Source organism: Corvus moneduloides, chromosome 1, assembly GCF_009650955.1.
Source record: "Corvus moneduloides isolate bCorMon1 chromosome 1, bCorMon1.pri, whole genome shotgun sequence".
Classification (NCBI taxonomy): Eukaryota; Metazoa; Chordata; class Aves; order Passeriformes; family Corvidae; genus Corvus; species Corvus moneduloides.
In genome coordinates, this window is record NC_045476.1 from 106,902,161 (window position 1) to 107,190,518 (window position 288,358).

Genomic DNA, 288,358 nt, shown 5'->3' on the forward strand with positions numbered 1-288,358 from the left:
TAATTTATCAAAAATCTAACACTCCGAAAATATTCAAAGTTTACCACACTTTTAGCAAACTGTTTGCAAGTTAGAGAAGGTTAGCTTCAATTCCATACTTTGACATACTTCCTCAATGTTATTTTTAACCTTTCTCAATGTAATTATTAATCCTCTTACTATGTAAGTATTTAATCACCCTCACCTTACCTTTTTGATAACTTGAGACATTCTTTTTGGTGGAAATATCTTTGTGATCCTTACATACATGGCATATTCATATGCAAATATGAATGTAAATGTTTATATAGTTAAATAGGTTTACAGTAATTTAGCATTGGATTAAAGAAATGTGACAATTTTTTTCCTGAAAATGTGTCTAGCAGTGAAATGAGGAATCTAAAAAGAGACCCATACTTACATGCAAGATATAGAAGAGGCAAAGACATGGCTTTCACCTTTACTTCCTGTCTTGTCCTTGGTGCAAAGGTGTGTAAAAGTGTTCTCCCTTGACACATCTGTGAACATAAGAAGCAGCAGACAGAATTTCCACTGCTCTCTGGTCTGTTTTCAGGACACCCGACCCAGGAAGGTATCCTCCTCTGTTTCCAGGGTGAAGAGCTTCTGGGGCCAACAGGGTAGGCAGGCAGGCAAGCAGGCCAGGGTTTTTTTGATGGACACGTGGTCTGACAGCTGAGCTGTCACTTCAGTATTTATTTCCTCCTACTTGCTGACTGCTGGTCTGATTGAAAATCCTCTGCACGAGCTTTTTCTGCCAGTGTAGCCTGATGCTTTCTACAATCCTGTACTCTCTCCTCAGCTTTCCCCCTAGTAATATTTCCTGTCAATCTTTTCTACGTTTCTTCAACTTACCACTTGCTGTCAAAATCTCGATAGGAAATAAAGAGAAAATGAGTAAATAGAAGTATTAACACTTCTTCCACCCTATGTGAATACTGCACTTTCTTTTTTTCTTATTTGTTTTTGCTTTTAGAATAACTTTTTAGTTCTTGTTTCCATAGATTTCTTATTTTGCCACGTTTGCAATCATGCATACCAGAAGGAGGGAGGAATTTCATCTCTAGCCTCAGGCAAATTGGAAGTAGAAATGCTAAAGAACTGCAGTGTGGTACAATCATCAACTGTATAGAAACATGCAGAGACATTTGATCTAACTACAATTATGAGGTAAAAGTCAATACTTTGATCTAGGGAAAGTACCACAATCTTCCAGGAATTTCTGCTTGTCCTTCTTCATTTTAATAAAGGTCTAGAAAATACTGCAGAAAGTAGTGCAATAATCCTAAGCCCTTTTCCAGTCCTTGGAATGACCTACACCAAAGAAAAAATATATTTTTGAATTCAATTCAGTTAAAGGTTTCTACTGCAACTGCAAATAGTGTCTCTCATAGTATAGACAATCTGTGTTTCCCAGCAATTAGGCTTTTTACAAGTTACTGAGGTTGTGGGCAGAGAAAAGATCTAGGCCCGTCTAATAGAGCAGCTGTTCAAATGTACTGTCTTATTTCTCTTCTTTCTCAAGTGCTGCTGAGATAGAAAGCCAGTGAAATTGTAACAGATAAGTTCATATTTAATCAAATTTGATGGGGCTTTTCAAAAGATAATGAAACTAAAAATGTTACCAAAAGTTTACACTCTAAATGGAAAAAAAAAATAATTACTATAATAGATTTTTTTTTTTTTTGTCATTTCCAGGAATTACTTGATGTGTGATCTAGTATGCATAAATGTAAGGAGCTGATTTTGCTAAGCTATCTAAGAGATATAGCTGGTGTAGGGTTTGTTTGGTTTTGGGTTTTTTTCACAAAATTTAATTTTAGTGTTTTCCTCTTTCTTTTTTTTCCCAGGTGTTCTGATTATGGTGAAGTTTTGATTTGTGGTCCCAGAGAATCATCACATCAGTTGCAGGAGATCTGGCTCTCAACCTGACATCCTCCAGGTACTCATTCCTTTCTCTACCTCTCAGTGTTCATCTTGCACTCTAGCACGCTAACATTGTTTCTTTATTGTCTTCTTCTTTCAGATATTTGAGGTCACTTGGAAAGTCCTGATGAGTATTGTATTATCTGTGTTGCAGACAGCTACACAAGTGTCCTTTTTTAAACTTAGATATAAATTCCCAGACATTGCATCTTTACCCGTTCCTTTAACAGAAATTATGTTTGCTTAGTGGCAAACAGTTTCCTTGTAGACATGATTGTTTGCAAGCTCTTTTTCCCATGTTCAGTCATGTGCCCCTCCTTCCAAATATGCATTCAGTATGACCTCAAATAGATCAAGCTCCAAAATCACTTGAGCAGAAAAATAATAATAGAAAAATATATAGTTTCTCATGAAAAATAGCACAAAAATCATGACATAAAAACTAAAACATTTTGGAACCCTAAGTTCTGAGAATTTCAGCCTTTCAGTGCTGACAGACAGTGATCCTCAGAAGCACACTGAATTTGACCTGAGGCCTTGGGAAAGGCTTCCCTTTTTATGTAATAGCACTGAGGTTGTTGCTGTGTAATTAAAGTTATATTACTGGGTGGAGTATGTAGAGATGTAGAAAAATCGGGTTTATGGGATATATGTAACAATATGAAAGATTTTGGGTGTGGGTTTGTTCTTCTTCTTTTCTCCTTCTTCTTCACAAATCTGGGATTTCTTTTATTGGTTCAAAAATCCCGCAGTGTGGATCATGAATAGTCAGTTATTGGATTATAAGTAAAAATAAATTAGTTGGCATTCCATAATTGGGTAATTTGGACCTTAAAAGACCTTGGAAGTTAGAACTCAGAGCCATTTTTCACCTTGTTAACTCAGGGGCACATTCTGTGCAGCTATATTATAGATAAGAAATAATAAACATTTGAGTCCAAAGATAAACTCCGTGTCTCCTGCGTTTCAATCTGAACTCTGAGTAAAAGAACTCACGAAACAGAGGCAAAGAAGAAAAGAAGTGAAATGGAGAAAATGAATAAAAACCAAGCATAGTTTGGATAACAGCTTACTTTGAAATCTTTGAATATATCTTATGGACAAATGGGGAAGGGAGGAAGCAGGGGATTATATGGAGTTATGTGTGTATTTAATAGCTGTGGTAACCCACTACTAGAAGGATTTCAGAGAGCTATGGAAATAAGAGTTGCTGCTGGATTTCCCAGCAGTGCAGGAATGCTCCCTAGAGTACAGTGTCTACTGCTTTCCTCAGATAAGTTTTATATTTTTCAGAGGATGTCAGACTGCAGCACTAAGCTTTGTCTAATTATGTCTATAAAGTGGCAGTTTGCAGCCTCTAGCTCAAAAGCTGGAAGAGACCCAGGTGGGCATATTGCTTCCAAGCAGTATAATGTTTGGAGGTAGAGTTCCCCGTGATCAACGAACTTGTCCAACCCATCTCTACTCCTACTTCCAGGGCAGTTTAGCTCTGCCCAGTGGAATGACGTATGTCTTCAGACTTACCAAAAGTTATCCACTCTCAGCAGTTATGACAGGGAAAAGGTGCCATTTTCCATGCTTGCCTGAATGCCTCATGGCAGTGCCCATTTGTGTCAGGATGGATGGCTTTGAGAATGAGTGCAAAGATCAAACCATTTCTATAGTGCTGTGTCAGCCAGTTCTCAAACTCCAGCACTATCCTGAGCCGGGGATGTGCCCTTGGTGAGTGTCCCCACTCAAGTAAGAGACAAGCAGAAGTATACAGAGACCTACGCATTCCTCCATTATTTATTGCAACCTTTTCTGTGGAAGAAAAGAAACAGAGACAGATTGTCTTAAAAACTCCTCTAAATTCAGCGTCTATAAAACATAAGATGTTTAAGGATGATACAACTACTAAAATGTTAGATTATCAGGTAAGATTTGTTTCATTAGTCCTTAGACATTTAACATTCCATATAGGAAATTGTAATTAGAGCAAAGGTAGCCTCTAGTCCCATGAGAAGGAGTTGGCCTTCACACAACCAATAGCTATGCCAAGCAAAGATTGGGGTTATTTATTGCACTTCTTTCTGTCTTCAGTAGGGTCTTACTCAGTAAAAATTAACAAAATTGCTTTTCCCGGTATGTATTTTGCATCTTGAAATAAATTAAATGAAAATACAGGATAAGTTGTCTGCCTAAGACTTTCTTACCTTAAGGTATATATTCTGCATTGCAGTGTGCTGAGAGTGTTTAAAGCACTAAATATGTTGCTTACCCTGCAATACGGCTTAGCAAAAAATCACTTGGGACCTAAGAGTAGGAGAAAGGGCTAATTACATACACCTTTATTGCCCACTGCTCGAATGCTGGTTCTCAAGCTTTTCTTTTGAGTATAGTGTGCAGGTTTTTTGCAGAGAAGTGGAAGGAGGGGAGACGAAAGGTTGTTTGATAAAAAATGTTCTCAAACATGGGCAAACAGGCACTTTTATCTTTTGCTCTTTCTCTGTGTGAGACCACTCTGGTGTATCTCATCTTTCGGGGTTTTCACTCGTTTTCCATAGGGATATGTGATATATCTTGGTATACCTATGTATAAAATCCACAGGTTTTGATGGTTCTCTTGTGGAGGTGCCTTATTGGAGTAGTTACAAAAATAAGTCCAAGAAATTTATTTTTGCTGATTTAGAAGTGTAAACTCCATTTGCTGTGTGCTGACCCATGGAAAAAAACCCAAACCCACAGCATCCAAAATGCGACATTATTAAATACTACAGGTTAGCTGAAAAATTTATTTCCAGGTGTGATTGTCTTTCAACATCAGCTGAGTTCTTAAATTTTCTGATTTTCTGCCAGGTGACAATAAGATGAGCAACAAAGACTTTGGACTCAGGGACTCGTTTTTGCACTGCAATATTTATCAGCCAGATTGGTGTGGTTTAGTTGGTTGTTAGTTTTGAGAAGATAAATATCATGGAAAACTCTGGCAATTTGAAGCCAATATCTTTAATAAAGCTGTACATGGCATAAAATTAAACAAATTGAGCATAGTAATATGTGAAATGGCATGAAAAGTCAGAATATTTTTAAGTGGTTGTCAGTCATAGTGTGCTTGAAAATGATTCAATTATTTATACTTTCATTTCACTGATGTTATGACAAATCATGGAAAATTTGCTACATTTGTAATTGTGATTTCTTCTTTTAAAATATATTTTTAAAATGTCAGTCTAGGTGAGAGGGAAGAATCCATCTGTACATATACCTTTTTTTTCAGTTGTATTCTAAATTTCAGAGCAAATTTCAATATTCATGTGATGAAAAGATTCCAAAGTTCAATTCAGGTCCAACATACCAAATGAAGAAATTCTACTTATGCTAGAAGTTACCAAGCTGTAGGTAGACTTAGTTTGTATTTTCTGTTGCTTACAATTTCAGGAAAGAAATGAGAATTGAAGGGTTTGATAACTGCCTCTTATAAAACCCAAAAAGTGCAAGATAAAAGAGGTGAAAAAAAGAAGGAAAAACTAATAACTGCTGAACACTATCAATTACTTCAGAAAGTTAATGCACTTATGCCAGACACCTGTCTGTACTGTGCACAGAATTGAGCCAGTTCTTAGTGCAGAATGAAGTAATTTAGTCATGCACAGCAGTGTTATTCCTCTTTAATAGTGCTGTAATTGACTGGAATAAAACCATACAATATTCATCTAATAAGAGTTATCAATCAGCTATTCCTGTAAAAAGTAAGGATAAATATTATTCATTCTTGGAAATAAAACTGAGAGTAAATTAACATGTTTTAATTAGAAAATAAATCAAGATCCAGCCCCAAGTAATAAAGCCTAGCTATAAGTGTTCATCTATTTCTTTTTTAATCTTATTTGAATTCCATACTTGTGAAAGAACTTTATTTTTCTAGAATTCACAAAGAAAATAATGCTTTTATTTTATTATATATCTATAATCTACACTCAAACAAAAATATATCTAGAAACATTACAAGCAGTAGATAGATAGATAGATAGATAGATACTACTCATTAATTCCCCCTTCCCCAAGTTTGTAAAGTAGAAATACCCACACATATATTATAAATTTCTCTATTTATATGAAAGCATACTGAAAGATAACATTCAATTCCTGAGCACTGTTTTGAATCGAAAGTATTCAGTCTTTCACACCATCTTTCTAACAAGAGTATCTGTGGTAGCTGTTAAACCATTGGAATACACAACAGAATATTCCCACAAACAATATAAGACGATTCCTTTAAAAGGCAAAAAATCACAATAAAAATCCTTAGAATAAATTACAAATAGGTCAGTTGATTCTGACTTAATCCAGTGATATGCGGACAGCAAAATAAATATTCATTTCAAATTAGTCTCTAATTATAAATATTACCTGCACATCACAGATACCCGGATCACTAATCTGTAAACTAATTAAGTAGCAGCATCTACATACAAATGAGGATGCATGCTGTAGGAAACAAGGAAATAAAGCATTAGCCAATTTCTGTAACATTCAGTGAATAAATATAGAATTAGGAAAGTTTTAGTTGGTATTTATTTTCAGATCAGCATACAATTGTACATGTGTGAACACATATGTTGATAAAACTCTACAAAAGAATGGAAATAAAATTCATATGTTTGTTTAAACAAATGTGGCATGTCTCACATTCTTGATGTGGCATGCAAATAAGTCAGATATTGGGAAACTCACACATATAACATAGCCAGACTACAGGGAGAATAAATTCACCAAGAAAATAGTGCAATACTCCCACAAATATTGGCAATTTGGTTATGCCCTTGAGGATAGTTACTGAATTTTTCTTGCCTTGAAGTAGGAACTCCAAAATAGATACTCCTGGATGGGCTTAGCAGATTCTACACATATTTTTACTTACCAATAAATAAATAAAATTTCAACTAACTTAAACATAAGCATTAATTGACTTTCAGCAAAGTCACATTACTTGATGCAAGGTCAATCAATAGTAAATAAATCCAACACCGTAGCTACCCAGTGACACATTTCCCTCCACTTTAACTATTTGTCTAGTGGAAACTCCCAAGTGACTAGAGGGAATAATCAGTCATGCATTCAACTCAATCAAACTTTAATGACGGACATCTATTAGATGCAAGTGCAGCACTCCTCATGGAACACAGGCCATCCTTCAGAAGCAATTAATTTTCTTCAGTGACTATCATGGGGATGACCCAAAACTTGGCTGATTTAATATATTCATGACTGTGATACTTTGCTTTGCATTTTCATGAATTTCAAAATCAACATGCAATTTTCTAATGGCTTCAAAAAGCCAATTTCTACAGAATTTGAACTTTGATATAGTTTGGGGGTTTTTGTTTTGTTTTATTTAGATGTGAACCCGTCATCATTTGTTGAAACCATGTTTTCAGATGTCCAACTGGATAAATATACTGTATGTCCTTTTAAATCTTTGTGAAGGTTATCCTTCCCTGTTCCAAGAAATTATGTTTATGATCCAAGCACACTTGTGTCTCCAGTTAGAAAGTGTGTTATCCTGTTTATTCTCTATTAAGAGCTATCATTGAGCCTCACTCTTTTATTCTTGCATGGGAAAATACCTGTAATGTAGCTCTATTTCAAAAAAAGAGTTAGCTGTTTGTGTCCATTTCCACATAAGACGAGGTGATATTACTCTTGCTCATACATTTGTCACAAAAAAATGTATTTGCACTATGTAAGTAGGTTTGCTTAGAAAAAGCTAAGTATGTTGCTGAATCCTTTTAAGCTAAGTATGTCGCTGAATACTTTTACTCCTTTCCAATATCTGTAGGAGCAACATTGCACGTATGTAGAGCTCTACTCAACAGTATTTGAAACTCTCTCGCATAAGAAATTATTTACGTAGGATACAGGAGCCAATTAGCTGAGTCATTAAAGCTGACAGGAACACAAAAGCCTACGTACAAACTAAAGCTCCACAGACTGGTGATGATGAAAGCCATCATCCTTTTGGGCAAAACTTTGTACTTTGAAGGACTGACACTAGCTTTAAATAACAGCTCAAATTGTCTTTGGGAGTTGTCTTGAATCTTCACCTCAAGCTTCTAAGTTGAAGTTATACTGGAGAAAGACCAACTCATAAGATCCTTTTTGCAATATTTCTCTCTCTTTATTCAGTACCTTATTTCTTACACTGTGCCTTTTAATATAAAAATTTGCACTTTATATTTTCCTTAAAATATGTCAGATGCATGATTGGCATTGCCTTATATGCCTACCCTAAGCAAGGTACTCCCTTAAAATACTTAAATTCTTCTTTGCTCTGCTAGAAGGTATGTTTTGGAAGTTGAGAATGCATATCATTAGTCAGAGGAAGAAGTTAGCCAGATAATAGTGAGAGCAGATGTCAGGCATAGCTTCTTAGCATGCATCAAGGAAGTGAGGAAGAAACCTGTGACTCTGGGGTCTGCTGGAACAGATTCCTCAAGGGAGAGTCACTGGAGCATTTCTTCAGCGCACTGACAGCTTAGAAAACTTCTAAGTTGATCACAAATACAGTCTCACATAGCTTTTATGCTATTCAATGGCCACAAAAGCTCTGTTTTCTCCAGGCCTGTGATGCTTTCTGTAAACTTGTTTAAGACTACCTCAGATTTTCCTTTTCACAAATTTGCCTTTTACGGTATATCAGTTCCACACACTGAGCCAGATGATATTCTCCCGTCTGATCTTACTGTTGTCATGGTTATTTGATCTGTAAAGTTCATTTTGTAGTGGAAATTTGAAAGCTATTACACTTGAGATTTTAATGAAATCATTATGGTCAGAATGAGCTTTAGAGACTGATTCAGTGTGACAACAAGTTTTCAATTATTTAAACAGGAGTAAATAATTCGGATATGTCAGAATATTTTGTTCATATCACTTAAACTAGTTTTTAATTTTATATTAAACCAGTCACATTATAAAATAATTTTTCTACTGTTCTCTGAGCATGAATAATGATTAAAAAGTTTTGAAACATTTTGTTTAGTTTAGGTTTATCCATGTTCTTTGAGTGGGTTAAAAATTATATATGTTTGCATTTTTTGTAAATTTTATGAATAACAGTCATTCCTGAGCTTGATTACCCTTTACAGACTTTGTTTGGATTAGCCAAAGAGTATCTATTTTTTTTCTATGTATACTCAAAATATTTATGATACTTTATGCATACTCTGGGAAGTACAATAACAAAAGAGTGGCCAAGATCAGTGTTAACAATTCCCCTTTCCCATTGAAACCTCCCACAAAATCTAAGAAAGCTCTGTAAGCTTTCTTAAGAAAGGATGCTGAAAAACTACTGCCAGTGTAGATTTTTCCTGGAGTTGAATGAATTTGTTTATCCACTTTCAAATGATTTGATATACCTGCTACAAGGATAAATACAAATTTATTTAAAACTATTTAAAAAACAATCCTACAATTCAATTATTCCCATTGTAAAATATATATTTAATATATATACACATTTATGTGTATATAAAAATGGTTTTACTTCTATATGTAGATATGAGCAATTCCTAGATTTTATTCAGCTAAATTTTGAGTTCTTCAACTCTATATTCAGCTCAGCTTTCAGTCTATTCATTGGAATTTTTCAGTCCTTTGTGTCTTGTCTTTAAAAGAGCCCCACCTTATGTTATTGGTTAGTTACTTTAAATTACTTTTATCCATATTTTAGATTTAAAATAATAAAAACTAATAATTTTATTTATTTTTAAATTATTTCATTTATCACTTTTATTGTCACTTAAAGAAACTCTCAACATCAGAACACAAAACCATTTTGAATAGAGTAAATAACCATTTTTCAGGTATTTAGTCCCCTTTGTTTCTCATTAAACACTCAGTGGGCATTTTTTTATTTATGAAAGAGTAATTGTTTGTTCTCAAATTTTTACATGTTTTCCAATTGGTAAATGCTTCTATCATTGTGATGATAAGAGCCATAAATAAGCATAAAGAGACACTGACGTAAGTTTTAAAGAATTTAATTATTCTGATTTTGTAGTTGAGAGTTGTTAGATCACTCACTGAATGACACTGTCAAACATCAGCATTTTCTACAGTACTTTTGCCTGTACTCTTAATTCCCCTCACTTTCCCATTTAGCTCCTCAAGACTTAAGTTATCCTGTATCCATCCTCTGTAGAGCACATGGAAGGAAACTATCAGTTCTGAGTAGCGCTCAAATCCCTTGGTTTGGATAGAGCAACCTTGACCTTCTGAAGTAAAGCTGGTTATAAATAACTCTCTTTCTCCATGGCTTTGGGGAAAGGACTTTTTTCTAATCACCTCAAAAATACTGGATGAGAGCACTACAGAAAGGGATTATTGATCTGTCAATTACTATCTGTGCCAATTTGGGTATAATTTTATTTAATTTCTATCCAGTCCTTCCACCCCTGAGATTTTTGGGCCCAGAATTCTTGCACTGCTCTTGGAGTAGTGGAATCTTTTTGAAAAACCAGTGTTGTGTTGAGGCTGGTGACTAATGACATAAGGTCTCAGTTAATCAGAGGAAGACTTTGCTACATTTGATATTAGGAGCATTGACCACATTGGCTGGGGTGAGCAGTAGTGGGTAAAGGACCTGAAAAGCTCCAATTATGGTCAGTAGGAAACAGATCTGAAAAAGTTCAGATAACGTGTATAATTTATTATTTCCCAGATGAGAAATAAATCTTTCATGGAGTAGATTTGTTTTCAGTTATAGCCCCATAAAGATCAAAGTCCAGCAGGAGTTCCTCAGGAAGGTAGTCAAATTTGGTTTCTTTCCAGATTAACACAATTGCCTAGTTTGGGACCAGGTAAACCTTCTCACCTCCTTCCCTCAATCTCTGAAGCTGCAGCTGGTGCTCATAGCTAGATTTTGAGACAAGGACCTGAAAAAGGGCCAAAAAGCAGACACTTACAATCCTAACAATTCTGTTTGAGTCTTGCACATTAACATTAATTTGCTATTAAATCTGGAAAAACGTACAGTTCTAATTGGAAAAGAAGATAAAGTGCAACTGTTTGCTGACTTCAAGATCACAGGGTATGAAAACAACAAGTAATTATTTTTAGTCAATATGAAAAGCTATGATAAACCATGCCTGGTGTTATTAAATACTGGTAACTACTGCGGTGCAGGTGGCCCCAGCTGCTCTGTCTTCTGAGAACTCAGACAACCAGCTGTGGTGGTCAGCAACCCAAGTTTAGCACGTAACTTTGCATCATGGTGAGACCCCATGAGTCCCTTGTTCTGCTGTTTGCATGTTTTCCCCTGATTGGTTAATATTTTTCCCTCCTTGCTTTATGTATAAGGTTGTGTATATTCATTTTGCAAGCTTAATATGTATCAGTTCTAGAAAGTTCTTTGTTCCTCGATGCCCCATTGGTTCCTTCTCTAAATCCCTCCTTTGTGTTATTTCCATTGGTTCCCTTGCACTCAACCCTGCCTCCTGTCAAGTATCCCACTTGCTGTATCCCTTATACCCACCTTTCCTATTCCCACTATAAAATCCCTGGACCCTTATCAGATCCTCGGCTCTCCATCTCCTCCCTCCATTATCTCACCTCAATAAACCTTCTGCATAGAAAGAAGTCCCCTCTCTGTCCCTTCTTTGCCTCTGCCTGCGTGCCTCCACACCCTGTTCAGGGAGGGCCCCCTCGGGTGAGGAGCGCACCCCCGTCTGCCTGTGCCTTTGGGTGTGCCTGTGCCTGCCCTAGTGCAGTCGGGTTACGGCTCGACCTCCGGGCTCTCTTTGAGCTAGCACGCAGAAACCTGACAGATAACTACTCTGAAATTTTTCAGCAATAATATCAATAACATAATATACTATAACTTAGATGATTCTGTTATTGGCATCCAGCAACAGAAGTACATTCTTTTAGCAGTTACAGCTTAAAAAATATAAATTTGTTATTTCAAAGGAAACTTACTTCTTGGTAAATTATCTGGGTAATTGCATTATAAAGAAGATAATTTAAAGGTCATCACTTAGCTTGCTAACTGACAACCGATATTCCTCAGCAGGTTTTTTATAATTATATGTTTAAAGATATGCAACCTTTTGCAATGATTTCTGTTACATTTTCTGAATTCTTACCACATTGCACAACTACAGATCCCTCCAGTCTGAGGTTTCTGTAAATACCCTTTGTGTATATTGGTTGGGGATTTTAATTTGTTTGGGGTTTTCTTGGTTGGGGTTGCTTTGGGATTTTTGCTGGTTTTAAGTTATTTTTATGTGAGATATATCTCATGCAGAACAGTCTAAAGACTCCATCACAAGGAAAAAATATTCTAATAACATTTTGCTAGTTCTTAATTATGTATTTGTTCATGGCCGAATTTTTCTGGTTTATGATAAAAAGGCTCTGCCATGGAAAATGGAAAAACAATTTAGGGAACCAATGCTCAGAAATACCAGCTGGGAAAATCCCATAGACTTCACCAGTACAGATGAGAACAAAGCACGGGATTCAGGTGATCTATAGGAATACTGGCATTTATGCATTGTCTGCTAAGGTAGGTGGTTTACTTCTCTAAAACAAATGCTGCACAATTATTGTTCTGTTTGTTTTCTAATGAGGAGGAACATTTCTTAATCAGGAACAGCTCTGCAGTAGATTGTCACAGCACTACCATGGAGAAAGAAATACTCTCACAGCAAGAGATTCCAGAAGCTCTGTTTCTAATAAAGAACTGTTCTCAGGAATATCATGGATGAGCTGTGTGAGGTATGATGATGGATATGAAGATGAGGGATGCAGCTGAAGAAGACCAGTGCCCTTTCAGTAAGTTACTTTCATTATTTGAGGTGGAGTGATGGAACAGCTTCTAAAGTCTCTGAAAAATTGCTGTAGTTCTGCTTATTCAATGGACTAGATGACATGTAAGCATTTAAACAGAAGTGAACTCTTTAAATTCTGTGTGTAGAGTTGTGATTTTCTACAAGAGAATGATTTTAGGTATTTCTTCACTTGCTTTACCTCTTTACATGCTTTGAATATAATTTGAAACAAATTTATATCAACTAAAAATACTTTTTTTCTTAAATAAGAAAGCATGCATAAGCTTATACTATGTAAAATTGTACTGTCAGTCTTCTTTACTCAAAGTTGAACATTTATATGCCAGCATCTGCCCAACCAAAACAATGAGTCTGGGAACCATTATCTGAGCTGCAATTATGATATAATCGACCTCAATTAAATACAAAGTTAATTTATGCTTCAGTTGTCACAGTCCTTTTGCATGTGTTATGAGCCTGCAAAATTACTTTAAAAGTTACCTACATAACCATACCTATCATGATAATACAGAAAATAAACTAAAATTGCAATAATTAAAACCCCCACAGAAATCCCCAGATGATTTATTTTTCATAAACCTGTCTCTGATGTCTTTTTTGCTGCTCAGCACCTTATCTTCCTTGCTCTAAAATGAGTGCTAAACTCCTTTGTAGAGTGTTCTGCAATCTCTTACAATTGTTCTGTAAGAGTGGGATATTATAAGGACTTGGTTTTTTTAACCTAAATGGTTAAAAAATCGTTTCATGACAAAATCAAGGTTTCTGTAAGGATTGATGAAGGCACTTAAGAAACATTCAACATTTAGTTCAGAGTTTAAAGCCCTGTAAAAGTACTATGAGGCAATTATATTTAGCTCTTTGGTACAACACCATATATTCTTTATTTTTTTAATCCAGGCCATCAAAATGGTTAATACTTCATAGCAGGGCAAAACATGCAGGAAAAAAAAGTAGTTATTAGAATAATTGCAAGTTGGCTGCAAGGAACAAACTATATAAAAGATGTTATGGCTGAGTACAGATACAACACTCCTTAAAAGCATTACTAAAAGCAAGATCCTTCAGCTCTCCCCTTGTGTCCCTGGAGATTCATGGAGGGTATTTTGGCTCTTACTCTGTTTAATATCTGAGTTTTCTGCTTAAATTTGATAGTTCAGGCATCCAGCCTGTCAACAATCCTCCATTATTTGAATGACTTTCCCTTTCTTGCTACAGAGGGCCAGAAAGCACATCCATAAATCAAGACTCCCTTTGAACACAAAAAATCAAGTAATTTAGAAGTTGCTCTAGAAAGCAAAGATATTGCTGATGTTAGCGCACAAAATTGGGGAGTCAGGATGAGGCTACGGGTGCTGTTTATAGTTCAGCTCACAATCCCTGAGTGATGTGGTACACAGTCCCTCAGGAGCTCAGTTTTCATCTAAGCATCACAAGGATAAAAATTACAGAAGATTTTATTGAGGCTTGGGGAGATAATTTCCATGAATGTTGATCGCATCTATGGGGTAGATTGATAAAGGAAATAGGGAAATAGGAAAAGGTAAATAAAAATGGAGGAACAATTTATTTGCTTCAGAGAACACCTCTGCAAAGGCTCCAGTTCCATATTCTTAATCTGTCATTCAGGCCTTAATAAAGCCTCCAGAATGGAGTTTTGCAACAGAGCTTGTAGAAAGACAACTTCTTAAAATGGGAGAAATCCATTTTTCACTGAATGTCAGTACACTATCAGTGCCTAATTTTAAACTTGAAAGATGTCATCTCGAATTCTCCCCTTTAAAGAGTGAATGGTTTGTCATCATGGGTCTCCTCTGGCTGCTTGAAAGAAAAGCTATAGATGATTTCTTACTGTAAGTAAATTCCATGCAGGTAGTACATGTTATAGCTGATGCATGCTTGTATTTTTTCACTTTTATGAGATGGAGTTTCAGGGACTATAGATCTTAATTCTGAACCACTTCTCCACCTTGAGCATTCAGCTTGATTTGACATGTATTTTTCCTTATTTTTCCCCTGAGGTTCCTGACTGACATACAGACAAAAAAGGCAGTGTTAGCTTCTTCAAACAGACAGACATCCACAGGATAGAGAATTTGGTGTAACAACTGCATGTTTTTTGTGTTCTGTCCTCTTTAGTCCTTATAGAAAGGAGTGGTGTAAAGAACCATGATAATATTGTTTCAGCAGCTTTCAGCAGAATATTACCTAAAGTATGCTGTTAATTCCACCTCCTCAGTCCAAAAACTAAAGGAGAATATAGCCTGGAGATAAAGTTTAAAAAAAAAGACTTGTGGATTTAGGGAACTACTTTTCCACTGAAAAACTCCTTGAGCAACAACCTTGAGCAAGTCATTTAATCTCTTTGTTGCAGATCCTCAAAGGCGCTTAGGTGTATAATTTCCATTAATTTCTGTCAGACCAGTGAGGATCTGTGTGCCCCAGTCCTCTACGTGAAACAAAGAGATTCTGCTTGGGTATGTCACAGAGGCCTTCTGTGTATCTTGTCAAAACGTGTTCATTAATGTACTTAGTAACTCTGGTGATGGTGGTTGTGCCTAAGATGAAGTGATTTAATTCACTAATTGCCACACAATACCACTGAGACCAAGATCTGAAAATGACTCAAAAGGTGGGAATATACACAGATTAAAAAAAAAAAAAAAAAAAAAGACTGGATATTCCAGTTTGGCCAAATTTAGAAATATATCCTCTGAGAGGAGGCAGGTCACCACCATCCCTCCCCCACCATGTTTGGGAAAAATACATTTTCCTCGAAGGAAAGTGAAGGAGATAAAACTATTTATTTAACAAACACACGGGAAAAGGAAAATAATGCTAAATAATAAGATCTCGCTGTGGAGAAAAAACCTGGGAAAGTGTTCGAGTCCTCCCTTTGGTCTCCTCAGAGCTGGGGCTTGGCCTAGGGCCAGGCCCTTTGTGCCCAGTGGAAAGTCCTCCCGATGTGTTCTGATATTGAAGCAGTCCAGCAGAAAAGAGAGAAAATCCAAAATTCCAGGGAAGGAAAAAAGTCCAACTCTCAGTATCTCTCTGGAGAAAAAGAAGTTGAAAAAACTGGCCAAGAGCTGACTGGAAAAATTGCAAGCCGGGTGCTTCCTCGCTCTCCTGCTGCAGCTGGGGAAAAAAAAGTCTCTATCTGTGTGTGACCTTGAACAAGCTGCAAACTGCTTTGAAAAAGTTTTGCTCAGTTTTTCCTTCCCCCTCTCAGGCTAGGTTTAAAGGCACAGAAAGGCACAAAAATTAATTTCTGGGTATAGAGCAGCAATATGGGATACACATCATAAAGTCACCCCAAGACACTGGACAACTAACAACCCAAGACTTTTTTCAGAAAAGAATTGCCTTTCTTTCAAATTTTGAGAACAATGTTTCATGTCAGAAAGTGTAAGAGAACTTCTAGCTGTGGAGAACAGCTAGGGTATTTCTTCTGGGTAGTGTATTCCATAACTACTCTCTTCAGATGCTAGTGCATCTTTATGTGAAAAATCTCATCTCTGATATTGACTGTTAACGACCAGAGTATCAATCCCTACAGAATCCACTTAAAATATCAAGTAGGACTTGAAAGTATAATTGATGCACTGTTTTTTTCTTTTTTTAAAGGAAGGCATTTAAGATGGGATTTTTCAAGGAATACAAGAGAGTTAAGTACTGAGAACTTACTGGCATTCAGCAGAAATCTGATTTTGTACTCCCCTAAAGTGCTTTGGAGAACTTCAGTTGCAGAAACAATCTTGAAGCCCTTGCTGATTCAGAATACACAGAGAAAAGTTCGATGGTTAAGGTTATTAAGGATTGTAAAGCTTTAAACAGCTTGAGTTGACCTGAGAATTGTGTCATGCACGAAAACACAGTAGGTTTTATTGGAGGCACAGTGGGCTCTGCTCCACTTCCAAGTAGGGGTTAACACTGAATATTGGTTCCGATATTCAGAAAAGACAAGTTTAACAGTACGTGTGCTGTTCACCCTTAGCATGAATCAATAGTCAGTTTTGAACACTGCTTTGAAAGTACTCAGAAGACAATTATATGATTGCAGAAAGTTGGGAGATTACTGCAGGCAACTTAGTATGACTGCTCTTTAGCAAAAGAACTTGGAGAGTTTCAAGCAGTGTCAGGTAGTCAGAAAATTTAAGGGCAGCAGCTAAAAATAGAATACTACTGTTCTTGTGAATTTGCTTTTTAGTAGAAAAAACCCTAATTTTACCATACTGCTTTGAATTAAATTCCACATAATTACTGGGGGCTTAGCACAGTTCTGGGGGTCTAACAACATGCAGCTGAAAGAGCTAGACTAAGTAAGAGAAGAAGGCAGATTAATGGCTTAGTATTTTCCTTAAAACATTTACTGAAAGCATGAGAATGGATGCACAGACCAATACTTGGACAGTAATTACTCAGCCAGATCAGAGTACTAATTATGTGAAATAGCACAGCTTTTCAAACTTAAGCGAGAATCCTCCTTCTTAAATCATTGCAATCTCCAAATGTTTTCAACAGAAAACTCTACATCGATATGAATTCATAGACTTGATTAAGAAAGAGTGCTAACAAAGCCTTCTGTCCTTTTAAGTATAGGTGACCTCAGAGCTAAAGATGTTCTGTCAACGATTTACTAAGAGAACAGTTTCTGAACCAGACTGAAAAGCAGTTGCTGCTATCTATTAGAATTTTATCTGTAATGTGGGGGTTTGTTTGTTTCAAATGAGCTATTAAAGTCCTATGAGCTTCTTTCTTCCAACTGACGTTGATCAGTGCTGATAGTAGACTTAGAATGCGATACCAGATTTTACAAGTCGCATGCTTTACATTCAGCTTTCAAAGTACATGGAGAAAGTTTATCTCCAAATTTCAGTTAAGAACTTGAACAGAATTCCTAAAGCTTTAGGTGGTGGAAGCACAGAGTGGTCAACTTTTTCATGAACACTGATTTTGAAATAAATTATAGTGAAGATGATTCTTCAGCTGTCTGTGAGTGAAAAAGGAGTATAAGAATGGAAGGTTATTAAAAAAAGAAAACTCAACGGTGTGGTGTTATTAACTTCTTTTCATTATTATTTATCATTATTATTTTGACTTGTGGATATTAAGGAGTAGCCTTCACTTTCAATAAATCATAAAGATGTAAGCTAATAGCTTCAAAGCACTCATTTAAAGGATGAAGAATTTTAAACAAAGCACTCACATACTTCATTCTCCTTAAATTCCTAATTTAATGCAACTTCTGTACTCTACAAAAATAGGTACATATCCAAATGTTTTTTCTTCCCCTAGGACAACTCCTGAAGATTTCTAATAGCTGTATTTTTTTTTCCTCACTTTTTTCAAATTCAAGTACAAAAGTATAACTAGTTTCTTAAGTAAGACATGCTTGTGCTTATTCATTTATCTAACAACTTGATTTCAAATATATCTATTCAGAGTGTGTAAGTGAAAATCCAAAGGAAACCTAAATGTAGTACTTAGCAGAATACTCATGAATAAATACAAAGATCTATAAAGATAAATTATATGTGAATTATATACAAAAAAGAGAAAGAAATATAAGATCTCTACTTGAAAATTACAAAAATTCAACCATATTGTTGTTTGTGGATCTGCTATTGTTACACCTGTTATTAAATTTAAATTCTACCATTATTTGCACGACTCCTTCTTCTTTCTTGTTTATTTTTGTGAAAATGTATTTGCAAAGAATATTTTTTATTTTTGGTCTTGTGATTGAGCACTCTCTTCCAGTAATGTCTGAAGGAAGTCTATATATGCAATCCTTAATCTCAACATTTTGATAAGATAAAAAAAGGATCCAAAGTTGCATAAAATGCAACTAATTTTATTTAAATCATACTAAACCAGTATTTAATTTGGTTTCTCAGAGTCTGGGAATGTTGTTAAGCTATTAACACTTTTAAATCATAACAATTATTTAAAGCACACTGTCCTTTTGAAAGTAAAAGCAAAACTAATATGGCATTCTGTTCATTTTATAAGAAACTGAGGTTATTTTACTTAAAAATCTGTTTTCTAATAACAGATTTTTTAAAAATTATCCCCTAGGAGTGAAAATGGCCTTACACTACCAGATAGTTTCTGCTATTCTATTGCAAAGAATTCAGCAGTAAACCAAGGGTAGCAGGCACTTTTACTAGAAGAATGGTTTCAATTATTTCAAAAAGGAATCTTTTTGACACAGTTGAAGGAGACTATCCATCTTCTGTTAATTTAAGTAGTAACAAACCAACTGCAGGTATTTCATGACCTACATGAAATATTTGCTATACCAGAGAAAAATTATTTATATTCTATGCAACAAACACAGGGACACGAACAGTTTAGAGCTCCTCTAGCTAAAAAATAACATGGTAGAATCCAATGTCACATACAACAATCTGCAGCAGGTTTTTTTTCACAACAGCAAGGCTATGCATAGTAGTGAGTATATGTGTATCAAAATTCACAGTCCCACCTCCTATTTGGGAGGAGAAATAATGATCCTATAAAGAAGCTGATACGAAGTCAGACTCAATATCCCATAGACTTGACATAAGAAACAGAAAGTATCACACCTGTGCATGGGATAAATCTAGAATGGTTTCTCAAGCAAATTTTCAAAATGGCATCACCTGAACTCCTTTGGAATGCATCTCTTGACAAATAATTAAATATCCTAATTAGTCAAAGAAAGAAAAGAGACTAAAATATTTATCTTTTTTTTTATTTTTCCTGATAAAGCCTCCTCTTAAAAGAAGTTTATAGCATTTGATACACAGAGTCTAATCTGGCATCTCTGACTCATGGGCACGCATGAGTTTTCACTAGTGGATCTCACATAATTGCTACTCAGAACCTCATGCTTGAATCCACTTCCTCATCTCCAGGCTGCACTTCCGTACTCAGCTGTCAGTTTATCTTTTGGCCTGTGCTGCAGCACTCCTCCTGAGCAATCCAAATATTCTTGTTTTAAGTGCATAGTGTCTCTGCCTGTGTCACTCTCCAAGTCTTGCTTTCTGCTGGACGAGAGGAAAAGGGAACACAGACTTAAATCTCACTCATATTTTGGACAAAATGGAGTAATCAAAATTTATGTCTAGATCCCTGCTACCCAAATTCCATAGCATATGCTTATTTATTTTGGATTTTTAAACATGACTCTTTCATTTCTCTATTATTATGTGTTAATTACAGCAGTTTAGAAAGTTTTGTTTTTACTTTAGACAACAAGAACCAGCTCAAATCCAAGTATGTTAACTCTTAACCCTGTTAGTAAAGTTTCAGTTAAAATTGCATTTTGTTCTGCCTCAGATTAATACAGTCTATACCTATTATTATTTCTCATAAAAAAGGAAACATAGCAAATAACACGTTTGATTTTATTCTCAACTGTAGCTTTGCACAGGGTTAAAGTCAAATACCTGGGAAGTGAATTTCTTCCGTGCTTGTATTTTTTTCTATTATTGCTGTCACAGCCACACATTCTTGAGTCTGATTTCCATTAATTGTGTGGCTTTTTGCCTGAAGTCTATTTTTGTGCACTATTAATTGTATATGACATTTCCATCAAGATTACAATACTGGGAAAAAAAGGAAAAAACCCCACAAACTAACAGAAAGAAGAAACCACTTGACAACTTCGATCATGGGAAATGAGAAGTATCTTAACATGTATTCTATGATTTTTTAAAAATTTGGTCTATTCTTTGAAAATTCCTTTCCTTCAAATCAAGGCAGAGGAATGTGAATTACACCCTAGCTAAAGGAAAAGGTAGATAGGATTTTGATTCTGAATGTCTTAGACCCTCGTTCATATAGAGTATTATAAACCAAGAGTCTGCTTCTTCATCTCCCTCACATCCAGCAGTCAAGGATTTAAAAGCACTTCCACTGCAAGCAAAAAACCAAACCAAACAAAACCAAAACCAAAGCCAAAAATATTTCCCAAATTCCCAAAAGCTTTTGCTCCAAAAGACTCCTGCCTGCAATTTGCTGTCAAAAGAAAAATGTCCTCCATATGCAATTCCTTTTACAGTTTCTTGACTTTACCAACTTCAGGTGCTGCTGACTGCACCTTACTGCCTCAGCCCACCTGACACTAGAACAATTTAATTCCCTCTCTTTCACTCCCCTCTGTCTTTTTTATCTCTCTTCCCCAAGTCCTATGAGAATCTGATCAAAATGAAACTACTGATAAATTTGTGACAATATGAGGTGTTCTGCATCCAAGCTTAAACTCTTGCATGCCTATGAAAAAGCAAAGTAAGAGCTGAAGAATTTTGGAGGGAACTAAGAAGTGGAAATTTATTTACCGAAAATTAAATCCTGACACTCTTTATTTGCTTTTTGTGGTGAAATGCTGCTTATGTGCTGGATACTAGAAAGAAAGGGAGGACAAAATAGATATATGTACAGCAATGGACACAAAATGAGGCACAGAAACCTGAAAATTCAGAAAGAACAGGTCTTTGCTCTATGTGTGTGTCACTTTTGCTATTTATTTCTGATGCAGTGCTGCAGCTTTCATGTATCTTCTTTCTTAATTGTTTGAAAATTATGGCACAGGGATCAAAAAATATTAACAAGTGTTGCTCAATACCTGTAGCCTCAGCACTAAGTAACCTTACATTAGAGGTACTAACATATGACCAAAGTGGAAGGAGACCATCATCTCAGGATGTACAAATGCCCTTTAATTCATCATGGGACTGTATTGCCCTTGCTTATAAGCAGAAATTTATTAATGTAACTTAAAAATCTTTTTGCATGGGCTGGATTATCTGCTTAATAAAGAAAATAACCTGTTTTTCTGAAACCATATGGAGGACAAAGGGGACAAAGACAGGAAAACCGAAGGGAAAAAGGTAACCTGAACGATATTTTTAGCCCTGTCTCTAGTTCTTTTTCACAACTTATGTTACAGTACTTTTTCCTCTAGCATCCATCACTAGAAATAAACATGCTGAAGGTTAAATCAAGAATTTTATTCTGCTTTTTCTTTCTCCTTTCCCTTCACAAGGGCATCCATTTTCATGTTTGTATTTAGTCATATAATATAACACTATTCTAGACTTGGCCTCCCTAGGAGCTGTAGTTCACCCTTGGAAGTGGTTGCCTAAGGTGCTCACTGTTGCTGGACTCCAGGACTGTTTATTTAATTACTCTTCCTTGGTGTACTGCCAGTACACAACAGACAATAATGTAGTCTGTCTTTGACTTTGCTCCATGCTCCTTCTGTCTCTTAACTAACAAGCTGAACTAAACTAACAAAACCCACAAAAACAAAAACGTCCCACCCAAAACAAAAACAAAAACAAAAGCCACAAAAAAAAGACTTTAAATTAAAAATGGATGAAATCTATGGCTCCTGTGGGAAGATCCCAAAATACATGTTCTGCAGGGAAAAAAAAAAAGAAAATTAAAAAGTTAGTAAATACAGCCATGTTTTGGCTGAAACTAAGATTATCTGAAACTAGGGTTTAATCAATATAAATCAGAATTTAAATCACGTAATTTCTGTACTGTAATCCAAAACCTCTATGTTCACCATTGTCTTCCTTATTCTTAAGGTGCCTTGAGGCATCACTGCTTCATAAAAGCTTTTCCTTTGCCTAATCTTGCCTTTCTGCATGTCTCAGAACTCTCCCCTACCTTAGAAGTGTAGCACTTAGACAACTTTTGAGCTTAGTCAGGAGCTTACACCTTTTCCACAGGGGCCCCTAAGGATCTCAGTCTAATGAGTATTCTCTGATCACACTAATACATAGCAGTTGCAAAAGACTATTTGGAAAGATATAGATGAAACTAGCCTTTTTTATAGAAATGTTGGAGGAAGAGATTTTGGCTAGAAGATACATCCAAAACTAATGTGTTATGCTCTGGCTTTTATGAAGTGGTTTGAATATTAACATGGTATGCAGTACCTGAGAGTTCAAACCCCACCTATCTATGAAGGATTTGAATTTATATCTCCTATGTATTGAGACACAGAGTCTTAATATAATGGAGCTCTTCTATCAACCAAAACCATTTCTGTCTAAAATTTTTTTATGTCAAAGAGAGAGCTTAAGAGTATATCTCTATGATTAAATCATTCTTTGAATGAGAGACTTAGTTCTCCATGTTTCTTTTAATGCTGACATTTTTATATGAAGTGCACAGCCAGGTCTTGAAGTCCTTTTTATGATTTAGGACCTATTGAAACATGCGGTAGAAATTGCAGTGCTGGTATAAAACTAGTAGGACGAATCATTTCCTACTGTTCAAATTCATGAGCTCAGTCTAAGGGAGTCTTTCTGTTAATGCTTCCTACTGCTACACATAATGCACTGAAAAACAGTAGGCATTAGCTTAGTAAAGCTATTGTGAAGTATTGCCAATGACTAAATGGAAAACAGGTATAGATTGTCCCTCATAATGGCGTTACACCAAGTTCTGTATTGCTTTATTCCTTTGCATGACCTCCTTCAATCCAGCGCAGCTCGCCAGATATAAATGTAGGGAAAAGCTTGTGTATAGTAACACTGTCCTGTGAAAGTACAGCTACTGGAGCTGAATGCCAAGCATTTGCAAGCATTGAGAGCCACTGAATTAAAGGTTATTTAGTTCTGTAAGGGACAGAAAAATAGAGGAAAATTGTTTTATTGTTACTGACTTTTTCCTCTCCCCCACCCAATCTGAATCCAATTCTAAAGGTTATTAATTTCTTTAGAGTACCCCCAGATACTGATACTGGGGGTACTTATACTGTACTCTTACTTACTCTCTTATACTGTACTCTTACTTACTCTCTTATACTTACTCTCTTATACTGTAAGAGATTTAAAATGTATGTGACTAATTGTTAGAAAGCTGTTAATTAAAATAAGTTTCTGCCAGACAGATAAAAACACAGGTCAGAATGCTCTGCCAATTTCAAAGCTTTAATCAAAAATGACAGCAAATGCACTAAATATAGGAATGAAAGAGGGCAGAACAGATGTGGGGATGACCAAGGCATTGTCTTCATCATGATCTACAGGACTTGGTGGGAGGGGCCGGCTGCTGAGACAACGTAGGAAAAGCAAATATCATCCTTAAGGAAAAATGCCACTGAAATGTCAGGAAGACTAACTTGGACATGTCAGTGTCAGCATCTGCTACTGCTAATGATGCCTGGTCAGTACAAAGTCTGTTACAAAAATAGGGTGTAGAGACTTCTGGGAAATGCAATGCCTTTGAGAGTTAAGATACAGACTGATGCTGTGAAGAACTGTGTGCCCTCGACTCATTTTGACAGCAGACACTCCATCAGAGGAGGACCAGAGGTGTTACACTTGAAGGATAAGCTACAAAACCAGATTTTATTTATAGCAAGAGATATAAAAGAGAGATGAAATAGAGGAAGATAGCAAAGACTGTATGAAAAGAACAGGTAAATGAATCAACTTATGAATACATATGTCAAGACAATGAATACGGCTGGAGCTGAGTAAGAAAATATTCCCCATTGATGTAGATTGTATATTCAGGATGGAATTTAGGTCCAAGGATTTAGAAAAAAAAAATCACATGACTCTAAGGTATTTACTGACCTTTTCATGGAAGGCCATTGAAGGCTGATCTCCTAATTTCTGAAGCCACACTTTACTGACCTGTGGTGGGATTTTTATAACTTATTCCCTAAAACTCTTGTTTGTCTGAGACTAGCTTTTAGGTCATTCAACAGATTTTTGTTTCAGTCAAATTGAAAAATGTTACAAGATCTGATCCATGATAAATAATAAAAACACATCAATGCAGGTGGTGATCATCACAGAAAATTATTAACAATTTACACTGTGAATAGGTTCACAAAAAAAAACCCAGCTAATGTTGAAAAGGACACTAACAGGGAGGTTTTGGGGTTGCATTTTGCACTGTGAACCAGCCTTAGATTTGGGAGTATGTATAAAAAAAGGTTTGAGTTTTCATTCCAGTCTGATTTTTTGATGGAAAATTAATTTTTGTCTGAAGTAAATTTTTAAACTAATGCTTTCTGTTCCTGTTTATTTTTTCTTCCTTGCTTGCTATCCTTTTTGGTAAACAGTGATGCAAATCTCTACCCTTACTTCAGTTTTTTACTATGAGTGGTGTTTTCTAGATAGCAATACATATGGGAAGCTGGACCCTGCAGGTGAACATGGGCTATGTAAACTACAACTATCTTGAAACATTGCAGTAGTGATATAAAAAGGAACTTTTGGTGATTTGGTCATACAATTTTCAGATTTAATAAAAATTTTCATGATTTTTACCAAATCACACATTTATTTTCATTCAGGGTGAAGGAAAAGACAGGTTTTCTTTATTTTGTTGTTTTCCTCAATACTCTGTAAAGTTTCAAGATTTTATTTGCATGCTTTGTTTCTTTTCCCAAAGCAAGTGGTGGCTTCAATTTGATATCTATCATCGAAAATGGAGTTAATCACTAGGAAAAAATTATTTCCTCCACATCTTCAAAAATCACCTACAACTTAAGAAATGTTGTACCCATAATGTACCCAAATTAGGATCACTTTTGTAGCCAGTATTTTAGAGATTTGGGGTCTTTTTTTTAAATTAAGCATTTTTTGTTCCAGGGATAATGTCATGGCATATGTCCATGCACCTTGGTCAAGGTAGCCCAGCCAGGAATGGAGATATGCATTCAGTTTTACTTACTACAATGGGTTTTTTGACCCCGTCAGAGACCTAGTATTTTGCACTCCTGAAAAAGTGAGTAATTCTGCCACAGTGAAGAGAAATATCCTAATATTTGGGTATGGCTGAGTGAAGCCTGGGGAAGATTTATCCCACTACCAAAGGGAGGAAAACAGATGATGTCTAGACTTTGAGTATGCAGGTGATAAGAATATTGTCTGTAAGTGGGCCTGTCACAGAGACTTCAGTATGAATTTATTTCCACATGAATATGTTTTTCAATATTCTTAGCAACTCTAAAATATCATATAAATTTAATTCCCCTATAATGGGAACCTTTTTTCTTTTTCTCATCTGTATATCTGCAATTACAGGATATTGCACTAGTGGAGAAATTTTTGGCAACCATGCTAAGAGAGATCAATAGTATATCAAGCTCTCTGTGGTATAAACACTAATTGGAAGTGTGAACATGTTTCTTGCAAATGCTTCTTACCAGTAATCTTGGAAGTCAGACAAAAAGTTGACATCTGAAATATCAGATGAGTACTACCTATGCTAGATTATAACATACTTGCTAATTTATGTAATTTTAACTGGAAAAGAATAATAATGAATTAATTGTTAGGAAGGATATTATCACCAAGGCAAAAATCTGCTACGCGATAAAGACACAATAACATAAATACTTGGAGAATAACCTCAGCTGTCATGGATGCCACTAGGAAAATAGGATTTAACTCCTGCCAGGACACACTGAAAGCATTGTAGCATCAAATGTGATAGAAACATCTCTAATGTCAAGTAAAAATGAACCTGAGATATGACCCAATCACAAAGGTTAGGCGACATAAACTGACATGTGTCCATGTTGTTCTCCTTAGTATTGTACAAAATTCTGGAGGATGATGGACAGTGGAGGAAGCCAAACCTGCTCAATGTTTTGCATGTTTAATTTGGAATAACTGTCTCCAGACTGATGATTTCAGAGTGTAGAGATAAGATGCCAGAAGAGCATGAGATACAAGGTGGATGATGCAACAGCCCAAAGACAGTAAATTCAAATGCAATAGCTGGCTGAACTGTCAAGACAGAGAGAGAGTTGTTTAGAACTGCATATGACCAGGAGTTCATTGCAGGTCCAATTCCCGGTCCTTTTTCTGCTGTGTCCTATCCTTTTTCAGACCCCAGGCACAAATTGTATGTATCCCACAGAGGTCAAACCTTAAAGACACATCTAATGTATATAAATAAGTTACTTTCTACAGAAGCAAAAAGACCTGGAGGACTTTATCAGACATAATGTAGGAAAAACTGAGCATGAAGAGGCTTTTGCAGACTCTCACACATAAAGAACAAGATTTATTTTGTAGTACACAAACAACCATTAGTTTTTCACCTTTGAATTGCTGATCTAAATAACTAGAATTACACACCGATTCTTCACTATTTTTATTTTTGGAGGCCTAAAATGTAGAGATAGAAGAGGAAACAAAGAATGAGGAAGTGAAGTATTACTAAAATACAGTATGTTCTACAGAGAATATTAATAAAAATGCTATTCCATTTCAAATGAGGTGTAATTCCCACACCTCTGTACTAGCAGTCTCTAGTTTCCATATTCTGAACTCTTTATATAGGAGAGTACTGGATGGTGCAAAGAAGAGCCTCCTTCACCCATATATTCTTTTTTACAGACGTAAGTTGTTCAGTAATTTTTAGCTTAGTTGTTGATGACTTTTCAAACACAGATTTGTATTTTATTTTAGCATTTTCTGCCATAAAATAAAAGGGGTTAGTAGCAAAGGATTCAAATACAGTTATAATTAAGCAAAAAAAATATAAAATTCTGTAAGCATTTTTCCCCTTTTAAAAGAATAGCTGATGAAAGGGATGTGCCAGATAAAGATGTTTTCCAAGATTTTTCATAGTGGTACTACACGATCCTGCAAAATTACCTTTCTCTGTTTGAATTGCATAAAGGTGGTTGATATATCTGCCTTGATGTACATTCCCCATACTGCTAGACATGTAGTGTGACTTGATGTGGCCACTGAGAATTTAATAGCCCTCACTTTCTCCCTTAATCCTCTTGACATAATCACGTGTCATTTAGGAACTAAAATATTTTATATTTTAGAATGTTCTCAGTTTATAAAATTACAGTGTTTTAACTTAGTCAAGGAGGCATACAACTCCGTGGAGAAAAGCAAAAGGTAAGAGGATTCAGTGGAAGAGAATTTTTTCTATGAGTTCAAGCTTGGAATACAGAACTAGAAAATATTAGTCTGAATGCTTGAAAAGAACAAGCAGAGAAGAAGAGAAGAATATGCTTTGGCATACATTTCAGCAGATATTGGTGAGAAATCTCAAGTCTTGGGAATCTAAGCACTGGTTTAATGCAAACTGATACTTGACCAAGACCTCCAAATTACATTGTAGAAAACAGGCTTTCACCATATGTGACTATAGCATTCAGTGGAAAACATTAACAGGCTTGTTTGATTGGTTTTTTATGTGGTTGGGTTTTTTTTTGGCTCGTTGTTTTGTTTTTTTGGTTTGGTTTTTTGTTTAAATTGCATATTTGAATTGCTTCTTTGAATTGAATATTGCTTTGAGTAATCAAATCACTATAAATGACTGTACTTTCTGCTCAGAGGCAATCCTGATTCCCCCACAAAAGTATTGGATCCAGGACCGAGGTAGCAACAAAGGTCCCAAAGTTATATAGTTCGAGTTGCACCGAATTTTTTATTTCAAGCTTAAATATTCCTGTTTATACTCCTACACTGACTCTCTAGCACTTTCTAGTTCTGTTGCTCTATCAGTTCTAACAAAAAAAGGCCTATAGCCGCATGTTACAGGGGTCATGTGTTTCAGTTCATGGTGTTAATGTTTCTACTTACAGGGCACTTGGGTTGATGGGCACAGGGTTGATGCTGGCTGGACACCAGGCACCCACCAAAGCTACTCTACCAGTCCTCTCTGCAACTGGGCAGGTGAGAGAAAATATAAGAAGATTTTCATTACTTGAGATAAGGGCTGGGAGAGATCACTCACCAAATACTTTCACGGACAAAACAGACTCAAATTTGAGATATTAATTTAATTTGTTACTAAAAGTCTGAGCACGATTATGAGAAGTAAAATAAATCTTAAAACCAGATTTCCCTCACCCTTCCCCCTTCCCAGTTCTACCTTCCCTCCTCCAGCAGTGCAGGGAGATGGGGAATGGGGGTAATGGTCAGTTCATCACAGGATTTTTCCACCACTGCTCAGGGAGAAGAGTCCTTCCCCTGCTCTAGTGTGGGTTTCCTCCCACGGGAGACAATTTTCCACAAACTTCTCCAACATGAGTCCATCCCATGGGCAATTGTCCACAAACTGCTGTAAAGTGGGTCAGTCTTCCACTGGGTACAGTCGTTCAAGGACAGGCTGCTCCAGCGTGGGTCCCCAACAGGGTCACAAGCGCTACCAGGAAACCTGCTCCAGTGTGGACTCCTCTCTTCATGGTTCTACAGGTCCCTTCCAGAAGCCTGTTTCCATGGGTTCACAGCCCTCTCTCAGGCATCCTCCTGTTCTGCCATGGGTCTCCTCCATAGACTGTGGGTTGATCTCTGCATCCCAGTGTTCCTCCATGGGCTGCAGGGGCACAGCTGCTTCACCATGGACTGCACTATGGGCCAGGTTATTTCAGCTGCTATGCCTGAGACACCTCCTCCTCCTTCTTCTCCATGGACCTTGTTGTCTGCAGAGTTGTTCCTCTCCCATATTCTCACCCTGCTCTTCTCTGGCTGCAATTGCATCTGTGCAATTACTTCTTTTTCCTTCTTAAATATGTTATTGCAGAGGTGTTACCATTTCTAACTGGCCAACACTTGGCCAGTGGCACATCCATCTTGGAGCTGCCTGGCATTGGCTCTGCTGGACATAGAGGAAGCTTCTGGTAGCTTCTCACAGAAGCGTCCCTTGTAGCCCCCCAGTATCAAAACGTGGTGTAGCGGGTTCAGTTTGTAACCAGGTGGAAACACCAATTAGAGTGTAGTGGTTTTGTCCAAATACTCATTACTTACTTATTTACCTTCTGTGAGATAAGAATTAGGAAAAAGCAAAGCAAGCAGGCACAATACTTAAAAGAATATAAAGAAGTTTATTAACAGACCTAAAAGAAAGAAAAAGTCAGACTAAACCTTCAGAACACTTCTCCTCCCCGCACCTTTCTCCCTTCTACCATTGACAATGTAAAAAGACAACCCTTGAGATTTTCAGTCAGTTTACCATTTCTATAATAACCTTTTTTTCAGTTCACTTAGGGAGAGGAGTCTCTCTTGCTCATGCCATGGAGACATCTTCACAAGAATTGCTCTCATGGCTTCAATGTCACAACAAGACAGCCGCCCAGGTTGGTTCTCTGCTCACATGTGAAAGTCCCTTCCCCCGACTTACAGCTCTCCCCACAACTGCTTTTGAGGGTCCAATCTTGAGCTACTGGGGTACCATTTTAAGGATGAGCCGTTCAGAAGCAAAGGTTCTCTTCACCTATCTCTGGGAGCATCTTCATCTCTAGGAACAGAGGTCTTCTCCTTCCCTGGGAGCAAGAATCCTCATCACTTCCATCTCTCCCTGTTCAAACTTCTCATCAACTTACAGCTACTTCAACATTTGCTCATTTCAGCACAGGTACTTTTGCTCACAATTACAGTCATTTGCTTATTTCAGCACAGGTATTTTGCTCCCAAATACAATTTGAATGCTTCACCCCCCCATGCTTTCATGAAATTACAACGGGTACTCTGATGTACGCTCCATCACCATAGCTTTACAACAGAATTTCAGCTTCTAAGCATCTCCTCTTTCTCCTCCCTCAGGGTTTCAGCTCTTCCTTCTTTACTGACTTTGGTGTCTCTCTGGTGCTCTCTTAACTTGCCATCACCTTACCCTCTTCTTCTGACTCGGGAGAGGATTGATGTCTGCAGGCTTCATCTGTTCCGGAGGAAACTTACAGCACTATAAGGGTTAATCTCACCCGGCCCCACAGCTGGAATTTGCTTATCACTGTTGGTCACATGAGCTTTGCCGGGCAGCGCCTCAGATGAATCTTCAGCTGGAGTGGGGGGGGGTGTGGAGCCGCCTGCAGGTAACAGGGCTGTGGAGGCGGAAACTGTGGACGGAACAGGGCCACACAGCTCCAGGATGGCTGTGTCCCGGCCCGGCCTAGGGCAAGCAGGGCCCAGCCTGGCCCAGCTGGGCCGCACGCACCCCCCCAGTTACCTCTCCCAAGGCCGGAAGAAAGAGAGAGCTTTCACAGTGTTTGTTCATTCTTAAATGTGGATCACGGAGGCGTGTCAAGCTCCTTAAGTGGCTTAAAAAGTTGCCAATATTCAAACTAGCCAGTTGATAGGTTCAGTCAGGTCATAGAGGAAGCTGTAAGCACCTCTTTGCAGGAGGATCAGTTCTGTAGCTATGCTAACCCATGACATGTGGCCACACAAACTAATATCACAAAAAATACAGGACTAAATATTGGGATCCTGTAACAGTTATTCTTCGGTCATCGTTCAGACTTGTTCTTGTAGAAGGCTTTAGCAGCATTCATTGCCCTGAGTTAAAACCCAGTTCCAACAAAATTCAACAGCCATGATGTATCTTTACTTTCAAGCACTAATGTGAGACTGTGCTTAAGTTAAAGTACACTAAAGGCAAATGGGAAAAACAAACACATGTAGCCTAATAGTAAGCCAGGCATTGTTTAAAATTGTGCCTTCCGACTCTGCAAATATTTACTGACAAGAATGAATCTTTATCAGACAATAATTGAAATCTTGTTGCTGTTACATCTCTGTCGCGGAAGTAACTGCAATGAAGTCATATGAGTGTATTTGAATGAAATACATGGACAGTTGTTTGTCTGAGCACCCCTGTATAATTGCAGTGTTTAGGTGTCACAAATTATATATCTTCTGAACTAATAAACAATATAATTTATACTGGATTCAAAAATGCAAGAAACAAAAGCTCATACAAACTCTCAACTTCTCAAAAGTTAGGAATACAGATTGGTATATGACTAAATAAATTGTATGAAATCATGCAGCTTTCAGACTTAAAAATTTAAAGAAAAAAGGAAATTATTAAAAATATGTGAATTTCATAAACTAAGCACACCTAGCAGCATCCTTGTGCTTATCTCTCCTGATAAGTAGAAAGTTCAGCAATGGTTCATCACGTTTTGCTATGTTTAATGTGATTTATTCATTGTCATCTCCTAGGAATATGTCTTTGTGACTAAGTCGATACCATGTTCAGGTCAGAGACATGAAAAACTTCCTATATTTGAAGTATTAAACATACAAGTATTACCAGCTGCCATTGCAAAGTTGCCATGCTGATTACACTTGAGCAAGAAAAAACAATGACAATAAAGTGATTTCCTGTCTTTTAAAATATGTTTCACAACTTCAAAATGGCAGTATTTACTTCTAGGAGATTGTGTTTCTGTTGCTGCCTGTTTTGAGCTTCCCATCCCCCCTCCCAAAGACATGTGCTCCGAGTTCCTTTGTTCCAAGCGCGGGCAAAGCCAAATGTAACTCAGACTCTTCAGCAGTGTCTGATTGGCCGCTCACCCCGGGTCCGCCCCCAGTCCTCCCCTTTCCCCTTCTCCTAATAAAAGATGGTCGAGGGGAGGCAAACGCTCTCTCTCAGCTCAGCTACTTTCCTGTAAACATCTCTGGTCGTCTGTCTCATTTGAAGGCTTCTAACTGCAGGGAATTGAGCGAGCAGGGAGCTGTATTTCTCCCTCTTTGCTTCTGCTGATGGTATTTGCTCTGCAGCTGATTCAGGTACCGATTTTAGAGCTACTGAAGTGCTAGATTGCCCGTGCTACCTCTCAAGGCTGCTCGAGGCTTTCTAAGGCATTGAAATACAAGCGCTAGCCGATATAAAGCTGAAAAGATACCTTCCGCATGTTTCCTCCTTTAATATTATAATCTTCAACTGCATCTTTGTACTTCTTGATAAAGGTGGGTTTTTTTCGCAAATGTTTATTATTTTAATGTGAGAAAATTTACTCTTTTTAATATATCCCTCCATCCACCCTCTTTGTGTAGGACATATTTGCATCTTTAAAACTGCAACTTTTCTCAGAACCGAGAATTTGACATTAGAAGGTTGGTCTATTAATTTTCATGTCACTGATACAGACTTATTTCAGCCCTCTTCCCCTGTAATTTGTATCCCTAGTGTGAACTACAGTGCCAGTAATGCAGTAGAAAGCGCTAAGTACATTTGAGCTTGTGCAGAATTCATGTTATAAAGATGATAAGACCCTCCAAGGGAATAATTGCCTCACTACAGGGAGTGCAAATTGTTTGGCAACTGGTCTTTGTGCTGTCCTTTCTTTCTTGCAACTGGTTGACATCAGTACATATTAACAGCAAAGCTGATCAGCTGCAGAGCCAACAGATTCATAGACATTCGTTTTTATTCCTAAAGATATTTATAGCAAAAGAATTGAATAGCTCACAGAGTGCTAATGAGATATAGAGCATTTGCACTTAAGCACTCCATGTAAATTCTAATCTAGGTTTTAGGGACATGTTTAGAGTATTTCTTGACACGTCTATTATTTCAGTGAGTGTTTTTCTCATAATCAACTGTATTAAAATAATGCATCAGAACAACACACTACAATCCTTGAAATATATTTGGGAAACTATAAGCAACTTCTTACCAAAAAATAATAATTTATGAAATAAAAACACAGAAAACAAAATTAGAGGAGAGGAGAGAAGAGGGTACAACCTGTTGGCTGTCCCTGACTGTGTTATTGATGGTATTAAAGCAATGGCAGCTCAATGACTCCTGCAATAAGATTATCTTCTGTAACCTTTTAAAGTCCTATTGTCCTACTTACAATTTGACTTGATAAATCAACTTATGGTTTAATTGAAAATACTTATAAGCATTGTAAATAATGTGTATATGCATGTAGAAATGTGTGTGTTTAGTGACCTCTGAATATGAAGAAAATTGTACTCTTCCAAAACACATCATAGTTTTTTTAAAATCTCTTCACTTCACTGAAACATATTTCATTTCTACCAAAAAACCTCCTGCAATTGTTTCATACTGATAGACTTCTACCAAGACATAAATTTCACTGAAAATATCTACTTTTAAGACTGTTGTCTTGCAACAAGACCGAACCTGAAATTTAAGTGAAAAATTATATGAAAGATATAATCCTCTTTGATTTTTCATTGCCTGTCATATGAAGATGTTTATGATGTGCACCCTCAAATGGGTACATCAATTCTGTAAACACAAAGTAAGTGTTATGCCACCACATGAGATGAATGGATAATATCCCACTCTACTAGCACAGTTAAATCTCAATGAAGTGCAGTTCCTTTACCCTAGCTTATGAATAGACCTCAGGAACAGAAATCTGGAATCTACCCCTTACTGTGAGCACCTACCAAAGGTGTCTCTGTGCAGAAGAAAAGAAGATTGAATCAGGGTTTAATCAACAACTGTTTTTCTGACAAGAGATATTATTTTATTGCTGATTTGATAATAATTTAAGCTAGCAATTCAGGAAGTATTTTCAGCTAATGATATACTAATTCACAGGAAACTGCAGGATAGTATAAGTATTAAAAGAAAGAAAAAATTTGTGTTGATTTAATTTAACCAGACATTTGAGTACCTGAGATTTTAGTTTCCAAAAGCATGGAGTTTGAATCAACATCTAGTTTCTTCCAGTTCTCCTGCTATTGTCCAATTATACCCCTTACCAGGAGACACCAGTACCTTCAACTTCTGTCTGCAGAAGAGCTGCTTTTGTAGATTATCTGTCTTCATTGAAACCCATAAAAACCTAACCAAAACCAAAACCCAGACAGACTGGATATTGCTAGATATTGAGATGTGTAAATGATGAGTGATCTGATCATTACAGCGTTTATCACTATTTATGTGTACTGAATAAATTGTAACCAATAGCCATTGTCATTTCTCTTTAAGGAATTGCTATGCAACAGAACAAAGAATTGGGAAAGAAGGAAGGAAGGAAGGAAGGAAGGGAGGAAGGGAGGAAGGAAGGAAGGAAGGAAGGAAGGAAGGAAGGAATTCGGAAGGAAGGGAGGAAGGGAGGAAGGGAGGAAGGGAGGAAGGGAGGAAGGAAGGAAGGAAGGAAGGAAGGAAGGAAGGAAGGAAGGAAGGAAGGAAGGAAGGAGTTCGGAAGGAAGGAATTCGGAAGGAAGGAAGGAAGGAATTCGGAAGGAAGGAATTCGGAAGGAAGGAAGGAATTCGGAAGGAAGGAAGGAATTCGGAAGGAAGGAATTCGGAAGGAAGGAAGGAAGGAAGGAAGGAAGGAAATGGGTAAAGGAAATTAAACCAAATGTGCTGGGTGTATTTTTAGATGATCTTTTCATCATCTTTAACAGACAGTCTTCAAAGGTTGGTAATCAGAGAAAACTCAAGCAACAAAGCTTAAGCCTTACAGCACACATTGAGCTACAGTTTCCTGACAACCAGATATATTTGTACATGTAAATAATAGAGTATGGGCTCTGGGTGATCAATTCAGCACACCAAAGTCTGAAATGATAGCAGCTCAACCAGCTCTTTTCAATGCAGGCCTTGTTGTACTTTAAAAGCCATTTCCATTAGGCTGGCAGATGTGAGCAGCTTTGTTAGCTCATTATACAGTTCTGCACCAGTAGCTGGTCATTTGCATAAACAAATGGCATCTAGTATGACCTTGTTCCTGTAGAGTCTCAAGATCTTATTTTTTTATTTTATTCAGTGGAGGGGTGCAGGGGTTGTTACTATGGTCTCATCCTTATTCAGTGTCACACAATTTTTTTCCCAAGGCTCTTGATATGTTATTGGTATGGGTTAGAGTTTTGTTCTTCACGAGTTTTAATAAATCTTTGCATTCAATAATATATTATTAGTGCTTTTAGAAAAACAATGCAACAACATTATTGTTAGTATTTTCCTACCATTCCAGTATTTAATTTAAACTTCTATTAAATTAAAATCTACTAAGTTGTTGATGTCTAAGTGCTTGAGTGATTCGATAGGTTTTGGATTATCCTATGAATGCTGATAAAGCTGACAACTGCGAGTCCTTTGTGGGAAAAACAGGAAAGGAAGAAACTTTGTCATGTTGAAGAACTGTGATAAAAATTGTCAAATATGTAGAATTGATGGAGAACAATTGAACAGTTCTAGAATGCAGCTAACAGATGAGCCACCAGATACAGCACTTGGTGCGGCAGTCTCTGGATTCTGCTTTGGGAGTTTCTGGACACTAGATACAAGGTCAAGGATCATTGGAGTATGCCTGGAAAACTGAGCAACCTGAAAGGGTGCCAGATGCTGCTAAGTAGAGATGTGGTGGGGGGACCTACATGGGTGTGAGCCAGAGGGAGCTCCAGCACCTCCTAACAAACCCAATCAGCTGACTTCAGCCCAGGGTGACTGGAGCCTTCATTGCATCTGGATGCTGTAATAGGGAGAGTCAAGTACTCTTTAAGCCAGTGGTCAAGTGATGCCTATGTAAGACCCAGATCCAGAGCCTAGACAGCAACCCAGGCATTTGACTATTCTAGTGTATTACAAAGGGTTCTGTATATCTCTACACATGAATTCCAAGCTAGCAGATGCAAGTAAGTTCTCATAAAATTTTTTATGCTAGAATTCTCAAAGTGCTTAGCCCATGGTAAATAATCCTGCTTCTTATCTAATATACCCAATGTTAAGAGGGTACTTTGATTTTGCATGGTTCACAGTGTGCTCTGTCATGAAACATTGGAGTGAAAGCTCCTCTGGACCCAGGCCCAGAGGAACGCCAAAGCACAGGGATTGAATTAAAACCTTTGGATAAGCTGAGATACATGAAGTCACACCAAAGTGAAATAGAAATACAGATTTTTTAACTTTTAGTAGAAATATATGCTAAGTGCTTTAAACATTGAAAAGATTTAGCAAACAGACCTTAAACACGGTTCTTACTGCAGAAGTGTTATGTTTTCACAGAATTTCTTTACTTTAGACAAAACATAGATGGAACTGTTCACATTTTTTAGATAGAGTGTTCACACAAACAGTAAGAGTTGATAGAAACTATATATGCAAATCTGTGTAATACCTATGTAATACTTGCGTAAGATTTATGACTTGTTAGAATTAGACCAGGATAGGTTAAGAAAAGAAAAACTAGAATCATGTGTTAATCTTATTGGTCAATTAATGTCGCAGTGACCGCTACTGACCACGGCGTAGGCTAGCTCCAGTGGTGTGCGGCGGGAGAGGGGAGCAGCTGGAGGCACAGAGCTTTGAAGCTGCTCCTCTGAAGCCTCTGCTCTACCCTGGAGAGAGAAGGTTCCAGGCAGTGTAGCAGTCAGCAGCCCTCGAGGAAGGGAAAGATAAAAACTAGGAGGGAGGCTTGCCAGTGGATAGAATCCAAAACTTATTGAAGGGGATGAGCCGTGAACAAGCAACAGTTGCAGGGCGACTATACCTTATACAGGGGGGTTGAATCGGGGGAGTAACTCGACCAGGGACCAATCGGAGGATTAGGAGGGAGGGGCGCCAGAGGGGAGGACCCTACACCTGGTCCAATGGTCTTGGTGGGTGGAGGGAGAGGAGTCACATGCCCCAAAGGGGCCTCCAGGTTTAGGGGATTTCCAAGAGGGGAGGTATCCGAGGGGGCAGGGTCTCGGGGGACTGACGCGGACCATATTAGGGTAATTAGGGAGGGCTCGGGTGACAGACACAGAACAGTCCAGAACTCTGGGAGGGGTTTGGGCGATTGGCCGGGAAGGAGCCAGAACAAGGGAGGGGATAACCATATTGGGAGCACCAGGGGTGCGGCTTGGATCTGGGGCAAACCAGCTGGGAATCGAAGTGGGGGAGATAGGGATGAACCATTGGGGTACAAAGAACATACAAAAATACAATAAAACATTGAGCCACCACAAATTAACAAATATAATCCACACTTCTGTAAGAAAAAAACCTAACTAGAATTAGAAGAAGAAGCTGTTTGCTACTTGCTGTTTGCCTACTGCTGCTGCTGTTACTACTTGGCCTTATCATGAAACCCCTTCGAACTCTGCATTCAAGAAAGCTATGAGACTGTGAAATAAAGAACTTTAGCAGGACAGCAGCCTCCTCTGCTCTTTCACCCTTGTCCAAAAAGGGAGGGTATGCCATCAAAAGCTCAACAAGCAAATATGCAAGAAGTGTTTAAGAGTTATGATTTGTTAAAAAAAGTCCTGTTTGAAGACTTTTCTTTTGAAGTAAATCTTACATCTGTATGCTATTTTTTATACAGAGCATTACATTTTTTGGTACTTTTTTTCCATTACAGGAATGACACTACATCAGTTATTCAAAGACATTTTTTTTCTATATCATACAATCTTTTATATAGTGGTCTAATTTTTTTTTCTGCAATTCCTAAATAATGAACAAAAACAGATTAATCATGTACTTTCATCATACTTTCAAGGAAATACGAAACTTCTGAAAGTGAAAAAAGATGTTTCCTGGATACTTCATAAGTCTTTGCAGGAAAGTGTTACATGCTTTTAGTGCTTTCACTTTAAACAAAATTTTCATAGCAAATTTGAATTGATATTGGATAATTCATTAGCTGTGAATCAATATGTATCTTACTGTAGACCTTTAAATTTCAAAATGTACAATTAATAATTTTTTCCTATGTCTTAATTTCCCATAGGATTTAGGAAAAATATGCTTGTGTTAAGAAACAGATTCACTGAGAATGTAAGTGGTGAACATACAAAAAAAAAGGAAAAAATGTAGAGACATAATAAAATTGTAATTTTATGTAAGTCAGCACTGCAGAATTATAATCACATTCTGTAGGTACAGTAGTAAATGAAGAATATGGAAAAGCTTTTCAGTAAATGGATACAATCCTTACTTAAGCATTACTCGACAATGGACTTTTTCAAGGGTTCAGTTCTCAGAATTCAATTACTGTACACTACAGTTCATTATAAATGCAAGTCTAATGTTTAAACTTCTAAAGTCCTTGGATTGAAAAAACAGAAAAATACGATAAAAAATAATTTCTAGCTGAAGTCTATTATATAGGTAGTCTAAGTAATATTTTTCAAAGTGATTTGCATCTGAATATTGTTTTATCAGCGTTGCTACTCAGCCCAGGAACACAAAGTATTTAGGCAGTGTTTTAAATTATAAAGAACCTCTGGCTTTCTTTAGCCATGTCCTGTGCACTCTGTCTGAAACTGTTCCACTTTATTCATCTGAGAAACATTTTGAAAGTTACCCCCTGAAGAAAATGTTGTTCTTATCTGACACCAAACATCCCTTTCTTAGCTGTTATAAAACTCATTTGCTACTTTCCACAAATTCAAGCAATTAAGAATAAAATATTATCGATGAAAACACTGATATTTTCTCTCTTAGTATATTGTTTAACTGAGTTTTTCTATTTTGTGTACCAAAGTGACCCAAACTTATCTAGCTTTCTCCAAGTTTCCTAAGTTCAAGCTGGTTGCTTTCAGTATTTGTTTATCTAAAGATATGCTTCCATTCTGTTTCACTACAAAAACCTATTTGTGTCAAGTCTTCTGAAAACTGCATTTCAGAAGGCTCATTTAAAAGACATAATATTGCTTATGTGAAAACCCATATTAGAATCCTATCTTTAATTTTGAATATTGCTTTTAGTAACCCAAAAGAACAAAAGCTTCAATTTTTTTTTTTCAGGTATCATACATACATACACACATATGAAAAAAAGAAAAAAAATTGTTTTTACATACAAACAGGCATTTGTATTGGGTCTAGTTGAGATGCTATTACCCACAGCAGCCCTCACAGTGCTGTGCTTTGCATTGGTAGCTAGAAAGGTGTTGACAATATGCCAGTTTTTTGGTTACTGCTGAGCAGCGTTGGCACAGCATCAGTGCTGTCACTCCAACATTCCCCACACAGCACTAGGCTGGGGATGGGCAAGATCTTGGGAGAGGACACAGCCAGGACAGCTGATTTAAACTCACCAAAGGGATATTCCATGCCTTATGGTATCTGCTTAGATATAAAAGCAGAGAAAAGGAGGAAGAAGAGTGGGGTGTTTGTTGTTTATAGTGTTTTCCTTCAAGAACAAGTGCTATGCCTGCTGAAGCTTAGCTTCCAAGAAATGGACAGACATTACTTGCTGATCAGAAGTACAGACCAACATTTTTTGAGGTTCTTCCTTTGCTCTACTAAAATGTCTTTGTCTTGACCTAAAAGTTAGGGGTTTTTTTCCATCTTATTTTCTCCCCCACCCCAGCTGAGAAGGGCAGTGATGGGCATGTGGCATCCAGCCAAGATCAACCCACCACATCATTTTGATAAATACACATATAATTTAAAATATTAATTTGTGATTAAACTCAAAAATTTAATGGCTGAAAAAATAGTAATTATATAACAGAACTTTTGTACTCTAGACATTGGTTTTCATTTCACCTTGTGCAGCCAGTTGTAAACTTACGGACTTATTAACCACAGAGTTAATACAAAAAATCCCCAAATGCAGTAACAGTGGAGTGGACATTTCATGACATATATATGCTTGAAAATCAGGGTCATAAATAAATCATCATAAGAGAAAAAATAAAATATTTATGCCAGTAAAGTTATTTTTTGGATTGATTATAAAGTCCATATATGTAGAAGAGTCATAGCAATCTCTGGTGAAGTATATATTTTATTCATTGATGATTATTGTCAAATGGAAATATTTTAATTTATGGTTGCCTGTGTAATTAATTTTTTTTTTCCATAGGCATCTGATATGTTTTTGTTCTGGTTTTGTTTGGTTGTTTTGTTTTTCAACACCTCAAAAGATAATTAGGACAAATAAAATATATTACAGTAGCCTGAAAAATTAATGCTATACATTTATCATAGCCAGTGTTTAAGACCTTGAGACTTCTGAGTACAAGGCAGCAGCAAAACTGATCCACAAATTGCAAAGTAGTACTGAACGTTTTAATCTCATGTTTTTAATTTGATCTCAACTTTATTATAGATTCATTATCTGTAGACGTGCAAGTAAATCTAAGTGCTGCTCTTACGCACAAGCAATGCATTCATATTTCATTTAAAGCAGTATTTCCCCACCAAACTGCTCCTTTATTAATAATGTACAGGTTCACTAACTCATCAAAGTTTGTAGTGTTATAAGCTCAATATCTTTCAGTTATGTTGATTGAAACAACTTTATACACAAAGTGTTTTGTCTTGCTGGTATATCAGCTGATCACTCCTGTTGCATTTTATATGCTGATAGGCTAAAAGAGAGCATGCTTCCAAAAAAGCCTGACAAGAGAGAGAACAGAAGTGTTGGCTTGATACATTCACTTAAGGAATAAATAAAAGAATTTGTGCATTAAAAGAAAAAAAAAAAAGCCTATACTTTAAAATAAGGATGTCAGTATTTAGTGATTGTTCCATTACTACCATAATATTTCTGAAAAATTTATATAATTTTTAGACAGTGATAACTATCTTTAAATATATTTCCATTATATTAATTTACCCTGGCACTTTTGATAAGTGTTAAGTTCTAACCCTGTATTTGGATTTTTTTTTGTTGTTAAATATATTTTACCTGAGAAAGAAGAAGGGTTTAAGAGCAGTAAGTTGTATCTACTTAGTTTTAGACACAGGCATCATAAAGCAGAAGAATTGTATCATTTTTGTGATGAGGAGATGAACTGTATGTACAAAATTATATTCTTCAGCCTTGGCATATTGAGTCTAAAACCAATTTACATTCATAGGCATCTGGACAGGTAATTATTCTTCTTTACAAAAAATAATTTACTCGACTGGTCAAACCCAAGTAATTTAAAGGAAAAATTTTAAAAAAATGCACAAACAGAATACATTTGCAAAAAGCCTTTCTTTATATATGAAATTTGACACACCTTTTACCTTAAAATATCATGCTACAAACATATAAGCCTGTTTGTAATGCTAATAGTTAAAATTCCTCAGTAATAAACAAGATACTCAAGGCTTCAAATGCTCGGCACATTCACAGTCTCTCACCTTGCAGTCACAAGTACCAGTTGCCGTAAAATGAAATTGCTGTGAATTGTTGTCCTATGGGTAAGCACTTGCCATTTATTAGCACCAATGCTGTAAAAGAGACTGTGACCCCACATTTTCATGGCAGTTGGTTTCACATGATTTACAGTACTATGGGAGAAGTTTGCTTTTATTCATGTGGAGGGGAAAAAAGGTCTGACACCTAATCAAGGTGCTTCATAAGTGCCATAACTAACAAATTTTCACCCCAGAAATTTTGTTAAGTTTAAAACGCACAGGTTGGCTCTCAACCAGTAACACGTATGTCAGTGGCATTGACATAAGGATAAAGCCTGAAGTTCTAAACTTAGGATCTAGCTTTACTTGCTTTAGATATGGTTACTGCAAACTATCAGAAAACAGAATTAAATATGTTCAGAAGTAAAATGAAACCAGTAGCTTTCAGTTTAAAAATACTGCAATTGCAATGAACTATATGGACAATAGATCCCATAAGCAGAATATATTTCATTTTAAAATTTTAAATTTATTATTGATGTGCTAAACATTAAAAATCAAGAATAAAAAAAAATTAAATAGTAGTTTATTAAACCTTAAATTGTAAAATTGCTGGGAGTATGATCACATATTAGTACTGTTAAATGAGAAAAGCTAATAATATTGATTAACCTAAAATGGAGTAAGAGTTAGGCTGATACAAGACAGACTATAAGTCACTACTTGTAACACTTTGTCAGCCTAAAATATAGTAAATTAACTGTATAAAATATTCTCTTCATTTGCAGGCAACTCCATATGGGTAAATTCAGAGTGTTCTTTGAGCTATTTCTCTGTGTAAAATGGTCATTGAATTTTTCATGGGCAGGCTATGCACTATTTCTATAATAAAGAAGATGAAAATTTACAATGCCACGTTTGAGGACTCTGACACAATAGGAAAGACAGCAAGGGAACAAGGAGGAAAGATTAAGAAAAGAAAATTTTTAGAATAGGATTTTGTAGAATAAGAGGTTTAGTAGCTGGAAGGGACAGATGCACTCCAAACAATAGTCTTGACACAGGTTTGTGTTATGGTACCTGCTGAATTGCCCTATCCTAACAATCACTAGTTCCATCAAACCATATTTGAAGATAATAATTCTGAACTTTTACTATAGAAAAATCATCCAGGCACCATACTTTTCCCTGATGTCCATGTGATGAGGTAGTTCTGTAATTTTACAAATATATGATGTCCATTTGAATTTTTTTGGAAGTCTATTGGACTTCAATGGCAGAAGATGTATTTATGACAAAACATAATCATGTCTGCATGTCAGCTCCATTTAAGCCTGGACTGTTTTCTTTGTAAAAAATCATAGAATCCCAGAATCATTATGGTGGAAGGGACCTCTGGAGATCATCCAGTCCAACCCACTTTCCAAGGCAGGGTCACCCAGAGAAGGTGACACAGGAATGTGTCTGGGTGGGTTTTGAATATGTCCAGAGAGGGAGACTCCATGACTTCCCTGGGAAGCCTGTTCCAGTGCTCTGCCACTCTGAACACAAAGTAGTTCTTCCTCATGTTGAGATGAAACTTGTGCTTTATGGCCATTGTTCCTCATTCTGTCATGAAGAAATTTTTTGCTTATGTTTTAACACTGTTAGTATTCACCTACTTCTGAGCTCTGTGTGCCCTAGTTTTGCAGACCTCTCTTTGCAGACTAGGTAGGGTCTCACAGGTTTAGTTCATAATAAGACAGCTGATATTAATTTTCATCTAGATGTCACTGACAACCTAATTGCACTTTCTTATCTCACAGGACCTCCTATAGTTTCTCATGCCTTGTTCATAATTTCTTTGTTTTTTCTATGCACCAGGATGTGGTGGATTTGGTTGTTACCAAACCTTTCATGGCAAGTATAATTTTCTTGACTCTACTAAGATGTAAAACAAGCAAAAAAAGATTGTCCAAAGAGACTTCTGCTCTGTTATTCTGTATCCTCATTCTTGGTTTCAAATTAATGTATCAAGTTATTTCCAGCTAAGGATAAATTATATTCTTGAGCTACCTCATTTAAATATTTAAAATCCTTTCCAACTTTGAATGTAAGACTTTTGTTTGATCTTTCTTTACTATTTTATATAAAGCTATAACAAAATGTCCTTTCTCACACATGTTATTAGTTATTTGTAGTATATTACATTGAATATTTATCAGTATATTAAGTAAAGATATAGGGTTTTATTTTTTTCAAAATAGTACAGAAAATGTCTTTGTGGGTTTGCAGGGGCCCGTGCTCTGGCAGCAGGGGGACTGCAGGGCAGACTTTGTGAAGAGAGGCTGGGGCTTCCTTGAACCCTACATAGCCAGTTCCAGCTTGGTCCAACACACCCACCACGGGGCACAGCTGAGCGCCACAGCCATGGGGAGTGACTTCTAAGAAAGTGCATGTCCTATAGAGTAAAAAATCCCCTAACATTAATCAGTAAGTGATTTCCCTGTCTTTGTCTTGGCTCATGAACTTAGTTGAGGAGGGAAAGAGAGGGAATGCCTGAATGGATATCTTTGACGGCCAGACAAGGTCAACCCACCACAATATCGATGATGAAGCTTCAGATTAAGGAAATATGTCTTCCCTGTAAAATAAGACATCTGTACAAAACCCATCAATAATAGGAGTACCGGGGATAGGATACCCTGAATGAGACTTCTTCCCATGGACTAATCTAACACATTGCTAGAAACTCCTATTTAGAATGTTTTCAGCACAATAATGGAATTTCCCCTTCTGCATGCCTGCGACTCACAACATAGTTAACAATATTCAAGGAGGAAAGAACTCCAACAGAATACTTTTCATCTGAGAACAAACTTATACCTATGTTTTTTGTAATCCACTAGGAAAAATCAGTGTGGTAAAAGACTCGTTGTCTTTTACATAATTATCCACAAAGTAAATTCAGTTAGTGAAACAAAGGTGGCTACGCAATGTTATGCGATTCTCTTGCTTCAGGTATTTTATTGATAGACATGAAAATCATAATGAATTACCAGTCACTTTTCTTATTAGCTGCTTGACTTCAAAATTGTTAGAGAACATTATTTTCATTCTAATCACAGTTTATCATTCATCTTTTACATTGTATGAAGGAAATGCTCTTCCAAATGCTACAAGAAATCCTCTCTATGAACTATGCAGTAAAGGACCACCTAAGTATGTGCTATTCCTCTTTTTATCCCAATGATATGTAATGATTACAGAAAAATGGGAAAGCAAAAGGAACCACTGATCTATAATAGTCTTTCATTGCAACAGATAAATGACAGCAGTTTTCCCTTTGTCCCACATATATCTGTTCTCTACCATATCTGTTGGCACCTACTGTATTGAGGTTCAAGTACTTCTCTAAACCCCCTCTGTAGTCTGTCTCTTTATACCTTCAGGTTAGAAAGTGGTTGGCTGAGTGCCTCGACGGTGATGCCAAACTTGAAATCTTTTCTAGGACTGTTAACTGCAGCACACTGGTTTCTACTGCTGGAGGAATGCTTAAATGTTGCCAAAAGGCAGTGTTTTTTAACTTTGGTTTCAGAGGAACACCAAAGTTGTTACATTTTTGCAAACCTATGTTATAAACAAGACTGAAAAATAGTTAGGTGTATGTCATCTAAGCATTCCTTATTTTGATGAACTACTTAACAGGAAACAGAAGTATTTCAACAAATTGCCACAGTTTCAGTCACATGAAAAAGAAAAAACTATGAGACAAAGTGCATCACACTCCGTAATTAATATACCCTATGTATTTCAAATGTAATCCACTTCCTTCTTTAAAATATTACTTATTTATTTTCAAAAGACTTTTTTTAAAACAAAGATGCCCCTGAATGAGTATAATTGTTGAAACGCAAAGCATGCCCAGACATTTTGTTGAAATTCCTTGCTTACACCAAATGGAAATGAAATTGTTCTTGTCCTTTAACGTTGTCAGTAGACCAAATGTCACTTAACCCTCCAAAAATAGCTCAAGATTTCAGTGTGAATTTAATTCTCTTCTTCTCACCCAAAGATTAGTTTCTGCTGCTTAAGTTCTCTCCTTTTCATCTTTCTTTTTTTATCATCATTCTTTTGTTTTGTTTTTTCTTCCCCCCAGATCCTTTTGAATTGAGAAGCTGTGACCTTTGAAAAGAGAGCTTCTCTTTCAAAATATGCTAATAATACATGATTGGAGAATGTTCCCAGTAGTAATGCAGTGCTGAAAATGTTACTGATAATATTATAAAATTCAAGGTCGACTTTAAAATTATTTACATGATTCTTGGATGCAATTTCCTTTAAAAAGTAAAAACCTTTACAATAAAAGAAGAAATCATACCAGAGCATGATTTTTATTTGGAAATGGTACTCAGAGAGGAACGTGTTTTGTTAGAGAGCCTTCTCAGTCAGAAAATTAATGTAGGTTCTTGCGACTTTGCAATCAGTTACAGCTGTAGGTGAGACTATGCCAAATGAGAAACAAAACCCAAAATGTATTTCTGCCCCTACACTTCTTGTTTTATCTTCATTAAATCCTATTTTCCCTCAGCCCCTTTTTCTATCATGGTCTTGAACCCTGGGATAATGATTCTTCTCTTGTCCAATAGTAATGCATCTCTGAATTCCCTATCAGCAAATAGCTTTCCTCCCTACTGATTCAGCCATTCTTCTTCTCTCTCAGATAACAGTTCTTCTTATACCCACTTCTTATTCACCACACTCTCATTTGTCCCACAACTTCTCTATCATCTTTGTTTTCATTCACTCCTCACTCTCCTGAAGCTTTCAGGAAAGGGAATAAACATGAAGGAACATATGTCTCATTTTTCAGGTCTGTGCTCATTAGTCCGTCACGTGAAGCAGTACGAGTTCAGGTCAGTTCTGGCTGTGGCTGATTACTTCTTTGAGGGCTCAGAGTTCAGAAAATAAAAACTGTGTGTCCTCTCTGGAGGAAATGCAACTCAGCTTCAGAGTTCAGTATTAAATCTTTTTTACAGGTCTCTATTGAATGCATCTCAATAATGTCATTGGATTTGAAATTTGTGATGGAAGTGTGGTCTGCCATTTTTTTCTTAATAAAAAAAGTGGCAGAAAGCTGAAAAACTGTTTACTGACACCCTTGTCCAAAATAATAGATATGTTACTGTCTCTTAAGAAGAAGCATTCTTAACCCCTCTTTTTTACACAAATTTTTTTCTTCCTTTATTTTTTTTTCTATTTTTTTTTTCTATTTTCCCCTCTATATACATTATTGTAGCCTATGGATCCTTTTATAACAAAATTCGTAATCAAGGTGGTGCAGCATGCACAATTCACTCCCAATGGCTAAAGTTTAGCAAAATTATCAGCAAATGAAAACAGCTTTAGAACAGGAAGCCTTAGGCAGCATTAGCCTGCATTCTACGTGTTAGTATCTGCCCATACTATAATTGTAATTTTTAGCATGTAAATTTTATATGAAGTACCATCAGTAGCTATGACCTCCCAGAGACCTTTTCTCAAATCCAATTGTTTTCATACTATGCCCTTTGCATGCCCACAAATATGACTAAGTATTCTATTTTGAGCGCTCCTGTATTAGCCAGGGCCAAAATGTGTATTAAGAAAAAAACATTTATAATATCTAATGCCTGTCTACACATTGCAGTGAATATTTTGGACAGAAAGGAATCATTTGCCTGCAACTAACATTTTGCATTTTTTTTTTTTAATTGTTGGCTGAATTCATTGGTCCCAGAAGTATTCTGACAAGGGTAATGATTTAGGAAGATTGAAAAGTGTGATACTGATTAGGCAAATCAGTAAAAAACATATCTCTACTCTGCATGAATCATTACAAAAAGGTTTGGTAATGTATTCAAGGAATTATTTAGTGACAGAAATGGACATTTAGAAGGATAAAAATAGAAGAAAAAGCAGAGGTCATAATTTTATAAAAGTAATGATAAGTTTCCTATTGAAGCAATAGCAATGGAAATAAATCTACTGTCTTTAAATCTCATTGAAGTGGATAACCCTTTCATTTAAGGAAGGTGAAAATTATATTTGTACTGAGGAAGCTGTAAGTTTCAAAGATTAAAGTGAAAACTGTGGTAATTTTCATTACTACTTTGGTAAAAAACTCACTGTAGTCAACAACTTTGTCTACCCCTGCAGTCTGTAGTTCAGTTTCTAGCTAGCTACCTGCAGGTAGCTGGCTGCAAAATAAGAAAAATTAACTGAGAAACTTGTGAAGAATGGAAGGATACAGATATTATCAAATACTGTGACCAGTTTCCCCAATTGTATATAGCATTGTAGCAAACTCTTCTTTCTTGTTTCTAAGAGGCTGAGGGAAAAAGCACTAAAGAAAAAGATGGGATAGGGAACATAATTTGTATAAAGTAATATCTTGAAAAAGAGATGATGTGGAAAAAACCTCAGTAATTTAGGAAAAACAATTCTTTAAGTGTAAGTGGAACAAAATCTATATGATCAATGAATCAGGTTTGGAATAATATAATTATAGGCCATATAAGCTTGTAAAATTATTAAAACATGACAAGGCCATGTCACTAGCAGAAAGCTATGTCTTTATTAATTACATGAATTTATCTTTGAACCCCATTAATGCTTCGAGTCTACCATTTTCTGTAATCAACTCACCCTGTGTGAGATTCGGAATAATTCTGTAGCAAATGCATTGACATTATTGCCACATCTAGGTTTTGTCTTCCAGCTTCAAATGAAGATTACCTAAGCAATTCTGTGAGAAAATGTTTCTTTTGAAACTTGTGGCTCTGTGAGCACTGTCTTTGACAGGGTTGTTGCATTCAAAGTACTGAAAGTAAAGCATATTTTTGTTTCAGAAATAGCTATTTAGGATGTATTTTCAAAAAGTTGTTTTATTATGGCAGGAGAACAGCTAAAAGCAAAGGTAGGGGTGCAGAATCTAGGCATTCCCACAACTCATTATCCTGCAAATACATGGATTGCCACAGCACGAAAGCAGTGACTTGTATTCAGGAACAGTCAACAAATCTCTCACAGTGAATAGTTGCTGTGAGAGGCTTGACATGAGGAAAGTTGAAAGCGACTTTTGTGCTGCTCAAAGACTCATTCAGGCATGTAGGGGGTGAAGCTTCATCTCTCCAGTTTAATAAACTGGTTCATTTTAATTAAGCAATAAGGTATGGTAAGGCATAAACTGTACAGCATTAATTCACAGTTAGTGTGCTCCTGTTAGCCATGAGGCTGAAGGATGTCACCATCAATGCAACAAGGCATGAATAACCTTCATTGAGAGTTCATTATGGAGCCTCTTATGGCCACTATAAAAATGTTACTATTTAAAAAATATTTTTATTTTTAATTAAACTTGTGTACAAATACAGTTTTGTTTTAAGCAATTCCCTATTTAATTCATTTTTTAAAAATCTATCCATTTATTTATCAAGGAAGGATTTCACCTCACCCTGCACACTGCCCATTTACAATGAAATAAGTGGAAATGGGGGAAGGGAATAGTTGGGGTTTTTTTCTGTTTGGCTATGCTAGCAACTTCAGGTCTTTTCTGAAGGGGTGGTATGCAGATTTTTCACAAATATATAAAAAATATCAATTCAGTGAATAAGAAAGAATTTAGATTAAACTTAGAAGCTGAAAATCCCTAGTGCTGAACAGGAGGTCAGATCCTTTTCTTATTTTGTTGCTCTAAATATCGAGTAAATCCCTTGCAATTCAGCAACATAAGTCCACTGACTTCCAGGAGCTGCTCTGTATTGAAATAGCACAATATTCTGTTATAATGACTGTTACTAGAGTATGATGAATTTTGCAGAACATTTACCTGCTCCATGTCTCTTCAGCTATTGGAGATTTCATATGTGTTGCATAGTGGAATCACAAAGAAGCTCCCAGGAGCTGTGCCTCACAGTCTCCCACTATACCCCCTGTGAGTTACATCTCACCCAGCTTTGGCCCAACAGTACAGCAATCCCATCACCACAGGTGGAAATGAAAGCTGACATTTAATAATGTAGTAAAAGACATAACATCCTTAGTATTCTTTCAACAAAATCCTTATATTTTATTTTAAAATATACACATGCTTTATTAAAACCAGAAATTTAATATAGATTAATGATGCTGACGGACGGACAAAAGCATACTAATAGGACAAAAAAAAAAGTGTTTAGTAAAACTTTAAATATCTTTCATCCATTCCTACAAGTTCTGTACTAATTATTGTTCCTTTCGTTACTGTTCTTCTTTTCCCTGTGTCACTTTTAACATGGTTAGTACCCAATGAAAGAATTCCTGCCTTACTTTTCATTTTGAAGAGAGCATGTTAACACTGAGACAGATCCTAATAATACAAGCTGGCAACACATTCTGTGCATATTATCATCAAAAGTCAATTTCCGTCATAATATGAGACCAAATGTATGGAATATCCTGCATTTGGAACACACTGTATGATTAGATTTCTTTATGCTGGTGAAAACCAATTAACAACACAATAGGACACGATACAATACAACTGCCCCATCTCGTAACAAAGTAATTATTGCATCTTTTCCAAACATTAATTCAGGATTTTCTTTTCCATATGGTATATGAAAGAAAGTAATTAGCAGTGTTAAGATGCTATGTTTGCCAAAAGTGCTCTTTGACAAGCAGTAATTCAATGAGCAAATAAGTTTTCTTATATAATTAGCTGATGGAATGACCATGGGAAAGAAGTAAATTTTATTATTCATAAACAATTAATATCTGTGAATATATTATTGATAATAGTTTTCTCTAAAGAACTATTTTTGAGATACTTAAGAAAAATAGGTAAAATTTTTGAATTAATAGTATCAAAATGTAGAAAACAATATAGAAGTGCAGCAATGTCAACTGGCAGTACCAAGGTTTTGCATGGCCAGAAAATGGCACATTGTTGTGTGCAATCTTAGGGGTTAAGTAATTCATTTTATCTTCATAGAAGATAGCATCAAATGGGAGTAGGAACTTCATTAAAGTCAGAGCTTGCTCACGATCACCTGGGCTGGAAGTGTCACTCATCGATAGAGCTTGCCTTCTTACTGCAAGTTTGATCTGTTGACCTAGTTTTAAGTAAACACTGGATTTTAACTTAGCCACAAATACACTTGACTTTTAAATGATTAAACATCCTCTCAGGGAAGAGGGAGGACATTAATGTTTTTTTTTTTGTTTTCACGAGAACCAACAAAATTTCTAAATAGCTCAGGAACAGTGTAAAGTTAAACTGGCACACAGTCCTTTACAACATAAGTCGTCCTTAATGTCTCCTCATCCTAATTGATACTTAAAAAACCCACAAAAAGTATTAGGTTTCCTTTTTCTGTTTAAACACGTAGGACAGTGAAAGGAATCGGTACGTCTCATCTGTCTGATTCTCACATGGACAACACACTAATGTTCATATTTGCTCCTAGTCATAAGCAGAATACAAAGGTTACCTTTCTAGGTTAACCTTAAAATTACTATTTGAAACCCTGATTTTCACATTTCTGAAAGTAAAATGGTACAAGTAGGTACACTTGTATTCTAGCTATAGAAGAAGCAATAACACTGACTAATAGTGTAGGCTGGACACTGAGTAACTGGAAAGTTATTTCATTAGTGGTGGTCAATGTTAGAAGAGATAACTGAAAGATGGTGTGTAGCAATATTGACATACACTAAGGCTCATGTCTGACGTCTTCAGGTTTGCAAGGAATGAATTTTATTACTGATTAGACTGATAGGAAATTTTGTGTCAGTTTACAATTTCAAATTAAGTGGTTTATTTTAAAAGGTAAGTAAAAATATTTTGGTTTGAGTAAAAATCTGAATGTGTTTCTTAAAGAAAGCATATAAGCAGGCACATAAGTAATACCTTAATGTGTTGAACATAATAACATTGCCTATATCCTGGTTTAGTGGAGATATTTGAGGCACTAGAAAGTTAATAGTTATTGGAAAAAATTATTAAGAAATAATTTGCAATAAGTATGTTTGAAGAACACTTTAATAATCTCTAGATCAGCCTACTATACTACTTTATATCTCAAGCTAAGATTTTTTTTTACCAAATTGATTTGCCAGTGTCACTAGCATAAAGGCAGAACAGTTTTCAGTAGAATATTTTTTTGCCATTATCACAACAAATCTATGATAATTACATCAGCTATCTCTCTGGTCTTCTAACTTTTTGAATTTTTAATAAGCTTGACTGTTGCTCAGGCAATTTGTTTATAGTAATAAGGGGGCTTGACTTGGTTTCTTTGTTTGGGAAGCATAACAATGTGGAGAAAAACAACCATTGATAACCAGCTTCATAGTGACAGTAAACAGATATTTGAAAATCTGACCTTCTCTTTGCTTTCTATGGTCATTTTATGATTGACATAGCATAAAATGTTTATGAAAGTATATTAGATTAATCGTAATTTGTGGTAGCAAGAAGAGAAAAGTAGGAGGGAAGGTGATAGACCTGGAAGCAAGATAAACCTTTCAGATTTATGAAGCAGTCACGTGAATTTTAATACAGGTTCAGAGAGTCTAATGTGGCAGAGATGCTTTACAGAGTCTTCACAGACAAATTGCAAATGTATGCAGCGTGGTACACTTCTGCAAGGCTGCAGAATAGCCACATTAACATCCCAACATCCTTAAAATAAAAGATCTGAAAAATTATTCACTTGCCATGCATATTGAATATTAATGATATTTAATACTGCACTTTATTAACCTTTTACATTAGTGGTCAGAAATGAAACATGCTGGGAACAAATGCGTGACAGAAGGGAAAAATGTTTCTGATGGCTATTGGGCTCCATTTGACAGTTAATAAAAACCATCAAGTCCGTATTACGTTAGATTAACCAAGATCTGGATTCTACTTGACAAGTCATTATTATTAAAGGCAAGTGGAGGGTATTTTCAAATACACCCTGGAGTGATGCATGTTAAAATATGTATGGCAAACTCTTGAATGTCAAGGACATTTTGTGCAGTGTATAATGGAAAACTGCATGTAATGTGCAGTTTGGGAACTATTTTATGTACCTCTGAAGACCTCAAAGCATCACAATGAATGTTTTATTGAAAGCTGTCATACTCAGTACTGGGACCAACTGTATTGCAGATATTTATGAACAGTCATCAGTTCAGTAGCTCAGTGCTTCCGCTGAAGGAGAAAAAGAGCAGAATGGCCCATCTTTGCTCTTCTGTTGTCTCTTCACTTCATCACCTGTGTTATTCTAACATACTAATTTAAGACTGCAACTTTCACCTTAATATTCTTTTTGAATACAACAAATCCTTCTAATTTTGGTCTCAATATTGTAGAAGGATTTTATTTTACAAAATTTCATCCATTTTCAATTCCATCTCCGGGTTTTGTTCTATTGACAAGAGTTATTTTTATTTTACCACTCCTTTGCACTAATGTTTTAAGTCAAGTGAGGATTTAGGGATATATTTGTTGGGAAATCTAAAATTAAATACAAAAGACTGTTTTCCAGTAGTCTAGGAAATTTAATGTTATTAAAACAGAAAAAAACCTAATTCAGCTTCTGTTCTGCCAATGGATGGGGGAGATTTAAAGAACACAGAAACCAATAGAAAGAATAGTCTTATTTTACTATGAATAAAAAAGCAACACAAAAGTAAAATGATACATTCAATAAAACTACAAGTTTTTTTGTAGCAACAAGCAAAAGTAAGCAAGGTGATGGACCTAATCATTACTATATGAGAAGGGTAGTAATTGAGAAAGAATCACCAATTGCCTAAATACTTTACCATCATCCAGAGCCTTCAGTCACTGGGGAGCCCCGTTTCACAGCAAGGACCTGGAGAACCCTTCCTGGCAATTGGGAAAATCCTGCGCGGTGCATCCACCCTTAGGTGAGGTCTCCAAAATCACCCCAAAAGTGGGTCCAGCTTTTATAAACCCAAATCAGTAAGTCAACGTGACACGATTATATTTTTAGCACAGAAACTTCCTGACCAGGAGGGGCCAGGTCTTAGCAAGTGCCCAGGCCTCGGCTGGGAGGGTCTACCCCTAAAATACCCTACAAACAAGCCTCTATTCATGTCAGTTGGGAAAGTTTCTTAAAATGATACATTTCTTGCAGATAACTACATGAGGTTATACAGAGCTAGCATAAGTGTCTTTGTCATCTATTTTTATCTAAATAATACTGATAGTGTTCACACAGTGCCCAGGATTCATCTTGTAAGTCAGCTCTGGCTGAGGCCTGCTGCTCAGGCCTCAGCACATTAGCTTCATAATCAGTTTCTAACAGAGAATCTGCTTCATACTATGGGAACAGTTCTTTTTTATCAGAGAAAGAGTATTACATCAAATGTAACTGTTGTCAGTATACAGAAAGTAATTTTGCAACACATATTGTCCTATGATGTGCCCACTGCCTCTGACTTTCTCCTTCTATTATTAAAGTAATGTAACGCCCAGGTAAGCGGAAGAATAGTGATGAAAAAAAAATCCAGAAAGATTATTCTACATCAAAGAACTATTTGATGCAATTTTTTATAATTTTTGGGTTCCTTTTTCAAGTCCAAGTGTTTTGAGCTTTATCAGTCTTCAAGTCACTGTGATCTTCCAATGTTTATCAGGAGAGGATGCTCATTTTTGAATGAACCTTTTACTTTTTGGTGACGAATGTCATCACTTTATGTTTGGTCAGGACTTGTTGAAATTTTAAAAGTGATGAGCAAAAAAAATGCCGCAGGTGAAAATGATAACGAATTAATGTGCAACTAGTGGATTTGAGGATACACGCCTGAGAGAACGAATGAAGGGGGCAAGTCAGAGCACAGAAAAGTGCTTCTTCTGCATGAAAAATATGAGATAGTAATGACAATTTTTTAATATGTCCACAGCTAATTCTTGCTTTTATCCCACCTCTTATCATGTCTAGAGATGGACCATGAAAATGATATTAATATTATTCTCTTCTGTGTATGGTAATGTCGTCATATCAAAATTTAGATAATTTCCTGTGATTTGCCACAAATTTTGCAAAGCTGTAATACAAAGCTCATTGAACTCTGTTTTTATCATGAAAAGAGCACCTTACCTTTGTAATGGGAGATAGTTTTAAAAATTTCCAATTTTATATACTCACTATTGTGATAACAGAACAATTCCCTTACCTTTTATTCCGTTTAGGTTTCACAGAAATCCATTGTATGATGGATTTATATAAACAGGAAGAGGTACCACACTGAATGTCAGCTCTTCTTGATTCAATTTACTAATTGAAATTTAATTAGTTACATAAAAGACTATGACATTTATTCATTAGCCAGTAGAAAGTGATGTAACATTTTGGAAATAAGTGTGCTTGTGACAATTTAACACCACATGAAAGTGCAAAGTTGTATTGTACTTCATACATGGTTATAAAAAAATTACTGGGAATCCTGGGTAACTGGAAGTCTAGATTCTCTGATTGTGCAAGCCTTGTAGATCCAAATTTCTTATTGTATGCATAAGGCTCTTAAACATAATCCCTGCTTTAGCAGGGAGTTGAACTAGCTGGTCTCAGTGGCCCCTTCCAACTCTACACACTCTGTACGATTCTGTATTATAACACAGTACTAATAACTTTTAGTGAGACCTGACTTTGCTGTTGTCCAGATCTAGAAATGAACTGAAGGATGTACACTTAAGAATGGTGGACACTTTGTCTTCCCTTTCTAATCTGATCTCCAATTTTTAACTAGGCAGAATTCTCTGTGACCGTGTGTAACATTAGTATTCCTAGGTAAAAAATGCAAAAAAACCCAGTCAGATTGAGATAGGAGAAAGAGTTTGAAAAGTGTTTGAAGAGGATTTATGATTGCCCTCAAGATAATCTTTATCAATCCAGAAAAAATAGTATTCAGGGTTATGACTCTAGGAATACACAGTTGCACAGAGACAAATCATTTAGTAAAGACCTTATCTCCTGTAATGACTCATACTAAAAATCTTAGAGAAAAAAACAAAGCTGAGAGGAACTCCAGAGAGATCACTCATCTGAATTTTCTTGACTGATCATTTAGAAACTTTGGCATCTGGACAATAATATTTATTTTCCTGGAAGTATTCCTGATGAAGTATTTTAATTTTTTTTTAATGTAAAAAAAGAAAAAAATATCCTTTTGTTTGTTTCTAAACCACTGATAAAATTATCTCTTTTCCCCTAGCTTCTCTCTTATGAGAAACAAAAGGTAATCATTCCTTAGTCACCATTTCCTGATTGGCATGGTTTTACATACCTTTCAGAAAGCCTCCTTAGGTTCCAGGCTAAAAAAACTTCTCTTGTGAAAGGTTTACTATACTTTTAATAATCTGTCTTGCCCTTCTCTGTTCCCTGTTTGTTCTACTGAGTTGTCTTTTTTACGTGATCAGCCTGCATTAATATGGCTTTCAAATATGGCCAATATAAATTTGTAAGTGATATAGTGGCACTTTACAAGTTCCTTCAAAAGCACTCCTAGCATTCTTTATCATTTAGTTTAGCTCTCAGCAGTACTTTTTTTCAACAACCTATGGAGAATAACTCCAAAACATATTTTCCAGCCCTCAATAATTGAATTGGGCCTATGCTATCTGTCTGTGTTTATAGCCAAATTTTTAAAAGATTTTTCACGTGTTTCTTTTCATTAGCTGTTGTTGGTTTTTAGGTGCCAGTAGAATCATGAGATAGTTTCTAATAACTTTCTTATCTTTGCAGGTTTGGGGGTTTTTTTAGTGATAAAAATTGTATTATTTCAAATAGTTTTTTGTCATTAGAAAATATTTAGATGTCAACATTCAGAACTTATTCTGGATCACACAGGCATTTATTATAAAACTCAGTTTTCATAACAGAACTTTTTGATATTCTGCTGGTGATGTATTTTGTGCATAAACACTGACTGAATACTCTGAAGTTTTTTTCTGGTCTTTGTTTCTTGTATCTGGACAGTTATTAATTCATAAGTATCTTTACTGCTAATTGATGTTATTATAAATTCTTGAAGACTTTTCAGCAATGAGCCTTTGAAAGATTTTGAAACCCCATGGTTTTATGACTAAACTGTTAGATTTTGAATAATTCCAGCTTTTCTCATCTGCATAACTAGCTGGACATTAAAGAGATATTTGTGTGATATTGATACTGCGATATCAATATGTGCCCTATATGTGTTCGGTATGTTTTAACATGAACTAACAAGTTCCTGGTGAGTCATGTTCTCAAAGTACTTGCATCTTTTATTTTCAAATTATGATAATTACTGAGTGAATGATAAGAACCTGTTTCTAAAAGAGGTCATTGAAATATATTGCTTTCATTTAGAGATTAGCTGTTCTGTCAGCTGCTCTAGCTGATCCTCTGAAAGAGAGTACTTCTGTCATGACATTGCTCAAAGACCAATGTAAATCCCCAATAAATCATTCACTTATTTCTAAAAAATGAGAACAAAAATTAATTAATTATACCAAAGGCTGAAAAAAACCTCTGTTTTGACCCCTGACCAAAGCTAAACTAGCATACTAATTTTTGTATTCCTTCTCTTTGAAATTTAAGTACCTGACATCCTTCTTTTACTCATCTAACATGTTAATCTTTAAAGTTTTTAAGTCACACAGTTGTCATAGTTATAAGGGGTTCAATATCCAGGAGCTCTACACTTAAAAGAAGATTATAAAAACTGGACAGGAGCTTCAAGCTAAATCTTCAAGTTCAATGAATAGTATAAATCAAATATAGCACTGTCTCATGACTGTCATCATCAATTACAAGTAGAGTGTGAACAGCATGATGTCTTACTCAAATAACACACAAGAATGATGTCCTGATACTATATCAAGATTCTGGGTAATATAATGATCTGTGATGTATATGGAGCGGCTGTAATTTAAGGAATTCTGTTGTAAATACTATGCACAATACATTTTCTCCTCAAATACGCAAGGTACCTCTGAGATATACACTTGCATACACATTTTTACTATGTAAACAGAATAAATTAGTAGATAGTGTGAAGATTTTTTACTCCTTGAAAAGGTTTTAAGCAATTGTAATTTTCCTGTAAATCATATACTTACAAAATTTCCTTGTTTAAATGATTCCTGCTAATATTTCAGAGTAACTCTTCAGATATAACAGTGTATCTGGTTATTATTCAATTGCAGTGAGGTTTTTTTCCCCACTATCTCTTAATCACATATTTAAACTCCTTCATTTTAATGTACCACAACATTTCAATATAGAGTATTCTGAGAATCCCAGAATGTTTTGTGTTGAAGGGACCTTAAAGATCATCTAGATCCAAGTCCTCTGAGATGGGCAGGGACACCTTCCACTAGATCAGGTTGCTAAGAGCCCCATCCAGCCTGGACTCAAACTCTTCCAGGGATGGAGCATCCACAGCTTCTCTGGGCAACCTGTTCCAGTGACTCATCATCCTTGCAGTCAACATAATATCCAATCTAAACCTACTCTCTTTCAGTTTGGAGCAATTCCCTTTTGTCGTATCATTACATGCCCTAGTAAAAAATCCCTCTCCAGCTCTGTTTTCAGCACTCTTCAGCTACTGGAAGGTTGTTTCTAGTCATAAAAGAGGTCTTTTGTAGTCATTGAACAAGTGACCTGCCATGCAGATTTCATTATCTGGCTGAGGATTAGATTCCTTTGCAAAATGCTATGCCAAGTGGTTATGCAAAAACTTGAGTCAGCATGCAATCACTCTTATAAGTTCATAAAAATGGATCAGAAATCTGTAACTGCTAAATGAGCACTGTTTGGGTAGAGAGGTCCTGGCACCCAGCTGCTGAGCTTTCCAGTCAGCTATGGCAATGTCACTGAGCTGCTGCAGTTATGTTCACTCCTGTAGTTTACTTCTCCTAAAATTGTTGTCTGCCACAAGGCAGCTGATGCAATTACCCCAGAGAAGACTCTATTTTACAGCAGCTGCAATGGGACCTGGCATATAGCTTGTACCTGTCTGTGTTTGTGGATTCTTTGAGCTAAATGGTATTTAAATATAATTAAGAGTAGATATTTATAAATGGAAGCTGATATAATAACTGACTGAGGGTAAAACTGCCAGGAGAAGTATGAAATTGCAGTTCAGGCCACAATTTCTGCTGTTTACAGTGCTCAATCAGCCTTATTGTGTTTAGAATGTATTTGTATGTGAAATACTCTCTATTTCCAATCTATTTTTTAAACTTTTTTGTTATCTTGTATGAAAGAAATTGTTTTTACATCTAATACATCATCCAAAACCAAAAAAATTCTGTCCATTTATTGTTTTTATCTACCTAGATGTGTGGACGTACAGATTATATACCTGAAATTTAAATTTTAATTTCACACAATCAGTCTTTTAACTTTTCTAAATATTTTTTTTTAGAAATAGAAACTTTATTTCAGTGGGGAAAATATGCTTTTGCATTCTATTTTTCTTTGATGTCACCAAAGAATGCTCATTTTTTACTTTGAATTTTTAGTCTTAAAAAAATATGTTTTCCCATGGCATTTCAAACTATTTATTATGTCTTTCATTTCTCAGTCATAGTATGCAAAAAAATCAAAAACTAGTGTCCATGGAGAATGAGGTATGGACACAGGCAAATATTTTGCTTCGCTACTCCATGACTGGACCATCCACAGATCATCAAAAGTGGCTGTGATCTCCTAAGGTTTTTAATAAGGAAACAGAAATGTTCACCTATTGTAAATCCAAAATACAGAAAATACTTATCTTTGCTCTCTGAAAGCATGTATCTAGCAATTAGTAGTGTTTGCATATGGCAGCATCCAGCTATTTTTCATATCTAATTTTCTGTTAATACTCAAATTTGTCATTATAAAAGGTCTTGCTTGTTAGCATAGGTTAGACACTGAGATTTGAGAAAAAGGAATTATTTCAGTCTTACAAGTGTAATACTAATGATAACTCTCATCTATCCTTCAAAATATCATTGCTATCCCTCAGATTTTCCAGTCTTAGATCTGACTGAGATGCTGCAGTCACGTGCACTTCTATTAACACCTTATTTCTACAAGTTATTTAGTCAGTACTGACCTTTGTAATAAAATTCTTAAGATGAGAAATATAGCACATATTGAAATCACAGAGACGTTTTTTGTAACACTTCAGTTACCTTATTCACAGATTTGTAAGGAGCATGACAACCCTTAGATGGTCCAGCATGATTAAATAATGCACAAGATGCAGAAATATTAAAAAAAAAAGAAAAGAAAATAATTTTCTTTGAAGGTGACAAAATAACATTTACTTTCATTTGAATGCAGAGGTGAAAGTCCTGAACTTTACAATCATTATAAATAGGATAAGAATCAATGTAAGTGTGAAGAAATTGAAATATAAAGAAGTATCAATATAAAGGTAACTATCAAAAGTTTTAGGTTGACTTTTCACAGGTTTTTTTTCATTCCATAATTAAAAGAATGGCAATTACATGGTAGAAGTAAACTGATTAATTTAGCGTAGTTCGTATTTCAAAATGTTGAATAATAACCTACTCTAAGTTTCATTAAAATTCTTTTAATGAAGGGAAAATAGTTGCAGATCCACCTACAATTTAAAGTACTTCATTATAATACCTTGCATGTTATGTAATTTACTTGCCTTTTTTTTTAAATCCCCACAAAAATAATTTCAATAAAACCATTTATAGGTCAATATTCTATATTCTGAGATTAAGTTTTGTTAATCAGTAACCTGTCCTGAAAAATCCATGAGAGCAACATGAGACCAGAACAGAATGCAAAATTATGAAAATATTTCTGAATCAGCATGAAGATAGGCAGCAGAAAAAACACATGAAGATCCTTGCTTTTGAACTCAGCAGTACTGATGAGATTTAATCAGTGCCTTCTACACGGCTTTAGCATTCCACATAGGCACTCTTTCAAGTGGGAATACATGCCCAGAATAAATACAAATCATACCAATAGCTCTCTTTACAGCACAGACGCTGGAGAAGAATGATACAACTTAAAAGCAGAAATTTGATTTAAGATTCAAGCTACATATTAGTGTTTCTCTATTAATTTATTTTATAGACTTAGCAAGATCTATTTTGTTAGAGTTGCAAAAGCAAAGGACCAACACTGTGACAAAAGAATTCAGGCCTTTTCCATTTAGTTCCTCAGCTGAAATTGACTGAAAATTTGAAGAATTATTACCAAGACAGGTAGATTATTTTCATTTTGAAACTGTTTGATTTTCAATTTCCTGTATATACATGAAAACACTAATTTAAAATTTTACATTTTAAATTTGTTTATCACATAATAGGCAAAATCAAAACACAGAAGTGAAAAATGGGAAATTTTCAGGGCTTACTCGCACACATTCCAGGTAAGAGAAGAATATTGCCTAGAGTTTGGCATATAGCTACTCAGATACTTAATGTATTTAGTTTTGGTTTCTGGACATGATTTAAAATTGTTGTCATCAACATTGTCTATATAAAATAGGGAGAAAGTTTGAAATTGCTTCACGTAAAGATGCAGACATAAAATTGATGACTGAGCTCAGCATGAGATGAGGAGATAAGGGTATGCTGATTTCAAAGTTACCTACTGTTGGAGCTTAATTTACAGAATTAGTTTTCTGTTTGATAGTAAGAAGACAGAAAGGGATAGGAGATTCACAGCAATTTTGTTTACTTTTTTAGATCTTTCAGGTTTTTTCCAGTTTAATTTCCCAACAAATTCTACCTACAAATGACATTTAAGACTCAGAGCAGAATAAGCAGTCCAGTTTAATCTGTAGCTCAGCTCGTTTAAGAGAAAAAGCTTAGAACTTCCAAGAGAAAATGTAAAGCTTCCAGATTAGTCTGCATGCCTTTAGTTGTTGGATTGGGGTTTTTTTTTTTTTGCTGGGTTTGGTTTTTTGGTTGGTTTTTTCCTCCCCCCTGGCATCAGGATTTCTCTATACTGTCATTACTCACTTGTCAATGCGAGAAGTTCTCCTGGTTTTGACTTGACACAAGATGTCAATAATGGAGACTTGTGACAAATAAGCCTTTCACTTTTTAGTGTGCTTGGTTATTTTGTTCCACTACAAACACTACTTTTTTCGCCAGAGATTTTTACTGCCTGAAAATTTCTTGCTGTGTAACTAGTACCACTCTTTACTCCCTGAGGATGGATGCTTGGTTGCTTTTCCCATGCAGTGAGCACATGGTGGGAGAACATATGCTGTATGGTGGTTTATGCAGGAATTACTCAGAGCTAAGGAATCCCACAGATCGTAGTCTCATTCAGTTCCTGCTCAGCAGAAAAGGTGCTAGCACTTGGTTTGATACCAGGCATTACAATAAGCTACATGCAAATAAGGTATAATACATTGCTGTTACCTGTGTAAATGCTATTAATATAGCATTTCTAGAAATATGAAAATATTTATATATGTATATGTGCTATTTAAACAACAAAATATTCAGAAAAGAAGTCAGTTAAACAGGTGTAACAGGATATAAACCTCCAAGGTTTCCATGAGAATAAAGGAAGGCATCCTATTTCAGAAAATCTAGGCAAGGTGCTAAAGGGAAGCGTGGTGAATGCTCTGAGAAAATAGATGTTTGTCACTACTGACTACATAATAAGGTATAACAGGAGACTTCCACTTTTATTTATATTTATTTATCATATTATTTAAATGAAGAGAACAGGGAAAGACAGATAAAATTGTGCCAGCAACCAAAATGTCCCAACCACCTCTGAGAAAAGACATTTTTACAGCTAAGATTTGTTGCAGCATATCCTCTTGTTCAGCAGACCATATAGGGCTGTAAATATGGAAAGAGAGAACACAGCAAAGGAAGAGAAGCTGCTAGCAGTTTTTGACTTGATGAAAAAACTAAACACCTGGTTTGATTTTTGGTTAAAACCCCCCACAATCTTAATGTCAGCTTTCTGGTTTCTGAGATCTGTGACCTATGAAAGTGGTTTCCAAGTGGTGTCACAGACTGAAAGCAAAAATGGAATTCAGACGAACATCACAGGATCCAAACCTAATCCAGCAGACAACTGCATAATATCAGGCATGCATAAGCATAGTGTAGCAGCAAATTTCAAGATTCTGGCAAGAACTTCTTAATGGCACTTTCCTGTAGCTCCCTTCTTTGTAAGAAATAATATTAATAACAGCAATAGTATTAAAACAGTAATTAATTTAATCTTGTAAGAATCTTACTGTCAGTGTTTCAGGCTGTTTGATAGTGTTACATAAACCGACCGTGACTCACAGAAATACTGCAGCACTGACACTTGATGGCAGCTGGCCCGTTCACCCTGACTTGTGCCATGCCCTGGAGTTTTATTTGACTGCCATGGTTGTTTCCCCACAATTTCCAGGTGATGCAGCCTGCCAGGGGTGAGAGAAGACATCTGTAGCTGGAGGACTGCAGTAGATTTCAAAGAGCAGCATGAGTATCTGCTCACATACCCTCAGGTCTGTACTGCGGTCAGATTTCTGACTCTGGCATGAAGCAGTAGGGCTTTGTAGAGATGACTTTGGCTGGAATAACCTCTTGGTTTAATTGGTCTGAGGTCATCATAATTTCTGAGCTCCTGTGTCTGCAAAGTGGGAAGACCTAATTTCCTAAGTGCCAATGTCTTGGCTTATAATGTTAGCATATGTCATAAGTTTTCACAAAGTGCCTGCTGTCATTCTTTCCAGATTTTGTAAACGTGTCTTTATTTTCATATTCTCTCAAGTCTTGAATGATCTTTATGAATGCTTTTTGTTTCAGTGGTCCAAGAGATTAATGGGTGACCAGGAACAGAAAGGTAGGGATCCACTAAGCTTTTCTCAAGGAGAATTCTTTGCTCATTGTCTGTATGTGACCCGACCACAATACAAAAGGTGAGTTAGGTGGCACAGCAGTTGATGTCCAAAGAATATAAAACTATAACGACTTGCATTTGAACAAATTCTGGAGTGTAGCAACACCATTACAACTGATTAATATAGTCAGTAATGTAAGTGAAAAGAATCATTACTGTGTTACCCAACTAGTAACATTTTATATAGACTTTGTTAATAAATCAATAAAATACTATTATTTTCCATAGCCACAGGAGGATTAGTAGTAATACCCAGTCACTTGAAAATAATGAAATAAAACAAATATAGAGATGTTGAATTATTAAAGCAAGGAAAGATTTTAAGAAGTAACTACTTTATTAGTTAAATAAATGAAATGCAGCTAAACAAAAAAACAAAAAAATTTAAGTTACCCTTTCCCCAAAAAAACCTCTGCCAGGTTTTTTGAGCCAGTTGAAATTTAAGCCAGTTTAAACCCAGTTTTTCCTGGTTGTGGCTCAAGGATTTGGGTTTTTTCTTTCCTTTTGTTTGTTAATGTTATTTTCCTTTTTCTTTTATCTTATTTCCTCTTTTATTCTCTGGCCTGTGTTATTTCTTTGCTTTTCTTTTTATTTTTCTTTTTTCTTTTCCTTTTTCTTTTTCTTTTTCTTTTTCAACTTCTTTCTTTATCTTTTTTTTTTCCTTTTCCTTTTTCTTTTTTTCTTTGGGGTGGGGAGTGGGAAATGGTGGCATTAAACCTAACATGGCATTTTGGTGTATCTTAATGTCCTATTGAATGTGACATAGGGAATATAGTTTTATTTTGGTAACAGGAAAGATGACCTTTTCCTGATTGCATGGAATTTACAATGAAATGTAAAAACCCCCCATGCTGATGTACCATAAAAAATCTCAAACTGTGTATTGCAGGGGAGACCAAAACTCAGACTCCTAAGAATGTATTAACATGACAAATTTAATAGAAGCATAGTAATAATAGCTAATAATCCAATGTGTTACTTGTAAATTCTAAATTATTACAATATAATGCAGCATTTTTAATACATTTGTATAGATATGTGTGTGCACATGTATATGCATACATATATATATATCCATACATGCATATAATTATCACAATTTCAACTCACTTCACTTTCTTCAAGGCAAGAAAATTTTTGAAAAGAGCAAATCAACAGAGATGGACCAATACCTTTGGAAATAAACAGATTTGGAAAATTACATTGTAAAATATATTTTAACAATTATTTCCTCTCTTTATAACAATAAGGGTCTTCAAACCTGCAGCTGTATTTATTACTTTCCTTTAAGCTGTTCTATTTTCTCCTGTAGATTGTTTTTATTTTTATTTACTAGGAAAAGACTCAAAAGCTTTTTTTGAAATCAGATGATTATATTACTCAACTTTTTTGCTCTATGCTGCTTTATTTCTTCAAAGTTCTGCCTTTCCATAATGTGTGACAGAGAAAGAAACTCTGGTCTTTTGAAAGCTTTATCTTAGAAGGATTTAAATCCTTACTTTATATTTTGCATGAGATTAGCACTCATTATAAAAGCTGTATCTCTGCCTCTACTATTGTCCCTTTGGGCTTTTGCATGTGGACACTGAAATTTTGTAACTTGCAAAGAATCGTTTATCAGATTTAAGCACAGAGTAGCTTCCAAATGTTATTATAAAAGAAATAGGGTCACTGCTGTAAACTCTAAGACCTTATTTGATTTTTCAATAGCTCTATATTTAATTTTATTGTTGAAAATTTCTTACCCATGCTTTCTGATTATTGTTAAGGATAAATGCTTGCCCTCTTGAGGTTGTATTTTTTATTTTCTATCATGCCAATTTTCCATTTTTCTAGCATGGTCATCTGAGAATTTAAATCAACGAACAGAGAACAACATTTTCAAGTCCTTTTTCCTCATCAGCCTGAATCCTTTTTTCCCTGCAGTTAAGGAGAACTGTGGATTATCTATTGGCACTTAAAACCTCCAAAAAGCTCCCAATACATTTATTCTCATAAACGGTTACCTCTATATTCTCTGTATTAGAGATGGCCCACCAGCTAATCCTCTCTTTCAGCTAGCAAGTTCAGTGACAAAAAGCGTCAGTTTCATCATTTTTATTCTGAACTCTGCTCATTTTATTTATGAATAGTTCCCACAGAAGTCGTTTACAAATGGTATTGCCTGTAGGACATGTATCCCGCTGCTGGTTTTGAGGACTCACAAGTGACTTAAAGGGACCCTATTTTTACTGCCTTTCCCAACAATTTTCATATCAAACTACATTCCAAACTACAGACAAAAATCTGCTTAAACTGTTTGTCTCCTGCCAGCTCTACTTCAGCTCTGAGGGTTGAGCTGCAGTTCCTCTCTATTTAGTAGTACTCACTAGTAATAAAATGCTAACAGTTTTACGCCACAATCTATTCACAAAATTTAGTTGTTCTGTTCATATTTATTGATTTCACATTAAAATTTCTGATTTATACTAGGTCAAAGTGGAACTATTTTTATTCCAAGGTACCTGTATACTTGCGTCTACATCTTTAATAAATTTTTTCTACTTCCTGAAGTTGACACTATGAGGTAATTTAGCAAATAGAAGGAAAAAAAGAATAAGGAAAGGTAAGTAAAAGATCCCAGAAGTGTTTATAGAAATTCCTAATTTCAGAGAAAGAAAATAGATGCACTGGCTTGGATGTTCAAGGGCCCACAGCTGATGGTGCCTTTCAGCACATAACCAGGAACACAGCCACAGACACGTAGCCAACAACAAGCAAAAGGACATCAAGATTTCTTCTTCTCTCTGAGATTAAGCTTCATTAATCAATGAGTTAAAATATTGCTGAAGTGCCAGAATGAGAGGGGGCAGGCAGCCTATGTTGACTATGTTACTGCATAGGTCTTATTTTTATCCAAACCAGGTTCTTGGAATGGTAAAAGTGTTTGTCCATACAGTGAAAAGAAATAAGACAACCCTCTCCAAAAGATGAATTTACTTGAATTGAAGAAAATAGTGGTACCCCACTGCACAAAGACAGCAAAGAGAAGGAAACCATTTTCATGCTTGCTTGAGAAATACGGCTTATTCTCAGTCTGCCACAACCATATTTTATCACTTGAATACCTCTTAGTAATCTATTGCTCTGTAGAAAGAAAGTAAAATTCCTAACACTCTTTTTCAAAATCTGTAGTGATGGAACTCTTTGGAAAGACTGTGGTACTTTTTGAAAATAGAGGAAATTGTTCAAGACAGTCTTTTCTAAACCAAGCATATATAGCACAGTATCATAAACTTTGTTTCCGTAAGGCTTTCTCGCATGTTTCATTAAATCAGACTTTCCTGTCTTAGAACCTTGTTTGGGTTCCTAGACTAGGATATTTTTCTTTTCACTTAAATTAAGTCCTCACCTTCCTTGTACAGCTGCTAAGTCTATCTAGTTTCTGTTGCAGCAGATTACCTCCTGACAGCAGAATTTCATTGAGCTGGCTCTGAAAAGCCCCTCAGAGATATAACAGAAAACACCAGTTTGACTAACAGAGATCTCTTCTCATGTTATCAGTTGGGGAAAGGAATACCTCATGGCTTCAAAGAGTTTTACAGGGGCCACTGAATGCTCAGTAAAACCCACAACACTCTTCTGCCCTAGAGAATTAACAGTTGCAAAATGAACTTGAAATTCAACATCTAATTTAAACTCATGACTTTACGTGTCTACGCATAAGTTCCCACGTGTACTAGGCATCTAAGCTCCTGTTACAGTTGTTGTTGATATATTTTCCAATGTTTTGAGCTTGTTTTGTACAATGGAAATAGGGATTTCATTAGTGAGACTACAGCGTAAGCACCCTTCAGAGCCATTATATGAAGGAGATAACTTCTTATAGCTCCTGGAAACAATATGTTGACCAATTTGCTAGTAATTTAATAGCTTTTTCTTTTAGTTCTGGAGTTCAGTGGCTCAATTTTTACTACTTCAGCAAAATGAGCAGCTGCCATATCTATGTTTAATATGGTTCACAAATATTTGACACAAGCTAAAATTCAGCAAGATTACTGTTAGAATCCTGTATACCAAATTTAACAGAAACTCATGGTTTATTGAAAAGTCAGTTATCAGACTTTCTAATTAATTGTTACTTTAGGTATCCTAAAATTTCTAGTTTCGATATAGAAGGGGAGTATATTATTTTAAATTCTAAGTTATAGCATTTATAAAATGGGAGGAGAGCAATATAGCACAACTAGGATGCAGACTCAATCTCTATGAAAACTCAAGGCAAACTTTTAATGTAGTTTTTACTTTGATTTTCTCTCAATATTTATATTTCCTGGATGAACAAAGAGATAGAGATTTGTAATCAGTTTCCTAACTGGGACTAAAAAATAGTACAAAGGTAAGGCCTCTAGTCACTGCGTTCACTGTTGGAGTATTCTCCATTAAGTGCAGGTAACCGTTAACATTTTGGGAAGGTATTCAATCTCTATTAACTCAGTCTCGATATTGTGAGATTCATCCAGCCTTAATCAAAGAAGCCTTTACACTATGCATGAGGATAATCTAATACAAAAATTGCAGCAGGGTATCTTTTAAGGGGGAATACAGAGAGTATGACTACCTCAAGTGTTTACAGAAACAAGTTATCTTAGTGGAGCTAATAGAGTCTATGATATAGTCAGAAAAAGAATGCCAAACATTTATCAGGACTTATGAAATTAAAACAACCTGTAAATATGGTTTATAATTAGAAAATGCGTATTATTTGCACATATCTTTACGTTTTGCCTATAAATGTTCTATCAATGGATGTGTTTAATATTATTTTACAATCAGAAATTAAACAAAACAATCACTTCTTAATAGCAGTCTACAGTATTTCACATTGAATTGTAATTATGCAGTTAGAATACCACTGCACTATTTTATGAGACTGTAATTTGGTTCCAGAATGGATAAACTGTAAGACCAAGGGATAAATAGGCCCATGTGATAAAGGGATAAAAATTATTTCCTTATAAAACAGCACAGAGGAATTGGTGTCTCTACTACACTGAGAGGTTGTGTTCTTTAAAAAAGTATGTCCCTGACAATGCTTGGTCCTTTGTTTGTTCCATAATAAGATGCCCTACATATGTCACAGCTTTGGTGGAAATGTTGGGCACTTAACAGGACACTGTGTTCTGTATTCCTGGTGTCTGAGAAAGAAAGCCTAAGAGCCTGGACACTTGATTGACTTATTTCCTCAATAGTATCAATTAATTTAATGAGAGATATCATTTCTTTCAAGCTTTAAAAAAAAAAAAACCAAACCTACAGTTCAGGCATACGTAAATCACAGATTTGGTTTCCTTTAGGCTAGGTAATAAAAAAAACTAATGCAAAACTAACCACCTAGACAATTACTGTAAAACATTAAGGTCATTTATAAAACTATATTTTTTTGCTGCAATTTGGAAAGGGGGGAAAAAAAAAAGTGGGAAGAAAAATCTAATCTTTCAATGCTGGTGTTTGCTCTCTGAAGAACTGTGGGATTCAGGACACACCTCTGTATTTCCTCCTTTGATTGTTTTTGTACCTTTTTATCAGTGTTATGAAATAGATCACCTTATTTTGAAACACCTTTATCCTCTCATTATATCTTAGAAAGCACTGGAATATAAGTTTCTGGTTGCATTCTGGCTTCTCTTCAACACAAAAGCATTACAAGATGCTGTATGGTTGAATTAAAGATACAGGGGAAAAAATGCTTTGACTTCTGAGAGATGGCAGGCTGTGGTCATTCTGAATGACTAGATAGTTGAAATATTCAAACAAGCAGAAATGTTTATTAGATGTAAGGCTGTTTTTCAGCAGCAGTAAGTGAATGGATTTTTCAGGAAAATCTATGAACAAAAGTTCTGATCACTAAAAACATTTTGAGAACTCCACTCCCATTAGCTGTATACTGAAAGTGTCAGAAGTAAAATTCACAAACATAAGAAAGAGTTGGAGCTGTACTTGCAATCATAAGTTCACATTTTCTGAACTTCATTCACAATAAATACTTTTGTATGACATTTGACCTTTTTGTTTTCTGTATTTAAAGGAGAAAATTATAGGTAAAGTTAGTTCTTCTAACTAGCTGAAAACCTCAAACTTCAGAAAACTACCAATTTAGAGTACGTAGGGTTCATATAAGTTTCTCCTTGCTCTGTGTTTGTTGGTGGTTTTTATCTTTAAAAATCTGCAGAATTCTTTGATCAGGTATTTGAGTGTACTGGTAGATCGGTAACTCTCTTCAACAGGGTTCCAAATTCTGCTGTAAAGCATACAGAAGTCATCTCTTTTGCACAGCTCTGCACATTCTCCTACCCTTACTGCATTTCTCAAGTTTTACAGGGGTTGAGTGAAAAATCAATGAGTTTTTATAACTAAACTAAAAACAATGAAAGGCCCCCAGGATATTCATTCCGGTGTCATTACAGCAGTGAATTGTAATTTTTAATCAACAAGATTAAAGGCAAAAAAGATAAAACAAAGCACCATTCATTCTATGGCAATTTTCAGTTTGGAAATGGATGGGCTACTAGAAATGTATTTCATTGCATTTATACATTACTGTCATTAATGAGAAAATTATTACTCTGAATAAAACCATGTGTAGACTGTTTTTGTGTAAGGAAGACAGAAGGACTGTCTTTTAGAATATTGCCCAGAAATGCAAGTTTGCTTGTTTGTGTAGAATATAGGAGGAGATAACTTTAAACAGGGTCAGTCTTTCTAGTTTAAAGTAGCTTAAATATATCTCAAAATTCTCAGATGCTCAAAATACCACTGGTATGGAAATACCCATATTTCTAATACAGGCCGTTAACATGATTACATGTAATCAGCTACTGAAGGTCTAGACTTTCCATATAATTTTACTTGTATAAATAAAAGACTTGTATTTTTAGACTGCAACGTTACACTTTCCCTCCAATGTCAAAAAAATTCTTCCATTAATTTATGATTTTCATATGTATTTATAAATTATTGTATTTATTGCATAAATGTTTTTTTGAGAACAGGGTGTGGGATTTTTTGTTTTGGCTTTGTTTTGTTTGGGGTTTTTACTGTAGAGTTACTTGAAAACCAGGATGTGTGAAATCTAAGGAAAATTTGCCACATTTGAGACAATGCAGTAGAGGAAAGTGAAACAAGAATATTTTCATCTTCACTGATTCCTTTTTTTTTTCAGAAGAAATTCCAAGAGAACACTCCTTTAAAATATATTTTGTAAATTGAAGATCAAATACATAAAGTATTGGTATCCTTGGAAACTTATTTCTGTACAGGATTAGAAATTTGAGCTGGCAAATCATGGTTTCACAAAATGTCAATAGCACCTTTTTTCAAGAATCAGCTGAGCACTGAGCAAAATTCCCTTATTGCTCAAAAGTCATGGTAAAAAATGGAGGAGTAGAGAACTATTAAATGAAGGTATGACATCTGAATACTTACCTTAACACTGTCAAATAAAATATTGTGATAATTGTCTTCACTAAAGTACTTGTTTCATTGTCCACCTTCAGCTGCCAAACCACATATTCCTGTGTTGACTCATAGGGGAAGTTGTTTCCTAAAATAAAAAAATAAAGGCTGAGGACAACAATAAAAAAATAAATCCAGGTTTGCATTTTTAATATCAAATGTTACAAAAATATAAAAATATACTCCCTTCATAATTGTTACTCGAAATGTTGATTTCATTCAGGCTATTCTATGCAGAAGAAATGCAGATGCCATGTGGGTCGATACTCTAAATATTATATCGCTAGAAGATATACACTCTTCAAGAAACAAATACAGATGTAAAATTCAGACTAGAAAATATCCTGTGATATTTATATACTACCTTCCAGAATTTTGGAAAAATAGTCATTTATTAAAGGCACATTACATTAGTATTGAAATGGCTATCACAGAATTTAAAACCCCCTCAATTATAATGTGGCTATATTGGTACACCTAATTTGAAGTTATTTAAGATTAAAATTCATCATACTGAATTAAGACTTGAACTTTAAATTAAAAAATAATGATTCTTGGGTATATATGTTCATAGTTTAATTACGTTTCCAATATGAAACTGGCATACAAAAATAGGAATCCAAGCGGAAGTCATTATAATATTTTCCAGAAAAACCTTTATAAGATAATTCTAATTAAGTCACACGAAGCCCTGGCTAAAAAAGGGAAGTTGAAGCACAATTATGATTAGATATACCATCTGAATTATGACTCTTACTTTATTTCAAAATCTGTATTTCTGCTCTACACTCTTAAAGACAAGAAATTAAAAACATTACCAAATAAACTAAAACAATGACAAAGAAAGTAAAAAACCCAGCAAACTTAAAAACCCAAGAATTTACTATACATTTAAGAAGACCAAGTTAAAAAATTAAACTTTTGAATTGTTTTTGGTTTGAAGCAACTTCCTAATAAGTGGCAGAACTGTTCTTATGGCTGAAGAGTGAAATGGGGGCAAAACTCAGTCTGAAACAGTTTCATATACACAAGAATACCTTGGTTTTATCCTTTCATCATTCAATCTTTTTTATTTCTTTCCAGCTATGGGCTGGAGACCATATTATAATCTCTAATATATGATATATAATATAAATATATTGCATTCATGATATATTACAAAAATAACATATGTATAGAGCACTTAGGTCTCAATAGAAATTTTATTGCAGAAATACCGGAATGTCTGTGCTTGTACTGCTTATTGCACAGTATTTTGTGTCATGGCCTCCTAGTCAAAACTTACTATTTTCCTTTATAAATATATAAGGCTAGCAAAGCTAGATATAGGCTTTTGTGTTCTGCAGTTTATGGCTATCAATGACATTTGACATGCTATATTGTATCAGGCTTGAGATTTAAGGTGTAGCTATGTTTTATGAGAAATTAATTTAAAGTGAATAGTAATGAAATCACAGTTCTCATGGTTTCTCTAGTGTTTCAGTTTCTCGCTGATTTTGCAAGAATTATGAACGAAACACATTTTTTTTTAACTTGGATATCTAAGTCCAAAGATTTTCTTTAGCTGTTTAATACCAGCAAACTCCTATTTTCAATTCCCTATAAAAAAAATGAGAGTTTTTGTCAGAAACTATAGGCATTGTAAGAGAAGCAATATTAGGTAATTTTATTTCACTTAATTTTCAGCATGTATTTTCCAACACTGTGTTGTTCTAAAGTACCATCCCAGCTGAAGTACAGATGTCCTCACAATCTTCAATTCTTGCATACACCAAGAAATTAATTTAAAAAATAACTCACTTATAATCATAGGCCATCCTAGTTCAGATTTTATCAGTTGGCCCAAAAGAACTAGATTTGGCCTAATTCAGGATAAATCCTTCTCAGCTCTGTCCCCTGCTTTTCTGCAGAGCTACTGTCTTCTAATTCACAGTAGGTGTTACATTCCTTCTCCTTTCCAGTCAAATAAGCTCTTTATCTCTTTCCTTTAGTTTGTGATATACAGTTTTCTGTCCATCAGTGAGGCCTTTGTGGGGCCACTTGCCTATTTCTATTGTTTTTCCCTCCATTTCATGTGTTCAGATTTTGAGTGCTCTTTTTAACTTACAGAATAAGGACTGTCCACCATGCTGAACTCTTGATAAGTTTGTAATTCTCTGATATGTTGGAAACCCACTAGAAGGCTACAGGAAATTAAAGATGGATTTGATGTGGTAGAATTTATGGAAAAGGCTGTTTACAGATGTTTTCATCTCTATATATAAAAGAAATAAATTGATTTGGATTCCAACAGTAAGTAATTAGAAAAATAGTGAACTAGAAACATTCTTGATCAAAAAAGAGGAAGGGAAAGAAGGACTGTGACACAATAATTTAGAATTTTTTATTAAAATTATTTGGATTTAGATTCACTGTGAGGGAGTAATAGGTTTTAGTAATTAAATTTTATGTGTTTAAGTATCCCTTGATTTTAATCTGTGCATTAAGCAAGTGCAAAGTTGAATATTGCATATTAAAATGCATATCTCTATAGGAATTTGATCTAAAATTGATTAGGAAAATGTATTTGCAATTATACATAGATAACATACATTCAAATAGATGTACACTGAGGTTGCTTCAGTGGAAGAAAAAAAATTAAATAATTTAAATAATTAAAGCCTGAAAAATACATTATATGCTAATGCACAGAGAAAAGAAGGAAGAACATCCACTCACTGAAAATTCTGAAAATATTATTTTACTTGACAAGGCATCATCAATCTGAAATGTAGCTACTTTAAAAAATATGTGTAAATTTATTTTCAGGTATTGTATATAGTCGTTAATCTCCCCTTCACCTCTTGTGATTTGAGTGATGATTTCAAACTAAAATAATATTTCTGCCTATACCAAAGAAACAGGGGAGTCTGTCTAGCAGACATTACACAAGAAACTGAAACTGACTGTAAAGTGCTGTGGAATGCATATAGTAAACACACAGAAGGAAATTAGATTATCTTCCCCTCACCTTTCTTTATAGAAATATGGTCTGTTTCTTGTAAAATATAACAAGAGCAAGCACAATGTTTTCAAACTGAAGTAATATTAGAGATGATAGTATTCCTTAAGACACTGATCTAGTTGATTGTATTATCTAACCCAGAAAAGCAATCTGCCACTGCTTCAGAACTGCAGATGAAAAATAGCAACACTAGAAAATAAGGATGGACTAAAGAATAATAATAATAAAAATCAAAACCAAAACACAGCCTATTTTTCTATGCAGAGAAATCCACAGGAGGCCACATAAACTGCTTTGCAGCACAAAAACCACATGTATACTCCACTTCTTTCTCCTAATAACAGAAATCTAATATAATTGAAGAAGAAATCAACCTGTTCTTTCACAAAGAGAGTCAGCAGGTAATATATAAAAAAAATATTTTAAAGCATTTTTACTACTTGAGTAAGTTTTAGATTATTTTTTAAAAAGGTAGTGCAGATGGAAAAAGTAAAATTAGACAAATTATTCTAAAAATCAAAAACAATGCTTTCTTTCAAGCCTTTAGTTTCCAGAACCAGATTCTGTCGGCCTATGTAATTACAATTACTTGTACAGAAAATCAGAATTATAAGTTCTTTTACTGGAAGTGATGTCAGCCTCATTTGCTGTCATGAAACAGAATGACCAGAAAATAAGGTCATCCAGAACTGAAAACAAGTTTGTTTTCTTCTCTACTTTGCTGTTGACTCTTAAGTGCTGAACCAACGTGTGAGCAATGCTAGAAAAATGAGGCGTTTGTCATTTAATAAGCAAAGACCCAAAGTTTAAGAAGCTGAGAGAAAGGAAGAAACTTTGGAATATGTGGGGGAAAAAGAGTGGCGTGGAAATCTTTCTGGAAATATGGGAAAATATTAATAGTGCAAGATAGAAAACCAACTGTGAGACTATTACACAGTGACTTCTGACACATGGAACTAGTGTGGGGGGTGTAGATACATAAAGTGATAGCTCTTGTGAACTGCAAGAAAATAAAATTAGAGTAAGCACAATACTATTTTTGAAAGATAATCTATGCTCTAAGAGTTTGAGAATTAAGGTAAAAACCTTCTCAAACAGTGCACTTATCTTTGACTATGCACACAGCCTCATTTTCTATAATTTATAATAGAGTCAGAAAAAAAATGTGAAGAAAAACTGTTATTGTACACTTTTGGTTTATGATCATTTTTTAAGCACATTTAGGCAGTTTTGTGGAATCCATATAAATGGCTGGAGTGTCTAGGCAGTCTGACAGCAATATTTATAGACAACAGCAGCAGCTGGGGACCAAGCTATCTTGCTTGATATGTCTCTGTCTCCAACTGCTCTGAGTGGTGACTAATAACTAGGGTTAGTGAAGTTGCGAATGCACTGACATTAAACAAGAGAAATGACAAAAAGAAGGGGAAAGGCATACAAGAAAACAAAACGAAATAAAATTAAATGTGTTCTGTAGGAAAACCAGAGCACAACACAATACATTGTAGCTACTCTCTCTGAACATTCTGAGTATTGCATTTTCCATGCAAAGTGTTGACAGCCTCAGAATCATCCTGCTTTCACCTTAATTAGGGAACTCCACAAAAGTTTACTGTAGAGGAGCATTTAATTTATTTTCAGTTTGTAGCAAGACAGGTCCTTCTGGGATTTTCACCATAGTAGCTTTGTATCACTTGCTGAAAGAATGTGTCTGTTGTCAAATTTGTGTTACAAAATGAGGAAGCCTAAATGTAAGAAGCAGTGGAATTCCGAAGCAGTATAAAGCATGTTGCTTAGTGCTGTCAATGGTTTATCACTGGTGTCCTCTGTTTGAATTTATAGGGAACAAGATAATCTAATACAAAATAAACTTCCATCAGACAAAAATCCCCCAAGACAGAAGTCAGGGACAAAAATTACTGTATGAAAACTTTAGATAGGAATTAATATTTTACAATGATCATATCTTTAGCGCTTTCAGAAAATTTTCAAATTAGTGAAATATTGTTATTTTCTGAAGATCATGTTAATACATGTAGTCTAGTGGAATAGAAGGAGTCAGGGATTTTTAAAATTTATTATTAGTCTCAAGGGTTAACATGAGCAGACCTAGCAAAATCACAGCAAAAAGATCAGAATTGCAGAGTGACTGATAGGTGTCTGGATCAGTATGAAGTTTGAATGTTAATATCTGCTTTTTCTAGCAGCTTTACCACAGTTCGTGTGCAGACAAGAAAACTGCTGCCCTTTGAATATGACATTAAATATCACAGGAAGCAAGTTGGCATTTTGTTAGTTCTCTTCTTATCCCTCCTGGATGTTTGCTAATGGACTGAAATCCTCACGACAACAACAGTAGGAGAAGCTACTCTTCTCCAGATCTCAATCCAGAGACTTTTGCAATTATGTAAAGAGAGTTTCAAACACTCAGTGTGCACCGTCTGTGGAAGAGATAATGAAAAACGGATGTCTTCTGAGAACTTCAGGCATCAAACAGTGATCTGTATGCTGAAGGCAAGTTAAAAAAAGTAGAAGTTGAGTTAAGACATGTAAGTTTAACTGTTAAATAGAATGGCATGGCATTTTATAGAGTGAAGGTAAGATTTTTCTCAATTTTTTTCTTAATCTAAAACTTTCCTTAGGCGGTAAAGTATCTTACTCAAGCTGTAGATTTTAGGGCAATAAAAAGCTATATTCTCTCTTCTGAAAGCTGACATATTAAATTGTTTTGGAAGATTAGTCTTGAAGAATGTTTTTACTAAGATCCTTACATGTCTCTATGCCAGAGTAATACATCTACCTTGACATATCCTGAGATGGTGGAGAAGAGTTTTCCTTCTAAATAATAAAAAGGGGAGAGATTCATGTGGTTTTATATATACATGTGTGTGTCTGTGTGTTTTGCTTAGTATATCTCGAAATTCAACTGAGTATTGAAGGGTCAGTTATTGAGTGTGGAAGAATCACACCTGAAAAGGCTGGAGCAAAGAATTACCAGAGACATCCACGAAATAAGTCACAGTCCTTCCTGTCCTGACTCCTAATTCTATTATAATTACTGTGAAATGCAGTAAAATTTTCTGTGTTCAGAAATAAGTATTATTTGCCTTTTTTAATGTGCACAAACCAGAATTTTAGGCCCTCACACTGAAATTTCTGTGACTTTTTTCTGAAGGAAAATTTCCATGTTTAGTCTGAAAATGTTACTCTGTATAATAACTCTGCATAGTAAATATATGCTCAGAAAATTAAAGATTATGAATTTATCAAATCAATCTAAAATGAAATTTTTCCCTCTCTTTATTTCAGTACTGACTGCAGAGTAGTCAAAACTTAAAAAGTCTTTGTATACTTAGGAGATAAATTAAGAAGAAGGAAAATTATGAAGAACTTGGTGAACATGTTTGCTGTATAAGATGCACTGCAGTAATACTTGCTTTGAATTTTAAGCATATTGGTAAACTTGTCTACAGTGGTCATTATCCCATTAAACCATTATAAAATAGTATATCCCATTAATCACTATAAATAGAGAAAGAAACACCTTCAAAATTTTCTTTTCGTATGCAAGTGTTGGGCAAATGCAGATGTTGAGGAGGATTAACTATTTTATCATATTTTCTACTTCATACAGACATTCATACATAACTACCATCAATTTCTAAAATTATTTTTGGGGTTAAAAATAAATATCAGCACTTTGATGGGACTTGGGAAGATTTCTATAGGTTTCCATGAATTTGAAGGGCCATCAGAGTGGTCCCTTGGTGAGAAAGGTGTAAAAGAACAAGTCAGAAGCAATGGGCCATAAGAAACACAAGATAGGGGTTTCCAAGAAGCCCTTGTTTCACATCAGCGTAGTATAGCAGCAGCACCTGAGTACCCTGGGATCTCTAAAGGAGAGATCAAATAGAGGGGAAAAAGGATCTGTGGGCTATTAAATCCAGAGAAAAGTTAGAAAGACTTTAGGGCAATAAACTGCTCAGAATAAAATCATAATTACTCTCAAGGCATTGTATCTATGTCCAGGGCAGCATTATCTATGATAATGCTTGGCTGCTCCCTAGTTTATCATATTTAAAGTGTCTGTAGGTGCAATTCTCACATACAGTATGTTATATAAAATGGAGGACTGTGATAATTTTTCGTATAGAGTATAATAAACTAGATGGGATTGAAAAAGAATTAGGAGTGAGAAGCTTATAAGCAGCACAAGAAAACAAATATTCAGGGTTCACTATGTTTTAAGCATAGCATGCTCCCTGCTGAAACAGCTCCCATTTAGTGTTTCAGTTGGGAAGCAGCACATTACAATTCCTCTTTTGCTGTTTTCTTGTCTGTTAGTTTTCCTCAGTCTAGAATACAAGTAAAACAGTCAGAATAAAAAAGAGGGTTTCTCTATATGTATAGCAACAAAACCATGACAAGAGAGATTGATGTGTCTATTAAAGAAATAAGTGAAGAAAATTGTATCTTAGTTTTGCTAAGGCTGTGCTTGCTGTTCTATTCCTAAATGCTTTAGAGTTCAGTACTGTGTTTGAAAAAAAAAAAAAGTTAAGCCATTCATCCAGCAAAATCAGGCAAATAATAATTTAGCTTCCAGGATAATACTGAAAATAGTAAAGTATTCATGTCAACACCCAGATTCCCAACAGACTATAGGTTCAATGATCAGAAACTTTCCACGTGATTACCTGACAGCTTTTATGAGACATAGCAGAGCATAAAATAGGCTTGTGGGGTTTGTTTGTTTTGGGTTGTATTTTTTTTGATTGTATTTTTTTTCAGTGAAGAAGACCAACAAGCCATTATCTTGTAGGGATTGCCACACAGAAAGCTGAAGCACCTGGCATAATAAACATCTGGAAGATTCTAGGTATCAAAAATTTTTAAAACTACTGATAAATACATTAGGAAACATCATGGTGCAGTTTAGATGGTTGGTTACAGATACCCCTCTGCTTTTTGTCACTATTTCAGTTTTGCAACAGCCACTTGTTTACTATCAATCCTCATCAAGTCAGAAAAGTGATTTTACTGTGCAAAAACCAGTGTCTTATGAAGCAGTGTTAGGGCTACACAGGATTAACTGAAGCTAATGAATGTCAATCAAACTTAGACATAATACAGACAGGTGAAACTCTATAGATATTTTCTGTTTTCATATTCACAGTGTTTGATTCTATATTTTAATTATACTACTGGTCACCAAAATCCATTTCTGTGCAATGGGTTTGGAATGTTGCAGATGGAAATCACTTGTTAATGTCTATGATGATGGTGTGATTTTAAGCATCTTATTTAAGAAGTATTTCCTCCTATCCCTGCATAAACCCCTATCTGCCTATTATTTATCTCATCTGATCATAGAAATGATAATCACAGGGCTTCCCACTGCACTTAATATTAATAAACCACTTCACAGTGCCTGAAATAAATCAAATTTCAGATGAAACTAAAACCTTAACTAACCTGCCAAGACTTAAGACAAAGCACGTAGCTCAGAAGTGGATGACATGGAAACGTCACTGGATTGCAGAACTTGGTATTACTTCTCAGTTGTGCCCTTGCAATACCTTAGGGCAAGGCTAAAGTGGCCACAGACTTGTCCTTTCATCCTTGTGCATGGAAAGAAAATAAAAGGGGACAATCCAGATCTAGCAGCAAACCAGCATATGACAGATGACTGATGTACCTATGTCTCAGCAAATATACAGAGATACAGTTCAAGAATGATAAATAGCCTGTAGTTAAGCAGAAAATCAGTTCTCCTTGACAACCTCCATTTTTGTGATTGCAGAATAGCTATTGAAGTCCAAGGCAATAACAAAATCAACTCAAAAGAAAAAATTTGTAGCAAGTATTTTGACAGCATAATAAAACTGGAAACAGAATTAAAAAAAAAAAAGGACTAATTTCCTTGGACTTGCAACCATTGGTATTGTCTTGTCCTTGACTTTCAAACTTTCAAATTAATAGAAAGAGTAAAGGCCTGGTTTTGGACAGATTCTTCTACAGTGGAAATGTCTTTGAGCAACTGTGAAGACAACCAGTATGTCAGGTCCCTGTCATCTCATCTATGAAGCTAATAATAAGCTCCAAAATGTCAATGAGAAAATGCAAGTTGCTCAAAAAACAATTCAGAGTGTAAGCCCTTAAATTAGATGCTCCAGCACATTTTTTGTGGTACCATCCTAGCTTGATTTTCATTATAATACTTTAGTCTTATTATACAAATCACTTGTGTAAGCATGTATATTTGAGGAGTTGTGGGATCCCTCCACTGGGTGTTGGTGTCTGTCCCCCACAACTGCAATTGAAAAGGTAAAGGTGAACATAACACCTCTGTGTGCCAAAACGTACATTTGTAATTTCCCATCTGGAGGATACCTCCAGAAACTCCCCATGTTAAGGTTAGAGTGGAAATTGAGAAATTATTCCATCTTCTTAGCTTTGGATGCATGTGACTTCCAAACAGGGAACACAGAGATCTTGAGGCAGTGTCCTTCTTACAGCTCTCAGCTGTTTTTCTTGCTATCAGAGCAGCCACAGGCAGCTTGCTTGGACACCATGGCAAGAGATGAGTCAGACCTCTGTATGCATTAGGAAGTTCCTTCTGGTTTGTACCAGAGGAGCTATCATATTGTGACACAAAACTATGTAGATATTTTTGAAGGAAGAAATTGCTTCTACCAAAGTGTAGTGTGGATAGAACTGCTGTCAGACATGTATCTAAAATGTGAGAGCCTCCAGGGTCTGAGATCTCAGGTCTGAATTCAGTATCTTGAAGGAGAAATGCCTGACTCTTTTCATTGACTAAAAATCATAGGTCAATAATGTTTTTTTCCTTAGAAACCTTCTGACAATTAAGAAAGTAGGCTCCTAATTTAGACACTCATAAAAATTTTAAAACCTACTATGTTATTCACAGTTTAAAATACCATTCATGCAAAACTTATATATAGCATGTTTGCTGTCTGCCTAATATTTATTCAAAACCCTTTCCCACTGCAGCTGGGAATGCTGTTTCTAACCACCAAAGACAAGTGCAGAACACTGGGGATGTAGAACAATTGGCATTGTTAAAGGCAACAGGGAGAGCTTTCATCCAAAACACACCACGCGTCTCACAGATGCTGGTTATCTCCCAGAGCTGGTACTGATAAATGATGTACAACATGATTGAATGCTGAGACACAGCCAAGCAGAGAAAAGTGTATCTAGGAGGAATTCCTTCACAGAAAGAGGCAACTCATTAAATGAAGAGAGCAGGTACAGCATTTATTTTTCCTTTGCACATCTCTTTTCCTTCTCTCTTAAACTTGGGTCTTATTTGCTTGCGTGGTCTGTTTCAAGACAGAATCTTGGTCATGAGAGCAGCAAAACCTTTATTTCTTTGTGCCTAGGATGGGTTTATATAGGTATAGATGGTGATCGAGGGCATGTAAAGTGGTCTTGAAAAGGCGTTCCACTCTTCTGAGGAAGCAGGTGCTCACTTAAAAGGGGGTCTGTGATTCAATATGCCTTACTGTTACTCCCTCATAATGGATAGCAGGTTCCTAGTTTTCCTCCTTTCACTTTAATTTTTCATGGTTTTTCTCCCAATTTCAAAATGTCTGAGTTGTCCTAAAGATCATCTCTATTGTTTGAAAGGTTGTACAGTTTTCTAGATGTCCCGATTTTGGCTGAAGTAGTTGTTCTTTACAGTGGCTGATATGGGTCTGTTTTTTGGATTTGTGCTAAGCACGGGGTTGATAATACAGAGATGTTTTTGTTATTGCTGAGAAGGGATTACACAGAGCCGAAGCCCTTTCTGCTTTTTGGACAGCCACACTGGTGAGAAAGTTGGGGGTGTGTGGGAGGCTGGGAGGAGACACAGGTGACCCCGGGACAGGTGACCCCAACTGACCAAAGGGATATTCCAGACCATATGACATCACGCTCAGTATATAGAATGTGGGAATAAGAAGGAAGGAGGTGAGGTGTCATCATTTGGAATGATGGTGTTTGTTCCCAAATCACCATCATATATGATGGGACCATGCTCTCCTGGAGATGGCTGAACAGTTGCCTGTCCGTGGGAAGCAGTGAATTAATTCCTTGTTTTACTATGCTTGTGTGTTCGGCTTTTGCTTTCCCAATTAAACATCTCTATCCCAACTCATGAGTTTTCCAGGTTTCACCCTTCCAGTTCTCTCCCCAATCCCGCTGGGGAGTGAGTGAGTGGCTGTGTGGGGCTTTGTTCCTAGCTGGGGTTAAACCACAACAACAGTCCAACCTGTCTCATATATTAAACTGTGTAAAGAACATTTGGAGCTAATTGAAAACATGCATACACTTCACAGATGAATGCCTCAGTCATTATCTTTCAATTATGAATCTTGGCTCTATCTATTCTTCAATATCTGGTTTTGAAACCATCTTCAAATCCTGACCTATAAGCTCAGTAGCTTGTGTAAGATCTGGAAGATAAAGAACACTTTGAGGTTTGGCTCTGCATTATGTCAGATCCTATTTATGGGGAAATATAAAAATTACAGTCTATGGTGACTACAGTGTGGCACATACTTAATAGAATAGGCCTAATTTTCTCAGAAACACTGGCATTTGAAAGCAGAAATCAAAGAATTTGCAATATGTTATACCCAGCTCTGATCTACTTCCAAATATAATAGGAGAGTTTTTAAAAGAAATCATAGACTTTTATCCACTCTGCTCTTAGGTTCAGAACCAGACAGTGCTGAGTATTAAAGTGTGATTCACTGACACTGATTCAGGAGTCACTGAGGACATTTTAAACTCACCCCAGTGTAGATGATTGTAGATCCACTTGAAGTGGTATGATCCAGCAACCATGAGAACACACAGATTTCAAAACCTTCAAAAATTGCTTGTTTTAATTTGCTGTTGATTGCTAAAATATTTTCTTTAAAAATTGTTTCTCTTTAGGCAATTGCTAACAGATATGGGGGAATGTTCTAATGAAATTTTAATTTTTAAAAAAAATTGTTAAAAGCAATATGAATAAGTGAAGAAATGTAGGTATTCACAAATTGCTTTTTCTTACACAGGAAGGGAAAAAAGGCTTTTAATTTATTAAAGTATTACACTTTGACATTTTTATATTTGATTTGCTTGTCCAAGTTTTAGTTATTTGATGGAAATTACCTTCCATTTTGGAATTTATTTCATTTTAGGGAAAAAATATACAAATTTTAAAATTAATTATTAATTGATGAGATAAAAAATGCTGGCAATTAACCAGTTATTATCTTTTATGCTTCATTTTTATTTTCATTGCATTCAGAAGTCTTATGGGCCAGGGAAACAATACATATCTATTTCTAATGGTTTACAGCTAGGATGAGAAAAGTGAATATATTAAGAAAGATTTTTCCCATTTATTTTCATAGACTTTATTTCTCAGTTCAACTTCATGACATAAACACAGAAAATGTTACAAATCATGTCATGCCTCCCTTGATCATTATCACTATATTCAGTTCAAAACAAGATTAACTAGGTACAAACTGGTCAGAAAGTAATTTGGCTGGTCACTGGAAGAACAATATTAATCATCAGAAGATAATATTTTCTTTTAGCCCTATTTATTCTCTGAGAATTAGTTCTAGAGATTAAAGTTATTCCATGGCCAAAGTAGCTCAGCTTTAAGCAACAAAATCAATTAACCCAATTAATCACAGATCCATTTGATCAAGGGGGAAAGCGTGATATAACAGCAGATCATGGTACTGAATGATTAATGAATTCTCTTTCAGTTCTGAGAAGACAAATAGGAGTGTGATTTTTCTGTTCCATTTCTAACAATAATTATAGGCCTCTATGCAAAATGTCACACTAGTTTTATAATAATTGACACTTTTTGATCTTCTAATGTATGCTGAGATTGAGAAGAGACTCAGGTATTTGCCCATTCCCTTCTCTCCCTTCAGTACCTGTAAGGCTGACTAAACAAAGGGACTTTGCATTCTGGGTTTGGGTCATGACATGGCTGGGTCCAATTACCTCCCCTAAGCTGGCCTGCTGCAAGGGTCATGTTTTAAAATGTAAAAGAAAGGAGTAAAAACTCCTCTTTTCCCCAGGAAAAGAACATGTAGGAAGCATGGAAGAGGAATCAGTATCCATGTCCGGTCTTTCTCTTCCTTACAGTGGAATCATATTTTTATCCTTGCATGCCACAGAGCATAGTGGTTTGGAGATTTTTTTAAGTCTGGGATACATTTTACTCTTCTACAATGGTGGTACAAAGTCCACCTCACCACAGTAATTACGATATCCTAAAGAAAAATAAAAAATGAGTGAAAGTTTTATGGCTGCTGTGAAGGATGAGTATTTGTATGCAGACAGCATGGGTTGGGAAGGTTGTTGTCATATTTTCCTATGGACTACACTATGAAATTGCAAATCTAACAGAATAAGCAACGAAAATGTATGTTTCACAGTCTAATAGTTCTCTTCTGTAGTCTCATCCCAGAGTTATCCCTCCCATGGAAGCAAACTGAGTTGCATTTTCCTTTGAAAAAGTGGTTTTCTTCACACTACCTGCCCAGCCATGCTTAGTGTTCGGTCGGATGACTCAATTCACTTGTTTGTGAGATACTAGCCACAAATATTCATTCCTTGTGCCTCTTCAGGAATGTAAAGAAATACCCAGATTCCCCTTTATCAATTTGTTAAAGAACAAGATGGCTTAGTTGCCTCCACTGTAAAGCTTATTTGCCTAGAAGCTTTAGTATATTACAGTACTTAAAAATTGTACAGCTGATTCTACAAGTGCGTTTATGAACAACACGTCCAGCAACAGTGCACACAGTGGATGGGATATAATCCCACTCTTCCTAGAGAAGACAAACACAGCCATTAGCAGAGTTCAATCTGATGCCGGTACACACAAATCTGAATGCTTTGTCTATTTTCCTTGCAATAGACTGATGTAAGTCACCAAAAGAAATAGAAGTCATTGCCTTTTCAGTCTGTCAGGTCAATGATCCATGAATAAAGAAGCCTTCATGCCAAGAATTAGAATAGATTGGAGATCTGTTACTTTTATCTTTAGTGTACTTGAAAAAAGACCATTATGAGGATTTGTATATGCACTGGTTTTCTTGTTGTGTTTTACTTTTTTCCTGATTATAAATCCATTTTTTCAAGACTTTCTTATATGCAAATACAGAATTAATACACTAGTGCAGCTGTAAAGGAATATTGAAGTATGCCAAATGTACACAATAATTTAAATATTAAATGCATTTTTACCAACTTTATAGGTAAAATTTTACAGTTATTTAAATGATTTATTAAAAATCAGATCTTATACTTGCACAACATATTTATCTAACTAAGGATAACCAAGTGAGATGAGACAGTAGGAATACTCTCAGCTGAGACTGTCTTTCATTAAGTTTGGCTGTGGTTGTTATACCAGTGTGCAGTAACCTATCTGGGACACTGAAGATCACTTCCTGATAGTACAAGTCAGTAAAGTGAAGTCTGGTATTTCTTTAGTATAATTGGCTACATTTACAAAAGTTAATGAGTACATCCATATCAGAGGAGGATAACAAGAAGCACAGAGAAGTTCTTGTTGATTTTGATTAAAGCATTAATGACAACTCTCTTAAGTAAAGTTCTATATAAAATAAAGAAATACTCAAATGGAAAAACAAAGCAAAACAAAACTATTCGGGACTTTTCTTCAAGTCCACCAATACATTTCCAGTGCAATATTACACTTCAATTCTTCCACAGCTATAACCCTGCTTGTGTGCTGCAACAGGGAAATGACAAAGCTATTTAAACAATCATTGACAATAGGCCTTGTGTGATTATATCCTTCCACATTTAAAAAAAATTTAAAAATGATGATTTACTGTTTAGCCAATGACAACAAATCTTAACTGAAACAATTTTCTATATTTAACTCTGTTAACTTTCAGTCATCAATTGAATATTACTGTAAAACCATATTTCTGTATTAGAAGTAGTTTTCTTCTTGGAAAGAAAGTTTGCATGTTCCATTTCCTGGTATGTAACTTATTCAGACCTTGCTAGTTCATTCTAAATTCAGAGACTCGTGGAAGAAATGTAAGAATCCAACAAAAAAAAGCACAGAAGACCTGAAAGATTTTGTTGTAATAGAACCAAGCATCTTATCCCAGGTAAATAGCAGGCCAAATTGCTTGAAACATCTCCTTTATTGAGATACGTATTGCTTTATTGAAATACATACAACACTTTCATTGTGCTCTATGAAATAATGTTTAGGGAACATACTTTTTGTTCGCTTTTTCTAAACAGTCTATATGTGTGTGTATATGTGGAGGTAGGTGCATATATTCTTTAATTTCCTCAGTCCTACTCACACACAAAAATAGTATTTGGATTTGCGATGTTGTAGGGGAAAGAAAAATATATCTACCCCTCCCAACTTGTTTAATTCTTTTAAATTTTTAAGCTAACAATGTTATATAAGCATATCTCTCATTAGGCTACAAGCAAAAAAGATATAATCAACCTAGGATTTGGGGGTTTTTTGTCATAAAATTCAGGAAGTTTGTCAGAAAACACAAAAGCAAAATCCCTAGGTTAAAAAAAAAAGGTGAGATGTCAAGGTTTGGAATACCCAGGACAGACAAGATGATAATGAATAAAGCAGACTCTGACTGGGACCTTTCTTGGATTCTGGGTTCCAAAGGAGATCTTGGTTTGTGTGGTCTCTGCTACATCGGATGGACAACTTGTCTCATGATTTAATTTGTCACACGCCACTTATGTATCAAATCCACGGAAAAGAATAGTCTTGAGGATACTTATGTATGGCTGTTTCAGTAAGGAAAAGAGGTTCTTTATACACTCAGTGTCCTGTCCTTTTAATTTGCAAATATGAAATGAGTAGCCAAAAGATGGAGTCCAACCACCCATGATTAATAAAGTTGTCTAAAATCCAACTATAATTTCCTGCAAATATCAAAAAACTAGCTTATTTTTTCTTTTTGAGCTTAAGGCTTTGAAAATTTTACCACTTCTTTTAAAGATCGTAACACCAAGGAATCATAGAATATTCAATTGAAGGCAAGGAGTACCACAGAAAGAAAAAAAGGTGAAGCAAAAGCTTGGTACATGTAAGACTGATAGTCAACACAGTTTTATGTGTGGGAAACACAGTAATCTTTATGGCAAAAAACATCAAGCTGCAGTAAAACAATGTTGATGACTTGGCTTGGCTGTTATAGGACGTTTATTATCTGATTCCCATGAATGTTGTGGTAGACTCACTGGGATCTTAAATTTAATTATTCCTGTTTCAAATAATATTGAGAGAAAAAAGGAGGCAGGAAATAAGAAAAATGTTTGAGGACCACATGCGAAATAAACAATTGTGAGGCTGACGTTAATCTTTAAATTTTACGATGTATTTTAAGTTAATTGTATTTAATAAATTTTATCATGCTTTGAATTTTTCAGAATGTTTCTGGGTGACTTTCTATACTAAAGATAACAAATATTTTTTCATATGTATTTGCGTCTATAAGCATACTTATGCACAAAAATAAAATCTGGTTTATCATTTTGGGCTGCTGACCATAAGTAGAAGTTAATAAACTGGACTGACACCTGTAAATGGAAGATATGTCAGATCAAAGGTATAAATACAGTGCTTAAGCTAGTATACAACTTCTAAAATTATGGATTAATTCCACAGTATAGAAAATATTTTTAATATAATTTTTTGAGATAGGTATTAAACCAAACTTATTCATCAGTCTGTTAACCCTTCAGTATTTATTATTTGATATTTATAACTATGAAAACTCGAGTTTGAACATCACAACTGAGATGTAAAAAAGTAAAAGTCAATATCGTTCTACTTTAAATTTTATTTGGGTTACCTATATTCACTATTTGTTCCTCTAATTGCTGCAATCTTAATTCTTGAAGAAATCCCGAAATGTGGTGCTGTGGTGAACTTAGAAATCAGACCTTCACACTAGTCCCTAAGTGGTTCATTGAAGTGGTTGAAAAAATTCAAATTTGAAAATTCTATCTCCATGTTAGATTCATACATTTTGAGGTAGTTGATAATGTGATGCCTATAAGAATTTTTCTGTTGGAAGGCACTGGTTACGTAAAAATAACCTTATTTTCACTGATATGAAAGAGAGAGCCCTGCATCATTGAGCCACAGACTCTCGAATGGTGAATGTTTTCATCAAAAATCTGTAACATTTCTTACAGATGATAATGTGTGCATGCTTAGTATCCAGAAAAAAAGGAGAAAATTATCTATCACACCAATGCTTTAAATGTAATGGATCAAGTACTCTTGATTTCTCTATGATCAGCACTTGAAAAAGCAGAGGAGAAATATTTGCTTCATTGTAAACTTTGTACAAAATTTGAATTAAGACATAGTTTGTTATGGAAAGTGAAGCAAAATAGCTGTGTTGCAGAGCTAATATAATGTAATCTTCCTTATTTGTTCTACATTTTTTCTTTCTTGTTTAGAATGCAAACTCCTGAGATGCCAGTGTATGGTTGTGTACACCTATGTCGTGCAAATAAAAGAAATATGACAATTTCATAACTAATATCCATAAGCTTCCCATAGCACAATTTCAGTTACATAAAAGGAAGATTTTGTTTACTAAGTTTTCTTTGACATTTGAGTTCAGTTACTGCCAAGGCAGAAGACAAGTTGATTAGGTCATTTGCATCATCCAAATGGAATTCTGAGTAATGTCATCATTCAATGGGTCATTGAGAACAGAAAAGTAATTGTATCCCATCAAACCAGGCTTTATAATCAAGAGAATAATACTTGGAATGTATCATTAGTCTGTACAGATACAAAGTCTGATTGGCTGATATTCAGATAAGGAATATGGACTTTGAATTGTAAAAGGGTGCTTAAGAGGGGAAAAAAAGAAAACATTAGGAAGGAGGAAAAGAAAAACACCTTTCAAGTGAATCCATGTTTGCATCCAAACTTATTCACATTAGTCGGATTTGATATCACCTTTAAATATTCTGTGATTCATCCAATAAAAAAAATATTTTCAGTAACAATATAATTTTATTTATAGGCATTATAGTTGGTTTAATCTGATGGAGACTGTTTCTACAGTGGATTGCATATTTTCTGATGTACAAATGTTCAAGATATCCCCACATTTCAAATGGGACAGTAGGTCTTACTATCCAAACCAGCCTTAAACAAACTTGTACAGAAATGTATAACTTCAGCTACCTGAAGCACTTGACATCCAATCAACCCTGAATGGCTCAAGTTATTCCAAACTGTAAAAAGCACTTTCACTTAAAATGCATGCCACCACTGGAGAGGTGTTGAATCTGTTGCGTATTAAGTTAGCCTTTGTCAGCAAACATTGCAGGGATTTAAATGTGTGTTAACAAATTGCCTTCATTCAGAACACCAACTTGACCTGGATCTCCTGAGCTATAAAATTCAGCATGATCAAAAAAGAGAAAGGAAAGTGAGAGTCTAGGTTAGACTCTTTTGGAATTGTAATGTTTTCACTTTCAATACAACTGGCAAGAGTTTTAAGAAACTGGAGAATATCTTCTATTGAATGGAATATGAAAGAATCTGAGAATAATGCTGTGTTTAACCTCTATTCTATAAGGAACATATATTCACATGTGTCTGTATATCTTGCCTTAGGCCAGTGTCAAAGAAAAGAGAGTGTTCAATCCTGTAAGGTACTGAGTACTCTGGCTGTGATCCAGCAAAGCACTCAACTATGCGTTTAAATTTAAGTACATGGATCATGCCACTAACTTCAATGGGATTATGCTTAAAGGTAAACTAACCTTAAATGCTTTGCTGGATCACAGCCACAGTGCTCAGTATGGGCTGAATACAAATCCAACCTGAGAGGAGCGTTTTCTTCTCTGTTTCCAGTGAGAGCTCACAATATACATAAAAAAGTTCTTTTCAGAAAAGAAAGTTCATATTATAACCAGACTGAACAGCTTCAGAAGGGTGGGATGATTAATAAATCCTAAGGTGCTTGTGTTCAAACAAATAAGCAAAGCAACAAACAAAAAACAAGCTTTGACTTTCCCAGGTTCAGATATTCATTTTTTTTGTGTAACATAATGACAGAGCATGGAGAGGGATATAGATAAAGCAGAAAAAATCAAGTGAAAGATTAGAGACAGAGGCAAACAATGTTCCCTTTTCTCTTTTGCCAAATTTCTTTCCTGATTTTAGCTGTGGCCTCTCTTAATTCTGTAATTGAAAAGAACAAGTCTCTGAGTTTAAGCATGTATGAATACCCTCACAGAATTTACCTCAATTGAAATCAGACAATACAGTCTATATAGAGACAAGTGACACTCTTATGTATCTGTTGCTGTTCCAGATGAAAACAACAGGAAAGTAAACTTAGGAAACAAAGAATATTTCAAAAAGCAAAAGCAAACCTGTGCTTTTCATCATTATAATTGAAGATTACTAAATTTGTAATTTGGTATACACATTTTGAACTTTTCCTTGGCTCCAATCAATGTAAAGAGGACCTGGTTAGAGGACTGGACCCTACTGAAAGAAGTCAGAAGAACCATATTTGTCTTCCAAAAAGCAAAGCAAGTGAGAAGAGAAAGAATCTATCACGTGTACACTTCCACCACTCACCTATTCTTGATGGACAGCAAGAAAGATTTGTCACCAATTTTTCTTTCATTATTATCAGACCAAGTCACCAAATCTTTGGTCAAACCAGCAAGTTTGTTTTCAAACAGTAGCTGTCACAACTCAGACGGTGAAAATGGGTTACCAGGCTGATGATACGACTTGAACAAACATGTAACAATTGCAAAATCCTGGGCTGTCTGACTGACAAAATGACAACCAAGTCACATTAATCTTCGTGTAAAAGAGAAAAAGAGAACATGTCCTCTAAAATAGCATACAAAAACCTAGGATTGCCTCAGCAAACTTGTCCACATGTGGCTTTCTCAAAGGCTTGAATCTTATTTAAAAATAATGCACAATACATACAATAGAGCTTCATATTTGAAGAGAAATAATTAAAGACAGCATAGCACTTTCTAGCTAACAGCTCTTGCTGAAGCAATGGGTAGCTCTGGCAAAAGTCTGCCACAGTGCACCCTGAAGTACAATCAAATCAAACTGATAAAAAATTCTGTCAGAGGTTAGTGAACATGAAACACTTTTGAACTACAAAGCACCCAAGCAACTCAGCATGTGTATTTTTTTCCCCTAGCTTTATCTTATTCCCACAATTCAACTTCTCACCTTTTCATCATATCCATCAATTTCTTCCTTGTTGAGAAACAATTATACCCTAGGAATCTCTTGAACTCATTTATAACTCTATTTTTGAACCTTGAACCTTGTTCTATGGCTTTATTATTTTTTTTACAGAAGATCTGCTCTAATTTTCTATTTACTCGTAGATCCTTAATGCTACAAAATATTCTTCAGAATCAAAATTTATCACCAACACCTATCAATTTCTTTCACAAACTGAAGAGCTTTTGATTCAACTCTTGAAATTTGAAGGAAGTTCTCCATTTATGCAGATACATTTTATGTTTTAACCAAATATGCATAATGTTTTAAAGGAGGACATATTTTCTTAGCTATATGCCCATAGATTTACCTTTTTAATGACATAAGTCAGAAAAAATACCATAAACATTCAACTGCTTGATATCTTTTTCCCATCACACACAGATTTTTATCTCTCAACTTCTGAAGAGAACAGGCAAGAGTTTACCACTTGTATGCAGTATAAGAACTCATAGCCTAGTCTTTTGAAATGCTTTTGCAATTTTTCACAAAAACTTAATTTTGTTTGACTGAAAATTCCGCTTGGCTCCTATATGGGAAAAAATTTTAATCTGTAGTTCATTGATGCTTATCTAACTCAAATCAAGAGATACTTACACTTTTGACGTCCAGTATCTCTTCCATAGCACTTGCAAAAATCACTGTGATACCTGTAGCAGCTCTTTTCCTGGGAGGCAAGTTTCCATGAAGAAATTTATCTTCAGAACTAAAATTCTTTGGGAACATCATCGAAGAGACTGAGAATGAAAGGCATTTGGAAAGATAATTTTCTTCCAGGGTTAGACTTCGTTCTGTACTAAGGCATTTTGGTGATTCTCTACTGGTTTTTGACTATTGCAATGCCCTGCTGATGCCCTGGTAGAGTTTAGGGTGATCTCAAGGTCAGTTCTTTATCCAAGCTCTTGGTTTGTTTTCACACTGATGTTAACTCCGTTTTTCAACACTGAGGCAAACTCCTTTGCAAAGTCACTGCTCAATGTTCCCAATATCAGCACACAACAACTGAGCTCTTGATTAAGGACCCAGCATAAAACATTGGCAGGCTAACACGAACCTAAGGTGCTTGTTAGCTCTAGGGAGAAGTCTCCTGCTTTGAATATGAATGAAGTTAACATCTAAATGAAAGCTAAATCTTGAATTTACACTTCAGCAGCAAAAGAGGCACTTGGAAATGTTAACAGTTTACGTTTTAGATTCCAAAGAGAAATGAACAAAATGAATCTCACAGAGAATGGAAGCATGTTTAGGCAGAGCAAAGTAGAATATTTCTTATATTTTATTTGTATATGATTATGTTTAATACAGACTTCTCTCTGTGTCAGTCTTGTTGAGTTAGGAATCTTTTACTGCAGTGTACTTCCTGTAACCCCAGACACATAACTAAAATAAAGTTCCTTTTTCAAGAAAACTAGCAAATGCCATCCATTCCAGGAGGCAGTGGAGTTATTTATATTTAATTTCTGATTTGAATTAGTGACTAAGCATAAGCACTATTCAGACTTCACTCTATTGGTATATAAGTGCTTTGAAAATTGGGAAATGGGAACTTACATAGTAATTATGATGTGTTACTTATCTGATAATTTAATCAAAATTACCACATATTTAAAACTGAAAGTAGGAGAAAATACATGCAACATAAAATAGGATTTCATCCCTTCTTTGGATGTAGCTCAATGAGACAACATTGCTGCTTCAAGGGATTGAGATGTCTCCCTCATCTTCCTGCTTCAATCATTCCCCTCTTTTCTCCAGCTCTTTCTTTCCCACTTCATATTTGCATTCATCTCTGTGCAGCAATCTCACTTCTCTTGTGTCCACTTTGACACATCTGCTCTTGAAGGTAAATGCAGGTAAGAGTCTGTGAAAGCAAGGAGTTGATAAACCTATTCTGCTTGTCATAACAAGACAAAAATACTCTCCTGTTTTTGCTGGGGGGGTTGTGTTTTGTGGTTTGTTGCTGGGGTTTTTTCAGCCAGATTCAGTTTATTGAATTGATTTACTGCACAGAGAGTGCTGCTGGCTCAAGGTTGGGAAGGGCTGTACAATGAGAAATGTTGAAGCAGCAGAGGTAGGGGAGCGGAATATTGCTTGTTCCCATTTGAAGGTAGAAAGGTCTTAAGTCATCTCAGGTTTCTACATAACTGCACCACTAAGATATGATAGTTTGAAAGGTCTAACAGGGAAATTTGGTGTGGCATTGCCGCACAAAAACCTAACTTATGGTCAAACTTTGTAAACCTACCTTAAAAGACTGAAAATTTAATTTTGCCTTCAAATGTGTTAAAATTTTTTTTTGTAGAATGATTCAACATTCAGCAAAGAATCTAAGGGCCTGTCAACTTCTGAATCAGACGCCCAAAGTTAAATGAGGTTAACATCTGAATATTCATCCTAGCATAGCCCTGAGGGCCCAGTGCAGAAACAGCAATCTTGAAGTTTCTCCCAGAGCCCTTCTTCAGAAGAAGCTGAAGAGATTATTTTTGACCTTGTAGAGCAAACAGCTGTAGAGGTAGAAGTCTCTTGCAGAGAATACTATGCCATCAACCAACATGTTTTTGCTGAGAGACGAACTCTTTTGCTGCAAACAAAATGTGATGCAGCCTGCTGTCTATCTCTACTCTGTGATAGCATAGGATTTAATGGAGCTTTGCTGACACAAAACTTCAATAATGTAGTACAAATCAGTCCTGTCCTAAAAATGAGTGTCAGCTTACTCTAACACACTTTCTCTTATTATTCTCTACCCTCTCATAATTAAATAAAAATGGTTAGCTTTTCTGAGCACTTATTTGCTTTGAGAAACCAAGTTCGACATTCTGCCTGTGTTGACACATAGCTCTTATTCATCTTAGATTAAAACAAATTCTAAATCTATTAATTTATATGGATTTGCTTTCCTCCCTGCTAGGTGCATTACACTGCTCTAGATTACAATGAATATAATTTCCTGTCAAACGTCTTTTTTTTTGTTTTCACATAGTCCCTCTGCTTTTCATTAACATGAACGTGGGATAAGCTTATGACAGTTTCTTTGACTTCTACTCACCCTCTTCAAACCTCCTAATTGTTTTTCATCTCTGCTTTAATTGTATAGCTCCACAAAAACATTTCTCTCTTCTTTCCTCTGTAGTCAAAAGAGCTCCTCTTTTTGAGCTACCCTTCGCTTGTTGGTTCAATGCTGGGTAAAGCTACTTGAGTTGCCTCTCAGTACGACCCTTTGAATTTTGTTTTGTGCACATCTGTTTTTTCTTTGTTAGGAGAAAACAAAGCAAACAATGGTGTGTTATGTGTCAGAGCACAGCTTTTACACTCTTACACCATCCTTGCACTTGCTGTCTAAGGCCCAGTAGCACTGCTATCAGGAATGTTATACCTTGCAATTTTATCTAAAAGGCTAGAATGAATGACTTAATTCTAGTATATATTTTGATACTGCACAGTCTGAGAGTATGATTGCATTAACTCCAGTTAGAAAAAGACTGGAATTCAGACCACTTCTTAAGAAATAAATGCATGTATTTCTCTGTAAGTAAAAGCTCAGATATTTATGGTTTGAGGGTACAAAGGAGTTGATCTCTAGCTTAATCTAAAGCCTACTGAATCAATGAAAACACTTCCACTGGCAGCAGCTAATTTTGTAGCAGATCCCTTGCACAGTATCTGTCCTCCACTGTTGGCCTATGCCTTGTTCTGTGACTGTATCAGCAAAGAAAAGGAAAGAGCATCTTACTTAACAGCTGACATAGGATACATCCCTGCTAATCAGAGATAAAAAATACCACTTCAGTAGAAGATGTAAATGTATTTATAAAAGCAAGAGTAAAATTATACACCTTTACAACTAATTTATCACTGTTCACAGTTTCCAGTCCATGGCAGAATAAATAAAAATAAATATTTACTAGAGGAAAGTGGATCTGCATTTAGAGAATTTTAATAAATGTTTAAAAGAAAATCAGCATAGTTCACTTGGCTTTGGCAATCACTTTTATCTTCTATCTGTCTGTCTTTGATGGATGTTGTTCATGCTCTTTAGTTTACAGTAACAAACAGGTTTTTAATTTTTCTATCTGCCTTCTCTCTAGCGCCAGGCTATGATGGATGATATGACAAAAATATTCATCAGTAAATTCTAAATCCTGAATACAAATTAAATCAGTAATATAAGAAACAGATTTGCATTCTCCTTTGACATTGTTGTAACTGCATCTACTACTCTCGTTTTTCCCTTCTACTTGTTTAATCATGATAATAATACTAAATCAGCATTAGAATATCTTGTATTTTGTTTTAAGTACATGAGCATACAGTATTGTTCTTATATACCTTGTGTCATTATTTGAGCTGAGGTGTTTGGATTTTGAATTGAAGCAGCATCAGCTGAATGAGAGATAACCATCAAGGACTGGATTTCCAACCAACCACATTCTGTACTCTAAACAGCATGGGTAAAAAATTTTACTGGGTAAAAAAACTGGCTGTCTGGGCAGGCCCAGAGAGTGGTGGTGAATGGAGTTGTACTCTGCTGGTGGCTGGTCATCAGTGGGTTTCCCCCAGGCTCAGTGTTGAAGCTGGTCCTGTGTAACATCTAGTACCTATAATCTGGATATGATTATGAGGGGACTGAGTGCACCCTCAATCAGTTTGCAGATGACACCAAACCGGGCAGGAGTGTTGGCCTGATGGAGGGTAGGAAGGCTCTGCAGAGGGATTTGAACAGACTGGATTGATGGGCCAAGGCCAATCCCTGGAGACATTTAAAATGCATGTAGAAGTGACACTTGGGGGCATGGTTTAATGGTGGGCTTGGCAGTGTTAGGCTAATTGGTTGGATTCAGTGGCCTTAATGTCTTTTCTAACCAGAACAAATCCATGAATCTGTGATTCTATTATATGTTCCAGTTGTTTTTATTTTACTCTCCTGAAGGAAAATGTTCACTTTAACAATTTCTTTCCTCCAGTTCAGGGGTGTATGAGTCCCTAAAGGTCTGCTGCTTTTAAATGGTTGCTTGGAATCTTTCTGAGGTCCTTTGTCCTCCACGTAGAGAAAACCAGTATTTCCTCATAGACAAAAAGAACAGTGATAAAAGAACTAAGGAAAATTTTGATCTTCCTTTTTAAGAGTATTTTCTTTTACACACAATTCCTACTTTAGAAAGGAATTTCATTCTCAGTCACTCTTGCATGAGACCTCTGTTAGGGACAAATGAATGCACACACAAAGAAGATTGTGATGTTGAAGTATTCCTGAAAGATGAAATAACTGTTCAGGAATTTTAAAAATGACACTTATGGAAGTCAAGGAGGACTAAAACAAATTTATACAACTCAAAATGTTACTAGTTAAAAATCAATAGGTAGAAGAAAGCTGGATGAATTTAAAATGTTCTTTCTTATATATACTATATTTTTAGTAATGTTAATTTAGCATTGCAGTTATTCAGTCTTGCTGAAAAGCTCCTTTAAGGTCAATCTCAATAGAAGATCAGATTGACTCCAAATAAAGAATTAGGGATTATTTTTATGGTGTGGAATGCACCTTCTGCAGTCTCTTTTACAGTTCTCTTCAAAGGTAAGGCTGACCAGGTTGAAAAGAGATGTCAAGGCATCCTTATTCTTTAATCAATTTCCAGCCACAGGGTTAGACTTTTTGGTCACCTAATTTAACCTTTTCAGGTGACAGATTTTATCCCATAATTCTTATATCTATCTTAAGGCTTTACATTTTTACATAGTATTTCAGTATCTGAGCATAGATAACATCTGGTGGAGCTATAAAATTTATTTTAGAAAAGTTCTTAGTCTAAAGTTAAAGACTTGCAGAGGCAGACCTCAACAGCATATTGATGAAAGGATTTCAGTGTTTAGTTATTGTAAGTGTAAAAACTAAGACTGATTTCTAGCATGAACTTTCCTCCTCTGGCTAGTGGGTTTTGTGACAAGCATGAATAAATTGAAACTCCTTTAAAAAGCAAAAAAATGTACCTGCATAATTTATGCTTTGGATGGCTAGAAATGAGCTCGAAATATGCCCCTGATAGCATATTTTGAGACATTGTATTCCATGCAACCCAAATATCTAAGAGAACAAAGGAGCCAGCAATCAAAACTTCAGATCACCCTCAGCTTCCCCTGCAGAGCAAATAAAACCAATATACCAGCACAGTTTATTATATCAGATACAGGCTGTGAAGTTCCATTCATTTATGTTTTACCTGTCTTATCATTGAATGTTTCAGAAAGTGTGGAAGTTCCTGTTGGCAAAGAGAAGCTGAAACAAATCTTTCTGGGACCAGGAACAAAATGATCATCATGCCTGTGTTCTCATCAGGCAGCGGTGATGCCCTTGGGAATTGGTGTGCTCTCAAAGGGTTTATTACAGTATCTGTCTCAGAGGGAATATAACTTTTGTGAGACTAGAACTTGAGCAGTGAAAACCTGTAGGACACAGAATGGCAGAAACACATTACTGGGGAAAAGAGACAAAATGGGTAAAATCTACAAATTCACAGAGAATGCTTTGGAAAGAAAAGAAAATTATTGATTTCTTGCATTTGGGAAATTATCCTCTTAAAGCAGAGAAGAAGTAGAATGATTATGTGGTTTAATTATAAGACCAAAGACAACAAGAGAAAAAAAAGGCAAAGAGGTGATTGAGAGCAGCTCTGTAGAGAAAGATTAGAGTGTGATGGTTGATGAAAAACTCACCATGAGCTGGCAGCCTGCACTCACAGCCCAGAAAGCCAATGGAAACCTGGGCTGCATCCAAAGAACCGTGGCCAGCAGGTTGAAGGAGGTGATTCTTTCCCTCTACTCTGAGCTTGTGAGACCCCACCTGGAGTGCTGTGTCCAGTTCTGGTGTCCTCAACCTAAGAAGGAGGTGGAACTGTTGGAGCAAGTCAGAAGGAGGACCACAAAGTTGATAAGAGAACTGGAGCACCTCGCCTACAAACACGGGCTGGGAAAGTTGGGGCTGTTCAGCCTGGAGAAGAGAAGGTTGCATGGAGACCTCACAGCAACTTTACAGGGGACCTGCAGGGAAGAAGGAGAGGGGCTTTTCATCAGGAACTGTAGTGACGGGACAAGGAGTAATGGGTACAAATTAAAAAGGAGAAAATTTAGGTTAGATATTAGGAAGAAATTTTTCAGTGTGGAGTGTTTAGACACTAGAACAGGTCACTCAGGGAGCTTGTGGATGCTCCAGTCTCGTCAGTGCTCAAAACCAGGCTGGGTAAGGCCTTGAGCAACCTGATCCAGTGGGAGATGTCCATGAACCCATGGTGGGGGGTTGATCTTTAAGGTCCATTCCAACCCCTTTAACATTCTGTGATTTTATGATTTTATGAAGTACAAAAGGTATTTTATTTTAGAGAATCCTTGAAATGCAGAGGATATGCTCTCAGAAGTATCCCAGAATACATCAGAGCAATGAGACCACTAAGTCAGGGAAGGGTGTTTTGTTGTTTATTGTTTTTTCCTGATTCTTCTTATGTAGTCTGACAGCAATTTGCTTTCAAGTATGAGCAAAATGCCCATATGTGTAATACTCACACCTGTCACAAATTCTTAAAAACATTTATTGTAAAGAAAGAATTTCATCTTCAGCCAGAGCAGCTGGAGGTGTCTGGGGAAGGCAAATCTGATTTCCAAGATCTAGTTGTTCTGATACTTTGGTGCTAAAGGATTATCAGAGTACTAAGGGAAGCTCATATCTTATGTACCTCAGGCAGAGGCAGAGACTGTCCATACAGAGAAAAGCCATGGGATTCAAAACCCACAAAAGCTCTCACAGCAATTCTTCAGTGTTGAAGCAAGGGTGCTCAATTATTTCCATAGCATATTTTGTTTTCTTTGTGCCAAGTGAGTTTGTACAATTCACAGCTGAGAATTTAATCTAACTTGAAAAAAACTTGCAGATAATATGCATTCTAATAAAATTTATATTCTGATTGTAAATATAATTAAAACATATTTATGCTTCTTTTTTTTCACTGTATGTATCGTATGGTCATAAAGAAGATCTACATATGTCTCTCTTTTTTCACTTTCCTTGGAATCTTCTCCCCTCTAAGATATACCACAATTGTGATTCTACAACTTTACACAGTGTTACTCAGTCCACAAAGTAACTTAGCAGTTTTTACCTTCCACTCTATGTGTTCATCATTGATGCCTCTTGATAGTGTGCAATGTGAGTGAAGGAAACTGGGACCTCCTATCTGAAAACACACTTAGATGTTCCAGTTTGAGTGGAAAATAGACATCATTCCAAGTAATGCTCGGAAAAGAAACCCCAAAAAAAAACAACCTTTTTGTTTCACAGTAATTCCAAAGACTTAGCATCAGCAGTTACTATAAATAGCAGCAGGTACTGAAAATGCTGTGGAGTATATTACAAATGTGTTTGAATTACTGTACCAGCACTGTGTAAAAGGCCATATGAATATTTAGGGAGCAGTGAAGAACACCTCTGTGATGCATAAAAGAGGCAATTTCTAGTGTGTATCACATTAGAAGAACAAGTGTCTGAGTCCTTGGCTGGTGCTTTAATAGCTGGAAAATCCCACTTTTCATTTTTCTTTTCTTGAAGTGAGGAAAGACAGCCTCTTTCAGTAACAACCCCAAGTCATGTCTGAGAAGTGGGACCAGTGTAACTCACCACTGCATCCATGTACAGGTGTTGTCAGGTGAGAACTGAAGTTTTAGGAGGGTTCTTCATGGCACCCAACAACTACACTACGGTCTACAGTTGCAATCCAAAGGCTAAACTTCATTTAAAAAAAGTATTCTCTTGTACACAGAAAATAATTTTGAAGAAGCTACCATATTTTTATCCTAGTATACGAATTCATGGTATGTGATGTGGGGTCTCAGAATTCCAATTTTTCATACTGAGGTTTCAGCTAGGTATTTAAAGGCACTGAAAATCTGTGAGTTGCAGGCAGGAGAGAACTTCATATAAATATCAAATTTAGTCAGGATGGTTTGTGTTCTGGATGTCAATGAAGGGCACAAGGGGGAAAGGACAGAGTGGAACAGGGAGCTTGCTGAACGGCTTTAAGCCTCTGGGTGAGCTCAGGGCAGACCCTGTGCCTATGAAATCATTTTCTATTGTTAGCCTGTACAAAATGTTTGACTGTAAGCCCAGAGGGAAACTAGGCTGGTTTTGTGCCAGACTACGGTTATGAGGACAGCGTATGACTGCTGCACTGCACATACAGAACAAAGAATTACAGATTTACTTTTTCTTCTCTGTGAGAGTCGGCTTAATGACCATTATTGTGATTTTCTACAACAAATCAGTAAAAAACCCTTGTGTTCGGGCAGATGTGTTTCTCATGCATTAGAGAAGGGAAACCTTGACTCTCTGTGTACTGAGGGTGAAAGGAGAGTTATTTCTACACTTGGAAAGGTGACCTGCCCCAGAATATCTCAGCTGAAATTTGCTGCCCTGTCTTTATACAAGCCTTTACCTTTACACACACAATTATCCTGGTTATCCACCCTGGTGAATAAGAAAAATCTTTCTGCACATAAAAGCATATAGCTTGGGTTTTCCCTCAGAGAACCAATGCCCTCAGAGTACATAATGGGGGGGGGGGGGGGGGGGGAGAGAGAAAAACAAAATGGAAAACACTTTTAGAACTATTTCTAGTAATAAGCAATGAGATAATTATATACCTGAAAACATCTTATGATCCCATATCATGGTAAGCTCTTCAGTACAGTGTTCTAGTAAGCATGAGTAAGAGATTAATGTAGAAGTTAATTTAAAATAATTTTATTTTAATACATCATAAGCATTCCTTTCAATCCCTCCATTTTAGCATTAACACCTGAGCGTGATTCATCTGTTTAGTTGTATTTCTGCATTACTGGTTGTAATAACTACTCAGGTTGGGAATCTTAGTTTTGGATGTTGATGGACAGGCAATTTCATTTTAGACCCAGGTTATACTTTCTGCTCATTTTTTTCAGATATGAAGGTGTAAGGCTATAAAAATAGAAAGTACTTTTCACAGGTCATTTGATTCAGCTTTGGAGAATAAAGTGTTGTGATATCGATCATGTCAGGATCTGTTCCTCTGCTTTAACTAAACCAGGTTAACATTAATTACAGAGCATTTAAAAGTCATCTGTTTAAAGGGGAATAGCTGGGAGGAAGGCTAGATGGAAGAACTTAATAAAGTTCTATTTTGGTTGGCATGTATTTTGAACAGCAAAGTGTGTTAACAACCTTGAGTATGATTCACATTCTGTCAGAATGCTCAGCAGGTGTAGGTTCCTTTGCAGCAAAAGTAGAATGAATGTCATTTGGAATGTGAAGCAAATACGTAAAACAAGTATCCTAAAACATAATTTCTCTAAGGAAATTGTCACTGTCAAAAGTCATGAAGTGATTTAGTGTAAAGGAAACTCTAGATAGTTTTGCTTCTTTCCTCAGGGCTCACTGATATTAATTATTTTCAGGAATCTGTATATTTCTGCGAAACAATAAAGACAAGGAATACTGACTCTGAAATAAATAGTTTCATTAAATAAATGCCCCTAGGTAAAAATATGCTCTGTGAAATGCAACTCTCTCAAAGTGCTATATATAATTGTTCTGCCACAGATCCTAAACTGTGTTTACCTGAGTACTTCCAACGAGGTAAGGTATATACCACCATATAAGTAATATAGCATATCTGTTATGTTAAGAGGGTTTTTACTTAGATTAAGCTGAGCATAGGACATAGGATTTTCTTTTAGGTGTCACCTGAAACTAAAACTTTTGGGTGCTATAAATAAGTTGTGGTACAATTTGTACTGTATAAAATGCAAACTTCTCAACTTGGTGGTTGTTTTACTCAGCTCAAGTCCCTTTTAGTGTGACAGTGCCCTTTTAAAACGCATTAGGTGCTTGCCAAATTCTGGATAAAGAATACTCATAAACTCTTTTTGATAATTCCGGTGGGTTATCATAGTAATCCCATGTGTTGGCAAGGGCCAAGCACAGCCATATATTGGCTTGTAAATTAATCTTAGTAACATGATAACATAGTAGCATCCTTTGCATAGGATGAATGGATAAACCAATCATATCTGGTTAAATTCAGTTTTGGGTTTCTGTGTTTGCAAGTGTATGGTCATCTTGACTTATTCTGGCAAGTGAATATTAGATTATACTTAATGGTAAAACTCTGGGTTTGTCTTTGTTGCTATTGTTTTTGTGAGAAAAGAAGTGCTGCACTTCTTGTTGACTAGGTCTCAAATATCAGCTCTGGTAGTTTTTTTTTTCTTTTTTATGGATTAGCATGCAAAATAGTGAATTTATAATAAAATTCCACCAGAACAGGCTTGAATTCTTTATTCTAGAGGTCATGTCCATCTCTATTAAAAGTGAAAAAACAAAACAAAAAGCTAGTTACAGTGATTCAACTTGCAAATTATACAAAGTATAATCTCTTCCTAGAATCACAGCATATCTCAAGCTGGAAAGGACCCATAACAAACTTTGAGTCCAAGTCCCGGCTCCTAAGAAGAGTAGCTTACCTCTTATAGAGAAAAAACTTGTTTTATCCAGTGCTACTCTCATACTTAGGGGTCCTACTGAACACAAGGACTCCATAAACTAGACAGACACCCCATTCTGATGGTAGATAACTGTGGACCATCTCTGTGTAAAGAGGTCTTCATCTTAATGCGATGTTTGAAGTCTTCTGGATAACCAGTAATGAAAAATTTGTTGGTTTTTTTGGGGTTTTTTTTTTTTTTAATTCTATCAAACTAGATTTTAAGGAAGCATTTACCAGTTTCCCAACAGTTTTTCAAAATGCTTTTGATCTGTCTGATGTCTGATGTTCTTCAATATCAAGGGTTCTGTTGAGAAAACGGCGTTTCTTCTTGAAGGTGATGTAATGAGAAAACACTGGCAGATAAGAGGTAATACACAGCAGGATGAAAACTTTGCACCATGTCCCTATGAACTAAGACAGTAACATGTTATTTTCATTAGATCCCAATTCTGGAAAATTAAAAATTGTAAGTGAGGACATAAAAGGCAGGAAAAAAAGTTGCTATTATTGGTAGAGTTAGAAGATTTACTCCATGATTAATTTTAGTGTCATTGGGACTCAACTTTTAGATCCTTCAATCCTACTTAATCTGCATTGAGTGCAGCTCTTCCTAAAAACAAAGCATGAACAAATGGATTCTCTCTGTTTGGAGGGTGCCTGTAGTGTTCCAAAAGAGGTACTTTCATTCGCTTACTTTTTCTATTAAGTATCTAATCAGGAACCGCCTATAAATACAGTAGTTGGTTAAATAATCTGCAGTTTGAGAGAAACAGTACATTGAAGAGGAGGGCTGTGAAGATCATCAGAGGGCTGGAATACCTCTTGTATGAAGACAGGCTGAGACAGTTGGGGTAGTTCAGCCTGGAGAAGAGAAGCCACCAGAGAGACCTGATTGTAGCCTTCCAGTACCTAAAGATGTCCTAGGAGTAAAGTGGAGAGGGGCTTTTTACCAGAGTATGTAGAGATAGAACGAGGGAAAATGGCTTCTAAATGGAAGATGGTAGGTTTGGATTAGATATTAGGAGGAAATTTTTTACTGTGGGTGTGATGAGACACTGGAACTGGTTGTCCAGAAAAACAGTGGTTGAACCATCCCTGGAAGTATTCAAGGCCGGGCTGAATGAGGCTCTGAGAAACCTGGTCTATTGCAAGCTGTCTCTGCCCATGGCAGGGTAGTTGGAACGAGATTGTCTTTAAGGTCCTTTCAAAACCAAACCATTCTGTGTGTCTATAGTCTGAGGCCCCCAAGTACCCTCAGCACTACAAGTAAAAGGCATTTTCTGCTGGCCATCAGCCCAATATCAAGACATCAGAATCATGTCAGAGCAGGCTCTCAGCCCAAAGGTGAGATTGGTGACTGAAGGGAACATTTTTACAAATGCTGAGTTAACAGAGGGCAGTATAATATCTTTGCTATTCAGATATTTCCTATTAATAGAGCAGGGACCTTGGTATTGCACATACAATTCTGCTCAACCTCATCAAGATGCATTTTTTTCTACTTGAATCACAGCAAGGTATGTTTTACAAAAAAAGCTTGTACAATCAAAAAGAAAATTGAATTATTACAGGGGAAACATTTTAACAATAAAAGCTGTGAAAGTCTCCTGAAAGTGAGATTCAGTCCAATCTGACACAATAAATTGTTTTACTGTTGAACAGAGTCCCACTAACAAGTATAGATTACATCTGTAAGACCCAGTTTTGCCTGCAGCTAATGCACCTAGAAGATGTATTACCTGTGCAGCTTTCATGTTCGCAGGCAGTAGAAAGAACTTGTTTCTGTTTAAGTATAGGGTGAAATGTAAAAGAATATGAACGCTAAAGCTTAAAGTCAGCCAAATATTCAAAATATTTAGCACCAGTAACTGACTTAATGTTCTAAATAGTCTAAGGAGTCTACATCCATACCACAAGTAAAATATGCATTATTATTTACTGGAATATGGAATTTTTAAAAATTGCTTTGGTCATGATATTAAAATGCCAGACAGAAAGAGGAGGTGTGCTCTGTATTCTGCTGCATGCCTCCTTTGAACTATTAGTACTTCATGCTGTAACAGGCTGAAAATGAAGTGCAAACTCATTAGTGTAATTATTTATTCTCTTCCTTTTGTGGAGGCTGTGCTGAAGGGTGGACATCTTTAGTTTAATCACTGATTACATTTGTTGCCACATGAATCTGTAAAGCAAGTGTAGCAAATCTATTGCTATGCTGAGTTGTTGGGAGCCCCAGTTCCTGTTCTCAAATTTGTAGCTCTGCTGTATGAAAAACAGAAAACCCACTTTTTCCTGCTGGTGGTTTGAATTGCTCTAATTTGTTCTGGTAATGGCTCCAGATGTCACAGTAAAAAAGGAAGCCCGGCCCCACAAAAAAGATTGCCATTCTGACCTTCTATTGAATTCTAGAGCTCTTGCCCTTTTTTGTCTTCTGAACAAACCCAGCACTCACAAACATGCTGAATGGAGTGGAAAAAGCAGCTTGACTCTAGTGAAAGAAGTTACAAGCAGAGCTGAGATGGCTGCTTGCCACTTTCCCTGTCAGGGTGACATCTGCCACAGTTTGCTGAGCTGCTTTTTTGGGGGGGAAAATGAACCTTCACCTCAGCAGGGCTGATCCTCTCCCCCTGCTCCTGTACCTTTGTTGTTTGTTTTTATTTTTTCCGAAAATTTTGCATTTTTCGTTCTGTTTCTGGAGTCCATCTTTTAGGAGAGGTAAAAGCTCTGTCTTACAGGATTTTTACATCTTCCGCAAGATCCTGATATTATTTCTCGTCATACAATAAAAATTTAGTTTATTACATTTACCACTCTATTTGTCTTGGCAAAAAAAGCCAGCAGAGTAATTCAAAATGAATATAGACAGATGTCTGCTCACACTGATAACAGTCCACTGACATAATACAGAAAGGCAATGTGTTTCAGGCATCTTTGCCTTTAATCCATATTTTTGGTTAACTAATCTTTGCCATAATCAAGACAAAATGTGTGAAATTCTATTTTCCTGTTTTCAGGAGGAAGTAATAAATCTTAGCAATACTGATTTTGGATGCAAATATGTGTGCATATGTGTATGCACATGGGTGTGCATTTGTGTGTGTCTATATATATCTCCAAGGCCTTGTTGCTTACTTTATTTCCTTAACTGCTTTTTAAATAAGCCTAAACATGGCTCTCCCACAAAATTGGATACAGAGCAGGATACAGTTGCAGCTTTCACAAGCAGAGAAAGGGTCATTAAAAGAAAAATAAGAAAACATACTCAAAACCCTCATTTGCTTCGTGAGGGCGTAAGTACCCTTGGCAACCCAACGAGAGCATAGATTTTGATCTGTCCTCCTAACTGTCTCAGATGTACTATTCAGCATCCTCCAGGGCAGAGCCATGCTGCTTGGCAGAGGGCATAATCTCCCAGTGCTACATGAGGATGTCTCTATTTAATGAGTGCAGAAAAAGAGGGAATAACCACCAAAGACGAGCCCAAGCAACAGGTAATGTGCAAATCACCCATAAGAACATTTTAGAAGAAGACTATAGCCAGCCCTTGCTCATGCTAATTCATATTTACTCAATTAGAGAAACTCAACAAGCATGTACAGTACTTCATGATTATACGCAGGAAGCAAAATTACATGGATATGTATTTTGTTCAATACAAAGCATTCAAGTGGGAAACCTGCCTCTCTGCTGAAATAAAATATTCTTTTTGAGCATCATGTTCAAGAGAGTGGAAAGCAAGGGAGAATTAGAGACTAATGTGAAAGCAGGCTGAAAATACAAAGGATTTTAGAATATCAACATTAGAACCTATCTTGGACCTTAAAATAGTCAAGGGTCTTCCCCATGAGATTCCTCACAGGATACACATGGGAGAAGAAAACTCTTCTGTAGAAGAAGTATGTCTGTTTTTATATTTATCTTTATAACTTTACATCTATCTTCATATCTTTATTCTTTATGTCTTTATCACTATCTTTATCAATATCAACATATTTTTATTAAATTTCATCATCACTGTATGCTTCATTAAGCTAGATCACTCCTTTTGTGGTTGCTTTGAATTTACACACAAGAAGCAATTAAATATTCACATACTGAATTTTTCCTTGGTTTCTGTTCTTGATTTAAAATGGAAGTCATGTAAAAAGTATGTTAATTATGAGGTTTCTGCTTTGGATCAAGCCCACAATGGACAGATTAGACAATATGGAAAATTGGGACAAGTTTATTATTCACTTATCTGACAGCAAATGCAGGAGTTCAAAAAGACCCACAGTCTACTGAAACCCAGAATAAGAGTTTTCCTATTTCATCTTGTATCTGATACAATCTTCAGTCAATTTGCAAAGCAAGTTTCCTTTTCTTTGCAGAGTATTGTGGTGCATTGCTAAGTTATTTCTTTGTTTGACTTTTGTGTTAGAGATATGTAAGTGCTGAATTCAATTATTCTTTCATCAGAATAATTCTTATTTTTACAATTCAGAAAGCATGGTAGGCTGTACATAAATGTGAAATATGCTTATTTTAAGAAAAAACAAAGCCTCATGAAATTGCACAAAAAAAATTAAAAAGAGAGAAAAAGAAAGAAAGAAAAAGAAAAAAAAGGAAAGAAAGAAAGAGAAAGAAAGAAAGAGAGAAAGAAAGAGAAAGAAAGAGAGAGAAAGAGAGAGAGAGAGAAAGAGAGAAAGAGAGAAAGAGAGAAAGAAAGAGAGAAAGAGAGAAAGAGAAAGAAAGAAAGAAAGAAAGAAAGAAAAAAAAAGAAAGAAAAAAAGAAAGAAAGGACAGAACCTCAGCAAATATGACACTGGGCCAACTGTCCTTCTCCATGGACTCATGCTGTCTGGAGATTTCTATCTAACTGTTTTCTTTTTTCTTCATCCATTGCCTGCTATTTATCATCAGTCCACCTCTTTTTTTTTGTTCTTTGCAGTAGTAACTGACTCCCACCTGCACTAGCAAGTTGAGGTCACTAAGGCAAGTGCCTGTGTCCTGCTAGAACTGATCATTGAGTTAGGTGTATGAAACACATATGACAGAGCAAGGTCCTTCAACTTCTTTCCCTCCATTTTTCATTTCTATTCAGGTAGCTATCACTTCAAGGTTCTTCCTCCCAGCCTGTCATTTGCTTCTTATTATACTACCACATGAAAAATAGAGAGCACTCCAACCTTTACAAGATATTATCTCCTAAGTATTGTTCTTCTAACAGTTCAGAAACACACTCTTCACTAAAAAACATATCACTGAGGTGTACTATTTTAAAAATACAGGGTTTTTTTCTAGTAACAAGTTTTACTACAGGGAAAAAGCTGCAAAGAAAGAAAGAAGCCAACTCATTAGGAATAACCCATTAAATCTTAATGAAAATACATTGCAGAGGAGTCATGTATCTGCAGGGATGACATAAATAATAATTCAATGTGAAGTAAAATTCACTCAAATACCTATGATATTGATTTTGTTGATGTAAAGCACTTTAGGATATTCCATAAGTGCCATTAGGCTATTTATCTTTGAGCAAAAATGTATTTGGGACTAGCACAAGGTCTTTTGCTTAAAATGGATAAATTTACTTGCATATTAATAATCGGCCTCATACTCTGACATCACTACTCCACTCAAATATTTAGTGGTGTAAAAATAGATGTATTTTTGTAAATATGTGAAGCAAATTTCCCAGCTTTTTCTTTTGTTTGTTTGACTTGACATAGTTACTTAATTCTGTTTAGGAGTGAATGGCACATGCAATGACTGTTTCCTAAAACTGTGATTTGTATCTGACGGCCAGCATCTGAAGCCTCAGGAATGTTTTTATATTAATCTTAGTCCAGAACTGAATTAAATTCTCTAAAGGAAGAAAAATTATTGATTGCTCTATTTCACTGATTTTCAGAAACAAAGATTGGATGTAAACATAAAATTTCAGGCTAGCCCTTCCTAGACAGTCTTCATGATCTAGAAAGAATTGAAAGTGTTATGTTTTAACAGACTTTATAATCAAGTAGGAATGGGAACAGAGTTTCATATGAGGTCCAGCTGCTGTAGTCACTAGTGCAAATCAAAATCCCTGTCTTTATACCAGATCTGGTGCCAGGCTATCTGATGTTGATGAGAGCTTATAAAAGCACAACATCATGGAAAAAGAAGACACATTCTGAGGCCAATGACATAAGATTTAAAAGATTTCAGAGAAGTATAGAGAAATAAATTTTGAAAGAAAAGATCCTTCCTTCCACATTTCATTCAATGGGTTTAAAAACTACTGAAGACTGAAAATATGTTCATCCATGCAGTATAAATCAATCTCTAACTTTTGGATAATAGGTAGAAAGATTGGCTAAGGACGATTATTACATTGTTGAAAACTGACTTTTGGAACAAATTGTTACAGCAGCCTTTTAACATTTAAAGACATGATGTTAAGATAACCTCATATCCCAGGCCCCTGGTGACATAGAAAATAAAACTGGGATGGACCTTAAGGCACCATTAGGTCATTCCTTTACCAAAAGGCAGAATCATCTGAACTTAAAACATTGCTGACAGATGTTTCAATAGTTTGGCCTAAAAGCCAAATGTTATTACATACCTTCCTTCCTGCATCTAGACCTTCATCACCCTCAAACTTTTTTTGCTACATCACATGGTAAACTCCTGTATAAATCACTCCTAACTCAATGCCTATCACTTTATAGGCAAGAAATAACTTACCTATTCTCACTGCTAGATTTATTCCCCCGATATCTATCCTCATGCTGTCCCATAAAGAATAACATTCTTTTTTTTGTCCTGCCTATGAATACCACTGTGCATATTTTATCCTATTCCTTCATATATTGCTTCTCCTTTTTTCCTAAATTCTTAGCAGATTTCAGTATTTCAAAAAATTCATATATTGTAATAGACTGCCCTTTCATGATTAGGCTCTTCTTTATTAAACACCACAATAACTGTGTAGGCTTTTCAAAATATTCTGCATGGTGAGATGTTCCTCAGTTCTGTGGATCTATAGCCTTATCGATAGCATAATCTTGTTGCCTGGGTGGTTCAAAAACATTCAGATGTAATGACTCAGATGTAATGTATCCAATTCTCTACCAATTTGCTTGAAATATCACCCTCATTTTCATTTTTAAATTTCCGTAAAAAAACTTGCATTTTCTCTCCATTCAGGAGTCTGATTCCAATATTTGGTCTCAATCATGTTTTGCCACTCTGCCAACTTATATCTAAATCATTGCATTGCTTGTCCCTAGATTTGTGTAAATGACCAAAATTAATATTGATGTTAGTTAGTTTGATGAAACTCCCAAACCAAACAGAAAAATGCATGTTTGCTTTATATGTGAAATTATTAAAGTGTAACCAAAGCAAAATGATGAAACTAAACTGGCTATGATAAGTAAATAAATAAATAGTACTCTGGATATGCCCCAGCATATTGTGTTTGGTTTACTTCTATTGATATAATTTCTGTTTTCTGCTGCCCCTCTTTGAAATATCAAAAAGATGACCAGTTCCAGCAGTGTGCAAAAGAGAACTGGAAAAAGAATTAATGGGGAAAATTATAATTATTTGAAGACACAGACAAACTAGACAATAAGTGAGAGCATTCTAGCAACCTCAGAAAGAGCATTACAGGAAATGACATATAAATTAAAAATTGGAAATCACCATATGTACAATAAGTATGAAGAAAGAAAAGAAAAAAACCCAACTCCTTAGAACTGTAGTTATGGCAGACACCAGATAAATTAAGTAAAAATACACAAAACTTCATTGGCATCTATGGCACTGCTAAGAGTGGTAGAACATGCGTGGCTAGGTTTTCTTAGAAGTAATTAAAAATACTGTAACAAGAAAAACTCTTCATACAAGTAGATCAAAGAGAAGAACTCATCTTAATATTTTGCATTATTCATATTTGTCTAATAAAAAAAAAGAAAATAATTGCTGTTCTTTGAGGAGGTAAATGGCAGCTCAGTAATCAAAGATGACATGGTAACTATCACATGTACTTTTTGTAAAGCAGAACTATACATCGGTTTTGAATGTCAGTGTTAACGTCACCATCCCCAGCAGTAATATAAATAATCACAACACCTCCTCAGTTTTTCCTCTGTGAGCATGAAATAAAACTGTTGAAGCCTGAAATGAATAATTTTTCTCAGAAGATGGCAATAACGGTAACATGAACAGTTACAGGAAAGGAAATAAAAACTTCTGTTGTCTTAATCATTTTGTGGTGAAACACACAGTGCTGTGTCCTGCTGCCTTGTTCCCCTCCTCCCTGGGAGGGAAAGTGACACAGCAGTGCCAGTGGATGAGGCAGGGACCTGCCCCTTGCCCACCTTTCTCTGCCTTTCCCTGCTCCCACAGGGCTGTCTGCTGTGCCGCTGCTCTGCCATCCATCTGCCGGCCAGCTCCTCTTGCAGGAGCAGCAGCCTGGGAGGCAGGCAGGCCCTGCTTGGAGCAGAGACCAGAAGCCATCCCCTCACCCTGAGGATTCATGCCTTGCTGATAGATGCCTCTTTTTTACTTCAGATGCAGGGAGCCATGTGTGAACACACGGGGCTTGGAAGGATTAACCTTTTTTTGTATCTGTAGTCCTAATATATCTCTGTGTTGGTAATTTAAGAGAGTTTCAATTATCCTCATCAGAGTGTTCACTCATGCAGCTTCAATAAGTAAAATAACTGGGTCTAAGCATGTTTTTTTTCTTTTCCTGATGGATGTTGTGGTTAAGAGGACATGACAGTGAGCTGCAAGAGTCATTATCTATTAATTTTGCTGGTTTATTTTAGTAAGCAATTTATAGCTTTTCCAGAATGTCTTTTACATTTTCCGCTCATTAATTGAGTCCCATTTATACTATTTCTTTTGCATTAAAAGATGTATTGCACTATTTAAAGTCTTAATTTAGCCCATATGTCAAAACTATATCTAAATGAGCCACTTAGAGCACTTTTGTATGAATTACATTATGTATGTCTTTCCCTCTCTGTCTTTTTATCCTTGCAGTTTCAGTTTCCTTATTAGATGGTAGGAAAGGAGCAAATAAAATATAAGTATAATAAGCAGCAACATTAAAACACAACTTGGGACTACCAAGTCAAGTTCAAGCTCTAGAAGATATTTTTAGTGCCTGAAAATTCCTGGCTTTTCATTTATCTGGGTTCCTAATCTGTGTACTGAAATTATTGCAGCTATCCTTAACAAAAAGAAGGTGCAAACTTTCTCCTGATAATCTCTTCTTTGTAAACCCATGTTAGAGAGATAAAAGAGGAAAAACAGAAGTGGGGATCCAGGTGGGCCATTATCAGAACATCATTCTTAAAGCTCATCTAGTCTTCCATCTTTTGACAGTCCTTTTACTCCAGCAAAAAAAAAGACCAAAACAAAACAAAAACAAACCCTCTCTACCCTAGAGTCTACCCCGCTATTACTGAGCCTAGGACACATTCTATGTTTAAACAGGATTGTTTGGGTTTTTTCTGGAAACTCTTCTTGAGGTTTCGTATGCATATTTGATTTCTAGCAAGTAATTAGCTGTGAGCTAGATAGTTTACTGGTTTAAATTTTTATATCTTTCCTTTAAGGTCCCTGTTGAATGCCCCATGGACTCCAAAACACTGTATTTACAACAGGGTACAAGAAACATTGTTCTTTTCCATGGTTGGAAGCAGGCAGTGACATCTCCTGTTGGGAGTAGTACCTTTGCACTGCTCAAATGTGCATGTAATAGAGATGCTGATATGGATGTTCACAGTACTGGTGTTTGTCAGCTGCTCCATTGCAGATGTGAGAAGCTCTTTTCCCATTATCACTGTATAAAGTGTCAGTGTTCTTTATGCTTCTTTCTTTATTCAGGGAGTTTGGTGAACTTTTTTTCTACTTTATCTTTTTATAAGCAAAGTATGACTCTTTTAGATTACTTAATGCATGTACGATATTTTTAGGATCTCAATTAATACTAATTAAGACATTTTTTTGCCCATAAAACTGTGAGTGTTTTCAACAGAGGTTTACTTTTCCTTCTACGCTATTTTGTGCTAGTATATTGCATATTATAAGATACAATATTGCCAGTGGTTATAATAATCATCTTTAACATCTGTTCTTTGCAAATACCAACTGGTTCTTAATTTGATTCCATATTTAAAAATAATTACCAGCTTTCAGCTTTCCTATTTAATGTCAAGTCATATTTCATTTCAATGTATTTTACTATGTAGCTGATTTTGTTTATTATATAGCTGATTTTTAGCTTATAACAGATTGCTATTTCTCTCACCTTAGGTATATTTGGTGACGTGAATAGCACTCCTTGTTATATTGTTCCATTGGCTACTTTCTTTCAAACCTGGTAAAAAAACCCAAAAAACAATCACAACCATTTTATCAATTTCCCCATTTTCTCCTGAGAAAGAATTGAATGTACTACAATTTGGAGATATGTGTACTCATATGTAATACCCAGCAGTGTTGTTTTTTTCTAGTAACTACTCTCTACACAGATCTGAGTATTTATTTATTTATTTATTTTTTTATGCTATACTTTGGAAGACTTTGTGTTTTGGGCCAAATGCCTGTATGATACTTTCATGGGAAATCACTTCAGCCCCTGGACTGCTACTGCACCTTCTCCAAAAACAAGAAATAGGAAAATTCTGAACCTAAATCTTCAGTGTTACGTGTCAGATAGTAAATTTTTAATTATCAGTGTTGACGTATTAGAACTTTATTGGGGTTATTTGCTTAGATCCTAACTTGCTCTTCATTTCTTCAAGAAATGCACCCTAGCCAGTCCTTGTGCCTTGTGCAGAGTCCTTTTCCCACTGTAGTGGAGGGAATCATGACACGTTTTCAATTTACTCATTCTGTGGAAAGGCTTGAGTTATTTGGGTCATTCTGAAGTATTATTACCCTTTCAAAAGTCTGTTCTCTCTTCCAGATCTACTCTGCTCTGTTGGAGATATTTTTTACCTTTCTCTGTCTTCAAGATAATGTTGGAGAAACCTGAAACCACATAAGGATTTGATCAGGCTATTGATAAGGATAGTTCAGAAGAAGAAGTAAGGATCATGTTACCCCATAATGCCTTGCTACCTCATTTTGATGACTTTCTGGATCAGTTACCACTACAAACTGTTGAAAACTGGCTCCTAATCTAGCTAGACCTTAGTCTCATCCAATGTGGTGATTTACCAAAATACGAATATCGATCTAATATCGATATCCAACTGAGACGGACAAAAACTCTCTAACAGTTTAGAGTCAGAAAGTGCATGTTTTATTTGGCACCAGGCTCTGCGTGGGATAGCTCCCTAAGACGCAGGCCCTGATACAAGCAAACACAAAGCTTTTTATTTCCAAATATTATGACTATCCAAAATACAAATGCATATTCATAGTGTTAGCACCTCCTATTCTCCGCTTCGTATGGAAACGAGCTTAAATGTCATTAAGCATGCGTAGTGTGTGTTCTGAATTGAGTCGGTGGTCTTGAATTGGGTCAGTGGTTCTAAGGAAGATGAAGTAACTCATCTTCCTCACTTTGACCTTTTTGCCTTTCTGAACTTGAACAATCCTAATTACTTTAGTGACCTCTAAGTTTCTTCTTGCATGACTTTTGGACAAGTTCCCACAAAGGGAGGAAATTGTAATTGTCCTTGTTCCCTACACAAACTTATCAATATTTGTACTCTTTATTCTAAGCACAGCTAAGCAAACATGCAAATGACAGATCATCAGCTATTTGGTAATTGGTTACTAACATCTAAAAACCCATTTCAGGTCCAGCTCTCCTAACTATTTTAATTAACTCTCACTGGTCCCAAATTCTTTCCTATTCCACCCGTTCCAACACAGCTAGCCTATAACTAAAATCTAGCCTATAACTAAAATCTTTATGTTTCTTCTAAATCTATGTTTCATTGGCTCTTCCAATGTTTCTATAATTACTTTTGTGCTGGTAATGCATTTATTCCATATTTCTGCTGAACATATTTTAAGTACCCTTGATATTCATGGTCATAAATATTCTCAGAAGAAAGCATGGTCTGCAAAAATATTTTTAAAGATTGTTGTAAGTAGTTATCCCTGTTATGTTTATTACAGCTTAGATGAAGAAGGGTGGATATTGCATTAAGTGAATATGAAGAACGCAGCTTGTAAATATTGGTGTAATAGGTTGGTGCAAAATATCTCTACAAAATTGGCCTAAGTGCCCAGTATAGTTAAACACAGCCAAAATGCATTTTATATGTATAAAACACCAGGAATACTTTTTTTTCCTTTTAAGATAAGAAAGTATTTTGAATTAATCAAGAACTGAGTACAAAACAAGCAAAGGTACACAAGTTTTTACTTTTAAAAATATCTATGAATATGTAGTTTTCATTTGTACTCTTAGCTATACTTCCTGAATGGCAATACACAGAAGCTGAGGTCTCAGAACATTTTCTATGTCTTTCTGATCTGCTAGGGTCACTGAACAGAATATTCAAATTCTAATGCAAATATAAGCTGTTAGAAAATCTCCAGCTTTTCAGACCCACTGACACTGGTCAATTCAAAGCTGATAATTTCTTTGCAATGGAAGTGCTCTGGTATGGACATACACATATTTTCAAGCTTTTCTTTTACTGTTGAAAGAAAAATCCATTTTCTGATATTTTCCTGGTTATGCTTAAAACAAACAGATCTAATACAGATGATGAATTATTGTTTTTAATTTAAGAATATTAGACTTAACCTTTAAAAACAGCATCAGAACCTCTGATTTTTAATTGAAATATTTAGGATATATGTATATTTTTGGATGAAGTAACTTTATTCTCTGTATGTACAGTACCTAACACAAGGAAAATACTATTTGTTAAAGTTTCCTAGACATTACTGTGCATAGTATGAAAAACTAATAACATTATTAACCTACTGGGGTAACACATCAGAATAAATTTATTTCTTGGTCATTTCCCTTATTTTTTTACAGAATTACAGTCCTAGTAGTTTGAAGGTTTTATGAAATAAATCAAATGGTAAAGATGTAATATGAAAGAGTGAATTAGTTTGTGACAATATATTTGCATTTGAAGTGAAAAGGGCAGAAAGTCAAATACAACTAAAAATGAAATATCTTATCATTGACCTCTAGCGAGTGAATATTATTGCTTGTAATATTCCTGTGTTAATTTTATTAGCTACAAATTACATTTTGAACAGCTCTACATTTCCTTTCTATATTTTTTTATTTTAAGAATAACTGTAAAAGTTTATATATAAAAAGTACTAAGCTATAATTCGTAAATATTATATGATGTGACATTAAAAAAGGAAGATGAGAAAAACTTATTACCTTGTTTGATGAATCTTAGGGTATTATTCTGTAGACTTTGTTTCTACTTTTGTTGAAGATGGTCTTTTGGAAATAATCCTAATGGCAAATAATACTTTATAAACCCATTGTATCTGGTTAATCAGATAAATTAATTGAGAAAAATTAACCTGTGATGTTTGATCAACTAATTTCCTCTGGAAATAGCATTACTAGGCTACAAGCTGAATTTATTTAATGTGTTGAAGAAGAAATATTTGAATGCTCATGTTCCTAGAAATGTAGGTTCCAGAAAGTTTTATGATCCAGGACAAACTGTCACATCAGCCAATTGACATGATATGTTGTTTGCATACCATTTTTTTGACAACGTAGTTTATTGCTTATAATAATAAAATTAAAGTTATTAAATTATTGAAAATTACTTTTTTCATTCCAATAATTGAACATGCAGAATATATGCTTTGACCTAGGAAGAGATTGCAAAACTGAAGTTATAAACATTATCTTAAAACCTCCTCTTGAATCTCTTAACTGAAATGAGAAGGCAACACTGTCTTTTTCATTTATGATCTGTATTGTGTTTTTCTGTGTGTGAACTAAATAATTTTTTACTATGTTCAGAATGCTGAACAAAGACATATAAATAATTATTCATAAGCCTTTCCTTTTTTTGCTTGAATATCCCAAAAACTTCATGCTACAGGGTAAATATTAACTTGTCTGATGAACAAAGAATCTCAAATTCCAAAACACTGTGGTAAATGAATACTTGTGCTACCAGTTTGGTGCATCTGATTTGTAGAATGGGTTGCTTAAATTCCTTTTGAATTAATAGGTCTCGAATCATGTTATAAACAAAGGGCAACAAACACATTATCTTCAAAATCAATACATTTTTATTCAAATTATAGTCTCAAGAATCAAATGAAATAATAACTAATATTATCACAACTACCATATTAGTAAGTCGCTGTTCAAAATATGGACAATTAAAATTGCTATGCTCGAATTTCCCAGTATGCTCTCTTTATTTTTCTGGTGAAGTGTTTATCCTTTCTAGTGCCCTGCTGTGTGCTGAGGTCAGTGAGGATTGAAGGAAATTTTACATTGAAGCATCAGCATCTGTAGCTCTTCACTGGAAGTAGCTAACTCTTGTTATGGATAACATCTTCCCTGTCACTGCCTGGGGCCTTTTTTTTTTCATTTGTAGTACCTTGATCTTTCTTCATTATTCTGCAGGGCCATGTCAGATCCAAATGCACTACATATGGCATGTTTTACATGTTTACCCAAGTTACCAGGTTACATTCTTTTCATAAACATTGGCATGTCATCTCTCATACCATCCCATGCCCATAATTTTAAGGCCTCCACTCTTATCCTGTGCCTCCCCTCCACTATGCAGCATTTCACTCAAGGGTCATAGAGAGTTCATTCTGCACCAAACACAGCTGCTGAATATGGATATCAAGCAGATACCAAAGTGCATATAGCTATACGTGCAAATGCATGTGTATACAGAGTTATACAATTGTACAAAGCTAAACAAAGAGAAAACAGATCATTATTGAACTGATCATTAGATAACATCTTTTACTGTTAAATAAGCTAAAAAAAAGATTTTCAGACATGAATCCAGGCAAAGCCTGGTAAGTCCTAGTGCATGTGATGTTTCCTCAACACAAAGCCTGCAAAGCCTGTAGTCCATAACAAGCGATGACTTTATTCTGCAGAGCTTGAAGGCTGAGCATGCTTTCTTGGAAAAGGTGCTCCTAAGATGTAGTCCATTCATAAGGCATTTATAGCATCACTGACTGACTGAGCATTCTAAAGTCAGGCACGAAGTCATTGGCAATGGAAATCTAATAAATCTAATAAACAAATTGTCTTATTAGACATAGGCATAGAAGATTTTTTTTTTTTTTTTTTTTTTTTTTTTTTTTTTTTTTTTTTTTTTTTTTTTGTTATTACAGAGCCATGTGAGAGACTATGCAGAAATTATTCTCTGCAGGTCAGGCCTGGCACATGCTTTTTAATACAAATACAGAATTTGCAATGGCATATGCCATTTGATTTTGTTTTCTGTAACACAGTTTAAACTAACAAGCTGTAAATCTTGAAACTGCTACTTTCTTCATACAGTCCAGATTGATGGTAGCAAAGACTTGAAGCACTGTTTGGATTTAAGAGTTTACTTCATTGGGAAACTACAATTCTATAGAGGTAGTAAAATGGAGATACCAATGGCTGAAGGAAAAAAATTGTCAAGTCCATATAATGTAGTGCAGAACTAGATAGCTATGGCTACACTCTCTACTAAATTTAGCTCTGTCATTCTTTTTCATACCAGTTTTGGTGATCTTCCATACTCTGACCAGGTAGCTGCCATCACTAGAGAATCCTCCACAGCATATAGGACCCTGAATACCAGGACACGTTTAGCTTTCCAGCATATATAGCACTCATCACTGAAATTAAGATGAGAGATAAGATAAAGAGCTATACTAATCACTACTCCAGTGAGTGTCATTTTACTGCAAAGTAGATCAATTTTATGAGGTTACATATGATCACAGAAGATCGGAAGTGCAACCAAGTAGATAAACCCTGCTTTTTGGTACCTTTAATATATCGGTGCCTGTGAAAGAAGCTACATATATATCATCCATGTATCTTAGTTTCGAAATTATTCACTCAGTCACATGCATTTTTCCACAGTTTTATGGTGCAAACTTTGAGATTTCAAATCTGCATTTGGATACAGGCATGGAATTTTGTTAAGGAGAAGGGAAAAAGTAACCTTTACAATTTAGAAAATTCTCACATATAAAAAACATGATACAGAGAGAAATTTTGCCAAAATGGTCAAATTTGAGACTGGGCCTAAAATAAATGTTACTTTTGATCTTGAAAACACTGGGAAATTTGAATTTCCACTTCAAAAAGCAAGGTGAAAAATAAAAAGTAGATCTTCAGTGTTTTGCACAAAACAGCAGAATCCAAACGCCTCATTTCATCCTTGAGAGCTTTAGCTTCCTGATTCTCTAAACCTTCTCTAAAGAGTAGAATCATCCAGTGACAATAAACGGTGCTTCTCCTATCAACATCCTTCCCTGTGTGAAACCCCACAGCCTTGCCATTGACACAGGAGGTGGGTTGGCTCCTGAAGGCAGCAGCCTGATCACTGCACAGGCTGTTCTCCATCTTGCTGTGGGTGAGCTGGCCAGAACCCAAGGCAGGGCTGACCTTGCTCCTGGGCTACTCACATCTTCATCTGTCTGGGACCTTGCTGTGCTTCTCATAGGTTGCTCTCCCCTTTTCTCCTGTCTGCCAGAATAACTGGTCCTCCATCTGGCTAGTGTCCAAACCAATCCAGTCACAATTTCTCCATCTGGTTTATTCTTGGAAAGATGAACTGGATGTTTCAATTTAGAATAGTCAATCTCTTCCTACCCTCTCTCCACAGCCTACTTACTTCATCTACACATATTTAATTTTGGCTAGACTTCTGCATAACTGTAGAGAGGAGATCTGGCTGCCCCCCCTGCACCACCCCCCATTTTTTTTTCCTTTTATTCTTTTGTGTCCTCCAGTAGCAGAAATTTTCCTAAATACTGTGAAATTGTCATTCACAAGATTGCTTTAGCATCATTGCACAACTTTCCTGCTTATTCTCTGCTGTTTTGCAAAAACAAACCCCCCTTCCAAAAAATCGAACAGCTTAAAATCTCTATTTTATATTTTTACTATATTTTAATTGTCCTTATGATACACCACTATCATCTGTACACATATATCCATTCCTCCCTCTCCAGTGGGTAAAGATATACAACAGAAATTCATAGAAAAAATTCCATATTAACATCTTATATCTTTGATACCAAAGAGTAAAACATATAAAGAGATGATGTTTTTAAAAAGAAGAGGTTTTGTGAATATTTTCAGTTTACCATGAAATACCTCATTAAGCAGGCTGATTTTTCTCCTCAGATTTTGTCACACAAGGTCTTGTTTGTTGCTTGACTCTGACTCTTCGAGGTCAATGCATTTCCATGCTGTTACTCATGTAGGATTCACGTCAGGGTGTCAGCTGGTATAATTGGTGGACTCTACACAGTGGCCAATGAAGCGAGATATATTTACGTTTGCCTGTCTTGCTCATAGATCAAATAGAAGCATTTTGCAAACAGCAGTAACTCAGTGCTATCTTTCGTGTCTTTGATATTTTAAGATCATAGAATCATAGAAAAGAATTCCAGAAAGTTTTGGGTTGGAAAGGACCTTTAAGGTCATCCACTTCCAACTTCCCCAACATGGGCAGGGACACCTTCACTAAACCAGGCCCCCATCCAACCTGGTCTTAAATACTTCCAGGGATGGGGCATCCACAGCTTCTCTGGGCAACTTTTTTCCAGTGTCTCAACACCTTCACAGTAAAGAATTTCATCCTGATATTTCATCTTAATCCACCCTCCTTAAAGCCATTACCCCTGCTTGCTGCCAATCCCTACCCCAAGAGAAAGATCTTGGCACTTACTGCAGTCTGAGGTCTGCACTGGAGACTCGCCCTTCAACAGCTCCAACTGGGTGGAGGCACTGGCCCACCACACAGGGCAGATGGTGCAGACCCCGTCACAGCTTCCTCTAGGTAAATGTGGAAGGAAACAAGTTAGTATAATTGTCATTATAATCATAGTTTAGATTAAATTGTTGTGCCCAGAATGCAACTCTAAGCAAATAAAAGGAGGGGAATTCTTAAAAAAAAACCCGGAAAACAAAGCCAGACAAAATGGGAGGTGGTCTTGGTGTGGAACAAAGCAAAGTTCTTCTCATTCATTTTTGCTGGCTGAAAAACTTTTTCTCAGGGTGTAATACAAAAGCCCAGTTTTTTGATTATAAGAAATCAGAGAACTCAAAATAATTGCCCTACTCCTTTGATGCCTTTTCCTGGTCTTAAAATCAAGAATCAAACACGGTTAGAAGGGGAAAAGGGATTTTACCTTGGTATTTATTGTAAGGATCCTTAGGTGCACACGTCCAGGTGGAATGCACTGAAATGCACACCACAATGCACCCACACAATAGATCTGGTATAACAATATAGGTTTTACTAATTAGCATATCTATCAAAGATTCTCCAGTGAGAGGCTCGAGTGAGCCCCCTCCCTGAGGAACCTTCCCCTGGATGGTTCTGTCTTAGTTTACAAAATGTGCTCTGGAGAGGACCTTGGGGTCTGGGGCACACTGATCCCTAACTACAAGACTTCTAAGATGTTTAGTCTCCTAGCTTGACAAACAAGTCTAAGAATGTAGGCTAAAAAACACTAAGAATACAAAAATCTATAAAAATATATATAAAAGGGGTATATAAAAGAAAAGGCAAAAAATCATCATGGCATCACTGTCCTCTATTCCCTACCTAGAAATCAAAACAAGGTAGAGGTTTAGGGTGGTACATTGAGCATAGATTGAGGGAACATTGTCCTGTGCAATCTTTTTAGCACCCATTTACAAAAATAAAAAAATATTTGATATTCTGTTTTCTTTTCCCTCGTGGCAAAAGTGATGAGAGTTGGATCCTTACCCAGAAGCTGATCTCAAAGGATTTTAACTTCACACAATTGTCTTCCAAGCTATCATTTAAGCTTTGCTGGTGGGACATGGGATGAAGTGTTGACATTACGTAATTCTTCAGATTTTTTCTTTGTTCTTTGTTTGTTTGATTCTTGTTCTTTGTTTGATTTCATTCCTTTTTGGGAATTGAAATGTCATGAGGATTAATCAAAGCAAAACAAAACACATTGACATTTCTGAAATTGGAATATTGAATTTAGTTTTGCTGAACTAATCCAACGGTTACTTTTCTGCCACTGAAATTTGTACATAAGTGTCTGTTTTATAAATGTCCCAGACTTGCAGCCCCTATTCCAGTTCTTGTACTAATTTCTGCACTTACTTTTAAACTGGGACATTACAGTGCAGCAGGATACTGGGCTGATCAGACACAGTTATAGTTACATATTTTCTCCATAAACATACATTTTCTATTTCTAATATTTCTTCTGTGTTCATGCTTAAAGTTTTCGACATGTAAATGGGTGTGCTAAGACTTATACTGCTACTTACATAGAAGTAGAAAAGCTCTAACTTTTGTAGGTGACTGATCACGTATGTGAAAGAGTGTATGAGGGTTATGTAAAGAAATGGAAAAAATATGTCTTGTTATTCTTCAACATATTTTATTATTCGCAACTGAATTCCGATTTGCACTATATATGATCTATATCTCATGACAGGCACTGTCCTCTCTGCAGGAGACAGGTGGGAGAATATGAACTAGTTACTTACAGACACCAGCCCAATTCAGGCTCTTAGGATCTGATCATCAGCATGAGACCTCAGGCTAAAGATAGAGATGAGATGACATCCCCTATTTCATTCAATTTATATCTAAACACTGTTAAATAGTAAGACAATAAGAGAACTCCATTCCTTCAGGGGATCATCTCAAAGATTTTCCTGCTCTGAATTCATTCTTATTTGATTCTGTCTTGTGATGGGAATAGAAACAGAGGAGGAAAAGACAATCGGGTGTCTGCATATTATTTGCCAAACACGGTGTATTCTATCACAACAGTATTCACTGAGAAAAGAAAAGGGGAAAGAAAAGTAAAAGAGAAAGGAAACATCTTTGGAAAGGTCTGATTACTGTGAGATATTCAGATTATTTTAATGAATAGTCATGCACCATTTCCACAGACTTTTCACACAAGCCACTAAATACACACTTAAGTAATTATATTTTGTTGCAATTCATTAAACTTTTTTCCCCCCTGGAAAAAAAGTCATTACATAGAAAGCAAAAAACCCACATATTATTATCATTAAATAATATAAAAAAAGACACAAAATTATTTTTAAACTGATTCTAGATAATTCAATGAAAAAGACTCTCATTAGTATTGTAGATTAATCCATGTATTTTTATATTTGCAGTGACTCATGCTTAGCTTCTATCTTCTCTTCTGGAAGCTGTGACTGTGTAGTGGTTTGGTCCAAAATACTCATTACTGTTTATCTTCTGTGAGATAAGAATTAGGAGAAATGCAAAGCAGGCACCAAACTTGAAAGAATATAAAGAAGTTTATTAACAGACCTAAAAGAGGGAAAAAAAAATTATACCACCTTCAGAACTCTCCTCCTCCTCCCACCTTCCTCCCTTCTCCCACTGACAATGTAAAAAGACAACCCTTAAGATGTTCAGTCTGTTTACCACTTCCATAATAACCTTGTTCAGTCCGTTTAGAAAGAGAAGTCTCTTCTTGCTCATGCTATGAAAACATTATCACAACGAGACAGCCGCCCACTTCCAAATATTGTTCAGTCCATTTAGGAAGAGGAGTCTCTCTGCTCGCGATGTGAGTCCCTTCCCCCGACTTGCAGCTTTTCCCGCAACTGCTTTCGAGGGTCCACTCTTGAAGTTTTTTGGGGTACAATTTTAAGGTCGAGCCGTTCAGAAACAAAAACAGAGGCCCTTCTCCTTCCCTGGGAGCAAAGGGTCTTCCTCATCTTCATCGTTAGGACTATCTCTGGGAGCATCTCTAGGAACTGAGGTTTTCTCCTTTCCCGTTTGGAGCAAAAGTCCTCATCTGGTTCATCTCTCCCTGTCCAAAGTTCTCATGAAATTACAGCTGCGTCAGCATCTGCCTATCTCAGCACAGGTGCTTTTGCTTACGAGTCGAACACTCCACCCCCCATATCTTCATGAAATTACAACAGGATACTCTGATATATCATAGCTTCACAACAGAATTTCATCTTTAAGCATCTCCTCTCTCTTCCCTCAGGTTTTCAGCTCTTCACAGCAATAAAAGGGTTCCTCTCACCTCGGCCTTGCAGCTTTGCAGTTGGAATGTTGAATTTTTCTTATCGCAGTGGAGAGGGGGGAGAGCCGAGCCGCTCCGGCTGCCTACGGCAAGGCAGTGGGGGGGGTTCCATGGCTGGAACAGATCCATCGGCTCCAGGATGGCCGTGGCCTGGCCTGGCCTGGCCCAAGCAGGGCCTGGCCAGGCCCGCTGGCCCCCACACGGGGCCTGCAGCCACCTGTCCCAGTGCCGGAAACGAGAGAGAGCTTGGGGGGGGAGTTTGCCTATTCTTAAGTGTGGATCACACAGGCGGTCACAACTTTAAGTGGCATAGAGAATTGTCCATATTCAAACTGGCCACTGATAGGTTCTACCAGGTCCCAGAGGAAACTGTAAGCACCCCTTAGTAAGGACATCCCTTCCGGGACTATGCTTGCTAACCTATGACAGACTTATAAGATATTTTAGTGGAAATAGAATTCTAGTTGCAAAATTATTAAAGGTGAAAGGAAGGGAAAAAAAAGATGCATTTAAAAAAAAGCCATTCTTTCATTCAGCATTGTATATATTTTTTTTTGTATAGTGACAAGATACTGTTCAGGAATGAAAAAGAATGTTACTGCATTTCAGCCTATGAAGCCCTCTAGGCCTCACTTCTCTTTTGTCTCATTTCCACTTGGCTCCTCTTGAAGCTATACCTCCCTTAAGTGGTTATAAGTAAGACTAGCTTTAGGAAAAACTGCATATCAGAATCCCCGTTAATAAGTATGTCTAGAAACGCCAAAGATCCCAACAATAACAAAACAAAACAAAAGGAAACAAAACAAATAGAATAACTCCCACAGATTCAGTATTGAGTCTCCAGAGATACAGATATTATGAATGGCTTCACTGCTGTTGTGAGCAATGAGACTCCTTTTATTTTCACAGCACTTTCACCTTCCAGCAGTGTTGTGCTGGCTATTTACCCAGCCTGGAGTAATTCTGCTTAGCTTGATGAAAATTCCAAGTGCAAATTCCAAACAAAAGAGCCATGATTTGGGCAGACATAATATGGGAGAATCACCCCCCTTGAAATCATGGGTTCTGTTCCTCTCCTCCCCAACACTTCCTGTCCTTAACTGAGTAAATTCAACTTGCTCTGATATCAGATCACTGAGTGAACCCAAGAGAGTGAAATCTTATGAGATCAGTCCAACAAGGCAAATGTCAAAGATTGCATCTTCTAGAATGAAAAATGACCCCTTTAAAATTTTTTTACAATTTTCTTTAATTTTTTAAAAACCAAATAATTCTCTTGGGTTTTCCCATCTTTATTTTTTATTCAGTTGCTGGAAAATGAAATGTATTTTCCTTAAAAAAAGGGAAATAAAGATAACTACCCAACTGAATTCTTAGGACTGTCTTTCTTTAAGTCATGTACATAGCATGATAGCATGTACAGATATATCCATATCACTATATTTGAACAGAAATTTACCTTTAAAAGAAATTAATAAATATCCTGTTATAGTTGGCTGATCAGTAACCAAGTTTTAAATTATATAGACATTTTAATTCCAAATTTATTATCGTGCACTTACCTCTAAGCAAACACCTAATTCAAGCTCAAGATTAGAGATGGATAGAATTCCTATTTTTAATTACAACAGAGACAGAAAATACTCTAAACAGTTTAACTGGATTTTTTATTTCCCATTGCCTATATAACAACACATTTATTTATTTATTTTGGTGAAAAAAAAAAGTTCACTCAACTCTTCCAAACCTCCTGGAAGGTTTTGCTCAGGGGATGAGTAGAGTTATTCTGCTGAACTCTCCCATATCACTGAGGGCCCCCTCAGTGGGAAATATCATGGTCTGTGAGATCAGGAAAGAGCTAACAGGGTAAAAGCTTTCCTCCATAGGTGGCAGTCCAAATTATTTCCTTTCAATGTTAATATTGTAAAGTCTGCTGGCCATTAACAGGTGCCTACACAAAGAGAAGCAGAGATTGTTTATCTCATGAGAACACTGTATTAGGAATGTGTTCTCTTCCGAGTTGAGAAACTTCTCATAATTGTGTGAATTATTTGACTTCTTTTTTAAGGGGCAGACTATACAACTAGTTTTGGGGTTTTTTCCTTATAGCTATAGCTTAGCTATAGCTATAGCTTTCCTTCCATGCTATCTTCACCTTGTCAAAAACCTAGCCATTGTTATGGTCAGTTCTACTAATCAGTTCTTCAACAAGCATTTCCAAGAAACTTCTATTTTTTTTTTGCTTTCTAGTGTTCATTTATGTTTGCTTCACATGGCACATCTTACTTAGATTACGTCCTGTGACAGGATCCAGCATTCTCAGTAAATGAGAATATTGTGTTTTCCAACTGTCAGCAATGGTTTTGCCCTTTTCTTACATCTATGTCTAGTTAATTCTGCCTTGGTGAATGAAATGTCACCTCTTCTTTATTGGTAGAAAGTCAGTGAGAAGCATAGTTCATAAAAAAGCTGTTCTTCTGGATGGTAAGTTGTAACATATCTCTGAATTCCAATTACACTTCTTCAGTTTCCACAGATCTTAGGAGAGCATCCTTCTCCCCTTCACATTTTTCTGGTTTGCACCAGCTATACCTCACCCTTTACACAGCCGATGTCAGACCATGAATCAACAGTAAGATGTCACCATTCTTACTGACTAGCAGCTCTCACCAAACATTCCTGTTTCTTAAAACAATCAAACAAAAAAGCAAACAAAAACCCAAGCATGATAAAATGTGTAGAAGATATGAAAATGTGATCTTAGTTCATGTTAATTCCCGTGTTCAAATCTAATGTCAAGATTTAGACAAATTAAGTTTTGTCTAGAACAGGCAAAAAATGCTTGAGGTAAGAGCAGCAGAAATAAATGTCAGCTTGTTTTTCACATATATAATTTCATAAATAATTAAATAATGTGTATTAAGAACACAGTATTGTCAAAGAACCTTAAGCTGTGTAATAAAGCTTTTATTTGAGAAAAAAAATCTTAACTGATCTATCTACTTAAAGCTAAAAGTGTATATTACTTGATAAATTGTATTAATTTCCAGCCTGATACAGAAACTATGTTACTAAACGACTAAACTGAAGTCATTAGGATGAGATAATCCTCAAGAAGTTTTCATGAGATCATCCTCAAAAGACTCACAAGTAATTCTGAATAATCTTACAAAAATCCAGCTGCACAGATAATTTACACTGTACTTTCTTACAGAGAACAAGTCTTTCTGACTCTGTCAAGATGGACATGATGGGTGGACAGTTTTCCTGTGTTACTTCAAGCCCATTCAACTCAAGTTTTAAAGCCTGTGATATTAGGGGGGTTTGTGTTTATTTGGGAGCAGTTAATTTGACCTTGACATCTAGATGTAAATACAGTAAACAGTGATTCAGTATTAGCCAAGGCACCAGACTTCACATCTTCATCAACCAGAACTGTTCCCTTTGCAGACCATGGTCCAATCGTGCTGGTTTACAGCATTATCCATGCTAAAGAGTAACCTTTCCTCATTTGCCATTTCTTGTGCTCTGCCCATGAAATTCCTGGATATCTTACTGAGATCTGCATAGCTGGCCGTAATTTATTAAAAAAAAAAAAAGGTACAATATATGTGACAGAAGTACAGACAAGAAGTTTTACATTTCCACATAGAAACAGTTGTTAAATTTTCTGAGACTGGATGAGGAAGAAGAAAAAGGGAGAGAGAACTTTTCTTGAGATAGGTTGCTTGGAGGGTTTTTTTAGTTTTTGTTCTATAGTTAACAGGACATATTATGTCTGACAAAATGTAATGTTTGGTTTTTTCCATTTAGGACTTCTCAGATATCTTCTTGGCCTGGAGCTATAATTGATGTGGTACTAGGCTCTAAATTATACCACCATAAATATGTCTCCCATAATAATTACTGAAGTGTTACTGCAACACACAGTTCTTGTTTCTTCACCAAATAGCCTCATTTTTTTATAAAAGCATAATGAATATTTGAATTATTGCTCAAAATTTCCTAAATTCACTTAAGAGAAATCTGATTTCTATGAAAAATTATAACCTGTTGCATAATTATTCCACAATATTTTTATGGGATTTTTGTGGGGTATTTTAAATTGTATTATTTTTATTACATTTTTCACTTGACTATAAAACCCCTATATTTTAGTAGATAAAATTCAATTTTCACAAGGAATTATAAGAAAAGAAAATGCATTTATTTAGTGCCTTTAAAAATACACAGGAAAATAAACCAATATCTTGGGCATGTGTTTTTTTTCTCAGAGTGAAGATTTTATTATTTTTTAAACTAAATTATTTGGTGGGGAAAAAAATGACCAGAGGGCAAAACCCAGACTATAGAAACTCTCTTTTTTGACTAACTTTTGTGACTACTCTAAACTGGCCACTTTTTTCCCTGACTAAACTCTAAACAGAGGGCATATCCCTTTCACTTGCAAAATGCTCTCACACAAAATGAATTACCTTCCCACCACCCTGGTTACTTGCCAGGGAGTACTTTATTTTTCCACTAGGAAGAAGAAAATCAGCTTGTATTTTGCTTGCTAGAGCCTTCTGCATTTTAATTCTGAACTCTGAATGAACATCAGAGAGGCCTTATGATGTTTTGCACAAAAGTGCCTGTGTTCATAGTTTTACTCAGGGCACCCAAAATAGCATGCAGTAAGCAGTGTCATACTGTGAGTTTTCAAAAGTAAAAGCACAAGTGACTTATACTGGCAGGAAGCTGTAACTCCTAGAGCTTTCTGAGGATCTGTGAAGTAAAACAGAACTGCTTACTTCTCTGCATCCCATGTTTCACGCAACTTTTGTAATATCCATTCCTTTATACCTAGAAGGCCCTGAAGTTACACAGGTAAGATCTTTCTCTCTATATTTATTTTTATTTTTTGTATTCTAAAATCAAACTTAAAACACATACCTGGGTGCCTCCAGTGCAAAAGCCACAAAAGGCAAAAACAAACCCAGAAGCCACTCAACACCTCTAGAAAGAGAAATCTGCCTTTGTTGTTTTTTCAGAGTCCACTGTCTAATTCTATATCTGTGAAATTCCAAACTTCTAAGTTGGATTTAACAGACGAAATACTCACTATGCTTGTTTTGTGTTCAACTTGCACACTAAAATTTTCATGCTGATTATCAATCCATTTTTGCAAAACCCCCAGCTCTGACAGAGTGCTTGTGATTACTTCAACTGCACTTAGGTGAGTGATTGTCACGAAAGTGTGCTTACAATTTCTGAGGGTGACATCGAGAAGCGTGAAAAGTCTCTTGCTTTAAAGGAACAGTGGGAAATACTCCCTTCTTGATACTCTTCACTCTGATGTAACAGAAATAATATATTTTTTTCCTTAATTTCACTGACATTTCTGTTCCCATTTCTCTTTATAATCCCCCACCTAGCAACTGCAAAGTCTGTCATACCACAGAAAATGTGTGCCTCTACTTTTGTCAGATCTCGAGTGTTAAACAGCAATTTGTTAATAAATGAGATTTTCAAAGAACTGTGTGGTACATACACTGGCAAAATATTTGCATTGCATATTTCTTTTGTAATGCTTCTACTGGAGGTAGCTACAATTTATTTTTATAGCTCAGACTCTTCAAATAGACTGTAGCCAAGAAACAACCAGTAGAATATAGCCCAGAGATATTTAATAGCTGCTGATTTGTTATTAAAATACTGAGTGTCTGTCATTTTGCTCATTTCTACAAAATATTTTGCTATGAAACTGGTGGGAATTACCCAGCTTTTGGCTTATAACATTATTTTTTAATAGATTGTTATTTAGAATCAGTTGTGGTTGCAAAAGCACTCCAGATAAACTACTTTTATTTTATACCTGGATAAATTTGCACTAAGGTGCAAAAATTGATCTGTGGACTCAGTTTTAGGAGTTATAACAATACATTTCAATGTTCAGCATTCTTCTGTTGGAAGTGTTGAACCAAGCACTTACATAAAATGAATATAGGGCTGTGACGGGAGTTCAGACTTTCTGCATTTTTACAGAATAAAAAATGCATCAGTGAAAGAGCTAGACAACGAAAATCCATTCTTGGAATTATTTTTAGGCAATGGAGAGAGGATGAAAGAGGGCCTTGCTCGCAAAATACTCTAAGAGAAGTAGCTTAAAATTAAAGAACAAAGTCACAAATCTACTATGGAAAGCCACACATTTTTAGAAGCAAAATGTAACTACTTTTACCTAGGTAAAAGGTAATTTATGAAATTATAATGCACACTTTACATTCAAAACCGAAAAATGTATAATATCTTAAAAATGAAGTCAATATACTTCTTTCATGTGTCAGAAGCTTTTCCAATTACTGATATGAAGTAATTTTCAGACAATATCAGCAGAAATTTAAAACGATATATGAAAACAATATATGATATGCTATACAGGCATATTTTAATGATGTTTATGGTTTAAGCTATTGTTGCTTTTCATCATTACTCTTTGGTTTATTTGCTTTGATACTTTATAATTCTTTTGGGTGAAATTTCCATTGTGTATTCTTTGCACCATGTTCTCTAAAAATATACTTGGGATCTTCTTGTTTAGTTTAATCAGAAAGATGTGGCTATTTCTTAAATCAGTTTAATTTATAAAGTAATTGTGCCAACAGATCTAACAATACAATAGATAATACTGAATTAAAGTATTAGATCCTTTTCAGGTGAAAACCATTGTCTTCCTTTCACTTTGTAAGTCATAGAAAGTTTTGATTTCTATCACAGGCAGTAGAGATAAGTTCCACCACAGTTCCTAAACCTTTTCCTATTTCAACTATGTTCCAACCCCTTCGATGCTAAAGGGAGTAACACGTCTTTCTTATCTGTCCTTTGATTTTTTTATCCAACAAAATATTTGTTTCTGAAAATGGATGAATCAAAGGGCCAGAGAATGTCTATGGTAGCCTCAGCTATCCTGGTTATCCTGGATTCATTCCAGATCCTGCTAAGCAGACAAAGTACACATCCATTAGAGAGGAAGTTGGTGTGGATGAAGACCACATGGGACAGACCTGGGAACATAATTCTGCTTTGGGTACAGACATCAAGGTCTCTTCTCTGCATGTGCATTGCCTGCAGCACAAAAGAAATTGCAGTTGCTGCTGCTAACAAGATGTAACTGTTAACGATGTTTGCAAAAGAACATTTCTCCCAGGCTTTCTATTAGGGACACAAACATAGCGAAGACCTTGCCGATGGAAGGTGGTATTAAATTAGAATCTTTCATTCTCAGGCCACTGACCTAACTATTAAAGCAAACTCCTTTTGAGACAACATAATCAAGGAAAAAGGGATATTTAATTAGGATAAAAGCAGAAAAAAAAGAAAGTAAAACCTCAGTAAAAGATTTTGTATCTGCAAATACAGTACTGGAACTAAAAATACAATACCTGAGGATTGCTAAGATTATCTTGAGGGAGAATTCTAACATGTATGTTCCGATGCAATTTTAAATTTGTGGAGGGCAAATTCTTTTTTGCATTGACACTGCATATATATATTTTTATAACTAGGGAGTGACAGCAGTTGCAAAATTGTTAACTAAACATTAGAGGAAGTGTAAGATGTCATTTAACATTTTACTTTTTACACATAATTTCGACACACTGGAAGTCAAAACACATCTGAGTAGAGTAAATGATAAAATATAAGTAACAAAAGAATAACAGAATTAAGTGTGACTGAATACTATTGTTAAGTCTTTAACGTGATTAAAACCTAATCAGTATAAAATATGGCTGCAAAATTTCTCAGTATTTTACAGATCTTTTAGACAGTGCTAAATAAAAGAGAAAATTAAAGTTCTTGAAGTTTTATTTTGCTTATAAATTTTCTGTTTAAGACTGGGTTTCCAAGTATATTAAGCAATAATAGAAATTATTTCAAATATTTCAAATGCTCTGCCCTCCTTGTCATGCAGCATAAAGAAGGTTTGAGGTTTTTCACTGTTAGCATTCGGATGGTGTAGTCAAAATGATGCGTTTTCATTAACTAGAAAGATTACAAAAATTAAAAGGGATTTAAAGAGACAATGCTTGTCAAATCGTAAAGACACTGTGGTTACACACTCCTTTCCCTGTAGAGAACCTTTTCAGAATGGTGAATAGGATATCTAGAGTATGTGGGAAATATCAAGCTCCTGTGATTCACAAGCTGAGGTGGGATAATGCAATCTGTCAAAACTGCTTAGAGAAAAAAAAGAGGATCAAAAATCTTTGCAAAGAAAGCTGTTATTTAACATCTCTTTAAAAATTTAAATTGTTAAATGGTATCTATACATCCCAAGCAGAATTTATTAGGAGATGGAACAAAGATCTGTATCTGATCTTGCTTTGCAAAGAGATTGTGGTTCACTGGATGCTGTCACAAGTGAACAGAGCTCACTTCCTAGGAATCATGCCCACTTTCTGGGTAATACTAAACACAAGATACAAAACCAAAACAGATGTGACTCCTTGTTAAATCATTAATCTGTGATTTCTGGATGATTTGAAGCACTCTGAAGATTTCAAGAAATCTGCCAACAAACTTCATAAACAAAATCATAACACAGCAGCTTGTAAGAATTTATATAATCCAAAATACTCTAAATATTTTCTGCATCTTTTTTAGACATTTACTGAAAATGGACATACAGCACACATGCTGTTACACAAACCCATGCTCTGTGTTACATGTTGGCATCAACACCTACATGCAAACTGGTTGAGAAGCTCCCTAGTGCCTTGATACATTGTCATGTATTCTTGAGAAGATGGAAACAAACAAAAGTTAGGAGCAGTCCTAAATTTGCTTTCCCTTTTGACTTATCCATGACATTTGAAGCAATATGAAATGAGATTTTTTTTCTCTAACTGGAGTGAATTCCTTCTATTTCATACTTTAGGTGAAAAACACAAAAAGAGATCATTGTCCAAGGGTCCATGAGCCATGACAATTTTTCACACTCATGATATCCTTCCCAGGCTCTTCAGCATCCAACGGAGCCTGCAGAAAACTTCAGGGATAGAACAGAAAGGAGGGCGTGTGCCAACATTAAGCAAACTATAAACCTTCCATTTTTGCTCTCAAATTAGAAAACAGTGCTCCTTTCAATTACTGCCCAGTTCAACTTCGTAGAGCTGATTTCTTACTCTGTCTTTCTCTGTATGAGGCAGATAGTTGTTGGAGAAAATTAAGGGCATTGCTGGTGCTGTTTTTATGTACCACTGTGATATATATTGACTAGGCCAAAATTTACCCTTAACAGTAATTCCCAGTGGTAGATGAGCTAGAATGATTTATGCTACTTTATATCCCATGAGATACCCCTGGAAAATAAAAAGATGTTTCCAGACAAATTAAGACGACAACTAGATTTACAGAACGAAAATGTGGTAAGTGTATTGGTTTTCCCCTAACATCAAATTTAACATATAAATTGAATTGGTTTCAAATGCCAGGTCATTAGATAGCTGGCATACATGGATATTTTCATAAAAGACTGACCCAGAAAATGTATAAATAGCATTTGTAAATGTCATATAGAGATAAACTGTGATGATTGCTCAGCTTTTCATATGCACTCTTTCAGGAGTGTGCAAATGTTACAAAATTAGACTCATTTTCTGGTGCCTCACGTATAGTTTTCTTCTACTCAATTCTTTATCTCAGCTATTTTGTTAAGCGAGCATATTATGAAAATTTTTTTTCCACTTAAAGATTACAGGAAAACAGAGCCTAGACTCAAAGACTGTCACAGCTTAAAGTCAATTTGACAGCGTGGAGAATAAATGGGCTAAGTTACGTGAATGGCTAAGTTACCTAAGTTACTGCAGCCTGTGGCAGTGGCAGTGATGGTACCCTCCAGGAAGAAGTTCAGGCAGGTCGATAGAGCAGTCTCCACCACATGGTGCTCAGCATTGGATGGGTCTCTCTGACTCCCTCTTAAGAGTCCTTCCACACACAAAGAGTTTCTCTCCTCACATACTGTGTGGTCCCTCCCCCATGCACCTCTCTGAGCAACCCCAGCCCCATCCACTACTGGTTCACAGGTGGATATCTGACTGGGATTCCCCATTCAAATACTCAGCACTCTGCACCAGCCCACGACTGTGGCTGTGATTGGGATTTTCAGAGCTTTCCTCCTCTGCTGCCGGCTCCTGCTCAGCAGTACCGTAAACTGCTTACAGTGGGAGCCTGAGCCACCCTCAGGTGACAACCCAAGACTGGATCATGAAGCATCCCCGTTTGATGGGCAGAGCTAGTTAGTTCCACCACTACCATCTGAAGGACCCAGACATGTCACTGAGGTCTCTTAGCAACCCAGCACCAACAAAAAAAAAAGATTTCTATTACAGCAAGCCCTTACAGAGCAAACCTAAGAATTATTAACCTAACCCCCCCAAATAATTACATATTTTAAAAAAAGAAGTTAGTTTCAATAGATAATATTGCTTATTTCCCCAAAATAAAATGATTCTCTCAAAGGAGAAGAAAATTTAAAGCAAGAACTTACTCCCAAATGTAGTGTATACAAGCATGGTATTGTTGCATGCATGAAACATTCAAAGAAACTCTGAAATATAAATTTATATCACATTTGCCATCTTTATTATACAAACTGCAAAAGTGAATAATTCACAGATGTGAATAACTGTTAAGTTGCCATAAATTATGGATTTTTGCTTTTTCCTCTGCTGAGTTTTTGTTGTGTAGTTTGCCTGTTTATTCTTTTCTTTTCTTTTCTTTTTTTTTTTTTTTTTATTATTATAGATAGCCTCTTCAGAATAATAGCTGATTTCCAAGTGGAGACATACTGCTTAAGTCTGAGCTGCTACAATCTGATTCAGCCCATTTTGTTTCAAATGAAAACTAGACAGCACAGCAAAACTGTTGCATCATAAAAATGATAGAGTGTATTCCTGAGTATTACTAATCATAAATGTCAGAGAGAGTAAAAACTACAGTATTTCAGTAGGATATCTGAAGATAAACTCTGTTTGGAACAATTTCAGTGGCTTTTCACTGGCAGCAACTTTAGATTTCTAAGAATTCATAATTGTTGCCTGTAGGCTTTCTTTTTTTTTTGTCTGGCTATGTTGGAGAATGTTCACTATACCTAAACCAGGGAAATAAGGTGATCCTACAGGCTGATATAGCAGAACCTATTGGAGGATGAATTAATGTCAGTTAAAGACTGAAATCGTATTTACCTCTAATGCATGAGAAATGAATTTTAATGCATGTGTGACAAAATCACAGAAAACTATAAAGGGAGGTAATAAAATTTCATTTTGCTTTGATGTATGTGCATATCCAAAAGAAAGAGTTTTTTTTCCTTTCTACATGGCATAGTGGTTAGGATTTATATATGTTAGTATGATACCAAAATACTATGACATTGTGATCATATTGATCATAAATCTTAATAATCACATGGAGAAAAAGCATTCTGGCAATCAGCTGTATTAAGTAGGGATTAAAAATGTGTAAGAAAAAGTTTTCTGAAGTTTTTTGTCTTTTTTTTAATAATATACTGGAACAAAGGACGAAATGTCAACTCTTTTGGATAACATTATTCCTTTTGTTCAATCTAGAAAAAAATTGTTTAAAAAAAAAGGGCTTATATTGTAATTCAAAGTAGTTTGTACCAAGAAGATAAATAGCATGCTTGTTAAGAATTTTAAACATTGTTTTAAATGAATTAATCTGTGAAACATCTTTGTTCTTGTCTAATTTCCTTTACTGGAATCATCTTTCGCTAACTGAAATGAAAAAATTCCTAATAGAGGAACATGTGACCTGCCTGTAAATGTCTTTAAGTAACTTATTACCTTAGGTTAATTGACAGGATTCTCACTGAACAGAAAGATGGTGTTTTAGACTCCATAGGCTACTTACCTTTCTTACAATGCTGTAAAGCACAGATACTTTCTCTTTCCATTGACTATTTAGGGAGGCTGCATAGGACATTATACTAGATCTTTAACTTTCAGGTGCTTAAATTAATAAATGTCATCTCAAGAAAACATGGGAGCCTCAGGCTCTGTATTATTAAAAGCAAAAATGTTATCTATGCCGTAAAGAGTAAACATTCACTTGCAAGAAAAATACTAGATAAGCTCTTACGTTATTACCAGGCCTATAATATCTGTAAGTTCACAATAAACACTGTAATATTTCATCTCATAGTCTCTATTTTTCAATAAAAGAACTTTATTCCATATTATGTTCTGTTTTTCTGGTGATAAAATTAATTTTATACCTCATTTAGCAGCTGTATTTAGCAGACAATGATTCTAGGAGTAGAAATAATTTACACAAATAATACTAATAAAGGTAAAGTAATAAAATAGTAAAAAGGTAACAAGGAAAGCTAAAAAGAGGAGAAACGAAGCAAAATTAAACACTTTGGACAGTGTAGCTTTGGCCAAAGCTCTGACAGATCTTGTTAAAATGACAGTGGGTACTGAGGAGAAGCATTGGATGTTTTTTACTCAGCAGAAACTGTGAATGTTTGATTTAACCGAGGCTGAGAGGCTGTAAATTGATTTCTTGATTCATTTAGGACACAGTCAGGGGCAGCATATAGAAAACCCTGGAGAGAAGAGGACAGCATTATTGTTTCCTTCCTTAATAGGTGTAAAAGGTTGGAACTCTGTCAAGTGGCAGCAAGTTCATCTGTGTAAAAGACACTGCAAGGTATTTGCCCATCAGACACATCGATTGCTTGATGCGAGGCTGAACCATGGGTGACAGCCTCAGCAGCTGCCGGTGGCTTGCTGCCTCCCAGAGCTGGGGGAAGGAGATAACAGGGAATAACCGGGATGCCGAGCCAGCCCAGCCCTGCAGCCAGTCACACCACCAAGCTCAGGCACTCAGCCCACAGCTGCGCTGCTGACAAACCCCAGGGGGGTTATCAGTCACAGCCTGCTCTGTCTTGCGTGGCATTGCTTCATGAGGTTAAGAGTTAGTTAAAGATTGGTTTGAAATTACTTCACAATTAGTGAAAACTAAGTTAAAAATAAAAAATCAAGTTTTTATATTCTCACATCCCTCTCTCAAGAGGAAATGAAATTGAAGAAAACAAGTTTTGAAAAACTAAGATGCTAAACTACATACAAAACCCACAACTTTTATTTTTAAACACCAAGATATTTATAAACAATGGTCATAAAATACCATTGAAACAATTTTCTGCATTAAAAAAATATTAATTCAAGTATCTGGCACTGGAGACACAAGGACTTAAAGATTTTTAGAGGGCATACCTCAAAAGCAATTTTTTTAGGTCTTCAGGACAACCCAACGAGTTAGCTATCAACATATAATAATAGTTTACCACCATTTACCATTAAAAAAAATGCTACATATATATAAAAGATAAGCAGTGTGATAGCATTTATAACATTTCATCAAATCACATAAGTTGCTTAGTTTGCAAACATAAATTGGAGTTGGCTGTGGTCATTTAAGGGCCACAACCTGTATGTACAGAAACAGTCCACCAGTGATGTTAATGGTGTGTTAAAAAACATCCCTTCTAGTGTTGGAAGCTATTTTATACTTTGAACATCTGAACTATTTCTAAAATACAGAATATTTCTGTATAGATGTTTATATGTTTAGGTTTTGTTTTTCAATAGTCATAATGCACTCTAACTCTCCCATATCTACATATGTGATAAAGAAAACAGGTTATAATTACAGCAGGGGTATTTTTTGCCACGGTTTGAGATTAGTTTCCCATTTTCTGACAGCAGTAAGCACAACCTGTAGAGTTCAATTTACTCCATTGAACTCAATCTAGTCGGCGACCTCTTTCTATAAAGAAAAAGTCAGGAAGGATCTTGGTTATCAGATGGATAAAGGAATCATGCTCCAAGTGCTTTCTATTTTGCATATATATTGTGCCAATCTTTGTGATATTTGTATATTAGTTAGGCAAATGTGCTAAAATAATAAAATATTATATTATCTTGAAATAATAATTGTCTCTCAGTTCTTTTAAACCCTCTGCTTCCTCAGCAGAAATAAATCCCACAGTTTTGGTGATATTGTACAGGCATTCTAAAGAGGAATGAGCATTTGGATTTATGTGTAGTGATGCTGGAAGTAGTTCTTCGAACTTGTATTAAAATGCTCAACAAACTCAACATTATACAAGAAAAAGTCCTGTGACAAGAGATTAACCTTAGCCTTCAAAAGAAACCATCTTTACAAAGGAGCTGAAGCCATAAAATATGCTGTAAGCATGCTGGTCACTCTCCTACCTTATCAGGCATTTTCTTCCTTCAAACTTTCTCTTCTATTTTATAAGTAGTAAATAACCTGGCAAAAAAAAAAAGGAAATCAAAAATCTTTTTAATTTTTTTTATATTTTGTTCAACTCACAACATACAATTTCTCCATTCAAAGAACAAGAGGGGCTGACCAGGGGCAGCAAAAGTATCTGGTGTAAGAAAAGAGGGAAAAGGCAGACTACTGAAAAAAGCTGTTAAACTATAAGGTATAAACTGCAAACTATTCTGTAAGAGGATTGCAGAAGAGCAATGTAGTCCTCTGAGGGGATAAAAAGGGGACTCTTAAAATTCATTTACCATTAAGCACAGTTCCCCCACTGAACTCTCAATATAGAACAATATTCTACTGAGACCCAGTGGAAGTGCTCTTCAAGGTGAAGTGCTTTCATTACAGATGAATTATGTGCCCTGTGTATTGAATCAGTTGCTGTTTCCACAAAGATTATAAATCCAAATAGACTGAACTGCAAGAATCCAGAATATAGATCATATCTTACTTTAAGGTTGCCTTTTCACAAAGCCTACTTGGTCTGTACTTGATCCTAGCTGCAAATAGTTCAGCATCCAGTTTGATATCAGCATTTGAAAAAAAGCAAGTAGTGTGATTCAGACATAAAAATGTTGACCCTCTTTTTCTCTTTATATGAACTGGAATTTTACGAGATAACTTTTGTTTCTCATTCTCTTTCACAAAGATATTCCATTGAAACATTTCAGATAATTTGATTAATTTGGAAATTGTCAACTTTGAAATAGCTCAGAGTTCAATCATTTTCTCAAAGTAAGATGTTTTGTTCAAGCATATTTCAATTTTAAGATGTAGTACTTCCATATGTGCTTATTTTAAATATTGCTGTTTGCATTCTGTAAAATTCATTGGATATCAAGTGAAGGAAATGGCAAGATGTCCCAAAAGACAAATTCAGATGCTCTAAAATCTTTTATCTATTTCCTGTTCTAGCTGGCACATTACCTCTTTTCTCTTGAAGGTTGTGTGTGAATGCTTCATACATTTGTTTCTTTTAGTTTTACCTAATCCTTCTTGACACTGTTTCAGCAATGAGCAGAATCAACACACTAGATTTATTCATTACTCTACAGAGTAGAGCTTATTTTAATGTTCTACTAAGAAAACTTGAAACCCTTGTATTTATTTGTTTGGAAAATGATACTTTCTATCCAGAGGGGATTTTTTGTTTTGTTTTCACATTGCTATGCTGGCACTCTTAGCATGGATAATGGCCCTGGCCCCTTCCCAAAGAGGGGGATTTCTGTGCTGTGTTTAAGATTCTATAGCACCATGCCAATACTCTGTCCCTGTTTCTGCTCTGTTGATACTGCACAGCGAAGGTGAAATAGTACAATAACATAATCAGCATTAGTGATGTATATTTGGAGTCATATTTCAGTTAGGGGTAAGGAGGTCACAAAAGTAATTTGAAGGAAAATGAGAGTGAAAATGTGCAGAATTTACTTTGCTAGCTGACAGGCATTGGCAATAACACCAAGAACTCAGGACTAAAATATTTTTGTTGTTCTTTTTTTTACAAGTTTCTCTGTAGCAGAACCATAAGACCAGGGAGTAATCCAAGTTTATCTCTACTTGAATTTTCAGCCAGTTGTCTATATACTTTAACCTGATTTTTGTTTAAACAAAGCCTTAGTGAAATTATGAAGCACTATCAAGTTTCAACCCAAATTAAGCATGTATCTGTATCTTGCAAATACCCTCCATTCATTACACTGGCATATATGATGACCTTTGTGAAAGCAGTGAATTAGACACTAGGTTTCTGAGTGGCTTTCTAATTTTGAATGTCCAGAGGACAGATGATTTCATTAAAATTAGCGCTTACAGTGGAAGGCTAACTAGGCTATGGCACGCACAATACAAAGTTTATATGGCCCACAATAGACTTTGAGAAAAAAAAACCACTAAAAACACATAGCCAAAAGAAAACCCAAACATATATATATATATATATATATATATATATCTGTAGAAAGTTCAGAATTAGAAGACATTTTCTAATAAAAAAGGATGTTTTCTGTAAGAGACCCCTAAAAACTCAGAATGTGCTGAATAGCAGAGGAGGTTGGAAAAGGGAAATGAGAGGAAACCTGTCATTAAAGCAACTGCCTGTGGTATCCCATGACTCATGAGAACTTCCTGAACAAAGCAAGCTTACCTAAAATCACAAAAAAACCCCAACTCTTCTGTTATCATATGTAACCACAAAGAAATTTATGATAGTGGCATATCAAACTAGTCCCTGTTTCCTCTGGTTACAGTTAACAATCTTATTTTTATTTTTCTGAATAGTTTTTCATGTCCTGTTGCCTCTCGTGCCATTTATCTACTGTTTACAAGTCCTGGGCAGGAAACTGTAAAAGGACCCAAACCACTGGAATGATAGGCGATAGTTGGAATGACACAAAATGTAAATACAAGGATAAAGTCTGATAGCATGATGAGCTCCCATCCAGGAAGAAATAAAGATGTCAGTCTGCTCTTCAGATTAAATGCAGGGGAAACTTTCAGGCTCAATATCCTATTGAAAGCTGGCATATGAATTAAAATGGAAAAAAAAAAGAACTAAATAAAGCAACATAAAGTACAATAAAGCTCTAGTGGCAATTCCCACATGAGTCGTTCTTTTTGCACTTGCAGGACTAAGATAAATAACTGATGTCCTCAGGAATCTCATGAAAAAGACCTACAGAATTCATTAATTGAGGGAATTAAATTACACAGAATTTGTTTTCTAAGACATTTGAAGTTATTGGTGGATTTGACGATTAAAATGTCCCTATACATTTACTAGTGCAATGTTCACAAAGAATGTTTATTATATTTATATTTATATTTACCAAGGTTATTTAGGCAAGCTGCGATGCAGCAGGCCTGGTTTATTATTTCAATCTACCCAGTTGCTAAAGGTGGCATAAGGCAGAAGGTGTGGAGAAGGAGAGCAAAATTAAACAGATAGTAAAAGAAAATTCTTTTTGTTCTCAGTTAGTGGGTGATCTCAAATCAATTCTAGGTAAAAGATTTTCAGATTGTGATCAAGAAGCTGAGAAGCAGGAAATTGTATGAAATAAGCAAATACATAGTTATTTTTTATTACTTTTTCACATCTATCTTGACACAACCCAGAATAACTGTTGATTATGCCACACTCTTAATCCAAAAATATGTCATGTCTCTCAGTAAACCATGCTGCCCGTGACAAAATTATGTGGTTCATAACACATTTTCCAACAGAATTCTCCTTCAGATTTGCTCTTTCACATGTTGTTACCTCGGCAGTGCTACTGCAAATTATATTTGTGAACTGGGAACAACAACAATTGACTCCAAAACCATGGTTTTCACTAGATTGCAAAATTCTAAGTGTGTCATCCTCTCCTTCTGTTAAATGCATGTGGCATTTATGGACCTTAACAGCTCAGTTTGAGGAATTTTTTCAAAATAAATACTTAATAAGTTAATAGCGTAACTCATAACCTCTCTTAACATGGAAAGAACTACTTTCACTGTACCCTGGTTTCTGTTCCTTTTCATTCCACTTGACTTTTTGACTGGCTTACTATCCCACATACAAATACTTTTGAGACAGCATGGAACAATCAAAGCCCATTTTTCACTAACTAAGGAACTGACACTTATTTATTAAATATATATAATCCATTGACTTTATAGACCTAAATAATTTAAGACCATTACTGTCTGCAGGATATGAGTTCTGGCTTATATAAACTAGGGAATTAAGTCTTTGTCCATTGAGTTACTATGGTAACTTCATGGACTTCCCGGTTGCTGTTGGCTTGCAATGAATTAAAGTCAGAAACTCAGACTCCTGAAACAAGGGGAATTATGTGGATGAAGTTGCTTTAAAAAAGTGAGCTATCCATAGAAACCTATTACAGTAATTTCTTTTGTAAGAACTTATTTTGGGGGCAGATTTAATCATTATGATTTAGTAAATCATGATATCTCTGAAATCTCATGCCTATTCATATGTTTATATGCATTCAAGTTATCCAGTTGGCTCCACAGGAACCAGATAAAGCTCTACAGCCTGATGAAGGAAAGGAAAAGTCTACAAAGCAGGCATGTTGATGTCCAGGTCCAGGGCCAAGAAGTGGCTTGAAAAGTATCCACTCATTAATGAACTCTGAAGCACTGTTTGCTCAATACAAATTTCCATGCGCCACTGTGAAGGAAATAACTTTAAAAAGAAGTACCCAAAGTCTTGTACACCACTTTTAAAAAATATATGTGTGCATCCATGAAGAAGCCTCCTATCTCCTGTCTTGAGATTTTATTAAAGTATTACTTCCCAGAGGAAATTCCCCTCATGTGTCTCACAAATCTAGTAATTAAAGCAGTGAGGTATGGGAATTACAATCCATTCTTTTTCTTCCTGCTCTTCCCCATGAGTTGCTGTTTGAATTTACAGAGACATATAAAAGTTACCAATAAAATTTGGTAATTGTCATGACAGAAATAGTCCTGGTCGTATTTTGCCAACTAAACACCATAAGCCTCTAATTTTTATAGTCAAGTTTCCAAGGTAAAATGTTGTTTATGATACAGTTGCTTCTCTTTAAGAAAATCAATACAGATAATGCTGTGAAATTAGTTGCATAAAGTCAATTTTACCCATAACATATTTTTAAATTTCATTTAATTTTGTAATGGCGGGTTTAATTTTTTTGATTTTCAGTTTTTTGGTTTTATTTTAAAGTTTACATTGTCACCTTTAAAGTTTACATTGTTGCCTTTTTAAAGTCTACATTGTTACTTTGTTTCTTTAACCAGATTTTTTTCCAGGAAATTAATATTTTACCTTTACACATTCTTATCCTGGAGCTGTTAGCTTTTTAAACATGGATCATCAGGGAATAAGTTGGCTATTTGCAACTCAGTTCAACTCCCAAGTTTTGTGCCTTCTGCTCATCAACACAGTTCTTTGTGGCTCTTTGAAATCTTCTCAGATTACTTCTGCCTACCACAAAATCTGCTTCTTTCTTGACTGCACAACTTTTGGCAGTACTTCTTGGGCCACTTCATTATCAAGGTCTGATAACAATCTATAATTAGTCTGATAATTTCTATTGTTTTCTTAATCCTTTCTCTTACCTGCTTTGTTCTGGAGAAACTACTTTGCCATGAAAAAAGAGCATTTTGCCAGAGACCATGCCGTGCACCACACTGATGTCACAGCATCAGCACCAGCCTTTGTTTTAATATTCTTTTGAAACAACTGAGAGTACTTCATACTTAACAGAGTTCTCCATTGATTTCTCCCAGACATGGGTCTCTTGCTTTGAATTTCAACAATGCATAAATATTTAAGATGAAAAGACACTAAGCCATCCCATAAGCAATATTTCTGAATAACTTCAATTGAGCTATACTGGATATATCTATAGATTTTAGCTAAGTATGGTTTTAAAGCTGAGGAGAAAACTGAAACATGCAAAGGACTTGTCTGCTCTTTTCCAAAGCCCTGCTCAACAGAACAGTGTACCGAGCAGGAGGGAAGTTGTTCTCTGAATGTCTCCTCTGGACTGAAAATCCCCTGGCTCAGCACACTTGGTGCCCCTTTCTGATGCAGGTCTGACTCCAGGTATAGCTCCTTTCTTTCCGAATCACTGTGGGAAAATGAAGTCTTGCATCTGACTCTTCCAGTATCTCACTTCTTGTCACTTACCATTCACCACGATTTCTGCCATATTAAAGTCATCCTAGACAGGATTTACTTTCCACATGAACTCCTCCTGTTTCTTCCTGTCTCCTCCACTTGCTTCTTGGCTTAAGAAGCTTCTTCGATTGTAAGAAAAAGTAGGTGATGAAATGTAAAAATGTCGTGTCTGATTGTGCATTTTAATACTCTTATAATACATAAAGTACTGATGATATAATACATACAGTCCTGATCTCCACTCAGTTGGACATACAAAAGCTAAGGCTACAAAGTACATTAGAGCTCTTGAAATTGGCAAAATTATCCTGTGAATGACACACAGGGACTTTGGCTCAACAATATAATAGAGCACAATTTATTTTTTACAATAGGCTTCTATGAAGTAAAATATCAAAGGAAATCTGCACAGAGAGGTCTATTTGAGAGATAACATTGAGCAGAGAAGCAACAGAGGGTCACACAGGTAATGAGAGGAGTATGACACACAAAGATTATAAAGGGGGAAAAAGATGCAATAAATTGTTATTGCAGATGACCTACAGCAGTGGGGACAGAACTGACAGGTGAAAAGGTAATTAATTAATCTTAGGTGCAAACAGGAAACTTTTTAAATGAAGAAAGGGGAAAAAAAGTGGGGCAGAATATTCAGTGCTTCAGCTTCTCAGTGAGAAGGGAGGCTTCAATGTAGGTTAGAAAGAGGAAGAATCATGTTGTAGTGATGTAAAAACTGGCTGGAAAAGGAAAGAAATTAATGAAAAGTTTAAAAAATCAGAACAAAAAGTATGAAGAAAGAAAAAACAATAGAAAAACCAATATTTTTCCAGCTTCAAAGAGATCAGGGTGTCTGGCTTTCTTCTATCAAAAGCACTAGTCCAGAACCTAAGTAATCTTGACAACTAACAAAAACAATTAACTGAATTAACATCATCTGAATTTTGGGGGTTACTCTTAAGTCTTTAGCCATATTGAAATTTTATGGAAAATTGGATTCCAGCTTTTTTTTTTCCTTTGCCCTCAAAAACAATGTAAAACTTGAAGAATGACCAGGATGTAAGGACCTGTGATAAAAGTGTGTAGAAATGGCAGCATATGTGGGTATTCAAGGCACCAAATAATAGCTAGGAATTTTTCAAAAGCTCTTTCCTACATAGATATAATACGTTAGGAAAATCACCCACAACAGAGTGAAACCTGAACAATGACTTTTCAAACAGCAAGTTTCAACACATATTCTAGTGGTGTTCATGGCTTTCTTATTAATGGATTTTTAGTCAAAGGGGATTAATAATTAATAAGATTGTCCAAATATATCTTATTTTGGTTCTTGATAAGGACTATGTGGAGTGATAAGGGCAGTATAAACAGTATTTTCCCTCCTCTTTATAGGAAGAGTTGCATTTACCAAGTAGCAAGATAGTAAGAGAAATTCTAGGGATAGGCATGAAAGTAATGGACAAAAATTATGCTCTGAGATATCACAAGGCAACTTGACTATGGAGACTGAAGTCCCAGATATTATGCAACTTAGATTTTATTTTTGCCTAATCTGATAGGCAAAAATAGTCTTTGGTGTTATGTCAGAATATAGGAATGTCAGAGGGATCTAAAGTCACACATATCCTTCAAAAATAGCTTTTAAGTCAATAATTTTTGGAAACTGAAATATCAATAGCTAGAAACTTCATTCTATTTTCACAATTTTCTTCATCTATGACTCCCATAAAATATTATTTCATTAAAAAAAACAGCAGAGTTTACAAATCTGATGGGCTTTGTTGGACTCTATCTGGAAAATTTTATTCCACACCTTGAAACATGACAGAAAATAAAAGAAATCCTTTTTGAAAAATTTTGATATGAAATTGTTTGTACAACACCCTTTGTGTTGTCTGGATGACCTAACGCTCTGCTTCTACACTGTTCTTAATACCTCAGTGCCTGAAAAGTGCTCACAATATTTAATTGAATCACTAAGAACTTTATTGGATTAATATATATATTTGATATATGAGAGGTTATAAAAGGATACCAGCCATTATTGTAATTCATAGAATTAGTGAAGATACATTCTTGGTAGTAAAGCAGAACAGGGAAATATTAAAATCAGGAGTAAGAGACAGGCAAGCCTCTGATCATTGAGACTTAAGCAAAACTGAAACTGAGGTTATTCCATTGCAGGACATAAGGGAAGATTCATCAGCTGAGTACTACATTAAGAGAATAAAAAGGCAAGAAAAATATTATATTTTTAGAAAGTTTGTCAGTTAGGTATTTTTCATCTCTATTTCTCGCTGTTCTGAACAATATGCATACCCTTCAATGTGTTTTCTCTTTCAAAAACCAGGCAAATTCTACCCTTTCCTATCTGATACAGCTGCAGACTCTCTGATGCAGGTGCATACTTTCAGCATTTTTCCAACTGACTTCCACTGTGGTGGTGCACAGACTTTTTCTGTCCATGAACTTAAATTATACCTTTAAATTGAATAACTAGATTATGTATCAGAGCAGATTTTCTAGCTTATAATGAAAAATCTTCATACTGTTAAAAGTATTTGTTCCTTGCTTTATTTACCTAATGTATGTTATTAATAAACAGGTAACAAAATAAGTTAATGAAAACTTTAAAAAAGTACGTCTTTCTTTTTTTTTCTTTTTTTTTTTTTAATGTAAAGATATGGTTTCCTTAACTGCTTATAAGAGATTCCTCTCTTCACAATTTATTTACTTTACAAATGCACCCTGGTAAGTTTCCTCAAATATAAGCATTAAAATCTGACTTCATTCTGGTTTTCCGTTGCCATACAGTGGATGATTTCATTGCAGGGTGTTTCTGCTTTACCTTGCCTTATGTGGAAAATTAACTCTAAAACCAAACCCAGAAGTTTAACATAAGTCAAATTCTAGCAAAGAGCATCCTCTTAAATTAAATATCAAAGCTTCTTTTTATCTCATGTTTGGAGGAATTAAACCTCCTCCAAAACCATGGAAAAGGTGAGTTCACTGCACTATTAATTTTAATGTATGCAAAGAATAATTATGAATTAAAGCGATTAAAGGAACCTAAATCCTAAAGAGAGTTTTGGAGCATTTCGTGAAGTGCCATCCTGAAAATCATTTGGCAAACAGATTCAAGTGTGAATCACAGAATGCTGTCCTTTACATCATTATGCTGACAAGTGGTTCTTCAGTACTGAGTGGTATCCTGCAGAGCCAAAAATGTTCCAGTAGGATTTTCCCAGTGAATCAAACATCTTGTAATTGGATTTGCTATTTGCCTACAATAAAAAGCAAATGCCAGAAGGCAAGAATTTCTGTATTTACTGTGTACATGTGTTAGGCTTTTTAATCAGCAAAATATTTATGCTAAAATACATGGGTTTAGTCATAATTTTCTATAGTGCAAACTATCTTAAAAATAAATAATAGTCCCAGTCAAGGAAAGCTACAATTAAAACTAAATGTTTGCTTATTTTTAGTGTAAAGAGTGCAGTGTACCACAACTACTGGCACAACTGAATCTTTTAGCATCTCATCATCTGTTTACCAAATCGATTTTTACATCAGAATAAAATTGCTGAAGCTATTGAATGAATGCAAAAAATGAGCATAATTTTTCATAAAGTTAAGTTCTAAGGTAAGCATTTCAATTTTTCTTTAGATAGGAAGCACCTGGAATGAAGTAGCATATAGCATGGCAGAAAGTCTGTGAAAAAGAACAAAATATAATCATTCATTTACCAGTGTTTAGACAAGAGACACAGATATTCCTCCTACTTCATTTTTCCTCCCTACAAAGAAGTGAAGTAGGTATGTCTGTGTGTCTTGTCTATGAAAGTATTCACCAAATAACTTCATGCTTCAGTTAATAACATATGAAAAAGCTATGCTTCCAGAAGAAGACAAGATGCTTTATCAACCAAGGAGCAATCCCAAAGGTTTAATTGCCTCTGGAGAAATCCACTGCAGCTCTATGTGTGTGTCAGTGTGATGATTTTGGTGATACCTGCTGGTCTCTTTGGGGGATGCCAGTAGACTTCAAATAAAACAATTACTTTATTACTTTCTGATGTTGCAGATTTAATTTTAACATTATCTTAAAAAAACAGTAATGCAAACATAGAGGAAGTTTACAGAAACATTGGCTTGCCTTTGGTTCAATCCCTATGCAGTGTTCACCTTAACCAAAGGTCATCTTTGTAGAGCAAAAGCTGTCTGACAGAGTCCTGCCCAACAGCAGTTTATCCTTACACACACACACACTCTATTTTGTTGGTGGGAACGGTGTGGGTGACTTTTGTTTTACCCAGAGACTTTTTAGGTGGATTGGATTATCTTTTTCAGGTTCTTTTTAAAGGATCTCAAAGAAATTACGATGACAAGACTTGGGTCTCCTGCCATGGTCAGGACAGAAATATTTAAGGCTGTGCTTCCAGTTCTATGTTATATGATTGATAACAGTGAGTGAAATAATGATTTCATGTTTCCATAATCATGAGAATCATTCACAGAATCACAGCAGTGAGTGGCAGCAATCCCCTAAGTCAAACATAAGAATGCTGCACCACACAGAAATATTGAGCTGGTCCCAGCTACATATATCTTCAGAAAACTTACAGGTCAGCAATCAATTAATCAGTTCTCAAAATACTGGTGGATCAGAGTTGAAAAGGGCAAGAGACTGGTTACATCATCTTGTATGCTTGTGGCCATCAGGAAATAAGTATTGTGAAGCCAGTTTTATATGCCAAAGTTCAAATGGAATAAAATACCACCAGTAGTCACTGACTTTTAATTGTTTAAAGAGTTGTTTCTCAATATTGGTTTACTCATGTCTACTGGTGATTAATATAGGGAATTTCCAGCAAGGAAATGAGAGCTACCAATGATACTGCAGAATGAAGTTGTAGAACATACAGTATGGCACCACATCCTTTATACTATTGCCCTTGACCTGTGGGCTGAACAAATAATAGCTCTACCTCCCATTTTCTTTAGTCACTGCAGAAAATCTCATCCTTCACCTTAGCCCCCTTTCCCCTCATTTTCAACAAATTTGCTGCCTTTCCCTGGAGCTGCCATAGATTTTTAATGGAAGACATAGGATTTCGAGAAATAAATGTCACAATCTGATACTGCAAAAGATGTTTTGAATATCTAGTATGGACAGAAATCTAGTTACCGCTTGTCATGCTTTCAAGACTCAGGGTTTTGTCGTCCAAAATGTCATCTGGGCTTTTTGTACAATGCAACAGATCTTGTAGTAAAATACGGGGATGTGTTAATATACTGTGTTATTACATAAAACACTATGAATTACATGATTTCTAGTGAGTGTGCTCTACACTGATTAAAATCTACAGCCTTAAAGGTACTGATCAACTAAAAAATTCACTTCTCTAAGCTATTTTGAACATGTATATCTGAGAGATAATTACACTGCTAATTCTATATAATAGTTTGAAGGCCTTCCCTAATGGCACAATGTATTTTTGCAAAATGAAGAAAATAATGTGCCAATTAGAGTGAAGCAAAATTTAAGTACATTCATAACATCTAGTAATTGCTCTCCATGTAAATGAAGTTCTGAGTGACTGGCGGAGACACATGCAGCCATACTGTGTTAATATGCACTACCAGACAACATAATTTGGTCAAATGTCACATCAAGATATGCACTAAAGAAAACACCTCTCAAGGTTAAGTAGTAGCTTTTAAAATAGCTAGTAGTGCAGCAGACTAGAAAGACAATTGTTGATATACCTCTAATTAATTGACTGAAGAGAATATTGCATTTAGATGTTAGTTCTGACAACCCCAGTATAATTAAATTCAGAATACTTGTTAGATGTAGCAGTCCAAATTTATTTAAAAAAGAAAAATATGTGAAAGGCCAGAAAGTCAAAATAGACTAAATTAAAATATTTAGATTCAATAAAAATAATAGCTACACTAGACAAACCATAAAGAAAATAATTCAGTCAGATTAATATAAGCTGAGAGGCTCATGGAAAAGGTGCCTTGAGCTACAGCAGGATGGGTGTCAATTTTATCCAGTTACAAAAAATCAATTAATCTATCAGTAAATCACACAATATGTATGCATGGTAAACAGTAACTGTGATTGCATTTAGTAAAAATTAAGCTCAAACTGCAAACTAAATTCTTGTAAATTTTCATCCTTTCTCTTCACTGCGGCTTTTTTACAAGCTTAGTTAAACATTACTGTCACAATAGTGATTTCCAGCATAGTTGGAGTTAGATATGCCATATTTATTCCTTAGGAGTTAAGTACACCTTCTAATGTCTCCAAAGAAAATGGTTAAAATACATGAAGAATGGAAAACTTACTTAAAAAAAAAATCTTGGTACCAGTTGAAAAAGACCAAATCACAGATAAAATCAATGAGAAAGATAATGCAGAGCTTTAACACTCCAAACCTGTAAAAATTATTATCCTACTCTATCTGAAATTCAGCAAAGGTAAGAAGTCGCAAGAATAGGATTAAGCCCACTACTTTGCACACACCAGAAGGTTTTATCATTGTTCTTTAAAGACTATAAACCCAAAAACAAACAAGCAAACTCACAAAATATATGCATTAATTAAAATAATTGAGATATATGTTATTATATATCATTAATTCTCTGAGAATTCCAGAAGTAGTATAGTCTAAGTGCCTACCATATTGTGCAAGACCTAAACTAGTCAATAAAAATGAGTCTGTATCTGGTGCTTTCTGGAAAAAAGATAGAGCAATATCACTGTAATACACTAGGATCTTCAGTTTTCAACCACTTTAAATGCAATAAAGACAAATAGCCAGTAGACATAGTACAAATGCACAAGTCTGTAGTGGAGAAATATGAAGGTTTCTATTTCTTTAAACTTTTTATAACATGGTAATCTGTAGGAGTTAGTTACACATACACTTTCTTCTTTGTCCTATTAAGTGAAAATTAAAGATAGCAACATACAACAGAGATAAATTTCACTACAATCATAATAACACCGATGCATAAAACAGAATATGCAACTGAAGCAACATCATGTTAAAGCTGTTCTTGAGATAAGAAATGTCTCAGAAGCTGCATATTAATGAATTAGTTTAGCTTACATGAATTATTCCTCTTGTTGTTTGCTTGATGCTATTAAATCAAGCAAAGACAACACCAAATTCCACAAAAGGAATGCCTTTTGGTTTGGCTTTTTTTTTTTTTTTTTCTGCTGAGTACTTTCAAGGACAGAGAGATTTGTTTTTCTCAGGAGTCACTCTTCCAAAATTGTGCTGTAAATAGGATCAAGCACATGTAGGAGAAGGTCATAATGGTCTCAATCTTAGGAGTGTCTACCACATCCTTTTTTACCATATTTCACTGTTTTGCTACCTCCTAACTAAAGGCTTTACTTATATTAAACTATGGAACTTTTGTTACAAAATTAAGCTGGTTGTTCCTTATTCTTCTAACTAATAGAACTGGAGCAGAATTTTTCATCACCTGCACTGTAATCTGCTGTTTGGAATTTTTTGTTAATGCTTTGGAAAGCTGTTGTTTGTCTCCACCTTTAGTCTTTTATTTTCTCCACCAACAAATATGTAACTTCACTGTATCCCAGAAGCAGTATTTTTTAGACCTCTGCTTCTTTCTATTGTTTTTCTTGCAATGCTAGGCAGTAGCATGTATTATATTATAATGTAATTACATGGTCATAATTAAAAAAAAAAAAATTAAAACAAATCAGAACCAAGTCAGACTACCAGAACACCTAAAATAACATCCAGTTTCAAATGGATACAGGATGCCACTTGGTGAACATTCCAAAACAAACTTAATAAAGGACTCACCAACTTTGTTCCGAGAAGGTAAATCTGGTTTTAGCTATAGGAAACTCATGGTTTTCATTGGGTTTGAAAGGAAGATCCTCCTCTAAAAGCCTGAAAATGTGTCACCCACTTATTACAACTGCAATGGATATTCTCATTACTCTGTTCTAAGTATCAGTCTTTATTATTGCAATCCACTGTATGTGAGAGAGTGGAGACGTACTTCCCAAAGCACAAGAACAGAACAATGGTTCCCATCTCTTTGTTCCCCGTGGGAAATTTTTAGTGATAGGTCATTTGCTCATCTCTGAAAATATATTTGTTTTTTCAATGAGAAACAATTCAATTAAAAAATTATCTATTGTGCATATTACTACAGCGCCCAAAAGCTCAGTGCTTTTAATCCTCCCTTCTATAGCATACTATAATTACAACAGAGAGTACAAGGTCATTTCATTTACAAAGACCATAACAAATGAGTGTAAAACAAGAGACAACTGACAGACAGGGAAAGACAGTAAAGTACAAGGGAATAATGAAGCAATACCAAACTCAGTGATAGGCAGCAGTCTCAGCACAGAATCATCTTAAACACTGTGAGTCCTTTTTTATTTCTTTTTCCTTTAAGTAGGTAATACTGAAATTTAGATTTTTAAAGAAAAGCCTAGAAAATGGTAAGAGAATAAGAAATTATTTCCTGGATATTTTATGAGAATTGCTTCTGAGACTGAGCTACAGTCAGTGGAAGAGAAAGAAGGTGATTGTTTCCCAAGAGAACAACTGGATTATAAAAAATGGCAACATGTGCTGGCCAGGGGCTGGAGGCAGTGTCTCAATGCCAAATGAGTAGGAAGATGTTGGAAGCAAATAGGCTTTGAAAGATCCTGAAAGTAAAGTCAAATTGAGAATGTTTGATATAGCAGAGGAGAGAAAAACAGAGATACATATAGATCTCAATTCCATTAAATAGCTTTGTTTTTTAAAGGAATTTGTCTACAATCTGTATTTTCAAGCTAAAGTCTTTTTACCCTAACTGTGTGTGCAACATATCAGAATCTAAAAATGTTTACTTGCCCCAGTTTGTCCGAGACATGATGCTTGGGTCCATGTAACACAGGGTATTAACATAAATTAATAAAAAGGAGACACCAAAATGCTCCAAAATATTAATTGCACACTTTATGCTGCTCATATGCAGCTGCTGAGCACATTGCAGTAAGGTGGCCGACAGCAGACCAGCATAGTCATATTCTGCACCCACACGGTGTTGCTGTCTATACACAGTGTCTTCAGATGAGTTTGAAAATGACTGTTTGTTTGACATTCACTCTGCATGAAATATTGCCCCACAAACCTGAGACATTTCGTTGAATAAGGTGAACGCTGCCAGAACAAGCACCCAAAACAACAAAAGCCTAGCCAGAAGTATTTGCTATGGCCTGGACCGAACCCCTGTCTCCACATATAAAGAGTGATTGAAATACACTTTTCTATGATTCCTCAGAAAGGTCTCCTTGACTCTTCAGCTTTTGTTGTTTGAGTTGTCTGTCCTTTGGTATGTGCTGCAATAAAATGAATGTTCCTTTTCAAGGTTACTTTGTCTGCAGATTACTGTTTAGCATTAAGTACACCCGTTGCATAGAGACTCTCCAAGGTCTTTAGGCCTTTTAAACCTCATTCAAGCGTTATTTCAGAGCCAAGTTGAGCTTTGTTGGCCTTTTCTTCCATGTCACAAATATTATTCTTGCAGTTATAGGAAAATAAGCAGTTTTCTACAGGAGACTGAAACAAGAGGGCACCAAGTCACAATCCTTCTATTCAAATCTCATCTTGCACTGTTACAGTTTACAGTCAAAAAACACAAAATGTGAAGAAATTGGAATGCACATTTTAATCTCTGTGGTTCTATTTGACTTTACTATTAGAACTCCTTTCTCTCTCTCTCTCCCTCCCTCTCTCTCTCCCCCTCTCTGCAGATTACATTTTAACAAACTGTTGTCAAACACCATGTAAAGTTGCTGGAAGGAAATAAATAGTTTTCTGTATTATCTGTCTGTCTTTTTAAGCAATTATGGCATTTCCCTTGAGATAAGGATGGGTATTTATATTGTTAATACTTAAATTGTGAATTTAAAATGCATAGATTCATATTTTATGCTGGACAGCTAAAAGACTTATGTATTTTTCTGGTCTGAGGGAAATGCATCCAAATATTTTTTCCAGTGTGTTTTTCAAACTGGCTAGCATGTCAGAAATTCATAAACCAGACAGCTCCTTCATAGGAAAAGGTACTCTTCAATGATAAAGCATTAAATGGTATGGCTAATGCCATTACCAAATGGGGGTTTAAGACTCGAAATGTTTATGGTAGGTATTTTCAAAATTTTTCTTTTTGTCTATAGAAGATAGTTATTCTTAACTGAGCATAGCATTATATTTAAAATTCAGTTTCCTTCATTGTGCCAAAAATCACTGAAAAGTCAGTAATAGCTTATAGTTTGTGAAAAGCCTTCATTTTCTGAAAGTATACATAGTGGAAATGAAACTAGCTACAGAAACCCACAGGTTTCAAGATATATTTCCCCTTTGTCAGTTTAATTGGAGACAATAATGTCAGAAGTAGTAAAATCTGTTAAGACAACTTCTATTCACAGAATCACAGAATCACAGAACCAGAATATGCTGAGATAGAAGGGACCCACAAGAATCAGAGTCCAAATTTTAGCCCTGCACAGGACCATCCCCAAGACTCCCACCATGTATCCAAGAACACTGTCCAAATGCTTCTTGAACTCTGTCTACAGGCTTGGTGCGGTGATCATTTCCCCGGGGAGCCTACTCCAGTGTCCAAACACTCTGCAGGTGAAAAGCTTTTCCTAATATCCAACTCAAGCCTCCCCTGACACAACTTCAGGCCATTTCCTCAGGTCCTGTCACTGGTCACCAGAAAGGAGAGATCAGTGTCTGCCCCTGCTCTTCCCCTCCGGAGGAAGTTGTAGACTGCAGTGAAGTCTCCCCTCAGTCTCCTCCAGGCTGAACAGACCAAGTGACCTCAGCCACTCCTCATGCGGCTCCCTCTCAAGGCCCTTCACCATCCTCGTGGCCCTCCTTTGAATGCTCTATTAACAGCTTAATATCTTTCCTATATACCCACCCAAACCTGTCCACAGCACTCGAGGTGAGGCTGCCCCAGTGCAGAGCAGAGCAGGACAATCCCCTCCCTTGCCCGACTTACAATGTTGTGCTGATGCCCCCAGGACACACTTGGCTCTCCTGGCTGCCACAGCACTGCTGACTGATGTTCAGCTTGCTCTCGACCAGGATCCCCAGGTCCCTTTCTGTGGCACTGTTTTCCAGCCTCTCATTCCCCAGTGTGTACATCCAGTGTTGCCCCGTTCCAGGTGCAGAATCAGGCACTTGCCCTTGTTAAACTTTTTACAGTTGGATATTGCCTAGCCCTCTAATTTTTTGAGGTTTCTCTGCAGAGCCTCCCTGCCTTCAAAGGCTCCTCAAAATTTTGTATATCTGCATATTTGCTTAATATCCCTTCCAGTCCTGCATGAAAGTCATAAAGATGTTTAAGAATACATTTAGGAATACCACTAGTGACAGGTTCCCGGTTTGGTGTCACCCCGTATCCCTTTGTGCCCAGCCTGTGAGCAAATTGCTCACCCAACTCATGATGTGTTTATCCAGCTGTGTATCAAAAATTTTGTCTAGAAGGGTACTGCGAGAGAAAGTATTGAAAGCTTTGCTGAAATCCAAAAAGGTTACATCAACAGGCTTCCATTCATTAACTAGGTGAGATACCATGTCATAAAAGGCAGTCAGATTTGATAAGCAGTACTTTCTTCTCATGAAGCCATACTGGTTTTGACCAATTACTGTGATGTCCTCCAGGCGTTTCTCACTACCTCCCAAAACAACATTTTCGATAACTTTACGAGGCACTGAAATGAGACTGACAAGCCTGTAGTCTCTGGAGTTCTCATTCTTGCCCTTCTTGAAAAATGGGACAACATTCACCAGCTGCCACTCAGCTGGAACCTGTCTGGATTCCCAAGACCACTCAAACATCATTGAGAGAGGTTTTGCAATGACAGCAACTTTTTGAGGATTCTCAGATGAATCCCATCAAGCCCTATAGATTTGTATAGATCCAGCTGGAGCAGCGGATCCTGTAAAATTTCAGTCAACTGGGAGTTGATCATTATCTCAGTCATGAGCCTCCAGCTCAGGGCTCTGGGAACCCCCTGGTGCATCATGCATGTCAAAGGCAAAGGCAAAGGGTGTGTTAAACACCTCTGCCTCGTTCATGTCTCTGTTTGCCTGGGAAGGAGAAAGTTGTAAATTTTTGGTGCTTCTTCATGGGACCCTATCACTTTTGGCATTTTTGCAGGCATTTTGCTGAGCTGGGAAAGTGCGTAAGAAGAGGTTAAAAAAATATCTCCACCACTCCGTTTCAACTGCCAGACATCAGGGCTACTAAGGCTAGATATTCACCCTTCAGGCAGTTCTGTGACTGCAGCTCAAAATGAGCCCTGTCTAAGCAGAAACATACAATTATTCCAATGAAATTATTCCTAGGCTACACAATACAATTACTCAGCCTAATTTAAAAGATTAATTAATTGAAGGATTATTTCCCTTTTTTTTTGCATAAAAAGTCCCTGTGTAGGGTATTCATAAAGAAAAGTTAAGCATTTGACTTTCGTGTTAGAGACCCTGAAAGAATGTCTATTTTAATCAGAAGCAGACTTTGTTTCAGCTCTTTACTTTTGGGGACAGGAGGAGGTATTTAACACTGCAAATCAGCTGTTACATTAACACAGAATCAATACATAAAAGTAGAAAGACAGAAGTGATGTTTTGTCAAATTTTTCTTCTTTTTTGTGTGTTTCACAGATTAAGATTTATTGAAAGAAGGGTTCAGCATGAATTTTTCTGCATTTCTACGTCTCATGGTGATATTGGTTCAACTTTGGCCTTGCTATCTCAGCCTGCAAAACTCCAGCGCTCAAAACACAGTTCAGTCTTTCACAGCAGTTCGAAGAGTGAAACGTGGCTGGCTGTGGGAGCCTCTTTTTGTGACTGAGGAACAGAATTCACTGGATCCTCTGTACATTGGACAGGTATGAATAGTCACAATTCAAGGACAGTACAAGGTTAGATTAAACATGCTGATTAGCAGCTCCTACCCTGACTTGGAAGACCAAACATCTCCAGCGACATGGAAATAGCAACAAATGTAGAAAGAAGAGATCAGGAAGACGTAATTAGGCAGCAGTGTATCTCTCCTTTCCTATGACCTTGCTCAAGGTCAGAGAAGTTCAAGAACTGTAGGCCATGGCAGTACCAAGGACCTTCCTTCACTGAAGACTGCTGTCAAGGAAACTTCACATGCATGCTGTTACTAAAACTAGTTCCATACACAGCAGATTAAAGTATAAAGCTGAAAAGTTCCTTTCTTTCTTCTGAATGGAATTTAAGGACTCATTTATCAACATCTGGCAATTTGCTTGTACTATTTTTGGCACTGCATCAAAGCAGCCATACTGAGTGTAGTGTAGTTTACAAACAGTATTTAGCATGATTTTCTATTACACTAAGTAGCAGCTGATTTACCCCTCATTAATTTTTAATGAAGCTGATTAATACTAAATCCTTTTGCCACTGAGAAACTACAGGAATCTGCATGGTTCATTAGATTAACGTAGGCTTAGCACAACGAGCAATTATTTTTCACCCTCCTTTAAAAATGTGCTTTAAGATAATTGTCTTAATGAGGGTTTATCTGCCCCCTTCTCTCTCTGCTTATCATTATTATTATATTTATTACTGTTATTTATTTTTGTATGCTAGAAGTAATTTTAATCTTGAGATCTAGTTTTTCTTTTCTTTAAGGCCCTTTTTAGATGAATGAACCAAAATAAGTTTAACTGCTAATTAACTAGCACTAAAATTTAATTGGGCCCAAAGGGTGAAGTGCTCAAAATTCATTAATTACTTTTTCACAGCCCTTTCCAAGTAACTACTATGGAAGTGTGATGTCTCACTTCTGAAAGAACAAGTGAAGACATACTATTTTTTAAAAAATTAATATTACTTTTGCAACACCTTAAAAACAGTTTCCTGCAAAGAAACGTCATAAATGTCATGCATTTTCATGATCTCACCTTTTTATTTCTCACAGGTTAACTGGGGATTTTATTGAAGAATACTGTTAATATATTGCAGTGTAACCATTGTCTAATCAGACATATTTAATCGTGTCTTTTTATTGAGTAGAATATGCGCTGCTTTCAGCAAATGAAGTGGTAGTCTATGATCAACACAGGAATTTTTAGTAATTAAGGCCATGAAGAAAACTGCATCAACAAAAATACAAAGGTAGACAGTCTCTGTTTTTAAATCACTATTCTATATCAAAATCTTTTTACAGTGAGAACTAAATTTTCAAATTTCATTTAACATAGACTCATTACTCCTTTTCCATTATCAAGATTAAGAAAAATAAATGTGTCTATCAGCATTGCAATTGCAGATACACGAGGATGAGTACAAAAATTCTTGTTCCCAGTTCTCATTTACAGTGGTAAGACCATTTATTTTGTGCCCAGCCTAAAAAACCAAGTAAACTGAATACCTTTGCTATTCCTTCTCAGCAAATGTCATCTGTAAGAGACCTGTCATTTAACATGTTCAAGGTCATGAAATATTTGTAGATAAATGATTCTTAGTGAAATTGCTAAACACTGGTTATGTCTTAGTAGCCAGTCCAAGGCATGCTCCCAAACCCTAAGGGTTTGATGCATTCTGTGGTCACATCTGAGCCCTATTTTAGTCTAAAGAAGTAGATATAAATCACCTCTCCTATGTGCTGGGTTTCGTGATAAGGAAACCATGATCTATGGATAAGAAAGAATCTGTGTTGCCCCTTAGCGAGATGCCATATTTGGATGGTGTTAAAATGAGTTTGACCAGACCACTTATAACGGGGGCAACATGGTCCATGTGTAGCACACAATAACTTATGTTGAAAATATTTAAGTTGTTTGTATTTCGAATGGTTCTAAACTCCGTTAGACTTGAAAATTCTGTCTTTTGTACTGGCAAGGATAATTAACTCTGAATATTTTAGGCCTAAATACCTTTAGAGAACTCAGAGCAGGAACTGAAAACCGTTCCTCACAGTGTCCCTGTCACATTCTGAATAAATTATCCGTCTGATGCACGCAGACAATTATGCATTATGAAAATCTTACAAGACGTAGGTATTCTTCCAAAGAAAAGTTAAAACTATTTTTGCAACTTCAGAAGTTATTACAAAATTTTTGAGTAGGTTCAATAGGTAAATGGGCCCTATATACCCCATAGTTACTTCTTTCCTTTTCTATGGCCTCGTAACCTGTAGTGACCTTTAGGGACAATAACCATAAGCAAAAGAGTGAGATAATTAAAGTCAACAGTTAGGCATATTTTTTGCATTTTAAATATGTTGCTTCATAAGAGAAGCGAGCTGAATAGTATATTTTTTTAACTTTAGATCTTTCAATTAGTATCCAGGCTCTTAGACAGTTTGTTCTAAAACCAAAATAAGTGAAGAAAAAATAGAGAATTAATGATATAGAAATTACTGTTCCTATAAAATTCAACTGTGGATACTTGACATATTAGAAAATTTAGTTATTGCTCTTAAAATATTGGTCTATTATATATTTGGATGCTCTACAACAGCTTAATATCTTTCTTATATTGTGGCACCCAAACCTGTTCCCAGCACTCGAGGTGAGGCTAACATTAACAAAACTGTTTTGTTGTCATGAACAAATGCAGCTGGACCAAAATTGTCTCCAAGGCTCAGCTTCATCAAAGGAATCATCACCATAAAGTTCATCTTAGCAATACAACAGAGGATGTAGATCATCCTGGAAGGAAATGGAAAATGTCTATCAATTTATTTCAGAATAAATAATACAGACTTACACCACAGAATGTCTTTCCACCTGTTTAATATTTCAACAGATACAGAACATCACTATTGCACACATTTACCCTTAGCATTGCTGAGTACAAAAAAAATATAAACCTTAAAATGTACATGTCATCTGCAATAATAAAAAATTTAGATAATATTTAATGACCTATGCATAGTTTTCAGCAGAATTATAGGGGAGCTGATAAAGCAATGAACTAAAGTAGGCATTCCCTTCACTTCAAAGTAGCTGAAGCATCTCTTTTCAGGTTTATCATGCTTTTATAAGTCTGTTATATCAATAGTTTAAAATTACATATTTTAAATATTTTAAAATTAAAATGGTTGGCTGAAAATGTCACAGTACCTTCTTTCAAATACTAGTATCCAAGAAGACTGATTAGTGACAGGGCTCACTGCAGAATCAAAACAAAGCATAAAAGGAACATTTCAGAACTTTATTCCTCCCAAAGTATGACTTATTTTTCTCTTTTGTACTTTCAGCTGAAATCGGATTTAGACAAGCAGGATGGCAACTTAAAATACATTTTGATTGGGGAGGGAGCTGGAAACATTTTTTACATCAATGAATATAATGGCAAAATTTATGTAACACAAAAGCTGGATCGAGAAAAGAAACCTTTCTACACTCTAAGAGCACAAGCAATTAACAGGAGCACTCAGCTTCCTGTTGAACCTGAATCAGAATTTATCATCAAGGTTCGAGATGTCAATGACAACGCACCACAGTTCTTGAATGGACCTTATGTGGCCAGTGTTCCAGAGATGTCACCTGAAGGTATGATATGTTGTGAACCAAACTCTATTTCCTAATTTTTTCTAGATAGCTGTGTTGATATAAAATCTTAATAGCATATTTTACATGCTGCCTCTCAGTAAGAAGGAAGCAAATTGTTTTATATCTCTGGAAATTTGCAAAGGTAAATTCTTAACTTGAAGGTTGTAAATACCTCTACTTAGCATTCTTGTTTTTAAATATTTAAGTACCTACATCTATCTAAGTCCTTTTACAGATTCTGGATACACACTTGGATTGACTATAGACATTTGTCTTTCCCATCAGTGATTCAGCCTTGAAACCTGCACTTGTTTAAAAATATAACATTCCCAGTCAAAATAGGTAGAGTACTAGAGCCAGTTGCAAAGAAAATGTGATGGCCATCCTCACTTTCTGCATGTTGCCTACCTATTTACACTGCCAAGCCTCTTTCCTATCAGTCAGCTTCTCTTTGTTTGGATAAGATTGTGTGCAGTAAAGGACTGCCTTCTGATTTCCTAAGTACATGAACTGTAATTTTCCAGTCAAGAGGAAAAACTTCATCCCTGTACCTCTTCTTTCACACTTTCACGTGACCAGAAGATCTGCACTAAGATCTGTCATGTGTCTGGAAACTTAATATAACAAATGCAAAGCAAAGTCAATATCTGACAAATATAGGTGTATATATGCATCTTGTGTACATACACATATGCATTCATAATATGTGTACATATATGTTTAAAGCCTTCAAAAACCCCTAAGTGTGAATACAGCTGATGTAAAAAGGCATGTTATAGATATCTCCAACTAACTATCTTCAAAATCAAAGGAAAACTGGATTCTTCAAATCTTACAGAAAGGATCCCAGTAATCCTTTAAATTTATATGCCTACCTCTTTTGGTTATTTCCTTTGCAATTGATATTGAAAAGAAATTTAAATATTGTGCTGCTTTAAATGGTATGAATCAATGAGGTCATTAATGTAATAGCATCAGTGATCATAAAGAATTTTAAAAACTATGTTTCATTAAGCATTATCTGCTCAACTTTTAGAGCAGGATATGTGAATATTTGACAGAAAGCCATAACCTTTATCTTCTTATACCAGCCAGGATAGCAGTTGAAAGGAAAGGATATTCATGCCTGGTGTTTAATCCAAAGTGGGGTTAGCATCCTGATTTCTGCCAGGAAGCAGCAGCTCACCATCACTACCAGCGACAGCTACAAAAAACATGCATTTGATCAGTTTATTTGCTAGTGACCCTGCTTATACCACCTTCTACCAGGGAAATCACTTCTTATTGTTTCTTCACTGCCACTTTCTTCTGTGTAGACAGACTTAATTCTGCATCTGACCTCTTGGTCAAATAACTTTTTCTAACATAATCAGTTGCTTGTTCAGAGGGTTTTCTAGCTTTTGTATCTTGCTCATTTACTCAGGCTTGGGGACAAGAAAATAGGTGTCTTGTCAAGGACCTCTGCATTTTTATTTCTTTTGTGCTCATAGTAAAAATGAGGACAGTTCATTGTCTAGAATTATCTGGGAGTGCACAAATTTAGGACTTTGGTAAGTCCTTCCTTTTTTTTTTTTCCCCTGTGGTAAAGCATGGTTTATAGGCCACTTAGTCTCTTTTAAAAATGTTTTTAAATTACTGATTATTTATTATGTCTTCATTTATACTCACAGAGACTTGTAACCATTCACACAAGTCTATGAACAACTGAATTTCTTCCATTTTATCTTTCTGTCTTTATGATGGCTATATGAAAAAAATAAAGAAATATAGTCAGGTAGGGTGGTACTTAAGGCCAAAATCAACAGTAATCTTTTCCCATATACCTGTTTCTCACCTGAAACCGTCAACAACCAGTTGACAAATGAGAAATTTCACTCTATACTGCCTTGACTTTGCTATAAAGAGATACACTAAAAATGAAAGGCTCAGTTGTCTTTGTCCACTCTCTTGTGTCATCTATTATATATTTACATTCCTAAAATACGGTATCATGTCAGCATAAGATTAATTAAGCTGCAGAAAATGTAATTTACTTTGTGATATTCCTGTAATATTATAAATGAAAGCTATTCCAGTGAAATATAGAAACATATGAAATGAAAATAAAAGTTAAAAAATCAGAAGTAACACCATGTCTCATTTGTCAGAATGGTTGAAAAATGAAGCAAGACCCCTGTTTGCCTTCTCTCTCAGACACAGACTTCCTGAAATAGTAAACTCACAGATTTACGACCATCCAGTGTATGATACATGAATCCAGGTCATACAGGATCTTAAAATATTTTCTGCATTACTGCTTCTACACTTGACTCTCTATCACTAATACCATAGCTATTCCAGAGATCATTCTTTCACCTACTTCTTACATGGAGACACTACTGGAATACTAATGTGTATATCTGGAATAAACAATGCAAGCAGAGTGTATACCTTGATAGTTGTCAGCTCCAAAACATGAAATAACTGAGCCACACACCATGAGTACTTCTTGGTGCTCACTTACCCTGCTTCTCAAAAGGTAGGAACTGCACTACTGAGGTGAAAACTGTTTCAGTGTGCATTCTAAACCAACATTACCAGGAAATTTATAAACTCATAGCAGAGAAAAAGAGTGACCCACCGAAATTTGCAGTATTGGTATCATAGTGGTTGCAACAAGTGCTTTTCTTCCAGTAAACTAAAACATACTCTTGCATATTAAGGGATGACGAACAGAATTCTTTTAAGTGATATAGTGCAATAGAGAGGCTTTCCCTTTGCTCTGTTTCTCTAGCTTCTGTTCAGCTCACTGATGCTCAATCTCCTAATAACTTCATCACCAAAAACACTCTTAGGAAGTGTGGTCAGTACTTGGGAAAGCAGGTCACTGCTAGTGCACATTTTGTCTGGAACTAAGAAAGCAAGTACGGAATAATTCAGAGCTGGTCACTTGCTTCAGAGAACCACAGCAAAAAGAGAAAATAGACCCAAATAACTTTGCCTGAAGTTAGTTACAAGTATGAATATATATACTAATGTGCCAACAAATTAGAATACATTTTAATTCTTTATTAGCTCTCTTTTATCTTCAGCACTAAATTTTATTAGGGTTTTATATGCTAGTATCACAGTAAATGAAAAGCATGTCAGCAAATGGACTCTTTTCTGAGAACACAGGACTCCGCTTTACCCTCAGGCATTTGGTACGATTTTACACTAAGTGTCTTCCTTATAGCTGTTAAACTTGTACAAATGCAGTATATCTGATGGAGTGGTTAGGAGCCAGATGCAATAATCTATCAGTACTTAATGTCTTTATAGATCTCAAGCTCTAGTTAGAAAAATGAATAGCTATTTGCCATATGAGGGCCCCATAGTATACCTAATGGGCTGCAGCTTTTAAATGGCACTACTATGTTTTGTGCAAGAAGGGTAAAACCAAGGCAGAGATACAAAGCAGCAGTTTACCTTAAAAAAAGCTAATCAAAAAGTTCAGTTGACATTTATATCACATGATGCTTGCAAGATCAGGACTAGGACTTTGGGGTTTCTTAATTTTTGGGGATGTGTGCAGTTATATATTAATTTAATGTTTTAAAATATATCATTTGTATCTGTTAAATTATTCTTCTCACAGTCATGTAGTTACAAATAATGTTTTTTTGGGAGTTTTTTAGTACAGAATATTAACACTGCAATTTCTGTCACTCAACTACAAATGTTAGGTAAATATGATTCCATTCTGAAAATGGTTTGAATTGGGTTTTGGGGTTTTTTTTTGTGGTTTTTGCTTTTTTTGTTGTTGTTATTCTCTTTTTTTTTTTTTGGGGGGGGGGTGGGTTTTGTTAGGGTTTTGTTTCAGGTTTTTTTAGTTCATTTTGGTGGATCGTTTTTTCTGATGCCTAAATTTATAAAGAAATACAGATTTCATGGAAGTGAAAAATTAAAAACTGAGAAAGTATTCTAAAGCCAGGGTAATATTTTTCTTCTGCTTACTACATAGCCCATACTTAACATAGAGGTTCATGTAGTTATCACAAAATCTTTTTTCTAAAAAAATGTTAGAAATGATAGACTGCTCTTTACATGGTCTCATGTCACCCCAATTTAGAAATAAATAGTCTTCTTCTTGAGAGTGCAGGATATTTCTTCCCTCCAGGTCAGCTCCCTCTTTACTACATTCCTTTTGACTATTCATCTTTCCATTAATTACATCCACCAGCTGCATCCCACTGACTCCAACTGGACAAGGCCCTTACTTCTGCATTCTGAAATACTCTAGAAGAGTTAACAGACAAGAATAAAAGTGTTCTTGGGTCCCAGACAAGAAGGAAATGCTGGATTAGGTTCAACATTTCTTTATAATGCTTAGAAACTGTGCGGAAAATAAATCTACCTTTAAATGTGTGAGATGCGCAAAAGCTGTAATGATAACTCTGAAGTCCTATATATGTTGGATTTTATTCCTGATTTACTAAATATGATGCTGTAAATAAGTCCATTTCTAAACATGATTGTGGACACTTGAGTTTGTTTAGTAGAAAATGGCATTCATGGCAGAGTAAACCTGTTGGATCATCTGTAGTTCTTGATCCCTTCCTAACTAGCAATTTTTTTTTCAAAGCAACTCTGTTCTAGTCATGCTAAATTTTCTTAGAGGAAGAAATTTTCTGTGATTGTGAGAGCAATTTTCATAGATCACAGCTGATATGAAGTTAACAGTTGTATAGCTGAAGATTCCATTTACTCTTCAGTCTTACTAAAGAAATCTGTTATCTCTGAGGCATATATGTGCCCTGATTAAATATGAATCTTCAATTTTATCTTTAGCATTTCTCCATAGCAATAAGATCTGTATATATATGTTTATGTATCTATACACATATCTAAAACACACATAAACATCAGATATTTGATATTGTAGGTGGGTTTTGAAGGACATATAAGTCCAAAATTTGGTGGGAATTAGTAACAGTTTAGTTTACTCTCTGCCTGAGAGAAGATAACATGCATTATGGAATCACTTCAAGTGCTGCTGAATAAATTGAGAGAAAATGCAAAAAAAAAATTATTGAAATAAATTTAATATTTAATTTAGCATATCCTTATATGAGAAAGCCTTTTTCATTTCTATTTGAAAATAAAACTATTTAACTGCTAGAAAACCCAGCAATTATTGTAATTTGGGTTTTTTGGGACAAATATCAACTTTGCTTTTGTCATCAAAAAGTGTATTTCTGGTTGTCATGGGTTAGCAAAGCATAGTCTCGGAAGTGATGTTCTTGCAAAGGGGTTCTTACAGCTCCTCTGTAACCTGACAGAACCTATCAGCTGGCCAGTTTGAATATGGACAATTTTTTAAGCCACTTAAAATTCTGACTGCTTCTGTGAACCACACTTAAGAATAGACAAACCCCAGGCAGAGCCTCTCTCTCTCGTTTCCAGCGCTGGGACAGGTGGCTGCGGGCCCTGTGCGGGGGCCAGCGGGCCCAGCCCAGGCCCTGCTCGGGCCAGGCCGGGCCGGGCCACAGCCATCCTGGAGCCGATGGGCCCTGTTCCACCCATGGAATGCCCCCCTCCCCTCCCCCCCACAGCCCTGCTGTGGGCAGCCAGAGCGGCTCGGCTCCCCCTCTCCAGTGTGGCCAAGATTCAGCCGAAAGCTGCCCACCACTGTCTGGCAAAGATCATGCGACCAACATAGATAAGCGAAATTCCAGCTGCAAGGCCTGGGTGAGATTAACCCTTTTAGTGCTATGAAGAGCTGAAAACCTGAGGGAAGATAAAGAGGAGATGCTTAAAGCTGAAATTCTGTTGTAAAGCTATGATATATCAGAGTATCCCACTGTAATTTCATGAAGGCATGGGGGGTGGAGCGTTCAAACTGTACTTGTGAGCAAAAGCACCTGCGCCGAGATAGGCAGATGCTGAAGCAGCTGTAATTTCATGAGAAGTTTGAACAGGGAGAGATGGAAGCGATGAGGACTTTTGCTCCAAATGGGAAAGGAGAAAACCTCAGTTCCTAGAGATGCTCCCAGAGATAGTCCTAGAGATGAAGATGAGGAGGACCCTTTGCTCCCAGGGAAGGAGAAGGGCCTCTGTTCTTAGAGATTAAATGCTCCCAGAGATGGGACGGGTGAAGAGAACTTTTGTTTCTGAACAGCTCAACCTTAAAATTGTACCCCAGTAATTCAAGAGTGGACCCTCAAAAGCAGTTGTGGGAAAAGCTGCAAGTCGGGGAAGGGACTCATATGCGAGCAGAGAACCAACCTGGGTGGCTGTCTCGTTGTGATGTTTTCATAGCATGGGCAAGAGAGACTCTTCTTCCTAAACGGACTGAACAAGGTTATTATGCAAGTAGTAAACAGACTGAACATCTTAAGGGTTGTCTTTTTACATTGTCAGTGGGAGAAGGGAGAAAGGTGGGGGGGAGGAGAAGTGTTCTGAAGGTGTGGTATGATTTTTTTTCTTTTCCCTCTTTTAGGTCTGCTAATAAACTTCTTTATATTCTTTCAAGTTTGGTGCCTGCTTTGCTTTTCTCCTAATTCTTATCTCACAGAAGGTAAACAGTAATGAGTATTTTAGACCAAACCACTACACTGGTCTAACTCCTTGCACTCCATATTTTCTTCTTCTTCTTTTCTCCTGCAGCATGACTATACTGCTGTACTGATAAGCAGGTGCAACTGTGTGAACATATGCCAGAAATTTTTAGAAAGTAGCTTGATTTCCTGCTGTTCCTCACAAGAAGTGATATTTGTATTCTAATTCAGAATCTAGGTGAGGAAAAGAGACAAAAATAATTATTACCTTACAAAATGATCTTACTGTGGATATTTTTTTTTCCAAGGACAGTCATAGTGATGGTGCCATGAGATTGCTGTCAATCTTCTATCTAGGATATAAACAGCTTCCCATCGAAGAAGAAATCAAGCTCTGCAGTTTGATTCCACCGTGTTTTGGCACTGGAATTTCTGCCATGAGTTTTGTACTGGGACAAGCTCATTAAAGACTCAAGGATAAAAAAATTTATTGTAGCCTTGTTCTTGGCTGCTTTGCTTGTTAACAATTAATTTCTTTATCACCAGTGGACCTGCTGGTGATAAAGTAACTGTGTTTTCTTATTCCTATGGGAATCTTCCATAAAATACTTTGAAAAATATACAAGAGGAGGAGAAACAATTTGCTTTGCTCCATTCACATATTAGGAAATAGGCATGATATATGTAGTATTTTAAGCTACATAAATGTAGTGCTGAAAAATCATATACTATTTACTTTTATTTTAATTGAAAATTTGAATGCAACAAGAATAGCTGCTGAGGAAATATCTTCCCTTTTTGATGATAAATATTGCTAGGTGCCTTTTGCTCCTGTAAATTTTTAGGACTGTTTATTAATGTAACTGTTATGCTAAAAGGTTTTTAAAGAGTTTATGTTCTGTAATTATGAGAAAATTTATACAAGAAGAAAACAAACATAATCTATTTTATTTTTCCTTGAGGTACTTCGGTTACACAGGTAACAGCTACAGATGCTGATGATCCTTCTTATGGGAATGGTGCTCGTCTGCTTTACAGTCTCGTTCAGGGACAGCCTTATTTCTCTGTGGAGCCAAAGACAGGTACTACAAATGAATTTGTAACTTGACAACATTCATAAACTAGTAAGATGGATGAAAGCAAAATTTTCTTTCTTGATTTCAACACAAAGATCAACTGATACCACCCCACACTCTTACATCCCTGCTTAGTTCCTAGATTTGAAGAAAATCAATTTCTTCTTTCCCATAGGATAATGAAATTCTTGCTCTCTAGAATATCCAAACTTTATTTAGCAAATTATCTTGTTAGAATAAAGAGTTGGATTCTGAATATCCCATTCAATAAATTAACCTAGGGACACTTCCCAATTAACAGCTCTATGACACATCATGTGATATTTCTATCTGTGTGTTGGAGAAACCACAGATATTTGACATCCCTCCAAAAACCAAATTTCTGAGATAGTTATATATGATAGAGGAAATATATGGAGTATTCTGCTCCCCAGAACTCTAAATATACAGAATGGATTTGACATACAGCATACTTGCTACCTTGAGTACCTATTCCCTGTATTAGGACAACTGTGCTGTGCACAGTCTAAAATGTAAATTCATAACTGGGTCCAGTGATAAATTTTATACCCATATTATACTAGAGCCCCATGTCAGATGTTGAGAAAAAAATGAGACTTATATGCTATTATACCATACTTTTTATTTTTAGGGGTCATAAGAATGGCTTCTCAAATGGATAGAGAAACAAAAGATCAGTATTTAGTCATCATCCAAGCCAAAGATATGGTTGGGCAACCAGGAGCATTTTCTGCAACAGCCACTGTTACCATCAACCTCTCTGACATCAATGACAATCCACCTAAATTTCAACAGCGTGAGTACAGGTTTCTTACTGTAATGGAAGTCTTGAGGAAATTTAGATCCACTGTAGCTCTGTTAGGTTTGCTGGTAGGTCTTTTTAGAGCAGGGCTGTGCTTTGACTTCAGCATACAGCTGTAAAAAAGTAAAATAATGGGGAAAAAAATTCCTCACAAAAGCTCAAAAACCAAGAGGAAAAGAAGACCTATCATTGCAAAAGATCTCAAGCCTGCTGGTTTTACTTACCACTAGACTTTGGAGACAAATTACTAAACTGCTTTCCTTATAATTTGTACTACCTCAGCCTAAAATCTGGAAAATGGGATATTTAGCACCATTTTCACTCACCTTCTTTCTTCTTTTCCTCTCTTCCTTTTTTCTGACAGATACTATAAACTTTTTGGCAAATGATGTGAGCCTCTCTGTCCAGGTAGTTTCTAGTAGATGTGGGAGCGGCTTATTGGGCTACCAGGAAAAAACTGTGCTGTTGGGAAGTGCTGCCCTCCACTGTTTTTTACCCTGTTCGTTCATAGTGTTGGAATGGACCTTTAAATGCCATCTAGTCCAAACCTTCTTCAGCGGGCAGAGATGCCCAGAGCCACATTCAAACTGACCTAGAATTTTTTCACGGATGGGGCATTCACCATCTCTCTGGGCAACCTCTGCCAGTGTTTCATCACCCTCATAGTAAAAAAAATGTTTCTTATATCTAATCTAATCCTTCCCTCCTTCAGTTTAAAACCATTACCTCATGTCCTTTGCTCTATACACTGCTGAAGTAGGCCTGAGAGCGGAGGACTCCCAAGGGGGAAGATTGTCCTGCCCTTCAGCCAAGATCGATACAATGCCAGATTATGTCCATTGCTCTAGTAAAAGGTGGAGGCTTTTCCCAGCTCTCTGAGACGCTCAAGCTACAGCACTTATTAACCATGGCACATCACTAAACTTTGCCAGTATTTGTTTCTTTAGGACTCTACTACATGAGTGTCTCTGAAGAGGCTCCCGTGGGCACCACCGTAGGCAAAGTCTTTGCAGAAGACAGCGACATAGGGGACAATGCAGCCATGGACTATTTCATTGAAGGAGATAACTCAGATGTTTTTGACATCATTACTAACAATGAGACTCAAGAAGGAATTATCTTACTAAAAAAGGTGAGATTCCAGAAACTTAAAAAAAAAAATCTCTAAATATCTGAAAGAAATTCCTCAAGCAAGTTGGATGTGTAAAAAAGGCCTATTGCTTTGGATTCTACTATTTTTTTTTTTCCTCTGGGCTTTGTGATTGGATTGGAATATTATGAGGGATAAAAAGAAAAATGTTTTTCTTTCTGTTTACATTTTTGACTCATTGCTATTATTGCTAAATATAATAGTGACAATCAGAGTATCTTAATGTTATCCCTTGCTGTGCAACACATTGTATCTCATTGTGAGAAAATTTTCTATCTCTTCCATGCATCATCTTTAAAGTCTTTATCAGTAGATTTCAAACAACCTCACCTCACTTCCAACACCTCCTCCTAAGTGAAACAAGAATTTATTACTGTATTAGATAGTGGAGTTTTTGTTATGACATAGCTTTGAAAAGATATTAAACCCAATCAAAAATACCAGTTTATAAATTAAGAAATTTAATATTCTTTGATGCTGTGTAATTTATTTTGGAATCACACAGGAAGAGTCATCTCAGGGATCATCTGAAATGAAGATAGAGTTCAATAGCCTAGTGAAATCTAGGACTCTGAAGAATTAAACGCTATAAGTGTGAGAGTTTTTTTGGTTTTGTTTTGGTGTTTTTCTGTTTGTTTTGTAGGGTTTTTTTAGTTCAGGAAGCTATTTACTTAGTGGGTCTTTTGTTTATATATATATATATAATGTATATTTCAGTAGATAAAGACTATCTAAAATAATAATGTAACTATGTGTTATTAGAGGCGACATTCTATGGAAATTCTTTTTTACAGTGTTGTTTGTAGCATTAAAGCCAGCGTGAAATGTGAAATATGAAAGCACACAAGCACAGTTTAATTTTAAAGTGTTTTTAACATAAAAAAGAAACCTTAGAATTAACTACTTTTAGAAGTAACAATTTTTTTAAACATTCCCAAAAGAATTATAGCATTAGTTTTTCTTTAACCTCACACCATTTATTGAACTATATTTAATTTAAATATGAAGAAAGAAATATTCCCAATCTCACTTTCTTTCTTGACAGAGAGTGGATTATGAGAGCAAAAGGAGATACAGTATTCAAGCAAAAGCTGTAAACAGATACATTGATGAGCAATTTTTGAAAGAAGGACCATTCGAAGATACAACCATTGTCAAAATCAATGTGGAAGATGCTGATGAGCCTCCAGTTTTCACCTCGGAGAACTATGTGATGGAGACTGCTGAAGGAGCGATGAGTGGCTCACTGGTGGGGGTTGTAACTGCTAGAGATCCAGATTATGATGACAGTCCAGTCAGGTACCCGTCTTAAAATGTGAACAGGCCTCAAATGTAGATGCAGGTGGTATTTCCAAAGGGTATTTCTGTTCCTTACCATGGCTCATAATTACAGTTAATCGTGTTTTCACTGCGATAGCCAAGGTTATTGCAGATGTCATAGTTTAACCCACATAGGCAGATAAGGACCCTACAGGTATTTGCTCACTCCCTCATCCACTGGGATGCAAGAGAGAATTGAAAGCATAAAGTTGTGAAAACTCGTGAGTTCAGATAAAGAGAGGTGTTCATTATCATTTTTAATAATATATCAAAAAAAAAAAGAAAATAATAATAATAGTACCAAAGAAAATAACAGAGGGGAAATATACAAATCGACAACAAATCCCCAAGAAAAATAGGTGATGCAAAAAGACCCAAACCAATTGCTCACCACCAGCCAGCTGACATCTCAACAACAGATTCTGCTTTTTATAATATCAAGGATAAATAATTTTGCTGTCTCTTAAGGGAGAAAACAGGTAATTAATCTTTAACATGGGATTTATAATTAAAATAGCTTCTTGAAATTCCTGACATCACTGTGTACTATGCAACTTAGTCAAACAAGGTTACAGTGACAAATGGTTGAGACACAGAATAATTTATGGTGTGTAGATTTCTAATACCAGAAATGTATATATATTATGCTATGGCTTCAGAGCTTTAGGTAGTGATATTTAATGTTTTTCTATTCATTTACTGTTATTTATTAAGCTAGTAATAGGTTAAATTAAATAAGGAAAAATAAAAATTTACATGTACTCTTTTTGTTCCCCCCTCTAAAAGGGCTCATTTGGTGGTTTGTTAAGGTGACTGCAACATCTCCTGTGGAACAATTAAACATTAACACATATCTATGACTTCTTAGTTAGAAATGTTTTGGAGGAACTTGCTTCAAATTGAATATGTCTGTATAGTCCCAAAACAGTGATACAGGTATTGCATCACTGAGTATTAAATAGAGTATACCACTTCTAATATAAGATATTTTTGTTGGGCCGAGTGCCATGCAAATGAATCTAATTTTGAAAGCATTGCTATCATAAATGACAGCAGTGACTTATAATATAGAAAACAACTTGTGTTGCTTTGTGGACTCCAGGTTTCAAATAAACAAATTTAAAAAGACAAGCAACAAAACCCCACTATATCAGAAATAAAAAATAACTAATACTTAATACAGTTTTTCTGAAAAATGTTTATCAAGAATCAGATTACTAAAAAATGCCCAAACAAAACAAAATAACTACGTCAGAAAATTATAAGTACTTTAAATAGAAGCTTATCAATATCCAAACTTTGATTCAAATTATATTATTTTACTTACAGTGTTGTGCTGGTTCTTTGGTTAATCTTCTTATTGATTTTTAAAACAGACAAAATGTAGCTGTAAGTAACAAGTTAGAGAGTCATTTAACTTCTGACAGATTGTCTGAGCTGGAGTCATAAGTGTCAACAGGAAACAGAAAGACCTTGTCAAGCAGAATTACAGATACAATAAAACAGAATAGTTACATGTGCACATTCCAAATTGGAGAAGAAATAATCTTTCAACTATTCAAACAAGTTTTATTTCTGTGAAATAGACTCTATTATCAACTGCATCTTATGGTCTTTTGCTTTGTAGGCTGTTAAAAACATTCATAAATACCTTTTCCATTTGAACCAATACCTTGATGTCTATTACAGTTCACTTCTGGCCTGCAACAAGTGGTTAGCCTTTACCAATTTGAGTGGCATGTGCGTATGTATGCACACATGTGCATTTCCACAGCACCCAGAGCATTTTCAGGGAAGACTCAGGAGCACTAAGTCTTCCCTGCAATCATCTCCTGTATTAGGATTTTGTACTCTGCCTTAGTGTCACCTCATTACAGATAGCTGTCTGTCTTTATAATGCCCATTCCCTTGGCATCAGAGCATGTCAGCAATGATAAAAAAACCAGATTTGCCATTATACCTCCACTTAGATATTGGTGTCATTCATTTCACAAGTGGCACTTTTGCTGTTTCTTTTCAACGAAGTCATTCACCTGCTGTGAGACTGACTTAGATGTAAGAATGAATTATGCATTTCAGATTCATTTCACATTAATATAGATCTGAGACATATTTAGTTTTATAAAAATAAGAGCTTTGATCTTGGCAGCAGTGAATTTTAAATGTTTATAAGTGTACATTTTTCATGATTTCCAAGTTGTTACAGCACACATCTATATGCATATATGCACATCTCTGTTTTCTCAGCTGACAATAGCTTTCTATGTCCTTGCCCCTGATGGAACATTTCAGTATTAGGGAATCTCTTTCCTTTTCTTGGTGCAGGTACTCTATTGTCCACAGCACGCATTTAAAGAGACTGTTCAGCATCAATGAACACAATGGAACAATCATTACCACTGAACCTCTGGACCGAGAGATAGCTTCTTGGCACAATATAACTGTTACAGCCACAGAAACAAGTGAGTAAGAAATTTAAGGAACGCTGGGGTTTTTATCCAGTGAACTGTAATTATCCTCCAAACGTGCCTTCTTTTAAGTGGAGAATACATGCTTCTTTCTCATTATATTACTGTCGCTTGCTACGCTAAGGAGCATTATTAAAATTATTAGTTAAGTAGAAGTGGAATGTGTTTGAGCTCCAAGGTCCTATGCTTTTTCATAAAAGATGACCTTATGAAAAAAGAAATTGTAATAGCATCGAGAGTGTAATGCTTTCAAGTTACACTGAAGCGTAAGAATTGCTCCTGCAGTGCAAGATCTTATGTTAAATTAGACCCTGGTTAATTTCACACCAGATTTTTGACTAGTGTGAAATTAGCCAGGGTCTAATTTAACACCAGTCAGAAACCTGTGGCTCAAATTAATTGTGAATGTTAAGGCCTAAATCATCTAGGCATCTATTCAGTGACAATTAAAGCCTTGAAGCACCCTTTATATAGATTTCACTTGTCAATTTTTTGAATTGAAAAGTTTGAAATTCAAATGCAAATTACCTTTGTGTTTTTGGTGATCTGGTTGCCCTAAATCTGGGACAACATTATAAATTTAACTGCTCCTGATTTATGGGGCAGTTTAACAAGATTATTGGCATATTATTTCAAAACTAATCCTGTCCATCCTCAGGAAAGAAGAAAACCATATGAAACTAGAATCCAATCAATAAAACAGACAGATTTCGCCCAATACGCTTAGCACCTTTTTTCAAATCCCAAATCTCAGTTAAATGCCATTTATTTCTACAACCACTTTAAACATATATTCATAAACTGCACTGTTCCCAAAAGGGAGCCTTCCCTGTATATATGTAGAACATTGCTGCTAGAAGTTTACTACAGGATAGTCAGTATCCATTTTCACTAAAGTCTTTAACTTGTATTTAGGAAACAATAGCACTACCTTCCTTTTCAGTTTCTCTGTGAGTTTTTTAAGCATGAATTTAATTCTCATGTTGTTGGGCAGCTGACAGGTGTTGCCAAAATCGATTTCTGGTATGGTTTTGTCTTGTCTTGAACAGCACTATGGAAACACAGCAAGCTAACTTTGGCCTAGACTTTTTTGTTTAGTTAAACAATAAAACAAGAGCAAACCAAATGTTACAAATGAATAACTGCCTCCTGCAGCAAAAGAAAGGGAGACTTTCACAGTAATGACAGTTATTGTAGAGAAATGGGGACCTCATTATGTTCAAATTCTTATTCTTTATTTCTTTAATGATGATAAAGTCACCATCTATAACAATACGTTCAAAAGAACTGAAGTTACATCACCTTGGTCTGGGCATACCTGAAAGGATTTACATCAGGAACTAGCAGTGTATTATTCCTTGAAATATAGTCATAACACACTCTGTGTGCATGAGATATTTGGTGGATGACATTGTGGCTCCACTGAAGCCAAATCAAAATGCCATTGGAATTAATCCAAATTAGATGTTCATTGCACCTTAGTCACGTACTGAAACTGCATTAGGACAGCAAACTCCCTAGGAACCTGTTGATTCCCTGAAATTCATACCTGACATAAGACTTTGAGTCCATTGCAATGATTACAGGGATCAGAGATTAGTAAGAGAAGCCTGACTCTGTTATTTTGGACCTGTGATGCGGATCATCCTACCCTCATGCCATTGAGGGAGCAAGTATCCAGAAGTAGGTCTAATTTGTTGGAACTTAAATGCGAGCCAGGAGAACCTGCAACCTTTTGAGTCTTATTCCACTTTATGCCTAAATCTCAAGAAAAATCAAGTTCCCTTTCATCAGTTTTTACTTGGTTGTAAGAAGCTTTCATCAAGTACAAAGCTGAAGCACAAACAACAGCATTCTAATCCTATCTGAGAGCAAGAAATCCTTAAGTGATTATTACCCCATTGGCAGACAGTCAATAGTTGTGTTCCCTTAAGCTCAGTACTGAGGTCAGTCCTGTTCAATATGTTTTATTGATGATCTGGATGATTGGATCGAGTGCATTCTCAGTCAGTTTACCTATGACACCAAGCTGGGCTGTGGGAACATTGATCAGTTGAAGGACAGAAAAGCTCTGCAGGGAGATGTGGACAGGCTAGATTGATGGGCCAAGGCCCATTGTATGATATTACGGTATCCCGCAGTGGTAGGGAGGAGATGAGAGATCCAACAGGCAGGAATTGTGCAGCAAGATTGATTTATTTAATTATTTTACAAACTTTTTAAAATACTTTTTTCTTCATAGTCTAATTGGTCAAAGGATCAGCCACCCCTTGGGGTGATTGGCTAAAATCCTAAAACATCTGTTGTCAAAATATTTTTCTACTGTACCATAAACAAAGCTCTGCAAGGTCACAGCTGTTCATAGTTTACAGAGCTCTGCTAGTATCTTCTGTGAGAGAGAAAAGTATCTCACAGGACTGGAAAGAAGCAAGAAAAATTCTTGCTAGCAGCAATATTGTACCCACAGTATGAGGTTCAACAAGGCCAAATTCCAGGTTCCACACTTCAGTCACAACCCTATGTAGCACTACAGGTTGGGGGTAGAGTGGCTAGAAGGCTGCCTGCCAGAAAAGGACCTGGGAGTGCTGGTCGGCAGAGGCTGAATATGAACTAGTGTGTGCCCCAGTGGCCAAGAAGGCCAGTGGCATCCTGGCTTGGATCAGAAATAGTGTGGTCAGCAGGACCAGGGCAGTGAGTTTTCCCCTGTATTCAGTACTGGTGAGAGTGCACCTTGAGATCTGTGTTCAGTTTTGTGCCCCTCACTTGAAGAAGGTGCTGGAGCATATCCAGAGAAGGACAACAGAGATGGTGAAGGCTTTGGAACACAAATCCTGTGAGGAGCAGGTGAGGGAGTTGGGGCTGTTTAGACTGGGGAAAAGGAGGCTGAGGGGGAACCTTCTCTACAACTACCTGAAAGAAAGTTGCAGGGAAATGGAGGTAGGTCTTTTCTGCCATTAACAAGTAAGAGGACGAGAGGAAAGGGCCTCAAGTTGCACCAGGGGAAGTTTAGTTAGGTACTGGGAAAATTTTTTCCTCGAAAAGGGTTGTCTAGCATTGGAATAAGCTTCCTAGGGAAATAAATGAGTCGCTTTCCCTGGAAGTGTTCAAATAACCTGTGGATGTGATACCTGGGTGGAGGGGTTTTCAGCCACTGGGAGCTGGCAGAAGGGGGTTTTACCCCTCACGTGCTGACACAAAGAAGCCCGGAGGTCAACGCTGAAACCCCTCTGGAAGGTGGCACTCAGTGCCCAGCACACAATGAAAACGGGGCAGAGCTCCTCACCCAAAAGGGGCTGTATCCTTCTGTCGCTGTTTAGCAGGCACACAGGCGAAGGGAAAGAAGAGAGGGGACTCTCCATATGTCCTCCACGCAGGCTTATTCCGGTGAGGTGAAAAGACAGGGACAAAGAGGCCAATTGGTGGGAGGGTTCAGGGATCTTATACCGGGTACAGAATAGGTGGGGAAAGGGATCTCAGCCAATGGGATAGAGACAAACAGGTGGGATTGACAGGAAGGGAACCAATGGGAACAACACATAGGAGGGACTCAGGGAAGGATCCAATGGGACATAGAGGATCAAAGAACTTTCTAGAACTAATACATATTAAGGAAGGAAAATGAATATACGTAACATCATACATAAAACAAAGTGACGAAATATTAACCAATCAGGGGAAAACATGCAAAAGACAAAACAAGGGAATCATGGGTTCTCAACGTGACTGAAAGTTACAGGCTAAACTTGGGTTGCTGACCACCACAGCTGGTGGTCTGAGTTCTCCTCAGGACAAAAAGTAGCTGCAGCCACCTGCACCACTACACCTGGGGTTATGTTTTAGTGGTGAACATGATAGAGTTAGGTTGGCGCTTGGACTTGATGAACTTAGAAGCCTTTTCCAACCTCAGTTATCTGTGATTCTGTGATCAGTTTTACTTGATACTGCCAGTCATAACAAAATTAACCCACAAGAGGCAACAGTCATTTTACCACTGAGTCTTGCACGTGTCCTTTCATAGGGGTCTCCAGATGTGGCTACAGGACTGAAGTTCTTTGATCATTTCAGTATGGATCATATCACTAATTCAATATTTAATTGCCACCCTGCTTTGGTCACATACATATTTTAATTGATAAAAATTTAACTTTTTGGAGTAGTCCTTTCTTAAAAAACTATTTCTGTTCATTTCTTTTAGGAAGTAAAGAAATTTGCTTTGGCATTAGTGATAGCCATGCTATAAATATATAATAATAAATTATAAAGATAACATTTAGTGTTAGTAGTACTGCTAGTATTATTGTTATCATTACAAGTTTATGTTTACTGGGTGATGTTAATGTCAAGCTTTCTTTAATCCCCTGCAAATACTGAGTTCTGTTTTGCGTCTAGAGAGGGTCATTGCTTTTCTTTACAAGTTACTAATACTGGTCCCTAGCAATTAAGGTATCATCTTCATTTTCATACTGATCCAGCCTTTTGCACTTGACATCTTGTTCTCTTAGTCCTTTTTTTTCAAGTCCTGATCTCATAGAGATTATGACAAATTTTTTGCTAATTGAGAGATATTTAGATCATGTAGGATATGAGTTCATTAGCTGAATTCAAATTCTGACAACAATTGTCCTGTGTAAGGGACAAGAGTCAAAGTGCATGTTGCCTACCTAGACGCTGTTTTCAAGAGTGGCTTTGTAATATGTTGCTTCCTCCTAAAACGAAACAGCTATGATTTCAGAAAAACTAAAAATTTTCATATTGTTAAAACTTCCATACATACAGAAATGAGAGAAATGCTATTCCTTTTCATTTAACCCTATACTAAGGAAGAAAAACAACCACCAATGCAGTTTTAACACTACAACCCGAATATATTAAAGAATTAGAAGCAAGGCTATTGCTAAACTCCCCCTGCCCCCCTTCCAAAGAAAAGAAAAAACTTTTTAGTGAAAGAATACAGATGTGATTCCAACATCTAAATGTTTTGTGCAAGAAAAGGATAGGCTTTAAAGCCAATATAGTACCCATGAATCTTACAAACAAGCAAGGTAAGAATAGGCAAAACTAGCTGGGTCCTTCCTGTACTACTCTCTGTACAACTGAAACCACCAAAGGTATTCCCTGTTTTCTATTAAAGGTTGCAAAACTTTACATTGAAAGACGATGCAGTCAAATCTCTGCCCTACACATCCAACTCTGACTTCAGTAAAAGAGTTTCAGTAACCCCTATGACAGCTGGTGAGGGGTCAGTATCTCTGACCGAGGAAGAGGTGACCAGTCCGGAGAGATGGTCCCAAAAGAGATCACCTTCCCGAGGCCCAGTGTCCCAGTGTCTTCCCTCAGCTTCTAGCTGGAGGGCCCTTGCAGAGGTTCTCAGCTCTTTAGTGATTGTCAGCTCATGATTTCAGCTCAGCTCTGCAGGGCAGCCTCCAGGCCAGATCAGGGAGAGAAAGACAAGAGGCCCGTGTAGCTGTTCCGCACGAGGCAGCTTTATTAGTTCGGCGAAGGGGAGCCAGGGACGAGCATCTCTCTGCCCTCACAGGGATACAGGGGGTGGGTGTCAGAGGGTAAGGGCCAATGGGTTACAGAGGATCTGCACAAGGTCTCCCAGAGGATTCTGGGTTTGTCTTCTTCTCGACGTAACTGAAAGTGGTTGCCTTTCCAGGGGAGCTCTGCTGGGAGATTGAGCAATCTCCTTATCTCAGCAGATGTCCCTCCAGGGCAGTGGCTGGGCATACCCTACAAACCCCTACACTCTCAGTATTATTTCTAAAAGGGATGTATGCCACTTTTTACGTTTATCTAAGACAGAAGCTGAGAACTATTTTGTTGCCTATTGTATTATTATGGATGTTTGATCCAACAAGAGAAATGTCATCTCACAAAGAAGTATTTTTGAAATGAGCCAGACAGATCATAAGGTTTGGTAAATTAGCACAGCTGTGATGACTTCATAGGAGGAATAGAAATGTGAAACTGCTGAGTATCTATGCCTTTATCTCTGTGGTACCTGCTTTTTCTGGCATTTCCTTTGGCAAAAGACTCAAAGCTATCAGCTTAGATTCCATAAGATCCAAGAAAACAAATGTTTGCTCCAAGCAACTAGTGAACTATACATTAAAAAAGGTAAGAACCAACCAAATTGAGGCAGTTTGAAAAGAGGCAGAGAGGAGTACATTTTGCTTTTTTCTTAAAGGTCCATTTGACTAATTTAAATCAATGCCTTAAGCACTTCTGAACAGGTCAGATGCAGTGACACTAGCACTGAACATAAGACATATTTTAACTATGATTATTGATGCACTGCTGGTTTACATATATCTGACCAGGTTTGGTCTTCATCATCCCATCTCTTTATCACTTGTCCCTCAGGTTTCTGCTCCTGTCTGTTCTTGTTTATGGCTTCTTCTTTGTCTTATTATCTCTTGTTGCACTGGAAAGGGTCCTTGACCAGATACCCTTAGAAGAGCTGAAACTCTCCTACCATATAACTTTACATATGGCTAGTATAGTAATTTTTTTCCTCATGAACAAAACATTATTTAATTTTTCCAGATCAGGTTTTTATTTTTTACACTTAAATCAGTTTCTGACTGGGTAAATAAAAACATGAACAAATCCAAAATTTCACATGAAATATCTTATTTCAAGACATACTATTATAATGATATTATACTATTGTAATACTATAAAAATATGTCCATATGTTTTTTGTGATTATTTTATTTCCTGCAGAATATAGGTAAAATTTTCTAATATTTACATTTTTTTTAAATATGTAGTTGATTATTTATAACTTTTTATTTCTTTCTTTTTTTAACCATTAGGAAATCCTGAAAAAATTTCAGAAGCGAATGTGTATGTCCAAGTTCTTGATGTTAATGATAATGCACCAGAATTCCCTAAAAATTATGAAACATTTGTTTGTGAAAATGCAGTTTCTGGACAGGTGAGCATGAAGTAGTTAGCCATCATTTTTCTCATTGCAGTGAAGTTTTGGCCTGAGATGTTTAGCATTGATTCTTTCAATTCTGTGAGTACAGACTGCATTTTTTCTATTTCCAAAATTAGTTCTGCTGATATATGCATAGTTTGAAATTTAAGTTTCAGAACACTGACATGTATCTCTTCCCCCTTTAGAACAAAATCTGTATGTCTCGTTTGTTTGTGAAAACAGGTAATAGAGAAGTACAGACAGAAAATTCTGAAAAAATACAGGGCACAAATTTGTTTCGTGTTAAGATCACAAATGTAAAACCTATGTCTGGTAATTTCAGCAGCAGCGTAAGAACCAGGCTTCACCAACTTCAAACCAGTTTCATTGTGTCCTTCAGTCAGAATTAATTTATTGTGAACTCAATTCAAACCCCCTCTAGTTCAGTGCAAGTCTGAAAATGTTTGAGGCATAGCCCTTACAACACCTTTCCTAACTGGCAGCTTAAGCTATTGTTGTATTAAACATCCTTCCCAGAAGGTTATTTTCCGTTTCCTACTTCATACCTAGGTGAATGGGGTATCATCAGTCAGCTGCTCCAGTTCCCAGGTACACTGCTGTCTTTCCATTTTTCTTCTGTAAAAACAAACCCCAGGATGTTCAAAGTTAGGATTTTGTTTGTTTGTTTGTTTTTGGGGTTTGGGTTTTTGCTGGGGTTTTTTTGTTGTTTGTTTTTGGTTTTGTTTGGATAATTTTTTAAAGAAAAAGATACAAAATGAGCAACAACATCCAAAAAAACCCAACCAAAGGAAAAAAAAAAGCTATGAAGAGAAGAATCTATATGGTTTTCCACCATTCTAAAACATTATTTGGACATTAAAAAAAAGACCTCTGGGATATCTGTGATGGTTCTGTTCAAACATTTTGTTATGATTTGATTTCTGAATCACAGAGCCTCTTTTTTTATGCTAGTTTGGTTTACTTTGACCTCGATTATTCTGCAGTTCAATAAGCTTTTCCTGTTGCTCAAATGATCTCTTTATAGCCTTTTGCATCCATTTATATGTTTCTCTATCAGCAACTACTTTGTTTGTTTTGCATTTGGATATTCTCCTCTCTGCAAAGGCTACCTCTGGTTTGGAGGTATTTGGAGCAAGCCATTTCTATTGGTCTTTGGGTATGTCATTGATAGATCAAAGTGCAGGCATTAAATCAACAGCACTTTATGTTCCTTGACTTCAAGACACCATGAATTAAATATGGATGCTTATAACATGGATATTTGTAATCCATGTTTTGGACTTTCCTACAAGATAAAAACCCACGTGATTTATTTCTCAAAGTTTTTAGTATTCCATAGTTGCCTACTGATAAATAATATCTGTGTGCTAACCTATCAATAGCTACTTTTCAACATCAATTACATATAAAGTATTTTGATAACGTGGATAAAATGGTACTGTATAGCATAGCAGTGTTAACAATAATAATAAGCTTCCAAGCATAGTACACTGAATTATTCTTCTTTGGCATTGCAATATATGCATGAGGGATAAATGTCAAATTTTCCTCATTTTATGGAAAGGCCTAATGCTACTTTAGGTTGTTTTTTGGGTTTTTTTAAATTTTTTTTCATTGCTCTAGGTTTTTGAGAGTCACAGGCATATTTAGTTTAGCCTGTGGAGACTGTGACAGTAATGTTAAATAATTTTCTCATTAACAAATTATCTTAGGAAGAACAACAGGAAACTGCTACTGAAGTGTGTAATTATCACAGTCAGAGTTTATGATGTTTTATTCACTGTTTATGATTTAAACAGAATTGTTAGCTGATGTATCTTCTTTGGTGTTATTAATCTTTTTTTTTTTTTTTTTTTTTAATTTTTACTCACAGGAAAAATATCCTTTACTTTCCTCAGTAAGAAACCAAAAGATTCAAATGTGATTTTATAAATGGGCTGGTTGTCCACTGAATAACAAAATTTAGATTTCAGAAGAATCAGTTAAGGCAATTAAAGGACTTAATCAGGACATTACATACCTGTTTATCTTAACCATATTTCTGCAATCAATTTCAAACAGCTATGAAATCTGCTTACATGTTAAGTTGAGATCAAAGATTGTCTAGCTACACTGTCACATTTCAGTTTCTAAAGCAGGTATGCCTATCCATTTAGGTGGAATCACTATGCTGAGAGATGTTCTCAGAGATGTTCTGCACTTCTGCAATTCACTTCTTTCCTTGATCTGAGCTGAGTTGTGTCTAATTTCATGGGATATTCCAAAATATATTTGCATGAGTTTATAGTTTTTAGGGGAAAAGGAAGGAAAGGCACTGCAGAGGGAAAGATACCACTAAATAATGAAATGTCTTATTCAATCTAGACTTTATCTTGGTGTCAGTCTGGCTTACTATAAAAGCAATTTAGAGTCAGGTCACAATTGAGTTATATTTACATAGCCTAAGAGTATGCTGGTTTGTGATAAAGAATACAAAACACATAATGGGTAAAACTAATTGTTGTCCTAATTACCCAGACTCAGACACAGTTAGTAGTAGCTTCAGTCTAGATGAGAGGGCTTGCTTTGAAGTTTTGGATTTTCTGAACAATTATGAAAATTCTTTGTCTGCTTTATTGACTGAGTGCTGTTCTTCAAGGCCCCATTTGGTGTTTTTGTGAGAGTTACAGCTATGTTTAGCTTAGTCTCCAAAAGTCATTCAAACAAAAGTATTAGATTTCAGTCTGTGGGACTATGGCCCAAATTTGGCAATAAAAATATATGTAAAGAAAATAGATAGGTGTTTTTGGCACCATACTGAATTCATTCATCATCTTCATTAGGCATTTTGAATGGAATTGTCATTATCCATTTAATGTTATAGTTTAGAACTGTCCTATAATAATAAAGCCAGCTGTATACTCCACCACAACTGAAGTTTTCTTTAAAACACTGAAAAATCACTTTCACTGCACCACCACCATTAAATAAATTATTTTCCAGATTAATTGAACATGAAAGCTGAACTGCTAAATAATCTTCTATCCTACTACAGCTATAGTTATCATCAGATCAAATAGAACAATATTAATAAGGCATTCAAACCCATGATTTCCTTCTCATTGGACCTTTTGACTTTATAACTGCATGTAAACGCAGTAAATGATGACCACGATGTTCTATTAATTTTTTATATTTACCATTTATGGGTGTGTACAGTAACTATAAGCCTTTGAACTGCAAAGGAAATATTCTTTACAAATAGTCAAAACACCAAGAGGACCAAATCTGTACCAAAGGTAACACTAGAGACATCTCATCAAGAATGGATCTGACCCCAAAAGCTTAATTCCCAAGACATTAATAAATGAACTCATTTGGAAGATGTAGCTTGAAAGTTTGATGCAGGCTGTATCAAAATCCTTATGTTATATGTAAGCAAGATGACAAGCCAGGATGTACCTATGCCTGGTAATTTCAGCCCTTTTGTGAATATTGATCTTTCCTCCTATCACAGAGGAAGCTGATTGCAGCTGAAGATAAGCTATACTGAATATACCTACATTCTGAATTAATGTTGTCATTTTTAATGCATATTTATTCTGGTAATTCTGAATTCCTGTAATTTGGGGATCACATATGAAGTAACTTTGATGTTGCAGCTTGCTTAGCAATTTTTATTAGATTCAAAGAAGTGATTGAGTATGCAGAGCACTTTGAGTCAGAGATAAGAAAAAACCAAATTTATTTATTTACTCAGTCCTTGGCACATAATAAAATAATAATCACTTACAGTGAAAGTGAAAATTACTGATTTGTTATTACTTTTCTACACAATGAGATGTTGACAGAAGAAGAGAGGAAATCTTTAAACAAATTCTACAAGTATATGATTAATGTTAAAAATGAGTAGTTTGCTAAAACAGATCCTTTCTAACAAATCATGATGCAAAATGATTTTTCCTATCAGAGAAATGAAAGTGAGGTAAGACAATGTTTATTCATATTGCATGTTTTCTTTGACATTTACAGGAAGCATCTGAGCAGTAATGATAAGAAAATAAGAAGTTAAAAAACCCCCAACAATGAATGCATCCTTTAGAGTGTAAAAATGTGATGAAGCTGTGAAAGCAATGTATAATGTAATAGACTCTTACACTAAGCTATACCTGCAGATGCACTGAGTGTATCATGATGTTTTGAAAGAGTGGGCACAGTGGCCCATGGCAAATTCCTTTTTCTGTTTTATGTGGACCATAATTCAACGACATTATCTCTTAGCAGAATGGCACAGGTGGGAGCAGTTTATTAGCATATGCGAGCAAACATAAAAAAGCACCTCAGTGTCATGGCATGAGCTTTGTAATTTTTAATTCTTTGCAGATAAGTACACCATTTTATTTATAGCTGAGCAGAAACATTTACAGTAGACCCAGAGAAATCAGTTCAATACTGTTCCAGTTTGCTTTTCAAAACAGAAGCAGTCAACAGGAGAACCTAGGTCTTGAGGTAGAAGGTCTACCTGGAACATGCAGTGCTGACTATAGTAATCAACATTTTAATCTTTTACCTGCTCTAAACTCTGATGGTCAGCAAATGTTATGAGAATGAGAAAAATCTTACTGCTTATAAGACTTCCGCCAATTTGAACAAAACCAGTTCTGTACGCCTGATAGAGATGGGTGATTAGATCTCTCACATCCTATAATCCGCAGCAGAACTCCTATTGAAGGATGTTGTGTGGAAAACAAAACAAAGAAACTGAAGAAAAAAAGAGAGGTGGCAAATATGTTTCTACATCCTTCCATCCCTCAAATGGGATTGGTAAGACTAACAGACAAAATACTCAAAATTCTTCAGAGTTCTCTAGAGTCAAAATTAACAGTACTGGTTGTTGTTCAGATGGACAATCTATTCCTTAACTTCAACTTGGTTGAGAGAAAGGCCATAGAAGCAGAAAGCACTGTAACAAAGAAGTTTTGATCCTTCCTTCTGGACCTCTCCATAATTCCAATTCAGTAAGACCATTTGGAGTTGAGGAAATAAATTTCCAATGAAGTTTTATCAAGGTTACCTGGCAGGCAACTACTCCATAATCCACAATTTTTTATTTACAAGATAAACGAAGCATAGATGTCGTTCCCACAATGTGGGCTGGCATGTGTATAAGGGATTTCTTCCTTTTTCAGTTTGCCAGGCTGGGAATATTTGTCCAGATAGATTATTCACATCTGCCTTACCAGGCCCAGTATACTCCTGTTGTTGCCACCTACACTTATCACAAGTCCTCACAGCAGAATTTTTTCCGGTGTGCAGATTCCAAACCTTCACCTCCATTGCACCTGAAACTAACATGTTCCTGTTTCCCATCTATACGTGTGGTGGCTTATCTTCTGGAAACTTCCTTCTTTGATAGAGTGTTTATTCTTTAAGTCCTCAAAAGCCATCACAAATCAGTTTTTCAAAAAGAATCAAGTGAATTAATCTCTGTTTTAAAGAAATACTCATTTTTAAATGAACTGCTGGATCATTAAAACATCTAGATTAATGAGACTAGAAATAAGAATTTTAAAGCAATTAAATTTCAGCCCAGTCAATACAACAGCTGACATAACCTTGAAGAAGCAACACATCATTCACTATATTTTCTTTGTTTATACATTAAAATGTAGGAGGTTTGTAAGCCTTGACACACAAGCAATAAGTGCAGTTTTTGAATATGTGATGCCTGTTTCCCCGTAAAAGGCTAGAATCTCCTAGGTTAGGTGTACAAAAACCTAGGAAATGGGAAAAAAAAAGGGATTTCCTTCACTCTGATTTTTCCTTCAGAGTCAGTAAAATCAGAGCTACTTATTGCTCTCTGAATATTTTGTAGACTAATCTGGGCTTTGCTGAATCTTGGTGAAAGTGATACAGCAAGAAGTAAACAACAATGATTTACCCTGTCCTTACGTTCCAAATTTTCCCCTGCTGGTGAGGTGAATCCTTGAAGGCATGTGAATATGTCTAGAATAACCACAAGAATTTTTTTTTTTTTTGTGCAGAACAGAACAGCATAGATCAAAGCAAGGGAAGGTGGTTTGGGTTTTTTCCGTTATCCACATGCTCCTTAGAATTTTATTGATTGAATCAGATATAGATAAAATGTACAGAGCCAAATAGATTCTGTAAGTTAAATATGGAAGCCAATAATGAAATAACAAAGCAGTATCTAATTCACAACTGCAGTAATTTTATGATTGCCACACATGATATACTCCTAAAAATATGTTTTCAAAAGATGCTGCTGATACCTGGTTGAAGGAAAATCACTTTTTTTTTTTTTTGTATGCAAGTAGGTAATTTTTCTCTACAAAGTGACTGAACTAAAAACAAAACAAAATAAAACAAATCAAATGTGCCTAAGATGTCTTTGAAGCTCATTATATTATTCTGCATTTTTAGTATACCTTAATAGACCCCCAATTTTAAGGGCAGGTGTACATCCATACCAAGATTTTTCTCACCTGCGGCCATGAACATGTAACCAGCAAATTGTCAAGAAAAGCCAGTATGGTCTTTTTCAGTTTTTTTGAGGTTGGTGACAAAATATTATAAAATGTGTCCTTCTTAGCAGTTTAGACTGGATATAGTTTCGTACCCTACTGTTGTTCATATTGAGCATATTCTGGAAATTACATTTCCTTATAAAAATGAAGCCAGTGGTAATCAAGGAAATATTAGTGGTCAATTGTTTCTCCTCACTGATTTCTTGACCTGAATGTTTATACCCGTATTTACATCACCTCAGCTATTTTGTTAGTTCTGAGGAAAGAAAAAATCTGACGAGCATCTCTCCTTAGTGCACTGTGACATCACTAAAAAGTTATTCCTCTCATTAATGGTAGTTAAAAAAAAAAATCTCAAGGGTCCTCATGTTTCCGTGGAGTGAAAATATAGATTTAAAATAAATTTCACATATAAAGAGGGAATAGTGTTAAGAATACAAAGCTTTTGGTGTGTAAGCCACATTTTGCGCTCTGCTGTGATGATTTCATCAAACTTAGCTTGCTTGAAAAGAAAAAGAATATGTGATGAAGTCCTAGATCTTTGACTGGAAAAGGATTTAACCACGAAAGAGTTTTCAAAGGCACAGATGGAAAGCTGCAGTAGTCACTTCCATTGACTTACTGCTCCACTTTTAAAGCACTGCTTGTGTCATTAAGTTCATCTCCGGTTTTAAGAAAGCTGATGGTTCAAGTATCTTATGTACAAGTATCTACAAGGCATGAGACAACTAATAAAAAAGAGCCCAAGTTCAAATTAAACCCTCTCTTTTCTGAAAATTGGTGGACTTCCAGCAGTTTTCTTTCCTCCTGACCAGCAAGGATGCTCACTAATATATGGTGATTATTAAATATTTACCGATAAATATAAGAAATATAGACTCTTTTTAAGCAGAAATATTGCTAATTATGTTAACTGTGTGGTTGTATATTTACAGAGATGAAAAATATTCTTTTGAATACTGTTATTTTTTTATTTTATTTTGCAATGACTGTCTGGTTTGACATATTTCTAAATGAAGGCTATTTTGTTTTCTTGAGAAAAAGCAGCCAAAAATTTCCATAATCAATCTGTTATAATATCCAGAATGAAAAATTCAGTACGTGAACTTGTCAACGTATGTCACTTACTGGAGCTACAATATGCCAGTTGAATGATGTCAATGAGTTTGAGGATTTGAAGGGAATGGGTTTTGCATAGAAGGATTTCTTTAAATGTAGAATGATATACTCTTCACCTTGAATTTAAAAAAATGAAGAACAAAACACAAAACACAAAACAAAATATATGATTTTTTCATTTATGGAGACTTCATTTGCTCCTAGTGCTTTGATGTAGAAAACCTTTTACACTTTCTCAAGGTTTTAATGCCTGCCTGTCTCAAATGGATGAAAACTTAAAGCAGAGTACTTGAAGAATACAAGTCTCAATAAACCTATTTGAGTATTTGGTGAATATTTGCATATTATGCACTCAATACAAATTCACAGATTACATCTTCAGCATCAATAGTTTAATGTACCTGATATATTCTTTTTATTGTTTTAAAAGACAAGGAAATTCTTTTACTCTTAAACAACTCTGTTCTTTTGTTTCTCCAGCTAATTCAAAGCATCAGTGCAGTGGATCGAGATGACTCAGCAGAAGGTCACCATTTTTATTTCTCAATGGCTCAGGAGGCCACAAACAGCTCACATTTTACTGTCAAAGACAATCAAGGTAGTATTATTCACACAACTCTTTAAAACCTTCCTAAAGGAAGATGCATGCTTCTAGTGGGTCCTTAATTTCTGAAAACTTGCCACTTAAATAGAAATTTTCATTTTAAGAATTAGACATGTTCTGAGGTTCATTTCAAAAAAATCGTTCAATAGTATCAAAGAGTTTATTTTCTTTTACAGTGAATAACATAAACAGCAAAAGGCGGTTTCATTTCAAGGAAAGAGAAAAACAGCTGAGATGAAAAATACACTGGTACTTTAAAAAAAAATATTTTCTTAATGTAGAATATGGTGGTCAGTTCCAACTTTCATGTTACAACTATTTGCCTGAGAAATAAGATCATTAGAAAGAGAAGATTGATATTAATATAGGACCATTATTTCATTAATTCAGTGAGACCAAAATTATAAAAATAGATAACTAGGAATGCAATCTCATTTCATAATATATATCAAGCAAAACCAGACTGAGATGAAAATATAGGTGTGATATCTGATGGAATTTCAAGGAAGTTGACCATTTAGAGTCAGTCTGCTGAGACTACAAGGAAAAGCTTCTTCAGACTCAGCTAAAGTACACATAGTTCTTATTGACCATGCTAATTATTTGAATGTTCTGGCTAAGGCAACAAATCAATGGAAATAAGTTTTGGAAAGTTCCAACTATGTTAAATGGCAAACTGCTTTTCAATTATCTTCAAACTTAGTCAATGTATCAATAAGAATTTAAATTCCCATCTTCATTAATCTCTCACTCCCTATAAAGAAGAGGTAAATCATTTATATTAAGGTCAAATTCTATACAAGCCATGTGCCTTTCCCACCTTTCCTCTTTCTGCCCAAAACCCAAGCAGACCCTCACACAAGGCAACTCATTCTGTTCCTTTTGATGACTACTAAGGGGAAAAGAAAACTTTTTAAAATATGATGCAATCACATTTCAATCTGTCCCTTTCTGCTGTATTTCACAGAAATGGCTGGTTGAATTGCAATAGCTCTTAGGAATAAAAAAAGTGACTATAGATCTATAGTATTTTATCTCAGAGTTACTTTCTAAACTATGACAGAAACCTAGAAAAACTTAAGTGTGAGTGGCATAACTTCAGTAGACTGTTTGGATAGATGAATTATACAGATAAGGGTAGAAACACTTTTTTCCCCTACTTCTACATATGCACACATGCAGTAATTTGCTCTGCCATGAGAAAAAATTCTCACATGGAAATGTTTATAGATTCTCTTTCTTCTTTTCATTGCACATCATGTAGACAGGAGTATTTTGCTTTGCAACAAGCTAAGTTACATATTTGAATTGATTGATAAGCAGCAGGAGCTGAATTTAAGCTTACGGTGTTCTTTTACAGAACAGATTTCTAAACACTAATAGTTAAATACAAAGCAAAGGGAAAGCATCTAAATCTTTTTGCTATTTTAAGCAGTAGAAGTCCAGTTAGCTCCAGTTTTTGAGTCAGGAAAAAAAATAAAAGACTATTTTAGTGGACTTTTTTCTTGTTTTCTCTTCTTTCTCTGCCACCTATTTTCACTATGTGCTGCTAGACACAATTTTAACCTTTTTGATTGGCAAACTGTCAGTAATTTATCTGTGAACTGCTGTGTTGGTAGCAGCTGGATACATGGAACCATTTTAAGAATCAATTAATTAGTCTGAGCAGGTGTCAGGTACTGAAAAAGATGTCAATTTCTTTAGCTCTGAACATTAAAACCAGAGCTCCTAGGTCAAATTTTATTATTGCCCCTGGAATACATATCTCAAAAATAAATGCAATTTATTCATGATTGACAAATTATGCGCCAAATGCCAGTGCCTGCTTTTACTTTAACTTTCTTAATATGTAGCTTTGCACAGTACCATTGGTTTTAAATAGGTCAGATTCCACTGAATATTATTGTTGTGGTTGCAAAATATATATGTGATGCATATAATCACAACAATTTATCTTCTAGATAACACAGCTGGAATTTTCACAGGAAAAAGTGGCTTCAGGAGGAAGGAGCAGTTTTTCTTCTACTTGCCAATCTTAATTCAGGATAATGGAACCCCACCACTGACAAGCACAAATACTCTCACTGTCACTGTCTGCGACTGTGACACTGAAGTTAACACCTTCTACTGTCGATATGAAGCTTTCATGTATTCCTTGGGTCTCAGCACAGAGGCTTTAGTTGCTGTTTTGGCTTGCATATTAATATTCCTAGGTAAGTATAAGTAAGAGAAATGACTCTGTTTCCTTTTACAGAGGGGTTGGTTAAGTAACAAAGGTGGACACATGACTGGAAGACTCCAAGTACTGGGCCATTGGGAAAAATTGAAATAAGGCAAATGTTTCATTTCTTTCCTGTTTTCTTAACTATAATTTCTCCCTTCCCCAGTTTTCAGTAAAATTTGAATTCTAACACAATTTCCTAAAAGTTGGGTATATTTGAGTCATGGTCCTCTTTACTCTTCTGGCATTGCAATAATAAAGATTTCAGAGCCCAAAGTCTGTACTGTTTGCAGGTAAAGCTGAAGGGAGCATTACACAAGAAAATTTGCTAGTGTAGGAATATATTAAAAGAAGCAGCACCCTACTCATTCTGCCTTAGGAATGGCAAATGTAGAACTGAGACCAAATATAAGTAACAAAAGAAAAAGAGAATCTGACACCAGTTCAGAAAGCTTCAGACATAGGGAATTTCTCTGTCAGTTAAGGTTACATCTTCAGACAGCATTTTCTCCCAGTGTTGGACATCTCTTTTTTCCTCTCAGGAGACACCAACTTAACCTCCGTTACATTTGGGCATTTGTGGATATGAAAGCTGGGTTTGAGAGTGTTTCAAATAGACAGGAGTTTTTCCAGTACTTCTGTAAAAGGTCATGCACAGCTGGCAAATGGTACTCCAAACCAGCAACCCAAGGCTGGCTGTTCTGGACACCAGCCATTTCTTGTCTCCATAGCAAAGCCCAGGGAGGCACTAGTTCCCCTACATCCGTGTCCTGGTTTCCAACAGAGGACATGGGAATATAGAATCAAATCTGTTGTTTCTTGGCCCGCCTGCGCTTCCAGAGTTGCCTTATTTAAATCTGAGCTTAGATATCTGCCTTGTCTTTTAGTCAGTTTAAGCATACAGGTCAGTGTGCATTTCAAGTTTTTTTTGATTGTTACAAGGTATCTGAACATATTCACTTTGTGTTACTGACTTCAGGGGCTAAGGATCAGGCAAACTGCATCACTGCATTATCCGGGCCATCAGGGGAATTATTCATCACGGATTTCTTGGGTGCTTGCAGAGAGGTTCTCTCTCCAGGTGGAATAAACCCATGACATCTACTGGGTCTAGTCATATCACAAAAGTCAAAGCAAGGATATAGATAAATATATTAGTCCAAAAGAAGAAAAAAACCTAATCTACTACACTCTTTACAAACACACGTATTTTAAATTCCTTAAATTTTGAACATATTTTTGTGATTATTTAAAATGAAATAATATAATATTCTATATATATTAAGTTTGCCATTTATCCCTGAAAATTAATTTTCGAGTATGATGTGTATCATTAGAAGAGTTCACTATGCAAAACATTTGGAAAGTTAAAACCACCTGGCTTTTGTGAATATAGAGTAGAAATTCTTATTTACAGCGCTTTCAAGTCTTGTGTTGGTATCTCCCAACCAAATGGAATAGTTAATTGTAAATAGGTAGAAAAAAGAACTACTTCAGGTTCCTCATATTCTTAAGTAAAATGCTGTAATTGTTGGTAGTTATATCATTTTATGTCCTGAGTAAAAAACTACAGTCCACAAAACACTTATTAAGTACATCTGCAACAAGATATAGTTAAAACTGAATTAATCTCTGTGAAAATCATAGACTAATTCAAAGGGATCATTCTGTTAAAATAAAATTATGTGGGATTAAAAAATAATGCTTTAAAAGAAAATTTAAGAAACTTTTAATATATGAAAGAAATAAGATCATCTGATTCATAGGCCTTGGCGGTAAAATGACACAGAATTTAGTGAGTCTTCAAATTTGAAAACCATCACAACAGAAATAGTTGAACACCATTCTGCATAGTCTGTGGAACTGAACTATTCAACTAGGTGAGGAGGAAATCTTGCTCATTGCCTCATTTTTCATTTGATCTTTATGGTACTTTTATCAGAGAGACTGATAGAGATTAAGAATTTAAATTCTGGGTGTGAAATGGATATATTATGTGATAAAAAAAGCACTTTCAAAAAGCATAACCTGTGTTTCCATCAGTTTCAAATTTGCATCTACCAAAAGAACTGCTCCATTTCATTCGCCTTTTTTATAAGTCCCTTTGTAGCCATTTTCCCAACACACCTATTGCTCGTCTCAAAACCATAAAATCCGTAAAAATTACAGATCTATAAATTTGTTAAGATAGCTTCACTTTGCAACAGCATTGATACTAAGATAAGAAGTGATTTTTTAAATCTTTCCAAGCACATTCAAAGTCTCTAGTTCTGTTTAATTTTTCTCTTTTCCCTTCTCTTTTATTTTTATTTCGTCAGTGTTCTTTTTGGCAATCGTAACCATAAGGCAGCAGAAGAAGAAGAAGCCTCCCTTTTCAGAGAAGATGGAAGAATTCAGAGAGAATATTGTCAGTTATGATGATGAAGGAGGGGGTGAGGAGGACACAGAAGCCTTTGATATTTCAGCACTGAGGGCACGCACTGTCATGCGAACACACAAACCTCGGAAGAAGGTGGCCTCTGAAATCCAGAGCCTTTACAGACAGTCTCTACAGGTTGGCCCAGACAGCGCAATCTTCAGGCAATTCATTTCAGAAAAGCTCGAAGAAGCAAATACAGATCCTAGAGTTCCTCCCTATGACTCACTTCAGACCTATGCATTTGAGGGGACTGGCTCCTTGGCAGGATCCCTCAGCTCGTTGGGTTCAAACACTTCAGACATGGATCAGAGCTATGACTACCTTGCAGACTGGGGACCTCACTTTAAACAGCTTGCAGGCATGTACACTTCCCATAGAAGTGTGGCGGATTAGGCACTCTTTGGTTTGTTCTTATATTTTCCTAAGTCTCAGCAACCAAACGTAACAGTGGATTTTTAAAAAAGAGATCATTCTGCATTTAAACATGAAAAATAAGAGCCGAAAGGTTTTAATATGAAAAGTCTTGTATGTGGAAATCTCTTGAAAAATCACACCAGGGGTGTTACGACATGGAGAGGTGGAGGTTATCGTTTGGAAACCTTGTGGTTATCTAGGTGCTTGAATGCAAACTGTGCTGCTTTGGATATCTAGGTCCTCTTCTGGATACTGAAAATCTGGATCTTGTATGTACAAAAAGAGGAGTAGAAGCCATAAATGGATGTTGTAAACATTCTGTCATCCATTAGCTTTAAACGGTTTCCAAAGCCGACGGACTTTTGCTGTTGCAGTTGAATACATACATTAACCAAAGTTAAACATGCATATTTGTATAATGCTTCATTATATAAATATAATTGTGTGAAAAAGTAGACCCTAGATATTCTAATAGCGTTGTCAGAAGTGCTCACAAAATCATCTATTTATTGTTCCTAGGATGATAAAACTAAAACAAATGCCTTTTCCTATCAGTATAAAAATAAAAACCCATTACAACATCAGCAATTATTTGCTGCCATTTTAGTTTTTAATGAAGCTATTGGAAAATGCGTAAACCAATACTTAATTTAGCAAATAAGATAGGAAAAAGAATCAATATTTAACTTAAATAGTGCAATCAACCACATTATATATTACTGCACTTCGAACAAAATGCTGTCCAAATACAGGCATTTTTCCTTTTATTAGGAGTTTAAAGGATGACTGATTTACCAGCACAGATTTATTTTTTTATTATGGAATATAAAATTAGCTGCAGTAGTCAGTTTTATTATAACAATATTAAGAATCTTTAAAATGCTAAACTGATGGTTATAAAACTTTATATATGACATTAGATAATAAGATAATAAAATGCTTTAAATGTTAATCCACTTTGAAAATGATCCTGAATCATTCTGCAAGACTGAAGTAAGATTTCAAAATTAATTTTTTCCAGCCATTGTATAACAAAGTTCTCTCAGAATATTTCTTTATTTATACCACTACCCAGCAGCAATTTTGGAACGGAGATCATCAAATGTTTTCAAAATCGTCTGTCTGGAAAAAGCAACCCACCTGTATTTTATTCACCTCTCTTTCATTGAGTACTCATTTTACAGAAATTATCAACTGATTCAATTGCCTAAAAGCTAGCTTCAGGATAACCAAATTATGAAACATATTTCTTTCTGTTTTCCTTTTTTTTTTCTAAGTAAGATTTTAGGTAAGTGCAACTGAATTACAGAGTCAGGAAAGCTTATGCAAGGAAGAAACAAACAAATAAACCAGCCCCAAAAAACAATCAAAAAAGGCATGCAACAAACAAATTCTGCAATGTTTACTACAGTTGCTCATCACTGAAGAAAACCAAGGTATGCAGGCTAAGTGGAAAAATGCCAGTGCAGAATTCAAATTCCTGTTACCTAAAAATAAAGCATGAATGGTTTGAAAATCAGGAGAGATTTCCAGCGTGAGGTCTGTTAAGGACAGAAACACTATTTATTATATTCATAGCTGGAAAATTATGGGTAGGGAGTACAGGGGTAGGGCCATCCAACCAGGTGCAGATGAAGCAGCAACTGCTTCATAAGAAAAAAATTATTCTTGACAGTCTCATGATAGGACGCCAGTGTGAATGAGCAGCTACAAAAGAGCTTTAAAAGATGCACAAGTGAAAACACTGTATTAATGACTCTAACCTTTTACTCCAATGGCTTTCAAAGAGATGTGACAAAAATACTTTTATTTGAGATAATATATTTCATATTAGTAATTTGCTGCATGGACAGGACTAAAAGAGAGAACAACTGCACACCACTGGTTGTTGACAATAGTGAAAACTACATGTTTAGGATTAGGTCTGTAGATTTATATGGGTTATAGCCTAAACAAATCCTTATTCCACAGATGGTGCCAGTGGCTTTAAGAGAATTCTTTGTGCTTTCAGGTTGTATTTAGAGCAAAATGATAACACTGTCTGATCCTTTCTCAATCAAGAGATTTTGTCCATTTAGGTGGGGAAATAGGCTTGAACACTCAACTATACTTTGTTTATAATTTTTTCTCTTTAATGTGAGGTATTTTAATAATAAATAATTTTTGTAATTAGTGCATACCACTAACGTAGTTTTTGTAATCCGTGTATGCCATTGTCAGTAATTTCTATGTGAAAAAAACAATGGCCTGCAATGGATCTTAAAGGATCTTTAGCTGAAAAAGCCTTAGAACTTACCTAGTAACCTCACACTCCCTTTAAGTTAGCTGAAAAATGTGCAAAAAAAAAAGGTTTTTAGTATTGTCTTCTTATTTGAAGGAAGTGAACATTGTAAGTAAGAAAAAATTTATCATATAAGAGATCGCAATCATGAGGAGCATTATATTAATAAAGGATAAGGTATAAGTCGGAGTTTCTGATGATGAAATCTATTAAATTGTGGCATGGTTTTCCCAGTAGAATCCTCCATTATCTTTATCTTTCAAAATTTGATAAGTAGCTAGAATTCACTATGTTATTAGCTGAACTGAATAGTGCAAGTCTGGTGACAGATGATAAATAAATATTCGGCTGTTCATGACCTTTCCAAGAGAATATAAGGAACAATTATTTGCTGGTCAAAGGAAGTATGATCACACACACTGCATTTCTATATTAATGCTTTGAAGAGCTGTTCCTGTAGATGTTTTTTTCTGTAACGTGGTAAAGAGAGAGGTTAAGAACTGGTGAAATACCAGACAAAAGATTGGCTTTCTGTTTCAGTCTCACTCATATGGATTCAGAGTGTTGTGGGTTTGGTTTTATTATGTAAAAGCCAAGGTATTTAAGACCATGTGTATATAATAAATGTTTAACATTCAGATGTCTGAAGTTAAAAAAAATTACAAATCACTCGAGAGCATATTGCAGCTTCATACTCACTGCTGTGAGTGGAACAGTATATCTTGTTTATCAATTAAGCCAAAATAAAAAGTTTCAATTTTGTTTTCACTTTTTATATCCTGATGCAGGTTTTTTATTATCATAACACTGAGAAGAAATCATGCTTAGTATTGAGGATAGTCTTAGTCATCAATTCACGTAATTTTTCTACCACATTTTCTCACAGGTCTTGTCATTACACTCCTAGCTTTGCTTTCAAACTTTGCATTGGAAATCTGTTTGTTTTAACACTCATTCTTAGTTATAAGGGGTTACCCTATCAGATGAGGGTAAAATTTGTTTGAAAAGACAGTGTGCATCTTATGCTTGAAAGTCAGATCTAATATATGCTCTCTCAGGAGCAGAAGTTGAAGGAATTTATGTGATTTTACTTTCTGAAAAAGAAGGCATTTCACCCTTGATCCAGATTATGAACAAATAGAATAGAATTTATATGAAAAAAACCAGTAGCTATTAATAAAGTGTGTAACATTTTTCTACCAGAAAATTGGTAAACCTATGTATTATAAAGAAAAATAGAGATAATTAATGTTTATTAAAAAAAATGTTGACACATTTGAAAACAATAATTTGGTTGCTTTTGTATTTGTTTGGAAAAAGAGAAATTCTTCATACATGATTCTATATCAGCCTTCTGTCTTATACAGAGTTCAAGGAACAGTAACATTTAACACTAGTGCACAGAAGGATAAACCATGCATACAGAGACATTGCTTACATCAGTATGAAACACTTTACCCACATCAAATAGACAATAACATTAGTCAGAAATATGTATAGGACTCAACAAGATTCTGCCAGCAAAGGCTGTTGGATATATGATACTAAGAGCAAAAATTAATAATTACAATTCAAAACCATCAGTACTTCCAAAAACACTCAAATAGCAGAAACTGGAACAGGATATCAAAGGCTCTTAATTCCCCATACATTTGAATTATTATTTAGATAATACTTTCATAATATTGAAGTTTACAATTTAAATAGTACTCCACATACAGAGGTTCAGATTGATTTGGTTTGTAGAGAGACAATATAGTCTGCATACATATATCTGACCAAATGGATACTACAAAAATTATTGGATTAAAACTTAAAAGGATATAAACTTACCCATAGGAATACATATATACATATATATATAAATATATATATAAAAAATGATATATGAAGCATTCTTTCTGACATTGTTGTAAGTAAATCAGTCTCTGTTATTAGAAATTCCTCTGAAAGGACTTTAAAAAGGACATCTTTGACAAATGTTTTAGTAGCTTGGGAGCTGGAAAAGGAATTTTTTATATACTGAGTCTGTAAATTTGACTTAAAAATTTCAAAAATATCCTGCATTATTAATAGTGAAGACACCTGAGAGGTAAGTGAAAATTGGATGACCCTGAAGGAAGAAGAATAGAAAATGGTTAAAATGTATTGACAAAAATAAAGATCATCCACTCTGGAAATAGTACTCAAAAAAGTAAAAATCTGCTATTATACTGGTCACTTATCCTGTAGGCAATTAAACAGGACAAGGATATTCTAGCTGCTAAAATAACTGAAATGACAACAACATTCATCCTAGAAAAGGGAAAAAAAAACAAATATGAACCAAACCTGTACAATACAATAGATAATATAAAATATTGACCATTAAACTAAATTGAATTAGACTACCTGTTTAATTACTTGACAGCTCATTCTGTTTGTCACTCTGACCAGCCACACTTATATTGTTTCTGCAATTAACATTAGTTTAAAAAGTATGCCGAAGATAGTTCCAATATCATTACTGAAGCACTTTCATAGGACAAAAATCTAGTTTCTAATTTATTATTTATTGCATATGTACAAACACTTTGGCAAACCAAGATAAGGTGTCCAACAGATGTAAAAGAGGTGATAAAAGAAGTTATCTTTAAACATCTCCTTCTAGACTTTCACCAGTCTAATTCAATATGCCCACATTTCACTGGTATCTGATGAACCTCATTTCGCTGGTTGCAAATTACGATTTACTTATCTCACTCATGAATTCAAAGTATTATTATAATTGCTTTATAATTATTTTATGAGCATTCTCAAAGACTAGAGTGTCTAAAGCAATATATTTTCCAGGTTCCTTTTGTGAAAATATTATCACAAAAGTCTTACCCTGCTTTTTCATCACTGAACATAGAAACATCCTAGACAGCTTCTATAAGCGCTTGCATCCAAGACTGTGGTACGTTTCGCTCAACCTCACCCACCTAAAAATTGCATTGTTATTCAACTTCCTTCCCATCCTGTGTTGTGACTACCTCAGACATCACAGAAATTCAAGGCAGGATGGACTCTCCAGGACTTCAAAATGAGAGGCATCCTTCCTTATGGGAAGGGCTTAGACATAGTAGACCTTCCATAGCAAAGAACTCCTAATGCATCTCCTTCATCTCACTGAGGACACCAACTAACTGATAATCACCCCCAAAGCTTCATCTACTTTCCCCAGTCTGATAGGGGTATAAGGATTCGTCTTTGTCCTTTTACCTTCAAGAACATTTGGATTTATTTTTAAAAACTCAATATTTTTCTTTGGTGATAGCTTCTGTAAGTTTTGAGTGATTATTATTGCTTTATATTTTCCTACTAATAGCCAAAGGTTTCCAAGTCATCTCCTTGTGGAGATAGCTATTTTGATATCAAAAATTTCAGGAAATACAGAGAAAGATACATGAAATGAAGGCCAAAAGAGGTCAAATGATTACTGTAGTTGGTTAGCTCCTGAGCTGGAAACAACTTGTAGATCCTGAAATATCATCCATCATTTTTCTTTGTCTCAGTGGCCAAGCAGAACTGAGTCAAGGTGGTGAGCACCTTGTTTGTGTGAAAATCACCCTCTCTGTTGTATACTTTTGTTATTAACGTTGTTACTGTTCATTTCTCATCCCATTAGTGTTCATTTTCAGTAAATTTTTATCTCAACCCACAGTCTCTGTCCCTCTCTCACCAGAAAACAGCACAGGGAAGGGGGGTAGATTATTTAAAGTTTAATTCCCAGCTGGTTTTAAACCACCACATTTCATACAAAAATTCTATATCCACCTGAGTTGGTCAGTTCTGGTTTTGTAGGTCACTTGGAAAAGTTTTTTTGCATGTGACCAAAAGATTTGCTTGAGGACATTTTTATATATTTGCTCACATTGTTTGCTCAGTAATCTTTCTTAGCTGGTCTACAAGTCTGATTGTACTTTATATTGTTTGTTCTACATTGACTGAATACTTCTTTATGCTAAAACTCATTTTAACCTGGTCATGATATTGCGTCCCTTTGGTGATCAGAAGCTAAACACTAGTAAATTGTTTGGACATTGTTCCTTGTTTTGCACTCCTGTTCCAATGGCAACATCCTGGGACAATATTTTCAAGGCCTGTTCTCATTTTGTGATTTTATTATATTCTGGGTTTTATTCTAAGATCATAAGTTCACTCTACAGAAAATAACTCTTTCAAACGAATACAAAAATAAAAGTATAGATATATATATTTACACCACATGATTATATAAATCTAAGCAAAGCTGAAACAAATCAGACAGTTACCTGACCATTAGGTAATTTTTTTATGGTTAAAAAAGCCATAACATATCTTCACTCAGGCCAAGATAAATCCAGAGAATAGCTGACATCCTGGGGCCTGTGTATCTTGACACTAAGCCGCTCAAAACCAGAACCTCTCCATGCTTGCTCTCTACACATCTACAATCACTAGAAGATTTTCAAAGTTAAAACTCATTCAGAAAGTAAGAATTAACTGTCTCCTAAAATTTCAAGTATTTCTGGAAAATTAATTGCCCTGAAAGGAGATGACAATATCCCTTACCTTTCAGTTGCTCTGCATTACCAGAGAAAAAGTAAAAAAATATTAGAATTAATATAATTTGTAAGTATTTGTCAGAAATGTATTTTCATCTTTGCTATTTCTTCAGAGTGTTTTTGTAATAAGAAATTCCTAATTGTTCACCACATATTTTGATTTGTGGATCCTTTGCCCAGCAGAAAAGTCATTGGTCTTCTGCTGTCTAACAGCTCCTATGTGATAGATGGTTTGGATTCACTAAAAATCCCTGCCAACCAACCCACAAAGCAACCAGCCAACCACAAATAGTCTTCAAGATTTATTGCAACAGGATTGAAATATTTATTTTCCACTATTATTGAAGAGTGGTAAAGACAATGAGAACCTGATTATTAGAGAAGTAGTCTTCTAAAAAAGATCCACAAACTGAATGCTTCCGCAAAAACCTGCAAAATTTTGGAACAGCAAAAATTCAGAGAAGAATCTACTTGGCTGATACTTTCTCCTTTGCTTTTCCTGCTGTTCAAGAAAAGAACTTTGTAATGCAAGTCATTTTAGGCACTGCCAAATGCACCAAGCAGGTGTTGTAGCAGAGCTCTCTGGAGACTTCATTCCTCAGGGATAAAGCAGATGTTTTCAGGCTATTGGTATAGCTGATATATTGGGTTGGAACTGAATGTCAGGGTAAATGGAAACAAATAATATTTCTGGGCACTGAAAATTAAACCCACTTTGTACCATCTTGCTAATTTTCCTTTGCATTGTCCCGGACATAAATTAACTGTTCATGATATTCCTTGCAAAATACACACTGCATTTGAATATTGGTGTTCTCCAAAGATCATGCAGAACAATTTTATCTTTCCACGTTTCTGCTCCTTATTGATTTGCTGGCTTGTACGATTCTGACAAGTGTGCACTTTCTGTTCTGAGCAATTTCTTGATGTTTCTTTAATGTGCACCTTTAAAAGAAAGGAAAGAAAAAAAGAAGAGAGAGACAAAAAACTAAAAGTGCATGAAGGGGGACCAAAAATTCAGCAAGCAGGCAGAAGTATCATTGTGGAATGCAGTTTGAAAGACAATCAGAAATACAACCTATTGGGAGTTCTACAACTTTACCTTTACTAAAAGAAGAATTTCAACCTTTATTTTCCCTTTGTAGGACACCAAATACCCTCAGAGACACCTAACAACATTCCTGCTATTGCAGAGACCTGGGACATAAGAAATGTTTTCCATTTTATTGTTTTCTTACAGCGGCATATTCCTGATATTTCACTGTAGATTTTAAGTTCATGATAGTGTGGTGGGAAGCATTTTTGTAATTCTTACTAAGGAGTTGAAAATGGGAAAAATTGTCAAAGATGTAATCAGGATCATTAAACATAAATTATCCTGTCTCATATTCTTTTGATTTTTATTATTATTACCTTCTATTACCACAACTTCAGAATTCTGGCAGTTTAAAAAAGTCTAAGAATGGGTGCTCCTTGTCTACAGGTAATGTTTCAAGAAAAGATAAGGAAATCCTTATGCCAGTTTGCACAAAAAAACCAAATAAACAGAATTTCCATTAGTTCTTGTGGACTTCAACCACCCCAAAATCTTCTTGGTTTTTTTATTATTTAAGAGGTACAAGCAATATTGTTCATATGTAGGTAGAGAAAGAACACAAACTCTGTTTTCTTAGATGAATAACATCATCCTAATCCCAACAATTCTTGCTTATTTCTTTCTTTGATCACAGTTAGGAAGTTCTCATATGTTTTATTGCTTCTGACTTCCTGGGAATTTAATATTCCCTGCCATTTTTCAGAAGTTGGCATACCCCAAATAAAGTTAGATTCTAGGCATACCCAAAGGACTTTTTGTATTCCTACCCATTTACTACTATCTCTCATAGTAGTTGAAGGGAAGCCCTGCAACCTGTACCTTAGAGAAGAATGTGGGAGGACAAGAAAGAAAACAAATATCATGCATCTCAAAACCAAAAAAAGAAAATTAAGTCATAACTCATCAATAAAAAAACATTTAAAAAAAAGAAACCAGAAAAAAATCAGATCTTAAAAAGCCATTACAAGGTAATATTTAGAGATGAATATGAGAGAGAAACATCAATTTTCTTCCCTCTGTGATTGTTTTAAAATGACACTATACCTTGATTCATCCTTTGAGCTTTTAAAAGTACTTATGTTGCAACAGCGTAAAGAGAGGAAGGCATCATTTTCTGACAGAACAACTATTTTCTTCAATGCTATTTACACTTTTGAGTTTTTAAGCTAATCTTTGAGCACATTCCAGGCAATAGTCCAGCTCAATCTGACATTATAGCTTTTAAAAACTTCCTTCTTCTGGTCTCGGATGCCTTTTTTGACTGTGCATGCTTCCTCATCAAAACAGCTAATTAAAAACACCTAATTATCCAATTTACAGCACATGTTCTATATTCCTACCACCTGAAACTGATATTCTGAAGCCCTAGAGCATACTTAACCCTGTCTTATGCAAAACAAGTGGAAAATAATGAAGCGTCTACTGATTTTCTTAGAGGTATTTTTCTTTTAACTGAGAGAGGATTCTCAGCTGGAACAATCAATCATCTGTACACTGAGAAACCATATTTTAAAAGTCCTTAAAATAGTGTCATTGTGGGGATATTTACAGTGTTGGGGGTTTTTTTAAGTGTTATTTACTGGGGGTTATGTTTCATGCAGATTTGCTTAGACTAATGGATGGGAAAAAGATCACTAAACAGTTGTACTGCTAGAAATTCTGTATGTCTGTAGAAATACACTGGCTCATTAAGGCTGTACTCATATGTTTTACACTGAGCAGTTTTATACAATGCTATACTATTGAAAGAATTCTGAAAATGTTTGCCCAACAGCTTTATATTAATGCTATTCTACATTTCGGGACTAGCCGAAAAACTTCACTAAGAACCTTATCATTTGTCCATTGGGTTTCTGCACCTTGCTGCAAAATACTGGAGTAAAGCAATAGGACAAAGCTCTTGAGTTTTGAACTACTAGTCTATCAAGTCTTTGTTGTTGCAATACAAATACAGGATTTGTGGTGTTGAAAGCTTCCATCAACTGAAATTATTTTGCAAAGTTATTGAAACAATCTTAATGAAATATAGCAAGGTCTGCCGGCTTTATTTATTTATTTATTTATTTATTTTTCTGATGGTTGCAGAATGTAGTTTTTTCATCTATTTAAACAGTGAATTTTTATTGCTTTACTGAAGACCCAAAGATCCAGTGCTTATTGAGAATTACTGCACAAGCAGCTTCCACTAAGCAGATGATTATATACATCCTTTCATGCTCCTATATTAACTTAAATGCTGATTATTGTGGTTCTTATTCATTTTCTTTCTTTATTTTTATTTATTTATTTTTTTACATTTAAGATGGTTCATATGGGTTCAAGTCTTAGCATGTAAAGCATAAATGTGCTACTGTAGGATCTACTTCATATACCATGGAGCTTATTGGTGGGAAAATCCTGATATCCAGGATTAGCTTCACACTGTGATTAACTTTTCAGTGGCAACAGAATGGGATTTTTAATTCTAGGTTTTAATAAGTTTATGTCATTTTCCGCTGAACACTTTGGTTAGAAATACACTATTCTCACATCATAAAGTGTTTGTATCCTGTTTTTCAAATTCTAGTAAACCAATTCTGCAAATAATTCTAATTCTTTCTTAGTGGATTCATTTCAGAATAGACTCACACAAGGCTTTAAAATTTTAATATTTCAGTAATTTTCCTTTCCAAATGTTTTTTCTATCAAATGACACATAACTGTTAATGTAATGTCCACTGGTAAAAGAATCAGGCTTATTTTTGGCTTATGTATATGGGTTCAGCTGCAGGAGGAGAGGAGAAAAATAATAAATATTTTTATTGTTATTTTGCATAAGAAATACTAAAGTATTTTATATTCTTCTTGAGATAAGCATGAATGCATTGTAGAGCTCTTAATACATATATCATTCAAGGTCATTCCATGCAGCTGATATTCCATGCAGTGACATTTTGTCTCAGAAATGACCATAAATTCAATTTGATTATAGGATATACAAACTAACATCCTTTTTTTTTCTTTTCCTTATCTAGGCCATTGTATGTACAACATCTTTGTGCCTCATGAACTTTTTTACCTCTGATTTCTAAAAGTATAGTCATAGTAAAAGTCTGGATATTTATCCCCATCCTACAACAGCTGAGACTTATTTACTTTGCTGCATACATAGACAGTAAGGGTTTCTGTGTAAGGGACTAGGAACGCTTGATGAGTTCACCAAAAATGCTATTGAAAGTGGTAACCAGTGCAGCACATGGAGTCTGGAGTATGATCTGCTTTACGAGACACTACCAGGAAGGTGGCAAAAGAAGTGCGGCACAAATAGAACTCTGCACAGGAGGTGTTCTCTTCCTGCTACCCTTGTTCATGTGTCTGTGTATGAATAAATAGAGTATCATGTGAATATTCCCACCATTCCCTGAGCTGTCCAGATGCCAGCCAGCTGTAGGTATAGAAACCATATTATCATTCAAGCACATAAATAAACACTTATTAGAAAGAAATTGTGCTATCTTGTCCTAAACGCAGCTCTACTGTGCAGCTCTGAAATCATAACAGGCTTACATGTGGCTGCCTTGACATATCTACGCCTGCCTGCCTGCACTTCTCTGCAGAGAGGTTCTCTAATAGTAGCTTCATCCTGACTAATTCTGTGAGGACTATTTTACTGTTAGGGGTCAAATTCAAAAGAGCAGCTTCTCAGGGGAACATTCATCAGTATTTTGTGGGTTAACTATTTTAACAGCATCCAACAGCAAATTGCAGAAGTGGACCTTCCATTATAAATCACTTGTTTCTTCAAGTGGTGCTCTGTTTTCTAATTAATTGATCATATATAACTTAAAGAAACTCAGGGCCAAAAATTGCTGGAAATTGTGGGAGAGTAGTTGAGCACTTTAAACCAGACATGAAAGGTTAAATTCTACCTTTGAGCAGTACTCATGTCAGGCACACTACACCTTGAAAACATTCACTTTATGAAATAAACTTCAGCTATATTTACTCTGCACAGAGAATGGAAAGCCAGATAATTTACTGCAGTTGAGCAGATGCTTGTTTTGTTTTGACATTATTATTGTTATAAAGAATGAAAAATAAGCAATACCAGCCAATGGAGAAACGTTATTGCTATAAATGAAGAGCTTTGAAGTACTGCACAAATTGAGGAATCAGACCAAGAAAGAGCATTCTATGAAAAGATCTCTAAGAAAAAGACTAAAGCAAAAATTCTTATAAAAGAATAAAAAAGGAAGTAATAAAAGGGGTTATGGACTAAGCTGCCTTTGTTTCTCCACCATGATGGATCTCTCACTGTTTGGAGACTGCAGTGGCTTCTGTAGGGGAGTTAGAGGCCAGGAAAGGGAACTGTAGATGAAACAACCAGCCTCCCCTTAAAGAAGGCAGAGCTTATGAAAAGCAAGGAACACCCATCTTATCCTCCTCATTGGTAATGAGGTCAGAGCTTACACAAAGTGCCTCACACTAAGCAGCACGGTCAGCTGATGGTAAGTTAGGCTTGATCATTAATCTAAAATACCCAAACCTAGAGCTCAAAAAGTTAAACTGAAATCCAGAAGGTACATGGTTCTAGAATGAACTGCCCTAAAATATGATGTGTTTTGTCTATGCAAGGGGCATGAAAAAATTCCCATATATTCCAAATTGCCACAAAAGGCAATTTGGATAGAGCTCCCATGCAGTTGGTATCTCTCCCCTTAACTTGTTTTACAAAATTTGCATGAAGGGTCTATTGATCATCAGGTTCTTGGCTGCTATGCCCGGATGGAAAATTGGCATTAAGTAAGAATGACAAGTTCTAGTTGCTTAATATGTGACACCAGCTATCACAGCTGATGGCACTTGCTCATTCAGTTTCATTGATATGACTCTTTTTTTCTTTATTATTACTCTTCCTGGTAGAGGATTCTGGAGTAAGATATTTTATAACTGTTGTATCAGCTCCATATATGTGTATATATATGCAATATATATATATATATATCTTCCCAATGAACATCTGAGGCAATGTCATAGCATTGATTTGAGTTTGTCAGGTATGCTGGGACTCCAGCATGAGCCCAGAGAAAAACAAGGCTGTGTTAGTCTATAATAATGGTTGTTTTGGTGTGTTTCTCTTCCATACATTCTAATCTTTCAAGCATTCTTTTTAGTATTAACTTCCTACTCAGTTGTTGTCTTATCATTTCAATTGGTATTGCTTTTAAAATATACTTCTGTTATATATTAACATCCATCTCTAGGAATCTGCTGTCAAAGTAGTGAAACTTGTTTTTTACAGTTCAGTAATAGCTTCTCTGGCTTTAAGATTTTGTAGCTTTTGTCTTTACAACTCACTCATAAATCTGCACTCTATTATTTCTTTGAATGACTTTTTTTTCAGAAAGACTATTATTATGTAGATGACTTCTGATGAGATTCACATAATTTACCATTGACCTGCACTGGCCTATTGAGTGTTGGCAGGGGGTTCTAGGTTCCCCCTCTTACCTCTCCACAAGCCAAATATCTGTTTTGTGAAACAGAATGTGAATGTTTTCAGCATTTCATCCAGATAATTAATAAGATCTCGAAGAAGGCTGAACCCAGTACAGGTCCCTGGGATAAACTGCCTGATACTGGCCTCTAACTAGACTTTATGCCACAGATCACCATGCTTTGGGCTCGGATGCTCAACGGTTTTCAATCCACCTCCATGCTTATCCAGCCCATACTTCAGCAGCTTGTCTTTGAGGATCTTGCAGGAGACAGAGCCAAAAGCCTTCCTCAGGACAAGGTATCCAATGTCCACTGCTCTCCCCTCATCTACCCACTCAGTCATTTTATTGTAGAAGACTCTCGGAGTGGTCAAGCATGGCTTCCCCTATGTGAATCCTTGCTGAACATTTTAACCACCTTCTTGTCTGTCAAGTGCCTGGGAATGGTTTCCAGAATTAGTAATTCTAGGATTTTACCTTTTTTTTATGACCTATGTTCTACCGTATTTGAATGCCAGTCTCACAAGCAGAATCTCGATCAAGCCAACATTCAGACCTCTGGAATACTAGTGAGTTTGAGACAATCTTGATTGATTTTTCTACCTGTAAAATTGGCTAAGTAATATTTTTCTGTTTTGTATGGAACAGAATACATTTCTTTTAAATTGGCTCCTGAATTCAAAGTGTTCTGTAAAATCCAGATTTTTTTTTTCTTTTTTTCTGATCTATATAGGCAAGTGAAAAATCTTTATCAATCTTTTTATCAACTTATTTATTGTATAAATTGACTCAAGAATAAATTGAGTCAAGAAATTGACTCAAGTTAAAATAATGCAAAATACATTAAAAAATATGGTACATTTACAATACAATTTTCTGTAGCTTCTAAATTGGTGAAGAGTCATATTCCAAGTTTAACAGAATCATAAAAAATTATCTGGGGTTTTAAAGACAGAAAATTATTAGCTTGAACTTTTCATTCATTGAAATGTCTTTCCAGTCATTTATAAAGACACTGATTTCATAGGCTAGCTTCCAAATTCAGGTTGGCAATAAATTCTTAGCATCAAATTGTAAACATGAACACCAAGTGACATCACTAAACTACAGTGAACTTGTGAAGTTTCCAGAAATTTATTTACAAATTTCAGATAATTAATTTGATGGAAGGCTTGTCAGTGTTCCCTTTTCATATCAAATAGTGGTTTCTATAAAAATTGTCTATTTTGAAATGCTCCACTTTTTGTCTATCCACAATCACAAATAATGAGGGCAGAGAGGATTTTTTTTCTGGGAGTGAGTGGGTGGTGGGTGTTACTTGTTGGCTTGTTGTTTGTTGGTTTTTCTCTCCTGGTTTACAATAAAACATCTGACACTTGTAAGTAGTAGTAGCTATTATTCTAAAGATATCTTGATTGACATCACTAAAATTACCCTGTAATAGCTAATACATTAACTATTTGAGGAATAAACTGTCAAAAATAACAGGAAAACTTTAGCTTCTTATTTTCAGGATCAATTAATTGGTACCTACCATACTAAACTTGAGTATACACTATTTTTTTTTTCCCAAGAAAAAAAAAGATGTGTTCCATTTACAGAGCTGTGGGTTTTAATCTGCATTTGGCATTATTTTCAACGTTCTCCTCACAATTCTTGTGCAGTAAAGTGTGTTCTCTGCAGAACCAGTTTTATGATACATGTGAAGAGATACATTTTAATTTTAATTTTATAAATGTACTTTTAAATGCATTATCATAGCTCCCAGAAAGCCAGTCCTGGCTGACTCCCTTTTGCACTTAGGAGTGAAATTAGGAAGAAATTGTGCACTTAGGGAGGAATTTGCACTTAGGAAGAAATTGTGATCCAAATGATCATATCTGCTTCAAAGACTTCACAGGTTAACAATGCCAAAAAAATCAAAAAACATTGGCTATCTACATGCAAGGACCTCAGGGAAGAGAGACAAACTGTTGGTTATATCTCGTGAGTCTTTTGGTGACATTTCCTGTTAGGAGGGGTCCTTTTGTTTCATTCAGGGCTAGATTTTATTTTTCAGGCAAATGAAATGGTGCAAAGCACCAAGAAGGAAAGAGATAGTGAATTTGGAATGCAGGCTTGCTTCCTTGCTTTTTCATATAGTAGTGCAAAATTTGAGACCAGGAGAATATGCCTCTTTTTCCATGAAAGTAAGCTGTGTTGCAAAAATCCTGTAAAATTTAAAATTCAATATGACTGCCACATATGTGAACTTGGACTGTACAAATTGATAGAAAACTAAATGATGTAAATTCAATACCTTTTTTTTTTCTTAGTTCAAGTTTCAACCCACAAGTTAAAAATAATGTAGTGTGAGCCAAGCAAAGTGATCTCATCTCTCTGATAAGGACTGGTCTGTGAGTCAGATTATGCATCAACAGTAGCAAGATTTTTCTGGTGTTCTGGAGACTACTTCTCTTTGTAGAGGTGCCACCTTGCCTCTCATTCTTCATGTTGTTTTTTAAATTATGTGTTCTTTATATTATTATAAATATGTTTGGTTTGGTTGTATACAAAATTATCATTTTGTGTTCTACAAAATGTGCATGGAAATTGTCCCTAAGTCTTTCCCTTAAGGATTATTTCTGTCCAGCCAGTGTGGAAAAACTCAGCCTCAAACATAGTTTTGAAGGTAATGTAGATCCTGCCTTCAGAAACAAAATATTTATCTTTGTGGGAATATTTCAAAAATCTATGAAAGGAGGAGACCACAGGTGAAGTAATATGTCATGGTTACACAATATTTTCTAGTTTTCCATTATATTTAATTTTTGTTGATATTCTATTTTCAGAATGAAGTTAAGCATAAGTCAATTATTTAAACATCTCTTTTTTTCAATAGGAGCTGCTATCTTGTTTTCTTTATAGCAATTCAATTACGACTGTGTTCCAAAAAGTACCCTGGTCCCAGTTTCACTGGAAACAAAAGCAAGCAAACATGGGCTCAGAAACCAAATAAACAAGCAAGTAAACACTGTATTTATTTCAAATTTCAGCATATACTCATGTTCTTTTTCTAGAGGATGAATGTTTCCTTATTGGAAAAAATAAAATCTAAACTAAAATTGTTTCTGAGCAGAAGGCTGGAAGTTTAGTATTATTAATGGCATTGTACCTCTTTGTTGGACAGAAGAGACCAAATACCCAAACTCTTGGAATCTAGAATTTTAAAAAGAAGAAAAAAAAAAAAAGAAAATAAAAGATTAGAAGGAAAACTAATCTAATGTTCAATATTTTGTTAAAGCTCAAGGAAGGCCCTGCAGCTGAAGTATTGCTTCTAATGTTATGTTTCCCTTCTAGATTGTATTTTATTAATGTTTTCTTTTGTACCAAAGTATGAAGAGACATAAAGATTTTATCTTTTTTTTTAAATTAATGAGGAGCATATTACTTCACTGGGAAAGAACATCAGAAGAAAAATCTTCTCCCTTACAAAAGGAAACAGGTTTGTAAACAGATTTAGTTTTTTGGTTCTGGATCTTCCTGGTTTGTGAGGTGAACTTTGAAAAATTATTTAAAGTGCTTGTGCTGAAGTTCCTGCATTTTTATGCTAAACTGATATATGCGAAGTAAGCTCTTACGTGCACTGCATGCCTTGATTAAAATCTACATTGAGATAGCAAAATTTCAAGACAATAATGTGTGTTTTTTTAATAAATCAAAGGCTCTTGATTGTATATCTTCCGCTCAGTTCAGGTGTTCTGAGGCAATTTCTTGTAGGTAAAGACATTAACAGCTAAAAATCTTTGAAAATGTTTGGTACTTTGAATTTAATGGCTTTCCAGCTGAACCTGAAACAAACTCAACCCTCCCCATAAATATTCAGTCTTGTAATATGCCTATCACTTCATATATCACTTGGGAAATACATCAGAGCATCATAGCTCTGACCCTAGCATACGAGAGATCCCCAGTCCTGGCTGCAATTAAGTGTCCGTCCTATGAAAATTTACAAATTAACCAGACATTCTCTTTTTCATACAGTAGCTGCAGGTATCTTTCTCCTATGGTACAAGGTGCTCGAGGACCCTCTGAACTCTCCAGCAGACATCTGAGACACTGGGACTGTATGTGTGAAATGTAGGAGTCACCTCAGTAGTTCGCCCCTCTCACCTTCCTTCCCCACCAGCCTTCCCAAAACAAGCATTGTTACCAAAGTCTCAAAAAATTGTGAATTTCTCAGGACCAGTTGGTGTTCATCATGTCAATTGAACAAATAAATTATTTATTTCTTCCAAATTGAAGACTTTCAAAATTAGAAAAGCTCTAAAGTATTTTGACTGGGTTTTTTTAAAGTACCCTAGGGATTAAAATGGTCTATCTTCTAACTTTTTAATAGAAGTCTATTTCATCCTGAATGATTGAAATACAGGACAATGTATTTATTCAACTCAGCAATTCACTTTTAGCTTCATCACTATGAAATCTGGGGCAATTGATTTTAAGAAAGACATATTCTAACCTATGTGATTAAGATAGGCAATATGCAATAGTGTCAGGAAAACAAAACAAGTGCACAAAGCAAAGCATCATGAATAGAGGCAATAAGAATATAATAAGAAAATTGCAAGATTAATTATATTACACAATATTGTCTCCCTGAAACCCCAGATAGCAAAGAAGTTTTCCAAACTATGTTTTATTTGTGTGAGAATGGAATTAACAGCAAAGAAGTGTAGGCATGATAGATAATCATCCCCTCAGCTGATATGGAGTCATGAGATATGGATGAAATCTGATTTAATAACTTCAAAACTTTACATTGCAGATGAAGCCTAGCACAAGAGATTCAGCAATCTCTTACGATTTAACAAAACTCATATTCATTTACTTTACTTCATCCTGAGTTTCCATTTTAACAAAGTCAATTACTTTCAATTATTTGATTCTATTTTTTCTGATGTGATTGCTGTAGACCCTAATTACCACAAAGTTCAAAAAAAAGATGCTCATTAAAAAGCTGCATTGGTATCAGGAATGTCTGATTGCGCTGTATTGGAAAAAAAATTATAAAATAACCAGATTCAGCATCGGTCGGCATTCAACAGATAATTTATCTGGAAAATAATAATAGTAATAACAAGAAGATTTTAGCTGTATTTTGTGCCTGCACAGAATTTTTTTTCACCCAATTATATATGGTACTTACATATGGTCACTGAATGACCTCAACATTATGAAATGCAGTCATGTAACTTCTTATCCTCATTCAGAGCAGTTTTGGTTTTTATATCAACCAGTTTCATGTCAAATAGCTGAAAATTGTTGTTTTCTCATCTGCTGGCAAAAGATTATAGGTTTTTATTCTGACATATAAGGGAAGGAAAGTGCCGCAAAACAATTTGCAAAATACTATAATCATCTTGACTTATCACTGTTCTTATTAATGTAGATGCTCTTGTTATTTATTATTCTTTCTTTTCTGAGCTGATATTTCAAAAAAAATTGCTGTTTATTGCTCACATAAAACTGGTCTTCAAATTTTCTTTTCATGTTTATTTATTTTTTTTGTCTCCATTAAATACTAAGCCATGTTGAGACATCTGATTCTTCTAGGCTATTTTACCCATCTCTTTCTATCCAGGATGAAACACAGCAGGGTTTACAAAGTAAATGGAGTTCCAGAAGAGGCTTAATTTTTTTTTCTTTGTTGTGTTGTTTTACATATTTTCTGATTAGGTAATTATTACAGTTTTCTTCCTTAGGATTTTCTTTTGGTTTGCAAGGGGAAAAATTGATTAGGATTACTCTGAGGCTACACCTGAGAAAATTCTGGGTCTTCAATGCATATTTAACTCAGCCATTTACTTGTTTAAAGGCATATCTTACAAAGATAAATCCTTAATAGACAGTGCTGAAAAGCATACAACGGAAAAAAGTTACAAAGCCAGCTGAACAGTCCTCCTCTACGTTCCTTGGATACAGTTTTATACACTTTTTTAAGACTCTCTTTATATTACATGTGCTGCAGCATGTGATAAAATGGATAGCAAAATGGTTTTAGGTATTAGGAATTCAAAGAAGATGACTGACCTTTGTAATCCAGGGTATTTCATCCATTTATGATATACCTTTCATTTGTTTGTGAAGAAAGTAAGTTTATTAAGGGAAGAAAGGCCCCAGAAAGCCAGATAATATTCAAGCTTATCCAAGCTCAAGAGCAATGCATCTCAAAAAAGAGAAAGCTAGGCAAAAAAAGCTGGCAGACCTGCATGGATGAACAAGTAGCTCCTGGACAAATTGAAGTACACAAAAGGGAAGCCTACAAAGGGTGGAAGCAAGGACAGGTAACCTGGGAGGAATACAGGGAAATTGTTTGAACAGCCAGGGATCAGATTAGGAAAGCTAAATCCTGGACAGAATTAAATTTGGACAGGGACATCATGGACAACAAGAAAATCTTCTGTAGGTATACAGGTGATGAAAGAAAGACCAGGGGTAATGTGGACTGTCTCTGAAAGGAAATGGAAGACCTGACTACCGTAGTATGTCATGAAGGCTGAGGCAGTCAATGACTTATTTGCTTCAGTCTTTACCAGCAATTGCTCCAGCCACACTGCCCAAGTTACAGAAGGCAAGGCAGGGACTAGGAAAACTAATAACCACTGTCCACTGTAGATGAAGACCAGGTCTGAGATAATTTAAAAAACCTGAAAGTACACAAGTCCTTAGGACTTGATGAGATGCATCCATGGTACCTGATGAAATGTATCAATGGATCCAGAAGGAACCCGTGGATGAAGTGGGTAAGTAACTATTCATCATATTTGAGAAGTTATGGCAATACAGTGAAGTTCCTACTGACAGAAAAAGGAGAAACATAGCTCTCATCTTCAAAAAGGAAAATAAGAAAGACTGAGGAAACCACAAACTGTTCAGTCTCACCTCAGTGCCTGGCAAGATCATGGGGCAGATCATCCTGGAAACTACAAAAATGAGAATGTCGTTGGAAACAGCCAACATAGCTTCGCCAAGGGAAATTCACGCCTGTCAATTTTGGATGTCTTCTGTGATGGGGTTATGGTGTTGGTGGATGAGGAAGGATGTCATCTACCTGGACTTATACAAAGAATTTGACACTATCCTGCCCATCATCTTTGTTTCTGAACTGGAGAGACATGTTTTTGATGAACTACTCAGTGGATAAGGAATTGGCTAGATGGTCACACTCAAAAGTTGTAGTAAACAGCTTGATTTCCAGGTGGGGACCAGTGATGAGTGATTCCCCAGGGGTCAGTATTGGTTCCGGTGCTGCTTAACATCTTTATCAGTGACATGGACACTGGGATTGAGTGCACCCTCAGTACATTTACTGACAGCACTGAGCTGTGAGGGAAAAGATGTCATCCAAAGGAGGGACCCTGACAAGCTTGAGAGATGTGCACGTGCAAACCTCATGAGGCTCAGAAAAGCCAAGTTAAGGTCCTGCACCTGGTTTGGAGCACTCCTAAGTACAAATACAGGCTGTAGAGAGAATGGATCAAGAAGAGTCTAGAGGAGAAGAATTTGGGGGTCTTGGTTGACAAGAAGCCCAACATCAGCTGACGATGTTTGCTTGCAGCCCAGAAAGCTATAACAGCAAGGTGGCTGCATCAAAAACAGCGTGGGCAGCAAGAAGAGGGTGGTTATTGTGCCCCTCAACTCTGCTCTGGTGAGACCCCACCCTGAGTATGGCATCTAGCTTTGGGACCTGCAACATAAGAAGGAAGTGGAACTCCACCTGTTGGAGTGGGTCCAGAGAAGAGCCAGGAAGATGATCAGAGGGCTGGAGTACTTTTCCTATGAAGACAAGGTGAGAGAGTTGGGGTTGTTCAGCCTGGAGAAGAAAAGGTCTGGGGAGACTTTACAGCAGCCTTCCAGTACCTAAATGGGCCTAAAAGAGTGATGGAGAGGGACATTTTACAAGGTCATGCAGTGATCCAACAAGAGGTAATAGCTTCAGACTGAAAGAGGGTTGGTTTAGATTAGATATTAGGAAGAAATTCTCTACTGTGAGGGTGATGAGACACTGAGAGAGGTCACCCAGGGAAGTTGTGGGTGCCCCAGCCTTAGAAATGTTCATGGCCCAGTTAGACAAGGCTTCGAGCAACCTGGTCTAATGAAAGGTGTCCCTGGCCATGGCTGGGTGGTTGGAAATAAATAACCTTCCAACACAAACCATTCTATGACGATTGTATGATTTCATTGTTCAGAACACACATTGTTCAAGACACATGCTTCATTGTGCTAACTAAATTACATTTAGTTTTTTTTCTTAAGAGAATCCTATTAGGGATTAAAAAAAATTCTATTAAAAGTTAATAAAGAGTGGAAAACATGTGGTAGACAATTAAAATAAAATGCACTCAAAAATTACATTCTTTCTATGGCACTTTTTGGGCTTTTCAGATTGTTAGCAGAAAATATTGTCCAAATAATTCCACAGAATTTTCATTAGAAAATCAGAGCTTGTCTGCACTGCTGAGAAATATCTAAGTTAAGAACAACTGCCTTTGAAGAAATATAAGCAGGATAGTGAGGTGAGAATATCTTTAAATTAATAGAGAGTATATATTCAGGCACAAAAAACATTCAGGCTTTCTGCATGCAGGTTAGACTACCTATAGCACAGCCTTCCTCTGAGCATATAGGAAATTCTGCTTGTACTGCTAGTGTTGAATAAAAATTTCAAACATTACACTTGCTTTCTGCCTTTCCACTGAATATATTACGTGGCAAAGAGTAGCGTTTAACTTGACGAATATCAGTAAACCAAAAGCATCCAAGAGTGGCCAAGAATAGTGCAGTGCAATTCGTGGGTTTATTTTTATAAAAGCCTTTTCTCATGGAAAATTGAAACTCCAGTTATTTTATTTGTTCACTACAAATACAACCTAAATGTTTCAGGTCCTTCCTAAAAGTGAATACAAATGAAAAGCACTGTTTGCATATTCACCAAATAACCAATCTACACTAAGTGGCTGATGGCAATTACTTCTGAAATTAGAAAAACATGTTACTAAACTAGTGAACCTCATTAGATTTAGCTAAAATAAGTCTAGTTTATTTGCATTAAGTGTAAAAAAACTGTAATCTTAGAGAAACAGTGAAAAAAACATATTTAGTTGCAGTCGCATTAGAATAATTTCAGTGTTGTAGCACATAAAACTTTTATGTAAGTCTGTAAAAAATGGGCATGTCACTGGTGCTATTTCACGTTATATATTTCCACAAATAACCAAATTGTGCATCATATTGTCTAAATAAGGATGTGTAAGCAGATGCTTCTGAGTTGTTATTTTATGAACGAGATGTTTTAATCTCCATTAGAGATAAGATGCTGATTCATCTCCATTTATTGTGTAAATACATGGTGGAACATTATGTGTACAAAGGAAAAGCTTCCCTTTACTTATCAAAGAGATCTAAAAAGACTCTGCTGCTATCTGCAATCTTACTAGCAGTTCAGTGTATGCCCTGTGCTGAAGTCATCATGCTTGTGTTTCAAATGTTCATTATTCATCCTTCTCTTAGCAGAGCAGAAAATACTCTGGAAAAGAACACTTTTTAAAAAATGTATTTTGTTCCAATAACATAAATTTTTAAGTAATTTATTAGGTATTTTTGTAGAGGCATTCTCCTGTACAAGAAGTGAATAAAAAAAATGCTTTTCTTTTTCGTATTTCTTAAATAATAACACACACTGTCCCAGTTTACCCTCTTAATTCGCACATCAGGAAATGAACACCCACCTTCTGATCTGAGGAGGATATCAGCATATTCATCTCCTTAAAGATATGGAGGTTTGAAGACTGTGTGCAGGTGTAATGTGTGGGGGATCCTTCTCTAGATGCAAATGTTGGTTGGATTTCCCTGACTACATGTGAAGATGGTGTTTGCCAGCCCAGTCTCACAGCCAGATTGTCAAGCTGTGCCACCAACTGAACCATGCTGGCTTGGCAGAGCAGAATCACACAAACACAACCCTGTAGCTCCTCAGATAGAGAAGTCTCCTCTCAAATCTGCAGCATCACCCTTGCCTCATTCTAATTCTACTCCAAGGAATCTCTAGCATCGCTTGATGAAATTGCCTAATTTCAGCCTGAGGACTCTTTTTCTATGTAGTTGGGTCCCTTTGCCTTGATTTTTATCACACCTTTCTAGAGGCTATTTGAAGTGCCAGAGTAGCAAATTCAGCACAGCTCTCTCTCCAGCTGGGCTGAAGGCCTCTTCCATTAATCCATGGCTCTTTGAGCAGGTCTCTGTGAAAGGAAGTATTAGCTCCTGCTGAAATTTGGATACAGCTAGACTCAGCAGGTGTGAGCAGACCCACTTGTAAGAACAAACCCCTTCTTGAGCCTGAGATACAAATGTCAAGCTTGCCTGGAAGCAGACACAGGCACCTCAGGAAATGCCATGCAGAAGACTCAAATTCTTTTCAAAATTAGGTTTGTGACAGATATGCAGCACTTGAATGGGGACTGGGTACAAACAGGCCAACAGCGACACAGCAGGTGCCTAATTATCTTATGGATATGGGCCTATAATCCTTGGTTAAGGATTGCACTAAGGAGAATGCTTTTAAAATTCCCTCTAAATTTTATTTTTAGCATATTTAAAAAAAAAAAATCTTAATTTAATTGTACTTAGCATATTTGTGCTGACCAATATGTTCCATACAGCAAATGAAATTTTCTCTTTTAGCTTGAAAAAATTCTCACACTATAAACCAAGCAAAAAGTAAAAATATTTTCCCTAAAATGACATTTTATGCAACCCAACTGAGTTGGTCTCTCAACAGGTAAAGCACTAGGGCAAGAGAGGCTGACAAGCATTGTACATAATTCTGTTTGACAGATGCTAGTGTTTCTCTATGTGTGTACAACGGTGTGCATATGTTACATCATTCAGAAAAAGCAGGAAAGCAATTACTTTTTCAACGTCAGAATCAGTCTTCTTTCCTAAGTTTCCAATTTGACTGTTTTTAAAAACATAGTTAACACACAAGGACAACTTCTTCCAGACAATTTTCTTTAGAAAAACTTTCACCTGTTTCTCACTTGTCTTTATTCTATTTAGTGCTATGGCACTTAACAATGAAATGAGTTAATAATTATCCATACTTATTCTAACATGCCTTAGCACTTACAGGCTTTTGGGTGATGGTTAGGCAATTGTTTTCACTTCATCAACATACCACCATCCTGTACAACGAAAACCACAGAGGTGACTGGTTGGCTATTAAAAAAAACCAGTGAAACAGACCTAAAAATTTTATCAGCTGCACACTGTGCAGCGTGACTTAAATAGCTTTAATACTTCTGTGCAACTTTGAAGGCCCTTGTACTGAAGCACTTAAAGCTTTGAGAACATGTTGGATGTTTTTGTCCTCTTCTGAATAAAGCAAACTACCAATAGCTCAAAACACTCCAGTAAGTATTTATCCACCCCTTATGCTTTTTGGCTCTTTCAGTGTCAGGAATAGAGACATAGTCCCTTCCTGCAGCTGTCTGATCCAGAGAACTGCCAGCTCTTGGCCTCCTCCCCATGTTGCCATGTAGCACAAGGCATCAGAGAAATTCACCGAGGTCATTCTCATAATGCTTTGTACTAGATGGGATGTGATATTTGTCTGTTGTTTTAAGGTTTCTGTTAGCAGGCAGCTCAAAGCAGCGGGGGATAGTAAATGCAGAATGCCTTTTCCAAGACTCTGCTGGCTCTTTTCTATTTACACAGTTTCTATCACACTTATCACAATGGCATATAAGCAGTTTTCAGTGTTAAAGATGACAATTACACTGATGGCGTTTCTAAACCTATTGAAGCCTGCCACCAGTTGGCACAGCTTCCTCTCAGCTGCTAGATGCAGTCTATGAGATTGCCAATAATTTCAGAGGCTGACAGACCAGCAGTGGTTCAGCCCAGGGATTACCCAAATGAATACCCCTTTGGCTAGAGTCTCAGCCTGTCAATTATGAGATTTCATCTCAGAATGCCTCTACATGCCAATTTTAATTGCTGTCAAAAAACTGGTGCATGTAGCTGCAGATGCATAGTGCTGTCGAAGTTTACAGGACAACAGATAACGGTAGGATAGAACAGGTGAAATGTGGAAAAATTATGACAGTATACAGTTGCACTGAGTTCTTATTATTTGAATACAAACAAAATAGACATGGTTGGACTTCATTCCTTTTTTCATTACACTTGTCTTTCAAAAGAGACTTTAAAAAAAAGTAGCTACTATTTGTAATCTGTCGCTCCACATATGTTAAACAAATTTGTCTTTGGGGAACATGGTCCTTTTCATGAAGAAAACAAAGAGAACTTTTTCTTCTCTGCTTACTTCATGCATCCATCATCCCTATACCTCAGCAACAGTGTTTCAGTGCCATTTCAAAATTACATTCTGAAAAAAAAAAACCTTCTCATCAAAATGCTGATTTCCAAATGCTGTCCTTGGGAGATTCTGAAATGTCTACTTTATGGAGTTGAGAAGTTCATCTTGCCATGTAAATTTATGTATGAGAGCATTCAAAAATCTCTCTCCAAAAAGTTAATGATCCAGGCAATGACAAGTTAACCTTCTTCACTCAGCAGGACACAGAAACATGAGGAAAGCAGGGGTTTTAGTGCCAGTGGGCTATTGTCTTAGTTGGTATAAATTTGCATGCTTTATGAAATCCACACTGACCTTCCAGGATCTGAGGATCTTCAGCAACAAGTTAAAATTAGATATCCCATTCCAGCCTCTCTAAACTATAAACATAACACTGACACTAAGAACATATGTTGTTAAGTGTATAAATTAAGCACACTGGATAAGCCAACATCATAGGGCATTTTTTAGATATCTCAAAACTCAAATTAATATCCTTGAGCCTTAATTTGTTAGGATTAGGATTTATTCACTATGATCATTCAAATCTTACTCAAAGTGGCCATGAAATTAGATTAGTTAGCTCTCTCATTCTTTGTGGGAGCATCCTGCCAGGCCCATGGATATACAGGTGTCCGGTTTGCTTAGGTATCTACTTGATGACCTGAGCTAACTTGGTTTTTAACTTTGTTTAGGGTTTACTTCTGTTTACAGATATTTGTCCATGGCAGATTACTCTTTGAGTAAAGTGATTGGCCTTTATTTCTTTTGTTTCAAGGCAATTGATCTTCCCCAGAAACCAAGGCTGTTTGCTCGGGACTATGGATTGTAGGCCACAAGACACATGAAAGACATCTGCTGCTATGGTGAAGGGAATTACAACTGCCTTTTAAGATTTCAGAATACATCTAAAGCCTAAACCAAGACAAGGAAGCAGGAAGTGTATTTGGGCTATATTTTAATGTACTTGATGCAGCTGCAGTATAATCTTTGTAATACAATATATTATACATTAAATTATATTTATTATATTTGTCACAGAGAGCAGCCCAAATAAAATCAAAAGTTTTGTTACCAGCTTACATGAAACTAGAGTTGCACCTTTTGTCTTTTTTCATTTATATTTCCATATTTTTTGATGCAAGAAAGACAACAAAAATCAGTGCATGTATCCAGAGGAAAATCTTATTTTTCAATATATGTCTAGGCAGATTTATGACCCATGCTATCCTTGAAATGGGGAAGTTCAACCTTCTTAGCACTTAACATATGCCTGCATTGTTGGTAATACTATGGTTTTCAAATATGTCCTAGATATGTCACCCTCAAACATAACGCCATGAACTCCCATTTGTTAATCTGAATTAATGAGCAGATGATGTCCAGCTAAGGCTGGAAAAAATAATAATCTTATATTGTTATGGATGATTCATGTACATATACAAAGAGTATTTTCTCATTATTAAATTCTTTATCAAAAAAATTGTCTATGTTTTTCCTTTTTATATAAGCATCCTTAATGATTTTTAGGGGTGCAAGGACATTTTGACTAAATAGAGAAACTGCAGCTATATTATCTTTCTGGGGTTTTTTCTTGATTGATTTTTAGTATAATTGTTGGCATCAGAAACAAGAAGTATTGTGACATTTTTGTGAGTTTTTGTTTTACAGGAGCAGAGAGCATTTGAATATTTGTTAATGAATACTTTCAAATAATTTAATGCACTAATCTATTTTAACACTTTTTAAAAAAGAACATGAGATTTACTGAGGATAAATTAAAAGCATATATGACATTTTCTCATCCTCATCCATGCTGTTCCATGTCTGAAATTCAATGTTTACTTGTTTTTATGATAATGGAGCTTTTTTTGTTATTTTATATTTTAATTATAGACAGTTGTAGCAAATGAATATTTCTTGGGACTTTTAAAGATTTTTCTCAAGAGAAGGAGCACAGAAACAATGACTAGAGACATATTTGTTTAAATTATAGTGCAATTAATTTTCTTCTATTTTGTAAAATAAAAATTGATTGAAATATTTAATGAAATAGCCATTGTCAAACAGTAAAGAAGCACAGGTAATTATCTCTCTCTAGATAAATATATAGCACTATTTTTGAAACATTTTCTGTCAGTATAGTGTTTTTCTTCAATCTAAAGTGGCTATATGTATGATTATTAAAATTATATTGCTACTTCCCAAGTCTTTTGTTACGGATTCTGTAATTATGAAACAAACACTCCCTCAGAAGTATACATTTAATTTTCACATGGTGGGATGTTTCAGTAAGTCTACTCCAGTTCAGATTAACAGAACAAAGTGCACGACCCTTCAACAAGAGGGATTCTGGAGCATTAAGCCACACTTCCCCCTCCCTAGTTCTGGATTGCTTCAGAAATTGGAACTGTTCATGCAGCATAGTGTGCAGTAAAATTAAGAGTCTTTGCAATGTCTTGAATTGCTGTCATGACTCCTCATAGTCCTTTCTAGACCCCAGCTCACACTCTGAGGATTCATTCTTGAGCTTATGAACACCTCTGTCATGATAAAAAAACCCCTGAAAAAGTACCAGAATGCAAAATGGAAAGTTAGAGATTTTTTTCTTGCTTTGTCTTTTATCACTGTGTGTCTCAGGCTGCAAAAGATTGTCTCAGAGAGATGATAGTAAGGAGAAGGTGACATATTTGTTAATAACCTGGGTATTTTAAAAGTTTTATTCACTACCTCCTTGGAAAAAATTTCCTACATTTAGTTTATGAACCCATGCCAGTATTTTAACTCTTCTGAGGCTAGGGAAGCCTGCTTATGAAAACAAACTTGCTTGTAATTGCAGTACTAGCTGCATAATATTTTTCTGACAACCTTTTCGTTGGCATATTTTATGTTATTATTATAACTTGAAACTTATAACTACTGTTTTGTGTCATCAAGAAATGATGGACAGAAGTGTTTTGACACCTGTCAGAGAGCTGCAAGAAAATAAGAGAAGTGGAATTGTATGTTATCTAGAGCTGGATTCATCTGGTCAAAAAAGAAAAAAACCAGAAAAATCCATAAATAATGAATAAGCAAAATGTGTTTTATTAACCAAAATGTATTGCAAAAATATGTCTTAGCTTTTCATGTTTCTTCCAAAAGCATTTTCAATTGTAGTTTTAAGAAAAGGAACTCAATAAGCAAGGAAAAAAAATCAGTAGGGGAAAAAAATTCATCTTTTAATACTCAAGAACAGTCAGAACAGGTAAAAATAGACTTAGCTGCACTCCTCCATGCTCTTCTCCTTTCACTGGTTTGCCCAGTAAAACAGCTGTGTTGGACCAGCCCTCTGAGTGCTCTCTTGTATGAGCAGCTGTGCTGAGAAGATACCCTTCCCTGGGAACACTGGTGGTTCTTCCAGCTTTGCCTGCGCTGCAGAAAAGTTCTCATCATTCAGAACTCTCTAGATTTCACTGGCTGTATTTCCTCTTCACCACAGTCTGGGGAAAAGACATTTGCAGAGGGGTACTCTCTTTGCCCATGTACACAGATCCCCAGTGCCATGGCTCTGAAATAAAGCCAAGGGACCAAGGGTTAATCTTTGCCATAAAGAGCAACTCTTTGGCTAAGGTTGATTGCTACTGATTTCCTGTGTTTGTGCTTGTCCAGGGAATCCATTTGTGTCATTTCCACAGCATATTATTCATTTTCTGTGGTAGGTGTTAGAGAGTTTCTTTGTGTAAAATACTCCAAACAACAAAAAAACCCCAAGCTAATACAAACACTAAAAATTACAGGTTTCAGAAATCAGACTTTCGTAGCCTGTTATCTTCAGACCCTTTGTAGAAGTACGTGTTACACTGACTGAGACCGACCTTTAAGACATTCATTAACTTCTAGACAAATATATGGGTTACAGGATTACTGGAAACAGATATGCCAACAGATATGCCAAAATAGAATATCTTAATTCTTCATTAAAATTTGGCATTTGAAGGAAATTGCTTTGTCTGAAAAGGTTCTATGAGGGTATCTATGAGGGAACAGCTTGGGAAATGCATTTTATGAAGAAAATTAAATCTAGTTGTTATGGTATCTGTAAATCCTGTTGTTGAAGGTCTTATTGTAGATGAAGAAAGGATAAGAAATAACATATCAGAAACAAAATTATAGGAATTCAATATATTTTTTCACTTGAAATTCAGTGCTATTGAAAGAATAGGTGTTGAAGTGATATACCTCCTCTAATTTATAAATCAATCCTTTTAAGTCTTTTCTAAGTGTTTTATGACTAAGTAATTCAATTTATCATGAGAGTTTATAATAGATTTAAAATATATTATTATATTAAACATAAGGTGTTCAACTTTCAGAGCTTTATTTTGGTGGTATAAATACAGATTTTAAGTGACCATACTAAACTCTCTTCTCCAAAATACAATTTTACCAGATTAAATTATAAATATTTAAACTGAATAAGTTTTCATTAATTTTAAGAAGTAACTACTAAATTCTAAGGAGCTTTTATAAGACTGTATTTGGTTGCTAGAAATCAAGATGGTTCTACTGGAACAATGTTGATTTATGTCACATGTAACCTATAGATTTATCTTTCTAGTTTCACTCTTGCAAAATATTGAGTACCTTCAATATTCACAGAAATCAGAGCTAATTACAGGGGAAAACGATCTTGTCAAATACCTCAGTAACTTACAGAAACAAACTTCTGAGCCCACAGGCTTTATAATATATGCTAATGAAAATACTATTTTTCACTCTCTTGCATGGATGTCACACTATAGTTTAGAAGGTAAAGACAATAGTCTATAAATCTGTCTCCTGTTGCTGGCTGAACCCCTGATTTACTGTTTTTCTAGCACACAAAATAGATCTTAACAACATTCTTAAAGTCCAAATCATATAATCCAGCAGGCAACAGGGCCCTCTTGGCTTCTCCAGAATCCAGGAGGGTTAGTTTTTTTATATTTTTCATATATTTGTGATCCTGCAATTCTTTAGTGTATAACTCTAAACTCTGTATACAGTGTTAGCTGCTGTTCTCTCATTTTGGTCAGACAAAACAATTCCTCTCTAGGCCTGGGAATCAAGGACATCTTGCTGTCTCAGGCCCTCAGAAATGCAAACAAAAGTGAGTTGAGGGGAGAAAACTTGGGGTAAATGACTTCATTACCTGAAGTTGTAATTGAAGGATTAACCCACCAATATGCAAATGGACGAAACTTATAAAAGTATGGAGACCTCTGACCCATGATCCATTTTTGGGTGTAGCCCCTGGGGGCTTTGACTGCCCTAAATGTCCCTGAAGGCACTTCAATAAATACACCCACTTTTTATTCTCTTAATTTTGTCTAGCCTCTGTTTTTAGGTAGTCCCACAAGGCATCATCCCCTCAGTATGGCATGACACTGCATGATGGAGTTTGGAACATTGCTACATGTCTCACTCAAAGACATATTTTCTGTGAACTTAAGAAAGCCCTTTTGTTGATCCCTGCATTTATTTTTCTATCTATGAGACAGGCTTCGTGTCTGTGGAGTATGAATAATGTCCTCTGTCTATATGTTTGCCCATTGTCTATGAAAAAAAGAGACTAACCTGAGCTGAGAGCTCTTTATGCTTTTATAGAATAGAAACACTACAGCACAATTATTTTAAATGGAACCAATTGAATAGATACAGCAATAACATCTCCAGAACACTTTGTTGTTGTTTTCTAGGGTTTTACAAAAGATGTATTGCAAAAATATGTCTTATATTATATATATCTTATATCTTATTGCAAAAATATGTCTGCATCTAGTCATTCTGATCTGCTTTTTGCATATGCCGTTCCTAATTAACAGAAAATGTAATGGAATATTTCTTAAAAGATGAAAAAATAATAATAATTTTGAAAAACTGAATTAATGAATACTCATATGAAGATCTTCTTTAAAAGGATACAGAAGCTCTTTCCAAGATTATGATTACATGATTTGTCAAAAATGAACTTGAAGAACTGGGCTCAACTTGTTCATGATGATTGCTAATTGCTTTGTAGCACTAAGATGAACAAAAGTATTTTTAACCTCTTTTTTGCCACATAGCTTGACCTGTGTGCCTACCAGTCAATGCCCACATCATTACATAACAAACTGCCTGACTGATGTTTAACCTGCCTATGTGCTAACTTCCCATTTGTGTCAGATGGTACTTACTGAAATTGTCTTGACCAAATAAAGAGGTTCTGTTACCACTGTATGGGCTATATCTGCCATATTCAAGGTGAAATATATGTATAGAAAGAGGCAGTTCTGTATTTATACAGTAAATCTGGCAGTATGCTACACATAAAACTCTTACAAAATATCTGTCATACTCAAAGAATGTGAATAACCACTTTAAAATACTTTATATGTAAGGAAATTCAGTTAAGAGAAGAAAACAAAAATTTAAACTTTTGAAATACTTTTTCTTAAGAAGTTTATCAAGAATACCTATTTCTATTTTTATCTATTTGAAATGCTTTTCTGATATTTTAATTGATTTGTGTTCTTTAACAGAAGGAAAATAATTCCATCTTTTTAAACTTAACTCATAGAAGCTTGTTAAGAAAGCACACAGTCTAATTTCATTGCAACTGCAATCATCCTGTCTCATTATAAAGTTCAAAGCACTTAAAATAACTTTAATGGAGATTGATAGCCATGTTGAAAATGTCAGCACAGCATTTGTATTTGTTATTAAAATAAATAATAACATTTAAGAATAATTTTACATTGCCAGCAAGATCTTTATTTTGAAAGGTTGAAAAATATTTATTGTTATAATTATTAAGCTCCTTCATCTGAGACCAACAACTTACTGTGCTAGCTATAATAAAATGCATAAAATTTATTTTCATGAAACAAGGGTCTTTTTGCATTGTTTGGGAGAGTCAGAAGCAGACTACATGATAGAATGCAGCCTGGTAAAAAGGTTAGATTAAATTATGTTGAATTTTATAATTTGTTGATTTTTTTCTTGGCTATGAAAAACTATTTTACACATTTCTTTCTATTTTAACTTTCACTGTTCTACAAAAAACATCATTTTTACTGGTAATATTATTTGCTTTCATGAATTTGTCTTTGAATATTTTAAAATAATAGGGCATATTTTCTATACAGAGAAATTTCTAAGATGCCTTAGAAAATACTATTCTGATGGTTTAATTTGGGTGAGAGATATTTTCAAAAAATTAAATTAACTGTTAGGGTAGTTATGGGTAAACATTTTTAAAAATCCTTGAATTTTGAGAGAAATATATTTTATTACACATACACACACACACAAAGACAAGTTATATTATTGACAGAGTAAATACATGGTATTTTGTGTATTCTGGGAGTTGCTTGAATAACAGCACCAAATGAAAGAAGACTAGAGAAGGACTCTAAGATGGGGAAAAAAATCAAACACATATCCAAATGAACATAATTTTACTTCTGATGGTTTTTTCATATCTCTCTAACTCACCCCACACAAGTTTAGGCAAACAGGCATCATCAGCTCTTCACATTGAAGCCTGCTCTTTTAATTTCACAGATACCTGTAGGAAAGTGGGCATAGTTGGTGTCTCATTTTAGTTCCTAAAGTATTCAATTATATGTAAAATATCCCCATGACCAGTAATAGAGATGAATGAAAGACAACACTGGCTACAAAATTTCATTACTACCTTTGAAAGAATTTGGGGTCATCCCCATACTTAAAGTCATGAGCAAATGGATGATTTGATACAAGGCTTGCAAGATGCCCCGCTTACTCTTTTCCTATTAAAAGGGAGAAATGCCCTTGGAAAATGCCTTTAGATTTTGGAAATTCTTTCAGAAACTCAGAAATTCAATTATTATTATATGACCAACATATTCTAGAACAACAGGGTCAAGGCAAATGGGTTTCCAGCTGCTACTACAATATTAAAATTAAATAATAAAGACTTTTGTTGAGTATTTTTTGAAACAGGAAAGGCTTTTTATTTACTCAGTCCCTAATTCAAATGTGCTTAAGATTTAAATTTATTGACTTCAACATTAAGCCTTTGAGTTGAAAGGTACTAAAGGAGATTATTTTAGAAGAGGGCATCTCTTACTCCGGGCTCAGTGCCTGCAAATACAAAGCTTTGAGCACACGTAAAGAACTCTGTATGTCTTGTGCACTGGTCATAGCTTTCCTACAGACATCATATAAAGTCCTCTGTACATTCGTAGGTAAGCTTTAAGCGCAGACATTCCAACACATCATACAGCAATCTGTCTTTTTCCTTTCAGCTATGTTACGTGCTTGGTATGAGATCCCATCCCTTAAAAGTGTGTCACAAGGCCAGTTCCTGTGTCTTGGCCTAGATAATTAATGAATGTAGAGACAAAGAAATACTGCTCATCATTTAGAGGTGTCTGAAATGCTACATAAATATGACAGGATCAAGTCACGTTATAGGCCCTGGTCAGAGAATCAATTATATATTTGAGTTGCAAAACAGCTAAATATGTGTTCCTGAGTTTTTACCCTCCTGCACATTCCAGAATTGCCAATTTACTTGCTTTTTATGATCTCAAAGAGAGACTGGGCTCATGCAGAGAAAGCAATTCTGATAAATACATACTTCTCAAACTGCACTGCCTTATAAGCCATCAAAGCAATTTGAAATTCAATTTGATGTTTGACAGGGAGCCAGTGTACTCCCTTCAGGATACATTGACATGCTGAGGCCACTTAGTGAGAGGAAAATTCGGACGATACCATTTTCCAAAGTTGAAGCATCTGCAGTGTTTCTCAGAAATATCATAGAATAAATATGTTAAGAGACAAAAACTGCAGGTCAAAGTTCAGAACATTGGTAGCTTTCAGCTGTTTTCTGACTAGATGTTACCATTGCATTCTTTTTTTGTATCCCGCAGATGTGATAGACCTATCAAGAGATGCAGTGAAGTGGCCAAAAATTCTTTATTAAGCAGTAGGCATTATTAGCACGCTAGAGAAAAAATTCCATAGTCTATTGGGATCACACAATGATATTTTAAAATAATTTCTGCAGAGATGACTTAAAAGTCTGATGCTTGAGAAAAAGAGTTTCTTTCTTTTTTTGTTTTCCCTCTGAAATGGTCAGTGTGTGCAAGATTTTGGTATTTATAAACTATTTTCTATTGAAAATTTCTTTTTTTTTTTTTTGACTCTTTTGTGTAGCTATTTTGAATTACGTCACTAGATTCTTTTTTAGATCTCCAGGAACCTGATAATTCTATTGTTATATTGAAATCAGTTGTATTACTTTGAATTACATAAAATGAGATATAGGCCCAGTTGTCTGTGCTTTTAGTTAAGAAGTTGCAGCAAACATCATATTTTCCAATGGAAAAGAGCAGCAATATTCTCACAGCTTAACATGTATCTGATTGGAAACAGAGAATTCTACTAAACCAAGAAAGACAAAATTTAAGGTATTCTTTTCAAAGCTATGAGCAAGAAAATGGTTGTAAATGGTATAAAACCAGAACAAGTATATATCACTTCTCAAAAGACTAGTCAATTGAGGATTGCTCACAGATCACAGATCACAGATGATGTGAAACTGCCAAAACCATACAAATTAAAATAGTAGTTTAATAGATATCGCCAAGGTTGATCAAAATATATTTTTGAGAATTTTTTTAAGCATAAATGACCACATTACAAACTTCTGATTAGAAATTAGCAAATTAACAGGCACACACAAAAAAAAAAGGAAAAGCTTGTAAAAGCTGTAAATGTATCCTTATTGAAAGTGGACATAACTGTGAATGACATTGGCAGTCTGGAAAATATGAATGTATTGTAGTCATCCACAGATCACAGATTAGAAATTTCATGAACACACTGTGATATGGAAGAGTGAAGGCATTTGTCCAAGGTCGCATGGGATGTCTCTTGCAGAGGCAGGAATAAAAGTACTTCACCATCCTATCCTAAATACTATTTACCTTTTCACTAAGTCATTCTCCTGTCACAAGATGAACAGCTTTCCTGTTAAAAAACATAAAACCAGCTGAGGATCACTTTGGCACCAGCTGGAAATGAGGGTGAGTAAAGGATAGTGTGTCAGCTACTACTCTGAATTTCCTTTCAGCTAGACGTGCAGCATAATGCCATTTGAACTTCTGTTGATTTACTGATATATATTTTCTCCTATTCATTTCCCATAGTCTGCTATGTCATGTGGGTAATTTATTTCTTGAGAGATGTAGCTGTTATTACACTTGGGGCCATCTAGCTGTATTTTTCTTTGTCTTTAATGCTCCTGTGCTTAGTTATACTTACAGAACTCTGAGGAAAAGATGGTATACTTTGTCATAAGCTATAAATCTTCTTCACAAAGCCTACTTTAAACTCTTAATACATGCTTAGGGAAGGGAACTGCATTAGTAGTTTAGTTGTGCACCAGATAACATAGTTAACACTATAGGCTATGGCAACGGTGATTATTAGTACCATTGCAATAGTGCCTTACATGTTGCTGTGCAACCCAGACCCCAAGAAAGATTTGTAAGGAGCAAACTGACAGTGAGGGTGAGTGAGTTACCTCATTTGTGGTGCTGTTCTTCATTCTTTCCAAAAGGAGAATGAAAAAAAGACAAAGTTTTGCTATATGATGACATTATAAAGCGAAATGCTCTGTATAATGAAAAGATGTGCTATTAACCACAGCTCTTAGTTTGATTTTAGCAAGTGATAATTATTTTTTTTTCCCCAGTTTCCTGGCCTGCATGGAGTGTCTTCCTCTTGCCTCTTGAAAATCTATAGTCATTCAGTCAGGTAAACTTTAAACCTACAGATCAAATTATTGCTTTAGTAAGTCATACTGAACTAGCCATTTTCACCTTTTAGTCTTTGTGCTAATGCCTTTTCAATGATTGTGTTAATTTAGGTGAGAAGTAACTGATTTTTCTAGCTCAAATCAATGCAATTTCTTTTGTGTAATTTGATGTACAGGCAGCCCAGTAACCAGTGGCAAATGAAAAGACATTAATATTAATGAAATTTAGCTAATACTATGTCAGCTTATAATTTCACATAAGGTAGGGGTGAACAAGAAGGCAAAATATTGGCAAATCATTTACGTGAAGAGTCATCTAAAACACAGATTTGTATTTGTATGTAGAGAACTGAAACACATCAGGCATTTTTCACACCTCAGAAATTAGGTTTTATTACTAGAGGTGTAATGTAAGTCAAGAACCTGGTTCTTACCTTCAGTTCTTAAAAAAAAAAAAAAAAAGAAACATATTGAATATATGTATTCCATCAGGGTAAGTATATAGGATGCAAAGCATCCTCAACATAGCAAAAAACCATCAGGTCAATTCCTGAGATACATGTACATGCAGAATTAAAACACAAGTAAGCTCCACAAAGACAAACCTATGCAGTGGGATTTTTCATTTTTTATTTTATGTGATAAGGAACAAGACTTTCTGTCAGAACTCTACATGCTGTGTATAAATAAGGGTGAGATCAATAGGTCAATTTTGAAAAAGAACAACAAGTATTATCCTGTCATGGGAGAGCAAAAGAGAATATCAGTTGTCACTAAATATTCTTTTCACTCTAAGGTAACAAGTAGTTCTCCAGGTAATAAACTTTAATAGTGTTAACTAGAGAAGTCAAAGAAAGACCCCTGAGCAACTAGAGAAATGACAGGTACTAACAGCAATAATTTTAATGCTGAAATGCTTGAATGCTTATCCTTAGCCCTAAATTCAGGGTAATTGCATTGTAGTTTTCTTTGTTCACTATTGAGCTATTGGTATTTGGTATGAAATTAAAACTCAAATATATGGAGAAAAGATATTATTCATCAAGGACCAGGGCAATCTCATTTAGTACATTTTTTAATAAATCTCAGAATTGCCAAGGTTTAAAGGAAGAGCCATGAACATGATCTCTTATTATCAGTTACTGTCAGGAAGACCTTGCATGACTGTCAATCATCAGGACAATTATCAATATAGGAGTCTCAAACTGAGGGTCAAAACTTGACATGTTGTAAGTGAAGAACTAAAATGTGAATGAATTTCAAGTTTAAACACATAAGGGTATATTTCATTTAATGATCCAGTTTTGTTTCAGCTATCACCCTTATCTATCTTCTGCCAAATGTTATAATCTATTGAGAGAAAAACTAGATGACTGTTACAATGTGCAAGGGGCAAAGATGGGAAGAGATTGTGTAGTAGCTTTCTACAACTGCATGAAAGGAGGTTGTATCAAGGTGGGTGTCAGCTTCTTCTCCCAGGCAACCAGCAACAGGAGAAGAGGACAAAGCCTTAAGCTGTGCCAGAGGATGTTCAGGCTGAATATCAGGAATAATATCTTAATGGAAAGGGTTGTTAAGCATCGGAATAGAGTGGCCAAGGAGGTGGTGGAGTCACCATCCCTGGAGGTGTTGAAGAAATAAATGGACATGTTGTGTAGTGCTACGGCCTACTTGACAAGGTGGTGATTGTTTAAAAGTTGGCTTGATGATCTTTAAGGTCTTGTCCAGCCTAAAGGATTATGTGATTCCTTCCTGTTCTCTCCACATTTCACTGTTTCTACCCTTCAAATAAGATTAGGACTAATAGAAAGATTTAGCACTTTTCAAGAAAAGACCTTTTTTTTTCTGTGTCACACTGGCCAGTAAGTTGTCCAGAAATGATAGGATAAATCAAATATCTGTTTGATTATGTACCTATCTTTTAGGCATGTATATGTTTATCTGTCTGATAGTATTGACAATGCCAAGAAAAAGTATACTCCAAGACTTAAAACTACATCTAAAAAAGGAATATAAGGTCTACCCCTCTGAATCACTTACGACTATCTAGCTTATGCTGAAGTAAAAAAAAAAAAACCCAAACAACCAAAACAGAACCACAAAGCCAAAAACTCTTCAGGATGGACAAGATGCAGAAATGACAAAATCTTTGCATCTACCTGTGGAGTTTGCTGATAATGTTTGCTTGAGACTGCCCTCCCAAAATGGGCAAAACCCTACCAGGGCTGTAGCAGCAGTTTTCAGAGAGAACAAGTTGTTGCATAAGTGTCTTAGTAGAAGATTCAGGATGAGAACTGCATTTCTTCTTTTTAATAATTTATCTTCCAGTTAAAACTACAGAAACAAAGTGTGAAGTTATATATCAAAAATATTCATCCAGCTCAATTTAAAGTTGACTTATTCATTTGGTTTCATTGATTCATCCTGGCCTAATTATTTTTAATACACTGCCAGTAAATAACATTTTCTGTGAAACAACTGCTGCTGGAGTTCTTGCTAGCTAGCAAATTCAGCAGAAAATATGTGTGCCAGAACTGTGCTGAGAATCTCTGTATGCCACAGCATGTCCATCTGCTGTATACAACACATGCCAGTTTCTTCAGTATGAGCTGGAAAGGCAAGGATGGAGTGTAGGGAAGCAGAAGAATTAAATTTAGAATATAAATAAGACATATCATACATGATTACCACACCCCTTCCTTTCTTTTTTTTTTAATTTTAATGCACCCTTTAACATTATTCTGTAAAAGTCATTGGCTATATGTCATTTTTAAGCATAAGACATAAATAATAACTTTGCACTAAAATGAGTTATTCATACTATTCATGATAGTACTAAGCTTTCAAAATTCCAGAAATAAGCAGGATTAGAGCTGCCAATTTCTGCTATGTATTCCTGCTTCTGTGGTCACAATTTCTGGCACACGTTTCAACAACACAAATCTGTTTTTTGAAATTTTGATATTACATGGAAAATAGGACAACCTAAATCAACCATTTAATGTGAGCCAGGCTCTGTAAAATCCATATAATGATGAATCTCTTTGCATCTGGATGGTCTCACTGAGGATAGCTACTGCTATATATAACACCCAAATCTGTGTGGAGGTCAAAGAAGGGATAGTGGGACTGTCTAGAGAAGGACAATCTTACAACCTACTAACCAGCCAACAGCAACCTATTTTTTATGCAGACAAAGCCTGCACAGATAACACCTGAATATCTGTTTGCTGCTATACAGCTGAGCAGTTGAAATTTATATGATTACTAAGATGTGAATTTTTGTTTTGTCCATCTGGGAAGTTCTTCAATTAGGACACTATCTCTAGACATACTCAGACAGGAAATTACACCTCTCAGAAATTGTGTAGAAAATTGATAATGCTAAATCCCAGGAAAGAGATGTAATCACTTTGAAACTCTGTTAGAAAAGCAATACAGAGCTCAGCCATACCACTTAGGCACAACCTGGTGTTGTGAAACTAAACTATATCAGAAGCAGCAAAGGAGGGTATTTGTGAGATAACTTTTAAGTGGCAAGTGACCTCCCGTCTTCACTGGAGGTGAGTAAAGATAGCCAGAGAAGGTAAAGAGCTCTTGCTCTCCCTGTCTTTTTTTTTTTTTTTTTTTTTTTTTGTTCATTTCAGAGTTTCACCTTGGCAGGTTAGAAAAAGCAGTATATTTTAGTATGCTTCTCTGAGAGGCTACATTAATTTGTCATTTGTATTACAGTAGGAAACAACCTTGATGCAGTCTGGTAGCACAGCTGGTTTCAGGGACTTCCATCACTTACTTATGCAAATTTTTGTGCAAGAAATGAAAGACAAATCAGTTTGGTCAGTGGTTTTCATTATGGTGTCTGTGTCTTATGCTGACAACAGCCGGATGCGAGCAGAGATGTAACTTTTTCAGAGGTATATTGGACTTAAAATTGAGGCCCATATTCAATGTTCTTTTAGTTCTCATGAAAACAGTTCTGACTGATTGAATTCACTGTGAATTTCAGTCTAGAGGGCCTGAGTTAAAATACAGTGATAGTTTTCCGGGATAGCTTTTCACTTTGTGTTGTCTTTTGAACGCTAAGCATCTTTTTGTATAAATGTAGACAATTTGTTTTAGAATATGGGTTTCATTTTATGATAACGTGTTCATAATAACATCACTTGCACAGTTTAATTATTATTGCTTACATATTTAAACATATAATTTTTTGAAAATACTATATTTTCTTTATGTGTCCAAACAAAAATCCAATAAAGGCAAATATGAAGTCATAGAAAGATTCCTTAAAGAAATGCAGATCATCAGCGTTTTCAGTTCATACTTGATTAAATTGCCATCCTTTGCACAGAAATGTAGGGTATGCCCAGCCACTGCCCTGGAGGGACGTCTTCTGAGATAAGGAGAGTGCCTAACCTCCCAGCAGAACTCCCCTGGAAAGGGAGCCGCTTCAGTTACGGCGAGAAGAAGACAAACCCAGAATCCTCTGGGAGACCCTATGCAGATCCTCTGTAACCCATTGGCCCTTACCCTCTGACACCCACCCCCTGTATCCCTATAAGAGCTAGCCCGCTGCCCATGCAAGGGCAGAGAGGTGCTCGTCCCTGGCTCCCCTTCGCCGAACTAATAAAGCTACCCCGTGCAGAACAGCTACACGGCCTCTCGTCTCTCTCCCTGGTCTGCCCTGGAGGCTGCCCTGCAGAGCTGAGCTGAAATCACGAGCTGACAATCGCTAAAGAGCTGACAGCCTCTGCACGGGCCCTCCTGGCCAGCAGCTGAGGGAAGACACTGGCCTCAGGAAGATGATCTCTTTTGGGACCATCTCTGACCGGTCACAGCTTCCTCGGTCAGAGATACTGACCCCTCACCAGCTGCCATACAGAAACATTTCTTGTAATGTAAATACTCTTGTCTTTGGAAGAGGCATTTGTTCATAGTGTTTTTTCACTCTGCAAGAACTCACACTATAATGGAACACTTACTCTATTGTCTCACCATATACCTTTAAAGAAAAGAGTCCCAAGTTTTGATAGCTGCTTTTATCCCCCCTCTTCCACAATTCTCTTTTTTATCTAAGCATAAAATGTAGAGAATTGCAAAGAAGTCAAAGCCAAATTGATTTCAGTGAAAGGACCAGAGTCAATGGACACAAAGTGAAACACAGGAGGTTTCCCCTGAACAGCAGGAAACATTTTTTTACTGTGAGGGTGACTGAGCACTGGCAGTGTTGCTCAAATAATTTCTGGAGTGCCCCCCCTTGGAGGCATTAAGAGGTCATCTGATCATGATCCAAAGTAACTGACTAGAAATGTCACTGAGCAGGAAGGCTGGCAGATGAACTCCAGAGGTGTTTTCAAGCCTCAACCCTTCTGTGTTCCTGTAGTACTGAGTTTGCATTTGAAAACTGCTTAACAATGCCTTTTGGGGCAGAATTGAATTTTTTAAACTGTTTTTCTTTCCCTGATCCTAGTTAACAGTACTTAACGAAATATCTCTGAGCTGGAAAACAATCTAAAACTCTGGCCCTGAGAAAACACATCAACCTTTTAACTTTGCTTCAGAATTACTGAGTCCAGAAATTTCACAGCCTTGTTTACATCAGTGGGGTGCTTAGTCAGACCTCATATGGAATACCAACTATATGTTAGAGAAGGAGAATTTATATACTCTGTGCATTCAAGGTTTTTCAGGCTCACAGCTAAGTATAAATGCATACGTTTCAGAAAAGGGAGGAACGAGTCAAAAAATATGTATCTATTTCTAATGTTCCTTCCAATCTTTAAAAAGCTTAAGTCTTACTTATTTTTCAAGTCAGAAACTATGCTCTGACCTGGCTCCTGAAATCAGTCAATGATCAGTTTTTCTTTACTGTTCCACTATATCTTGTTTCTTTCTTTTCTTCAGCCATCCTGACATGTATCTTTGTCCTTATGGCATCAGCCCTCAGCCTCTCTGCTGCTCTTCCTCTGATCCCAGAGCTCTCTCTAGAGTTTTACCTTTTCAGCCTCCAGTATTGCCTGTTCTTCTTGAAACTCCATAAAAAGTCCATTGCCGCTTCTAACATGACACTTTCTTCTGCCATAAAATATTCATCCTAAATTTACACAATCTTTCTCTTTCACTGGAAATAGAAAGTCTGAATATGTACTGTAGGAGGCTTTAGCTAAACACTAAGAATTTTAGTTAAACTCCCTATTGCTATTTGCAGTATCTGTCATACTTTTTTTGCCACTCACAGTGGAACCAGTTACACCTAAGTATACTGAACAGAGATAAGAACTATGCCAATGAGGGAATGCAACCTTAAAAATCATGCTCAATTGAGAAAAATGTTTTATTTTCCAAATATGATTTTTTTTAATGTTTTATAACTTGCAAATCAAATGATCAGTTACAATGGCCATACCGAATATAATTAGCATTTCCCTTTTTTATTTGATTTTTTTAATATGTCACTGGTTCTTGGTATCTCTAATTAAATAATGGAGTTAGCAATGTTTTGCTGTCATACTTGTAATGAAGATCATGCAGCTATAAATGTCAGATAGAAATTGTAAACAAATATTTTTGCAGCTATGTGTATATTTGTGAGTGCAAATCACACATCCACTTTCTTTTAATATTTTATTTTTGCCTTTCAATTTTCTATTTGGATTTTTGCATGTCTCAGATGTACTGAGTTATGTTTTCTTGGTAGAAAAAGTCATGGTCTCCAAACAGGATCCATAGTGATTTAAACACTAAGTACATGGTTCCTAAGAACATTGGCATACCTTTACCTTCAACTATTTGACATAAGATATGAAGCCACTTGGCTGTAACTTTTTCATGTAACTTAACGTGTACTTGTTTCCCAGTTCTCTTTCCCAGCTGGCAAACTCTAATGAGGGTTGAAGCAAGCACAAAATTAATCTGTTCTCACAAGTCATTAACAAGGAATGAGACTAGAACAATGGTATTAATTTCTTGCAACAGCCTTTCTCTTGTGATCACAGATGCTTTTAGGAGACAGTAAAAAATGCATTTTCCAAAGCTCTGTGATTGCAAGTTTGTCTAGGCACAAGAGAAAAGCCTTGCAGTGAAGCACAGAAATTCTTGGAAGCACTTTCTGACAGGATGACCTTCACAGTCTAACAAAGTATTTCAGCACATAGATGCTTCAAGTATGAGCAGTGAAAATCATCAGGAGACACAAAGGATTGTGCCCTTCAAAGGCAGTGTGCCAGTCTGAATTTCTGGCTCATCAAACTAACAAGACTGGACACTCAGAGCAATGCTGAAAACCATCAATAGACAGAGCAAGCTGTAGCAGGTCAAAACAACAGGACAATTTGACCTTCTGGTTTGGTAATACCCGTAAAACCTGCCCAGAAGACTCTGCTGTTGTGAGCAATAGGAATGGTTATATTTGGTCAGGATTTAGGAAAGGCAGACAGGAAACAGGGACAGAGTATTGCTGCCTTTGGGCAAATACACTTAAGGCAAGCTCTGCTTTCTCTAATCAGAGATAATTAACTCACATTTTTTCTATTGCAGAATTGAGCTCTAAAAAAGTGTGAAAGGTCTAATAGGTCCTAGAAGATCAATCCCTAAAAGTGTTTGTCCTTTGTGTAAATGAGATTTCCTACTTTCTTCCAACCCAAGCTGTTGGAGAATCTAATATTCTTGAAAAGCTGTTAGCAACATTTTAAAAAAACTTGAACCAAGACTTTGGTAATCAATACGGTCAAGCTGGACTGCCATACAAGTTTCCTCAGAAAAATTTTAAGTAAAATATAACATTTTAAAATGAAGGATTCAATTTTAGAATATTTTGACTTCTCAGTAATAATCTTAAGAAGGAAAGAAACCCCCCTGCATCTGAAAAATGAAAAGTTAGTTATTGATCAGAGCCACTTTTTAGCAACCTGATATTAAAACACCATCTATCCTACAGTTTTTTATCAATATTTGTAATTTTTTAATATAAAGATATATTACTATTGCATTATGATTTTTGTCATATTTGTTAATGATTTACAAACTGAACTAAACTTCAAGATAATCATGGATACAGCTCTACTCCGATCCCTTATAATTTCAGAAAGTCTTTAATTTTCCAGTAAAATGGACACATAAATATTTTTAGGCAGTCAGGACGGTGTCGTATGACTATTTAAAGACGGTAAAGATAGGGTAAAGTGAGATATCATATGAAAAAATGTGAGAGTAGATATTACTGTTATAGAATTTTTCCTCCATTCTGCCAAAAGTGAAATGTGATAAAGAATGTTGCTGGAAAAGAGAGTGAATTTGAACATATCTTTATTCTGCAAGGTCTTAGTGCACATGGTCAACTAGGATCCTAAAAATCGACGTTTCTGTCAAGTTTTGTGGTTATATATCTTCTTTATTATCCTCTTCTGGGTAATGTATGTGACAGTAGATCTTTTTTCTCATTTGCAATAAAAAAATCCAGCATGTTGTTTCTAGAAATCAGCAAAGCCAGTCTTCACTCAAGGCTGCAACTCTGGGTGAGACCATTACTGATAACAGTCCTGTGAAGGATCAGGTAGAAAACCACACAAATGTAAACATGACAGGAAAGGTTGTGTGTGATAATATTGGTACAAGGTACATTATCATGCATAATGTACTAAGAGTAGATTGTATAATAGTAGCTCCAGTAGTTTTCTTTTGATAGATATCGAAATATACTGTTTGATTAGAGGTGCTTAATTTCAAAAGGTATAAACTGAATAAATTGAAATATCATGCTCATTGATACTGAAGCCAGATGACGCAATGTAAACAGAAGATGTCTCTACCATGCATCCTGTATCAAGTACTGAGTCCAAAGCGACTAAATGCTTGTCGTTTTCTGTCCTGAAAGACATTTACCATGGAGGGTGGATACAAAATCATGGGTAAAAAAAAAAAAAGCTGAAATAAATAGTGAGAAGCAGAATATAATTACTGAGAACATAAACCAAGAGACCCGCATGGCCATTTCCACTTTTCCTCTTTTTCTTGGAATGTGTGATGCCTTACAGGCATAGTATGGATTAGAGAATGAAGATTAGAGATACAGAACGACATAGATACTGATTGATGGAGATATATGTAGCTGTTGTTAAGGTCTGTTTAAGTTTTTTTAGTCTCACTTAAGAATGTGTACTGTCATTTCATTTCTCTGCTAGCCTGAGTCAAAAAAAAAGTACAAAATAAAAAATAAGTAGCAACACTAAGCAGGAAGGAGAGAATCCATGTGCCATGTGGAAGCAGAAATAGATTAATGCAATGAAAAGTTTCAAGGAGACGCCAAATGATAAAACTTTCTTAAAAAGGATACCATGTCCTGGGCAGATGCAGAATCTCTGTAAAAAGAGGTAGGAGCCATCTTAATTTCTTTGACACAGAGATATTTCATGTTATCAGCTGGCATGTGATACAAAAAATACCAAAGACTATTTCCTAGGCAATACAAACAAGTTTGATTTGTTTGGGGTTTTTTTTGATTCCTTGTTACGATGAGTACTTTGTCATAAATATGCTGTAGCTTTAAATATTCTCTTTTTAAAATATTTAAATGAGAAAAAAAAATCCCACAAAGCCAGTAATTACTTAGAGAGGAAATAACACATCATTAATTTAGTTTGTATGAACCAAAGAAAATAATGCAGTTTTTGAAGGATTGGATAGTTTTAAAACTAGGGAATATAGTATGATTTTTATTTCGAGAGTCAAATTTATTGCCATAAGAATGCAAGGTATTTGAGATAATCTAGTCCCAAAGGAATAAATCTGCAATCCAGAGAGAGCTGCAAGGAATAAAAGCTTCTGCATTGATTTACTAAACTATCTCTTTCCCTTTATCTTCAGGTCTTTTTTTTTTTTTTTTTAACCACAATGAATTAAAAATATAAATGAGAAATTTAGCTGCAGTGTGGAAATCAATGAGCTGTTTAAGAGGAGTCTGCAGGATTTGTTTCCTTGACCTCAGTGTTGCCTTTGGTAATCCATTTGAATGGGGCTCCTGCGTAATGGCAGGAGACAATTGGAAAGGGCTAAAAGAAATGCCACAATTTATTATACATATGAATTAAATAGACAATGTTTAATTTTGTAGTTCTTTTTTTTAATGGTTTTCTGTTTGACTGAAAAACTGCATCTCTGCTTTTCACTGAGTGAAATTGCTGAAGACTGTGACAAGACAAGCCTAATTTATTTTCTTTCTCTTCTCTTCCATCCACCCCCAACACCTTTTTTCCCTGTTTAATTTTAAATGCATTGATTATTCCCTATTAGCCTCAGTGAAGGCAGACTAACACTGCTAACAAAATTCCATAAACAATAAATTAGCTTGTAGATTAAGCTCTCTTGCATTATATTTTTTAAGGCTGTGATAAGACTTGCATGGATCTCAGAGTGCTAAAACTAAATAAAAGCTATCCCTCATGCCTAGTGCTCAGAAAGAGGATTGAAATACACTTTTCTAATGGTTTCAGGAGAATGCTGTTGTATTGAGTCTGATGAGATGGCGTTTTTCTCCCCACAGCAGCAGTCACAGTGCCTTGTTTTGCATTGGTAGCTAGGAAGGTGATGATAACACACCAGTTTGATGGCACAGCATCAACTCTGTCTCTCAACATTCCCCACACTCACCAGTAGGCTGAGGTTTGGGTAAGATTTTGTGAGGTGACATAGCCAGGTCAGCTGACCCCAAATGATCAAAAGGTTGTTCCAGAAAATACAGTGTCTGCTCAGATCTAAAATCTAAGAGAAAAGAGGAGGAAGAGAAGGCATTCATTATTTATGATGTTTATCATCCAGAGCAACCACTGTGTGTGCTGATACCTTGCCTCCTGCCAAGTGGTTGGACACTGGGTGCTGATGGAAAATAGAGAAAAAAAATCTTTGATTTTCCTTTGCTACATGTGCATGAGTTTTGTTTTTTCTTTATTAAATCACCTTGATCCACAAGGAGTTTTTTCCATGTTATTTTCTCCCTGTCCTGCTGAAGAGGGCTGTCATAGAAAAACTTTGTGAACACCTGACATCCAGCCACAGTTCACCTACCAAAACTTCTTGAAGATCAAACGCTTTCTTAAAAGGCCAGAATGTTATAATATGATAAAATATTCCAGGAGTGGGGTGTCCTGACCTTGACCTGTGGAAAAAGCAGTATAAATTAACAGACTAATCTGCAATGAGCCTGTGCCTGTTTTATCACTGTCATAGGAGCTGAGTCTACTTCATGTTCAAGAGACTGCCAGTCCAGCTGCTTGCTCAGAGCATGGCCATCTATGAGGTCAGGCCAGGTTGCTCAGAGCTTTGTTCAGTCAGGATTTGAAAGCCTCAAAGGACAAAGAGAACGTGGCCTCTCTGGGTAGCCAACTTCACTACCTCGCTGTCTTAATGGGGAAACAACTTTCTTCCTGCAATTTATGTCCATCGTCTCATTACCCTGCCAAGAATGGGTGTGAAGAGTCTGTCTTTGTCTTCCTAAAACCTAATGGACTGGGGAGGTGAAGTTAGGTCTCCCAAAGTTCTCTAGGATGAGCCAATTCTGGTCCTTCAGCCCCTTCTCCCAGGGCAAATGCTCATCTCTGAGCGCCCCATGTGCCCTCTGTTGAAGTTACTTCAGTTTGTGAATACATTTCCTATCCTGGGGTAGAGAAAAATATTTCTATAACAATTCAAAGATGATAGAGAGTGGCCCTGAATGGACTTACAAATATAAGTATTCTTTTTAGAATATATATATAGATATATATATTTTTAATATCTTTCATATATTCCTTTCTTCTATCTTTCAGAATTAAATCCTTTTGGAGATACTATAACTAGAATGTTACAACTGATCCTCAAGAGACTTGCAGTGGGATTTGATTTTTTTTAAAGGTATTTTTTTTAGATAAAACCATATTAGTTTATTCTTCCTAACTTACCAAAAAAAAAGAAAAAAAGAAAAATTGTTTCTCCTTCTTGCTGTTCTTCCTTTAATTTAAGAATGTCTTTAGATTCAGAACTGTTGCTCAGTATCTTCTAGCATAAAGTCGAGCATTACATGAAATCTGAGCAGCAGCCTCTACAAGTCATTGAATTGTAAACAACGAAGTACCTTGACAATTAAATGAAATATTTATCTATATTTTAACAAGCTGTTCTGATAATAAGAGTATGTTTAAATACTGTTGCACGCTAGTTTGCAAAGATATTTGAGTTGACCTTGAATAAATTTTGACTCATCAAACTCACTGTTATCAATGAAATACCAATGTGATATTGAAGACTATTCAAGACTGACAGAATCAGGGATTTTTTCTACTTTAAGCTTTCTTTTAAATTCTTATTTTAACAGGGTTCCTGCTGTCATTAACAGCAGACAAAAAGAAAATGCCAAAGTAGTCACATAGTATATATATCATTTAATAGACAATGCCCAGTTTTGTAGAAAGCCTGGTAAAATGGCATTGTATGGTTCAAAAAATTGCAACTCTGCTTTTAAATAAATAAATTCCAATTATAATTTCGGTTACTAAAAGCATAATAAGTAAGCTTGGACTGCTTTTTTAGGAGCATCTTGGTTACCCCTACCAAACACTCTGTCATGATATAAAGAAGCAAACTTAAAGCATCCTATAATCACCTATTTTCATCAAAATTCCTGAAAAATTAACATCTGTATTATTATGGAACAAAATACCTGTAAATCTGCTTCTGGAAAATTTAAACAGGCTCAGAAAAAAATTAAGGGTAAGTATAATTTTGACAACAGACATTCATGGAATTTTTTAATGATTATAAAGTTTTACACACATTAGTTTTTTCCAAAGCAGTACAGTAATCAAAATAGTTGCTAAAAATAATGTAATAAACCATGAATAACGTAATGAAAAGCAGAGCTGGAAGTCATAGGTATGTAGAAGAGTATATCCATTATAACCTTAGTCCCTGCATGACATCAGCTAGAACTTGAATTGGGATGGGTATGTTGAACAATTCTCAGAAGATGAAACTGATGTTTTAATCTAAACAAACAGCATGTGGCCTGTGCACTTTGGTCTTGGGACATTAAATAATGGAACACCACCAGAAGAACACCATAATATATAGGAAAACAAATTCTAAGAAAAGTTTGGAGCTTCTAAAGAAAACAGTTAAATCACAGGGGAAGTCTTCAGAGAACCTCTGAACAAGACATTTGCATTAAAAAAGTAATCTAAGAATACTTGTTTGAAGAATATCCACAGTCAACATCTAAGTGTTTCTGTGGATAAAATGACAGGTTGAACAAAACAGGTTTAAAAATATATATTTGACGTATTATTTAGAATCTGAAAGATATCAATCAATTTAAAAAGAGCCTAGTATTTTTTAAAATAAATTATTTCATTGGACTTTAATGTGGGCAAAAGTACATGAAGACTAGCTGTGCAAAGGCTTCTGAAATCTCAAAAGTCACAGCAAATTTTGATTCATTGCTTCCTCTCCAGTGAAGTGAATTTCTCTCAAGATGCCTGGAAATCTATTTAGCACATTGAAGAAATGCCCTCCTAGGATGTTGCTACATGACAAGTGACGTGCTGAGGGACGTGATTATCTTGCTCACTGTTGCCATATGAAGCAATGGATTAGAAAAATATCAAATACCCACCAAAAGAAAAAGAATAAATAAGCACTGGAAGAAATTAATAAATGTGAATTTTTCATTACATCGCAGACTGCCAACATATCAACAGCATTGATGCCTCTGGATTTTTAATTTTGATGTGTCAATGTAGATCATACTATTTCTGGAGAAGGGCAAATTTATCAAAGATGACTACTTCTATGATAACTGTGAGTTAATCAAACAAAAATCACAAAGAAAAACTCCAGAAATGGAACACTAAATATTCTTTCAGTATTCAAAAAGACACTAGGAAAAGCAGTATCATGATACCATGCTATAAACTGATATCACATCACTGAAAAATGTGTTTGTCTAGGGGATGTTTTTCTTATTAATAATCAGGGAGTACAATAGCTTGTGTTGAATAGATTAAAAAAATCATTAATCAAAAAAGTCTCACAATAAAACAGATTCAGTAAATGTTTCAGTTCTTTTTATTTTCCCTCTTCTTTCCTTTTTCTTTGTTGGGAGTTTTTGTTTTATTTTTTTGTTTTTAAATGTCAACATGAAGCAAGATATTCAGTGTACCATTCTCACTTTAAACTTGCAAATAATTATCAACAAGAAATCCCTGCACCATGATAGATATTAAGTAAATAGATTGATAGGTAGATAATAGATGATAGGTGTATGAGAGAAAGAGCCTCTATGAATTCTCGCACACAGATATTCTCCATTTGTTGTTCCAGTTACAGTATAGGTATTTTTAAATGAGGTTTCTTTCAAAAGGTTAAATAAAAAAGTAACTTATCTTCATTAGTAGGATACACTGAATCTGAATGCCACTTAAGTCTTTAAAAATGATGTTAAATTATAGTAATAGGTATTTGGAGATAAAAGATATTTTTAAATTCCATTTTTTGTTCTGTACTCTTTTGTTCTGTTTATAGTTAAACCAAACAAAAAAGATTTGCTTCTCAAAAATGTTTACTTACTAGTTCTACTTCTGAAAAAGTTTGCTCTTTTTCTAACATTGAAAATTACTATCTCTCACTAAGTGTTCAAAAAATAGCATAATCTCAAAAAGTATATAAATCTGCTTCTCCTCTCTGATTACTGAACTCTTACATATATCATTAAGAGAAAAAGAACTGGAAGAGAAAACATCCAGCCTTAAGTGCTGATTTTACATCACAAAACCTCTGAAAGCACTTATGGCAACCCCATTATTGCAAAGTTATTTAATCATGATTAATTTTACTACAAAGATTAGCAAATTAATTAAAAGTATTAAACAATAGCTTTACTTTGTCAACCAGTAAGTTTTAAATACAATCAGACATCATTTTAGTAAATAAATCTGTAATAGATTTCTGGAAATAAAATCCTTACCCTTCTTCAAATATTTTAGCTTTCAAAGAATGATGCATTCTTACAGAATATGAATATATTTCAGCTGTTAAGGACTAAGTATGTGCACCTGAAGAGGTAAAAGTGTATTTCATTCCATGGCAACTCTGGATATACATAAAAAAAAAAAGTTAATCTTCCTTTCTTTGCCCCTGTGCACTACTTCTGCTGCATATATCTAATGGAGACTAAGGCAGATTGATGGCTTTCACACAGGAGCGCTTTACACATAGAACTTACATTCCCCCTCTTCCCATTTCATACCATAATTTCAACTCTGATGAGATAACTCTCTTTTAGCCTTCCCTAGCTGTATTTTCATTGGGATTTTTTGACCATTTTAATTATATTTTATGTCTTTCCTAGAGTTGGAAAATTTTTAATCTTTTTCAAGAAGCAAATTCAAACCTTTAAAGAAAATACTACACCTAAATGTATATACTAAAATATTTATACCTTTTCACCTTACATTCTCTAAAACAAAGAATATGTATAAGCATATATACATATTATACATATAATAACATATAAGCAAGATATGGGGAACTTTGTTCAGTGCAAATGTCATTTGAGACATAATATTTTGAACAAATTTATTTCATCACAAGGCAAGCCATGTAGATCATAAAAATTTATGCATTACTTCCCTGGTCCTTTAGTCTGCATCTAAAGATACGATTTTCTGATAAATCTTACTAGCAGAGGAAGAGCTAATAAGTATAGGGGAATCTTAAATATCTGGACTCACATGTCAAACTAGCCCAACCAACTGTGTTTTTGATGGTTTCATTGAATTTATCTAATAAACTGTTGTTTCTGTGATACAGGTGATGGAAGTACTCTGATTCACTTGCCTTATAGATCCAGATCTGGTGGAGAGACCCTGTTCTGCAAGACTTCACATATAGCATCTCTGCCTGTTTTACTTACTGATGCTTGAGAAAAAAAACTCATCTACTTGAAAACTAATTCACATTACTCATGATGTTGGAGATCTTGTAATAAATAAATTGCCATTTGAATGTGGAAACCCCTCTCAGTAAAATCTACCATCTCTTCTCTCTCTTCATCTTGACCCAAGACCGAACCTGAATCATAATGCTTCAATTGTTGTGGCTAAAATTCCTCTAATTAAAAAAAGAAAAAGAAAAAAAAAAAAAAAAGTGGTGTAAGACACTTGTGCAATACACCAGCATCAAAAGAGTATGTTTTTGTGCTTGTGTGACACAGTATTTAAGGTGGAAGGGTTAATACAAATATATAAAAAAAAAAAATTGTAAGTGGGAAATGATTAGCTGTTTCCTTGTGACCCCTCTTATTAGGAAACTCTACCATACTATTAAGACCAAAAGAAAAAAAAAAAAAAACAAAGATCAAAACCTAAACAAATCCACCCTCCCAATTTATTTTTGAGTCATTTCATAATTGCTAGCTGGCAGCTTCTGCTGAAAAATGAGTGAATACTCTTTGTCTGTACTCTATTTTTCTATAAAAGCTTGATACCTGTGCAATTATCTGAAGAATTAACCACCTGGAGGCAACTACAAAATTTGTGAGTGTATTTATTCCAGTGTAAAAAGTTCACTTGAAACTTAAAGTTCTGCTCCTGCCTTTGGCACCTGGCAGCTTGAAATCTCTCTCATCTCTAAACCCCACTGAGAACTGTAAAGCAGGAATTCCTCAAACTACCTCACTTGAAGGAATCAATCCAGCAGGTGTCACAAGGTGACACATACCTTATGTATTGTGGTCACACTCCAGAGACTGCCAACTCACCTCTGAAAGATCAAACAGAAATGTGTTTATATGGGGTCCTGAAATACTCAGATGTAAACCTTGGCTCTAAACCTTGCATCTGGGTGATTTTCTCCACTTATGGAAGAAAGTCTCCTGTGAGGAAAATTAGCACCATGAAACAGCTTTTGTTAAAATTGTATTCCATATAATATTCCATACATAACATCCAATGATTTATAAAAATATGTATTGAATGTTCACTATGCCAGGACATATATTCTATTATTTTTGCTAAGGCTGTAGGAACTGTAACCCCAGGTAGAATTCTAATTTCCTAAACCACTCTGAAATACTGAATTCTAGCATTTGCTAGAGAAGAGGAACGATGAAATGAAAGAAAATGCTGTTTAGTTTGATTCAACATCCTTTAGTTCCATTACATGGAAGCCTTCAATGTGCTTTAACCTGAAAAATGCCTCATAATAGAGTAAAAATGTTGTCAGGTAATTATCATTCTTGGATAGGAACAAATGAGGCAGTAACTGTTTCGAGGTACAATGAAAATGGATTCATTCAAAGAGAACATTTTGGATGTAAAAAACCCAAAGTGTAGCTTTAGAAATTCCAGCCAATACTTAAGAATTTGCAAATAAATAAGGGCTTTTATTGATTATTTACTAAAATTGTTCAATTCCACTAAGTGGTATCAAAATTGCTAGGGTTTTTTCAGATTTGGGAAAAAATAATCCCTTCATGCTCTTAACTGCAGCTGAAAAGATTCCTCTGTGCAGCAGATAGAAGCATAGGCTCTATGTGATGAGTTCAACTCAATTACACTATAACTGAGTGAAGTCTACAATGCGGAAAAGACCTGTGTGGGGTATTCAGAAGTTCAAGGACTGAACCATCCAATTTACTGAAGATAATGAAATGTGTCATAATCATTCCCACTGCAAATGCTCGTGTGGAGAGGATTTTTCATTGATGACAAACATACGGACTGACAAAGGGAGCAGGTGTGAAATTGACTTAGTTAAAGCAGAGCCTCAAATCTAGGCTAACTTCCCTTTGATATGTCAAACTAGTCTCAGTTCTGCCCTAAAAAAATCACACAGTGCTTAGGATCACTAATAGTCATCGTAATAATACTTAATGCTTGCATAGGACTTTATGTTTTCAAAGTATGTACAAATTTGCATTTCTGTCTTGTGTGTGGTCTCAGAATTGATGCTCAGGATGAACATTGAAACTACGCATACTTTTCTCAGTGACAGGGCTTCAGTTATTTATCCTTTTTCAAAATGAAAGAAGGGTTAGGAGAGGGTAAGAAGGAAAGATTGGTTTCAGATGGGAGCTGACAGTCCTTCCTGTTGTCTATCAGCTAAGCTTCATCAAGAGGAGAAATATCTGGAGTAAATAATCTTTTCCTTTTAGAAGTGGATGAAATAGGGACATGGGGTCCTAACTCATCCTCCTTCTAATCCTACCATCTATCCCCACTGAGGAGGAGGATAGATAGGGTGGTAAAGAGAGGTGGCACATTGCTAGTAACAGAGCTGAACAAGGAACACAGGACAACTTGAATATCAAATATCGAAAACAAGATCTCAAACAGGCTAAGAGAGGACAGAGGAGAAAACTCATAAATTCAAGAACTGTGAGGAAAATTAATTTTGCAGTGGCACAAAGAAACTAGTGTGTGTTTTTTCTGCTCCTTGTTATGAGACACAGATCTCATATTGAGAATATAAGAGGGAGAAATAAGGGGAATAGGGTTTGTTGCTCTTACTGAGCTTGAGAAACAGACAGTAGGAAGGAATGCTTGTTAATGGAAACCATCCAACGGTGGCAGATATTAATCCACCCTATGAGATGATACTGTACCTCATGTTCCCATAAAATGAAAAAACCTGGCATAGGCAGTATAACACACAGGACCTTTTCCATGTTTCCAAATCTTTGGTGTCAAATTAAATGGCATATATTTAGCAGATAAATAAAAAGAAGCATAAGAGAAAACATGGGGAAAAAAAAGAGGGACGAGGGTATACATTGTGTAAAAAAATTTAAAACAGCATAGGATAGCATAGATAAAAGGATAAAAGAATAGTAATAGGAAAGAGAATGGGTAACAAAAATTAATCTCAAAAGCAGAATTATAGGAAAAAATACAAATCTGCAATAGGAAAGAGAGGTGGAAGTTAGAATCTAAAATTAAAAAGCAGTTATCTTGATCTCTTATTGACTGATTTTTATTTTGAACAGTTTTAGTCGCACAAAATCATATTTGACTGGGTCTGAATAAAAGAGAGTGCTATTAAAGGCTTACACTTACAAATAGTGCCCTTTTCTACCAAAGAAGCTCCTAAACACTTCTATAATAAGTAAAAGACCATATTGTACACAGTAATGTAATAGAATATGTGACAAAAATGTCAAGACCCAATCAGTTGTAATTTTTGTTACTGATTTTTCACTGTGAAAACTCAAATATGAGTTATATTCACTGAGGTATATAGGTGCAGAACAAATAAGTAGAATCAAAGTGAAATGATAGAGGACATAAATGCACCTACCTGTGACATTATATCTGTCTTAGCTGATGAAGCTATTTCTGCATTTCTAAAGTGATTTATGCAGAAAGATGATGAGAGATATCTAGAGGAAATTTATCAATATTCTTTCCTTACGTCTGCTCTGCAGCAAAATATTTCTAGTTTAACCTATACTACTCTATATAAGGTTTTTTTTTAATACTTGAATATGTTATGGCCTGAGGAAAGGTGGGATATTCACCTCAGACTTTGTGACTGAGGAAACCAGTTTGAACATGATAACTCCTTTTGATATGACCAACAAACACATGTGCTGGCTTGCACGGTTCTTTTTTTCACCTTGCACTGTTTTTGGCTAGGATAGAGTTACATTTATTCATAGTAGCTTGTAAAGGGCTATGTTTTGGATCTGTGCTGAAAATGGCATTGGTAACACACTGATACTGTAGTTACAGCTGAGCAGAGCTTACACCGCGTCAAGGCCTTTTCTGTGACTCACCCCACCCCGCCAGTGAGTGGGCCGAGGATGCACAAAGACTTGTGAGGGGACACAGCCACAACAGCTGACCCCAAATCACCAAAGGGACATCCCACACCATATGGCATCGTGCTCGGCAGTAACACTAGAGAAGAGGTTAGTGGTGGGTGGCTCTGATTGGGGACCGGCTGGATACCAGTCACATGGTGGTGGTGAGCAGAGGTTTTCACTGCCATCACTTGTCTTTATTGGGTCTTATCTTTCTGTATTTTTTTTTCCTTATGGTTTTATATTATTAGCAGTATTACTAAGGCTTCTTTTTTATTATTAAACTGTCTCTAGTGAGTTTTTTGACTTACAGCCACCAGGCCTACTCTACTGAGATGACTGACTAGCAGAAAGCCTTGTTTTAAACACAAATAACATGATTGTATCTGCATCAGACAGCAGCAACACGAAGAGCTGATAGGTGTTATCCTTTATTCAGCATAGTGGACCCCATCTGCAGGACAGTGGGGGCTACCAACACTGCAGCCGACTGTACCTCCAGTGGCTGAGACACTGAACACATCAGAGTTTTCCACACGGGAGTATTTGCACAGTTGTCTTTGAAGTGACCCCCTAGAAATGTCCCCCTAGGAAGGTTAGATTGAATTGAAACGCTGTTTTAGCTACCACCTTGCCTGAGGAGGCCGTACTGCTCAGGCACAGAGTATTACCATGTCTGCCTTTGATCCCTTTTGCACACCACTTTCCCTACGTGATGTCCTCCTCTGCTGCTCTCATTGTCATGGTTCTTAGAGAGAATTAGGTATTACACCGACCTTTCATATGTTTTTGTAAACTCCTATGGGCAGAAAAATCCCCTTCTGCCTGTACTGTGTGGGTGGAACCTGTGTAACAACTGCATGACATATTGCAACTGAACAAAGTACCAAATGCCTCAGGTCTTTGACATAGAATACAACTGCTAAATATTAATAAATCAAAGAGATAATAATCTCTTTACATGTCAGACACACACACAAAATAATTACAAACAGTGAAATCCTTAAGCCAGTTGGTAGTTTTCAGACATTTTAAAATGATTTATGAATAGTCATATAGTAAAATTTACAGTCTGTCTTGAACTTATAAGTCAAGCAATCTGTGTCAGAAACCTTTCACAGTGTCCACATCTAGCATAGGTTATTTTACAAAATATTAGAAGCAGTTTAAGCTTCTAATGATGTTCCAGAAAAGAATTATGTTCCCTCTATGACAATTAAGTGAATGTAACTAAACCATGTGAAAAATTTTTTCTTGTTTTTCAAACAAGACAAAAACAAACAAGGTATAAAAGCCAGTTTTGGCCTGACTCCTTAAAGTTTTCTCAGGTGGTAGAAGCAAAATTTCTTAACTATCTCATTCTATATCCATCTTTGTTTAAAGACAGACACCAATTACTGGAAAAGTACAGTTATAGGCAACATAGTTGAGATCGTATCTTGAGTCCAGGGCAACCTGCAAAAGACAAATCGTGTGCTTTTTCAGTGCATTGTTCTTCTTCCTCTTCTCTAAGTTATTCATCATGATACTCATGAGAAGATGATCCCAGACTTAACTCCTAATAACTGACTTAAAATCATGCACTATTCACAAAAACCCTGAATATCTTCACTTATTTTACCACAGTAGCAGGTCTTTTGAGTTGAATTTCTCCTAAAATCTTAAATGTATGTGTGAGACAGAGCAGGAGAGGGGGAAGGGAGGTGGGTTGGAGAAGGAAAGAAGTGTTCAAAAGTCAGGTTAACTGAGGAAATAATGAGGTCATATTAAAATGCAAGTGCTCTTATGTATCCCTGTGTCTTTATATGAGATTCAAAATAGTGCTTCTGAGCATAATATTTCAAAATAAAAACATAATAAAGAAGAAAACAAAAGCATAATAAAGAATCAAGGACCTTGAAATACTGAGTTAACCCAACTACAGAAAAATCAAATCAATTGAAAGCCTTGAGGTAACTTGCATCTCTAATATACAGTATGCGCAAGATAACACTCTGTCTCTGGAGTTTCTTTCCCCTCTGGAATGATTCTGCTATTGTGATTTATTTGTTTTTCCTAATATTTCTCTAGGCAATGATATCAGTGGTATATTTTTTTTTTTCCTCAGATAAGTGAATTCATTTCAGATTTTACCCCCCGAGGACTTTGAGGAATCCCATGAATACATCAAAAAAGGCTGCACTAAAAAATGAAACCCTGTTTATTAAAAAAAAAGAAAAATACAGGACAGATTTCAGTTATGTAAATTAGAAAAGTCCAGTTTGTATCAATTGCATCAACCAAGTTCTGATTTCTTTCTGCCTTGGTTTTTTTTCTTCTGTTAAAATCATTATTTTTTTCTGTTCAGCTATGAATTAATCCTAGTACAATTTTCTAAGATTTTGGTTTTCAGCCTTATTAAATATCTTATGCAGACAAAGTAAAATAATTGGAGGAAGAAATGGGAAATCGGAAATACTCCTCCTACAAACCCAACACCATTTCATTTGTTTAAAAACTGTACTTGGATCACTACTGTTAGCAGATAAACAAGATGAGCTGAAATGTTTTTGAGGCCATCTCAGGACAAAAGGACAGCTCAGAATTTCTATAATAACAAAAATTGCTGATGGTCATTGTACCAGAGTTTTTCTTTACTGTCTTCAAGAGAGCTAAAACATGCAGATCTTATATGTCAGACAAGGATCTCCTTCATAATAAGCAGCCAGAATGCCCTGCAGCAGCTAAGAAGACTCATGAAAGGTGTGGACACAAATTTCTAATCAAGAGATTTCGTCTTTAAATTCAGTTTTACTTTCCTTTAAAAACCTAATTACTATGTTCCCTAAACAAAGTTCAAAACTGAAAGGGTTTGTTTTTTAATTTTTTTGGTGTTTTTAAAACTTTTTTCTCCTGCCAGGCTGTGCTAAAATATAAATCAATGACATTTTTTCCCTACATAAAAAATTGGCTAATCTCAACCAGTTAAGAATTCCCTTTTTTCTGAGAAAAGGTCTAAAATTGTTCAGATGGTTCATTTCCAATTGTACAAACCCCATAAGGACACCTATAAGGTCTGGGACTGAGCTTTTTGGAATCAATGGAAAAATTCCAATTTTTTCAGTTTTTTGTCATGCCCTAAGATAGGATGGACCACTGAGCAGACAGTCTCCTAATTTCTATCCTCTTGTACAACTGAAAACTTACTGAACCATTAGTTCCATAATGTTCATAATCTGGAAACAGATATTTTGTGGCTCAATAATCTCCTTAATCTTAAAAGGAGACTTAATCTAGATAAGGACAATTCTATTAAAAATGAGGGCGTGCCTGATTTAAAGTTTGCCTTTACCTGCAATAGATTGGGATAAGAATGAGTAGGTTTTCATTCATATTTCATGGTATAATAGTAATTTGCTCTTGCATTTGCTAATTGAATTCATAACCCAAATATTTCTGCTTTAAAGTGTTCAGCAGACCACTTTACTTTTGAATCCTAATAATTCTTTTATGGATCAGACGTTCAGGAGCAATGCTACAAAAACTTTGAGGTCTCTTTCTGAACTCAGGTATTATTCATAGCACCTGACTTTCTGGACTTAAACCAGTGATCTGTAAAGTACGTAATTTTCCTGTCAGCTTCCCTTCCAGATCTGATAACAATAAAAACAATGAAAACATGGAATCATAGACAATTGATACACTAACTAAATAACAACATACATAAATAATTTTTTTTTTCCTTTTCAGTCCAGGTTTTTGTATATTTCTCTTCATCATATAGCTCAGAAACAAAATTAGAAAATAGACTGATATGAGTGAACAGTAGTTCTAAGTACAATTAATGAGAATTAGAGCATGTCAAATGATCAAGAGTGGTAGCCTCAGAAATTAAGATACACATTGAAAAGCCTGTTAGGTGTGCTGTTTTCTCTGCTACTCACAAAAATACCTCCCTGAAGCACACTCAGAGTTTTACAAGGGCCTTTGCCATCCTAGGAAAGAAGGTTAACTTAAGTCAAGTCATTGCCAAAGTATTTGCTCAGCAATGAAAGAATTCATTGAAGTTGTGTCTATTTTACAGTGTCCTGTATTAGAGGGAATATTATCCCTGTATGCTGCTCTGACTCCATACATCAAACAGTTACAAGGGCCACAGAGTGCAATAGCTTCTCCTCTGGACTGCGAAGTAGTGTTAGAGGAGTACAAGATGGCATCAGAGTGGTGAGTTTTCTTGGCATCCTCCCTGCTGCTGAGACTCATATCAAAGCCTCCCACAACAGTATGGGTGAGAAGGGTGAAATCAGAGACAGAGGTATTCACTCTGATTCTCAACTTACTTTCGTCTCCTTATAACACACTATGGCTCTGAAAAGCTACCCAAAAAGCTAACACTTGTGTCAAGATGTACAAAGAACTATTCCTGTCTTTTCCTTATCTCAGGCAGAGGAGTCTGTCTCAGGGTCAGGGGCTTTGTGTGCTGAAAATATTCTTGAGCTGAGCAGCATCAAGGATTTTCACTTCCAGAGGGAGGATAATGCACGATCAGCCAGCAGCAGCCAGATTACATTGCAGATTATTGATACAAGGTGCTACAACTGAGACCAGAATATTCGTGGTTAAAAAAACCCATAGATTTATCTTGAGTGTCTAGGAGAAGAATCACACTACAAAATGGGAAAAAAATTGATTACACAGATTTTTTTTTAAATCAGTTTGTGTTAAAACATCATTTTCATGACTCTTGATGTAGATTTTATACTGCTAATATTTTCTGTATATAACTGTGATTTAATAATTATTTAATTAACATGTGATTAGTGATGTTCTGTGCAATACCCCCAAACCTCATGATTTCATGTAAAGGATACGTGGTACTTATAAGGGCTTTTTCTAATACCAACATTACATAGGCTAACTGATCAAAATGTCTGACAGGGTGAAATTTTTACTAGTGATCTGATATGAAGTCTGAAAGAGGATTCTTGAAGATTTCTTAATATGTCTTTGGTGTCAGGAAGTTTGATGTACTTCTAAAGGGTCTCTGGAAATTTCACTATTAATTGCTGGAAAATTGACTCTATGCATAATCATGGAAAGCAAAGTTAACTTAAAAATTTTCTACAGGTTTTCATTGTCTTGTCGTAAAGATTGTTAAGATTTGGAAATCCACAAAAAACCTATGGGGCCAATGCCATTTCATATTTTCATTGGTATAGGATGATGAAATATATTGATAAGACAAAGATGGAAAATATCAGTACAAGGAGCCTGAAAAAATCATATACAAAGACTTAAAAGACACTGATAAATGAACCATATGAAAAATGATGGGAAAAGATCAAATAGTCCAAAGTGCACGATCATGGAACTTGGATAATAGCTAGGTTAGCTTCTATAAACTGAAAACAAATAACAGATAGGGAAAAAAAATACTTAATTACATTACTGTTGAAGATGTAGTCAGGTTGGAGGGGGTTTAGAAAAGGAACACAAAGACGATCGAAGAGCCACAAAGACGACCCAAGGATTAGGATGCCAGCCATTAAGAGAAAAGGCTCTGAGAACTATGTTTGATCAGCCTTGAGAAAAGAAGGTTTAGAAGATATTTTATCATGTTCCAGTATTTAAAGTGTGGCTACAAAGAAGATGGAAAATCCTGGTTTTTTAAAGGAGTCACATGGAAAAGACAAGGGGTATTGTGTACAAGTTAATCCTGCAAAGGTTCCAATTGGACACAAGAGGAACATTTTTTATAATGAGTACAATCAGCCATTAGAATCATCTCCCCAGCGAAATGGTGGATTCCCCAACCTTGGACAGTTTTAAGATTCATCTGGACATGGTACTGGGACAGTTTGTTTAGACCACGCTTTTGCCAAGAAAGGTTGAACCAGATGATCCTTCCAACCCCTTTTGATTCTAAGAATCAAAAAAGACTATGTGTTGGGGTTTTAAGAGATCTAGTTTTTTTTCTGTTAAAGGAATTTTCCCCCATTCTGTTACTAAGACGATAAATCGCTGGGTGCTTAAGAGAAGACAAAAGGGCCTGGCTACTCTTTTGTTTCACCTGGGTGTGGGTGCAGTTCGCTCTCAGCATCCGGAGAGAGAAGCTGCAGAGAAAGGAGCTGCTGGTTCCTTTTTTCGGCCTTTTTTCTTTCTGCTGGAAACAACGCTGGGATCCCAAATCCGCTTTCCCTGCCCTGCTGGAGGCCGGGCTGTGGCCGCCCTGCCCCGCTGCTGCTTCGAGCTTTCGCTGCGTTGTAGCCCTGCTCGCCCTGCCTGCCTGGGCCTCTGGGGGGTTCCCCTTTTGGATACATCTCGTCTGCCACCCGGGATTTGTGTTTGTGCCTGCCGCTCCAGCCTGCCGTTCCAGCCTGCTGTTCCCGAGAGTCCGGGATCGGCTGCCCAGGGGTTTGTGAAGCCTTTGTCCCATCCCTTCCCGGGATCCCAGGCCGCCATTGCCGCGTGCTCCCCGAGCTCGCTCCGGAGCGCCCCCTGCAGCCGCGGGGGAACCATCGCACCTTCCCTGCTCACCGGGAGCCGCCAGCGCCCCTGCCGGCTGCGAGCGGAACTGCACCCGAGGGGAAAGGGCCCGACAGCCGAGAAGGCTGGCACTGGGTTTGTGATTGTTTGCTGTTACTGCCATAGTTATTGTTGTTGTTGTTTTGTTTGACTGGTTATATACATACATATATATATATATATATAGTAAAGAACTGTTATTCCTATTTCCCACATCTTTGCCTAAAGGCCCTTGATTTCAAAATTATAATAACTCAGAGGGAAAGGGGTTGTATCTGCCACTTCAAGGGAGGCTTCTGCCTTCCTTAGCAGACACCTGTCTTTCAAAACCAAGACACTATGGAAAATAAGCATGCTCATTCAAATTTTAAAATTAATAACAGAGCTAAAAGGATATTGGAAAAACATCTGTAGAAAAATAATATATGATGCTACACCAAGTAGAAAGGTAAACTCCTGGAATCTTTTCCAAATCTACTTTCTTTGAGTCTAGTGAGCCTGGTAAGATTCATTTAGAAATACTGTGTCCAATTTCTATAACTGAAATTTAGAAAACTGGCAGTTTAACCTCAGGAAAAAAAAGATCTTTTAATAAAGCTCTGCAATGATCTCTCATATGGAACACTTGTTCTATAGTAGAAACTAAAGTTTGGCAAAACATAAACCAAGAAAGGATTTTGTTTCTCTTTGCAACAAAACAGGAGGTGGAAAAACACCATAGACATATTTAACTGAAGTTAGATGTTGATTTTTAAACATAACCTTTCAGCAATAGGCTGAAAAGTAGCAGGCATCAAAGCAATGAGGTTGTGAAAAATTAAGAATGACGGTATACAAAAATTGAGAAATTTCATAATTGGTCTTGGTACTTGAAAGGGAAGGATGACACATTACAATGATCCACAGAATCAAATTAATGGAGGTGGAAAATCAAGAGATCCCTGGATTTTCACATGCTGAAATGGAGTCCTTTGAACTTTGTTGTAAGCTGTATTTGTAAATAAATAGATGACAACACCATATCATATTCAGATTCTTATAATTTCTATACTATAGGCAGGAACTGAATTCCTTTTCTACTGTGAGAAAATCAATCTCAGAGAAACCTTTCTCTTGAATGAACAGAAAAAGTTTTTCAGCAGTGAAAAGGTTTAAATTTTCTCTCAATCCAGATGTGAAAAAGTAATTTCTGCTTTGGTGCTGCAATAAGGTCTTGGCTGGTAGGGTAACAGGAAACATGAACTTTCATGTCCTCCCTTCGTTTTTTGCAGCACTGTTAATGCTCTCTGAAGTTTATCGAAGTTGTGCTAAGTAGCTGAGGATATTATGTTAATAATTAATTAAATAAAATATTTCATTTTTTAATAGAGACTTTGTAATTTATTAGTGTGATACATCAGCACTTTCTTTGTAAATAGTTCCTCACAACATTTCCAAGACAACAAGGTCTTTACCATTTTGATGGGTTTCTTTTAGTCATATATCTTACTGTCTTCTTATAGGATGACTGTCCTTGTCAAACATGTTTGCTGGATTTTGTCAATTAATTTTATCAGTTAAAAGAGAATTAAAAATACTTGTACTTGCACATTTTGGAACAAATTCTGGAACAATTCCGATTTCAGATACTAAGCTGAAAAAACATGAACTATAGAAGATATGCTGATTCACAGCTCCATATAGTACCAAGCAGATTTTACTGTGCTTTTCTTTAAGAAAGCTTCTGTGTATAGTAATATGTAGTAATGCATACACAGCCCAAGATACTACTGCATCTCAAAAGAAGAGTATGGGCAGTAATAACGCACATGCTCATTTTGCATAATATGAAACAGATTCATTGGAATTGACTGTGAAAGCCGTAAATGCTGGGTTCTGAAAGGCTTGTAAAATACTAGAGAGTAATATATTAGAAAGTAATGGTGGGAAGGGCTTAAAAAAAGTAGACAAAAAAGCAGAACATCCAGAATAGAAAATAACAAAGCAAAGAAATATAGAAGAACTGTGGGAAAAGGTCAATAGGCAAGGAGAGAGCTGTGACAAAAACTTCTATATACCACGTGCAAGTTAGATTCTAATTATGTTTGGGATACCTAAGCTCTAAATATCCATACACTGCACTACTTATCCTCCACTGGTCACCATTTCTCTCTTGCTCCTTACTTATCCTTTGATGAATCCTTTGGAATTTTAACCTTATCATTAAAGTTCCAAATATGCTTTCCTATTTCTGAAATGTGAAACACCTTGGGAAAAAAAAGTCACATACACACACAAGAAATCAATAAACATTACACAGTCTTTTTTACTATGCTAAAAGACAGGTTTTCTAAACCACTTTGGACTGCAAGATCATTTCAAGGTACAATACATCTTCATCTGTCACAAATTGGCATAGCCATTATGGAAGCAGAGGAGATATGATTTGCAATGATGAAAATCTGCCCCCATGAAGTTCACAGATTCTACTTCTGTCCGAATAATATTTGAAAAAAGAAAAATCTATATTATTTTGGGCACCAAATGACCTCACTATCCACTTTAAATGGCCTTTGTACCTTTCTATCCTCTTGTCTTACTCTTCCTTTTTCTTCTACAGACAGGTTGTTATTACTGTATCCCACAGCCATAGGGAGAAGAGAAGATCCAACAGGCAGGAATTGTGCAGCAAGATTGATTTATTTAATTATTTTACAAACTCTTTTATAGACTTTTTTCTTCATAGTCTAATTGGACAAAGGATCAGCCACCCCCTGGGTTGATTGGCTAAAATCCTAAAACATCCATTGTCAAAATATTTTTCTACTGTACCATAAACATAGTTCTACAAGGTTGCAGGTGTTCATAGTTTATAGAACTTCTGCTAATCTCTTCGTGAGAGAGAAAAGTATCCCACGGGCTTAGAAAGAAGCAAGAAAATTCTTGCTAGCAGCAATATTGTATCCACAGGTTGCCACAGAACACCCCTCAGAAAACCAAAGAAGACTGGCCACTAAATGTATAGGTGTGGTGGGTTGACCTCGGCTGGATGCCAGACACCCAGGTACTCTCTCGCTCCTCAGTAAAACAGGGAGAAAAAAATAGGACAAAAACCTTCATGAGTCAAAATAAATAGAGGGGAATCATTTACCAATTACCATTATCATGGAAAAAACAGAATCTACTTAGGAAAAATTAATTTCATTTTTTGCTAATTAAAATGTATTCAAATAGTGAGAAATAAAGCCTAAAACACCACCTTACCCTTCCTCCTAGGCCTTACTGAACTCCTTCATTCTTGACTCCTCTACCTCACCGCCAAGTAGAGCAGGGTAATGGGGAATGGGAGTTGTGGTCAATTCATAACAGTCCTTCCACACTGCTCCTTCTGCCTCACACTTTTACCCTACTCCATCATGAGGCCTTCCCATGGAATACAGACATGGACTCTCCACAGACTGCAGCTTCCTTCAGAAAATAGCTATCCACTACCCCATGGCTTGCAGTGTGGCTATCTGCTCCAGTGTAGTCTCCATGAACTGCAGGGGAATCTCTGCCCTGTTCTGGCACCTGGAGCACCTCCTCTCTCTGCTTCTCCTACCTGGCTGTCTGTACAGCTATTTCTCACCCTTTTCTTTCACACTCACTCCTGTCTCACAGCTACTGTGTTTTGCCCTTTCTTGAGTATGATTGGCTGACGGACTCAGGTCTGCCCTATGCTGGATCCACTGGAGCCAGCTGGAACCAGCTGTATCCAGCACAGAGGACAGACCCTCCTCTGCAGCCCTCTCATTGCCAAGGCATCACCACCTACACCCAATACATTAGGGAAAACGTGTGGAAAGGTACAGCAAAAATACTGATGCCAGGATGCTTCCTTGGCCTACTTCTTTGACACAGATATTTTCTATCTCTTGTGAGTACAGTCCACTTCTTTGGTTCATGTAGAGGCAAGTTTATGAATCTAATTTTTTACCAGATTGTTTTTCTTTAACAAGAAATTGAAGATCAATTAAAAGCCTTATGTTTTAAGCACCACATTTCTTGGCAGAGCAACCAGGATACTGTAAAACTGAAAATATTCCAATATTTAGGAAGTAGTGCTGCTGAAATTATATTCAGAGAAGTGCCAGTAAATTAGTGCAATTAGCTCTGAGAAACTTCTCTGACCTATTTCAGACCATCTATTCATCTCCATTCAAACTTTTTTGAAGAGTCATCATGAATACTTGCTAGTGTGAGCAAGTGAACTGTATCCTGTGTTAATTAAAATGAAATCAAAGAAGGACTTGGCAGATAGGAAAAATCTAGGATAGACTTATGTTTCTCTAACTTGCATGCATATATCACTTCTGGAAACATCTTTATTTTCCCTAAGACACTACCACTGATAAAATCTAGTGTCACAGTATTGGGGGTTTTTGTTTGATTTGGGTATTTTACCTTTTCATAGGAGGAGTGTATATTTTAAATGTACCATCCATACAATTATCATGCCCTCACACTTTCTCAGTGCTGAAGTGGTTAAAATATACTAAACAATAAACAGGAAATTTTTCCTCTTCTGTCATACTTTTCCTGTCAGGTAGAGAAAGAAGGAAAAAAAAATATTAAAAAATAAAAAAAGGTGGTATTTGGTAGGAAGATCGCATTAAGTTAAATATGCCTGTACTAGTGGTGAACTATGATCCATAGCTTGCAGTAAAGGCCAGACTTGGGTATCTAGCTTATAAGAGAAAAAAATTGCAACACAACAGTGGGATGCAGCAAGAGCTTAGACAGCACGGACGAAGATTGAACTTTTAGGTTCAACCACTGTACAGCACAGTCCAGCAATAACACCCTTAAACTTAGCTTTTTCTCCTAACATACCTAAAGGCTTTGACAGTGAGTCAATGATAAAGGTATTCCTTCATCAGGAACTGTAGTTATAGGACAAGGAGTAATGGTTTCAAATGGAAAGAGAGGAAATTCACATTAGATATGCAGAAGAAATTCTTTACTGTGGGGGTGGTGAGGCAGTGGAAGAGGCTGCCCAAGAAGCTGGGCAACTCTGGCCAGGTTAGATGGGACTTTGAGCAACCTGGTCTACTAAAAGGTATCCCTGCCCATGGCAGGAGGGTTGGAACTAGAAGATCTTTAAGGTCCCTTCCAAACCAAATCATTCTGTGATTCTATGATTCTGTAAAAACCACATGAGTAATGAGGCACTTTATGTTGAAGACTAATCTTCAGCCTGTTTTTGAGAGCTAAAATTGAAAATATCAAGGTCTCATTGATGCTTTTTTGTGTCTTAAAATCAAGACTCAAGCATGGTTAGAAGGGGAAAAGGGATTTTACCTCTGTATTTATTTTAAGGATCCTTAGGTGCACCATGTCCAGGTCGAATGCACCCCAATGCACACCACAATGCACTCACACAATAGATCTGGTATAACATTATAGGTCTTACTAATTAGCATATCTATCAAAAATTTCCCAATGAGAGGCTTGAGTGAGCCCCCCCTCCCTGAGGAACCTTCCCCTGGATGTTTCTATCTTAGTTTACGGAATGTGTTCTGGAGAGGACCTTGGGGCCTGGGGCACACTGATCCCTAGCTATGAGGCTTCTAAGATGTTTAGTCTCCTAGTTTGACAAGTACGTCTAAGAATGTAAGCTAAAAAACACTAAGAATACAAAAGCTATAAAAAGGTATATAAAAGGGGTATAAAAGAAAAGGCAAAGAATCATCATGGCATCATCATGAATCTAAAAAGGTAGTCAGCATCCAAAAATGATAAGGAAGAAGAAAGAGGTTATATGTAGACAAGATGGTAGCAATATAGCAGTGCAATCTCTATTCTGGACAAAGAATAGTGAAAAATAATTCTCTCATGGAGAAAAAGAGGTTTCATGCCAGAGGGTCAACATTTTGCCTTAAAAAAATTACCCTCCTCAAAGAAGAATAAGCTTTCTTTGATGCTTTCTTATAATAGTGCAGTTTTTCATTAAAAATTCCACCTATTAATTATCAACCTAAACAATTTCAAAATAGAAAAAAAAGAAACAAAAAACACCCTGGAAATACCCTTTTCAATATCAGCAATAAGTGAGCAAGATTATTTCTGCCCACACAAAGAAGCTTGAAAAATTCCCATTACTACACAAAGGTATGCAGCATATTGAGAAAACTTGTGCTTCAGGAGCAAGTTGTCCTACTGGGAAGCAGCTGCACTAGACTTTGTAGCTTCTGTTACTGGATGTGAATATGGAAACTATGGGGTGTCTATCATTAGTGCCTCACCACCTTGTAGAATTTCATGTTAGGTAGACATCTATATGAAGAGAGAACCTTGTGCTAACATTTGTAGCATGCATCAAATGTTTCATTTCTTCAACAAGGGAATGTATTAGCCTACAGTGGAGATAATGCTATTCACATCATCTCATAATGCATCATGCAATATAACCTTCTTATTATGTCAGTTGGTGATTCACCCATCTCATGTTAGAGATAGCAGCAGCTGGTGCTATCAACAAGTTTTTTCTAAACTGTTTTGAAACTTCAAAAACATAGTTGAACAAAAAGAAGGACACATTTTTAATTCATATATGAACTAGAAAAAATTGTCTATCATCACACTTGAAGGCTGACAAAGTGCTTCTTGAACTAGTCTGTCTAGTTTGGCATTTTTAAATTCATATTGTATGTCTTAAAATATTTTCTTCGGGTGTTTATTTGGTTTTTATTTTTTTGTGATAGCTTGCACCAATTTGAGTTACCATAAGCCACTTAAAATTACCTAATTTTATTTACTTTGAAGAAGAACAAATACTGGAATAGAAAGAAAGCCTTCAAAACTAGTCTTGATTTTTGTCAAAGTCATGGATACAATTCAGTTTGGGGGGAGTCAATAGGCCTTGACCCATATAGCATAAACAGCATACATTCTCCTAAAGCATTCACATTTTAGCCAATTGCACCACAGTAGTGTGTGCTAAACTATCAGAATATCAGTAATTTGTAATAAAGGTAGGCCATTGACTAGAGGGATGGAGCACCTCTCCTCTGAGGAAAGGGTAAGAGAATTCAAATTGTTCAGCCTGGAGAAGAAAAGGCATCAGGGTGACCTAATTGTGCCCTTCCAGTACTTGAAGGGAGCCTACAAGAAAGAGGGAAAGGGACTATTTACAAGGGCATGTAGTGACAGGACAAGGGGAAAGGACTTCAAACAGAAAGTGGGTAGATTTAGGTTACATGTCAGGAGAAAATTCTTTATTGTGAGGGTGGTAAGTCACTGGAATAGGTTGCCTAGCAAACTTGTAGGTTCAGCATCTGTGGGCCAGGGCCAGGCTGGATGGAGCTCTGGGCAATCTGGTCTGGTGAAAGATGTCCCTGTCCATGTCAGGCAGGTTGAACTAGATGATCTTTAAGGTCCCTTCCAACCCAAGCCATTCTATGATTCTATAATTTCATCACTGTCACAGGAGGAGTTCTTTAGGAGAACAATATATTTAATTACTTACAAAGTGGTATCTATGTATATTGCAATGTACTTCAAACTATTCTGTGCAGACTATAAGCCAGCATGATTTCTGTTAGTTCTTTCTAAGTATCAACTCCATGAATTTCTGTGTTTAGCAACACATAATTAAATACAATTCCTCCTAGTGATGGTACTTGCTCTTTCATACAGCTGTCAACTTGTTTTCCAACATCAGCTATACATTAGGCAATATGTAACCATGCCACTGATTAAACAGAAAAACATACAAAAGCCTGACTGATTTCCTGAGTTTACAGTCTCTGTGTTCTGGTAGATTCGTGTAGGTTATAGGATAGCAACATTTTCTGTTATTTTTCCATGGAAGTAATTTTGGCATCGCTTTGAATGCTGTTTAAGTTACCTATACTAGAAAGAATGTTTATTAACACTTTCTAAAAATAATTAGAATTTAATTGTTGGTATTATACAGCATGCAAAACTGTTCTTTACTTACTTTAAATGTAAACTCTTTGGAATTAAAGGTTATACTTTTAAGAATCTTATTTTTTTAATTTTCTAGAATAAAAGCCAAAGTGTCTTTCTTACTTCATTGAGTAATTAAAGCTTAAAACATCATGTCACCATGCACTGTTGAAAGTTTACTTAGATCTTAAATAATTTTGGGGAAAAAAAAAGATGTTACCTTTGACTCTTCTTTATAATGATAGTTTTGTAATTTACCTACTGTACTACATAGAATATTGGTAATTATTCTGCTGCATATACAAAGAGACTGTGTCAGTAATAGACAGGACAGCTGCAAATTCTTATTGTTTTTAAAAATATGTATATACTAGCCAGTGTTCCAGCTGGTGTAAATCACTGCCTGTATTATCAGCATCTGTCAGTATTATCACCCACACTACTTTTCCTAACCTTTCCTTGTTTTATACCTGCACTGTGTATATGTTATTATGAATGAAGTGCAGACCCTGACAGAGAACCTGGTACTGCGGATGAGACAAAAAAGAGAAATAGAAATTGATTATGGTGTGCTTTGGACCAGCACTATAACAACTTTCACTTCAAACCTCATTAGGCATTTTCCTTTCTTAAGTCTGTTCTGCCAGCTTCTGCTACTGCAAGTAGAAAATGTCACACTTCCAAAGATGTGCAGACATTTTAAACCTTTCTGTCACGCACCTTCAACCCAGCACATTGTTTTCTTCAGATAAATACACTTTTCTTCCACTAATGATGGACTGTATTAATATCTGCTGTAACACTATTTTGGGCCACAAGGCTTTCTTTAACGTGCCTAAGTTATAGACAGAGCCAGGAAATGCATTATATACAAGCACAGTGAACTTGAATGCCGAGTCTTTCACAAAATCTTCTCTTTGGGGCTCAGCATTACATTTATCCGTGTCTGTGTTTAATATAATGATAAATCAAAATAATACATTTAAATTATATTGTTAAAGAGTATACCTAATAGTTAAGTAACTCTTCAACAAAAATGAATTGCCTTTACTTCTGAGAATTCTCTTATCTTTATTTAGGTTAAAAAAAAAATTAAAAGGGGAAAAAGAATGAAAGCAGCCCAGGAAAAAAAAAAAGTCTTCTAATTTTTAATTTTAAAAAAAGCAAAAAAAATAGCTCTAATGCAATTAATTTATTTGGACTTATTTTTGTTATACCACTGTGTATACATGTGTGTATATATATATATATATATATATACATACATATATATATATCTATATATATGTATATATATGGTTCTTCCCTTGTAATTTCCTAGAGTTCACAGGTTTCATAATTATGGATTTTCATAAGGCCCATAATTTCAGAAATTTACTTGATCTAATGACTTCTGGAAGTTCTTGCCAAAGGATAGTGCCAGAGGAAGAAAAGTGTCCAAGAGGGTATATTTGGCTTTTGCCTATATGTGGTGTACAATTCTGTTAAGAGTTTAAGTATGAGGTAACTGGACTTGCCCAGATTTTTAAAAAGTATGCAATAAAGTATGTAGAGAATGTATAGCTACTTAGAGCTAATTGTCTATGTGGATTATTTTAGCATGAAAAAATAGCGTAATTGTAAAACTAACTGACTTTAAAGTGATTTATTCAATATGTGCTTGATATTTCCACACTGGAAATGAGCTCCTATTAGCAATAACACATCACTTTAGCTGTATGGGCAAATTCTCTGAGGATATGTGAAATTAGGAGTTTAAATTATGTAAGAGTTTCTTACAAATTGAGGTCATGTACCCTATAAACAATGGGGAGTGAGTTTAAGTTTCTTCCTTCAAATAATTGTCTTAGATTTCTACAGCTTTTCTTATCTTTCCTTTGCCATCAGGGCATTGTCTATATTCTTTGTATGCGTTCAATCTCTCCTCATATATATATGTATATCTGTGCATGTGTGTGTAAATAAATATGTCTCTCTGTGTGCTTATGTATTCCTACTGAGTTTTGAGATTTTAGCTGCAACCTTATGTGCTTAAATGAAGATGTATTTAAACTGATGTATCCACTGTGGTGTCAGCCAGGAAACTCCAGGGACACCTTTTTCTGGGAGAGGTCACCTTCTATCTCAATCTGATAACAGCTGTTACTCCAGCTTCTTGTTCAATATATCAGATTTTTTATTTAAAAGGTGTAGGTACATTTTTGTAAGACAGTCCCTTCTTTCTCCCTCCCCCACCCCTGTCTCTTAGTCCTCTTCTATATATTTTACATTATTTTATTTTATTTTAGTAAAATGAGACTGTTACAACTCAAATCTTATTCCAGGTACTGAACAGATTCCTGTAGCATGACATCTTTTTGCAGTGTTACCCAGCAGCGATGGCATTTTTCTGTCCAACAGGAGGTGTTCTAATGATACACAGCAGAAGCACTAGTTGGAGCCTAAGTGGCAGCCAATGTAGCATCAGCCCAGTCATTTCAAATTAAGTTTGGATGATGAATGTGTAGAACTGCAGAGCTTATGAGGCTGAGACACAGAGTTTATGTGATTACTTCTCTTTTATGTTTTTTCCCTTTTTCTATTACATTTGACTTTTTAAATCAAACCATGGTTAACTTAAGGCTTCTATATGGCAGGATGGAACTTAATTGAGATATAGAAAAGATACCAAAATTTGGGAAAATTGAACTTACAAGCCTGAATGGGTAGCTGGTGGCTGAAACTGTTGTAAATGAAGATTCAGATACAGGAGCTATTCAGGGTTTCATTGTTGCCCAGCAAAGCTCTTGGCCTAAAGTTCACTGTCCTGAGAAAGAAATGTAAGAAAAATGAGGTTAATATCTTGTTCTTAAAGGAACACCATGCTCTTACACGTCATTTTATTTCTGTTAAGCTTGTTAAAAATAAGCCGGTCTTGCAGTAATTTTGGAAGAACTGAAAATATAGTTGCATTACTTCATTCAAAAAAATAAAAAAACAAGCCAACAAAATAAAAATTTTTATTCATCATGACCATTTACTGTGTTATAAAAACAGGTATAAAATACAACTGGAACATAACCTACATTATGGTATACAAAATAATACTGTGTGCTTCTCTAATACACTTCAAAGATCACAAAAAGTCTCAAAAGATATGTGTATGCAACACTCTTTTAGAGAACAGAAATGTTTTTTCATGCCAATTTAGAGATGAGGTACCATAAATTAAAAGTTTCATGTCACAAAAGGATTTTGCTCCAACAGGAATAAAATTTGTATCTTCAGAAAATAGGCTTTACAAGGATAAACAGATTTTTTTTTCTTGGACCTCCTTTCTTTTACTAGTGAGATGTTCTCAGAAGTACATAATGAGTTACATTGCCACTGTGTACCAGTCTTTTCTGTTATTTGGATGAATATAGTCCATTTACAGGTGTTTTTATTTATTTCTGTGATATGTCTTTTTGCTTATAGAGGAAAAACAAACAAAATACCCTCTCATTAACAACTATGTTTCTGTTATTGTCACTGTGCTTGCACATAGAGGACAAATGTATTATACTGTAAGTAGGTCAAGGAAAGGACTGCAGTATCTCTCCCTAGGACTAAGGGATATAAAATGAGTGGCATTTTGCCAGCTTGTTTACACCACAGTGTTACAATCTGATTATTAAAATTATTAGGGAGATATCTCTGCCCAAATTAAGGTGCAAACAAGACCATATGCTGAGGTCAATAGTATGGATTTTATTTAGCAGTGAAAGTGAGGGGGAGAGAAAGAAATAGAAAAGCGAGGAGAGTGAGGGGGTGTGGTGGTGAGGGAGAGAAAAGAAAGAAAGTGAGAGACACATTAAGCAGAACAATAATCATCAGCACTACAGATCCCATGGTGTCTTGTCAGTCCTCTTCTTCTGGTCTTCTCAGTGGTGGGGGTTGCATGAAACACACAGTTCCATGGCATTTGGGAATGCCCAAGAACCTCCCCAGCCTTATCAAATGAGTCTGTGGGTTATGCCCTCCCTCACACCAAACCCAACCAGAGCTGATTTTCAGCACAGCTGCTGTTGGCTTTCCTCGTGGATACATTCTTCTCCCTAAGCCTTGTTTACTTCTCCTTAGACCTGTGATAATTGGATAATAGTGCCACCTTTATCTTATCTCGAGTTCCTAGCAGGTGTCTTAAAGTCCGACTTCCCAAAATCCAGGAGGCATATTGAGGCAGGGTGGTCGCAGCTTCTTTACATAGTTTACCATAGTGAGCAAAGACCTTTGGTGATCTTAACAGTGTTTAAGACAATTATGATTTTTAAGTCTCTTTACAGATGCTTGTAAGCATCTCACTTGTATTAGCTAGTCAGCCAGATCCAATAATCTCTATCAGTCAGAGAACACATATTGATCTTCCCAAAGATGTCAGCCTGGCTTCTCAAATTATAGAATCATAGAATGTTAAGGGATTGGAATGGACCTTAAAATCTTCTAGTCCCAACCCACACTGCCATGGGCTGGGACACCTCCTACTAGGCCAGGTTGCTCAAAGCCCGATCCACACCTGCAGATTGGGCAGAGAAGTGGTTGAGAGCAGCCCTGTGAAGAACACCATTGAAATATTTCTAAAATATTTCTAAATGGATTCCTCCATTTAGAAACAATTATGTTTATTAATACTCTCTTTTGTTTCATAGAAATACCCCACTAAATTTATATTATTTCATAGTCCACAATGTGCAAAGGAATGAGGACATTTAGCTTTGTGGCTCTTACACATTAATAAGGTGAAAGACTACATTTTAGAAGCATAAAAAAATATAGAATGGGAAATTTCACCAAGCCCAAAAGGGCAAAAATTGTAGAATCAAATAATGATAGAATGGTTTGATTTGGGAGAGACCTTAAATATAGTTCCAATTCCCACACCATGGTTACGGATGCCAGCCACTAGATCAGGTTGCCCAAGACCCTGTATCTTAAGGGGCAAAAAACCATTCAGGTAAGTTTTCTGTAGTCATGCATTTGAGTCTGATATTTTCAGTCTCTTTTGAAGATGATACAGTGTAAATGACTCCTATAATACAAATCTAAAGACTTCTGCAGGGCTTGATCAATTGCAAACAAAACTGGAGCTCACAGCCTTTTGTTTAACAAACAGTTTTTACTTCAGAAAGTGTTTGCAGGGATCTGGGCGTATTTACATGCAGACACATCTACATGTTGCCTTTGAGTTGTAATACACTCAAGGAAGGAAGATCAATTTAAAAAATATGTTTGTGCTACAGAACAATGCTAAGAATATGCAACAAACAATGTAATATACATATAATAAATATTTCACTGTTATCTTGTGTTTTAAGATGGACAGTTTTCATTCAGGTTTCGTTCAGATTTAGGATCACCACTCCCATCTAGTAAATACCAAGAGCCAGCAAGGTATTTGTACTCATTTTCTCTGCAAATTAATTTACATTTAAAACACTTTTGTATTACTACATATATCTACTTATTCTCTATTTAGATGCTAATACAAACTATCAAGAATATTATGAGTAAATAGTCCCACATATTATAAGAGACGAAAAATTCCAGTAAAACTTAATAAATTACTTAATATTAAGCCTTAGGAAAAAAAAAAAAAAAGAATGGGTTTTGAAGGCAAAAGAAACCAAAACTTGAACTTTGTTGATAATATCCAGAATTCAAATTTCTCTGTCAGACAAAACACTCTGTCACCCCATTTACTCTGTGACTCTCACTTTAAGCCCTTAAACGCTAAAATCCTGGTTTTTTACTTCTCTTGTCCTTTCCACAATTCACTGCATGAAGGTTTTGTGCATGTCTCTTGACTATCCAGAAACATTTTTCATGACTTTGACATATCAATTGCACTGTTACTGCCTTGTTTAGTATTTGAACAAAGAATCGCAGAACAATCTCGTCTCAGTGTATTGGAACTGCAATAGAATGATTTTAGATTTCTTTTTTTAACCAAGAAAACAAACTGCATAATAAAATTATATTTCAAACTCGATCTGTATATAACAGTAGGTGTGCACACATAAAGTAGAAAGTGGTGTAGCCTACAGAGAAAACATCATGTCTTCATTCAGTGCCAAAGCATATCATCAGTATAGCACAGCTAGAATTAAGGATATTAATTCAGAATCAGGAACATTAACGACCAGTTATCAGCAGTATAATACAGTCTTTTCCTCCTTCCAGGAAATAGCTAATAAAATTTTAAATTCTTTTCTGCTTATGACTTAAATTGATAGGTAGGCAATATAACAGAGTGTACTCAGATTAACATTTTTTATAGGAAGTAGAACATATTCAGAGAGGCAAAATATACTGTTGTACATTCTGGAAAAGATGTACTTGTTACAGCTGTCACTGCAACTGTAAAAATAACAACACCAAGAAACTATCTCAAGCTTTGAGCACTTCTTACTTCTATTTGACATGGACTCAATACTTTACCATATAGCTCAGAAAATCAAGGTTATCAGCTTTATAAAAAAGCAAACACTTTAACTAGGGACCCAATGAAATACAATGACTTACAACTGAAAATCTTCACAAAGTTGTTTTGAAGGAAGACAAAAGTCTCTATTCTTACTTTTCCCTCTCATATTACCAGTGTTGTTTTACTGAAAAGTATATTCTCTCTATTTTTACAGTATTGGAGTTTTGCCCTTCTACAAATGAAAAATGTCAGAAAAAAGAATCTGTACTTTCCAGTGTCTTAAACTAAATCTAGATGTCTTTTGGATATTTGGTCCTCATCTTCAGTAAAAAGACAGAAAAAATACTTACCATTTATTTCATAGTTCATGTGGATATATATAATCATGTTTTAGAAGCATCTTACTTCAATAACTGGACTATGTATTTTATAGGAATATTTACAACGTAAACAGAGATGCCAGGTGTTAAAGATATAGTGTGTCTGAGGGTTTGAGATGGCTGAACAAACTTAGGTAACTACAGATATAGGTGATTAATGAAGCCTTAGGTGACTCCAGGATATCAGAAGACCAAAGCAAAAAGTAATGGAGTTCTAAAGACACCAAATTTCTTCAGTTAAAAAAAAAAAAAATCCATCAACAAACCCTTTAGGATTTGTTTTAGGGTTTGGTTGGTGGGTTTTTGCTTGTGTTTAAAGGAATAAATTTTAGGGTTATTCATAAGGACTATTTCCTTTTTTTTGTTAGCTCTTTTCACACACAGCTTTATAAGAGTTTTATCTGGGCATCTCAATTACTTTAACTTCTCACCAATTCCATCAGAAACATTCAATTTTATCATAAAGAGTTTTGGATAGGGGCAGTGTCTCCTGTCCTGGAACTAACGTGTTTTTGTGACACAGAACTGCTGTGTAAGGTGACCAGTTTTAGCGACTTGCAGAAGGGAATTCAATGATGTTGGAGTCTCCATTGCAAATGTGCTTAGTCTTGCTGTTCAGTGTAACTCCTCCAGGAACTGAACAAAGGACTCAAGGCACTGTGTTTACTTTGGTAAAATCGTTAGATTTTCTAAGTCACCACACCATATTCATCTTAGGTAGCATGAAAACTACAGCTAGGAGTGATGAATGCTGATAAGGTTAGTGTTATTGTACTGCATGAGACATATGGTGCATTAAATGAGTATTTTTATATCCTTTTAAAAAGAGTAAATAATTTCCAAGTTTTTGTTACAGGTTTTGTTTTGTTTTGTTTTTCATGAGTATCCAAACAAAATTATAGACAGTTATATTGAACACATGGATATCAAGGAAATTGGTTTCCATGGGAACCTTATCCACATGACAGTTTTCAAATGCTTTTCTGCTTTACAGGTGACATTTCAGTAATTCTAACGGTATTAATATTGCAAGTGGACATGAAATATATGACATAAAATGATTTGTTTGTGTGCGTGTGTGGACAGAACTTAAGCAAACAGGATATTGATTGAACAACTTTTTCAACTCTGTGACTGTGACAGTTTGTCTGTTTATTGTAAACTATTCCCAAACATCTAATTTTGGGAAAAATCTGATTACCATTTGTTCTGCCTCTAAGTTTTAAGCACACATACACTTCTAGAAGAAAGAAAATTAGTTTCAGCACAATGCATAATAAGTTCACTATACATTAAGGGATTGCTTCATTATGAAGCATTCGCATCTGAAACCAATTTTCTTTCTGCAGGAGGAGGCTACATTAAGAGTGCTGCAGACTAATTGAGATAGCAACATGGCAACAAAGCTGGAAATCTGTACAGAAATGTGGCAACTGGTGAACCCTGCTGCCTTGATTAGCACATTAATTACAAAGCAGGTGTTAGCGGACTGTGTTAATGGGCTGTGCGAAAGGTCAAGAGGGCTTAGCTATCAGTTTTTCTTCATCAAATTATTGAATATTTATTTCACCTCTCTTCTGATTTGAATATGTCTGAGGAGGACTGGTGATCTTCTTAGAGCAAAGTCACTTTTTCCTTTTTTCCCCGCTCTTTCTTCTTCATTTTATTTGTGTTAGACAAGAGCTCATTTTGAATAAGAGTATGTAGCAGCTTGTCAAAAGGAAAACACTTAAAAACCAGGGACTAATACCCAAGGGATACAGCACTTTGGTGTTAAAACCATACCAATGTGTGTTCATCTGGCCTGAATGCACATCCCAGTGTGTTTCTCTGTAGCAAAGGAGACAATCCTGAGATTATGAATATAATTTTTATTTTCTTTTCTTGGTGTAGGTACTTAATGGGTCTGTTATTTCTCTTTCAACTGAGGGAAAATTATGATTTTCAGATGTGAATATTGATGTTAATTTCATCCCTGAGGAGAAGTATCTACCTCTCCTTTCTTTGTCTTTGAGGAATGCATGTCTTCTTCTGGCCTGAAGACAATCACGTCTTCAAAAGAGAAGAGTGTATGAACAATCTAAAGAAAAGAGACACATACTGTGTTTGCTGGAAAATTAAGTTAGTAATCATTTATTTCTAATTTATATTGGGTCAAATAGTTCTAGAGTACAGTAAAATTAAGGGGGAAAACAACAAAAATATTGAAGATGGTGGAAATAAATGGAAGCAAAAGTTGATTTTGTTCGGGTCAGAGAAAAGCTACCAAATAAAAATGAAAGGTAAGGCTTTATTTGATTATATAATTACTTAGAATGCAAGACTGGTATTATCAGAGAATATCAATGGTCTAAATCTAATGACTTCAGAAAAATATTTTCAGAATTAATTTCTAAACATTTTAGGAAATCAAACCATTTTGGGATATGCACACTGTACATAATTTTCCATAAATACTAGTAATGAAGTAATCCATTAAAGATTATGTCTGGATTAGATATTTCCAATCTACCTTCATGGATGTAGGTAAGCAAATATATTTCTTCTGTTTGGGTCTTTTCATTGTATTTACAAAAGCAGTGATTCATATTTTTAAAATTTTATCAAATCTTCTCTAATATTTTTTCTATTATTTAATGAAATCTTTATTGACACTTGTTTATAATTTCCTTATAAAACAATTTGCCTTCTGAGTCACAAGCCATTCTGGTCTTCTCTTGAAAGACATGATTTAAAGATTTTTCTTTCTGTTCTCTAGACATAGCAGAATGCACCACCAAGCAAAATTTTGTCTTTCTTTAGTATGCTGCTCTGTCCTGCAACAGAAATATACACATATGCCCAGATGTGAGATACTTCTTCCACTGCTCTGAAAACTACAGTTTGATTTATGCTGAGGGCTGCTGCAGGTGAAAGTACCATTTTTGCCATTTTCACACATCAGAATATCATGCGTAAATGCAAAGCCCTGTGCAGATTCCTACAGATGAGTAAGAAAAAGAAAAGTATTTAAGAGCAGTAAATAATTGTGACTACCTTTCCTACACAGTAGCTGCTTACCACGGAGGATAAACAGAAGCAACTCTTTCCCACAGGGTATCCCAAACTACAAGGCATGGACCTTGCAGTCAAGGTGACTACTGCATCAGAATTGAAGATAGGTTATGAATGTCATGGGGACAACCAACCAGGTTTTGTAGAGAAGATACTGAAATAAATTGAATCACACATTTTTTTAGCAGCAAACTCTAGAAGATGCACAAAGGGCAATTGGAGAAGCCTCTCACAGGTCAGGTTCACACAGAGACTGAAGCATATCTTTAGAGCAACCTCTCACCATCCACGGTAAGAATAAGCTGAACAAGTGTCATGCTTGTCCTTGTTCTTGTCCATAGCAGATGGGATCCCTGATCTTACTGGTCTGTTTACATGTGATCACTGGATATTGCATGTATATCCTATCTAGGAAACAGTCTTCTTACGAGGGTATGTTTAAGTAAAACATGAACTGCATTCTTAACTGCTAGACAACAAGTTGATATTTTATTATATGTGTACAAGCAGCAAAAATTTCAGATTAATTAATGTGAAGATCCTCCTACATGTCCTACAGAATACACCAAATCATGTACTTATGTCATTCTACAAAGCTGTTACTAATTTTCCTTGCAGATAATTTTTGGTATCTTCAAAAAGACTTTAATCCATTCAAGGTATATCTTTTCCAAACATAATTTTGTGTTGTTTTACTCATAATTACTTTTGTTGTACTAATAGAGTTTTTTAAAACTTATGCATTTAGAATTCTTTTCTGAACTATGGTCTTTCTGAGAATAATCTGAGGACAAAAAGATAAAAGATAATAACCATCTCAACTTAATTACCGTCTTTCAAACGGTGAAACATATTTCAAATTTAAGTAAAGCTGATGGGACAATAAGTAATTAAATTGCCTGAGGACAGTCTTCTAGAGCTTATGCCTTTTTCAGACAAACATTTAAAGTCTTTCTTTTTCTTGGAAAGGGAGTAAACCTGTATCGGGAATCAGATTAATTAATCTGATTCCAGATTCCTGCCTTTTAAAAAAACACATAACCAGTCCTGTAAATCTTCTTTTTCTTTTTTTTTTTCAGCGTATACAGGCATATACAGCTTACATTCTCAGTGGTTGCAAGGCATTTAACATCCTTTAATTCCAGTAAGAATTATCTTTCTAAATATTTATTGAGGCTCTAAACAACGTCTAATCATATTTCTGTCTCCAACTGTTTTTCAATGGGTCTTTAAGTGATAAATCACATAAAACTTCTGTTCTGTAAAAGTCAAGATGCTATACACAATCAAGCTCTAATTTCATTCCAAAAAAGGTGGCCCTAGAAATTTGGCCATACAGTTTTCTGTAAAATATAAATCTGGCTTTGTCATTGTACATATATTATTCATGGTAACTGTTTCTATCATTACATTTTAGAGGGAAAAAAACACAACAGATTTTTTTTTAGAAGAAAATTCTGAAACATTATACACCTTTTTTATTTTTTTCCTAAGAGAAATAATTCACCCTAGTCTACATTTTCTTTAAATTCAGAATAATGTTTAAGGACAGTTACCACCCACAAAAGGAATTTCTTCTCTTATGCTAATTATACAGAAAGCCTGGGGTGATTAAAACTGTCTGTAAACACCTAAAGCTGGGGTGTCTGTGAACATCGTTTATATGTGGGAAAGAATCTAACTTTGATCTATCACAAACATACAAATAAGTGAGACTGCCAAACCCAAATGCAGACCGAGTCTGAGGACTTGTAAGGCATTGGGAAACTGATATGTAATCTTCCTGGTCCAATATGGTAGTCCTTAGCAATTAATGTCTTCTGAGAAAACAATCACAGATTATTTTCTCATACTGGACTGTACATAGCAGTCCTTAATGTATCATCACTCACTGTTATTTTTAATATTATATTACCAAGAATAAGTTTTAAATGTCTGAGAGATCTGGTCATCAGTTAATCGGCTTCCTACAATGGGAAGAACGTTTGTGATTTTAGTGTTAAAATTTGAAGTTATAATTCATCAGGGTGACAACATAGTAGTGCTATGAAAAAAAAAAGGCATAATTTTAAATTATTTGAAATTTCCCAGTTTAAAATTATGCCTATAACCACCAAGACTGATGTGTTTCAGTCTCAAGTTTTGAATTATTTAAAATTAAGTTCAAATTGAAGTGTCATTGAACCATGCCCTTGTGGATCTTGACACTGTCAGGTTTGTCAAATGCGCCATCCAGAGTTTTTCAAACAAATCTATGTTTTGAGTTTATTCCCAAATCAGCTAACATTCTTACAATTACACCTGGGGATAGGAATGTGTGATATGCACACCATAAATTCATAGATTTTGCCCTAGTTGTACATTTGCATGTTTCTTTCTTCAAAGATTTAAAAAAAAAAAAAAAAAATTAGAAAAGATCACTTCCAAAGCAACAATTTCCCCCAGTATATCCTTTCTTACTCTACCTTGCCTCCCTTGCTTCCACGGCCTGGTACTAAGTGAGCTTATCAAGGTCCCTTTGGTATCCATAAGTTCCAGTTTGACTGCATAGAAGCAGTTGCTCCTTTTCAGTGCTGAATCAGGTCAACTGCAGAACAACAGCAGAGTGATTTTGTGATTGACAAGTCTGCCTTTGGGATAGCAGCAGTCATGAAAGTGCATTGGTAGCAGAGGCTTCAATTAATTTGATAGAGAAATAGCAAGAGAACTGACGAGCTACACAATTTTTGTTACATGAATCTTAAGAAATAACTAGATAAATACATTCAATCTCAGAAGCAATCTTTGGAAGTCAGTCTGACAAAAATTATCTGTAAGAAATTTTGATCAGGAAAGGATTTTGCTTCATTCTCACTCCTCCAGCATTTATCCCTGGTGGTTCATTTGTGATGGTCTTAAAGAAAATGCTTAGATAAGGTTAAAACACTGACTCGAGTTACAGAAAAGTTGAAGCCATTTAGGCACTTAGAGAGCAAGTTTGTTATTTACTTTGATAGGTGAAAAAGGGCCAAATTGTATTAAACCAATCCCTAGTGCATTATATAAACATTTCCATTTACGATCTGAGTCATCTACTGGCTCAATAATTCTAATATCAAGGATGTGGTAAGCTTAAAAGTAGCTCTAGAGTACTGAGTTGTAGCAAAGACAAGCATATGCTAATTTTAATTTGTGCACCAGACTGTAGAGTAGTCAGACATACTCAATATAAAATACATGTCTTAGTGATGAAGGTCAGTATTATTTTAAATTCAACATGCAATTATGATTTTATTTTATACCTGAATTCCATTCCAAGTTTTGGTTGGAGCCTTTTTTTATTTGTGCCATTTGCCTCCATGTTTCAAAGTGGTCTGAGAATAATTTTTACCTATGATGCATTTGTGAGTACATAAAAAATGTCTTTGTTAAGTGAATGTCATGCTTGAATGCTTTCAGTTTATTAACTTGGAAATAATAAACTTAACTTTTTCAAAAACTTTGTACATTCTTGGTGAGTTCTTTACAGCACTGTTTTAGTTTGTCCAATGCCATTGGGAATGAAGTCTGCTGAAGGTAGACTGAACGAAAATTATTTTGACACCTTTGCTTAAGGAACTTTAAGATCCTTTTTGTCAGCTGCAATTATACTGTTGGGTAAGGAACCCAAAACCAATGGTCTCATTAGTAAGTGTTTCAGTAAAAACTGCCATCCATTGTGACAAGATATATTAGATGTTATAAATTCTCTTGCAGTCAATGATAGCTTTTATATGTATGAAAATATATTTTCTCCATGCATGCCAAAAATCTCTCATATTTAACTTAGATCATCACAAATTAAATTAGCAATTAGTTTAATTCTCAGAGTTAATATTTTTCATATGATTGCATTGTCAGTGTGATTTCTGTGGGATGGAATAAACTTATTGACATGAATACCAAGTACAGCCATTCATGCATGTCATATCTATGCAGAAAAAGTAAACCAAATGCAAAACAACTTTTTTATCTTATCTCAATTACTTTTACATCTCCACTTTTGGGAGTATGAGTTGGCTTGCGCTGACTGTTCATACCTCTGTTATCTGATCCACCCAGCGTCACAATCTCTCAAGAGTGCTTTGGTTGAAATAATTTGATATTATGTGGATGATGTATCGTTGTAAACTAATTACAAGAAACAAGAAAGAATTTTTTAACAGGATATGGAATAAATGTAGAGAGATTTTGACCCTCCTTTACTTCCAGGAAGTACAAGCATATGTCAGAAAAAAAGGTACAGTAATCTGCATTTTTAGGTCCCCACCGTGGAAAATATGGAAAATGCTGAACACTGTGAACCAAGAAGAACACTTGGGGTTTTTTAAAAATATGAGTATTTAGCATGCTACAAAAAAATCACTTAACACCTGGTGAAGCTGGCTCTTATGAGCTATTAAATGAATAGCATTCTCCAAACTTCCTCGTCTTAAATCTGTGTGTGACTCAAAGCAAATGCTATATTGCTGTACTTAGTCCTATTAAAGTATGATTACTTGGAAATCTGCATTTGGAAACATTTGCCAGTAGAAAATACAAGATTGCAAATAGCATGAAATATACTCATTTGCCTTGAATTCACTGCAGATAACTCCACATAGATTGCACTAAGTGCAGCAGTCTATGATAATCTCCACATTGTATGCACATACATCTTATTCCTCAAATGCACATTTTGTCAGATGGATGAATGTACCTTCCAGAGAGAAGCTGTGATGCCTGTGACTGTCCCAAACTGAATGCACAGTAAAATACGATTAAAGCAGTATCCTGCTCCCTGAAGAGTCCTGCTGATATCCCATGTGCACTGATAGTCATGGATAAAAAGAATTTGTAATCCTATCCCCTTTCATATAAAGATGAATTCCTAAAGGCTCTAGCATGCAACATGTGGCTACCTAATGGTTTCATCTATTGCTGATCATTGGTAGTGCTTCAGGAGCAAATGAATTTCAGCAGTTGCAGGTGACATCCCCATAAAAGCCTCATGGGTCACATTTTACCTGGCCTTGCCTGCTGCCCTCTGTCAGCTGGTCAGCCTGTGTTGTGCCAGAACTTCCACGACCTATATACACTGTTGATGTAAATCAGCCATAGACAGCATGGATAGGGACTGCATTGACGCTTCATGCAATCATTCCCAAAGTGTCTTGCTAATCCTGAACTGACTCCCAGAGGCTGAAGGAAGCATGATTCTGAAGAAGCAACAGATAAGAAATGTTAGCAAGGGATGTGTTTTTACTTTGCAGAGATTTTCTTAAGAAAATTGCAAAGGTAACAGTCCATACTTGTATCTTTAGCATTGAGTTTAAGCCTAATTTCTTAGAAGTACTCTTCTACCCATCTGGTTGGAGTTTTCTAACCAGTGGCAGCTGAAGTGACGTCATGCCAAAGACTGAGGAAGATCTATAAACAGACTAAGATAGCAAAGGCTGTCAGACAAACCATAGACAGAATATATAGTTCTGATGACAAAAACTAGGAGCAGGGACAGTAGGCAAAATGTTATTGTCACATGTAGGAAAAGTTATCTCAGTGTTGAACTCATATCAATTTTTTTCTAATGAAAGCCATTAGTGGTGTTAAAGATGGTGTTTGTAGTCTTGAAGGGTCTGGATGAATACGCATAGAGACACATTGGGTTTGGATCTAACCACCACAACAAAGAGTTATGGGTAGTACATGTAACCACTCTTCCCTGATGGATAGAAGACATCAATGCGTATTTGAAATGCCCAGTGTGAATTGGCTTAAGGAAAAGGGAGTAGCCCATGGCCTTTACATTTAAAGCAATGCAAACACAGTTCCTGTGCCAAACTGAGCCTCCAGTCTGTCTGGAATTCTCACAGCATCTGATATTGCTTGTTAAAAACTTCACAGAGTGTGCTTTGGTTGGCAGTCCTTTCCCTGCCTATGACAGCATCTCAATTCTGAAACTAGTATGTACTGTACCTTGATGAAAAGGGAGTTAAGATGATAATACTTCTTCCACAAGGGGCACTTTATTGCACATCTAATTTGAAAAGATTTCCTGCTCAAAACTGCTTAGATATGTTACTTTACTTTCAAGTTCCTCTTTAGTTCTAACAGGAGCATTACAAGCTTATGTGCCAATACATGGCCTGGATACATAATAAGTTTCCCTTTGCAACATTAATGATATGTATTTTGCTTCCACAGTCAGCCTACAAATTACAAATTATGCTGCTTTTGGTGAAGTCTTTCAACCACTGAATTCCTTCTGCCTTCTTGTTCTCATTTGGAGTTTGTTGATCATAAGTGCCATAAGAATATGCCTGATGAATGTGAATAAGACTGTTACTCTGATTCTGGATCAGGAGCCTCAGTCTTCCAGTATAGTTTTCCAGCTCATTTGTCATATGTAATAAACAACTAGGCAACATAGTCATCCACCAATTTCTCTGCTGACTGCAATGAGGATTCCATCTTCATTGGAGTGTTTTAACTGACATATCTACACCTCATTGATTCTATTCATGAAGATATCATTATTTATTTTTTTGCTGGTTTTGAGTCTAGATCTTGCATTTCAGTTTCACCATCTCTTGAAGACTTAGAATACAGTTGTACTGGTTGAGTCAATGCAGTCCTTTTTCCTTTTTTTAATGTAGTCAGTATGCAGTAATAGGACTAATGTTAGTGAATCTTTAATATTTCACTCTTGTTCTGATTTTATACAATATGTAGTAGAACTGGAATATGGCTAGATCAGGCGAGGTCCCAAAAGGACATTACAGAAAACCCACATCCCTTGAAAATCCTGTTCTCGGAAAAGAAGTATTCTCCAGACAAAAGAACTCCTCTTCTTGCCAGGAAAGAAGAGAGCTTTGCTCTTTGCCAGGAGAATGGGCTGTCCTTGATAAACTTCCTCTTACAATACCTATGCATAAATAATAACCTGCTTTGATTTTGAATTTATTTCTTTTGTCAGACAATCTGTGGGATTTGTGTCTGAAAATCTGGTAATAATTAATATCTTCAATACTGATGTGTCATTTTGATTCATTTTCTTTCTCCTGTACACAAGGTCTAACTTAATGCTTTCAGTACAGCAAATGTCTTTTCCTTCCCAAATTCTGTCCTCATGTAGCTTGTAGGAACTGGGTGGGTTTAGAGTTGTTACATCATGTTTGCTATTTCCAGAATTGAGATGTGTTTTAATTTCCTGGCAGACCATTTTATGGGAATTTTCATAATTCAAAATCTAATGGATCACTTTCTTCCTCTTCCTCTACTGCCACACCACAAAGCAAAATGATCTATCTTTTAGTAAGAGTATTTCCCCATTTCCTTTTGAAATTCTAGAATGATCATGAATTTTCCTGTTTTGATATTTAATCTTTTCTTTTTCTTAAGCAAAACCCAATGGATTTTCATATGAGCAAAGCTACAAAATTCACCCTTGTGATTCAGCTTAGAACCGTTGATTCACCTTAGAACTGTTGTCAGCCTTAGATCCATTTCTTCCTGACTTGTTTGTTCAAATGTTTAAAAAATACTGGATATTTTATTTAATTTATGATATATCAGACATTTCATGAGAAGAGCCATCTTGGAAAATTTGAGAATGAGTATTAAGAAATTAATAGCACTAGGTAAATATTTCCAGAACATTTCTGCTATCTTAATTTATATCTTTACCTTACAGTGTGGACAAACATCTGAGATGTAATCTTCAGGCAATACATTTCCCTGGAAGGTCACAAACTATCAGGGTTTAAACCTAGCCAGTCATTAATCACTCGGTCATTCCCCCTGCCCCCATCTGGATGGGAGAGAGAATCAGAAGTCTAAAAGTAAGAAAATTGTAGATTGAAATAAAGACAGTTTAATGGGACAGAAAAAGAAGAAAGAAACTATAACGAAAAAAGAAAAAAAATTAGTATATACAAACAAGTGATGCAAATGAAAACAGTTGCTCACCACTCTGAGCCCGTTGCCAAGCAGTGGCTGCCCAGCCAGCTTCCCTCCCATTTTATATCCTGAGAAAGATGCCATACATTATGGAATATCCCTTTGGCCAGTGTGGATCAGCTGGTCCTGGCTGTGTCTCTCTCAACCTTTTGTGTTCCACCAGCCTTCTTGTTTCGTTTAAATACAACTTAGTAATCACTAAAACATCCGTGTATTATCAGCATTATTTTCAAACCATATCTGGAACACAAGACTGTACAAGCTCCTAGAAGAAAAACCAACTCTATCCCAGCTGAAACCAGGACACAGACTAACACTGTGAAGTTTTTTTTTTGTACTGTTACACATTCTGAATTAGATCTTGCATTAACTGGGCTATTAAATACATAAATTCTTCAGTTTAGAGAAATTGTTGTTAAATGTAAAGCCATGAGATTCTAAAATAAAAATACTACCATTAGACTGTCCATTTCTTTAGTGGATCCTCTTTCATAGATCAAAACAACATGTTGCTGGAAATTAGGCATGTGCTTAGTAAATACTGTTTGATTAAGTATCCTTCATGAAGTAGCATATTCTAGTGATACCCTCATCTTTTGGTCATTAACACATGGTAAGATTCAACTCCTATTACTCATGTATGTCCTTTTTTGTTTGCAACCATTATATGTGGATATTAAAAAGCTTAAATCATATATTAAAACCAGATCAAGTAGTGGTTTTCACATTTTTTGTGCAGTTTTATGCACTTTATCTTTAAAAAAAATGGAAATTTTACAAAGTATATGTTTCCTCCTTTTACATTAAGGCTATAGTTGTTAAGGGATGATGCATTTAAGCTGAAAGCTCCTAATAACACAGGCTTATAATGAAAAGGTTGTCAAGTGTTTAATAGTGATACTAAGTGATTATTATGACACTGCAAAATGTGATCAAAGCCAATCACAGATACTTTTCCTAGGTCATATATCTCCAAACTACTAAATTGTTAAATTGCTAACCATTATGCTCAATCTTATTCCTGTTTCTTTGCACAGAGATAAAAATGGAGCATTTTGATGAACTCAATGTCAGAAACACCATCAAAGTTCATCGGCGCCAGCAACTGCTTTTCTAGGGGTACCTTTTGGTTTTAAAGAGCAGTTATGATGACAGTAATGATTCCAGTGTACCTCTGATTCGAAGATTACAAAAAGACCTGTGTTATACATGGTTAACCTGTACTTACTATTTGCTTCACATTCCCTGCTAAGTATTATGAGTAAAGATATTCAGCCAGAAGCACAGTAAGAGAAAACTATGTTATGTCAGTTCTTGCAGAGGACCAGGCTGGGGTAAGCATGCCTTAAAAACTCTGGATACTGTTTTTTCTGTGTAGCTAGATCCTCGGCAGCTACTGAAGTCAGGAGGCAATGAAGGATTGAAGGAAGAAAATGAAAGCCCTTTCACTAGATCATAGTATTCCTTGGGCTGGAATTAACCTAGAATAGGGAATGGATGATGTTTAGCATACACTCAGATTGCTGAAGATCTCACTTTAGCATTTGTGATCTACAAATAAGGAGCCTTCTGTGATTAAAACTTACTGTTTAAAAGGGGGAAAATGCAATTTTTGGAAGCAAATATGAGAGGTCTGGTGTAGTGAAAATTTAGAACTTAGTCTGAAAAGAATTAAATATTTGACCAGGGTAACTCTAGAAATTGATGCTTTAATATCTACCTGTGTTCACAGTTCAGTTAGTATCAGCGAAGAAAATGTAGTTAATACACCAGCACTGGATTCTCTTTGAAGGTCAAGAACCTTCTAAACCCCCCTAGAGAAGCAAAGACTTTCCTTGACTTGTTCTATAAAGTTTAGGGTGGAGCCACCCCACTTACTGACTTGAATTGTTACTGTTGGGTTCCAGCCGCCAGAGAATCATTAAAACATACAAGGGAGCATCACAGTGCCAGAGCCTGAGAATGCCGTAAATTGGTGTCATAACAGAGAACAGAGGACTGAAGGGAATTCACTGTGCTTCTTATGCAGATTTAGGCTGCAGTGCATAAGAATGATTTCAGTAGAATGAATCCTTCTCAAAATGGAGATCTGACATTCTAGTAAGGAAATCCTGGGGCCTTCACATGAAGCTGCAGGTTTCTTAGGACCAGCACTTATGAAGATAGAGATATATACCTTATCTAAATTATATATATTTATTTATATATATGATATATATATATACACAGACATGCATATACGCATGCATCAATAGCAACAAACAAACCTGATAGTGATATACATATAATGTAAATATACACATATACATTTTATGCTATGAGAAAAGACTGTATTGGCTAAAATGCCTCTTTGAAGGCATGTTTTATGCAATGGCTGTGTTGCCACATAAAACTTTGACTAGGATAATTATAATGCATTTCAATATCAAGGCAAGGAATAAATCAACAAACTTTAGAGTTTTGCTTTTAAAAAATCCTCTGAAAATCCTCATATGTTCAGCTGCCTTTTAAGATATATGAATGTGTTTTAAAAGCTATGTTTCATTGAAAATGTTGTTGGTAATTCATGGGCTTTAACAGAGCACACATATTCATCCTGGCAAACCTAAGTGTTCTCACTATTGCTTGTCACCTAAGAAAGAATATATATTAAACAAAATGTACAGGTGACGAAACATGAGCATGGGGGACTCTGAATTTTTTTTATATTTCATGAATGTTTCAGTGTTTCTTCAACCTCCAGATAAGTTAAGTGCCAAAATTAAATTACATCACAGAGTTATACTGTGAAAAAAAAAATTGAGAATAAAGGTGTGACACATCTGATCTTACCACATTTATTTGGGGAATGCCCAGATGCTCCATTATGAACATCCAGGTGAGGGTTGAGGAGTGGAGTACCTCCAACTGTAAGTGAAGGGCAGATTTGGGATCCCTTGATGAAACTGAATTGCCACAAGTCTATGGGTCCTGATGAGATGTATCCCAGGGTTCTGAGGGAGATGGCTAATGGTGACCTGACACTCTCCGTTGTCGTAGCCGCTGAGCCAGCACTTGTGATGACTGAGGGGCCAAGGAGCGCCGAAACAGCAGAGGCCCGCTGGTGGACTGATTCTGAGGTTTAAGAACATCTGACCTCATAGTGAGAAACCAAAAGCCTCTCCTGTCAGCCTTGGTGGTACCATGCAGACTTGGTCTGTCTGACTGACTTGCTATCCTACACGCCCCCAGACCTCCTCCACTGGCTCCCTTTCCATCACCCTGCCTTTGTACCGCCCCTGTGCCCTCAGATCATTGGTCCCTGATGCTCTCTCAGCTCCCGTACATAAAGCCTGGACCCTGCAGGGCCCGCTCTCTTTCGCCTCTGGTTCCCTTCGTGGCAGGATGCAATAAACCATTGTCCATGGAAATGCCATACGGGAGAGCCATCCTGACTCTTTGCGTCTGGTAACACGTGAGCTATCCAGCTTGAGTGTGTGTGCATGAGAGTCCCTGCCTGACAGCCGCACGGGTGAAAGGAGTCAGCTTGCTGTGGTGCTGTACTGCACCCACTGGAATGATCCCATAGCCAGAGACGTTTCGGGGAAACGCAGCTACCCTTCATGAACCCACACACAGTGTGTCATTCCATTGTATTTGAAAAGTCATGTCAGTCAGGGGAAGTCCCCAGTGACTGGATAAAGGGAAACATGACTCTGATTTTTAAAAAGGAAAGAAAGGAATCCCCAGGGAACTACAGACCAGTGACCCTCACCTCCATGCCTGAGAAAATCATGGAGCAGGTCTTCACAGAAACACCATTAAGGCACATGCAAGACAAGGAGGTGATCCAGGCAGCCAGCATTTTCCTTTATGAAGGACAAATCATGTGCAGTCAATCTGGTGGCCTTTGATGACTCAGATGACTGACTGATGTAATCTACCTAGACTTCTGTACGGCCTTTAACACAGTCCCAAAAATCATCCTTATCTCCAGACTGGAGAGACCTGGATTTAAAGGGTGGACTATTCAGTGGATAAGGAATTGGATGGATGGATGGATGGATGGATGGATAGAGACAGAATGTTGTGGTCAATGACTCTAGGTCCAGGAGGAGGTCGGTGATGAGTGATGTCCCTCAGGGCTCTGTCCTGGGACAGGTGTTCTTCAATATCTTCATCAACGACACAGTGAGCGGGATCAATTGCTCCCTCAGCAAGTTTGCAGACAGCACCAGGCTGAGCTTTGCATTTGACAGAGCAGAATGGGTTGCTGTGCAGGGCTACCTGGACAAGCTTGAGAAGTGGGCCCCATGAGAACCTAATGAGGTTCGACAAGTCCAAGTTCAGATGGGTGGGACAATCGCAGACATGAGTACAGACTGGGAGAGGAACTCACTGAGCATTGAGAGGAGCTCTGCAGAAAAAGACTTGGGGGTTCTTGTGGATGAAACACTGGATATGGGCCAACAGTGTGGCTCATACTCCAGAAAGCTAACTGCATCATGGGCTGCATCAAAAGAGGAGTGGCCAGCAGGTCAATGGACTAATGATCCATTTCAGGTGAAATCCTCAGGTAGTATAAAATGGAATAGCTTTATTGAAAAAACCACTGTCTCTATAAGTTTTTTCATTAATGTGAACGTTTTGTTAATCATAGCCAGCTCCATAATCTTGATTACAGGAAAAAGTATACATTTTTATGGGTTAGCAAGATTTAGCTATGTCTCACAAATATTTCTGAAAGCATTGAATTATTGTTGTGAGTTAAGTTTTCAGAACAAATTTTAGCTGACTTGTTGAAGAAAACCTTTCATTTTTCTTTAAAACTAGGCTTTTAATCCGCCAAATACTATCTGAGATAATGCTGGCAAAACACCTTTTTTTAATCTCTGAAGCATCTTGTCTATGTATCCCAGCATCAAACAAAAAGGACATGTCAGATTTCAGATAATCAAAAATTCATAGAGTGATTGAGATTGGAAGATCACCTTGTCCAACCTCTCTGTTCAGTCAGGGACATCCAGACCAGCTTCCCTGGACTATGTGCAGAAGACTTTGGAATATCTCCAAGGATGGAGACTTGTCCTGGGTACAGAGGGAAAAAGAGGGGTAGAGAATCTAGCACAGTTCTTCCATACACCTTTTTGTGTATTTTGTATTAATATTGTTGCTCTTACTGTTCATATTTCTTATTTCATTGCTGGTTTGTTTTGGTTTTGTTTGTTTTTTTTTTTATCAATAAATAGTTTTTATCTCAGATGGGAATCCCTGTTTTTGGTCTCCCTCTCTTTGGGAGAAGGGGTGGGAAGAAAGCAGGTCAAGTGTGATT

The 288,358-nt window shown here is 35.8% G+C and overlaps 1 protein-coding gene across 7 annotated transcripts; it reads left to right on the plus strand.

Annotated features, from left to right (window-relative positions):
- Positions 1 to 81,092: 81,092 nt before the first annotated feature.
- CDH19 (cadherin 19) lies at positions 81,093 to 197,889 on the plus strand. 7 transcript variants are annotated; one of them, XM_032121283.1, is made up of 14 exons: positions 81,094 to 81,209; positions 113,812 to 113,932; positions 156,846 to 157,072; positions 160,420 to 160,714; positions 167,175 to 167,252; positions 168,195 to 168,314; positions 168,961 to 169,125; positions 170,079 to 170,263; positions 171,327 to 171,580; positions 173,927 to 174,063; positions 180,891 to 181,012; positions 189,145 to 189,262; positions 191,230 to 191,481; positions 193,808 to 197,889. In XM_032121283.1, the coding sequence occupies exons 3-14, from the start codon at positions 156,875 to 156,877 to the stop codon at positions 194,299 to 194,301; spliced, it is 2,418 nt and encodes an 805-aa protein (XP_031977174.1). In that variant the 5' UTR covers positions 81,094 to 81,209; positions 113,812 to 113,932; positions 156,846 to 156,874; the 3' UTR covers positions 194,302 to 197,889. The 7 variants fall into 7 exon arrangements, with proteins under 7 accessions (XP_031977192.1, XP_031977174.1, XP_031977159.1 ...); XM_032121291.1 differs by lacking the exons at positions 81,094 to 81,209; positions 113,812 to 113,932 and adding exons at positions 128,786 to 128,951; positions 147,594 to 147,751; XM_032121301.1 differs by lacking the exon at positions 113,812 to 113,932 and having other exon boundaries at positions 81,093 to 81,209; positions 191,254 to 191,481.
- Positions 197,890 to 288,358: the final 90,469 nt, after the last annotated feature.

Bases quoted from the DNA above. Each gene is read 5' to 3' on its own strand.
- CDH19 (XM_032121283.1), top strand. From the start codon at position 156,875: ATGAATTTTTCTGCATTTCTACGTCTCATGGTGATATTGGTTCAACTT. The intron at 171,581-173,926 runs GTACCCGTCTTA...TTCTTGGTGCAG, and splicing joins TATGATGACAGTCCAGTCAG to GTACTCTATTGTCCACAGCA. The intron at 189,263-191,229 runs GTAGTATTATTC...TTTATCTTCTAG, and splicing joins TACTGTCAAAGACAATCAAG to ATAACACAGCTGGAATTTTC.